This window comes from Periplaneta americana, chromosome 16 (genome assembly GCF_040183065.1).
Source record: "Periplaneta americana isolate PAMFEO1 chromosome 16, P.americana_PAMFEO1_priV1, whole genome shotgun sequence".
Taxonomy (NCBI): Eukaryota; Metazoa; Arthropoda; class Insecta; order Blattodea; family Blattidae; genus Periplaneta; species Periplaneta americana.
The window spans coordinates 117,224,453-117,512,810 of record NC_091132.1 but is presented as its reverse complement, the minus strand read 5'-3'; positions in this window follow the sequence as shown (position 1 = coordinate 117,512,810).

Genomic DNA, 288,358 nt, shown 5'->3' with positions numbered 1-288,358 from the left:
GTACCTGTGCGAAAATATGATTCAATATTGAAAGCTCTTTCGTCACTGGAAAACGCGAACATATTTCTGGAACGTACTATACTCACTAAATCAGTACTGTTTGCTATGACAGTTAAGGCGACTTTGAATGCATACACGGCCTTGGTTCTGTGTGGAAAACGGATGGACGTTTACTAGTAGAGGGGGTGGGAGTGAAGTACATTAAAAAACTCAGGTACAATAAAAATTCAAGTAAAAATAAAATGATGTCCCTGTACAAAGATTGTGAAAAATGTTTATTGAAATTAAGAAACCTGAATACAGTGTATGTTTTATGCTTTGTTACTTCACTGGTCACAGCTGTTATACTGCGTTTCCTTTACACACCTCGCGGTTTGTACGCTATCTAAATTAAGATCACAAAAAGTTAACGCAGGACAAGACAAATGGACTCACTAGCCCACGTTGAAAAGAATTGCTTCCTGCTGATCTGGCAGTTAATACCAGCGAGAATTAACTTTTTTGTTATTGAAATGTATGTTTCTCTGTTTACTGTACAAGACCGAATGCCTCTTATGATTATTTTATACTCTCAAAAAGGCAATAGCAAAGATTTGCACAGAATTTTTCATGTGTCAAAGTACTCATTGTCCTATAGTGTTTGACCTTGTCAGAAAATTGAGAGAGACAAGAAGAGTACAAGTCACCGGCGTAGATCAGTCGGTAGGGTGCTTGCTTGCCGATCAGGAGTTGCGCTCGGACGCGGGTTCGATCCCCGCTTGGGCTGATTATCTCGTTGGGTTTTAGGAGATTTTCCCCAACTATAAGGCAAAGGTCTGTGACGAATCTTCGGCCTCATCTCGACAAATATCACCTCGCTATCACTAATCCCATCGACGTAGTTAACACAGCGTCGTTAAATAACGAAGTTAAAAAAAGAGTAGGCCTACAAAACAAAAAGTGTATGAAGATCCGACATATTTTGACCCGGAAATTCTAAAAGATATATGGTAGCCTTGTAGCCATACTTCGTGCACAACGTTTTCAAACAAAAGTACGATATTCTATTTCGATATAAAGTTATAATAGGGACCGGATTTTTATGTAATTACATATTATATTCCTTTCAACCTAACCGTATATAAATAACAAATCTTTGCGAATCTTGCAATTATCATTAATATATTAAAATTTACACACATTTACCCCACATTACATATTATGTCTTGGTATTACATAAATCTACATATTTAGGCGTTATATTCATTTTTAATCCTCTAAAAGGAAAAAAAAAAAATTCTGCTGCGGAAGTTTACAATAAAAACGCCTTTTTACCTACCCAAGAAAGGATATATTTCGGGACGAAACATAACGTCTTTAGTTCCAGGAAGTAATATAGGCATTCACTCATACCGCCCACTGTAAATGAGTGAACAAAAGGCAACCGTTCTCATACAACTACCTTGTATTGTAAAAATCACTCAGAAAGAAGCGTTGTCTTCATGCGGTGGAGTGCGACGAGGACCACATGATTTGTCTCGAACTATAATAATTGTTCTGCACACGTCTTAACAAGCCGTTCCCATGCAATTTGCAACCTTACCCACCCTCTTCCTTATTCTTCCAGGGAAAACCCGTGTCAAGTCCGACATGAGCCGCAATAAAGTAGCCGACTCTTGGAAAGAAGGTGTAGTAAAGGAACAAACTGGAAAATTGTTGAAAGATTAAAACAAACAGCTGTTCAGGTTATTGCTTGACCTCTTTACTTTAAATTTAGTAGACCTATAAGGAAATGGGATTTTCCGAGCAATTAGAAAGTATGGTTCTCGGCTAGAATAATCCTACCCTTCTGAATGAGACAGGAATGTCACTTTTCAAACAACACTTTGTAAATGCCTATAGTTTGAGGTTTTAGTAGGTACTTTTTTTCTTACAGGGAGCAGGTAAAATGCATGTGTCTCACATCTCTTATTTTTTCCTAATCCAGTAAAGTGAAACAGTGCTTCCAGTACTCAACAGTACTGCCATTTATTTCACTCAGTTTTCTAGTTGTAGTACTTACAGTATAAAATGCAAGTGAGTCCCTGTATCTTCAACCCTAACGACAAAAATAAAATCATGGATTGCAATGGACGAAGGTTTGATTACAGAGGAAAAATAGTAATGTGTCAAGGAGGCGGTAAAAAGTCGGGTGCTCTATGAAATCACAACTGGAGAGTCTTACCTGTCCTATACCTATCAATTATTTTCACGATTTTACATATTTTGGTACATATTCAGCTTATTATTCTTACATAAATATGTACATATTTCACACCTTAATATTACAAAAAATTCCGGTCCCTAATTATAAATATGGCTCACTGTACTATGTCATTGGAAAACATATCCAAGCTACTTTTCTACCCATGCATCTCCCGAGTAGGCTTATGCATGCACAAACTGTATGTAAAGACAAGAGTGAAATTTGCTTTCGTATTCGCTTTATAGCTCCCTCCTACTGTGATCTTGTGGCAGACGGCCTTCAGTCCTTAACAGTCGAGGTTCATGGCGTTCACGATATTGATTCAGTGTCTGAAGAAAAGCTGTTCCTTGCCACAGCAACGGACGTTACGGTCAAAACAGAAATTCCTTTCTACTTAGTCCACTGGGCAACGTGCTTGAGTCTGTGGTCAATGCTTAGTCATTTCTTTGTTGCAGCTGTGGCCGGAATAAACAGACGGCAGGCAAACTAAACTGAAAGTGCGTTTCTGTACTACGTTGGCGGTTTCCTGCACACGGCGTACAGCCTGCTATAAACACATATCATACATTTATACGAATAATACGCGGCTTAAAACTGCCTGTGCAACTCATGTAGAATATTTCCATGGCTATCTTTAAGACGGGTAATTACTGTGTTCTCAGAATTAAGGAGTACATAGATGGATGATGTGGCAGGGGAAGGAGAATATGATGAAGATGCAGAAGAAAGAGATTACGCTGGAGGAGAATAATAATAAGAAAAGGTGGTGGACTAGGGCAGTGTTCCGCAACCTTTTTCTATTCACGGCAGACCCTACACAGGCCTAGACTCAACACGGCACACCAAAATGTTAATCCCCTCAAAAACATAAAATGTGACTCTTAATGTAATCAAATTTATTATTATTATTATTATTATTATTATTATTATTATTAAAAAGAAATACTCTTCAATTTATTAACAATTTATGAATTTCACTGTAGAAATTCACATTTCTATTACTAATATTAAAGTAAATAACTTTATTCATATCTTCAATGTAGCTGCACACAGGTGGTTGATCCGTGGTGGAATCGTTTGACAGTGCAAGCCTGATTTCTTCATTGATGGATTTGAGTCTCTCCTTCTTTGATGTTTTAATTTCAGTTAACGTCAAGGAGCCCACTTCAAACATATGTGTAGTTGAAATTGGCAATAACATATTAACTGCCATCTCGGAGACAACCAGCTACCTACTCACTCCTATTCACAACCAAAATGTTTCCAAAGGCACTTCGAGAAGTTTTAATGTCAGTGTTTGTCTGCTTTTAAATCTGCCAGTTCCTCTTGTACGAGTATATTATTCGGAAGATGGTTCGAATTCACAACGAATGGATCACGAACCCAGTCGAAATCTTGAACACTTTCTCCAAAAAAAATTCAACTTCTGCTGCAAGATTACTACATGTTCTTTAAGTCCATCAACACTTATCTACCGTCAGCAAGGGGCCATACAGTTGAGAACATCTCAAACCACCGATTTTAAATAATCTCTATCCACAAATTCAGTTTATTCACACGTTCTTGAATCTCATCCATCCCAGTCAGAACATTTTCGTTCTTACCTTGTATTTATCTGTTAAGCTCATTCAAATGTACGAAAATATCGAAAAGTTATTCCAACTTAGATACCCATTCATCATCTGCAAATAAATCTGCCTGCTCATGTCCTCAATACTAAAAAATGCAAGTACGGTACCTCCTCTTTAAGTTCAAACATTCGTGCTAAGTCTTTACATCGTGATAACCATCGCACTTCTGTATGTAGCAGGAGCGTAATGTGATCTGATCCATTTCCTGACACAAAACGGAAAAAGCCTCATATTTAGGGGCCGCGATCTGATGAAATTCACGACTTTTACTACTTTGTCCATCACAATTTTCAGAGGAGATGGCAAAGACTTAGCAACAATGGCTTCGCGGTGAATGAGACAATGGTTCCTATGTATGTTAGGATTTACTTCACGTAGCCTACTTTAGCCACGAATCCTTTCACTCGGCCTGTCATAGAAGGGCCTCCTCTATACAAACACTAACGCAATCTCCCATGTTAATTCATTACGGACCACATATTACTTACTTACTTACTTACTGGCTTTTAAGGAACCCGAAGGTTCATTGCAGCCCTCACATAAGCCCGCCCTTGGTCCCTATCCTGAGCAAGATTAATCCAGTCTCTATCAGCATATCCCACCTCCCTCAAATCCATTTTAATGTTATCTTCCCATCTACGTCTCGGTCTCTCCAAAGGTCTTTTTCCCTCCGGCCTCCCAACTAACACTCTATATGCATTTCTGGATTCGCCCGTACATGCTACATGCCCTTCCCTTCTCAAACGTCTGGATTTAATGTTCCTAATTATGTCTGATGAGGAATATAATGCGTGCAGTTCTGTGTTGTGTAACTTTCTCCATTCTCCTGTAACTTCATCCCTTTTAGCCCCAAATATTTTTCTAAGCACCTTATTCTCAAACACCCTTAACCTATATTCCTCTCTCAAAGTGAGAGTCCAAGTTTCACAACCATAAAGAACAACCGGTAATATAAGTGTTTTATAAATTCTAACTTTCAGATTTTTTGACAGCAGAGTGAATGATAAAAGCTTCTCAACCGAATAATAACAGGCATTTCCAATATTTATTCTTTGTTTAATTTCCTCCCGAGTATCATTTATATTTGTTACTGTTGCTCCAAGATATTTGAACTTCTCCACCTCTTCAAAAGATAAATTTCCAATTTTTATATTTCCATTTCGTACAATATTCTGGTCACGAGACATAATCATATACTTTGTCTTTTCGGGATTTACTTCCAAACCTATCTCTTTACTTGCTTCAAGTAAAATTCCCGTATTTTCCCTAATCGTTTGTGGATTTTCTCCTAACATATTCACGTCATCCGCATAGACAAGAAGCTGATGTAACCCGTTCAATTCCAAACCTTCTCTGTTATCCTAGACTTTCCTAATGGCATATTCTAGAACAAAGTTAAAAAGTAAAGGTGATAGTGCATCTCCTTGCTTTAGCCCACAATGAATTGGAAACGCATCTGACAGAAACTGACCTATACCGACTCTGCTGTACGTTTCACTGAGACACATTTTAATAACTCGAACTAGTTTCTTGGGAATGCCAAATTCAATAAGAATATCATATAAAACTTCTCTCTTAACGGAGTCATATGCCTTTTTGAAATCTATGAATAACTGATGCACTGTACCCTTATACTCCTATTTTTCTCCATTATCTGTCGAATCCCAAGTACCTTATATGCTAATGATCCCTCGCTCCCTCCGGGGTTTGGTCCAGGCACTCTGACATGACAATATTACAAATTATTCGTGACAAAATGCTAAGTATAATACTTTTATTGCGAATTTTTTTTAAACTAAATGCGAAATTCCATGGCCAATAAATATTGTTAATAAAAATAAATTATGTCTTTACATAAAGTCTATTATACCACAGTTTGCAAAGCAGTAACACACTTTACCGATAGAGGTAACACTTGCACTTGGTGTTGGAAAGAAGAAAGGTCTCTAAAATTCTCGCCACATTCTAGAGGTTGTAAGGTAGGATATAAAAAGTGAGGAGGTTAGAAGGTATTCTATTCCCTCGTCCCCAGTGCTCTGCATTCCAGCCAGACATATATTCACAAGAGGAACGCGGGAGGGCGGACGGGTGCTGTACAAAAGTCCGCAATACAGATAATGCTCAAATGTAGCCAGTGCTACATATCATCAAAGGCTTCTCTCTGTGAACTACGTGTATGAGTGTGCATACACTCACACAGAGAAGTAGCCTGCAGACAGACAGGCAGCAAGGCACACTTGCCTGAATTGTACTTGCTCTTGTCTAGTTAAGAAAAGCTTTGTTTCGAATTCTTCCACTTCTGTTAAGAAAAGATTATCCTATTCTACTTTTTATTATTCTAGCTTTTCTTCTTCTGTTTTCTTTCCATTGCTCGTCTTCATTTTCGTTTTCTTTTGTCTTCGTTGTCCATCTCTCTTATTCTTCGAACCCGTGAACCTCGACTCAAATGACATGTTGATGATAATGATAATAATAATAATAATAATAATAATAATAATAATAATAATAATAATAATAATAATAATAGTTTATTTCAACTGGCAGATTTAAGGCCATTCGGCCTTCTCTTCCACTCAACCAGTATGATAGAAAATTACTACAATGCTATGAATACAACATAATACAATACAATACAATTCAAAGCAATACAATACTACAATACAAGACAATATAATACATAATTAATATAATACAATGACAATTCTTTTTATCTTCACAACACCAATAAAATAATTATGTAATAATAATAATAATAATAATAATAATAATAATAATAATAATAATAATGATGATAATAGTAATAATAGTCATACCTAATAGTACATAATGCAACGAGCCTATAATGGTAGTAATTAAGACGCGAGTATGTTTATTTATGAAACGAGCGCAAGCAAGTTTCATAATTTTCATACGAGCGTCTTAATTACCATTATAGGCAAGTTTCATACAACTTTTTATGCTCGACCATATTTCTAACTTGAAATTATTCATAAGTATTCATGTTATGGTTATCTAAGTGAAGAGCGGAACTGACCTTCTAAATTGTGAGATGTGCGCAGAGGCGAAAGTATTGATTTTTTCCGAGGAACGAATATCATTGACCTTGATATAATCTAGAGAATAACATGAACATTAATCTTGATATAAAACCTGGAAATTGATTTAGAATTGAAAAACGAGATGACAATTTGAATTTATTTTAATATTATTTACAATTAACGCTAATTATTATAGTAACAGAACATAAGTTTCTGCGACAGTATTGGATTTCCAGCCTCCGTGACGTTTCGCTAGTTGTCTTTCGATTGCATATCCGAGAATAATCGATACTTGCGCTTTTATAATGTTACAATGGTGATTTCTCATTGGCTGAACAACTGAACTGTAATGAATAGGTGTTCTTTAATGAGGTACATTAAAGGGCTACTACCAGGTGTATAATTACTACATTTCGGCATGTTAGAGCATATATTAAATTAAATTATTAAAATCGATCACATAACTTCAATAGACTGCGCCCGTAAGAAATCGTTAAGCCTTTTCTTGAAAGTGGTTATTGTCTGGCAGCCCCTAATTTTCTGAGGTAGAGAATTCCATTCACGGGGGACTGAGACAGTAAAAGAGGATGAATAGTGGGATGTTCTATGGGCAGGAATTGCTACGGGAACGAAGATAATTTGGAGAAGAAGTGTGGAGAACTCGAAACAGAAGAGAGAGCGAATGAAGTGTTTTACGGTTATTAAGTTGCAGCCAGGATAAAGATTTGAACGAGGGTGTAATATGGTCAAGTTTGTGAGCATTGCTGATGAATCTGACACACATATTGTGCACACGCTGCAGCTTGTTCGAAAGGTCAGTTGTCAAGTTTGTAAGTATTACGTCGCAATAGTCAAACAGTGGTATACGAGGGTTTGCACGAAAGTCTGTTTTAATTCTGCCGGGATGAAGTTTCTGAATGGGTTAAAAGAATGCATAGTAGGGTAAAGTTGCCTAATTCCGTGATAGGTTTCTTTCACTGAATGTCATGGGATTGGGTATCTTGCTAGGAAGTTCACCGATGTCTCAAAAGTAGGCGAAAGGTGCACTCTTTTCAAGAAAGATGTCTGGCGCTATGGTTGAACGGTAAAGTTTTGACTGGCATTCAATTTTACAAAATGTATCGCGGGATTAGGCAGCTTTACCCTATAGCACACGTATTTGGCATTCCCAATTTAAATTTTCGTCCAAGAAAATGCCAAGGTTACTAACGACGGAATGGTACGGAATAGTGGCATTATTTACTGTAATAATTGGAATATGTCTGTTGTTCATTGTGTTCAGTAGTCTCTTATATCCAATTATTATAGCTTGTGACTCACTAGCATTTAACCCAAGTCCGAACTTATGACGACTGCACAAATTTATTGACGATTATTCTTTGGTTTTTCCGGAGAATTTCCTTATTTTCATTTCACATTCACTGACACTATATTACTACAATGCAGACTTAGGAACAATATAAGTTGCAAGCACTGCTGTTTATTGGATGCTGTTAAATTTCTTCCCTTGGGACTTGGAGATTAAAAGTTATAAGCGATGTATCCGTTGGCAGCCGCTTTGCAAGCACCTGCTCCATTTTATATTACACCCCGTGTTTTATGTTGTACGCTAGTCCCTTTTATATATAGTTCTGAAATTTTCACTTTGAGATAATTTATTTTGCTAAGGATTCTTCACTTCTTCTGTGAATTTGAATTCAAGTACGGTATACTTCTGAAAACAGTACAATAACTAATATACGTTTATTATTTCTTTAATGAATTACCGTAGTATGTGGAACTAATTTGCTAGTATACATTTACTGTTATATTGACAACTCTACATTTTGCAGAATGCAAAGAAAATAGTGGCTTGTAGCAGAAACTGCTGCTTGATAGAGATTGAGAACCACAATAAAATGCTACTTATGATGAAGATGATGATGACGATGATGATAATAATGGTAACAAATAAAATAACACATGGTTTTGTCGCAAATACAGCAATCTTTGTGCTTCAACTCTACTGTACTGATCTACTAAATATTGTTGGAAAATTTTTTATTGATGTAGCTTAGGCCTAAGTGAATAATCTTCCCTAACTGTAATTCTATAAATAAACGAACTGAAGTAGAGTTAAGTTAGTTTTAGTCCTTTGAAGTTAAAATGTTACAAAGTTGTTGTAATGTTTATAATTTTAAAGAAGAATTTCTGAAATGTTCACCTCTAATTAGATTAGCTAGGGTTGAAAGTATAAAACAAAGTTGATCATACGATGGTAAGCAATTTTCAGGAGGCAATAAATCATATGTATCTATGAATTTGTCCTTGGATTTTAAAACAGTAGGGTCCTAGTCCTGGAATGTAATTTTATTTGCAGAAAATGATGCAAATGTCATTGAACTGTTGTATTCCCTAATGTTGTTAATTAAATTTTAATCATTAGACATAAGTTCTTTGAGTTCATTATTTGTACTCGGCTCAGGGAAGGAAATTAGACCATTATGGCAGCATGAATTATAATGCCCGTTAACGATCTCTCCCTTAAAATGAAAGGCTTGTCAAAGACTATATTTTTCGTTCATTGGACCAACATCGTAATATGCAATACTGCCTTCTTGCATGATTTCATTATTAGAAACCTTGTTACAAACAACATTATTTCTGCATAGTCGTTTATGAGTTCTTGATGCAGTAATACTCGTATTTCTAAAAGTTCTACCACGTTTTCTTGGTCGACCAGCTACACTCATAATAACGAACTAATAAAGGAGAACTAAATTCACAACATAACACTATTACTTTTTAAGTAACACCAGATAAAAATACACGTAGGTCTATATTGAAACATGAAAAAATACGCGACAGTTGAAAGATGAACAAACCATTATTATGGACAGTGTTGCCAACTTAAAATTTCATTTGCCGCTGCACGAGCTTAAAAAACCGCTAAACTGTAGTTGAAAACCTCCAGATTTTTCTTAACACATCACGTCCAAATTTTAAATACAAACTATACTGGAGGACTTTATAAAAATGTAGACTAAATTATGGAAAGTGTGTATCACTTTGTAGACTCTACGTAAAATCGTATGGACAATTAAATCTGAATATGTTGCATTCAATATCACCTTACACCATTTACATCGAGCTTTCCAGCTATCACCGGCAACTTCTTCCACCCTATCTTTCAACACATGTTTTTCTTTTTCACACATCTCTAAACTTTAGAACGTTTGAAGTTTTACGGGGCACATTTCTTCAGAATTGAATGAAATAGCTCAAGAATATACTGGACACTTCGGAAACAATCATATTCACAATCACGCCAGTTGGTTCATAATCTGATTTCACACTGAGCTGGAGATGTGCCTGCCAACAATGAGTTTGGTTTTAAATTTTAAATACTGTATGTGTTACATAAACTATAATGCGGAATGATAAACTAAATAATACACTATATCATAATATAAGTTATCATAAATGAAAATAATAATTCAGTTCTTTATCTACTCTTTATGATTAAATATATAAAATTAATTTACAAAAACAATGCATACATGATTAGACTAAGAGTTTAACAAATGTGGCGTACCTTATTTGTACAACAACAATGGATGAGGCAGGAAATGGACGTGGTTGCACCAATCGAGTTAACATAAAACATTATACTCGCACAATGAAAAATTGTGATATTACCTTATTAAACTCTGGTTTATGATTAACTAATATTGTTGTCCGCAAGTACATATAAAAACAATTATATCTTTACAAAAAAACTAAAAAAATATCGTCTCCTTCTGCCGGAATCATCAAAAACGCCAAATAAATAGCTAGTAGCTGACGGTAAAATTCTGTAGCTGACCATAGTCCTGAAAACACCAGATTTAGCTACAAAACCGCTGACTTGGCAACACTGATTATGGAAAAGCATATTGTGACGTCAACATCTCGCATGTACAGAATCGCTTTAAGAAACTCAATGTTTTATTGTCTGAAATTTCATTATTGAACTATAGCCTTTCCTGTACACAAAGCCCCACATTACTGACACCATTCATGATTTTCAAAAAACATAATACAGCTGTATTAATAACTGAAATAAAGATAAAGAATATTGAAAGCCAGTACGTGAACCACGGCCCTCTGCACAACATTACGAAATGAACTGCAAGATGTCCTACGGTATACGCTTTGTTGGGATGAACGCACATATTTTTTTTTATTTAAAACATTTTATGAACTTCGCTACAAACCATTTAGATTTTCCCGCAATATTAATATTATTAGCTTCCGATTGAGCATCACACAACCTCACAGGATGTATAGTTTTCATAAAATTTTCCGCCACAGTTCAAATTAAATATATAGATAATGGCTGCATATGAGAATTCCCTACTACAATTTTTATATTACTTAAATAATGTTTCTCCAGTATATAATCTAACTATATTATCATTATCATCATCATCATCATCATCATCATCATCATCATCATCATAATCGTGGATTGAATCTTCCGGACCATTCCGCCCACATGAAATCGTGTAATTTCTTTTCCCACTAACTTGTTTGGGCCATTCTTATTACGTGTTCTCTCCAGTTACTAGTTATATTTTGTAATATTAGGTTAAGTTGAAAATCCCCAATTTCTTTCGCATTGTAACCTTAATGATTTCATCCATATTTCTATTACATTACTACACTATCTACCAAAAAGTAATTGGGCCCTGTTTTTGCCCCTTTAGAACCTCGTGTTACCACCTCTTGTTGCTATAACAGCAGCCACCCTGTCAGGCATGCTCTCCACTAGTTTGGGTAGGATATCCACTGGAATGCGTCGCCATTCCTCTTGCTAAATGGCACTCAGTTGGACAATGGAAGTTGGCCCTAAGTTTCGGCGGCTTCTATGCAGTGGTATGCAGACAATAATGTTCACCGGTTGGACTGGCCTGCACAGAGTCCTGATCTCAATCCCACTGAGCACCTTTGGGTCGAATTGGACCGGCGCATAGTGGTCTATTTCTCACTTTTAAGGGGACATTTGCCCTAAAACTCAACCTGCTCAAATTGTAAAACACTGACGTAGATATATAGCCAAACAGTTACGTAGCAATTCTAAGTATCTTTTAATAAAATCAGCGGAGATAAAAGAGCAATAACAACACCGTTAAACAGAATAAAATATACACAGCCGTCAGTCGCTGATTGTCAGCGCTTTCAGTTGGTTTTTCGTTTTCTTATAGCAAGCGCTTACTGTAGTATATTGTGAATATTTGAGTGTCATCATGGCTGCTGGTCCTTCAGGTAAATTATGTACTATTTTTATCAACATCTTTTGATTTTATCAACAGTAATCTCATTAGACGTTTTGATTTATCTAGAGAAAATCAAAACTCGAGTGGGATTTAATTGACTATTACACGATTAGAAGAAAGTATATAAAGATTAGAAGTAACGAACTACTCCAATACAATAAAATATTAATTGACTTACGAAAATACAACTGTCTTCAAATGTATCATTGTACCATCTCAACATTACAAATATTACGTTAGATGCATGCTAGATGGCAGTAGTGTCTTTATACAGAAACTGTAATGATTACTATTCAATAAATCTTAATATTAAACAATCTCTGATACGTGACTATCCATAATATCATATAGCAGAAGTTCTTTTTATCCTCTCAGAGCAGAAGCTATAACATAACCTAACTAATATACACAAGTGTTAGAAAAGTTTTAATTAACGACGATGACATAAAAAATAAACATGAATAATTTTAAAAGGAATAATTATTGAATGTACAATTTTCAAATTTGAATGTGGTTGGTGGTTCAATTGATGTTATATTGGACGTGTGCATAATAGAAGTGGAACTCGTTGACTTAGGCCTACATGGTGTATTCAACTTATTCAGGATTTCCGAATGGTGCTCTTCATTTATTTGTAAATCGGATTTCAGAAGATGCATAGGTATGATCAGTGATTTTTATTAATTCTTGTTCTTGAATGCCAATGCGAGTCATATTTGAAACTGCTGTGCATCGACTGGAGTGGTTTGTAATTTTATATATATTTTTGACGTCCAGACCAGCGCATTTTCAAATGTTGGCAAACAAAGAAACAAATGCTAGGGACGCGATAAAATTAAACAAATGCTAGGGACGCGATAAAATTGAGCGATAAGCAGCCATGATTGGTTGAAATACGTCCTTTCGTACCATTTTATTGGTCAAAAGTAGTATGACGTAGTAAGAGTGTAATAGTCACTATAATACAATTCATTTTTGGATTAAGAGAGAAAATGCGTCTCAGCGAGTTTAGAACTAAATTCAACAGGATGGGAAAAAAATAACCCCCCGTCTTTCGGGCTAAAAATTGTTTAATATTCTTCATTACACCCATATCTATGTAATGAGACCCCCTCTTAATGTGCGTGGGTTTGCGGAAGTTAACTATTTTTATGTATTACGTTGCCAGGCATAAGTCAGATAGTGACGCGAATGGACATGTTTGAATTTTTTTATTTTTTTTATTTTATTTTTTTTAAATCCACCACCAACAGAAGCATGCTTCCAATTACAGGTGGCTTACACATATGTATACACAAAATACATAATAAGAGAGAGAAAAAAACAACAACAAAACAAACAACACAAACAAAAGAAAGAAAATACATGATGGTAATAGATGCTAGAATATTATAATATTACAGTTAATATAGTGCCAAATGTCAATATAATGATGCAAAATTATTTTAAAAAACTTGAGTAAAAACATTATAAAACACTTCTTCATAATTTAAATATCTAAGGAAATACAATGCTTTTTAATATTGTATGAAATTTTTCAATTGTTAAACTGAAATCCAATTGAGAATCACAGTTTAAAGACAGAGAGTTGTAAGTATTACACATAACAAACAATGGAGAGTTCTGGAAGAAAACAGTTCTAGGAATAGGAATAATAAAAGGTTGCCTATGACGTAATTCTGTTCTTTTTACATTGAACTGAAGCAATTTAAGAAAATCACAGTTATTCAATATACCATTAACAGTCTTATAGAGTAAAATTTGGCTATTTATTAATCCTTTTCAACGGAAGTCTTCTTTCTCGAGCAAATACTACCCATGTAAAGAAGCAAATGGTGGACTTCATAACATCGACAGTTCCTCAAATTAAGGAAGAGGAGATAGGCAGTAAAATTTCCCTCTTTTCTAACAAATTGTTACGTCCCACAGTGGTCCAGAATCCATATTTAGGAGGACAAAAGTAGAAAAATGACATGTAAAAAAATGAAATAAAATACTTAAATTATTTTTCATATATAACTGAGAAACACTGAATTGATAATCTTAATCAGCTGCAAAGCGAGATAAGAGGCCGTTAACATACCACATTTCGCCACCCAGCATTCTTACTCAGCAAGTGCCGCGAGACGAAAGAGACGAAAAGAACAGGTAAATTTACTGTACTTTGAGTCAGGATGAAGTCAATAAACCTAATGTTGTCGGTGCTAATGTTGTTTATTTATTATTATTATCATTATTATTATTATTATTATTACTATTAGTTATATAAACTGTAATAGTTGTCACTCGTAACTTAATTATAGCCTAGTACTATCACAATTTAAAACATTACTTGTAAAACATAACCTTAAACTTGACACATCTGGATACCGGGAAACAGAGTTTTAAATGTCAGTTTAGCAATGTTACGACTTGTTATAATTTTAATGGGCTCCCGTAAGCCACCAGTTAATATTTCCTTTAAAATTGCTGAAGTGGGGAGGATCATCTAGATATTGTCGGGATTGTAAAGTGTAACACCGAAGCAGATCATAAAGTATTTCACAACTACTAATAAAAGTCACTGCGCAGGAATCTATACCAATATCAAGATATAAATTTACTGTACATCTTATCCTTCGTAGTACAGGGTATCTGACTTAAGCCGTTCATTTTTGTTTAGGCAGCCCAAATATCGGCCCAGACATGTGGATGGTATTCACTGATTTCGCAGGTGGAATCAGTGATGTGTATTAGCGTCCATGTGAATATCTTCGTATGATAATTTTATGTCGAACATATGCAGTCAATTTCTTAATTAGTTTTTTTTCTTTCGGCTTTCCAACGTTACCTATAGTCATGTTTATCATCGGATAGTGTTTTATTCAGTCTTCTATAGTCCCGATATTATTTCTTAATGCGTAAGTTATCTCCATTCCTTCAGATTAATTTGTTTTGTTTCATTCGAAATAACTAAAGGACATAATAAAACAGTACCTTCAAAGAACAGACAGCGTAGAGTTTCAACACAATTTATTCATTCATTTAAATATAATTTGAGTATATCACTCCTAGCGACACTACAACGAGAACGTCACAACTGGGAAGGTCGAGAAAAACGTAGGATTAGTACTATGACAGACCATATGGTCTACGACAGCGTTTCTCAAACTATGGTCCGCGGACCATCTATAGTCCTCGAGGTCTGCCCTTGTGGTCCTTCAAAAAAGACAGAAGAAAAAATAAAATTCAAACGAACTGCGTGTCACACTATAGCATAAAATCTCAGAGTTTGGAAATGACACGTGGAAATCGAATTTCACTTTTTCTCCCAGTACTGACATTTTATGAAATTTATTACCCTACCCGTCTACCGACATTCCACTCTACTCTCAGCAACAGAAGAGGGATTTAAAGCACTATGAACGTGGTGTTTCTCGTCATTTTTTCCCTGCATAACTGGTGCCGCGCCTGTAACCCAGTCACGGACCACCCGAATTCATAACAGAGGACCAAAGTACCGAATCTTAATTCTATTTTAAAATACAAGTATACTGGTATTAAAATGTGCTACAAAAATTATAAATTTGCTTTCGAAGGGAACAAGAGTAACGTTCCCCAGTGTACAGTAATTTTTAATCCCTTTGGTTAAACTTCCTTAGACTTTTATTTCATTGCCATTATTCTTTGATATCCAAATTTTGCAACACTAAAAATTCATTCCTTCAATTTCAAGGCTTCTAAATTTGGTCCACTTATTCGGAGTTCTGGATCCAATCATGTTTTTAGTTGTATTGCTATTAATGTGAATCCAGATCTGACGGCCTCATTGACAAATTATTCTAAAATATCATGTTAATATTTCCACTAATAACAGCATCGTCTGCATAAGCAATAAGTTGACCTAATCTATTAACAATTTTATCATCAGGATTTATGGGAAACTGCTCTTGTAGCTTTTCCAAAGCCAGGTTGTACAGTACTGTTGATAATAATTAGGGATCGGATTTTTATGTTTTTAAAAAGGCCATTTTAGGTTTTTGGAATTAGGTGAAATAAGTCTTTTTTATGTTCAACCTGTAAAAAGAGTCGCAAAAACTGTCAGATCGTTAAAAATGTATCCTTACAATTACTCTTAAAAAATATATAGGCTATATATTTACTAAGGCAACATGGACCACGAAACTGATCTTTTCAAGAACCAAACTATTTATCAAAAATTATAAGATTCGAAATTTTTGTTCCTTCCACTTTAACATTATTTGTATTTGAATAAATCATTCTAACAATTAACATTTTATCTAATATAATTTGCTTTAATATAACTACGTAAATTTCAATAGATAAAAATGCAGTACACACACAACTTTGAATTGAATTTGTTCAAACTTGATCAATAATTATTTTAAAAAGTAACAAACAAACAAGCAAAACAACATTATTTACTGGTGCTGTTCCTGGTTGCAATATATGACCAGATATTTTTCAAGATTCTCGACTGAGAAGTTTTTTCTATTCTATCTCAAAATACATTTGAAGGATGAAAAGGTTCTTTTGACAGCACATGACGTCATAGGTGCAAATTTCATTGGTGGCACTGCAGGAGGTACCTACGGTAACTGACAATTGTCGCTTTCCCCTCAAGAATGGAGCACACATTACTTTTTTCAAACCCTGGATTGCTCTGCAATACTTTCTTCAGTTTTAATGTGACGGCTTCACTCACGGGTCCTGGTACTTGTTTCTGTAGAAGCGAGTCAATGACACCAATTGCATCTTTCAGTTGTAGCGACGAAGATTCCAAGTACTCAATATATTTTGGAAGGTTACTGAAATGTGCCTTGAGGAAAGCAAGGGAGCCATAGAAGTTGTCACTGCTAAGTACAGATTTCGCCTTAGGGATTGAGGCAGCCTCCTCCACGTCGAGAGTGTCCTCACTCACTCTCTCTCTCTCTCTCTCTCTCTCTCTCTCTCTCTCTCTCTCGATATGTATTGATATTTCTCTCAAAATAAAAAAAAATCAATATGGAACGCAGTAAATTCATAATAACGCTTATCAACAATGATTTAGATTTTTTTAGGTTCAACAGAATTCACATACAGTAGAACCCCGATTATCCGTCATCCTATTAACCGATTGACGGATTATCCGAATGTCTTTCTATCACTTTTTTCTTTCTTTTTTTTTACTGCCGAAAGAAACATGTAAGAAACTTAGTACTATATCTTATATTAGTACTTATTTCTCTAGTGTTTTTTATTACAAGCCTTTACCCTTACATAGTATTATTGCCAGCAATAGGAACAGTTACTTGAAGGTGTTTTTCCCAACTTGTAAAATAGTCACTGCCTGCATTCAAGGAAATAGTCCCAAGAACTTCCGCACAATATATATATATATATATATATATATATATATATATATATATATAGCAAATCTGTGCAGCTTTCAGTTCTTGTCCTACCGTTCGATTGCCCATACTTTATAATGTCTGCGTAAGATATCTTCCACGGGTGTCAAAGTGTTTACTAAGTATCGAAATAAAAATGCAAATAGGCCTAATTGAGAGATTTGGAAAAATAGAAACCATGACCGATTTCGCATCAGAATACATAATTGGCGTTACAACTGTGCGCGATTTAATGAAAAATAACAATAAAGTGTATAACGTAACTTATGTAGATCTACAACAGGAGACCTCTACCTATATTTCCGCAAACAACCATCACAAGGAATTTCCTTGGCCCTTATAAACCAGTCGTTGACAACCAGAATTATGTTAGTGAACTTCTGATCCACTATCTAGCATGTTAAACACAGCACCACGGAGGAAATAATGAGTCTGTAGTATGCACTTATAATATTTTATGGTACGGATTATCCGATTCTTTCGATTAACCGTCCAGTCCTTATTACTTTATTACTACGGATAATAGAGGTTTTACTGTATACGATTCCTACGATCGTGATTCGGGAAAGTATTGAAGAAATTAGGAGTTCAAAAGCAAGGAAAAAATAGGTAAAAACCCACAAATCTGGTCCCTATAATAATAATGCATCCCTTTCCTTGACTCCATTCTCAATTGGTAATTCTTCAGAGTACCTACATACATGTATAATTAATTACTCCACCTTGATACCCAGAAAGTGTTGTTAGGACCAGTCTAATTAACTTTCTTGATTACTCAGATAGTCCAAGCAACACGGAAGTAACTTAATTAAAACGTGGGATGATGTCGAAATATTCGGAGAAAACCACATTCAAAATCTATTGCCCACAAAAGTACCTAAGCATTTCTCAGTTTAGTCTTTTACTGTAATCTGTTTACTTTGCATCTGTCTGCAAAGGAGAGCAGGAATAGGAAAGGAAGAAAGAAGAGAAAAAGACAGCAGAAAATCAGTAGCAAAATGACTTGGAGGACAGGATGAGCTTATGGAGAGATAGAAAAAAAGGAGGGAAAAGTATAAATTGAAAGGATTGTATTGTATTGCATTTATTAACATTCCATGGTACTCATACGTTGCTTAGAACTAGAATACGGAACAAGTCAAAAACTTAATACTATTATAGTCTTAATTTATAGTCACAGTCTAGATGAAATATATACAGACGAGATTTACAATATAGTCTACTAGTACAACACAATCTTTTAGTATCAATTTCATGAAGCGTTATTGAATGTCATGAATTCACCTAGAGAATAGAAGGAGTGAGAAATTAGGTACTTCTTTAATTTGGCCCTAAATAATCTTAAGTTTTGAGTTTCATTTTTGATATCGATAGGGAGGCTATTAAAAATTTTTACTGCCATATAACGCACTCCTTTTTGATAGCACGATAGACTTGCCGATGGAGTATGAAAGTCATTTTTTGACGTGTATTTATGCTATGAACTGTTGAATTAGTTACAAAGTTTTCACGATTACATACGAGGAAGATTATTAGTGAAAAGATGTACTGACAAGCCATAGGCATTATTTGTAGTTTTTTTTAAATAGTCCAACACGATTCCCTAGATTTGGCACCTACTATTATTCTAATTACTCTTTTTTTGTAACAGAAATATAATGTTACTATCTGTGGAATTTCCCCAGAATATTATTCCAAAACTCATTACCGAGTACAAGTATGCAACGTATATTGTTTTTAAGGTATTGATATTTACTATCTTTTGCATAGATCTAATAGCAAAACAAGCTGAATTTAGTTTGGGGGTAATTTCTTTAATATGATTTTTCCAATTTAACACATTATCGATTTTTAAGCCAAGAAATTTGGTAGCCAAGAACAAGGATAAAGTGATAAAATAGTGAAAAGAGGAGAAAAGTGGAAAAGTGAGATCAAGATAAAAAGAAGGTAAAGCAAAGGCAGATATATAAAGATGGAAATGAGAAGGATAAGAGGTGGAGGGAGAATTAAAGAAGGAGGAGAAAATGAGTGGTGGAATAACATACAGCATGGAATCGAGAAAAATTAGGTAATTCTCAGAAATTAAAGGTAGTAGGGGAGAGTCGGGTAGTATCGGACATCGGGTAATATCGGACAGTTAGTTTCTTTCATCTACCACACGATGATAGTACCTGATTGACATGGTTACGTTTCTGTGATGTCGCATACAGAAACGTAACCATGTCATTCAGGTACTACCATATGGTGGTAGATGAAAGAAACGTATTGTCCGATATTACCCGATGTCCGATACTACCCGACTCTCCCCTAATATAAACACTGACTACTGACGGCACTGAAGGAATGTAATGGGATCTGTTATCTACATAGCAGACAAGGTATATATTTCACATTTACCCAAAGCAAACCTCATATGAATGCAAGAGGTTCGAAAGATGACCAGGAAGGATGTAACGTCAGGACTATTTGTGCTTGAGGCAATGGAGTTGTATTATAAACTACCACGAACTCCAGCGTTGCGTGACTCCAGCAGCCCAAATGCAAACATTATAACAGGAACTTGCAGGATGTACAGAGGAGAAGATGAACCCACTTGAGCATTATGCTTTACTCATCATCTGATCTATATCATAGTGACGTATGGATACACATTTGCATGAATGGAGAAAACAATTAACCGAAGTGTGGTGTTATGCCTTTTAACACACACATTATTCGATCAAAGAAAGCTAGTCTAAATTCAAATGTATCTTGCTGAATCGGCGAATTCAATAACGGGCAAATTTAGCTGGTTGCTGCATAAGGAAGGAGCTTTATACAGGGTGTCTCAGGAGAAATATAAATAAAAATGCTTCAGTATAAAGTAGCTCGAGTTAAATTATATCGATTTAAGGGCTTAGGTACAGCTTACAGCAGTAAAATTTTTGGACACATTCAACATTTTTTTTCCTCTATTACTATATGTTGTAATGAAAATTGGTATGTGTAAAACACTGTCCTCCTGCTACATGGAAAAAATATTTTTACGATTTAAAAGAATATTTTTTTTTAAATACAAAATGATGTCAATTTACTGTGCAGCGATAAAGATTTTCTCTCATAACTCATAAACTTGTTAACTTTTTCATGTTCTCTCTCTTTTATTTTATTGCTGAAACTCATGCTTACAATATCATGCTTTTTGAACTTAAGGAATCCGAAGGTTCATTTCCGCCCTCACATAAGCCCGCCATCGGTCCCTATCCTGTGCAAGATTAATCCAGTCTCTATCATCATATCCCATCTCCCTCAAATCCATTTTTATATTATCCTCCCATCTTCGTCTCGGCCTCTCCAAAGGTCTTTGTCCTAAGAATTTCAAGCTAACATTTTTTTCATTAGGAAAAGTAAATTTCCTTCAATTACTCCATTTTTGTAGTTAAAAAATGTCATCATAGTTCCTGCATAGTGAAATGCCCTTGCAATTCTGTCCTATATATCTGTGGTTCTGTCTAGCCAGGCGTAACAGCTTCAAGGCCGGATATTCGAACGAATGTCCAACCTCGCTGGTTGATCTACAACCGGTCGAATATAAACCGGTCCTAAGCGCTGTTCTGCAGCACTCTGTTCCATTGTGACATTTATGGCGAATAAGGTCACAGCTAGGGTTTTTTTTTTTCTGAAGGTCTTCCTGTTTTCTCATGTTAGTCATCAACATCATTCAGTCCAATTCCAGTTCAATACATTTTTCATAGTATTCCCCGAATCGCGGGTATAACATCCACAATTAAAAAGAGAAATTAGGCTATGTAATGAACTGGAATTACAATTATCATCTTTTCACAGCACCTATGTTTGAAATGACCATATAAATATGTATAATGTTACAAGTAATATTTCACTGTATGATATGAGAGAGATTTTAAATAAAGAATTACAATTATATTACAATAATTATCACAATCGTTTCTGAAGGACCTCTGTAGTTTGAAAGTGGCTTCAGTAAATAATTTGAATAATTAAAAATAAAATAACAAGCAGTATTAAAGAAGAGCTAAAAAAACGAAATACAAGTACACAAAATAAGGCTCTAGAGTGTTTGGACGAGGCGTAAGCCAAGTCCAAATATGGGATGAGTCCGCTAAAGGTTTTGCGTATGTGGTGCATACAATAGGTTTTAGTAAAAGATCTTTGAATCATATGAAATAAAATAAAGTAGAAAATATAAATACAAGTATAAAATAATAGTCAGTAAATTGTCATTTTCTCACCGCCGTCTGATAAACATAATGAAACAATGTTGGCATATTAAAACCCTGCTAAAGGTTGCCATGACGACTTTAGCGGCCTAGGCTGATAACAGTCCGAAGAGCACCTAATTTAGGGGGGCATGTAGGCCTACAACGAAATTATAGCTAACTTTCATCAATATTTTCCGATTTGCGCCTCGAAAAGAAAAGTAAGACTTTTCGAAGCTTTTTAAATCTCATGTCTTTTTAAAATAATAATTATTGCCACATCATGTAATCGAGGCCATGAAAGATCAATATACACCAAAATGAAACTGGTAGGCCTAATAGATCATGAGGATAAATTAAAAAAATCTAAATAAGTCTTTTCTCTAACATTCACCATTTTAGAGAAAACCGTTATGTTTCTATGAAGCATTCGGCAACCATGGCTACTGCAATAACTCTAGCAAGGGCGGCCTAACTCTTTACCTTTCCCTTCCCCTCTGCTGTACTCAGTCGGTGATGCGCTACAGTGTGCTGCGTTGCAATATTTATTATAACGATTTTCGCAATTATTCTATTTAAATTCATGGCGAAACGGTTTAATTAAAAAAAAAGATTCCATACATTAACTGTTCAGATTATTTTTACCTATCTGCTTGTTTAGCAATCAGCCATTTCTCTCGGCCATTACCGCAATACAGCGCTGTAAACGTTGGGCAAAGACTATTTTTCCCTGATTGACGGTGATTCATCGAAGGAGAAGTGTAATAAAAGTTTTGTTACATTTAACACGTAGAATCACCTCTTAAATGTTGGTGCATCGGTCCCCTTTCACCTGTATAGGGCATTTCTGTTCCAATGTCATTGCTGCTTCTTCTAGAGTCGTGAAAGGATAACGATTGTTCGTGATTAAGCTGGTTAGGCTTCCAGATAAGCGCTCATAACTTGCACGGGAGAGTTGCACAGTGGACTGTTCAAATCACTGCTAAAGATTCTTTAATCATGATGTTCGTCTTCCTGGGTTTCTCTTAATATCAGTCTTTCCTTGAATTCTACGATGTAATAACTCTCACCGATCTTCTTAATCAAGCCGCGGATTAGTATGTTTGAAAAACTAAAATTAGGGTTTTTTAATCCATGTTTTAGGACCTTTTACGCTTTTTAATCATCTATTTAGGAATTTATAGGTTTTACGAAAAAAAAGCAACATAATATTAATATATTGCAATACTACAAGACATACATTAAAATATCCGTTATTATAACATTATAAATCTAAAAAGTAGCATGATGACTCACGTCGTGATGATCACATATTTTATGGAATCATTCATCAATATTAATACATACTAATTGCCTATTATGTACACAAGACTGTAGGTATCTTTATTAAATTATTACACCCGCAAACCGCTCATTTAATTAGTGCTCCTAACATGATACTGATCAATGATATATTCTGACACATTTTCAGGAGTAAAACCTCCAAAATGTAAATCCTCTAGAAGTGGTCTATTGCGAGAATAGATAGCTATTCCCTTTAATTGAGCAACTGAAGTACATTGTACGAGTATCAATGTTGAAGTCTATCATTTAATTCATACTGAACGATAACGGATCAAACTTCTCACGCCTTAGGTGGAGGGACAATGGCTATTATTTGCCCATGTTATGATCACGTTATTGTGCCACGTCTGACTCTCACATGCGCCTTTTCTTTCAAAGTTTTTTCAAAGAAGATCGCCTACAATAAGGTATTTACGCTGAAATGAACAGCAATGCTATTTCCGCGAGTTTGAGAGTTAGTTTAAAATAAATGAGATATATGTATATAGGTTAAATACCACGAATTAGTTATGTTTAGGCTCTGAAAAGCAAAATAGGAAATTTTAGGTCATAACCTACAAATTAGATATTTACAGGTTGTATAAAATTTAAGTATGATTCGTTCATAAATGAAACGTAAAACAAAAGTAATATCGATATCCCAGAGCCAGACTGTTCCAAGTTCATTTTACTATTTTTTTTTTTTCGGGAGAGCTGTTTTAAGCTCCTGACATTCAAAGCTTCATGAAACCATTTGGAGTAGCTTCATTGCAACCTTATGAAGAGGAATATTTATAACTTTGTTCGATTCATATATCCAGACAAGAACTGGAACACATTGAAACACAGATTACTTTTTTTTTTTATATAAAAAGTTGGGCTTACCTGCTCTTGGGCAGAACACTGAATAAATAAATGGAGTGAATGAATGAAGATATAATTCGTATACGTTTCAATGTGGTATAATTATTACGAGATGAGATTTTTGTTAATTTCCCTTAATATTTTCTGATTTGCTCCTTCGAAAAGAAAAATGAGATTTATCGATTCTCTTTAAATCTCAACATTTTCTAATAAAAATAAATATTACCCCATCACGTAATCGAGGCTATGAACGTTCGATATGGAGGGCACCTATTCCAATGTCACGGCTAATAAAGCTTAATTACAGAAGGCAGCGTAATGGGTGATTCAATTTTAATAATTTAAAGCCAGCAAGTATATTAGGTCTACATTCAATAACGCCACTGAAACTAAAATTAGAACATGTACGATTACTTTGAGTGTTTACACTGAAAATAAAAAAGGTTAATTGTGTTTGTAATTACCAAATTAGGACTTTAATATAATAAAAAACCAGACTATAAATTCACTTATAAGTAATCACACATATTAAAACACGTTCCTACAATATTAATGGTGTTGCTGAAATTAATAAATTAGCTAATTTATATATGATTGTATAGATATGCACGATAACAAAACAAAGAACAAACTGCAATATACGCAAACAAAACGCACGCAGAACTAATAACATGAAAACAAATGCGATGTCACAAGTGACAATTTTTCATATCGGCTTTATGTGACACACACAATATATCATTATTACGAGCTATTATTTACAGAACAGTTTCTGGCCATCGCAGTAAGCTAATAAATATATAATCTATGAACCCAACGTAATTAAGTAATACTCAATAGAAGAGCGTTGATTCTGACATCACACACACTATATTATTTCATTTAGCTACAGCGGGTGGAAGGGGACTAAATAAGATCCTTTTGAGAGATGAATCAGGGAGGAGTCAAACATAAGACCCGTTACACACTTGAAGAGTTTTCGCTAGCGATAAATGTGTTGCGAGAAAACACCAAAGATTGATAACATGGATTCAAACAGACGTCCACACACTGGAAGAGAATGTCGCTATAGCCAAAAACCTCGAGCGAGTTTCTTGCTGAAATCGGTAGCTCAGCGAATTTTCTTGACACATTTATCAAAGATGTTTGATATTTATACTCTTTATTACGATTGAATGTAGAAAAAGATGAAAAAGTAATATAACAGGGGGCGATGAATTGTATTGTTTTTATTTACAACTAGCTGTACCCGTGCGCTCCGCTGCACTTGTTAGAAATAAATATAAAGTAATTACATAATTAAAATAGGACAACTGGTCCAGGGAACATTCGTGTTTGATAGAAGCATAAATCGCTTAATATGTCACTTAATTTAAATTGTATTTAAATAATTAAAATGCGATCACTTTGCTCCAGAGACCACTCATTTACTACAATGATAATTCCTTTAACCTTTAACATATTTCTTAATTGTTATTACATGCAAATAATTAAATTTTGATCATTTGGTTCAGAGAACATCCGTTTTTGGTGCAATTTAGTCCCATCAAAATTTTGCTTGGAATAAAACGTATCGGAAATCATTTTTAAAGAAGCTTTTGTTATGTAATATTTTTCACAAAAATAAAAAATAAGCGAGATATTTTGGTTTATTTAATTCAGGCCCCCTTACAACCTCCCTTTTAAATACAGTATTTTGAATGCCATATAGCCTAAAATATAACATACAACAAATTTAATTTGTATTCCAATTTTCATCGAAATCCGTTCAGCCATTATCGCGTGAGAAGGTAACAAACATCCAGACAGACAGACAGACAGAAAGACATACAATAAAAAATTTCAAAAAAGCGATTTTCGGTCTCAGGGTGAATAATTATACATTTTAACACCAATCGTTAATTCTCTGAGATGAAAATGAGTGTGTTCATAAACATTATTTTAAGAAATGCAGGAAATGAATATACAGAATAGCCTATCAAGTTTTCTATGCATAAGAAGCTATTTTAATCTTACCTGTCCTGGATTCAGTCAGAAGTTACTGTAATAATATTATAGCATTATGTCCATCTAGAGAAACTACATTTTCCAATGGAGAAATAATTAATTATACAAATCGGTTAATTTAGCTTCCCATATTACTTCATACAAACACAGAAACATTCTCTGTAGGCTATGTTTAATAGCTTTCGATTGTTATTGTCCAAGGCCCCTTATAGACGAAGTCATTTTTTTATTTCATTACAGCGACTTAGATGGCGTTATCTTAATTTTAAAACTCATTTATCTCATTAAATATCATATCATTTTGTATAGAATAAAACTTGTCGGAAATAATGTTTAAAGAAACGTTTGTTATATAACATTTTTCATGAAAATTAATAATAAGGGAGATATTTCGGTTTATTTAATTCAAGCACCCTTATAACCCCCCCTTTAAATAAAGTATTTTGAATGCCATATAGCCTAAAATCTAAGTTACAACGAACTTAATTTATATTCCAATTTTCATATAAGTCGGTTCAGCCATTATCGCGTGAAAAGGTAACAAGTATCCAGACAGACAGACAGACAGACATACAAACAAAAATTAAAAAAAAAAAAGCGATTTTTGGTTTCAGGATGGTTAAGTATACATGTTAGGACCAATTATATTTGGAAAATCGAAAATTACCAGAAAAATTTCGGCTACAGATATATTATTAGTATAGATGAGGAAAGATGACTGACAATTTCTGTCAGAAGCTTATCGAACTTACGATGTCACTCGTAGGCCTATTTAGCCTATATGATAGACAAAATGAAAACTATAAAAACACGGAACTTAAAGAAGAAACCTGGAGACAAATATCAGATGATATGAAAATAAATAGCGCTATATATCATTTTGATGAGATATAATAGTATTAATTACTAGCCGTACCCGTGCGCTCCGCTGCACCTGTTAGAAATAAATATAAAGTAATTACATAATTAAATTAGGACGTTTGATCCAGGGAACATTCGCGTTTGATAGAAGGATAAATCGTTTAATATGTTACTTAATTTAAATTGTATTTAAATAATTAAAATGCGATCATTTCGGTCCAGAGAGCAATCATTCGGTGCAATGACAATTCCTTTAACAAGTTTTTTAATTGTTATTACATGCAACCATAGTTTAATGAAGATTGACATATCATTTAGTTTTAATGTGCATACTTTATATTACTTGCTCTATGTTTCAGAAGTTACTGTAATAACATTGTAGAATTATTTCCATCTAGAGAAACTACACTTTCCAATGGTGAAATAATGATTAAATAATCAATTAGCTTCCGGTATTACTTCATACAAACACAGAAACATTCTCTTAGGCTATGTTTAATAGCTTTCGATTGTTGTCCAAGGCCCCTTATAGACGAAGTCATTTGTTTTTATTTCAGTACAGCGCCTTAGATGGCGTTGTTATTGTAATTTTAAAACTCATTTTTCTCATTAAATATCAGTCCTATCAACATTTTGTATAGAATAAAGCTTATCGGAGTTTATTTTTAAAGAAACTTTTGTTATGTAATATATTTCATGAAAATGAATAATAAGCGAGATATTTCGATTTATTTAATTCAGGCCCCTTTATAAACCCCCTTTAAATAAAGTATTTTGAATGCCATATAGCCTAAAATCTAAGTTACAACGAACTTAATTTATATTCCAATTTTCATATGAATCGCTTCAGCCATTATCGAGTGAAAAGGTAACAAACATCCAGACAGACAGACAGACAGACAGACATACAAACAAAAATGTCAAAAAAGCGATTTTCGGTTTCAGAATGGTTAATTATACATGTTAACACCAATTATTTTAGGAAAATCGAAAATTACCAGAAAAATTTTGGCTACAGATTTATTATTAGTATAGATAACATTTGAAATAATGTTTCTATATGTCTTAACAGTTTACGTAATTTTAATCAGAATATAGCAAAGAATCCTCTATCATATCATGAATGGCAAAAAAACTGACGTCTATTCAACCTGAGATAACGCCTAACCGTACAGTATCATCATCCAAATGGAAATCAGTGACCGAAACTCGCCCTTATTCTTCGTGAGATACAATGTGATTTCCAGATATTTGTGGCTTTAATTTTAGGCCTACTTTTTCTTTTCATTAACAAAATATGTTCATGTAACTCCATTTTATTCATAATCTGAATATTCCGATTCAACATAGTAACATACATAATTTGTAAAGTACGACAATATACTTACAGGTTATACAGGGTGTATCTAAATTGGTGTCAAATATTTCGGGGACGTGTTCTTAACATCAAAACAATTTAAAAAGTTAATAAGAACATGGGTCTGAAAACCATTCGTTTGGGAGTTATTAAAGGATTTATCCCTTCATTGACCGCTGATTGTTTGATGGTTTTTTGTTTGTTTGTATTTTGTTGAGTAAAGAAATTAGAAGAAAATGTATTCTGTGAGTGAACAGAACGAAATGATTTGCATCATTTAATTGATGATGTGCTTCTGGACGTCTTCCAACGAATGTGTTTTAACACGATGCTGCTCCAGCTCATTTCAGTCTGATAGTTCGTAATTTTTTTAATGATCGATTTCTCCAAAGATGTATTGGTCGAAGGGGATTCATCGCATGGCCTGCTGGATCGCCTGATTGGAATCCAATGGATTTCTTTGTCTAGGGACATTAAAGTCCCTGGTTTATGCGATTCCTGTACTTAATGTTGATATTCTGAGAGCGTATCCAAACTGGATTTCACGAAATACGAAACACTCCAGGAATTTTCAACAGAGTACGCCAGAGCATGTAAAGCAGGTTTAGGGGATACATCGAATCAGGAGGAAGCCACTTCGAGCAATTTTTGTAACATTAAATTTTATCTTGTAACTCTGAAATAAATTATTTTGAGACCAATGTTCATATGAACTTTTTGTAATGTTTTGGTGTTAGGAACACGTCCCCGAAATATTTGACACCAATTTAGATACACCCTGTATATTTAACTACGACAATATACGTAAATACATAACCTGTAATATTTCTCCCAGCGAGTGATTACTATATTCAGAAAAATGCTTTCTGCAGAAGGCAGTGCATAGATGATCATAGCGAGGTGTGATCTGTGATAACGAGAACTCGCCAAGTGTGTGGATGAAGGCTCTTCGCCTCTTTCTCGCAATACATTTCTCGCTAGCGAAAACTCTTTAAGTGTGTAACGGGCCTAAAAGGCTGATAGGTATCACTGTGGTCATTTGTGAATGGTTTTAAATATTCATACAAGTAAAAGCGAACATATGACAATATTGCACACGTATTCTCGTAAAATTAGCAACTAAGTCGCAAATTTACGTATGTAATTACACGAAAGTTCTGTAACCTCACGTACCACAGAGGAACATTAGCGGCTGTGCATTTCCTCCCTTCTGTTTTATTTTCGTTTCCGACTTGCTTCTACCGTCACTGAATGCACGGTTGCCACATCTTCCTGTCATAAACGTTGTCACCGATCTTCAAAAACGTTATGATATGCAATGAACCAATAAAGAACACATTTGTTGGTATTTACTCTACTAAATCCCCCATCATCTTCCCAATGTCTCCCGTTTTCCTTGAATGAGCATTTCAAAATTCAACTTTTCTCAAAACTTGTTCACGAAAGATCACAACGATATTAGACTTTTATGTTTAAGTTACTGCCCTATTTCATCTCTCAAAAGGACCCTATTTAGTCCCCGTCTATATTGTACAGTGCATACATTTTATCTTTCCACGCTCGCGGAAGTAGAATGGAAGTGGCAGTTCATAGCACAGTCGCCCACACGAGGCCCGCACTGAGCGCTCTAGAGCAGTGTTCCGCAACCGACGTGACGCGGCACACTGGTGTGCCTCCACAAGGTGAAAGGTGTGACGTGAACTTTTACCTATTATTGTAAGAAATTAATAAAATTAAATTAAAATTAAAATTAAAGTAATAAAATTGTCTATTTTTTGTAAGATGGTGCTTGTTTATTCTTTATTACACGCTGCGAATTTTATGTCGTCAAGGAAATTAAGAGTAATTTATTTATTCAACCTTTTTATTGTATCGTTGTTTGCTTATTTATATATTAATTTTTGTATTCTCGCCTCTACCTCTGCGCTGGCTATGGTGTGGTTTCCTTGTAACAGTTACCGTATATTTTGTGTATCATACCCAGACCTTTCGGAACATTACATTTTATTACTTTATTGCCTGCCACTTTGTCAGAAGCTGGGAACATGACTGACCTGACTAGGAATTGTCGCTAGGTTTGAAGTTTCCCATTTCTTATAATAACCGACAGCTTCACAAGTAAGATATTTGTTATAATAAACGAAAATAACCGATCCCTCTCTGACATTTTTAAAACATTTACAATTTTGGCGGACAGAATGTCTGAGTTACTAAGCTCTCTTAATATCACGTACAGGTTCAATAAAACGTGTCAGATTACCCGTAGCAGAGCATTTTTCAAGAAATGTTTCTGCATCATTTGTCCAAATTTGAGAAATAATTTTGACAAATAGGATTGGTTATTTGGATGGAAAATCACAAGACACCAATTACTTCATATCTCAAAGCAACAATAGTTACAATTATTTCAGTTGTATCACAGTTGTTCTGTGAAGTGGTCGTAAAATTGTAATTGTTACACAGTTTTACTATTTTCTATTACTATTAAACTATTTTATACTTTCCAGATGGACAAGTTCCTTGTACGGAGTGTTTCGTCCGCGAGTGCAAGTAGTGAAACCATTGAGCCCGAAAAAAAGAAACAAAAATTAGTACACCGGTAATTTATCTTACGGGTTTTCTTAGTGTGGTGACAAAACATGCCCAAGCCCCGAGTGTGTAGTGTGTGTGGAAAAATTCAGTAATGCTACTATGGTTCCCCGTACATTGAAACGACATTTGTTCATGAAATTCAAACATCAAAGAGGGAGATACTCAGATCCATCGATGAAGAAATTAGGCTTACACTGTCAATGATTCCGCCAAGGATCAGCCAGCTGTGTGCACCTAAGCAGGCCCAAATATCACATTGAAGATATGAGTAGAGATATTTAATATTAGTAATAGAAATGTGTATTTTCTACAGTGAATTAAAGTTCATGAATTGTTAATAAGATAATGCAAGAGTCGATTTCTCTTTTGTAATAATAATAATAATAATAATAATAATAATAATAATAATAATAATAATAATAATAATAATAATAATAATAATATGCCGTGTTGAGTACAGGCCCGCCTAGGGTGTGCCTTGAGTGAAAAAAGATTGCGGAACACTGCTCTAGAACACGCGAGATAGACCTAAAACGTAGAACGGACAATTTTTTAACATTTCAGATTTTGAAAGTGATAAAAAATGATCACCTTTTTAAAGACGATATTGAAAGTGCAAACAGATAAAATATATTCACTGTATTAAGTCTTCCATATAATAGGCGAGGAAAATAGTAATACCATTTCCAAAATGGAAAAGAAACTGCACTGCTATGGAACAAAAGAAACGTATAAATGACGAAAGAAGTAGGTCTACGTGGAAACTTCGTGGCACATTTTTTTTTTTGTAATCAATCTTTCAACAACGTTGTGTAAACTGTGAAGTTATCAAGCGTCTGTGTAACTGTTAATAGCGAAATGGCATTTTGGTATTCCTCAAGGACTTACCTGAGTAAGGCATATTGCCTTAAAGTTTCGGAAAACGTCGAGAAAAATCCGACCAGATAAGAATGAACAACAAGAATTTTATATATTATTTTAATGTACCGAAGTACATATGATATTTCCACGCAGATATTCATCGAATAAGAATTTTGCTCCGACTTAAACAAAGTGTCCCTTATAGTCTGATGTGCGCTGAATCCGAAAATGCATCGCTTTTCTTCGTATCACGTAAGGTTTTTAAAATATACTATGATTTCACTTTTCGATAAGCGCTCCCCCAGGAAACATCTGGCGCGGGTTGGGGGTATAAACTAAAACAAAAGCTAATGCATTTTATGAGTATATTACTTATTTACGGTTTATTATGGTTGTTGGCATGCTATTTTGTATTCCTAATAAATAAACAGATATTGTTCCCTTCTATTAAGTAAATTTCATAACAGTTCAAAGTGAGGTCTATGCAATGAACAAACAAGAGTGCGGTTTTCAGTATTTAAAGGAAAAGTTTACCAGTTTGAGTGAAGGCAAATTAAAAGAGGGCATTTTCATCGGTCCACAAATTCACAAAGTTATAGCTGACCTTTTGTTTGGGGAAAAACTTTCTGTTACAGAAACAATGGCATGGCGCGCTTTCAAAGATGTTTGCTCAAATTTCCTTGGAAATTTTAGGGCAGAGAATTACATAGAACTTGTTGTGGAAATCATGTTAAGTGCATATGACAAAATGGAGTGCAATATGTCTCTCAAAATACACTTTTTACATTCTCATTGGGATTTCTTCCCTCCTAACTTCGGAGCGGTAAGTGACGAGCATGGGGAAAGATTTCATCAAGAAATATGTGAAATGGAAAGACGATATAAAGGAAGATCATCATCCAGCATGCTTGCAGACTATTGTTGCTTCCTTGTAAAATACAGTCCCGGGTCTATTATAAACGGAAGTCATCCAGAAAATTATTTTATATGTAAATTCAAATTCCGAGATTTTTCTCATATGCATGACATATTTTTATTGTTGTTGTGTTTTAACCTATGTTACATCATTTTTGTATCAAGTACACATTTTCAAGTATTATGAGGAGTTTTGAATACCTAGTGTGTTGTAATTTTATCAGTAGCAGCGAAAAATTAAAAACAAACAATTTTTGTCATAACAAATTCAATTCATTTTCCCCGGAAAATGGTACGTGATGAGATAATTTGGATTATAAATTCAGATTTAGGGCACACATTTTAGTAATATTCACCTATTTTTATTTCGGAGCAAAACAAAAAGTGAAAATTCGTTGTTCAGTGTAATCAATAAGGAGTGGATTCCTATGTAATTAAATATTATTTTTGCGTGTGATAAAACACAATTAACAAAGTTAAATGTTCTGAACATGAAGTTTCAAGTTCAAAACCCGAATTTTATTTCACATAAAAACACATATTTTCACAAAAAAGTTATGTAAATACATATTTTCAGGATATCTATTATAAACACATAAATCTTGGAGTTTTTTGACTTAAATAATTTTTACAAGAACTTTTAAATATTTTAAAACTAAATCAATTATATCACTCAGAAGTACGTTATGTTTTTAAGAATTCTTGGTTGCTTCGTGTTTCTAAGCGCTGTGCGGAGTATCCGTGATCAATTTTTGTAATAGTATTGCCTCAAGTTCTGAGAACTGCTAGGCAGCATATCAGTGTTATTATTAGAGAATAAATTAACATGGACAAGGAGGAGAGATCTTGCAACACATAATTAGGAATGTTTGTTGTTGCTGAAGATGATTTCATTCCACGCTTTGTTTGTGAAACACAACAGATAAGAGCTCGGGTATGAACATTATTTAATTTAAACAAATCTCTCCCCTCTCGCTCATGTCCATCAAATAAGGCAATACGTCTTGTTGTGATTCCCTGTTATCTGGCTTCGTCAATCGATATCCTTCAAGATATAGGCTACTGAAAGATGGTTGTTTAAAAAACGATTTGGCTTTCCTATTAGCAACTTTAAGCTTTTTGTGTGACACCATAAAAAACTCGAAACATCAAAAAACATGTTGTCTGAAACAAGGAGGTGCGTGCCGTGGAAATTAGACTAGACTCGCTACCAGGTTCAGAAGTACAAGCACTAAGGGACAAATTCCAGAATGTGTTTGGGAAAAACAGTGGATATAAAAAAATGTGTAAAGTAGCTCAAGTATTGGAGGATGTGCCTTTAGGTGAAATTGACGGTGTTTGTGTTTGTGACATTCCTCTCTTTAAATATGCACGTCTGACGTCCTGTGATGTGGAAAGATCGTTTTCACAGTATAAGTCGTTGTTCAGAGATAATCAGCATGTATTTGTGATGGAGAATTTGGAGATGACCTTTGTTGTTCACTGCAATTCTCGGCCAACTAGTAGCACTCAAGTGTGGTTGGTGAGTACCCAGTAACATTTTTTTTTCCAAGCTAAGTAAGGTATTTTTGTCATATTTAAAATAAATATTTTTTTAGCAAATATTTTCGTACTTTTTAGCACATAAAAAATAAATATATTTGAATTTTTAGCACATAAAAATCCGCTCCCTAGTAATCAATCCGAGCGGAATATGAACCCACGTCCAAGAGCAGCCTGCAGTACAAGTCTTACTCGCTACCCGTAGACCACGCCAGTGGCCCAATATTGAGCTAATGGAAGGGCTATGCCATCTCAGTTAAACATAGATTAAAAGGCACAGAACAGAATACTTAATTAGTATTGTAAAAACTTAGTAATTTTTTAAGTCTATAGTAAAGCCCTTAATGAATATTAACCCGACAGAAACTTTGTGCCGACTGCTTCAAGATGAAGAGCACGAGGTTACTGCACAGTAGTGCACATTCCCACGAGAATCTCATCACGTTGTACAAAGTAAAGTACGGGGTCGTTTTGCGGTATCTTCTTACGCACAAAAGGCCCTGCAGTTACTAGCAGAGTCTGCTAACTCCTCTTCTGGTATAACGTCCATAACATCAAAGAGAGGTAATGTTTTAGACATATTTCGTCAGATTCAGACCTATTCTACACTAGTTGTCATTTGTTAATAAAATATAATAAAACCGTTTAAGACTGAAAACTTTGCAGAGTAGCAAACATCTGCAACTCGAAATTTAAAGGTTCATTTAGGCCTATAATAATTTCGGAATATGTATGATAAGTAGGGCTAGGATTTTGATAACCTATAAATCATGAAAAAATATCCTAAAAACAATGCAATTATGACCTAAAAATCTTTCAAAAATTCCCTTAAAAAGCCCTAAAAATTGATCTTACATAATTGGCTTAGTAGGAAAAGAGGTTTTATACTACCTAATATTTAGACTAGTAATTAAATTAAATTCTATTACCAACATTTAAGTTTATTTAATTTTACATATTTTTTTCTAAGTAGTACATTTTAATTAATTATTTTACCTGATGTAGTTTCCATGTAGTCCACCACAAGACCACTCTCATCTGGGATTAGCAGGCATAGAGGAGTCTATATTGAAGGGGTAGTTGGACTGATCCATTACATGGTGTGTACTACATTAAAATGCCAATATTTGTGTACAAAAGCGATTAAAATATTATACAAAATAATGGGTATTAATAGACAAAATATGTAGAGAAAATATCAAAGGAAATAAACAACATTTTGCATTAATAATGGTGATTTATGGCCAAAATTCAATGAAAATGCCTAAGAAATGACAGAATGAAACAAAAAATGCTCTTACGACTTGAAACAGGCAAAAAATGCAAAAAAAAAATTGCCCTAACAAATATGTCTTAAAACACTCAGTTTATCACATAACATATAAATACTAAAGCAGCTATGTTTCTGGCTTACTAGAAAAAAGATGCAATTTCACCAAAATCCTAGCCCTAATGATAAGACTTTCTTGTGTTAAATTCTAACGTACCTTGTTCACATGTTTCGAACTTTTATGGTCAGAACGGTCGTTCTTGGTCTTGGCGCCTCTTGTTCTGTTTCCTGTGAGGGTGCGTTCGTGTGGTATAGCGTAGAGTCAAAGAGTGTGTGAATTTTGAAAATGAGTTGTGTGTTGAGGATTTCGTTGGGGTGTGTTTTCGTGTGTCTGTATATTTCATATTGTTCTAGTATGTTTAGTTTCTGGATTTCTGGTTGGATGTGTAGTATTTCCATGTCAGTGTTGATGTCTCTGTGGGTGTGGTTAGCATTTGTGATGTGTTCTGCATATGTGGAGGTGTTTTGTAATTTTTTATGGCTGTGATGTGTTCTTTGTAACGCGTTTTAAATGATCTGCCTGTCTGTCCTATGTAGAAGTTGTTGCAGGTGTTACATTTGAGTTTGTATACGCCTGTGTGGTTGTATTTGTTTGTTTGTGTTGTTTGTGTGTTGAGATGTTTTTGTAGAGTGTTATTTGTTTTGTATGCGATGTTGTAATTTAATTTCTAAAATGAGGTTGCAATTTTGTATGCGTTTTTCTTTTCGTATGTTAGTGTGATGTATTTTTTGTGTTCTTGTGTTTGTGTTGTATTCTTATGTTTTTTTGTGATTATGTTTTGTCTTACGTATTATGTTGTCTATTATGTTAGGGTTGTATCCGTTTTCTTGTGCTATGTATTTGATTGTGTTTAGCTCTTCGTTGTAATCCTGGTGGTTACAGTTGATACAGTACTAAAAGTTGAGTAATCAAGATGTACTATAATAATCGTTGAATACAAAAATTATGTAATATTTTTCATTATGGAGCTATTACAGTTTATTTCTGATATTATATGATTCCCGTAGTAAGCATACTGAATTATTTGTATGGTTGTAGGTGATTAATTATCAGTACTATACTATTTAATTATATTAAATTAGAGATAACCAAAAGCAACAGAATTTCCGATATCCAAAAAAGAAGACAGATAGTTAAAAAATAAACACAAGCGAGGAAAGTAATCAAAAAAAGTATAAAGAATGGCACGAAATACAAGGTAAATCATTGAGGGCACATTGCTCACAATTAAAAGACAATCCTTTGCTGTGTGTACAGTAGATTGATTCACAAACGGTCCCTGCAGAATTATATAGGAAACACTGCGCGAATATTAGAATGACAAAGTAATCACTATGCCATTCTTAATCAAATGTACTTATTAGCGTTCAAAATTTATGTTACCTCAGTTATTAAATCTAAAAAATACAGCTGTTCTAAGAAATATGAAAAATGTACATAATAAAAAGGAAAATTGCAGGCATCTAAGGCACGTCTCATATGAAACTTCAAGAAAAATGTATACAAAGATCATGCAAGGCATTCCAAAAAGAAAATAAAGACTAACAGAAAACCTTTTGTCTTTGTGCTGGCAGACTATTGTTATTAACTCATGCGCCCGAGAAAATATACTTTACAAGATATTACAAAAAAGAGAGCAACACGTAAATGAAAAGTTTCCAGATGTAGGGCATATAATATCTTATCATTCCATAGGTGTGCGGAATGTTTACAGAATTCTATCGTTTATTTTAAATTCACATTAGGAATGAAGTATATGCAGTATTTATTTCTATTTGTGTAATCAAAGATGTATAATTAAATTTATAAATAAATAAGCAAACAAGGATATGTTTAAATAAGAAAAGAAGTAAGAGTAAAGATAGGCCCAAACATATCTACAAATTATAAATCATGACAACTTATACAATGAATAAACAAATAAGATAATAAATAAGTAAATTAATGAAGGACCAATTTAACGAATGATTAAATAAGCATGTATATGGCCTACTCGTAACGTTATAGATGAAGCAGATAAACAATGTAAAACTGCAGTAATAGGGAATTAGGTGCATAGATGAGCAAATAAGTAATAAAATAGACACATATTAATACAAAATAAATATGTGAAATGATAAAAGAATAAAATAGAGGAATTAATAAATAAATATGAAGCAAATAAAGCAGAAAATAATTGCTGAAACAAAGAAAAGTACGAAAATCAATAAATTCACGCTCTACAGTCAATGCTCCAAGCGTTGAAGAAAGCATAAGGTGGGCCTATTCATTTACACTCTTTCTCCGACACTCCAACATTTACATTTCTTTGAACTAGTTTTATAAACAATCAATTTTGGGTTAAGTTACACTGTTTGTTAAATATTTAAAAGTTTACAAGTAGAAAGACGAAAGCAGAATAACGGCTAATGAAATGAAATTTATGAGATATACAGCGGGATATACGAAATGGAATCACAAATGCAATGAAGATGTAATGGAAGAATTACAACTAGAACCTGTAACTAATCACGTAAAACATTATCAGAATAGCTGGATAAATCATCTGCATCGCATGCATAGAGATAGAATCCCAAAAGTCATGCTCCACTATCGTCCAAACGGGAAGAGATCTCTCGGTCGTCCAAAGAAGCGCTGGATTGAAAATTCAACTGTGAGATCGTAACAGGGCATTTGGCCTAATATTTGAAGGGAAGAAGAAGAAGACAAATATTCTCAAACGTATTTATTTGAAACATCTGCTTATCCCAGTAAGATATTTCCCTACAAAGTCTTTACACATAGTTTTATCAAATTATTAACAATTCATTAATAAAACCAATTTTAACTTGTTGCCACATAATCATCAAAATCAGGAAGAAATTCATCAAAAATTGTATTTGAAGAGTATTATTAAGCATATAGAAACTAAACCTGGACAATTGGAAAACAAGAAATTAATCGTTTAGAAGGAGCGGAAATGTGGCTCAGACATACAATGTTAAAAATCAGCTGGAAAGATGTGTCAAATATTGAAGTTTTAAAGAAAATAATTGAAACTAGAACATTAGTGAAGAAATTAAAAGAAATAAAAGTACAATTCATTAACTATATAATCAGACTTAACACGATTTTTAGTTAATACAGCTATCAGAGTGCTGCTCGCTTGAACTCGGTCGAGTGTCGCACCTCGAGTGAGATACGATCGGTCGTGATACGCTCGTAATAAATAGAAACACAGTACAAGGTCATCTCAACGACATGTCTTATCTTGTATGGGAGGCGACAGATAAGATATACACATATTTTGCTCACACGGTAAAAATAAGGCTTTATTTTCTGCGTTTATGACAAACGTTTAATGGGACAGTCAATGGAACATACCAAAACAGGAACATAAAGTTATAAATAAAATAGTGTGAAAAACTTCGATATACAGTTATTATTGCTAATTAATCATTATTCAATATTTGATTTACCACATATATAATATGATAGGTCCATACATAGTGTTCCGCCTATATACTGCGACAATGTAAAAACGTTTTACAAAATATTATTGATATAGCAGTAGATTAATAACAATATTAGTATAGAGATAACGTCACAGAAAATATAATAAAACGAATAATCATGCTGCACAACTGTTACAGACGCAAAGATTGATACACTAATTGAGATTATGATTTTTATTATTATTATTACTAGAAAGCTTGATACAGTTCTTGCATTATCGTGATTGTGTTTTCCGTTTATAATAATTACATTTACATCCAATAACATCCATCAGATGTGGCAAAAACAAAATCACTCCTGTGTGGACAAAAAAAAAAAAAAAAAAAAAAAAAAAAAAAAAAAAAAAAAAACATTTACCTACAACATTTATATTACATTTTAAAGCCAGTTTTGTAGTTGTACTATGGAGAGGTTAGTTACACACTGCAAAGTTTTGAAATGATAAACATCTATGATGTTACTACACAGTTCATCACTGTAACAAGAACGAATGCCTAACGCTATGGCTTATACCGTTCGAGGATTTATCGCTCGTGACAATTTTACTCATCATGCATGTGCGCTATCTATCGGATTATGCTATGAACTACTTGGCGCTCGAGTGAAAACGTCCGATGCAGACCTCTGACAGCTATCTTCTCCCATTTGCAACACCTTCTTTGAAAAGATAAGCATTTTTTTAGCGCTTTCACAATTTTAAATTGTAAAAAATTGTCTGTTTTTATGGTTTACCTCGCGTGTTCTCGACTCAAAGCCGAGTTCTCAGTCTGGGCCATGTGTGGGCAGCTGAACTGTGCACTGCGGCTTCCACTCATGAGCGTGGAAAGATAAAATGTATGTTCTGTATATTGATGGGGAAATTATTTGGCAAGAAAGGAAGAGGATGACAGAGAAGAGAATACTTCAAAGACATATATTCAGTAGAATGAAGTTATCAACTACGAAGAATTTAATAAAACAGCATAGGAATGGCTGAAGTGGCAAGGCGAAGCCTTTAGAACTCACTGGTTTCTTTTCTTTCTTCTCACACGACCACCTTATCATCGGCTAAAGCATGAACTTCATTAATTGACCTAGTTTGATACTAAGCGGTATTCTTTTGAAAATCGGCCATCTGCAAGTTCACTTTTGCTGTTGGTGTTCTGTTTCAGTGATTCTGCTTTCTTGCCCACATGTAACAAACACCAAAATAAAATTATCGGAATAGCCACCGTCTTATAATACATTAGATCTCTTTCCACCGAATATATCACACAACACGAAATGGAAGGCCAGTCTTGGACATATTGTAGGTTCACATCTTAGTCGCCCACATTGAATTAATGAACCGCCATGTTATCTGGTGTGCTTATCGATCAAAAGGAGCTTGGGCAAATGATTCACATTCAATGGAAGTAGCTAGCCCTTTCATATTCGGGTCACAAATACGTCATCAGCTACGGAAAGGCAAAGGATGGAAGACAAGACTTCAACAGAGAAGGAGAGAGCGAGAGAGAGATCTAGCGCGAGAGAGCAGGAAATGTCTCTCAGATAAAATATCCGCCGCCATGTTGTCATCGATCGGGGAACAGCTGAGATAGAGGCAACGTCTCTTCCCTCGTATGTCCTTGCCTTCCATCACCCACACAATTTTCGATAAAAGATTCTTCAGGGTTGATGGTAGCAACAGAAAGTTTTGCATATTGTTAGCAGCAGCACTTTCACCCATTAACTGCTCTGAAAAAAATTGGATATGGAAACTATCTTGTTAGAAAGATATCGCGCTCTTGGGTCTACACTGTCGAAGAGACAGAAGCAGGCTTCAAAATGCTGAAGTGCTTCAACGTTCCGTCAATGAAATAGACTAAATGAAAAGAAAACACTAAACTGAACTGAACGCGTTCATTCAATGGAGACGAATAAGTAAATAAATAAATATAATAAGCCTATATGAATTAAATAACAAGTTACTAAGAGATAAGCAAATTAAGAGGTAATTATGCGAATGGAGAAGTAAACGAGATTATAATAACAAAGAAAGACTTTAATGATTAAAATAGATATTGGTTAAGTCGACATTAGGTATTGAAATAAATGTTTATTTTCGTTTGAAAGTCCTATTACATCAATGTTAAAAATTCACGTTTAATTCGAATTTTCGAAGCTTGCATTAATTCAACGAAAATAGTATACAAACTGGAATTGCAGAGAAATTTCAAAAGCATTTCGTGGAAAATTGGTTATGAATGAATACAAGAATTCAAATTCCATCTTTGATTAACCAGATTTCGTGATCGCAGGTAAAGACAACGAACGGGATGTTCAACGCTACTGCTTAAGGCTGGTTCACAATAAACCGGGAACGGAAACGACAACGTGAACGAGAACGGAAATAATGTTAAAATAAACGTATTTAAATATGATCATTCACAATAGTTGATTGTGAATACTCACATTTAAATACATTTATTTTAAGGATATTTCCGTCATCGTTTCCGTTCCCGGCTTATTGTGAACCAGCCTTTACAGGTGTAGCCTCGGCGTTCTTCTTAATTCTATACTCCCGTCTCTCCTCCGTAGTCTTCCTACCAAACTTTTTGCCCCCAAACATCCCCCTAACATCTTTGGGATACTTTCATTCCCGTCACGTGACTGGCCCAATTAGATCTCTCTATTCTTATATAGATGGAGATAGTTCTATCCTTATACGATTTATAGATGTCATTACTATATAATTCTGCACCTTCCTCGTAAAAAAAAAAAAGTGGAGCTAAAAATTTTTCGGAGGAGTTCACGCTTGAAGGGACCGATTTTATTAATGGCTTATTCCGTAAGAGTCTACGCTTCACAGACATACACCACAATGCTGCCAATGGGTCTCCTCTACAATTTTACTAGAGTTTTTCATTAACATCACGGCATCAGATCAGTAACAGTATTGAAAAGGAAATCCTATTTTGAGTTTGAAAGCGAGCTTGTATTTCTGCTAATTCTTATCATTCAGGCAAGTATGTAGATATATAATAAAATTTTGCTTGCTACTTCAATGCTAGAAACTCCAATTAGGGCCTGCGATAGGCCTATGCTTCTCCTATATCTTCTATTCCTTGACTGAAGTAACATACTGAATTTGTTGCACTTTATTTTCAATCCAATTTTCTTCCACTTCTAATTGTAGGCATAATCTTCAAAAACTTTCTTCATACCGCTTAATGATCTAGCGACAAAATTAATATCATCACAATGCGTTATGAATGAATGATTATAATTTAAAATTGATACATATAATAAATTCCTAGTAAAGAATATATTATTATTATAGCTCGCGCAAGAAACGATTACCGAAAACCAATGGTGGCGTTGCTGTTTTGACGTGTGCATGCAGGCACGCCGAGGGGGAAGAGGTGCGAGCCGATGGAAGTACTGTCTCTTCCAAGAATATGAACAAATGAGGACATCGCTGTGGAAATAAAGAACGTAGCAAGAGAAAAATTCGAAGCTAATTAAACGCGCAACATATGTTTACGAATGAAATAATAATACCGTGCGATACAAGACACGTATTCACATGCAATGGAACAAACTAAAGTCGTAATGTAACTATCACAACGCAAGACTGATTCTATCGATGTCATTTCTCTTCCGACTGTACTCTTGAATATCATTCAAGTTATCTCGTGACCTTTCCTGTCGCCCGCTCTTCCTTATTGCAATGTTTGATTCTCATTCATTCCGTCGGTAATCCGTACTTGCGAGACCTATAATAATTCTGTCAAATTTGAACTCAGATCTTCAAGCCCAGATTGAGAACTAAGAATGACAACTCTTTTCAAATGTAAACATTGCTGGCTCAGGTAACTTATGGAGACAGAGCTTCTCCATTTTCATAGCGCTGACACTAGAAGCTACTGAATTGCTAGGTTCATTCTCAAATAGACATAGACTATTTTGTATTAAAGCACTAAATCTATGCAATGCGTTGTAACGTGCGAATGGTAAGAAACACTATGGAAGTTTAAACACGTTAAATATGCTAAAAAGTGATTATTTCAATCAATGTAACATTACAAATTACACTGCGTAACAAATTTTAACTTTTTTTTGCACTGGGCATGTGATACATGTTTTTTTTATATAATTTGAACCTCCTGAATACGAATATGACAATAAAAACAGTTGTTGGTTACGGTTTTTGAGAAATTTTCGAATTTATATCTATTCAATATACTGCTCTATATAATGAAAATAAGGTTAAATATTCACTGTTCAGAAGACTACAGCTTTATTTTTCTGCATTTTCTTTCATACACAGAATCAGGTAAATCACGAGATAAAGTCCAACAATAGTCTGCTAGCATATTGGTACTCCACTGTCCTTGGTATCTTTTTTCTATAGTTGAAATTTCTTGATGAAAGCGCTCACCATGCTTATCACTGAAATCGTCATAATTCTCGGGGAAAAAGTCAAGATGGAAGTGAATTTTCATAACTTCATACGCCAACAGTAAATTTTGCACTGGTTCTTCATAGTTATGAGTTCTACAGTTACCCAGAAAATTTAATACAACCTCCTTGAATGCAATCCAGGCAGCTTTCCCTTTTCCTTCCAACAAAGATTCCAAGTGATTGTCCTTCATTATTTCTCTAATTTGTTGTCCATTGAAAACTCCCTCTTTTATTTTCGAATCACTAATAGCAGGAAATTTTTCCTGGATATGTTTAAATGCTTCAGTTTTATGATTCATCCCTTTAAAAAAATTCTTCATTAACCCTAACTTAATGTGTGAAGGGAGTAAAATTACTTTACTTTGAGGTACAAGGGGTTGATGTATAATATTTTTCTTCCCTGGCTCTAGTGATTGTCGTTTTATTTTGTAATGCTTATCTCGAGCGCGACTGTCCCATTTGCACAGAAAACAGCAAAATTTTGTGTAACCTAATTGCATTCGAAGAAGCAATGCTACAACCTTTAAATCCGCACATACAAACCATTCGTAATTTGAATATTATCATTAACGCACACTTTAAAGAAATACACGCCTTACACAGAATCCTATCACCACGGAAATCTCTTGGTAAACTGAAGCGATTTCATATAGCGAATCTGTTTCTCCCCCTCCAAATGGAACCGAAAAGGGCAATAAAACAATTTCCGCTTCTAAAAGTTGTTTTGACAAGGTGGTCTATTGCAAAATATAAACTACAGTAATGTCATTAAAGCTCACAGTGAAAGAAATACACATCTCAAGTAAAATTAGGTAAACTCAAGTGAATTCACACCGCGAACCTGTTTCCCCTCCTACAAATAGACTCGTAAAAGAATAATAAAATAATTTCCGTTTCTACAAGTGCAACTTGGTGGCCTACTTATACTAATATTGTTTTCACATAATGGGTCGTCACATTTGTAAAACAAAGTAGTTACACACGAAATACGGTGATTTTTTAAATAGAATGCTTATAAAATTAATTATATTGTGCATCTCGAAAACTCGAACTGATGGAACATTTTGATTGTTATTTTTGAATTCAGGAGGTCGAAATTAGTAATAATTTGTTAGTTTTATGTCTGGCGCAAAATGGCTGTTGACCAGTGTTATTACACTTAAAGTTTTAAGCTCTGCAAACGAATGTCATTCTGATGCATCGCTTTCATTTCAATTGCGGTAACAATTCTACAAAGACAAACCTAACAATAATAATAACTTACATGCAAAATAGTCTCAATGTACTTACACAACTTGTAACAAGGCTTGGCTTACGTAACCAGCTCCATGGACAATGTACTCACCTGAAAAAATAAAAACATAACAATCAGAAGACAGCCATTACAGACATGATAACACTGAAAAATGTGGTGTCCCATAGTCGCGACATAATAAGAAATTGCTTATTTAATGTTCCTTTTCAATTATAAAGGCTATTCAAAGGCAATGAAATAACTGTTATGGAGCATTACATGAAGAACCAAAATGATAGTACAAAACCTGTCTCATAAGGACTCGAATCTAGGTCCGCTACAATTAGAAAGCGTTACCTGACTGAGCTACGGTACTGACTTGTTTATTCAATGTCTCATCCACCCATTTAATATAGTCAGTCACCTACCATTCATTAATTCGTCGATCTACATATTAATTGCTCTATCAATAATCTAATTACCGATTTATCTCAGGCTGCAACCTGCAAGGAGTAGAGAGAATACAATATTAGAACTGGGTAGTATATGAATTTAATGGATTTAACTACGATAACAGTTATCTCATGAAGGTGAAAAATATTTCCAAATAAAACCAATTAAATATTTACTTATTAGCTTTTAAGGAACCCGGAGGTTCATTTCCCTCACATAAGCCCGCCATCGGTCCCTATCCTCTGCAAGATTAATCCAGTCTCTATCAACATATCCCACCTCCCTCAAATCCATTTTAATATTATCCTCCCATCTACGTCTCGGCCTCCCCAAAGGTCTTTTTCTCTCCGGCCTCCCAACTAACACTCTATATGCATTTCTGGATTCGCCTATACGTGCTACATGCTCTGCCCATCTCAAACGTCTGGATTTAATGTTCCTAATTATGTCAGGTGAAGAATACAATGCGTGCAGTTCTGATGAATGATAAAATATAATAATATTAAATTGGGCTAACCGTCTATACTTATCTAGTTTGTATTTGGATTAAACATTAACGTTTTCGGCACTTATGTGCCATTTTCAAATGTATGGAAATGCCTTATTACATTATCAAATAGATACACCTTATGTGTGTGAAATATATGGTATGTACCCTTGATGATCTACCATCGTTTACAAAATAATATATAAATTAAATTAAAACACTTACTAATAATTAAAATCTATACTAATTTACATCTACAATAAAAGTCCCATTGTTTTATGTGTCTTGAAGTTGTTATCACATGCAGTTCCTATATTTATTAAAATGTTTTTGAGTTGCACTGTGTTGCACGTATTTAAATGTTAAAATTCTGTTTGTTATATATTAACACACCAAGGATTCATGTTGTTTCACTTACGCAAGTCGAAGCACTGTACCACGATGAAATGGTGTGTAATATCTGTACATTGATGCTTGTTATTGTATTCCTTCGGTTTGCCAAGGTTGGATGTTACAAATTCATCATTGTCACCATACGATTTTCTGTTAAGCCTTTTACAATTGGTTGGACGTGTTGTGTGCTCGACGTTGGTCAGGCTGTTACTGAGAATCTCTCAGTAACATCCAACCTTGGCAAACCAAAGGAATACAATAACAAGCATCAGTGTACTGATATTACGCAACATTTCATCGTGGTACAGTGCTTCGACTTGTGTAAGTTAAACAACATGAATCCTTGGTGTGTTAATATATGGGTATAACAAACAGAATTTTAACATTTTAATACGCGCAACACATTGCAACTGAAAAACATTTTAATAAATATAGGAACTGCATGTGATAACAACTTCAAGACACATAAAACAATGGGACTTTTATTGTAGATGTAAATTAGTATAGATTTTAATTATTAGTAAGTGTTTTAATTTAATTTATATATTATTTTGTAAACGATGGTAGATCATCAAGGGTACATACCATATATTTCACACACATAAGGTGTATCTATATGATAATGTAATAAGGCAATTCCATACATTTGAAAATGGCACATAAGTGCCGAAAACGTTAATGTTTAATCCAAATATAAACTAGATAAGTATAGACGGTTAGCCCAATTTAATATTATTATATTACAACTTGCTTATCGGAGAAACATACAAAATGAAAATACTGAATGACAAAAGCTTCTCAACCGAATAATAACAGGCATTTCTCATATTTATTCCTCCCGAGTATCATTTATATTTGTTACTGTTGCTCCCAGGTGTTTGAATTTTTCCACCTCTTCAAAAGATAAATTTCCAATTTTTATATTTCCATTTCGTACAATATTCTCGTCACGAGACATAATCATATACTTTGTCTTTTCGGGATTTACTTCCAAAGCTATCTCTTTACTTGCTTCAAGTAAAATTCCCGTGTTACTTATTTGAAGGTTTCGTAACAAGCTGTTTTTTACGGTGAGGGGTTGTTAGCCCTTAGCCCAACCCCCAAGCTGGAGGACCACCCCTCATCGGCTGTCCGCGACTGCTTATTCAATTTATTCACAGCTACCCTCCATATCTGGAGGCAGTCTCCTCGATCCGCAACCTGAGGACGCGCCATGCCGTGGTGATACGGACCCACACCATGAAATATTGGGGATTTGTCTTAATAAAATTGTATAAGCTAATCATATTTTAAAAATAAGACAAAGTATACAACACATTAGTAATTTCACCTTTGCTGTATGGCAGTGAAATTTAGACTAAAAAAAAAAAACAAGTTTTAATAAGATTGAATATCGCAGAGATTTTTTTAAAGAAAAACAGCAAGATCAACTTTATTAGGCTACGGACGAAATTAAATTATAGAAGAATGGCAAATTACATATATTTAAAAAAATTAGATATTAAAAAGAAAAATTGGTCATAACACATTACCAAGAATGGAACACAAGAGAATGTATATACAAATATTGAATTACAGATCCGGAGAAAATATAAAGACTAAGGAGATATTTAAAAGTCTGATGATTTTATTTTTTGTGTCGAAATGGATCACTTGGTCTAGAATTTTGAATTACTTCATTCGTGTATTCATTTATCTATTAATATATTTAATTATTTATCTAAAATTAATTTTATTAACTTACTTATTTAATTATTTATTTAAACTTGTATTTAATAATTCATATTTTATATTAATTAAGCTTTAATTTATATATTCATTAATGTATGTAGTTACGCACTATCTTATCTCTTAATTCCTTCGTATATAAGATTTTAAAGAAATTAAATGGAGATATAAAGGAATATTCAAAATTATCAATTATAAATACAGATACTTGGCTCAAATATTTTAGTCTCTTTGAACACACAATGATGCTAACTTCGAAATGCAATTCTCTGAGAGTGATGACATTGAAAATATTACATTACTTGAATTACTAGAAACAATAAAAGAGGCTAAAGGTAACAAGGATCCTGGGAAAGATGGTCTTAACGTGGAATTATTTAAATTTAGTGGTATCCAATTTCTTCAGAGACTTTTCAAATTTTTCAACATTATTTTATCTGGAGCAGATCCTCCAGGCTGTTGAAACAAGGCAATAATAATCCCCATTTTTAAAAAGCAGACATAAGAAAGTGTGAAAATTACAGAGGGATAAGTTTACGTAATGCTGGATACAAAGTTCATTTATCTATTGTGAAAAAGAAGCTGACTACCGTTACTAACTATACAACATTGACTACTGAAGACCAAAATGGTTTTACAAAAGGCAGATCATGTGCTGATGGTTATTTCACTTTAAAGTTCATTTTATAAAAAAGACGAGAATTTAATTTAGGATTACATATGATTTTCATAGATTATGAGGAAGATTTTGACAAATTAAGCAGAGAAAAACTATTAATTATATTAAAAGAAATCTAGATCCCAAACCAAATAATACAATCTATTTATAATATGTACAAGAACACAAAAAATGTCGTTAGAGTAAATAATCAATTAACAAATTTTAAAACTGTTAACACAGGTGTACGAAAGGGATGTCCTCTCTCACCTCTGCTTTTTATAATCTACAAGAACTCTACGATATGTAAATGGCGTTTCCAAAACTCAAACAGAGGCTATGTTCCCATAAACAGACGGACCAAAACAGATACAATCCTCTTCTCAGATGACCACGTTCTATTGGCCACTACAGAAGATGATCTCCAAAAGTCAATATATTCATTAAAACAGTTGCAAAAGACTATATAATATGACCATTTCTGTAGAAAAGTAAAAAGTTATGGCTTTTAAAGGTGAATATATAATAAGAAGTAAAATCTGTATTGGAAACAAAATTTTATAACAAGTGAACATATTTAACTATTTAGGGTACCGTCTTTCATATGAAAAGGAAAAAAGATATCGATACTAATTTCACAGTCCTTGTAGACCGGGAAAGTACTGTAATATTTATTTTTTTGCCATTTATTGACATTATTTTTTATTTTTGTAAGGCAGTGCAAAATCGATGGTTTATGTCGAACTAAGCATTATGGTCTTACGAGTTCAGCAGGCCAAGCCGTTTGTTGTGTTATCATCATTTGTTTTCTTCAGCTTTGAGTTCTAATTTTGTCAATAATGAGTCGCTTAGCGAACGAAGACGAGATTTTCATTAAACATTTGCACCAATATGATAATTTATCTGCCAGTCAAATTGTAAGGAGCTACGCTCACCGAGAATGGTCTGTTTCAAGTGTACAACGATTGATTAGCAAGATACGGACTTGATATCCCTTTTGAGAGATTATTGCGTGATAGATCGCATTTCTCAGATTCTCTGACGGTTAACGCTGGAGTATCAAACGAGAACTTAATCCTATGAACTATTTTTTAAGGAGTCAACTCCAAAAACCAGTTTACTACAAAACAAGAATTCGTAATATTGAACATTTAAGACAGCGCCTTTTTGAATGTTGGGACCGGCTTGATCAAAGACAGATATCCAGTGCTATTGGACAATGGAGAAGACGCCTACAAATGGTTGTGCGGGCAAATGCCGGTCACATAGAGCATCATTTTTAATTTTAATTATTTGAAATATCATTAATTATTATTAATTTTACCAACATTCAGTTTCTGGATTTTGAAGTAATAAATTGTCTTCAAAAAAAAACATTTTTCGCATCATTGTGTATTGACCTCCATAAGATTTTAATTGAGCCTCAAAAAACATAATACAAAGTCCTGCTCATCTTTAAAGTCTACTCTTTTCAACAGTGTATTCATTATAAATTAATGTTATGTATTTCCAAAAATAGAGTATTTCTAATTTTGTGCCTTTTTTGGCCCACTGTGTACATATTACGTTCAATCATTATCGATAGATTTATTGCTAATTATTGCTAAACTTCTCTACGGCCCCTACATGAGTTGTCTACGTTTCACTTTCAAGAAACTCTTTTTCATTGATTTTATATCTGGAACAAGAAATTCTCTCACTGTAGTTCACACACTTGCTGTTTCTTTCGACAACTTTTCCCTTTCCAAGAAAATTGGTGCAAGACATAAAAAAGATAAGACAATAGTCTTTCTCCGATTGTTTCTCAAGTGGAACACTTTCCACTGCATCCTGCGACGCGCTATTTATACGAAAGAAGTTGTGACGGACGGGGAAACAAGAGGAAACCAATAATTGTATCGGGTTTGCGTCCCAAATTGTTTTTACGATTCTCCTTCGTCAGAAACTGGCTGCGGCGAAAGGAAATAGCGTGTCCCTATGAACCTAGTCTTATTCTGCGTCTCTCCTCTTCTATTTCTCTTTACCGTCTCCTTATACTTTTTCTTCTTTTGTTCTTTTCTATGTCATTCTTATGTTGTGTTATTCTTCTTTTTCTCTTTTCTTTCCATATTTCTTATTTTCCTTTTTCTCTTCCTCCATCTTCCTCCACATTTAATTTTCTTGTCTTTTTTTTTCGTCGTAAAAATAGAATACTAGTCAGTCATTTGATGACTTCTGTAGAAAGACAAAAATATTCAATCCTAGGCAGCGACTGAAAGAGCTGTCCTGGGACAAATTTCCTTTGAGGACTCTGATTTTCTTCTATACGCCATTGCTTCGTTTGTTTAGCCACTCCGAAGAGTAAATGGAACCTCATAACCAATACCAACAGTGCCTCACTCATTAGGAAATTAAGCTAATAGATAATGGGGTAGAGTAGCCAGTTCCTTTTCTCCTCCATTGCATACATCGCTGACCAGTAGGACTAGGATTTTGACGACCTATAAATCATGAAAAAATGTCCTAAAACAATGCATTTATGCCCTTAAAAATGCCCTAAAAATTGATCTTACATAATTGGCTTAGTAGGAAAAAAGGTTTTGTACTAAATATTTAGACTAGTAATTAAATTAAATTTTACATAATTTTTTCTAAGTAATACACTTTAATTAATTATTTCACCTGATGTAGTTTCCATGTATGATCGTTCACCTCTGCGTCGGTATGTGGACGTGAGGTCAGCAGTCAGCTGGTCTGTCTTGGCCCCTCATGGGCTGTAGCGCCATGTATTTACTTTACTTTTAGTTTCTATGTAGTCTACCACAAGGCCAAATATAAAGGAGTCTATATTGAAGGGGTTGTTGGACTGATCCATTAAATGGAGTGTACTACGTCAAAATGGCAATATTTGTGTAGAAAAACTATTAAAATATCATCAAAAATAATGGGTATGTAAAGAAAACATAAAAGGAAATAAACATTATTTTACATTAATAATAGGAATTTATGGCCAAAATTAAAGGAAAATGTCTAAAAAATGACCGAGTAAAACAAAAGATGTTCTTATGAGTTGAAACAGGCAAAAAATGCAAAAAAATGCCCTAACAAATACGTCTTAAAACACTCAGTTTATCACATAACATATAAATACTAAAGCAGCTATGTTTCTGGCTTACTAGAAAAAAGATCAATTTCATCAAAATCCTAGCCCTACTGACTAGTAACATAGTTCACTAACACTGAACAACAAGAATTTTGCTCCGACTTAAAACAATGTGTCACTTACGGTTTGATGTGTGCTGAATCCGGAAATGCATCTCTTTTCTTAGTATCACGTAAGGTTTCTAAGATATACTACGATTTCACTTTTCGATAAGCGCTCCCCCAGGAAACATCTGGAACCGGTTGGGGTTTAAACCAAAAGAAAAGCTAATGCATGTTATGAGTTTATGACTTATTTACGATTTATTGTAGTTGTTGGCATGTTATTTTGTATTTCTAATAATTAAACATATATTGGTTCCTTCTCTTAAGTAAATTTCATAAGAGTTCAAAGCGAGATCTATGCAATGAACAAACAAGGGCGTGGTTTTCAGTATTTAAAAGAAAAGTTTACCACTTTGAGTGAAGAAAAATTAAAAGAGGGCATTTTCATCGGTCCCCAAATTCACAATGTTACGGCTGACCTTTTGTTTGAGGAAAAACTTTCCGTTACAGAAAGAATGGCATGGCGCGCTTTCAAAGACGTTTGCTCAAATTTCCTTGGAAATTCTAGAACTTGTTCTACATAGAACTTGTCATGGAAACCATGTCAAATGATATGAGAAAATGGGGTGTAATATTATGTACTTTTTACATTCTCATTAGGATTTCTTTCCTCCTAACTTTGGAGCGGTAAGCGACGAGCATCGGGAAAGATTTCATCAAGAAATATCTGAAATGTAAAGGTGAAATAAAGGAAGATCATCATCCAGCATGCTTGCAGACTATCGTTGGTTCCTTGTAAAAGACAGTCCCAGGTCTAGTTATAAACAGAAGTCATCCAGAATTTTTTTTTAAATGGTAAATTCAAATTCCGAGATTTTTCTCATTATACGCATTAAATATTTTTATTGTTGTCGTGTTTTAAACTATGTAACATCATTTTTGTATCCTGTACACATTTTTCAAGTATTATGGGGAATTTTGAATCCCTAGTGTGTTGTAATTTTATCAGTAGCAGCGAAAAATTAAAAACAAATAGGCTAAGTTTTGTCATAAAAAATTCAATGTATTTTCTCCGGAAAATGGTACGTGATGGGGCAGTTTGGATTTTAAATTCAGATTTAGGGCACACATATTAGTAACATTCACCTATTTTTATTTCGGAGCAAGACAAAAAGTAAAAATTTGTTGTTCAGTGTAATCAGACTTGAGATGCATGCAACAATTGTTCTTCCTCTGACATATATCGTCAAGTGAGTTGTACTGCCTGATATATCAACCAGAACTCCAGTCATAGGTATTTGCATCGTTATCATCATGTTACAATTTCGTTCCTAAAAAGTGTTTGCAGTTGGAATAAATAGACATTTAATATACCGGTAATTACAATTTACTATAACATCGTCATCAATTCTGGAGTTTTTCGACTGCAATATGTTCTCTCGCACTTTTATTCAAATTTGTTTGGTGCCAAAGTATCACTTCCAAGATCATTGTTTCTAAGTGATTAATGCATTTATTTCTGTATTCGCCTACAAAAATTGTTAAGTTTATTCTCAGCACCCCGACTTACAAACTTGTCAGTTTTAGAGCTTTCTTACACTGATTTCAACATTTTATCCCTACCGGAATTAACTCCCTCAGGCCTGGTGTACATCATAGTGTACATTGTTTCTTTTTTTTTTTTTTTCTTTTTTTGGAACGTCTTAGACGATACTTTTAAATATTTTTAAAAATTCAGTGTGATAGAAATGGAGAATATTTTTTAAACTTTTCTATACTTGAGTTAAAAATAAAATTTAATATTTTGGGGCCCCAGGGGTCAAAATTGTCCCCAAATTTTTATTTTCTGTGAAGACTTGATTTGGGAATTATGGATCCCCAAAATGATTATGTGACCAGTTTTTTTTTTTTTTTTACATTTTCTTAATATAAATTCAGGTCTGAAAGGGTTAATAAACTTCGTAGTTTAACTACTTGTCTTTCAATTTTGTACAACACACATGATGATATAATTTGTCTATGATATGGCCTGAAATACGAATGATCAAATTCAACCCGTTCATCAAGAAGTCTGCTATCCTCGAAGAATGATCTCGTGGTTTGTGACATGGTAATCGCCTCATAGAGCAATTAATAACTATTCGGTTCTGCACACAAGGAGTGGGTTGATGCCAAACACCTGTTACCATGGCTTGTGTTAGTCAAAATTCGTTCACGAGTGACCAAGCGAGTGGTGACCCAATTCACAAGAACAGAATGCTATTAGTCACTCAACTTACAGTCCCGATCTGTCACTATGTGACTTTCATTTGTACATATCATTAACGAAAGCTCCGAAGATCACAGATCCCTCATCACATTATGAAGTGAAGGCCGCTGTACTGAAATGTTTCAAAGAGGAACCAAGGCTATAGGCCTAACATTTCGCCGACACCTCCGCACACAGTGAGATATATGTATGAATGCCTATCCAGACTATCATATCTTTTATGTAGTACCGTAATATATAAATTCATAAATCGGCTCGAACGGGTTTCATTTGAAAACGTCTCATACATATAGGGTGATTCACGAGGAAAGGTAAAAAATCTAGGATACGATATCTTCGGCCATTTTGAGTGAAAAAGTTCATATGAACATAGGTCCGTTTCCGAACAATGGCGGAGCTAGATGCATTTTTTTTTGGTAAAACATCTCGCCCCAATGTGAATCAAACGTTACCATATGCTGCTGACGTGAGACAAGATCACCGATGAATGACCTAACATTGTAATCTGCATTGTGAGCGATGTAGATAATAGAAGAGAAACAAATCGGGTGGTGGGGCATTACAAATGTCACAACAAATACGCTATCACTTATCGGTTCACAGCAGTTCAGTCAGCTACCTACAATACAGTAGTTATACGGGTACAGTTATCGAAAGTGTTAAGTTGTGTTTTTCAAGATGCCTTATAAATTTTCGACTGCAGAATACGCCGATATTGTGTATGCTTATGGTTTGTGCGATGGAAGTACCTTGCATGCCATTGCTGAATATGAACGACGCTTTCCGAACAGAAGGGTACCATATCGAAGAGTATTTACTGTCTATGGGGTTAGGTGAAAGACTTGGTATAGCAAAGGAAAGAGGAAACGAGAAAAGCGCTAATCGACAGTATTTTGCATGCGGCATAAAGACAGCCACGTGCAACTCTCCCGAGCGATGAGCGCGATTCACGCCCGAGCGCAACAGTGCATCGAAGCAGAAGGAGGTGCCTTTGAAAACGTGCAAAAACAACGACTCCGACTTCTAGAATATTAGGTATATATGCATACGTGAATATAAACTTTAAATTTGTCCGTTATCTGTCTCTAAATGCGAGTTAGTACAATGGAATCTCAGAAGTTTTTGTGAAATCAAAGAGCCATATCTTCGTAACCGTTCGAAAACGGACCCATAGTCATATGAACTTTTTCACTTAAAATGACTTGAGAATTCACATCCTAAATTTTTTACCTTTCCTCATGAATGACCCTGTATAATTAAAACAGTCGCCAGGTTTTTTGGAAACACTCTGTATATCATTCCGTTTCCAACAGCATAGGCATAACTGATGGAAGTAGGTCGAATATCAGTTTGCTCTTTTTATGAGGCGACGATCTGATAAACGCAGAACTCACTATGACACACACATGCACATTCACACACAGCTTGTTGGAATAAATTAGTTCATCTTGGCACAAATAAGTTCGATATCGGGTTGATCTCTGTGTGCATTGTTCGTCCTCGACGCTATCACTGAACAGAAACAATGCCAAATCGTTGTTCAGTGAGCTGGATAATGTGTATTTGGGTACAACAAACTTCAGATAACTTATTCCTCACCTGCTAACACGATTTCATAGTTAAAATCGATTCATAGACTGAATATAGTCACTTCCTCCTACTACATCATCAATTCTGTTAAAGCCAGTGAACTTACAAAATATACTTAGCCTAGACACTTAGGTCTACGTACTCATACTTCGTATGATAGAGTTCACGCTACTAAAATTGATAATGTTTTAAGTGAATTTATTAAAATTAAAACAGGTGTTCCGCAAGGAACAGTCCTTCCACCGATTTTATTTTTAATATATATTAATACCTTTTAATGATAGACCTTAAAGAATATGAACTTGATTTATATTCGTATGCTGATGATACTGTTATACGTTTTAGTGGAAAAACTTGGACTGAAGCTTATTATAATGCAAATTGCGGCTTAAAATTAATAAAAAAATGGTTCGATTTAAATTCACTTGTAATTAATTAAGATAAAGCAATAGCTATCCCATTTTCTTTAAATAATAAAGGTAATAAACCAATTTCATCTATACTACAAATTAAAATGCATAATTCTGATTGCTTTGATATAAATTGCAATTGTTCAGTTGTTAATGAAGTTAATAAGGTTAAATACTTACTTACTTGCTTGCTTTTAAGGAACCCGGAGGTTCATGGCCGCCCTCACATAAGCCCGCCATCGGTCCCTATCCTGAGCAAATTTAATCCATTCTCTATCATATCCCACCGCCCTCAAATCCATTTTAATATTATCTTCCCATCTACGTCTCGGCCTCCCTAAAGGTCTTTTTCCCTCCGGCCTCCCAACTAACACTCTATATGCATTTCTGGATTCGCCCATACGTGCTACATGCCCTTCCCATCTCAAACGTCTGGATTTCATGTTCTAATTATGCCAGGTGAAGAATACAATGTGTGCAGTTCTGTGTTGTGTAACTTTCTCCATTCTCCTGTAACTTCATCCCTCTTAGCCCCAAATATTTTCCTAAGAATCTTATTCACAAACACCCGTAGTCTCTGTTCCTCTCTCAAAGTGAGAGTTCAAGTTTCACAACCATACAGAACAATCGGTAATATAACTGTTTTATAAATTCTAACTTTCAGATTTTTCGACAGGAAACTGGATGATAAAAGTTTCTCAACCGAATAATAACAGGCATTTCCCATATTTATTCTGTGTTTAATTTCCTCCCGAGTATCATTTATATTTGTTACTGTTGCTCCCAGATATTTGAACTTCTCCACCTCTTCAAGAGATAAATTTCCAATTTTTATATTTCCATTTCGTACAATATTCTGGTCACGAGACATAATCATATACTTTGTCTTTTCGGGATTTACTTCCAAACCTATCTCTTTACTTGCTTCTAGTAAAATTCCCGTGTTTTCCCTAATCGTTTGTGGATTTTCTCCTAACATATTCACGTCATCCGCATAGACAAGCAGCTGATGTAACCCGTTCAATTTCAAACCCACTCTGTTATCCTGGACTTTCCTAATGGCATACCCTAGAGCAAAGTTAAAAAGTAAAGGTGATAGTGCATCTCCTTGATTTAGCCCACAGTCAATTGGAAACGCATCTGACAGAAACTGACCTATACGAACTCTGCTGTACATTTCACTGAGACACATTTTAATTAATCGAACTAGTTTCTTGGGAATACCAAATTCAATAACAATATCATATAAAACTTCTCTCTTAACCGAGTCATATGCCTTTTTGAAATCTATGAATAACTGATGCACTGTACCCTTATACTCCCATTTTTTCTCCATTATCTGTCGAATACAAAATATCTAGTCAATAGTTGATCTATTACGCCTAAAACCACACTGATGATCCCCAATAATTTCATCTACATTTGGAGTTAATCTTCTCAAAAGAATATTCGACAAAATTTTGTACGAAAGGTTAAAAACTTAGGTATAATTATTGATAATCATTTAAAATGGAATAATCATATTCATTATATTTGTAATAAATTACGTAAAACATTATGTTACTTTATTACACTAAGAAATATTTTGTCAATTAACTGTTTAAGTGTAATATATTTAGCATTATTTCAATCTATATTTATGTATGGTATTATAGGTTGGGGTGGAACTTATAAATCCAATCATTATCCGTTAATTTTACTGCAGAAAAAAGTATTAAAAATTTGTTAAAAAAAAAAGAAAGTTTACCCAACTGAATTGTAGTTTAAACATTTCAAATTTTTCAACATTAAACAAATGTATTATTTTATTTTATTAAAATATTTTCATATAAATTTTAATAACTTTGAAAGGTATATACATAATTATAGAACTAAAAATATGAATTCTCTGCGTTTGTCTGAACCAAAATGTAAAATCAATGGAGCTTTTTATCATAGCATGAGTCAAGGTCCAAGATTATTAAACAAATTTTATTCCAATAATATTTCAACCACGAATCCTCTCCAAATTAATACGAGAAAATTTAAAAAAATGTATTGGATTTATAGTTTGGGTTTAAACATATTAAACAGTATTTAATCTGTATTCACTCTCAATTTTAATTTTATTTTTCTTTGTATTGGAATCCACTCCTGAGCACGAGTCTTACTCATTCAGGAGTGGGCTAGATTATCTTTCATTTTATTTATTAATTTGTATTCATTTGAAACTTACGAGCAATAATAAATAAATAAATAAAATAAACATAATTTAGAAATCGTATCTTTTTTAACTCTTCATTTTTCAGTAATGAAGTCAATTATGAATACAAATATTCTTTTCGATGCTTAAAACTGTATTATTCTGTTTAATTTAGTAGTGTACCATATCTCTATCTCGGAGTGATGGAAATAGCAAATAATAATTTATGGATGTGAAACGTTGACTTCCTGAACAAATATTTCACTTTTAAATATGAGTACAACATAAGCCGTTTTGAATAAATTGAAAGCTTCCCAGTGGAAATACGATCATTAGGACTCTAATAACAATGTAGGTAATGTGTATTTTGACTACACATCGAAATACAATTCTACATATAATCGATATATTGCTATCACATTTCGATATGCTCATAATCGAAACTGCGTCTATAACGTTCAAATTTATGCTGATGTTCAAAACATGGAGCTGTAATTAGCTGAGGGGTAGGGTTTCCAGCGTATTGCCTGCCGATGACGTGATGCGGACTAAATATCCTGTCCAATCAGATCCTGTAAATTAACTTACATATTTAATGAAGGCCTGAGCTTGGGAGTAAATTATGGAGACATCGAGGGAATAGTGGCAAGCTTTGTAGCGCAGATTATCACTGTCAGTAAAAGGATATTAAATAATTATATTTACAATATGAAGTTACAGTCAATGTACGAGCCAGTTAATGGACAAATACGTAATTCTGTATTACACAGTTTACACATAATATCTGAGATTGAACGCTTTGTGTGTAGGCGAGCAAACCATTCTGCTGAATCCTCTTCGGTGGTCGAGCGGTTGACACTCATTACGCCTACATTCTAGGGTCGCGGGTTGAAAATGGGCCAAGACAATTCAAGTCTTTACCGTAGTTTCTAGAGGTCTGCATCGGACGTTTTCACTCGAGCGCCAAGTAGTTCATAGCATAATCCGATAGGTAGCGCACATACATGATGGGTAACATTGTCATGAGCGATAAATCCTCGAACGGTATAAGCCGAGCGTTGGACATTCGTTCTTGTTACAGTGATGAACTGTGTAGTAACATCATAGATGTTTATCATTTCAAAACTTTGCAGTGTTTAACTAACCTCTCCATAGTACAACTACAAAACTTGCTTTAAAATGTAATATAAATGTTATAGGTAAATGGTTCCCCCACCCTCAACACAGGAGTGATTTTGTTTTTGCCACATCTGATAGATGTTATTGGATGTAAATGTAATTATTATAAACGGAGAACACAATCACGATAATGCAAGAACTGTATCAAGTTTTCTAATAATAATAATAATAATAATAATAATAATAATAATAATAATAATAATAATAATAATAATAATCTCTAATAATTAGTGTATCAATCTTTGCGTCTGTAACAGTTGTACAGCATGATTATGATTATTCGTTTTATTATATTTTCTGTGACGTTATCTCTGTACTAATATTGTTATTAATCTACTAATATATCAATAATATTTTGTAAAACGTTTCTACATTGTCGCAGTATATAGGCGGAACACTATGTATGGACCTATCATATTATATGTGTGGTAAATCAAATATTGAATAATTATTAATTAGCAATAATAACTGTATATCGAAGTTTTTCACACTATTTTATTTATAACTTCATGTTCCTGTTTTGGTATGTTCCATTGACTGTTCCATTAAACGTTTGTCATAAACGCAGAAAATAAAGCCTTATTTTTACCGTGTGAGCAAAACATGTGTGTATCTTATCTGTCGCCTTCCATACAAGATAAGACATGTCGATGAGATGACCTTGTACTGTGCTTCTATGTATTACGAGCGTATCACGACCGATCGTATCTCACTCGAAGGTGCGACACTCAACCGAGTTCAAGCAAGCGATTTAACTCCAATGCAGTACTCTGGTAGTTTCCTTTTAAGAGGAAAATAAACCCGTCCTGCTTTGTACACTTATGGGTCGTCCCCGGTAATGGAGCGTTTACCACGATAGCAGGTGGCTCAAAGATGAATGTATTAGTACTCGGACAATTTGTGATAGATTTTAAAAGACGATAAAATCTTTCGCATACGAGTAGCTTCCTCCAAGCAAGAAATGTAGATATGGGTCTCGTGTTGTACAGGGACATCATTTTATTTTTACTAGCATTTCTAATATTAACGTGGCTATAACTTTGGATTAACGGTTGATAACCGGAAACACCGTTTGCTACCCTCTTCCACGACTGGAGTTCGATGATACTGACGTAAAATACAAACAAGTCACTTTACTAGGTACAGGAGGGAAGAAAAGTAGTTAATCCATTTACTTAAACTAGGAAATATCGCGATTTTCAGTTTGATAATTTTCATTATAGGATTTTGTTTAATCAAAATGCAGTACTGTATTAACAATAAGTGTTTTTACTCACGAATTGAGCTATCCATTCGGACAGGTTCTGCTTCCTTTTGCAGATAAAAATTGTTTTATATGAAACATTAAATAGCTTGTTTTTGGAAAGTCATTGATTTAATTCCCAATATGCTCAGTCAACGTAAGAGAGCAGAGTATTACGGTAATAGATGACTGAAAGAATTTTAGCTTTATCCTTCAAATATGCAGAAATTTTATCCCAACAAATGTAACATTGTAAAATTTATTTGCAAAACAAAAAGTTATATTTGTTCTGATCAAATTTCTGCACATTTAAAGGACAAAACTGAAATTCTTTCAATCATTTATTATCAAAATACAGCACTCTCTTAAACTGTCTGAACATACTGGTATTTAAATCGATGGCTTTTCTAAAATACTCTATGATATGTTTAATGTATTTTTGAGATATTTCAAACAAAAAGTTTAATACAGTTTTGCTCGTTTTTGCTTCCTTTTCGAGAAAAAATTTCTTTTACATTAAACATATCATAGAGTATTTTAGAAAAGCCATCGATTTAAATACCAGTATGTTCAGACAGTTTAAGAGAGTGCTGTATTTTGATAATAAATGATTGAAAGAATTTCAGTTTTGTCCTTTAAATGTGCAGAAATTTGATCAGAACAAATATAACTTTTTGTTTTGCAAATAAAATTAAATATTTAAAATTTAAATATGAGGACAGTTCCAGTGAAGATAGATACCGATTGTGACTTAGAAATAGACGATGTTGACATCTTTTAATGTTATATTCACTTAATTGGTTATTGTTACAGCTGCTCTTTGAGTGCACATGTCCGCAACCGTAGCCGTTATAGCTATACCAGGAGCCGCTTATCAAAGAACCCACCTACTGCAGGGGGGTAAGAGGGGTATAGCATGCGCGGCGCGAGATGTCTGAGCTGAGTTTTGCTTGTAGGATACCTATAAGAACTGTTGCTCTCTAAAAGTAAAATAATATCATCGACGAAGTTCCTAGCAATTAAATTATAGTATATGCATTTTATCACAATTTTGGTTCATCAGTGAATATTTTGTGCAAAATTGTACATGAGGTAAGGTAATAATAATGATAATAATAATAATAATAATAATAATAATAATAATAATAAGAATAATAGGGGAGAGTCGGGTAGTATCGGACAGTGCGTTTCTTTCATCTACCACCATATGGTAGTACCTGAATGATATGGTTACGTTTCTCTATGCGACATCACAGAAACGTAACCATGTCAATCAGGTACTATCATCGTGTGGTAGATGAAAGAAACTCACTGTCCGATATTACCCGATGTCCGATACTACCCGACTCTCCCCTAATAATAATAATAATAATAATAATAATAATAATAATAATAATAATAATAATAATAATAATAATAATAAATAAATAATAGCGATAATAATAATTTATTTATTGATATTTATTTATTTATTGATATTTATGTGCTGGACAACAGCCATAGGCCAATAAAAGTCCAGCACAGTGATACAAATAATGCAATAAAATGAACAACTATGGTACACATTACATACTAGAGATAACAACAAAATAAGGAACATCGATTACAATGATTAGTTTACAAGAATTAATACTATTATATTTTATGGAAAGGAGTTGATTCATACAAAAGTATTACCAATATGTGTAGAAAGATAATGCAATTAATATTAGCAAAGACATTGCCATGTTCTAATACTTCTATACATTGAATGGATCAAAATCACCTACATGTAAGTTAGCATGTTTAATACATCTGGAGACCGGCGAGGAAGATTTAGAATTTCTAATATAGAAGAGTTTGTGATGTCTCATGTCCTTCATAGGAATACGAAGGTTGACACTGTTTAAGAAAGATTGACAATTAATGTCACCTTCAAGGACCTTACATAAGAATAAGTAATCGAGATCATGACGTCTGGCATACAGACTTCGACATTTAAAGTACTCGCATTTTTATCATCGTTATACTCAGAGTTATTAGGCAGGAATCGGTAAGAACATAATGAAATAAATTTCCTTTGAATATTTTCCAGTTTTGCCGAATCAGAACTAATAACAGAGTTCCAAACTACAGATGCAAATTCGAGTTTCGATCTCACTAATGTATAGTATAGTATTAAAAGAGAGTCAGGTGTTGAAAAAGAATAAGTAATTGACCGAATTATTCCTAACATTCTTATTGCATGGTTATAAATATAATCAATGTGGTTGTGAAAACATAATTTATTGTCAATTAATACACAGAGGTCTCTAATACAATCTTTTCTGTTAATTAATACATTTTTTAGATGATAGTTATATTTTAGTGTAGAGGTTTTCCTTGAAAATGATATTACATAAGTTTTGGATTCATTAATCATCATCCCGTTATCAACTGACCAAATTGGTAATTGAATTAATGTCATCCTGAAGAAATTGACAGTCGGCAACACGATTGATTTTTCGAAAAATTTTAAGATCATCAGCGAATAATAGATAGTCAGATTAAAAATAGAACAGGTCCTAAAGTTGAGCCCTGGGGCACACCACAAATAATATTAAATGGATCAGAGAGAGTATTTGAAATTCGTACACTAGATTGTCTATCGTGTAAATAATTTTCAAACCAGCTTACGTAGCATTTCCGATAGTCCTATATTATCTAATTTGGACAAAAGAATAGAATGTGGAACTACATCAAACGCCTTACTGAAATCAAAATATATTGCATCATTTTAATAATAATAATAATAATAATAATAATAATAATAATAATAATAATAATAATAATAATAATAATAATAATAATAATAACTGCAATAATTCACAAACACACTTCATATTAGATTTGCAACTCAGGAATTTCAATAAAAGAAGCACGAAAGCAATTCAATGCAGCTGTTATAATTATGAGATTGGCACTCACTCTACCGCTCCATTTCGTTTCGGTATCGTTTTGCTGGTATTTCTGCAATTACTTTAATTATCTCAATCCACAAACTAACCAAAATTTATCGACCTGAAATTAATTTTGGTGACCACAAACAAGAAACCACACATGGACCGCAGCTTGTGTGATGTTGATCATAGGCGCGTCGCATGCGAAAACACTTTTTGTTCTTGCGAACACTATTCGATAAACACATAGCAACCAGTTAAACAAAGGAAAGCGACAAATTTCAACAAAATATATATGCAGAAAAAATCTGAACAACTTATTCAATGCTTCAAAAATAAAAACTGAGAGAAATAATTTCTATAATAAAAATCCTGCTGTGAAATTCATCGTGGGGATCCGAAAAAAACTTGAAATCCTAACAAACCACATGGTGCTCCTTTTTCTAATAAAAGCTTCCTTTGCTCATGTTTGCACTTTTTCTTGGAAGGATAAAGGCGGTAACTTCCGCACACCACTGTCTCCTTGGCATCTTATTAGATTCCAGGGGCCCAAAAGTGGAGATGAGGACAGTGGATTTGACTAATTGGGCCCTCCGAACTTCACTGAAATTCACCGCAAGGGTTAAATATTAGTTCTACCAGGATTTCTGACCCGATCAGAGACCGGGAAATTCCAATTAGCCTTTGCCCCCAGCATCCTGAACTAACTTCTACAAATCATCAGAAAATCTTGGAGGGGGATTGGGCCAATTTTTCTGCAAATGTTTCTATACTTGTGCCCTCGTAGCTCATTCGGAAGAACGTCGGAATTTAGATCTCAACATCTCAGGTTCAATTCCTGGTCACTCCTTTTCATTTTATTGTGTTTCAAGATAGTATAATGTAATAATATAAAAAGAAAAAACTAACACCAGTATTATGCAACTGTACTGTTCCAACCCTAATATTGTATTTATGTTATTTATATCGCTAAAGAACGATAACTGAATATAAATTATAATTTGAATATTATTTATATCGCTAAAGAACGACAACAATATAAATAACTTGAATATTATTTATACAGTATCACTAAAGAACGATAACAAAATATAAATGATAAATATCGGTTTGTTTAATTAATATAAGATATTATATAATATATAATTAATTATTGAAATAAAATAACCTACTTTACAACGAAAAATGGTTATTTATATTATAATAATTACAGATTATTTATATTGCGAAAGAACAATATAATAGAATATAAATAACTTGAATATTATATATAACGCTAAAGAACGAAAACAGAACATAAATGATAACTTGAATATTATTTACATCGCTAAACAACAATAACAGAATACAAATAACTTGAATATTATTTATATCGTTAAAGAACGATAATAGAATACAAACGATGACTTCAATATTATTTATATCGCTAAAAACGATAACAATACAAATAACTTGAATATTATTTATATCGTTAAATAACGATAACAGAATACAAATGATGACTTGAACATTATTTATATCGCTAAAGAACGATAACAGAATGAAAAAATTATAACGTGAATATTATTTATATCGCTAAAAGAACGATAACAAAATATAAATGACTTGAATATTATGTATATCGATAAATAAGATAACAGAATATAAATGATAATTTGAATAATATTTAAATCGCTAGAGAACGATTACAAAATAAAATGAAAACTTGAAAAAGGCCGAACTCTCAACCTTCGAATCATTAAGTGAGCACTCTACTACTGCTCTACGAGACGCAAATACGGAATAATTCTATAGTTCCGGAACTACTTCTACAAGCACATGCATCGTGTAACATAGCCGTGACCCGAAGTGGACTTATAAAATATTCGCTCCTCACGAGTGCGGCTACTTTTTTTTTTTTTATTTTGACAACTGTACATACTTGCAACTAGTTCGAAAAAACTGTTCATTATGAATTGAAAATGCACTGTGATGGCCTGAGTTCGTTTGGTAGGTAGAGACGGAAGAATACTGTACCTCTGATCACAAACCGGATTGTACACTGGCGCACAGGTAAACAAAGCTCAACGCGCCATCTCACTCCATCTGTACTCCATTACACTGTAACTTCACTTCATTCTTAAGTTGTCTCGGATCCTAAGCCTGGTGATGATTATGATGATGCTATTGCGGATATTTCGCAAAAAAAAAAAAATCATTTCACATGAAAAAGTTGGGAAAAATAATTTCGATGCACACAAATACAGGGACATCATTATATTTTTACTTCAATTTTTATTGTACCTGAGTTTTTGAATGTACTTCACTCCCACCCCTTCTACTAGTGAAGTTCCAACTGTCCTCCTCACAGAACCAAGGCCGCATATAGTAAGCAGTACTGCGTTAGTGAGTATAGTACGTTCCAGAAAAATGTTCCCGTTTTCCAGTGACGAAAGAGCTTTCAATATTGAATCATATTTTCGCACAGGTACTGTCGTCCGTTTGCCTACGTTGCATCCCGAGTTCCCCAACCTGCTTCTGCTCGCCCCTCTATAAAGACTAGTAATATTATACAACTATTACGCACTTAATATTATACAACTATTTAAAATAACTTAAATAAAAGAGCATCGTTAAGTAATTAACTGTCACGTGTTTTCCTCCCGATCTACGATCCTGCGACATAACCACTTGGACGGACAGTAGATAGCATGTTTGAGCAATTTTATCTGTGCGGGTCGGGCAGAAGTGAAGATTGAATTTACAGTACGTAAGGTACTCTTTTATAGAGTAGGTACAGAATTATTTCAACATGAGTTACTAGTACGAAGGACGAAACTGGTAATTGGAATTAGATGCAATAGTCTATAGTACGATAATATGCACAAAAGAACCGAAGCCTGTATCGAAATAAAAGGTCACCATTTTAAAAATTTGTTTAAATGTCTATATTATGATTATTTTTCAATTTAACTTCATTCTCTATTTTGTACGCTATGTGCTGTAGACAGTATAATATACACTGTATAATGAAACGTTCGCATGGATAACTCAGTTCGTGAATTAAAACACTCATTGTTAATACTGCACTGTATTTTGATTAAAGAAAAACCTAATGAAAATGATCAAACTCAAAATTGCGATATTTCCTAGTTTACGTAAATGGGTGAACTACTTTTCTTACACCCTATACCTAGTAAAGTGATTTATTTGTATTTTACGCCAGTATCATTGAATTCCAGTCGTGGAAGGGGGTAGCAAACTTTATTTCCGGTTCTCAAACGTTAATCCAAAGGTATAGTCAGATTAATATTAAAAATGTTAGTAAAAATAAAATGATGTCCCTGTATTTACCCGTACACACAGCAACAGATTTATAAATCTTTGTTGCATGAATTTTGTTAAGGAGGAAGTGGAATCGATGCCACAAGAAACTTTGTCACTGTAAAGTATCTCTGCAACTCTATTTACGTACAAAAGTTTATTTCTAAAGCAGCAAATCTTGTTACATTTCCTAAATGACTAACTTTATACTTAAGTTAGTAAGGAGCAATTTGTATAATACGAAATTTGGGACTGTCATAATTAATGAACCCTAGGGAAAGCTTTCGGATAATTCAACTGTGTGGTGAAATGGAAAGTTTTCAATCTTATGAAAATATTGCTTATTTCAGTTTTCGAAGTTATTTTTCGTAGTTTATCAAGCCTCATCAGGCGAATGCCGGGATATTATCAATTACAAGGACTACAACCGTTTTCTACTCATTTCTACAACTCTTCAAAATGTGATTTCTTATAAGTTATCCTTATTTTGTTTTAGAAGTAGCCTATAGCAATAAGCTGAGTGTACTCCCTTCTACCAAGAGGAAGTAGCATTAGCGGCAACTGCTGAAAAATGGGGAAGCCCAATTAAATAAAACAAATTGATTTATTTTTAGATGACAGATAAATTCTAAATTTCGAGCACGATTGTTAACAGTAGATTACTTATTGCAAAAAATTGTGTATCTACTGTATTTATAGTATCAATTCTGAAAATTAAATAGGCCTACTGAAAAAATAGTCCACAAATTTCGTAAGCTCTGCATTTGATCATACCCAAAAGTAAGCTTCTATATTTGTAATCATCTTATTTCTCGTAGCCCTTTGAGTAAGTATATGAAGAAAATGCTAGTTTAGAATTTGGCATTTACTGGTCAGAAAAGCGGAGTTTACAAGTTTCAAAACACAAAGATAATGTTCATAATGACATATTCAATATTTCATAAATAAACTGAAGATATAAAAGTGGTACTTACTTACTTACAATGGGATTTAAGGAACCCGCAGGTTCATTGCCGCCCTCACATAAGCCCGCCATCGGTCCCTATCCTGTGCAAGATTAATTCAGTCTCTATCATCATATCCCACTTCCCTCAAATCCATTTTAATATTATCCTCCCATCTACGTCTCGGCATCCCCAAAGGTATTTTTCCCTCCGGTCTCCCAACTAACACACTATATGCATTTTTGGATTCGTCCATACGTGCTACGTGCCCTGCCCTTCTCAAAAGTCTGGATTTAATATTCCTAATTATGTCACGTGAAGAATACAAAGCGTGTAGTTCTGCGTTGTGTAACTTTCTCCATTCTCCTGTAACTTCATCCCTCTTAGCCCCAAATATTTTCCTAAGAACTTTATTCTCAAATACCCTTAATCTCTGTCCCTCTCTCAAAGTGAGAGTCCAAGTTTCACAACCATAAAAACAACCGGTAATATAACTGTTTTATAAATTCTAACTTTCAGATATTTTGACAGCAGACTAGATGACAAAAGCTTCTCAACCGAATAATAACACGCATTTCCCATATTTATTCTGCGTTTAATTTCCTCCCGAGTGTCATTCATATTTGTTACTGTTGCTCCAAGATATTCGAAATTTTTCAACCTCTTCGAAGGTTAAATCTCCAATTTTTATATTTCCATTTCGTACAATATTCTCGTCACGAGACTATCTTATACTTTGTCTTGTCGGGGTTCACTTCCAAACCTATCGCTCTACTTGCTTGAAGTAAAATTTCCGTGTTTTCTCTAATCATTCGTAGATTTTCTCCTAACATATTCACGTCATCTGCATAGACAAGAAGCTTATGTAACTCGTTCAATTCCAAACCCTGTCCGTTATTCTGAACTTTCCTAATGGCATATTCTAGAGAAAAGTTAAAAAGTAAAGATGATAGTGCATCTCCTTGCTTTAGCCCACAGTCAACTGGAAAAGCATATGACAGAAACTGACCTATACGAACTCTGCTGTACATTTCACTCAGACACATTTTAATTAATCGAACTAGTTTCTTGGGAATACCAAATTCAATAAGAATATTATATAAAACTTCTCTCTTAACCGAGTCATATGCCTTTTGGAAATCTATGAATTACTGATGCACTGTACCCTTACACTCCCATTTTTTCTCCATTATCTGTCGAATACAAAAAATGTCATCAATAGTTGATCTATTACGCCTAAAGGCACACTGATGATCAGGAATAATTTCATCTACATATGGAGTTAATCTTCTCAAAACAATATTGGGCAAAATTTTGTACGACGTCAACAAATGTGATATTCCTCGAAAGTTACTACAGTTAGTCTTGTCCCCCTTCTTAAAGTTAGGTACGATTATGGACTCCTTCCATTGTTCTGGTACAATTTCCTTTTCCCAAATAGCAAGTGCATGCTTATAAATTTCGTTAGATATTTCGCTTCCACCCTCTTGTATTAATTCTGCTGGAATTTGATCGATACCTGGAGACTTATAATTTTTCAGATTTTCTATCGCAATTTCGACTTCAGAAAGTGTGGGTTCGGGTATAAATGGCTCAGCAGTTTGTATTTCAATTTCGTCCCGATGATTTCTATTTGGCCTATGTATATTTAGTAGTTGTCCAAAATAGTTTTTCCATACGTAAGAAAAATGATTATGTACGACAAATAAATAAAATGAAGAATTGCCAATACACCTAACGAATTCATTGCTGACGTTCACTTAGATTTAAACGCGATTTCGACAATAGTATGCTGCATAAGATGAGTTGGAGCCCGCATCAGATGAGGCACCGAAGGTTAGATTAGTGTTATCTCCTGATTGCGGCCTGGTGATGGCCTGGGCCTTCATCACTATGGTAGCTTTGTGGCTACTGCAATCCCTTTAATTGGATCATGGTTGGGACTAACTTCCCTGAAACTGAAGGCACTCTCCTTCATTTTCAAATAGTTCTCAAACATTTAGTCCATAATGACTAAACTCGATGTCAAAGTCTTGGAAGTCATGGTGACATTAAAGGGAGAAACTTCTTTATTTAATGATTCTCTGACCGGACAGTTTCTCTGCATATCGGATGCAAGAAAGCTCTTAGGAGAAGGCTACTCTGCCAAATTCATGAAAACGACGCCAAATAAGAAACAAATTTTCAGGAAGCCCAAGAGTAGCTCGGTTCATTTGTTAGAGTGCGATTCGCAACAAATCCTACAATATATATTAGAAAAATACCGGCTGTAGATCAGAAGAGGCTTCTGTGTCCGAGGTTGCGGTTCGATCCTGGCTCAGTCGATGGCATTGAACTGTGTCTGTCGTAACGAGTCACGTGACAACTTCACAACGCAGAGAACCTGAATTTGATTACGAGAAGATTCTATGACATTTGCGGTAGACAAAGCTGCAATCAGGCAAGTCCACTGCCATAACAATATTTCATCGGCGATTCATTACCCACGTAGACCCTATACTCTTTTCTCGTAAATCAGTAATGATACAGTCGAACCTGCATACAACGAAAACCGATATAACACTGAATCCTGTTGCAACGACAAATTTTATCGGTCCCGGCGTATTTCCTATATTTTAATTAGGTATGTTTTGTCCATCATTACAACGATGGTTAAATTTTCGAGAAACTTTGGTTTTCATGCTGAATGCCATTTCTCTTTTTCACCTGTTATCTCCCTCTTAAAGATGTTTGTTCATTATTTCGTCTATCCATTTTCATACCTTTGTTTTGTTAACCAAACAGTAAAGCAGGAAAAGTTAATTACCAGAATTGTATAAAAATATCTTTTCCAAAGCATCAATAGTACTGTACCATGTTACAAACTTTCTGTTGATGCAGTAACTAATGTTTGTGTCATTATTACAGTTATCTTTAAATAACTAGAAAACGATTAGAGATATCTCGAAACAGATTGCACCATTAGTTTTCTTTTTTTTTTTTTTTCAGAAAATTTCACATGATTTTGAGTACCTACATGACTTCTTTCCATTTAAAATTTCAAAATTGCATCCAAAATGACGGTTTGAGATATTTGAGAGCTAGAATCGAATGTGTCACTGGTAGAGCAATTGGTCTTAAAATACTGGTAACACCTATAGTAATCGAAAATCAAGCATATGGAAGATATTTATATGGTTCTAGACTTTTGATTCACTCTGTATAACAGACCCTATTGTGTGTCTAAAAGAGCTTAATTTTGCTAGTGTGCTTTGTGATTCGCACTTCAAAGCAAGTACCGGTTGGTTACAACGTTTTGAAGACAGATGTGAGATTACTTTGATTAAAGAGGTAGCCGGAGAAGAATAATCAAATATGGTAATCAAATGGTGAGTAAATGCTTTTTTTTTTTTCATATGACGGTATATAACGTTACATACTTATTTCTACTACATTCTCTTTAAGGACATAAATTTGAGCAAAATTTCATAACTTCTCAATACAATAGTAACCCTGATATAACAATATAATTTTTCTATCGAAGTTCCACTGTGTATAATGACAATTACGTTCTTTACGTTCCAGAATAGCGTAGGCCTATGTATTTGAAATAAAGTTAAATGACCAATATATTAGAATTAAAATTGCATTCTAAAATCACCAAAATTTTATTACTTACTTACTTATTTACCGACTTTTAAGGAACCCGGAGATTCATTGCCGCCCTCATATAAGCCCGCCATTGGTCCCTAACCTAAGCAAGATTAATCCATTCTCTTCCATCATATCCCACTTCCCTCAAATCCATTTTAGTATTATCCTCCCATCTACGTCTCGGCATCCCCAAAGGTCTTTTTCCCTCCGGTCTCCCAACTAACACTCTATATGCATTTTTGGATTCGTCCATACGTGCTACGTGCCCTGCCCATTTCAAAAGTCTGGATTTAATGTTCCTAATTATGTCACGTGAAGAATACAATGCGTGTAGTTCTGTGTTGTGTAACTTTCTCCATTCTCCTGTACCTTCATCCCTCTTAGCCCCAAATATTTTCCTAAGCACCTTATTCTCAAACACCCTTAACTTTTGTTCCTCTCTCAAAGTGAAAGACCAAGTTTCACAACCATAAAGAACAACCGGTAATATAACTGTTTTATAAATTCTAACTTTCAGATTTTTTGACAGCAGACTGGATGATAAAAGCTTCTCAACCGAATAATAACAGGCATTTCCCACATTTATTCTGTGTTTAATTTCCTCCCGAGTATAATGGAAAACTGGCTTCGACCCGGATTTTTTTTATATAAGAAAGTGACATGATGATACGCTTCATTTAGGCAGTGCTAATAGTTCGGAAGCTGTGTGTGAAGAAATATATTAATTATAGTGTCATTAAAGAAATATCTAGTCCTAGTGGTAGCTATTCCGTGAATATGACAAGAGTTATTTGGAACTTGGATTTACTTGGTGTAGCAATGAGAGTGAGTGCGTTGTTTGTTACGAAGTGCTTCCAAACGAGTGTATGAAACCCGCGAAATTGAAACGGCACTTAGAGACGAAACACGCAAGTGTACAAAGTAAACCTGTCGGATTTTAAAATAGGCGGAGTCTAATATTCCTTATCGTCATGTGGAAAAACAAATAAAAAAATTAATGCAGAAACATGCCCGATTTTCAGCAAGTAAAGATTCAATTTGGCACGTTCTATTATTGGTGTATGACATAGCCTACAATACGTGCCCATTTCAATGTGCAGACTGAGTGTCGGTACTTTGGTCCTCTGTTATGAATTCGGGTGGTCCCTGGCGGGGTTACAGGCTCGGCGCCAGATATGCAGGGAAAGATGGAGAGAAACGCCACGTTCATAGTGCTTTAAATCCCTCTTTTGTTGCTGAGAGTAGAGTGAGAAGTGGGTAGATGGGTAGGGTAAGAAATTTCATAAAATATTAGTACTGGGAGAAAAAGTGAAAGGCGATTGCCATGTGTCATTTCCTAACTCTGAGATTTTCTGCTATGGTGTGATACGCAATTCGTTTAAATTTTATTTTTGCTTCTGTCTTTTTTAAAGGACCACAAGGGCAGAACTCGAGGACCACAGGTGGTCCGCGGACCATAGTTTGAGAAATGCTGTTTTAACTATATCAGAGAAACCAATACACAAAGATTCAATACCAGCTACCTTCCGGAAAGGAACTGAAGAATTCTTTGAAACTGGAATTACTATTTCTCATGAAAATGTGGTCAAAGGGTTCTCTACGTGTTGGCATCCTTGTAAGGACGAAGCGTATCAATCCACGACACAATTAATTCACAAGAGCCTCGATGGAATTAAGGATTTAATGAGAAATTGTGAGGCAATAAAATAAGAAAACCTGCCCGACCCCATCTGTCACAAGCAGAATATTGCAATAATGTCTCTTGACACTGGCATTACCGTGCTCGCTCGCATACTTTAATGCAGCAGGCAGGCTGTCTTAGGAATGCGCAGCTGAGACCTTCCTGCCAAGGATACAGTTCCGTTCTTTTTATGAACAAAATCACATCTATCACATAGATTTATGAATAAGAACATACCATCTACTGTAACTGGTTTTAAAGCAGACCCTGATAATTATCTTACATGTTATTTATGTAGGCCTGTATGGTTATTCACGTGTATCTCCAGGAATCTAATTTTTCATTTCTTTTAAGTTTTATTTATTTCTAAACATACTAATTTGTTTATTAATTCATAAGTGTTTATACATTGCTCAAAATAATTAGAGGAACACTTGTAATAAATTAAATAAGTTAGTGTTTTTTGAAGCTATGATGCTGAAAATGAGATAATTTGTAAATTGGAACATTAATTCAATCTATGGATACAAATTTTAAAGATCCATGGCCTAAATACAGAGAAATTACCTGAAATAACAAATATGGAGACATCTTTCATTACGGATGGCACTGACAACTTCTAATTACAGACTTGTCAACAGTTCTAAACAACCTATCATTCAGTTCAAACTTAATTAAATTTCTGAAAGCTATCAACATTTACAAATGTACCTAAAATGATTATTGTAATACAGTAAACTCTATGTAAACTGTAAGAATTGTTTTTGTATTGTCGCGATAAGACTTCCTAAGTTAAAGTGACATAAAATAAATAAATTAAAAAAAAAAACTTCTAATTGGTAAGCTTTCTGACGTTGCTATAGTGACGAATGCTGATTATTGCCTTGTTTAATAAAGTTTCTGACAAAATGAAGCATTTATTCATGCTCTACTTCTTTAACGACAAGGTAAATCACTGAGACAAGTGACTAGAGAGCTTGAGGTTTCTCCTTCCGTGGTATCCAGGTTACGCAACAGGCACAGAGAGATAGGTCAGTATTGTAGAAGACCTGGCCAGGGCCATAAATGTGAAACAAGCCCCCAGGACGACAGATACATTGTCCTGTCTGCTCTTCAACAGAGTACAAGAACTGCAAGAAACCTGCAGAATGACCTCTATATGGCTTCCAGAATCCGGGTTTCAGACCAAATGGTAAGGACCACATTAAGGAAAGGGAATATTCGTCCAAAAAAAGCCTGTCAAAAACAACGTTTGACATATGAGCATAAGGCAACAAGACTTACGTTTGCTGAAAACCTTGCCGATTGGAACCTGAACCAGTGGTAGGCTGTGCTTTTTTCGGACGAATCCAGGTATCGTGTTACACGTTGTAATGGTCGTTTAAGGGTGTGGGGACGGCCAGAGGAAAAATTTTCTGTAGGAGCTGTACAGGAAATTGATAGATTCGGTGGAGGTTCCATAATGGTGTGGGCTGGAATTATGTACAGCAATCGTACGGACCTCGTAATTGTTCCCCAGCGACTGAATGCTGTCCGGTACATCGAGGACGTTCAAGAAGAGCATCTAGTACCTGCTGCCATTGGAGTAGGCCCTGGATTTCTGTTTGTTCAGGATAATGTCAGGTCACATTCTGCGGCTGTCACCAGGGATTTCCTAAGGGAGAATGAAATTGAGGTAATGGAGTGGCCAGCGATCAGCCCAGATCTCAAACCTGTTGAACACTTGTGGGATCTCCTGGATAGGAAAGTCAGGAACCGACATCAAGCTCCACAAACCCTGCAGGAACTTGGAGATGCTCTAAAGGAGGAATGGGCGAATATCCCCCAAGAGGAAATACAGAATCTCATGGGGAGCATGCCACGAAGGTGCCAAGTTGTGATCGAATGTCGTTGAGGCCGTACACGATACTAGGCCTTTATAACGGGTGTTTAAGTTTGATAAGTAAGGACAAGATTGAATTTCTTATATAGTGCAATGTTTTAAAAAAGTTGTTTGTTGGCATTATTCATTTGTTTTTATTAACATGGAGATAAATGTGGCCATAAATAATATATTATATTAATTTCATGTCTGTGCCTTTATACAATGAAAAAATATTTATATAATCCATAGTATTCCTCTAATTGTTTTTAAGCAGTGTATATTAACTAGCTATTTTACGTTCTTATATCATTTAGCCCTTCTTTATTTTGGCTATTATTTAATTATTTATTTATTTGTTTATTTCTTTAGTACTTTACTAGTTCATTTCTTCATTAGTTCATTCATTCAACCAATTTATTTACCCATTTATTTATTTAGATCGCATCTTGAGAGATAAACGAAGACACACTAGTATAGTAGACATTCGATTCTTCAGAGAGGCAGACTGTGATTCTGGCCATTATTTGGTAATTGGAAGATTAAGAGAAAGACTATCAGTAGACAAGAGAGTAGAGCAACAAGTTAATATTTGGAGATTCAATATTCCGAAATTAAAAGGCGAAGAACCTAAGAAAAATTATCAGGTCGAAATTTCAAATAGATTTGCCACTTTAGGAAGTTCCGATTAAGTTGAGAAAGAATTAGATATTAATAGGATTATATATCAATTGCAACTGAGCAGAGCATAGGTTATTATGAAACTATGAAAAATAAATCGTGGTTTGATGAAGGTTGTACCATGGTAGTAGAAAGAAAGAAACCGGTAAAATTGAAATACTTACAGGATCCAGTCTAGGCGAAAAGAGATAATTATTTCAATGAAAAAACGGGACGCAAGTCGTACACTTAGGAACAAAAAAGAAAGATTACTTGAAGGAAAAACTGAATGAGGTAGAAACAAATAGTGAGAATAAAAACATTCGAGATTTATATAAGGGTACAAAAGGAATTTAAGAACGGATATCAGGCAAGGGTAAACGTGCTCAAGGATGAGAATAGTGACTTCATTACAGACTCTATTTGAATCCTGAACAGATGGAAAAACTATTTTGGGCAACTATTAAATGTACATAGGCCAAATATAAATGATTGGGACGATATTAAAATACAAACTGCTGAGCCATTTATACCCGAACCTACACTTTCTGAAGTCGAAATTGCGATAGAAAAGCTGAAAAAGTACAAGCCTCTAGATAACGATCAAATTGCAGCAGAATTAATACAAGAAGGTGCAAACGCATTATCTAGTGAAGATTATAAGCTTGTACTTGCTACTTCGGAAGAGGAAATTGTACCAGAACAATGGAAGGAGTTCATAATCGTACCTATCTTTAAGAAGGAGGACAAGACTAACTGTAGTAACTTTCGAGGAATATCACTTTTGTTGATATCGTACAAAATTTTGTCCAATAGCCTTTTGAGAAGATTAACTCCGTACGTAGATGAAATTGTTGGGGATCATCAGTGCGGCTTTAGGCGTAATAGATCGACTATTGATCAGATTTCTTTGTGTTCAACAAATATGGGAGAAAAATGGGAGTATAAAGGCACAGAACATCAGTTATTTATAGATTTTAAAAAAGTATATGGCTCGGTTAAGAGAGAAGTTTTATATAATATTCTTATTGAATTTGGTATTTCCAATAAGCTAGTTCCATTAATTAAAATGTGTCTCAGTGAAACATAAAGCAGAGTCCGTATATGTATGATGCTTTTCCAATTCACTGTGGGCTAAAGCAAGGAGATGCACTATCACCTTTACTTTTTAACTTTGCTCTAGACTATGCCATTAGGAAAGTCCAGGAAAACAGAGAGGATTTGGAATTGAATGAGTCACATCAGCTGCTTGTTTATGCGGATGACATGAATATGTTTGGAAAAAAATTCACAAACTCTTAGGGAAAACACGGGAATTTTACTTGAAGCAAGTAAAGAGTAAGTAAGTCCCGAAAAGACAAAGTATATGATTATGTCTCTTGACCAGAATATTGTATGAAATGAAAATATAAAAATTGGAAATTTATCCTTTGAAGAAGTGGAAAAATTCAAATATCTTGGAGCAACAGTAACAAATATAAATGATACTCGAGAGGAAATTGAACGCAAAATAAATATGGTAAAGGCTTGCTATTATTCGGTTGAGAAGCTATGTGCGAAAAGTGATCTCAATTTTTTTTATTCACATGGCCGTAGTTCCCTAATACTTCTTGCTCAAACCTTTATATCAAAATAGTATCTAATTACCACAAGAATGTTGAAAAACTACAAATAAAATGCGAATTGCAGGCTTACCAGATTAAGTTACGTGTGTTCAACAATAAAATCAATACAGCTGTTTATGAAATACAAAAGGAAAGCTTAATATTATATAGCGATATTAGATTAAATTGTAATCAAATGCATAAACATGTGGGCTGGTGTCGTTAGTCTACAACCACATTCGTTTCAATTGAATTCCATGGATTTATTCAATTCAGCGAGTGTGGCTATTTCCACGCGGTTTCAAATATGTTCCCACAACAGTCGAAACACGGATACAGGACCTCTTGCACGTTGGGTAAACACAGTAGCGCTGGAATGTTATCGCCAGTTGTTTCCTCTGTTTGGTTATGAAAGAACTATCCCCGCAATGGTCTTCCTTCCATGGAATTTACGGGAAACAACGAACATATTAGGTTGTAGACTAGTAACAATTATCATGGATACGATCAAACTTTATTCATGTGCTCATCATAATCATAAATTTGAAAACGTTTACATTTATACAATCTTTTAAAATAACGCAACGCGATTTGAATTGTGGTCTAGGGTAACAATATCCTAATAATTATGGTAATAATGTTAATATTAGTAATGTTAAAAAACGGGAAAACTTCCTCAAATATCGCCTTTGTGCTTAATAAACATCCTTTTCCAAGTAATTAGAACAGGCGTCGTCAACCGATCGCACAGGCGTGCTGGCTGGAGCTGCACAGTAGAGGTGGGGAAAAAATAACGAAACGGTTATTTTGGAACCGTTCCTTGTTTGGAACTGTTCCAAAAAGTAACAGCACCTTGGAATACTACGTTCCAAAATAACAGTGTTGCTCTGAGGTAGTACGAAATACTTGGGGTTACAAAATACTCATTTCACTTTGGAACTACATTATGACAACGTCTGTTCCACAGAACGGAACATGTCTGGTAGGTACTATTGAAAGCAGTGACGAAAACTTTTGGAAGACAGTGGGTGGGCTCATTAAGTTAAATAAATCTCACAACACGACAAATTATTGGGTGGACTCGGATCCCACGAGCCCATATAAGTTGGCGCCACTGTTTGAAAGCAGAATTGGGAATCCTTTCGTCGTACTGAAATAAATGTTGGAAACTAAAGTAAAAGATAAATCGTAAAGATACGAAGATCGTCTTTAAAAAATGTACACATTATCTTGGAACTGATGTTAATTGAGTATAGGATTCTATCAAATAACATAACGCCTGTATTATGGTAATTACATTGTGAATTTTATCAAGGGAGATGAAAATATATATAGGTTATCTTTTGTTTCCAAATATTTTATAGTTTTAGTTTCATTACCAATTATTGAAATTGAACGAAAGCCTGTAGAAACATGACTGTATTACTGAAGTTCTTTCATTTAAAAAAAGTACAACGGTAAATTTTCATATTTCATTACAATGAGATTATTATTTTTCATGACGGTACATTATTAATATGAATTTTAGCATGGCCAAAATTACTATAGCTTTTATTTACTAATTTTTTGAGAAATTGAATACAATTGTGACATTCAGCTAAGCAGAAGAGGAAGAATAGGTTTCGTCGATTTCGTGACCAATTTACAAATAATTTAAAATTACATTACATTTCCTACTTCGAACAAACCTGATCTACGAATTCAATTTAGCATTAGAAAAGATTTAATTTCCAGGAAATCACATCTCGACTCATTACGACATTGTACTCCATCACATGGCATACAGAGAAGTATGTGATCATTTAGCGTCCTAAACACCACTGTCATATTGCATACTAGTCGTAAGTACGTACATGTTCCTAAATACCATTGTTACACTACGTACTAGTCGTACGTGGCTCTTCCAGTGAGCTTTATGCTCACTGGCCTATTCCAAAACACCACAGTTACATTACATACTCCTGTTATACAAAATACTTGCAGTTCCAAAATACCTGCTGTTACAAAACACCACTGTTACATTACATACTAGTAGTACTGTACCTGTTATACAAAATACTTGCTGTTACAATATACTCGATGTTATGGAACACGGTCGACTTGATGCTCCCTTCGCTTTTAAAGGAGAAGCGAAGCTAGCATCAAGTCGGCCGTGTATGGAACTACATTATGACAACCGATATATAAATATATAATGATCCTACAGAATTTATCTGTTATGGTAACAATATGGAGTCAGGCCACAAAGGAAAAAAAACACTGGAGGAGAGGGATTCGATCCGGTGCTGTGGATCGAACTTCGGCGTAGGTTATATAATTATGGTGGTACTGTTATTTTGGAACTGTTATTTGGAACCTAGTATTTTCATGGAACTGGAACGGTTGGAACTGTTACGAGAAAATAACTTTTCCCATCCCTACTGCACAGTGCACAAGTCTACAAGTGAATCAGTTGCTGTGCAGAAGAGGGGAGGGGATTGAAACCGGCTCAGTGGCGGTCTACCAGTACAGTCATTCAAGCGTTGTCCGCATCCCTTATACTCTTATAGCCTATTGGTTATGCACCAATCCATGTGTTTCTATTTGAAACATACGTAATAAAATTTATCCTATAACTTAAAGAATTTGAAACATGCAAACATTTATTTCTTCTGGCAAATTAGTAAACAAACGGAGCACATTAAATATGCTGAAATCACCCAAATAATACACTGAGTTTAACGACCCATTTTGTTCCTAAAGTTGGAAACAGTTTCTTCAATTTCATGTTTAACATAAATTATTCCTTCTTTCAACAACCGTAAACTAAATTATTACATGAAAATAAAGGCCACAAATATGTACAACTAATAAAAATTAGTAAACTATATTCAATACTTATTCTCCATCAAACTACAGCCTATATAGAGAATTGTTTGCCTGTACAGTATATCTAATAAACATTTTTCCTTTCTAGAGGCATAGTAAATGCCAAATGAGCTTATTAAACTTACTTTAAAATAACGAATTGTAAAAATTAGTTACTTTTTTTTACCGACAGAGTTAGGGAAAGAGTGTGTAGGCCCTAATGTTGAGTTGATTATTATTATTATTATTATTATTATTATTATTATTATTATTATTATTATTATTATTATTATACACATTAGTTATTAGTAATTTTTGGATGAGAGTGGTTCGTTCTTCTCCCTTATATTTTTCATAATCATTCGAGTGATAGGACGAATAATATCGTTGCAGATTGAAATTCCTTCTGTTATTCAGAACTTCACCACGAACCAAACACGTGGGCACTCCCGACTTTTCAGCAAATAGAAATGACTCTTCCCATAATAACAAATTCAATGGCGTAGATGGCCTATCGGCATCCCTTCTTCTGACATTTCTGGTCCGCCACTGTGTACTACAGAGAACGAACTGTGTCCGTGCGCCTGCGCAGACATCGCTACACAGCAGGCGAGGTGCTGCACGTAACTAGCGCTACGGTCAGTTGAGGACGCTTGAATTAGAAGCTTTTTAAGTAAAACTGATATATAGTGACGCCGAAGCATATGGGATTCTGAAATTCTCAGAGAAAATTTGTCCGAAATTAGTACCGTAAGTATGGCAGAGTTTACTCGTATAGACGGCCCTTTTCTTGTGTAAGAAAAGCATCCTCATCCAATTGAGTTACAGCTAGAACTGGAACTTACAGAAATAAATATAATAACTGAAGCCGAGTGAGAAAAGGAGCTGAAGAAAAACGAAGAACACATTTATTTCATCTACAGGATCTCTTACAGCATCTGCGGGACACGAATTGCATTCCCTTTAGTAAAATTCCATATACTGTACGCTTCTATCTGTGACTGTAGAAAGAAAACGTATATTGATAACTAGACTTAGAAGTTCGGGTCCCAGTCGGAGAGATACAGGTTAACTGACAGCGGAGTATTGGACGAAGACGGGGGGGAGGACGAACTAGGGCTTGTTTACTTTTCCCAATATTTCGAATCTATCTTTTGCGCTCTATGTCAACTTGACATTGGCGTTATTTTAGAGTCTGTACTAACACAGCCATAAAATATTAGACGACTTACGACTTTAATTTCATAAGCTGGTAAGTGATGAGAATATTGTGAGGAATACATATGAGGCTCTTGAGGTTGTAAGGACCGAAGAAAGCAACTATTTACAAGGCGGAAAAATTTTGTGGAAAAATATATATAATGGCAGATTTTCCATCTCCCGTCACTATATTATGCCAATATACTTACATTATAAAACCTTTAAACCTGACATAAATAGAATATCGTCGCTTCACAGCTTGTGAACTACACTTTTAATTTCTTTCAGTAACGCTTCCAACTTGTTGATACTTGCTCTCAACGTTTTCCAAATAAACTATATGTGAATTTAAATTCTAAGCTTAATTTATGCCATTTATTAATATTAATATTAATTTATATTGACATACAGCAAGGAAATTATTATTATTATTATTATTATTATTATTATTATTATTATTATTATTATTACTGATTATAAATCCTAATTTTCTATATGCATCAATTACCACGTGATTTAAGTGCATTTTAAAACATAAGTTATGTGTAAAATAAATACCCAAATCCTTAAATGATTCTACTCCAGGTAACTTCACACCATTAATTTCATACGAATTTTGAGCAACTGTCTTATTTTTAGAATACGTCATAAAGCAACATTTATTAAGATTTAACAGAAGAAAATCATCGATACTCCATCTATATAGTCTGTCCAAATCATGCTGTAGATCAAAAACGTCTTGTTGTTTGTCAATGACTTTATACAATTTAACATCATCAGCATACAGTAAACATTTAGAGTGCAAAAATTTGTTTAGATAAGTCACTGATATAAAGTAAAAAGAACAAGAGACCAAGATTGGATCCTTGGGGTACACCTGAAGTTACTGTGAATGGTTTTGATTTTACTTGATTGAATGAAACACACTGCTGCATGTTTGTAAGATATGACGTTATTAGCTGTAAGTATGAAAAAGATAATCCAAAACTTGAAAGTTCATTCATTAAAATTTTATCTTCGGAATATGTATGGTAAGACTTTCCTGTGTTGAATTCCAACGCACCTCGTTTACATGTTTCGACCTATTTATGGGTCATCTTCAGAACTGGTCGTTGTTGGTCTTGGCGCCACTTGTTCTGTTTCCTGTGAGGGTGTGTTCCCGTGGTATAGTTTAGAGTCAAAAAACATAAGAATACAACACAAACACAAGAACACAAAAAATACACCACACTAACATACGAAAACAAAAACACACACAAAATTGCAACCTCATTCAAGAAATTAAATTACAACATCGCATACAGAACAAATAACACTCTACAAAAACATCTCAACACACAAACAACACAAACAAACAAATACAACCACACAGGCGTATACAAACTCAAATGTAACACCTGCAACAACTTCTACATAGGACAGACAGGCAGATCGTTTCAGACACGTTACAAAGAACACATCACAGCCATAACAAAATTACAAAACACCTGCACATATGCAGAACACATCACAAATGCTAACCACACCCAAAGAGACATCAACACAGACATGGAAATACTACACATCCAACCAAAAAGCCAGAAACTAAACACACTAGAACAATATGAAATATACAGACACACAAAAACACACCCCAACGAAATTCTCAACACGCAACTCAACTTCAAAACACACACACACACACACACTCTTTGACTCTACACTATACCACAGGAACACACCCTCACAGGAAACAGAACAAGTGGCGCCAAGACCAACAACGACCAGTTCTGAAGATGACCCATAAATAGGTCGAAACATGTAAACAAGGTACGTTTAAATTTAACACAGGAAAATCTTACCATACATATTCCGAAGTGTTACAGTGTTAAAAGTTGTGTAATCAAGATGTATAAAATTTTATGGTCAATTTTATCAAACGCTTTGGAAATGTCAAGGTATATCACGTCTAAATTTCTGCGATTATGTAATGTATTAAATGCCTTTTGTGTAAAATTAATTAGATTTATTATGGTAGACCTACGGGTGAAAAATCTATGCTGATTTATATCAATTGCACTATAAACATGTTGAAAAATTCGTGTGCATAGAATCTGCTCAAATACCTTGGATGGGGCACAAAGTATTGCAATGGGTCTATAATTTCATTTCTGATCCATAGTAAACTTGTCCATGACTTGTTGGCAAGTCGTATGGTTACAGACGTAGCTACTGATGGGCCTCTGCAAAATCTATGGACGTAGCCTTATTTCTGTAAAATTAATCTCTTTAATATATCCAACTTTTTGCTCTAGTGAACAAGTCACGTACAGTTTGGAGCGGATTCTGTTGTCGGGGGAATACATTATTCCATCACCTGGCTTACAGCTGTCCGATTTCCTGTGTAGCACTAAAGCTCTTCTAAAATATGATTTATACATACTTAGCTCTGCAGCGCGACACAAGCCGGCAGTCTGCGGAGAGTGGGAACTGGTTAAGTATCTCCTGGGAACGCCGCGACTTGACTTGCCAGACGGCTGACAACGCGCACAACGCTGTCTTTCACCTCCAAATATTAATCTTTACAAAATTAACCAAGTGCCACGGCTGAATTAAGCCGACGTTTTCACGAACATTGCAGAACACCTCGTCCTCATTTCGGAGGAAACATCACCGGCTTCTCATTCATTCTGCAGGCGCAGAGCAGTACGTGACAGTCGTGATGTATTTTTGGAGATTTAAGCAGTATGGTAACTTTCCAGGCGTTATGGGACTCCATAAACGTTCCACTCGATCTAAATTTTATAAGAATATGAAGATCCCTCTTCTCCTAAGAAAACGGTCTTGAAATATCAGGCTGAAAGCATAGTGAGTTAAATTATGTTGTTATATTCAGTCAGGGCATGGACGAGATGAGAACATATGAGCCGTTCAGAGCAGAAGTGGTGTAAGTCAAAAATGGGTAATGAGGGTGAAAGTAAACATTATGTAAAATACAGCGCAAAGAAGGAATTAATATTTAATTTATTTAAACTATTAGTAGTCAGTGGATAGCAAGAAGGACATATTAATTGCTACTTTGCGCTGTATTTTACACAATTTTTACTTTAAACCTCATCACCCAATTTTGACTTACATCACTTTTGCTCTGAACTGTTCATAATATCATAGTTGAAGGTACAGTACAATATTTGAAAACATAAATCATCCATAAAATGAATATCTTGAGAATCCTTTATGAAATGAATGACTATCCCAGGGCATATAAATAATAATTCTTTAAATAACTTATGCGTTAACAAATGAAAAAAGAAAGCCAGAACAGATAACAAAATGATATGATACAAATGCACAATTATAAAAGCGATGGCTTAACGTCTATAAAAACATATAAAAAATTTGTATGAATTTGCAAATCATAAGGGAAAAAAAGATCCTTACTGATTAAAAACCTCGATGATGATGAAACTGAAGTATTGTGTTTAAGAGTAAAGTACGTTTAAGGCTACCGGTATAAATTCAAATAAAAAAAAACAAACAAATTTAGTACTTTCTTTTTCTATTTGGGATGTTATATTTAGTCCCGCGCCGTGGCGTTGCGGTCTAAAGCATCTTACCTAGGACTCGCGTTACGGAATGCGCGCTGGTTCGAGTCCTCACGGGGGAAGAAATTTTGGTCAGTGTATGGGACCGGTGCCCACTCAGCATCGTGCTGCACTGGAGATCTACGACATGTAGCGAAATCCGGTTGCGAAAGCCAGCTATAATGGCTGGGAGGGATCATCGCGCTAACCACACGATACCTCCATTCTGGTTGGATCATCGTCCACCTATGCTTCGGCATGTGAACATGAGGCCAGCAGATGGATCGTCGGTCTGGGCCCTTCAAGGGCTGTAGCGCCACGGATTATTATTATTATTATTATTATTATTATTATTATTATTATTATTATTATTATTATTATTATTATTATTATGGAATGTTATGTTTAACTCTTCAGAGTCAAAGATAGTCAAGACAAAATAGCAAGATGTCGAGAACCTTCCGAGGGAAAATAATTTTAGGCGCAGTTACCAAATTGAATAAAATGGATATTCCTTTATTGTCATGCGATATAGAAACTTGGACATTGGTAGTGTAAGAAGAACTGAAACTTCCGAAATGGAATTCTTAAGCTCAATAAAGACACACAGTATCCGTTGTGCGACAGCCTATGACCTGCTCAGCCTTGCAGTCGACTGCTGACCTCTTTTAAGATCAATTGCTAGCTATAAATAAGAGACATCTGCAGCCAGGATGTTCGAAATTAACTTCATCAACTTCATCACAAGAGAGATAAATCTATAACTGAACATAAAACCAATTACAGTAAATAAGGACAGAATTCCATAGATTTTAACTTAATGCTGTAAAGTTACTGAGAAAAGTGAAATGTTTAACGAATCACAACGAATGAAATAAGGAATGATTTATAATTTCTTCATATTAGAACAATCATTTGGTTTAATCTGTGGTTTGTGGTGATAATGACAAATAAATATAACCGTGGTAAAGCAGACATAATGATAAAAGTATGAATTTCATAAATTATCTGTAGTAATGTCACGAGAGGTCTGAGATTTATCTGGGAAATCTGAGACCTCGAGTGACATTTGTTAGGACTATTTCGTGAATAAAATAAAAATGTAAATAATATTAAATAATATATCCATAAAATTCGATCACAAAATGTTAATAATCGTATATTTAAATTTACGAATACTTAACCTATTCAGGCATTGTGAAGTTGAAATAGATGAATATCGATTACTGCAATAAAGAAATTCGATATTATTATTCAGCAATGCCAATTGCGAAAAGCGAAATACAGGTTTAACAATGTTAATTACATGTACTGCACTTTTCTCTTATTATTATAACATAAATACATTTGCATTATCTGCTGAAATCATAGTTTAATTTACAATTTTATAACATAATTACAGTAACCTGATTAATACATTAATTAAATGAAGAATTTTATAGCAATGCTTATGTATTCACAGCGAGACATGTTGCTACACAGTGATGCCATCTCTGTATAGATAATAATACGGAAGGCAGTTTGATCAAAAACCTAGTACATAATATATGAGCCGTTCAGAGCAAAAGTGGTGTAAGTCAAACTTGGATAATGAGGTGTAAAGTAAAAATTCTGTAAAATACAGCGCAAACTAACAATTAATATGTCGTTCTTGATATCCACTGACTATTAATCACTACTTTGCGCTGTATTTTACATAATGTTTTCTTCAACCCTCATTACCCATTCTTGACTTACACCACTTCTGCTCTGAACGGCTCATATATTACTATACAAGATCTTTGCGTTTGATATGCGATGATGTTACATAAATTTGAACATCTGACTTGCTAAACTGATTAATTTCATTCACAAAATACAAATTCTATAGGCTACAATTATAGGTTAAGTTACCTGTGGGAGCACGACCAATGTCAGCTGTGCCTTATTTCGACCGTTACTCGTGCTACAGGAAAGCATTTTTATAGCTCGACAAAACCATTCTCGCTGTAGTGTGTAATGGAACTAAAACTGCAGCTACACAGTTCAATATTCCAATCGCGTATGCGTGAAATCTGAGAAGAATATTGAAAGAATCAAGTTTAAAAAGTACGTTCAATTAAAATGCATGAAGATTTTGTGTCTACATGGTGCGTCGTATTGAACGTCGTCTTCACTGCGTAAATATATTAATTAATATTAAATATCAATCTTGCATTCATCGCTTTAAAGTTGAAAGAACAGTTTAACCGTGTAGTTGCATCTTAATGTATTCATGATCATCAATTTACGGGGAAACAGTTGGCGACAACGACTAAACAAAAGAACGACTATGCGATAAAATGATAGCGATAAATCTAGCTGCAAAAATTATCGCAAAGTGTGACTTTGATTGGTTGGAATTCAAAATTGTATTACACTTCATTGGTCGAAAATGGAATGGCGTCATATAACCAAATAGTCTTTGTAAACATTTTTTTTTGTTCCTACAGTGTTACCTGTTATGGTTACCATTGGTCATAAATTATAATTGTGGTGGTTATTTCATTCTTCATATCTCCCGTTCTAACTTAAAATAATTTTCTTTCTACTTTCTTAAGCATATCATACAAACTGTAGCTTTTTATTAATCTTAACATGATAATAGAAACTCTGACATCATGCAGATTTGCAGATGATGCCTAGTGTCATTCATAGAACTACTCCACCCCAAAAAGTAATAATAAGGAAATGCAAATAAATTTTCATATACCACGCCTCTCTACACCACCATTTCATATACATGCGATTCAAGTTATACACAAAGAAATTTTTAAATAAAATACCAACAGCGAAATGATTTGCTGTAAAATAGCTGCATAATACCAGACTAGAAAATGAGAAAGAATGACAGATCTACTAATATAATGCGTCAATGACAAAACACAAAAAGTCTCTGAAATTAGATGGAATAACTAGCAAGAATGCAAGATATAACATTTTGCATAGTAATCCAGTGTAGTAAAGAAATGTGGGAAAACGAAAAAGAGATATAGAGATTAATATCAAGATTGCTGTTTTGAAATCTAAAGAGGTAATACTCATATTTCATGAAGAAAATGATGAAGAAGACATGCAGAATGATAGCTGGCCTCCCCAGCGTATAGGTAATTAAGTGTGGACACTTCGCGTCGGCACCTTTCATGTAGCCAGACTGATTTCAATGACCTTCAAGCCAGCTAGAGCGTGAGATTCTGCTTTCTCCCTAGAGTTGGCGCTGACATCACACCAACTAGCAGTCGACACAGCGGAAATATAACACATATAATTAATACATCTAGGTCAGAGCCTTCTTTAGTTACAAGCCGGGGCATGGGTAGGTTTGGCAACGCAGAGTGGAGGCGGGAGATTTTAGAGTGATATTGTATTCGCTCATTGCTTTCGTTATACGTAACGCGTATTTTTTTCAATATTACTTCATGCACAAAGGTAAGATCAAGATTCAGAGTAGTGATAAATTATTACGGGTCCGAAAATAGTGTTTTATTGCAATCAATTAGCTATACTTCAGAATACGGCGTAAATAGGCTACTTACATACAAAGGCTGCCACTTAAAATAATTACAAAAAAATATGTTTTATTGATAGTACGAAGGTAAATAAATAAATAAGATATTCCTTGCACCGAAAATAATAAAATCAATACTGCAATAAAGACGTAAGTTCCTACGCAGTATTCTTAAGTTCCATTCAGTTAACAAATTTGTGGCTAGCAAATTGACAATGTTTTGCGACTTAATGGTGTTTCATCTGTGAAAGGTTTAGGATAGGCCTATATTTTAATATTATCTTCTGCGATTATCTATCGTGTTTTTCTACAAATATTTCAGATGCCTAGAAAGTGCTGTGTGCCTATGTGTCGTAGCAACTACACTTATAATTAAAAAAAAAAATAAAAACATACTTGTTTTTTTTATTGATGGTACAAGGGAAAATAAATAAATACTTAAAGAAATGTTACTTGTACCAAAAATAAATAAAATAATGACGTACTTTCGCAATACCCTATTCCAATCAATTAACCATTATGTGGCTAGTAAATTGACAATGTTTTGCCGCTTAATGTTGTTTCACCTCTGACATGAAAGGTGTAGGATATCATATACATTTTAATTTCATGTGATTATGTCGTGCTTTTCTATAAATATTTCAGATGTCCAGGAAGCCAGTTTTAGTTTGAACCTGGCCAGTCACCATAACAATACTGTTATCCTAAATTATTTGTTATAAACTTTTTAAAATATAATTTTAAATAAATATAACTACAGAAAACAAGCTAAGAATGTGAATTATGCAAATATGCCTAAAATAAAATGTAAACAGAAGAAACTATTGACATTCCTATTATAATAAAAGTATGAGGATGTAAATACAGTTAAGCCAAGTAAAACAATCTATGAAAAAATGAAAACACATCCCTTCAACATAATACGTAACAAAACGCAACATTATCTATTAAGTACATGTATGTATCAATTAGCGTAAACTCAGTGGACTTTAAATCCTGTAAATACCAAGTGGGTGAATGTAGAGTATCCAACGCCCACTGAACGAATATTTCATTTTTATCACTGCCAATGTTGCGCTATAATCGTATATGCAAGGTAGGCTATAACAAAAACCTAAACTAACCAAACCTAACCTGTCAAAGAAACAACAAGTTATACTAAATATGTGTAAAATTGGCCTATGTCTCTATAGTGGGCGGGACATAAGTAACATTGACCAAACCAATAAAGAGATTATATGCATGTACAAATTATAGATAGTTCTGACGTATAGCAGGCATTCCGAATCTTCAACAAAACTGCAACATTTATGGGATCACAAAACAGCTGTTTACAATGACTTTGAAAACCAACGGCGTAACTTTATTGATATAGCAGGCGAGACCCAACAATTTGACTAGAATTCTGATACACACAGATCACAAATAAGAATATAAAAATGTGGTTATACAATATTTAATAGAATAGTCAATTACTTTGTCATCCATAACAGTAAAAATTCCCAAAGACTGCAACCATTTTATTTTCATTTATTGTCTTGCTTTTTTATCACCAACACGCATTTAGTTTATAATACATCAACAATTAACGTTTGGTACGACCGCAAAAATAATTCCATCGACACACACTTATATTGTAACATTAATTTACATTGGAAATCGGCATTAGCACAAACACGTGTACTGTACGGTCAGCCTCCGGGTGACAGATAATTACAGTGTTGCCGACGTATGGCCCCCGATTGTAACTAAAGAAGGCTCTGTCTAGGTACATTATGTACTCAAATAAAATAAATTGGACCTATGAAATAATAAATCCGTCATTAACTGTAATGTCTAGACTCTAGAGTTCCTTTATAATGAGAGATGAGACGTTGACCCCAACAACAATTAAAGTATTTAATGATTTGATAGCACTGAAAATGGAAAAACAAAACTCCTATGCGAAGTAAAATCATACACCTATATTATATTATATACAATTAATATTAAACTAATTTGATACTTAATTTTATAACGTATTATATTATTTTATAATATAATTTATTATATCTGAAATATATATAAAAAATATTATTACAACTAGTTCGTCACTGAGAAATAAGAAAAAGCTGTTAACTTGAATTTATTTGAAGCAAAGCGTTACTGGATTAAGCAATAAGGTAGGCGATGTTTGGATCCAGTGTCTCAACTCTATACTCAATTATTATCTTAGCGTATGCTCGATTACACTAACCTCTAGCGCTTTAAAGTGGAACTTAACGCCGGCGCACAGATAAACAAAACACAGGAAAATTCGCTCAGTGTCCATTCTTTATAATCCCTATTCGCTGCCCTCCCTATGTATTTCTCCATGAAATCTTTAAAATCCAAATTTTCAACTTTGAAAATGGGAATATTGGCACTTACCAACATTTTACACAGGTCCATAAAAACTTTTGTTGGGTACTTGTACTCCGTGAGGTGGACGGGAATTCTTCCTCTTGTGTTTTAACATGAATTTTCATATGTTCACTATGTCTTCTTGAATTTACAATGTGATTGAATGAAATGTCTTTTCTTCTGCTCTTATTTCCACATTACATACTTCACCAAATATATTACACCCTTTCACACAAAAGTACTCACAGCCAAATTCGTTTACCGATATTGGTTGCATGTAGTGTTTTATTATTTTCGGGATATTTCTGAACAACGTAAGACTACATTCTGACTAGCGCTTGTGCTTGTAACAAACTAAATGTCCATATACCTCAGTAAGGAAAACAACCTTCGCGGGACGACTTCCTTTGATATCGTATTCTCGTTGCGAGTGTACGCTCGTAACTCTATACGTCAGACTACAGCTACAGTCTAGAACAGAGTTTCTCAAACTTTTTTGAAGTGGGGACCACTTTTTTAAGTCACAACAGTTCCGCGGACCACCTTACTCTTGTTCCCTTCGAAAGCAAATTTTTCATTTTTGTAGCATATTTTAATACCAGTATACTTATATTTTAAAATAGAATTAATTAATTAATTAATTATAATACTTTTCTAATTACATTTTTTGTAGCCAATGACAAGTAACTTATAACTACTTCTATGCATTGTTGATTCATCGCTTGTCTGTTAGCAGTTAGTTGTTTGAAATCCTTCTTATGTGGTACACGCAGTAGTTGTCCATGTCTCTGTTAAATAGTGCCTATTATAAATAATGGAAAACTGACTTCGATCCGGATCTTTAAAAAGAAAGGAACATGGTATTCTTTATTTAGGCAGTGCTAATAGTTCAGAAGCTGTGTGTGAAGAAATATATTAATTATAGTGTCATTAAAGAAATATCTAATCCTAGTGGTAGCTATTCAAAGAAAAAATACTTCCGTGAATATGACAAGAATTATTTGGAACTTGGATTTACTTGGTGTAGCAATGAGAGTGAACCAAAACCTCGGTGCGTTGTTTGTTACGAAGTGCTTTAAACTAGTGTATGAAACCCGCGAAATTGAAACGGTACTTAGAGACGAAACACGCAAGTGTAAAATGTAAACCTGTCTGATTTTAAAGTAGCCGGAGTCTAAAATTTCTCATATCTTCATCTGGAAAAATAAATAATAAAAAAATAAACGAGAAACATGCCCGATTTTCAACAAGTAAAGATGCAATTTGACACGTTCTATTATTGGTATACGACGTACTGTGCGTGCCCATTTCAATGTGCAGATTGGATGTCGGCAAAATTATTAAGAAAGCCAAAAATACGTGAAAAGGTTCGGTACTTCGGTCCTCTGTAATGAATTCGGGTGGTCTCTGGCTAGGCTACAGGCTCGGCGCCAGATATGCAGGGAAACGCCACGTTCATAGTGCTTTAACTCCCTCTTTTGTTGCTGAGAATAGAGTGGGAAGTGGGTAGACAGGTAGGGTAAGAAATTTCATAAAATATTAGTACTGGGAGAAAAAGTGAAAGGCGATTGACATGTATCATTTCCAAACTCTCAGCTATAGTGTGATACGCAATTAGTTTGAATTTTATTTTTTATTCTGTCTTTTTCGAAGGACCAGAAGGGCAGAACTCGAGCGGACCATAGTTTGAGAAACGCTGGTCTAGAAGACAGCACTAACCTATTTTCAATGTTATGGTTAAAGGAATCGCAGCTCTGGTAATATACATTTTGCACATCTATGGGAGAAGCTAAGTTCTAAATAAAATTGCAATGGTTCTTATCCTATTTTTTTTTTAGCGGATTGAGCCGAGGACACAGATTCTTAAAAAAAAACTAATTTTCAAAAAATATTGGCACTTGCAGCCTTTTTTATGTTCAGTCTTCAATTAACCCTTACCTCTTCGAGATACCTGGGATAAGAAATAAAGTAGTCCATAAGCAGAACACAAAAAATAAATATCCCTAAAACTATTCTATGGGTATGGTCCGTATGGGAACGAAATTAGGTTCATTGCATAGTGTGCAATTTTGCCAGTCTAGATGGACAAAAATCAAATTTCGACTTGTTTAGTTAGCCATAGGTGAATATGAATTCATGTTCTTTAACATTTGAAGAATGTTGTGAGTAATAGCGTTTACTGTTTTATCAGCGGCAAGCTATATTTAGAAGAGTGTGAACTATGAGTTCTTTCTAACACTTCTCGCTCCAGTTCAGACGTAGAGAGAGGAGCGTGAAAAAGAGCCAATTGTTAGTGATTTATTGTGTTGTAAGACATGGAATCTGTTCAGATAAGTACGTTCTTACTAATAGAACTTCAATTACAAGTTTTAAAAGTATTTTTCTTCTTACAGTACGGTTTAAATATCACAATTTAAAAAAAATGTTTTTAAAGTTCTCCAAATATAATTTGAATTTTAGTATAATCGGTTACGTCCGGTTACAATAATTCTTTTACCAATTAATTCAGCATCATTTAGAGCAGCCGTGGCGAAAATGTAATCGTGCGCCGAGCCACTGTGTAACCTGCAACGTGCATAGCACCTATGGAAGGAGGCGGACACCCGAAGGAGAAGTGAAGCAACTGTCTGACTCATTAACGGATTTTCATTATCCTTACGTCAAGCACTTAAATATAATTTTATACAGTATAAGGTTACAAACTAATGTTTAGTACGTGTAACGAAGAACAAAATGAATAAGAAAACATAGGACACATTATCAGAACCTAAAATTAACTGTCTTGAGAATTTCTCTGCGACAGAGTTTCAAAATCAGGAATTATGTCACTTACTGTAAGTCGTAGTTGATCACGAAGGTATTTGTCTGTCAGTCATGATCTAAATTTGGTTTTTACCATTTTCATTGATGCAAATAATTTTTCACGAACGTAAGTTGTAGCGAACATGGCTTCAACACAGCAAGCGAAAGAACGAAGCTTCGGATATTTATTTATTTTTGGCAAAGATTTGAAAAGTTCAACATTTGTCAAGTCCTTACATCTAGCTTTCATTGTAACATTACATTGCATATCTGTGAGTTTAAATTGAAGATCTACTCGCATTATTCGTACAGGTGCTGAAAAAGGATCGACGTACAGAGATGATGATGATGATGATGACAATAATAATAATAATAATAATAATAATAATAACAGCACTTAACCTTTTAATGTTTCATGAGTAACATGTAATATAATGCCGTTTCATGTTATACAACCGTTTTCCTCGTAATACTTTTAAACAAATCATATATTTAATATTCTCATCATATCGGCAGCAAAAAAATGCGTCCTCCCATCCTACTTGACACTTTTGTTTTTGTAGAGGTACATGGTTTCGAGAGAGACATTGCGACGATACGCCACTCGCAGGTCAGAGACAAATATAAATGGAACGGAGTTTCACTCCAGTGAGTGAGAGGGTGGAGGTTGGAGAAGTTAGGAAGCAAGAGAAATGCATAGCCACCATTGCGAGCCACAATGTGCTCGTGAGTCACATTTTCGCCACGGCTGATTTAGAGTGTTGAATCCTTGTTTTAAAGTTTACGCGTTCTTGCGCATTTATCAGTAATTAATTTTTTTCAGTGGTGGGGCATACGCTATCTGTTCCAAGTTTGGCTTAAAAGTAGAAAAGAATCATGGTATAAGGAAGTTTTTAATCTCTGTGTGAGTGTTTTAGGCCTTCAAATTATTCATATGACATCGAATATTAGGTTAAAATACATTGGAACATTTTTGTCTAACCTTAAACAAACGCACAGTGAATCAGAACGAAAATCACTAGCTGGACAAAATTAACAACTTGTCTATAATGCGATGGAAGAGTAATGGAACGGAGAAAAATTCTCTCCGGCGCCGGGATTTGAACCCGGGTTTTCAGCTCTACGTGCTGATGCTTTATCCACTAAGCCACACCGGATACAACCCCTACGCCGAACAGAATCGTCCCCGATTGAGTTCCAACTCTTGGGTTCCCTCTAGTGGCCGCCCTTTGCACTATGTCATAGATGTCTATGAACATCGGACCGAAGTCCACACATGTGCTCAGGTGCACTCGTTATGAGTGACTAGTTGGCCGGGGTCCGACGGAATAAGCGCCGTCTTAAATCACTTCGTGATTTACGCATATCATATATTATTTCAATGTACCGAAGTACATATGATCGTATGATGACGCAGAATATCTGCATGGAAATATCATATGTACTTCGGTACATTGAAATAACTTGTCTATATTTTAACGGATTGCTAAGAAACTTTGTACATGAGTTACAGGTGGCACATATAATGCGTACAAACTCTGATTACGTTTGCACAAGAAAAACTACCCTTTTATAGCGGGTGCATTTAGACAGAATTAATAACTTCTCTCCTATCTAACAGATTTTTATGAAACATTGTACGGAAGTTACAGGTACCATATAGTTTCGTGCAGAAACTATATTTACGGTTCCATAAGATGAACTACCCCTTTCTAGGGATGCATTCAAACAAAATTAGTAATTTCTTTGCTATCTAACAGATTTTTATGAAACTTTATACAGAAGTTACTGGTGGAATATATATTTTTTGTCTACAAAGTCTGATTATGTTTTATAAGAGGAACTGGCCCTTTATAGTGTGCATTTAGACAAAATAAATAACTTCTGTCCTATATAATATATTTTTATGAAACTTTATACAACAATTAGGCTACAGGTAGCATACAGATGTAATCAGAATTTGTACACAAAAAAAATATATGCTACTTGTAACTCCTGTACAAAGTTTCATAAAAATCTGTTATGTAGGAGAGTAGTTAACTTTGTGTCAATGCACCCCCTGTACAGAGGTACTTACTCTTACGGAGCCATAAATATGTAGTTTGTACACAAAAATATACTATATTCTACTTGTTACTTTCGTACAACTTTTCATAAAAATCTGTTAGGAGAGAAGTTATTACTTTTGTCTAAAACCACCCCCTATAAAGGGGTAGTTCCTCTTACAAAAACGTAGTCAGAGTTTGTACACAAAAAAATGTGCTACCTGTAAGGTCTGTACAAACTTTCATAACAATCCGTTAGAAAGCAGAGGTTATTAATTTTGTCCAACTAGATTTGCATTATTGCACAATGTGCATTGGTGTGGTGTCAGATGAATAATCTATTTACATTTTCAACTGTGGAGTCTATTCAGAGGCTATACAATGATTACATATCGCTGTGACCATTATAATTTTCACAGACTATGCCCTGTATTAAATTCCACTGCTCTTTGGTGAGAAGTCGTCAGAAGAGTGAGCTACAACTGGACTTGCAGATTGATATGACGACAATGGAGCAATGGTGAAATGCTAATTTTAGAGTAATGCGAAGTATTCTGAGAAAACCCACAGTTGCTGTGACCGACAAACGAGCCTGTGTTCCTTTTTGTAAGACTGTTCGTAGGAAATGAAGCTGTAATTTACCTGAGACTTGAAAACACTTACAAAGCTAATTAATCATGCTGCGTTTTATGAAGATTTTCATACAAGTTGGTTCGGTGCTCTTCCCCTACTTTCTACTGTTCCTTGGAGAAGTTAAAGAGTTACTTTGTGTGCTTGTACGGATAACTGAGGCTGCTTGAAAGTGTAGATGTCAGAGGGTGAGGTCTTTTGTAATGAAGTTATTAAGTAATCCGTCTCAAAGTTTCCTTCTCTGCCCCGATCACTCACACCAGGGTTCCCACAACCATCATAACATCAGCTGTCGAAGCAAGGAAAGTCCTTGTATTATTCATGTTAGAAAGTTCTCCTATTTGTCTAAGGCTGCAGTATAACATTAGAGTCTGTAACAGATAGGCTATCCTTCTGGCAATATAGTCGTACACTTAAAACTTTGTGGTACTGACAGTTTATCTATCAATATTTCTACATAAGAAAGTTAAATGTCCGACATTCTGGATCTCTGTAGATTTGTTTCCACAATTTACATCAGAATCTAAGAGTTTCAATATTCTTCTTATGCGCTTGATAGGCCTACTTCTTCATCCTCTAGGTCTCTAGGTGACCTTTCTTGTACTTTTTTCACTTTTCCATCTATTCATTCTTGTCATGTGGACATACAATAATTCTTTTCATATGAGTAGGTCTATATTGAGTTTTGAACCAGATATGTCTAATTTACATACACAATTTCTTTTAATTTTATGTGTTACCATTATTAATATTTTCATTTCAATTGTCTTATTAAACGTGTAGTCTGGCTTCAGAGGGATTTCTGTTTAGAGTTAGCCAATGTATCAACTCCACCATTGGGAAGACAAGAGAAAGGGAATCTGGACAATAGTCCTTAGTAACTATCAAACAGATAGGTTCCTCTTTCTTTATCTTTCCTCATAAAATAGTCGACACATAGGAATATGTACTGTAAAAGTTGTTATTGTAGATGCTTATACGATTTATGTATTTGTATTTTAAATTATGATCAAAAGCCAACCTTCCTCCTGAATATATGCATATCCCAATGAAGCCAATTGGCTTGTCGTCAGCACGACACCTTATCCTGCTCAAGGTTTTTCCGTGGTTTCCCTTGAGTAATAAGACAAATGAAGGGTACACGGGAATAACGAACAAGGTCCATTCAGAATAATGTTGAGATAAATGAAATTTAAAGTTTAAGGACTTGAAACGTATAGTTTATTGTTAACTTATTGTTATTTTTTATCACACAAGAATGTAGCATTATAAAGCAAATATGTGACAAAATATTGTTTTGATTTCATGAATTACAACAATGCAAACCTGCAAAAAGAATACTTTGCTACGTTTCATGAACGGGAAGAACGAACAATGTCACAATGTAACTGAATATTTGTTGGGAATGGAATCAGGCATAATATTTTCAAACAATGTAGCACATGTTTACTTTCGTGTAGAGTATTCTTTTTAAAGGTTACAAATATTGTTGACCTATTATAAATATTTTTATCTTTGAGTGTTCACTGTTCCAAATAATTATTGAAAAACAAATCTACACACTAATCTAATTGCACTGAATTTTGCATTGTGAATGAATAGATTGAACTACAAAATCGTCTCATTCACTGTTATTGACTTCTTGTGACTCATTGATGGGAGGAAGACTGAAATATTCTCTAGCAGTTGGAGGACAAACATTTTTCAAAATTTGTAATTCCTTGTACTTTGCCTTGTAGCTGTTTAAAGTTTGCAATGATGAATGGTTTGGTTTCCTCCTAGAATTCGCAATCTCTTGCCTCCAGTCATCGGGTACTTCACACCTTGCTCTCTGATTGACGAGTCCCATATTTTGTCACATTCCAGGTACGAGTGGCCTCGAGTGGGAAATGTGATCCACTGAGCATCAAACCTCTTCTTAGTATGTACTACATAATGACAAAATTTGAATACCGTAAAGTTCCTATTTTGTCCGGAACAAGAATCGTAGAAGATACGGAGTTCACCAATGCAGCTTGGTACAATATTCACACAGTGGTGCCATAACTTAGGGCAAACTTCCTCAGAGCCTTTACTTTAAATATTTTGGTCATACATGTAGAAAACAAATCTTCCTGTTGACAGCGTATGTATGTTACAAGAATAAAAGGGCAGCTGTCGACGATAATAGCCCTCAATAGTTGAAATGTTTGGAACTGGTAATTCTTTTGGAAATCCATGCAGATAGACAATATTCACACAGTGGTGCCATAACTTAGGGCAAACTTCCTCAGAGCCTTTACTTTAAATATTTTGGTCATACATGTAGAAAACAAATCTTCCTGTTGACAGCGTATGTATGTTACAAGAATAAAAGGGCAGCTGTCGACGATAATAGCCCTCAATAGTTGAAATGTTTGGAACTGGTAATTCTTTTGGAAATCCATGCAGATAGCCTCTTTATACTCTGATTTTAGACGTGCATCACGTTTTACTTCATAAAACATCTGTCCTTTTCTCTTGTGCAGTTCATTCTTCCAAATCAAATTTTGTTTCTCCTTCTCAAAATTACCTAATTTACTTGCATCTTTTTCATTGGAAAATTCTGATTTAATGTGTGAAATGTTAGCTAATGTTGTATTTACTGACAAAAATTCCTCTGTATTGCTCGTAAGACACAGGGTTCGCAGGAAATTTTTCTTAACTTAAGCAGCTTAGAAATATTCAAGTCCTCTGGAAGATATAACCTTCGCCTATCGTGACGAGATTAGTGGACTTTCTGACCTCTAAGTGATTGAATGTGCTGACAAATTTTAGATAAAATCTCTTCTTTCATTTGGTGAGGCCTGTTTCCATGTTAAACTCTTGTTTCTGTATGGGCTTTTCCAGTAGAGCAATAAATGCTTTATAGCAAACGGGAACATCAGTATTTTGCCCATCTTTGTTTATTCGCATTTTATATCTGTAAGAAAAATTATGAAAATCAGCTTCGGCTTGTGTTTTTCTGGATCTTCTTCTTTGCACAGGAAGTACCGAAATTAGTCCTGAAAGGTGAGCATTTTGAGTGTCATATGATGCCAATCCATTGAAATGTTTAATAAGATAGCTTCTTTCACTTTGGCTTATTCTCTGAAAACACGGAAAACGAGAACATTTATAGTCTTCTCCCATAATATGACTCATAGCACGAATTTTTTTATGCATCTGTAACACGTCCTGTAACTTTTCTCTTCCTTGAATTTACAGAACATGGAATGGGTCCGGATAATTAATTTTCTCTAACGTCAGACATTATAAAAATAAATTGCACTGACCACAAACACTACAATATGTACCATAAAAGTATAATATAGGAAATAATCAATACCCTACCACTGACATCTGAACACTGGAATAGTACAGCTGTTTGTATTATGCACACAAATAGTTCTAATGAAAATTAATATAATTTATTGTCACATGGAATAACAGCTGAACATCATACAGTCATTTAATAATATTATTATTGTATAATACAGATCGTATTAGCATATGTAAAAATAAACTAACCAGCAATGTGCTATGACTCTAAGATCAAGTTTGTAACAGCTGTCTGCATTAGTTTCTGTGTTTAAAATGGACATTGTTCGTTCTTTCTTGGGATGGATGTGACATTGTTCATTCTTCCAAAGTATACAGAAACTTTAACGCAGAATACTGAGGACAATTTTCGTTCTTACATAAAACCAATGCAACCACATGGAAATACTCCCCTTCTACTATCAGATGGCACTATTAACTCAATTTCGATTTTTGATGGACATTGTTCGTTATTCCCGTGTATCCTTCAAATGTCGGGATGAGCCCTAAAAGAAATGTGCCACAGACCTCTTCCCTTCCCCCTACACTTTCTCTCCTACTATCACAAAGAACTTGCTAATTTCTTAGAAGATCCTTTAATATGAAAATAGGAGAAAATAAATACACTGTAAGTTCACAGGGCAAACGGCTTCGAAGCTGGGTACCTGGTTCTAACGAAGTGCATTGATAGGAAATTTAAACATGCGGGCATGAGATAGTTACTCTGCCTGCCATAATAAATTCACTTCAATCAATTTCCCCAAGGTTAAAAAAAATATATATATATATTTTTTTTCATTAAAGTGATTACTTCAATCTTTTACTAGATGTCTCTTCTAATTACAAACACCATTACGAGCTGATGAGACTCTTAAAATCTACTTTATAGGAAGCCCCTATTGAGAACGCATTAGTATCTATAGACACTCGTTATGAGGATACATTGCAAAGCAATTAAATGAAACCACACGGTAACACCTATAAACGGGGATCTCTCCCTTTCATCTCGAGCTTATTTCATAAGTAGAAGTACTATAAGTAAACTTACTTCAAATAAAACTCATTTCACGTTACAGTTCCAAACACTTCTTTCGTCGTCATTATCTGGTTAGAAGATTATTAATGAATTGGCTACAAAATGGAATGAGAGCCATCAGAGCCATAGTGCAATTTCCTTTGATATACGAAGAATTGTATACATTAGTCCAACGCAGCATGGTGTTACGTTACCACCAAAGCTTCAGGCGACATACAAAAATATGGTAATACAAGAGAAAATGTAGAATTTTAATAACGGGACTCGCGTCTTTTAGTTACAAAGATCAAAGGTTATAAAGCTGATGGGGAATTAGTCTCTGTGAGTTGTTCATTAATCGTAAAATCTGTTTATTCAATTTGGAGAATCTCGCCATTTGTTATTAATAGTTCATCTCAGAATTACTAAAAGAACGGTACCGAATTAAGTAGAGCAAATGAATAGATATTTTTTAATTACAAATCTTTTTTAAGACGTTCGTTTACATTCTGTGAAAGCTCCACAAGGGAGAGAAAAGAATTCTGTAATGAAGGCAGGTGAATAAATCAGTAGGGACCGGATTTTTATGTAATATCAAGGTATGAAATATGTACATATTTATGTAAGAAAAATAGCTGAATATGTACCAAAATATGTAAAATCATGAAAATATTTAATATCAATATCTGGCAGATATAGGAAAGGTAAGACTCTCCAGTTGTAATTTCATAGAGCACCCGACTTTTTTTACCGCACACTTGACACGTTGCTATTTTTCCATCTGTAGTGAAAGCTTCGTCCATCGCAATCCATGATTTTATTTTTGTCGTTAGGGTTGAACATACAGGGGCCATTTTAGTTAGTTGAAAGCAGTAGATAAACTCACTTGCACTTTATAGGTATAAAGTGAAATGAATAACACAACAGTACTGCAAGCACTGTTTCGCTTTACTCGATTAGGAGAAAATAAGAGGAGGTGCGGGACATATGCATTTTAGCTGCTCCCTGTAAGAAACAAGTACCTACTAAACCCCCCCCCCTTCTACAGGCATTTACAAACTGTTGTTTCAAAGGTGACATTCCTCTCTTATTCAGAAGGGTAGGATTATTCCAGCCAAGAACCATATTTTCTAATTGCTCGGAAAATCCCATTTCCGTATAGGTCTATTAAATTTAAAATAAAGAGGTCAAACAATAACCTGAAAGTCCCATGTCATGTTATATTACCGGTTGTTCTGTATGGTTGTGACACTTGGACTCTCACTTTGAGAGAGGAACAGAGATTAAGGGTGTTTGAGAATAACGTTCTTAGAAAAATATTTGGGGCTAAGAGGGATGAAGTTACAAGACAATGGAGAAAGTTACACAATGCAGAACTCCACACATTGTATTCTCCACCTGACAAAATTATGAACATTAAATCTAGACATTTGAGATGGGCAGGGCATGTAGCACGTATGGGCGAATCCAGAAATGCATATAGAGTGTTACTTGGGAGACTGGAAGGAAAAAGACCTTTGGGGAGGCCGAGACGTAGATGGAAGGATAATATTAAAATGGATTTGAGGGAGGTGGGATATGATAGAGACTGGATTAATCTTGCTCAGGGTAGGGACCAATGGCGGGCTTATGTGAGGGCGGCAATGAACCTGCAGGTTCCTTAAAGTCATTTATACGTAAGTAAGTAATATCCTCTTCAACTAAACTCAACTTGCAGCCACTGACTATGATTATTGTGTAACGTTAATATGCTACTATTAACAGTTCATTGTAGAGCTAGAGTAAGTAGCAAAATTCGGATTCTTACGCCAGCTGTAACGACTGGGGATCATCGTGCATATCACAAGTTAAACCTACATCAGATGGATGATAGTTCAACTCTGCTGAGGTATGTCCTCGCCCTGTATGGGTTGTCGCGCCAAGGATACAATTATATTAGAGTACTGTGACATTTTTAAGTACAATTTTTGTAGACGAAGTCTGTGCTGATAGTAGTAATTTCGGAATACTGTCATTGCCATTGTCATCATTTCACAAACTCACCATCATCATATCATTGCCATCATCTCATGAAGAAGGGCGCAGTACTTCCAGGCCATAGCAGAATACCCGACTTCACCAATTCTTGTTAGTAGGCCTGTTATCATTACTTACTTACTTACTTACTTACTGACTTTTAAGAAACCCGGAGGTTCATTGCCGCCCTCACATAAGCCCGCCATTGGTCCCTATCCTGAGCAAGATTAATCCAGTCTCTGTCATCATATCCCACCTCCCTCAAATCCATTTTAATATTAAATTCCCATCTACGTCTCGGCATCCTCAAAGGTCTTCTTTCCTCCGGCTTCTCAACTAACACACTGTATGCATTTCTGGATTCGCCCATACGTGCTACATGCTCTGCCCATCTCAAACGTCTGGATTTAATGTTCTTAATTATGTCAAGTGAAGAATACAATGCGTGCAGTTCTGTGTTGCGTAACATTCTCTATTCTCCTGTGACTTCATCCCTCTTAGCCCAAAATATTTTCCTAAGCACCTTATTCTCAAACACCCTTAATCTCTCTTCCTCTCTCAAAGTGAGAGTCCAAGTTTCACAACCATAAAGAACACCGGTAATATAACTGTTTTATAAATTCTAGCTTTCAGATTTTTTGACAGGAGACTGGATGATAAAAGCTTCTCAACCGAATAATAACAGGCATTTCCCATATTTATTCTGTGTTTAATTACCTCCCGAGTTTCATTTATATTTGTTACTGTTGCTCCCAGGTATTTGAATTTTTCCACCTCTTCAAAGGATAAATTTCCAATTTTTATTTTTCCTTTTCGCACAATATTCCTGTCACAAGACATAATCATATACTTTGTCTTTTCGGGATTTACTTCCAAACCTATCTCTTTACTTGCTTCAAGTAAAATTCCCGTGTTTTCCCTAATCGTTTGTGGATTTTCTCCTAACATATTCACGTCATCTGCATAGTTGGCCTATTATATTATTATTATTATTATTATTATTATTATTATTATTATTATTATTATATTATTATTATTCTGGGCTAACACTATCTGCGGTGTGGATTCAATATGATCCCTGGAAAGTTCTCGAATGTCTGCGCGTCACATTGGTATTAGATTTATCGGGGGTTTATTCAAATACCGGAGGGGAAATGTAATAGAATTTTGAACGTGATTGATGATCGGGTGATGGATAACCTTTTAATACGGTTCTGTTTGCTGGAAGGCTGTGAATAGAGGACATTTGACTTGATGATGGTGCCGTCCTATCGCGTCGTGTACACTGTCATCACGTCCATATATATAGGGCTTTAATGGTAAACACGTATGCATGATGTGGGACTGTACCGGATTTCCCAGGTCGCCAGGATACAAAGTTAGTCAAACCGCTGCAACAGCGTCGAGTTTCTAACAACGGCATCACACATAATACGTTATGAAAATAGTGCAGCTTTGGTGTATTTCAAGAGAGATATGGCTGAAATATTATAGGCAAACATGATATTTTTGAAGGTTGGAGATGATAAAAATGAAGGAAGAGGAATTCTATTCCTCGGAACACGTAAAACTGGTTAAACGCATATCACTGGCAGAGCAGTATTGCCGGGTTCAGTGGAGATGTTTCTTCCAAGCACTCTAACTCCCGTCTCCGTGAACATGAACTTACTCTTAACTTAATAATTAATAAATCGATGGTCATCATTCAGGGCTCGGTTCTTGGGCCATTACTTTTTATGCTTTACATAAACGACGTAACAATGATCTTAAACTATTCTAAACACCACCTATACGCTGACGACTTACATCTTTACATTAATTCCCGAACTTGTACAGAGACATCATTTTATTTTTACTAACATTTTTAATATTAACTTGGCTATACCTCTGCATCAACGCCGTTTCTTACCCCATTACACGGCTGGAGTTCGATGATACTGGCGTAGAATACAAACAAATCACTTTACTAGGTATAGGTGGTAAGAAAAGTAGTTCATCTGTTTACGTAAACTAGGAAATATCGAGCTTTTGAGTTTGATCATTTTCATTAGGTTTTTGTTTAATAAAAATACAGTACAGTATTAACAATAAGTGTTTTTACTCACGAACTGAGCTATCCATGTCGACGTAATCATTATGCAGTGTCCATTATACCGTCTACAACACATTAGAGTACACTATAGAGAATGAAGTTAAATTGAAAAATAATCATAATATGGATATTTAAATACATTTTTTAAAATGGTGGCCGTTGATCTCGATACAGGCTTCAGTTCTTTTCTGCATATTATCACACTATAGACTATTGTATCTAACCCCAATTAGCAGTTTCGTCCTTCGTACTAGTAACTAATGTGGAAATAATTGTGTACCTACTCTATAAAAGAGTACCTTACGTACTGTAAATTCAATCTTCACTTCTGCCCGTTCCGAAAAGATAAAATTACTCAGACATACTATCTACTGTCTGTCCAAGTGGTTATGCCGTAGGGTCGTAGAAAGGGGGGGGGGAAATCACGTGACAGTTAATTACTTAACGAGCCCCTTTTATTTAAGCTATTTTAAACAGTTGTATAATATTACGTAGACGTCCAATTCCTAACAGAAATAAATGTTCTCAGAAAAGAGCTAAGACAGCCCAGCCACTAGCTGGCGAATAAAAGCTGGTGGGGGAAACTGGGATACGACGTAGGCAAATGGACGACAGTACCTATGCGAAAATGATTCAATACAGCGTATTCCGAATCTCACCGGTCCGGTGGCATCAATGACGTCACATTGCAGCGAAATAAGGAACAAAACTGCTGGAAGGATCGATGGCTGTCATGGCGACTGTACAAGTTTTGTCTGTGCTACGCTAGCAAAATTTTGCGAAATTTTCGAACTGCCATCTCGTTCAAAGAAAAGATAGCATAAACAATTATTTATTTCTTGAACCGGTAGTAATAACGGGTCCGTTGACATGTTCGCTCATAAGCCATTAACATATTGTTTTTACGTTGTGCTCATTACAAACAATACAGCAGAACTAAAGCAGAACACACAGCCATGACACAACAGTGCACGATGTTATTCGTCTGCTAATTCCCACCCTATACAAGAACCAATCAGATTCACTGATGGCGGCTGATGGAGACTGCCACCACCTCTGCAAGTTGATAGCACCGGTGGAGCATCAATGACGTCATCGGTGGAATTCGGAACACCGTGATGACATCGGATTGTTCACCGGTGAGATTCGGAATACGCTCATATTGAAAGCTCTTTCGTCACTGGAAAACGCGAACATATTTTTGGAACGTACTGTTTACTATGACCGTAAGGCTACTATGACTGTATATACGGTTTTGGATCTGTGTGGAGGACGGTTTAACTTCATTAGTAGAAGGGGTGGGAGTGAAGTACGGTAAAAAACTCAGGTACAATAAAAATTGAAGTAAAAATAAAATGATGTCCCTGTACAAACAATGTCTCTGTGACCAGAATTAATGAAGAGCTAGCATCTGTAGCTCAATGGGAGCACAAAATTGGACTCAGACTAAATCCAGACAAATCACAAGCTATAATAATGGGCCACCAACGAGCATTAAACAAAATAGATCTATTTTGCAATTCATTTTTAATTTTCAGAGAAGTCTATATTGTATTTTAAAAGTATTTATTTCAGTCACTGACTTCACAGCATATGTTTAAGGTGCTACACCTTTACATTACATATTTAAAAGACGTATGAACGTTTTCGTTGGTCTACGCCAACATCATCAGATACGAAGTACATTTCAGCAATATCAATGCTTTCTACATAATATCTACAAATACAAAACATATTTAGTGGCATGCAAAATGAGACATATTAAAAACCAACATTGCTGTGATACACATTGACATTCTATATGACTGCCTTGATTGTCACTTACTTAAAATACACGTATAGATTACAAAAAAATATTGATTTACATATATATATATATATATAAATGCAAGTCTTCACATATGAGATAATAAAATGACATGATTTAAAAGTGATAAAAATAATAAAATATAAAACTAAGATAAAAATTATGAATGTGAAGAGTTGCAAAATTACAGTAATTACATTTATTATATTTTGTTTCTGTTTCACAATAATATATATATTTCCACCATTCAGAAACGTATATATCGTGGTGTGTGTCACGTAATTATTTGAATATTTTTCAAGTTTATATGGTTTTATGAATGCCAATGTATTATACGTTGGGTTGTTTGATGTTAATTAATGATGTATATTTGATTTTGTCGGTAATGCTGTTCCTCAAATATGGCAATGTATTGTCGATGTTCAATACTGTAATTGTAATGACCAGGGAAAGGATTTATATGTAAATACATATTTACTTATAAAGCTAATATAATTTATATTTTGCATTATCTTTATGTTTCACAATGTGTAGGGTTGAAAAATCCTACTTTTATTTTCCATATTTTTCCATATTTTAGAGTTTAGTACATATTTTCGTTAATTTCCATATATTTTCCATATTTCATATAAAACAGTCCATATTATATTAGGTTTAACAATAAAACAAAACAAAATTCCATTAACTTTTAAAAATACATTTCAACAATAGAGATTTAAACACATGTTCAGTAATCCCTTTAACATCAGAGTTATTTGAAAATTAGCAGTCCTATCAACAATGGGAAAGTAAGTTACAAAACTGTATTAATTTAATTTAAAATTTTTAACAGACTTCAGTTGTGCAGCTCAACAGTTAAATGCCAGTCAGAGTACACATAGGTTCAGTTTTGTAAATCATACTATAAAGACGGTAAATATGCCAAAAGTACGTCATTCAGTCAATTTAAAATCAAAACTAACAAGTTACATTTCAGAATTTAAAGAAGATGGTTTATCAACTGACAATAAAATATTATTTTGTAATTTGTGTCAGTGTGCAGTATCATCTACACAAAAGTTCCTGGTGCAACAACACATTACAACTAGTAAACATCAGGCCAACAAACAACTAAATTCCAAGCAGAGACAATTGTTTTTAACACAACCAACAACATCGAATGTAAGATCTGAGTTTAACATCGACCTGTGCCGTTCTCTCATCTCTGCTGATATTCCTCTCTACAAACTAAAGAATAAGGTCTTCAGGGAATTCCTTGAAAAATATACTCAACATACAATCCCGGATGAGTCAACACTTAGGAAGACGTATGCTCCATCCATCTACGATGAGACAATACAGAAGATAAGAGATGAAATTAAAGATAGTTCAATTTGGGTTTCCATTGATGAGACTCCCGACAAAGAAGGTAGACTTGTTGGTAATGTAGTTATCGGTTTGTTAAGTGAACAATATTCTGAACGAATTCTTTTACATTGTGATGTTCTAGAAAAGTGCAATAACAAAACTATAGTTAAACTGTTCAACGAAGCTATGGGTATCCTGTGGCCAAAGGGTATTATGTACGATAATGTGTTATTCTTTATTAGCGATGCTGCCCCTTATATGGTCAAAGCTGGACAAGCATTATCTGTTGTATATCCTAAATTGACTCATTTTACTTGTGTGGCGCATGCATTTCATCGTGTGGCAGAAGTGGTCAGAGACAATTTCCCTAAAGTAGATTTGTTGATTTCATCAGTGAAAAAAGTATTTCTCAAAGCTCCCAGTAGAGTTAACGTGTTGAAAGAAATGTACCCTGAAATTCCATTGCCACCAAAGCCAATTTTAACTAGATGGGGTACATGGCTAGAAGCAGTTGAATATTATGCCGAACATATAGACTCTATTAACAATGTTCTCCTTGCATTGGACTCTGAAGATGCAGTCTCAATTGATACTGCGAAAACAGTTACCTGTGACATAAGTGTGAAGAATGACTTAGCTCACATTCAGCATACATTTTCATGCATCATAAAAACGCTCAAAAGTCTCCAAAATAGGCACCTTTCACTATCTGAAAGTTTTGAAATTATAAATAGTACTGTGGAACAACTGAATCGTGGTAGAGGTAAAGTTGCAGATGCAGTAAGAGCTAAGGTGGACACTGTACTTTCAAAAAACCCTGGATATGAAGAACTACAAAAGGTTGTTGCTGTGATGAGTGGTGAATCAACAGTGAAGATTAACTTGGACTTATCCCCAGCAGACATTGTGAAATTGAATTATGTACCAGTTACTTCTTGTGACGTCGAACGCTCTTTTAGTCAGTATAAATCTATCCTCAGAGACAATAGAAGAAGATTCACTTTTCAGCACTTGAAAGAAATGTTTGTAACCTATTGTTATGGTAACAGACAATAAAAATTGTGTTTTGTTGAAACTACATTGGAAGATAAGGTACGTCCATTATATTTTTTGTTTAGTTTGATTAAAATGTACCAATATTTAACGTACATAGTCATTTTTTTATAATTTTAAGTCCATATTTAATTCCATATTTTGGTAAAAATCCATATTTAATTCCATATTTTGGTAAAAATAACTACATATATATTTACATATTTCATATATTTTTAGTCCATATAAATCCGTTCCCTGATGACCGTGTGGTATGGTGCAAGTCAATTATCAGAATTAATCAGTGTAGACGTGCCTTCTTAGATGTTGATTATATGGTGGTTGTGTGACAGTCCTCATACAACCACCATATAATCAACATCTAAGAAGGCACGTCTACACTGATTAATTCTGATAATTGACTTGCACCATACCACACGGTCATTACAATTACAGTATTGGACATCGACAATACATTGCCATATTTGAGGAACAGCATTACCGACAAAATCAAATATACATCATTAATTAACATCAAACAACCCAACGTATAATACATTGGCATTCATAAAACCATATAAACTTGAAAAATATTCAAATAATTACGTGACACACACCACGATATATACGTTTCTGAATGGTGGAAATATATATATCATTGTGAAACAGAAACAAAATATAATAAATGTAATTACTGTAATTTTGCAACTCTTCACATTCATAATTTTTATCTTAGTTTTATATTTTATTATTTTTATCACTTTTAAATCATGTCATTTTATTATCTCATATGTGAAGACTTGCATTATATATATATATATATATATATATATATATATATATATGTAAATCAATATTTTTTTTGTAATCTATACGTGTATTTTAAGTAAGTGACAATCAAGGCAGTCATATAGAATGTCAATGTGTATCACAGCAATGTTGGTTTTTAATATGTCTCATTTTGCATGCCACTAAATATGTTTTGTATTTGTAGATATTATGTAGAGAGCATTGATATTGCTGAAATGTACTTCGTATCTGATGATGTTGGCGTAGACCAACGAAAACGTTCATACGTCTTTTAAATATGTAATGTAAAGGTGTAGCACCTTAAACATATGCTGTGAAGTCAGTGACTGAAATAAATACTTTTAAAATAAAATAGATCTAGCCACTGTATCAAATACAAAAATAAATAATACCACAATTACATATAGTAAGACAGTAAAAAAATTAGGGGTATATTTAGATTCAAATTTAAATTTTCAAATTCAAGTTACCTACATATGTAAGGAAAGTTTTTCCATAATTCATTCCTTTAGACACTTAACCAAAGTTTTACCTCTCAGCCTTAAAAAGAACCTGATCCAAACTTTAGTGATGCCCCACTTCGATTATTGCGATTCTCTATTCACGAATCTAAATACTGATCTTGCCCATAGACTACAGCGTGTTCACAATATCTGCGTTCGTTTCGTTTGTAACATTAGAAAATTCGATCATGTAACACCGTCACTAGAATTGTTGTCTTGGAGTCCACTTAAAGAAAGAAGATTCTTCAACTCTCTCTTACTACTATTTCAAATCATCCACACCTCCACACCTACCATTTCATTTTGTTTACCTGTCACTACCTCGAACCCGGAATATGTACCTTCTCTCTATTCCTCTGCACAGAACATCCTTCTACTCATCATCTTTCAGCATATCTATTCCACGCCTCTGGAACTCTCTCCCTGACCATGTCAGAAACTGTCGGAAAATATCAAAATTCAAATTTAAATTAAAAAATTACAGTCTAGTTCATGGAATTGTTTTTTGAACACTTGTCAGGTTGCGCAACTTCGGCTTAACCCATGACATATATTAGTAAATACTGTAGCTATGCTGTTGTAAAATTGACAATTAATATGTAATGTATTTATTATTATTATTACTATTATTATTATTATTATTATTATTATTATTATTATCATCATCATCATAATCAATTATCAGTTATCACTATCATCACTGCTATCTCTGTTTTCCTTTCTTTTTTTATTGTATTAGCTCGATGAGAGCTCTATAGTGTTCTTTTGACCCTGTTGACCCTCTATAGGGCTTTAATCTAATTTGTATTATTTTCACCAGCGTCTGTATTTCTTTTTTGTATTTATATGTGCTATCTGGTGGGATGGAAGAGAAGGCCTTATGGCCTTAATCTGTCAGATTAAATAAATAAATAAATAAAATCATTTCCTCATATATTATAGGAACAAGATTTTAATTTTACTAGAAAATAAATTTCAATTTAAAAATCATGCAGAATTGGCTCTACTCATAGAATAAAGCGACAGATTTGAAATTAGACTACTCCGGATGTGAATGGTGAATGGATTTGCCATACTCACTTCGGGTAACTTTAGTCTGCATCACACACCATTTAAATTAAAAATATCGAATTCAAAATGTGTTGAATTTCAACATAACTTCTACAACGAATGTGGCCATAGGCTCATTTTTAAGGAAACACCCTGAAAATATAAGGCCTGTGAGTTCCATGCACTTACTTCCTTACCTTCCTGAACTCATCAACGGTGAGTATACCTACACACATTGTACCTGCCGATCCGGAGTTGCGTTCGGGGTTGGGTTCGATTCCCGCTTGGGATGATTACCTGGTTGGGTTTTCCCGAGGTGTTCCCCAACCTTAAGACAAATGTCAGGTAATCTATGGCGAATCCTCGACCTCATCTCGCCAAATATCATTTCGCTATCACCAATTCCATCGATGCTAAATAATCTCGTAGTTGAAACAGCGTTGTTAAATAACCAAGTAAAAAAAAATCAAATTTTACGCTAGCAACGTCATCAATAAAATTATAAAATGTTTATAAAACAATTTTGTAAACTTTACATTATAGCATTATAGATATGCCTATTTTATTTTATGTTTATGTACAAATGGTTGTGAAACTTGGACTCTGACTTTGAGAGAGTAACAGAGATTAAGGGTGTTTGAGAATAAGGTGCTTAGAAAAATATTTGGGGCTAAGAGGGATGAAGTTACAGGAGAATGGAGAAAGTTACACAACACAGAAATGCACGCATTGTATTCTTCACCTGACATAATTAGGAACATTAAATGCAGACGTTTTAGATGGGCAGGGCATGTAGCACGTATGGGCGAATCCAGAAATGCATATAGAGTGTTAGTTGGGAGGCCGAAGGAAAAAAGACCTTTAGGGAGGCCGAGACGTAGATGGGAAGAAAATATTAAAATGGATTTGAGGGAGGTAGGATATGATGATAGAGAATGGATTAATCTTGCTCAGGATAGGGACCAATGGCGGGCTTATGTGAGGGCGGCAATGAACCTCCGGGTTCCTTAAAACCCAGTAAGTAAGTAAGTAAGTACATAAATAATAGTAGGCCCCTAGTGCTCAAAATATATCACGTAAAATGACGACAAACACACACACACACTAAACATTTCATTACTTATTTACTCATGGCTTGAACCCGGAGGTTCATTGCGCCCTCGCATAAGCCCGCCATTGGTCCCTATCCTGAACAAGATTAATCCAGTCTCTACCATCATATCCACCTCCCTCAAATCCATTTTAATATTATCCTCCCATCTACGTTATGGACGTCCCAAAGAATCAGTCCCATTCCGAGGCTTATTTGGAGGTTTCGTAACATTGTTGTTCCCCCAAGCACAACTTGGACTCACTCCTAACTTATTTTTAAGCGCAATTCGGATATTTTGATGGTACGAATCCCTATTTCCATCGCAACTCGAACTCACCCACAAAGCTTCGAGTCACTGAGGAGCTGTAAGGTACGGTTGCCGAGCTGCAGTACAAAATACTGCACAACTCGCGTACTGCGGAATGTGAACAGTAGTGAAATTCGGGAAGTAGCGGCTGCGCGCAGTAGAAAGAGCGACATGTGAATAGGGTTCTCAGGGTTGCAGCAGCAACATTTTTTATATTGGTTTCGTTCAAAATTTTGCAGCCGGATGCGAACAGTGTTACCACCAAAATGTGTTAATAATACTTTGTATTGTTTGTACAGTAAAACCCCCATAAGACGCTGTTCAAGGGACGGCGTATTAGGCGGGTATACTAATTTTGACTTATATACAGTATCTATTAGCATTTTTCTTTATTGAATTACATGATTCATGAAAGGCAATACAGTATTACTCCATTATGTAATTACTGTACTGTACGTCAAAGACATTTACAATATGTACTGTACTTAATTCTTTCGAAAAAAAAAAAGCCATTTATGGTTGTTTGCCGTGTGCGTGTTCTCGAAGTCCTCATGTTTACCACACTTCAGTTTCTGCGATTACATCTCCGACGTCGCAGCTGTAGTGATTGAGTCGCGATTTTTTACTATCGCCCTTAATGTCGATGATGGGATTCCTAATGCATCAGAGAGTTGTTTCTGAGTAAGAGTACTGTTCTCATCGTACTTTCGTAAGATTTCCAATTTGTTCAACATAGAAAGCGCTTTGTAACGCATTGTAATCACATTCACAGACACTTCAATACCCTGAAGGACAACAAACGGCCCAGCAAAAATTTCCAGAATTTTATTACGGCCGAGTGAGGAATGCTGTTTCAGAGAGAGGGTTAGCAAGAGGGTGAGGTATTGTAACTGTATGTAGGCTTTAACCACGCAGATAAGGAATCGAAGAGAGCGTAACAAGAGGATGGGGTATGCTAAGATATGAAGTATGAAGGTTTTAATGCACAGGTAAAGGGTCGAATACCAAACTTTTCAGGTTAATGGCACCAGTGAGTTCAATGATCAAGATGTTTAATTCCTGTTACAGTACATTGCTGAAAATTACAACGAAAATATTCCACAAAATCAGCGTATTATGCGGGACTTGAGCGCAACAAACGGGGTATTTTATAAAGGCGTTATATATGAAATGTGCAGGGACCGGACAAAAAAAAAAAAGCGTATTACACGGGATAGCGTAATAAGCGGGCGTGTCTTATCGAGGTTTTACTGTATATTATATTTCAGTGTTTGACGTGATGAAAATTAATTATTCATAGCAGTTACTAAATGTAGGCACAGCATAGAGTGTATTATGTGCTTGATGATTATAAAATTATTTTTCTTTCGGAAGCATAATTTCAAAGAGTAGAGTTGCCAACATTGTTTACGATGGTAATATTATTGGTTATCATTGAAGTATATTGGCGTTTTGCAACAGCTTTATAATAAAAATGATTTCAATTTTGGATACTAGTTAGGACAGAAAATGAATAATAGATAGAAGACTTTGATCATCAGTCCTCCAATCAGGGTGACCACAAGGATCCTGAATGCAGAGCAGTCCTGTTTTAAGTCGTTTAATTAAAAAAAATACTCAATTTTGGATTTGGGTTTCGTTTGATACCAAAATGTCATATTGACAAAATTATCTTTCTTGAAAATATAAAAATGATATTGAATGATATGTGAAGAGTCCTGAATCAAGACAGTGCTTGTAGAATTTGCAAACGCCGATTGCCACGACGAAAATAAAACGCAGTCGGCTTTAGCAGAAACTTCTAGTTGAATGCAAATTTCAGGAGACTATATTAAAAATAAATTGCACATTTTGCGGGATCGATACAACAAAGAGGGAATAAAAAATAATTTTCTTTATATTAGCGAAAAGTTCTTAGCGGTACAACATTAATCATCCCCTTCATCGTAGTTCTGTAACTTCGCATTGTTCTGTATTTTTATAAATTCTTTTTTTAACTGATCATCTTTTACCGGTTTTGGCCACTCGACAGCAATTACGGGGCCGTCCAGAAAGTGATTTTCCCTGGGGCCATTTATAGAAAAAATCACAATTACATGGAAAGATTTATTGAAACAGATACAGCAATTGTTGCGCTATTTGTTAGCACATCCCACTGGAATTGAGACATTTGTCATACCATGGGAACAATTTTTGTATCCTTGTACCGTAGAAGTCAGCCGCTTGCGATCGGAACAAACATTTGACAGCCGTCTGCACCTCTCTGTCGACCCCACGATATGGCAAATGTCTCAATTCCGGTGGGAAATATGTTGAAAAATAGCTCAACAATTGCTGTGTCTGTTCCAATAAATTTCTCCAATGAAATTGTGTTTTCTTTCTGTTAACGGCCCCTGGCGAACTTATTTCTTTACGGCCCTCGTAATTGCGGTCGAATGGCCAAAATTTGTATAAGCACTTCTTTTGACATTATTAACATTGTGGAAGAAAAAATTTAACTTTTTTATCTGCCCCCATCAGAATGTTTGTTTGTTAGCTACTACTCTATTATGAACAGCACTCAAAATCGGTGTACACACTAGAGGAGAGTCAGCCGCACGTGCACGGTAGGGGTGGGGGAAGAAGACGCACTTTCCTTGTGAATACGACTAAAGAACGAGACGGCATTAATGAAACCCAGTGTACCTTTAGGCCAGCGGTGACCAAACTGGGTATCGTGATTACATCGTATAATCAAAGACATTCATACTACTAAGCGGAGTTTCCTGTACATTGCTCTCTGCCTTTCTCACGTACTGCAGGTAAGCAGTGTCGGTACCAGTCGCTCTACAAACCCTCTGCATGGATGAATATAAAATAGGATGCAAAAATTACCGAGTTTCCCGTAACACATACTAGAGGCGCTGTTGTAGAAAATGATCTTGCTGCCACCTGTTAAAGGGAGGGGCGTTATTACATCTAGCAGCGCACCAAGTAGTGAAAAGAGTAATTATTCCATGCATTTAGCAGCGCACCTGGTGACGAAAATGTTAAACTGTGCAGAAGTATTCCCTCCCACCCTCATCGATATTCAAAACTAACCCAATTTAAAATAAAACATTTATATTTTTATTCCTCATGGCAGCTTTTACTGAAAATTCTTACCGGAGCCAACAGGAAGATAAAAGATACGATCTATTTTACACTACCCAATTAAAATATAACCAGATACAGACAAAAAAAAATAAAGCAAAAGGTTAGATAATTGGGATTGTATTCTTTGGGTATTTATTGTACAGCGCAATTGAAAAGTCTGCAAGAACTACTTAGATAGTTCAATTTATTATATTACTATTACTTTAGATTACATTCAACAACACTATTTTTACAACGTCCATAAACATCACTGTTTAACATGCACTGCTTATACACACACGTAATATCACTTTATGTTCACTTATTAGCAAGTTTCTGTCTGCCATCTTGGCTCCTCGTCGAGTCCTCGAGCAATATCTCGAAAGGATAAATAGAGAACCACAGTCTAATAGATACAGTCACGCAACTTATACGTATAAAATATGCCAACATTTGACAGCTGGCGCGACAGTAGCCCTCTAGCGGCAGGCAATTTAAAAATGTGCACACGATATACGATAACACATCAGAAAACGGGTTTTGCATAATTTATTTTATATTTTTATGCTATACAATAAGTGTATATGGTTCTTACTAATTCTACTTTAGAATCCTGGAAGAATTTCACACGCAGTTAATCTACAAGTTTCAGAAGCTGGGAATAAACGTAATTCTTTCTGCTCCTTACAACTGAATCATGGCCCTGATCACCTATCATGGTTTGAAATAATATAATTGCTTGTACGTGGACGGTCAATTCAATTCATTCCTAAATATATTTATGAACCATTGGAACTCTATATTTCCTGTGAGAAGATTCAAAATTGTAGGGCATATCTCGTAGGGTACATCGCGTGGTGAACCCCTCTCCCTATTTCCTGAGAAATTAACTATTTTCCATACCGCAAATTGGGGTAAACTCGGCCGCTGAGATAAACTTAAAAATAAAAAAGGAGAAGATTTAAACCTTAATTTGACAGACATTGATTTATGAAGTTCATTATTTTTCAATTTTTTTTATTATTATTTTGAGTCGCCAATAGTGCTAATATTATGGTTTAAATTTTTATGGAAAGTTTACCGCATTTTACATTACATTTCCAGTTTTCACACATAAGCTTAATTTTAACTTACCCTACCTATATAATACGTAATTTACATGCACTTACTGTTATGATGACGTAGGTGAGAACAAATGAATACACAACTTTGTTGAAAAAATTGTAACTTCAATTAACTCAGAAAATGTAGGCCTAATTTTATTTTCAGAGCAGAAGTGGTGTAAGTCAAAAATGGGTTATGAGGGTTAAAGTAAACATTCTGTAAAATACAGCGAGAAGTAGCAGTTAATATTGAATTTATTTAAACTATTAGTAGTCAGTGAATAGCACGAAGGATATATTAATTGCTACTTTGCGCTGTATTTTACAGAATTTTTACTTTAAACCTCATTATCTAATTTTGACTTATACCACTTCTGCTCTGAACGGCTCAAATAATCACTGGTAATGTAAAATCAACACCAATAACAGTCATGCAAATTATTACAGAAAAGATTGCTTTTTATATAAAATTTAAAAAGTCTGTTTTATTTCTTGAGAACTTAATACGTCTGCCACATGAATCTACACCAACACATCAGAAATTTATCGACACAGTCTGGATTTATTCAAGAAGTGAATATTTTGCAAAAGGATTATAATACGCCATCAATTCTTGTAAAAATTAACACCATAATCCCTACTTGAATGCAATATAACATTCAACTTTTGAAAAATATAAAGAAAAAACACGAATACAAAAATTATGGAATTACTTGCATTAAAAACTGTAGATACATTATCCAAATTCGGAATGGTTACACATTTACACATGATCTCTGGAAAACAATAATATACTGTAACAGGTATTTACTTTGTTTTTATTTAAACTCTCCTTCCTGACATACAAATAGGTAACTGATAACTAATAAATGTTTTATAGAACACAATACGTAGGCTACCTACAGCGTGGATTATAGGTTATGACTGAGTTATGATTTTCTCTTAGTCTTTAGGGAATCTGAAGAACGACAAATTCGGAGATTTAAACTTGTTGTTACTACAATTTTCGTCATTGCACACATTGCCTTTATTCCGACACATGATTAAAACGTTATTATAACATCTCGCATCCCTTTAAAGCACGTGCTGGCTGTATCAACCCTATGACCTGTGGCTTGCCTGCCGCTTGAGCGATAGTGTCGTGAATGTTGGCAAAAAAATTGTTGAAGTTACGCGACTGTATATATTAGACTGTGTAGAGAACTCAGGATAATGTACCCAACACGCAGTTCTAATGTTCACCACCTACGACTTTGGGCGCTGATCGTCTTATTTCAGCCCCCCCACTGCCAGATGGTGCTGACCGCACGTTCGCATCCTATTATACAGGGACATCATTTTATTTTTACTTCAATTTTTATTGTACCTGAGTTTTTGAATGTACTTCACTCCCACCCTTTCTACTAATGAAGTTCAACCGTCCTCCACGCAGATCCAAGACCGCATATACAGTCATAGTAGCCTGACGATCATAGTAAACAGTACGTTCCAAAAATATGTTCGCGTTTTCCAGTGACGAGCTTTCAATAATGCATCATTTTCCATTTGCCTACGTCGCGTCCCGGTTTCCCCCACCTGCTTCTATTCGCCTCTCTGTAAATGCTAGTGGCTGGGCTGTCTTAGCTCTTTTCTGGGAACATTAATTTCTGTTAGGAATTCGACGTCTAGATAATATTATACCCATACAATTGTTTAAAATAACTTAAATAAAATGGCCTCGTTAAGCAATTAACTGTCACGTGATTTCCTCCCATTCTACGACGCTGCGACGTAACCACTTGGACAGACAGTAGATAGCATGTCTGAGTAATTTTAGCTTCTCGGATCGGGCGGAAGTGAAGATTGAATTTACAGTACGTAAGGTCTCTTTTATAGAGTAGGTACAGAATTATTTCAACATGAGTTACTGATAAGAAGTAAGAACCTGGTAATTGGAATTACGTACAATAGTTCATAGTGCGATAATATGCACATTAGAACTGAAGCCTGTATCGAAATGAACGGCCACCATTTTCAAAAATATGTTTAAATATCCATATTATTATGATTATTTTTCAATTTAACTTCATTCTCTATATTGTACGCTAATGTGTTGTAGACAGTATAATATACACTGCATAATGAATACGTCCGCATGGATAGCTCAGTCGTGAGTAAAAACACTCATTGTTAATACAGTACTGTATTTTGATTAAACAAAAACCTAATGAAAATTATCAAACTCAAAATCGCGATATTTCCTAGTTTACATAAATGGATGAACTACTTTTGTTCCCTCCTATACCTACTAAAGTGATTTGTTTGTATATTACGCCAGTATCATCGAACTCCAGTCGTGGAAGGAGGTAGCAAACAGTGTTTCCGGTTCTTAATCGTTGATCCAAAGGTATAGCCAGGTTAATATTAGAAATGTTAGTAAAAATAAAATTATGTCTCTGTATATTTATCCATGCCCTCTGTCTCTACGAGCACGAACAGAAGGTTTCGTACAGAATGGGGAGAGGAATTTATTCACTGTTCTGTCTGAGAAAATGTAATATGTTGCTTTGCTCAACGGTTCAGTTAGTAGTAGTACGGTATATAGAAGCGACATTACAGAGCATTACGCTGAATACACAGGCATAACAGGTATTATTATTATTATTATTATTATTATTATTATTATTATTATTATTTATCAGCAAGTGTTACCAAAATTCTTATATACGTGCCTCAATATATAGGCCTACATCACTACGCTATATCTCCATTTTAATTTCTTTTTTTAATCTCTTGATGACTATTACCTTGATAATCAATTCTCCCAATGGCGATACACAAAGGCGGGAGTGCCACAGGGCTCCGTATTAGGACCACTACTTTTCTCTATCTACATTAATGACGTATCAAAGAACTTACAGTATTGCCGATATCACCTCTATGCCGACGACCTACAACTTTACATACATTCCAGACCCAATACGATCAATGAATCGATTGACAAGTTAAATTGTGACCTAGCCACTGTCTCCACTTGGGCGGCCAATTTCGGACTCGCACTTAATCCAAGTAAGACTCAAGCCATAATTATTGGACATAAGCGTTTAGTTAACTCCCTTAATAACAGTAATCTTTCAGTTGTTACACTTAACAACACGCTAATCCCTTATTCATCTGTCGTAAAAAATCTTGGCTTCTTTTTTGATAATAATCTAAGTTGGAATTTTCAAGTTAAAGAAACGATAAAAAAAATCTGTTCCTTCTTTCACTCTTTGAGTCGCTTGAGAAACTTCTTGCCCCAGCAATGCCGCAGTTCGATTATTGTGACGTTTTGTTAAGTGATCTAAGTTCTGAACTGTCAGTCAAGTTACAGCGAGCTCAGAATATGTGCGTCAGATACATGTGCAACATCCGACGATATGATCACATATCACCGTCCTTCGCAAGTCTCTCGTGGCTCCGACTTAAAGAACGCAGAACTTTACACTCTTTGTCTTTACTCTTTCGAATTCTGCACACCTCAACACCAAATTACCTTTCGTCTCGTTTCTCTTATCTATACTCTAACCACGACGTAAATACCAGATCACTTATCTGTGGCACGCTAAATATACCTCTTCATAGAACATCTTGTTATTCCTCATCTTTTACAATATCCACCTCGCGTCAATGGAATTCCTTGTCACAAAGTATTAGGGGCTGCAAGACAACAAACACCTTTAAGAACAGCTTAAAATATAACCTTATTAGCATTTCACTCCAATCATACTGATTTAAAATATTACTGACTACACTGTTGCTTTTTTCTTTAGACATCATCCTGATTGTGCTGCATTCTCAAAATTGTCTCATAATAATCTCTTTCTATTATCTAATATCATTTGAAATATATTAACATTCTATGTATTTTAGTTTAATTCTGCTACACAGTTTATTTCAGTGTTTAATTAATAGTTCATAGTATTTTGTTGATTAATTCATAAATAACTCTTGTATACATGTAACTCTCACCTAAATCAAACTGTTGAATTCTTTGTAAGTTCATGCATATGTATATACACTTTTTGCTGGTTGAGTGGAAGAGAAGGCCTTACGGCCTTAACTCTGCCAGCTAAAATAAATCATTATTATTATTATTATTATTATTATTATTATTATTATTATTACCAGCTATTTACTAGTTATTGATTTAATAATAATAATAATAATAATAATAATAATAATAATAATAATATAGAGAAACTGATTAAATATTATGTGCTAATGAAGTAATGAAGTGAGCTATGAAACTCCAATTACTGAAATGAGCCTTCAATCATCGTTATGAAGAGAAAGAGGCATATATAAATGTAAGGAAGCAGCTATCTAGTGGCGAACGAAATAGCTCGTTCTCTTAAGCCTTCCAACGAAGGAGAGTTTTATAAAAGCGTAATGGTCAAGGTGGCTGAAATAATTTGCCCAATGAAAGTTGTTAATTAATTTTGAAAAACTGCGCATTTCTGAACTAAATATCCAGAAGAAAATTCAGGAAATTTCTGATTGTGTTCAATGAGGAATATTTAAAGTAAGCACGAGCATTTTAATATATTTTTTATTGGTTCTTGATGACAGTAATGACATTACTGATACAGTAAAGCTTGCTATGTTTATTCGCGGGGTGATGAAGAAATCAGTGTTAGTGCACGAACCACCACTGTTTGTAGTTTTCATGCCATGTACCTCTCCCCTGTCTCCTTCCATCTTAGGCCTGTATTGCACTATCAAATTTCTGTGTCACAGAATATGATACAATTTTTGATCAAATATATATGATCAAATGTAAGATTTTGAGTATATTACACTACGTGAAAGCTTTTATCATAACTTTCATCACAGTTCTAATGATGGATTCACAACAGTTCTATGCTTGTTGCAACTGTAAATGCAGTAATGGTTATTGCATTAATACTAAACAAGACATCAAAGACAAAACGTATTTCGTCGGCTTAGAGCAGGCATGTCAAAACCCTGCACATTGTGCAGTCGCGCACATTGTGCACTGGTCTCTGTGCATCGTGCAGTTCCTATTCCCCTGCCTGGAGGGAGTGAATCGGCTTGGAAGGGAGCGCGACAGGGCTGTACAGTACCTATAGTAGCAGATCAGCTTTTATTTCAGTAACAGAGATCAGTACGGGTGCTCATTGAGCTGTGGTTGTGAATGCGTTATGGAAAATAAAGTGAGGAGTCCACAGATATAACGAAGAAGAGAAATTACTAATCATATAACATGACTTTATGATGTTTTCCTCAGCCAATAGTAATTATTTTAAAATGAAAGGCTTTCATCATATCATGTGGACCTAATAGTGATATGAGAATTTAAATCAGATTAGTAAAGTTCTCAAAATATGATATTCGCTTGCTCTTATTTCTTAATTAGTACTCTCACGGCAAGACAAACATGAAAATGATGTTGTTTTGGAGTCTGTACTAACACAGCCATGAATGGTTAGACGACTTACAACTTTTATTTGATAAGTTGATAAGTGATGAGAATGTAGTGAGGAATACATGTGAGGCTCTTGAGGTTGTAAGGGAAGGAAGAAAGCAACTATTTGTAAGGCGGAAAAATTTTCTGGAAAAATAATACATAATGACGAATTTTCCATCTCACGTTACTATATTATCTTAATATACTTACGTTAATAATCTTTAAACCTGATATAAAGAAAAATATGTCCTCGCTTCACAGCTTGTGAAGTACTCTTTTAACTCAATTCAGTAACGCTCCCAACTTGCTAATACTTGCTCTCAACGTTTTCCAAATAAACTATATATAAATTTAAATTCAAGCTTAATTTATCAAATTTATTAATAATAATGTGAATTGATATCAATATACAGCAAGGAAATTATTCCAGTGTAAAAGCCTCACAATGTCCTATTGCATGTAATTGGGAGTAAAATATTTTCTTTCTTAGCATTTGTGCACCAATGGTCCCAATAATGCTTGAGGAACAATGAAAGAGTATTACTTTGAAATAAGCAGTACCTACTACGTAAAATGAAATATTGTGTTCGTTTTTTGTTGTTTCGAAATTACTGCAATATTTATATTTTCTTCAAATACTATATACAAATCATGTAAATAAATGATTCTTTACAAACGACTGCATTGAGAATTGTAACTGAGTAAGTCTATTGTTTCTTGTGTTACAATTATTGTCAAATATAGACACTGACTGTGTTTTTTCCTTCTGCTAAGTATGTTTATAACGTCCAAATGTTAATTTAATTGAATACTAGAAGCGCAGAATAGATTCTTGTACATCCTTCCCGCTAAGAACTGGTAAGAGCAACACGTGAATGACGCAATCTGCACAGACCGGCGTTCCGCGCACATACACTGCACTTTCACTGTCTGATTTCTGACATTCCTGAGGTAGAGTGTAAACCTGTTAACTAACAAAAAGGAAATTTTACAGAGAAAACAAAAAACTGAGGACTTTGAAACTTTAGGATCAAATCCATTTGCTTGAGAGATAGTGAGGTTACAGAGTTAATTTATACTCAGTTTTTTGTTTGTTTTTTTAGTAGGTTATTTTCGACGCTTTATCAACATCTTAGGTTGTTTAGCGTTTGAATGAGATGAAGGTGATAATGCCGGTGAAATGAGTCCGAGGTCCAGCACCGATGTTACCCAGCATATGCTCATATTGGGTTGAGGGAAAACCTCGGACAAAACCTCAACCAGGTAACTTCTCTCGACCCGGAATCGAACCCTGACAACCTGATTTCGCGGCCAGACGCGTTAACCGTTACTCTACAGATGTGGACAGTTTTTTTTGTCTTCCTTGTAAAATTTCCTTTTTGTTAGTTAGCAGGTTTACACTCTAAGCCGACGATTTGGGTTAGAGATTGGGTAGGGAGAAAAGATACAAAAGGAATCTCTCAAACTCTACTGAGAAAACTTCAGTGTGAAGATGTGAAATCCTATATATATACTAAGTATTTAATAATGGATGATGAAACATTTCATGTGATTCGTAATTTGATGTTAAAAGTTCTGTGGTTTTCACTGACCATGTGTAATTAATGTCCGCCATTTTCTTTCTTCTCAGTCACAGATTTTATCAAAGGTATGATGATGACTATAATTTTTATCACAGAACTATGTCACAGCTAGATGTGATCAAAGATGCTACATTACACTATAAAAGATTTTATCATATATATTTTATCAAACTTCTGTGACACACAAATTTGATAGTGTAATATAGGCCTTAGACTGTCTCTCGCGTGTAATCACTGACGTTCGAGTTTTGATCACCGCTGCTTTAGGCTAGTATAGCACAGCGGGTTGTATGGGGGCCTAAGTTGTGCGTGTGTGTTCACTCAATCCAATCCAATCCCACTAGAATTCGCCGGGACTCAAACCTGGGTCTTCGAAGTAGCAAGACACGTTTGCCGCTTGGGTGACAGTACGCCTGCGTTGTGTACGATCAAACACAAGGAACGGGAAAACTGCGGGTAATGGCAGTGTGTGTGTGAACTGGGACATGGGAGGGAGATACGCTTGCATTGGCTGTTGCTCGCAGCTGCAGGTCGCCCCCACCCATTCAGAAAGTAGTGCGGCATATCTGCCGTTCCCATGGAAACAGCAAGAGCCAGCCGCCACATCACACAGCGCACTCTACATGACAGTCAAATGACTACACACAATACTCGACCCTGCTTGTTTGCGAGCCCACGCCGCTCTCAATCGCTAACACCTCCCAACTATCTTCTATCTTCGGAGTCACGTTTGTGGCTACAGTGGCCTTCCGCATAGGAGGCCCAGATTTGATCCCCTGTCAGGTCTGCAGTGGACGAAACAGACAACGCAGAGGGTGTTACCACAGTCTAACATATACAACTGAGGTCTGGATCGGACGTTTTCGCTCGAGCGCCAAGTAGTTCATAGCATAATCCGATAGGTAGCGCACATGCATGATGGGTAAAATTGTCACGAGCGATAAATCCTCGAACGGTATAAGCCGAGCGTTAGACATTCGTTCTTGTTACAGTGATGAACTGTGTAGTAACACCATAGATGTTTACTATTTCAAAACTTTTCAGTGTTTAACTAACCTCTCCATAGTACAACTACAAAACTTGCTTTGAAATGTAATATAAATGTTCTAGGTAAATGTTTTTTTTTATTTTTTTCCCACACAGGAGTCATTTTGTTTTTGCTACATCTGATAGATGCTATTGGATGTAAATGTAATTATTATAAACGGAGAACACAATCACGATAATGCAAGAACTGTATCAAGTTTTCTAATAATAATAATAATAATAATAATAATAATAATAATAATAATAATAATAATAATAATAATCTAATAATTAGCGTATCAATCTTTGCGTCTGTAACAGTTATGCAGCATGATTATTCGTTTTATTATATTTTCTGTGACGTTATCTCTGTACTAATATTGTTATTAATCTACTGCTATATCAATAATATTTTGTAAAACGTTTCTACCTTGTCGCAGTATATAGGCGGAAAACTATGTATGGACCTATCATATTATATATGTGGTAAATCAAATATTGAATAATTATTAATTAGCAATAATAACTGTATATAGAAGTTTTTCATGCTATTTTATTTATAACTTCATGTTCCTATTTTGGTACGTTCCATTGACTGCTCCATTAAACGTTTGTCATAAACGCAGAGCAAAACCGTGTGAGCAAAACATGCGTGTATCTTATCTGTCGCCTTCCATAGAAGATAAGACATGTCGATGAGATGACCTTGTACTGTGCTTCTATTTATTACGAGCGTATCACGACCGATCGTATCTCACTCGAAAGTACGACACTCGACCGAGTTCAAGCGAGCAATTTAACCCCAATGCAGCACTCTGATATACAGTAACGAAGCTTGGGATGATTTTTTGCATTTTTCGCGATAGCTGCTAGCCACTTGGAGCGCTGTGAGTACTAGGAACAATAAACTGTGTCACTGCCATCGTGATCTAATACAGGCCATAAGGTAGACCATGTATCTCGCTTAACACAACCACGAAGGGCGGCGTTTCAGCCATATAAATTAGTTGGAATGCATATTTGTCTAAAATGTAGTGTAATTGCATTAATAAAATTTAAAACAATGATTATGGGACACTTCAGACATAATTCGCTTGCGTGTTAAGGTGTAATATTGTTTTTGGTGTGAAAATTACGTTGTTCGTATGTGTAATAGATCTACCTGCCTTTATTTTGATTAAATATTGCGAAATTCTTGTACATTCATTTATGCACGATTCAAAAGTTTTCAGTTGCACCGCACGGATATTTAGATACGTTCAAATTATAGGTTATCTTTACTGTCCCAGTTGCCCCTTTCTGTCTAATTTTAGTGGTCTCCAATGCCCTGCCATTCATATGGTAATTATAGGTTAAGTTAGTATATCTTATATTCCTATATTCGTAATTATACATTATAATTAAGCATGTCATGTATGATACCCGGCACATTCAATTTGTCTGCATTTTAATACTACAATTCAGTACTGAATTACTGTATTTATCTAGTACCTAAAAGACGAAGTAACACAATCGTACGTACACTAAGTTCATAGGAGTGGTATGATAAATTTTCTGTCTACAATTAAGGAAGGTAGATGGCTAAATTAAAATCACAATATAAATTCTTTTTTATTAAACCTCAAAATAGCTTCCATTCTAAACTTGAAATGTTGATGCGAACAGATTATGTTAACATGTAAAATTCTCTGCATATTAAAATAACACAGTTTTGTAATTATTTCTGCAACATGTTATGCAACAAGAAGTAAACGGAACTTATGGACACATTACACTAAATAAAACTTAGCAATGATACGCAATAAAGTTATAATATAATATTTCACTGAGCTCCATATACTGAAATAGAAAGCCTGTCTGCTCGGGAAACGGTCTTGCTGAGGCGACAGTAGCGATCCTGGTGGTCAGCAACTATCTATGTGTGCATATTTATTAAGTATTGAGCTTCGCAACTGTATATACTAAGCTGTGGTGTTACTCGGAGTACTCCCGTTTTCCGCTTTCATTCCACCAACAATCTGCATTCACCCCTCATTTCACCCATCAAATATTAAAAATAGACTGGTGTCATGTATGGAGGTAGTACGGGTTTCCGATGCTGATCAAAGTTCTAAGGGTTTGGGGCTTCGAGCTCTGGATTAAGGCTAGCTAGTAGAATAGTAGATGATGGGACCTTATCTGCAGAGTCCAGGAAGGATGGCCCCCTGTCTACGTCGGATTCACGAATGCCACTTAGGCATCCGTCCGTCAGGCTTAGACAATCATGGCATAATCTGATTGGGCGGTAGAGAAGGCCTCCTGGCCTTAGCTCTGCCATATTAAATAAATGATTACTACTACTACTACTACTACTACTACTGCTACTACTACTACTACTACTACTACTACTACTACTACTACTACTACTACTACTTTATTATCATTATCATTATTATTATTATTATTATTATTATTATTATTATTATTATTATTATTATTATTATAGGACGTACAATGAGCCTAAAATCGGCCTAAATGCAAGGATCCACCCGGATTCAGCCCTCACGAAAACAATCAGTCGGAACACGTCACACCCCAGCGGCTCAAGAGCAGTTTTTTTTTCGTTGGCCAGTCATTTCAGGAAATCAGAACAAAGAAAGAACTATTCAAATCTAAGCAGATTGTGTAGGTTTATTGAAGACAAAAGAGCTGTGGAGCGGATTTCCTCAAAGAAGCTGATACAATTTTACTAACTTCCACTCCTTCACAGAGTTTTCTGCCTCATTCAAATGTTTTTGCAAGCACTGCAGTGATCTACTGTATGATGCTAAAATCAAAATAGAAATCAGTTACTAGCATTGTTACGAAAGTTCTCGAGTACTTCTTGTCGAGGTCGTTAGAACTTGCGGAAAACGTGATACGGAGTTATCAAAGATATCTTGCCGCGCACACAAAGACTACAGATTGACATGCGTACATGAAGATTTACGCTTTATTCAAAATATAATCCAATCCAGTATGGAAGTATAACAAGAATATGGGGAGTAGTAAGAACTGATAAATTACAAGAGAGGTGGAAAGTGGAACAACAAGAGGATTGATATGAGAATGAGATAAACGAGGATTATTTCTTTATTTAACGACGCTGTATCAACTACTTGGTTAACTAGCGTCGATGAAATTGGTGATAGCGAGATGAGGCCGAGGATTCGCTATAGACTATCTGACATTCGCCTTACGGTTGGAGAAAACCTCGGAAAAACCCCAACCAGGCAATCAGCCAAAAAGCTAGAATCGAACTCACTTCCGAGCACAACTCGGGATCAGAAAGAAAACGCGCTACCGCCTCAGCTATGCCGATGGCTGACAAGATTAGAACTAACACATAATGAATGTCGAAAAGAAAGTTGAGAAGCAAGAGAAAAAAAGAAAGAATTCTTTAGCAAGAAAAAGAAAAACAATGAGTGTATTTTACAGTAAGCTACTCTAATATTCGATAAAGGAAACAGAAGTGATGTTGAAAATAATATTTTACATTGATAGAGACTGTATTAGAGACGGCTGCATGAATAGTCCAAAAATTTACACGGATAAAAGCTACATCGGGAAAAACCTGAAGTAATACAGAATATTAGAATCTGGCTTTGCACAGAACAATTACAATTACAGTATATTCATCTATGCAACTGTTAACACTGTTAGTCGGCAATTTTCAGACATTAAAAAGGTGGGTCGTAATTGGAAGTCTCGCAATTTTAGACTCTCTTCGATAGCTTTAGGAATCGGAATGAGTATTTGATGAACCTCTGCAAGATAACCTATGAAATAATATATTTTATGCTCGATCATGCCGAAATGTAGTAATTATACACCTGGTAGTAGCCCTTTAATGCACCTTATTAAAGTACACCTATTCATTATAATTCAGTTGTTCAGCCAATGAGAAATCACCATTGTACTATTATAAAACCGCAAGTATCGATTATTCTCGGATATGCAATCGAAAGACAATTAGCGAAAAGTCACGGAGGCTGGAAATCCAATACTGTCGCAGAAGGTTATGTTCTGTTACTATAATAATTAGCGTTAATTGTAAATAAGCTTAATATTAAAATAAATTCAATTTGTCATCTCGTTTTTCAATTCTAAATCAATTTCCAGATTATATCAAGACTAATGTTCATGTTATTCTCTAGATTATATCAAGGTCAATGATATTCGTGCCTCGGAAAAAAATCAATACTTTCGCGTCTGCGCACATCTCACAATTCAGGTCAGTTCCGCTCCTCATTTACATAACCATAACATGAATACTGATGAATAATTTCAAGTTATAAATATGGTCGAGCATAAAAAGTCGTATGAAACTTGCCTATAATGGTAATTAAGACGCGAGTATGTTTGTTTATGAAACTCGCTTGCGCTCGTTTCATAAACAAACATACTCGCGTCTTAATTACTACCATTATAGGCTCGTATAATGTACTATTAATTGGCAATATCCACAAAATATATAGCTACATTAAACTAAAATCAACATAATATCTATAGAGTTAAAACAAAGCACTAAAATACAGTACATTTATCTTCCCATGCTCACGGATATAGAGCGGATGTGGCAGTACACAGCGCAGCTGTAAGCATGCGAGTGAGGAAAGTTAAATATATGAACTGTACTCTATATAACTTATACAAAATCCCTCTGGAGACAATTAGATTGCTTAGAATTAAATCAAGTCACAGCCGGTGTACAATATTAATACTGCATACAGTATACTGGGTGTTCAGTTCAAAATGTGTCATGGCTCGCTGTATGTCGTCATGTGGCTAGCCGATGAGCCTAGAGAATTCAATCTTCCTACACTTCCGCAGAGGCGTATTACCTAAATGCGAGAGAAGTTGCCTAGCAAGTACGGCGTTCATTCTGAAGATTACTTACCGATACGTACGGTAACGCCAGTAGTGGCAAGAATGTGAACTGTTTGGAAACACGTACTGAAGTGAGTTTTTTTTTCTTACTGTCGGGATATGGGGAGAGGGTTAAGACGATTACTTACGTATTTGTTGACATTAACTTGGACGGTCAACATGGACACGGAGTATTTTGATTTGTGTTGTGGAATGTTGCCGTACGCAATCGATGATAACAAATACCCTGCGTACGACTTTCCCGCGCAAAACACAGTTCGAAAGAGGTTATGGTAGCACACATACTTTACAGACCGCCATCTGTTGCTACGACATTCAAGTTATACCGTACACGTTCTCAAGTTCAGATTAAACGCCTTGATTAATAGGCAACTTCTCTGACATAAAAGCTGAAACTCGCTTCAAATCGCTGACTCACAACAGTGACGTCATGACACACTTTGAAATGAACACCCAGTATACCCAATGACGGATATTTGACCTTGCGCCATTCCACCGAGTGTCCCTATCTAGAAGTTATACGCGAATATGTAGTTTTTCTGCCCCCTCCCCAAACTTGTCTCAAATGTTCTTTTTTCTATTAACGTTAGAAAATATAGAATTTAAAAGATTTTTCTTGTTTTTATTTATGATTAAGTTTCTGTGCTTAAATAGACGAATTACTGTCTTCTGATCATGTGTTTGGACTATAATACTGCATTTATTTTAAATTTCTGAATGTATAAGAATTTCTATACCTCATTTGAGGAATGGAAGCACTGTAATGTTTCTTTTGTAACAGTCTGTACTCATGTGTTAGAAGTCTGCAGGTGTTCAGGCCGACACTTGGAGAAATATGAATTACATACTGCACAACAATGCAGAAAAAAGAAAAGTGATCCCGGTATAATGTGTAAACTTAAAGACGAGATTATATAAAATAATTAGAGTTTACATTTTATATGCTACCCAGTGTTGCCAAGTCAGCGGTTTTGTAGCTAAATCTGGTGTTTTCAGGACTATGGTCAGCTACAGAATTTTACCGTCAGCGGCTAGCTATTTATTTGGCGTTTTTTATGATTCCGGCAATGGCAGGCGATATTTTAAAGTTTTTTTTTTTCTGTAAAGATGTTATATTGTTTTTATATGTACTTGCTGACAACAACATTAGTTAATCATAAACCAGATATTAATATGGTATTATCACAATTTTTCATTGTGCGAGTATAAATATCAATGTTTTATGATAACTTGATTTCGTACAACCACGCCCATTTCCTGCTTCATCCATTATTGTACAAATAAGGTATGCCACATTCGTTAAACTCTTAGTCTAATCATGTATGCATTGTTTTTGTAAATAAATTGATATGTTTAATCATAAAGAGTAGATAATGAACTGAATTACTATTTAATTTATGATAACTTATATTATGATCCATTCATTCATAGTTTTCTGCCCATGGGCAGGTCTTTCACTGCAAACCCAGCATTCTCCAGCCTTTCCAACTTTCTCTCTGTCTCCTCATATGATCCATATATCTTAATGTCGTCTTATATTATATATTATTTAATTTACCATTCCGATTGTAGTTTATGTAACACAGGCATACTTAAAACTTAAAACCAGACACATTGTTGGCAGATACATCTCCAGCTCAGTGTGAAATCAGATTTCGAACCGACTGGTGTGATTGTTTCCGAAGTGTCCAATATATTATTCTTAATCTACTTCATCCAATTTTGAAGAAATATGCCGTGTAAAACTCCATAGTACAAAAGTTTAGAGATGTGTGGGGGGGGGGGGGCGAAATTGTTGAAAGATTGGATAGAAGAAGTTGCCGGTGATAGTTCGAAAGCTCGATGTAAGGTGATACTGAATGCAAAATATTCAGATTTAATTGACCATACGATTTTGCATAGAACATAGGGCCTGTGAAGTGATATACACTTTCCATAATTTAGTCTACATTTTTATAAAATTCTCCAGCTCCTAAAACCGTATAGTTTGTATTTCAAATTTGGAAGTGATGTGTTAAGAAAAATCTGGAGTTTTCGAATACAGTTTAGCGGTTTTTTAAGCTTGTGCAGCGGTAAATGGAATTCTGAGTTGGCAACACTGATGATACCTTCAGGAAGGTAAACTTCACACAAAAAAGTTTCTGTTAGCACTGCTACGTAGTTTTATTGATGTATGCATGTTTTTCCGTACGAGAGACAAAAAGAGGGAGATTGTTTTATGTTATGTCCTATTATAATTTGTAGTAGTCCTACAGTACAAGCCGTATACAACTCGGTCCGAAACATTGTGGATCTGGATGTAACATTGTAAGAAACATGGTCACGAAAATATCTTTATTCAATTATCATATTTTCATATACTGTACCACGGTCAAGCTATAACGGGAAAGGAGGTAAATGATGTCCCCCATAACCCCGTTATATGGGGATTCTATGGTTTTGCTTTGCCCCCCCCCCCCCAAGGAAATGGTTCTCTCTCCGCCTAAGAAACGCGGTTTTGTTACAAGTTATTGGTAAGTTTCGCCGCACAGGAAACGTCCTCACTCAAAGAAAAGGCTGTACAGGTCAGCTTGTTACTATGTGTAAAATTACTATCAATACAACGTCGAATGTTCAAGGGACTTGGTGGATATGCATATCGAATCCAGATTGAACAGCGTTTGAGATTGATATTTGTGCCAGAATTGTGTGCTGCGGTTGTGTAAGCTTCATTCTGAAGATGTGCCATATGTGCAAAAGGTGTACTTGGCCAGTATTTTGTGGAAGACAATGGTGGACATCCTCTGACTGTTAACCAGGATCGGTACTTTGTGGTGCACTAAACATCGCACATCATACTCAATGGTTCCAGGAAGATGGAGTCACCTGCCACACTGCCAGAAACTCAATTTTCTCCGGGAACATTTTGGTGAACGCATAATTTCCCGTGGAACAGGTTTTCCATATCCATCACATTCACCTGAGCTTACACCGCCCAATGCATACGTCTGGGATATGTTGAAGGAATCTATTTTTCGACAGAACCCGACGAAGACTATTGTGGAATTGCGAGGACAAATCGTAGAGTTTTTTCGTCACTTGCGACAACCTACATTTGCAAACATGTTTCTAAATCTACGGGAACATTATGAGTATTGTTTGGAACATAATGGAAAGCATTTTGAACATTTTTTTTTTTTACTTATAGAAAAAAGTGAGCCATCTTCACATACAATTATGTAATAAATATGAAGACGGCTCAATTTTCTCTAACGTTTACTTATAGAAAAAAGTGAGCCATCTTCACATACAATTATGTAATAAATATGAAGACGGCTCAATTTTCTCTAACGTTTACTTATAGAAAAAAGTGAGCCATCTTCACATACAATTATGTAATAAATATGAAGACGGCTCAATTTTCTCTAACGTTTACTTATAGAAAAAAGTGAGCCATCTTCACATACAATTATGTAATAAATATGAAGACGGCTCAATTTTCTCTAACGTTTACTTATAGAAAAAAGTGAGCTATCTTCACATACAATTATGTAATAAATATGAAGACGGCTCAATTTTCTCTAACGTTTACTTATAGAAAAAAGTGAGCCATCTTCACATACAATTATGTAATAAATATGAAGACGGCTCAATTTTCTCTAACGTTTACTTATAGAAAAAAGTGAGCCATCTTCACATACAATTATGTAATAAATATGAAGACGGCTCAATTTTCTCTAACGTTTACTTATAGAAAAAAGTGAGCTATCTTCACATACAATTATGTAATACATATGAAGACGGCTCAACTTTCTCTAACGTTTACTTATAGAAAAAAGTGAGCCATCTTCACATACAATTATGTAATAAATATGAAGACGGCTCACCTTTCTCTAACGTTTACTTATAGAGAAAAGTGAGCCATCTTCACATACAATTATGTAATAAATATGAAGACGGCTCATCTTTCTCTAACGTTCTCTATAAAAAAATGTTCAAAATGCTTTCCAATATGTTCCAAAGAATTGAATACTTTTTCAGTTTCATAAACATTTGGAGTACCTACTGTTTTGGCGCATACTGTATATATCAACTTCTTGACACTATGGGTAGTCTATATAGTGAGGGTCACATAAGAACAGTTCCTAAACAGAAAATATTGGCGTCTTGTCAGTGTTGCCAACTGTTACCAGTTACCACACGATCCTTCGTACTAAATGGCTTATTTACTTACCGTACTTTGTTGGAAGGTTATTCTAAATAATTCAATAATTTGTAATAAATTTTCGTAGGAAAACTATTCGAGAAAGGGATCAACATGTCAAGTATTTGTCTGGCAATACGAAATTCATTGATTTGACTAAACAATTGACTCACGAGACCTAACCTAAAAATGCATTTTGTTTTACCACATGAAATTATTAGTACTAACTCCGAAAACTTACCTGACTAGAGTCTTGAATTATAACCACAACGTAACACATAAAATAACTACTATGTATTAATATTAATACTGATATTAATTAATTATTAGTATGTTCAAATTTCACTAGCTTCCAGTAACCGGCTCAGAAATCTAGTACAATTTTAATTTCATGGAACTCCAGTATCGACAAATATTGTCGATATTTTGTCTCAGCTGCCAACATACAAGTTACAAAATCACTACTATATGTAGTGTTTGTCAGTATCAAAATTCGAAACGAAGTTGGCAAAAGAAAATTCAATCTTCAAACTAGAAAATCACCATAATCTACTAGCTTATGTAGTAATGGGGGGGGAAATGGTTAGGTTTCACCCTTAGGGTATGAAGTAAGCTGACCGGGACTATAGTAAAAGACCTTTTCTGACATAAAATAATAACACGATCTACCGGGGCAAAAATCTGTATCATTTTTGTCAAACTTTGTTACCTGCGTGAGTTAGAAATGGACTGACTGAAAGTTATAGGGGCAAGTAATATACTCAAAGAAAACTCGTCTCAGAGTAGGTCTATCTTTCTTCGATATAACTCACGAAGTATAAAATTAATCGAACACAGCTATTTCAGTAAGAAGACGTGGAATACCGTCTGCAACTGGGTAGGCATTATTTCTAGTGATATGAGCAGCTTTAATGTGATATTTTATAATTAGATGCTAAGCAGAAGAGCGGCAATATGTGCTTCTCGCGTAAATACTAACCTGCTCGTAAAGCCAAAGCATTACAACACGGCGAGGGTTTTTAGCATTACTCTCGGCTCTAATATAACGTTCTGCTATCAGCGTCAGCCGTCGTTACTTGCGGGCCTAGACTCTCGAGTTTTAATCACTTGTCTGTACAGGGAATACATTCCTTATTAGCCTAACAACCCGGTATAACAGCCACAGTATCAGAACATGCATCTGCTAGCTTAAATTATTATTATTACTTTTTGCTCGGAAAGAGATTTTAAAATGCATACGAGTACAATATTCATGAACAGACAAAACTGCACACAAGATATGATCAATCATTTACATGGGAGGATAAAAACGTGAATAACAAACAGAATAGTTAATTTTCATAAGCTTCCTAGCTATAACAAATGCTCCTCTTATAATATCTTTCCGTATCGCTATTAGACTCCTAAATGTATATCAACATATTATATAGCCTATTGTGCTAAAGAATTCTCAATGTTCCTCAAGCATTTGTTGTAAAATTCTTTTGGAATTGTAAAAACTTGTTTAATTATATCGTAGTGCTTCTTTGAAGAGTTCTTTCTAATGGTACAGTTACAATAATAAATAACGTATCTTCTTTGAGGATTGTGTACCGCATCACATGCTGAGAGACACGACGTTTCGGAAGTAAAAGTCGGCAGTTTACAGACCCCGACATAAAAACCCAGGGCTCCTAGGCAGTTAATAAAGTCAGGTCCCTTTTTAGCAATTTCCAGAGTTTTCCAGGACTTTCGAAAACTCTTTATACCTGTAGAACAGCCGTGGCGAAAATGTGATCGTGCGCCGAGCCACTGTGTAACCTGCAACGTGCATACCACCTATGGAGGGAGGCGGACACCCTAAGGGGAAGTGAAACAACTGTCAGACTTATTAACGGATTTTCATTTTCCTTACGTCAAGCACTTAAATATACTTTTATACTGTATAAGGTTACAAACTAGTGTCTACTACGTGTAACGAAGAAAAAATGAATAAGAAAACTTAGAACACATTACCACAACCTAAAATTAACTGTCTTCAGAATGTCTCTGCGACAGAGTTTCAAAATCAGGAATTATGTCACTTATTGCCGGTGGTAGTTGATCACGAAGGTATTTGTCTGTCAGTCGTGATCTAAATTTGGTTTTTACTATTTTCATTGTTGAAAATAATTTTTCACAAACGTAAGTTGTAGCGAACATGGCTTCAACAGAGCAAGCGAAAGAACGAAGCTTCGGATATTTATTTATTTTTGGAAAAGATTTGAAAAGTTTAACATTTGTCAAGTCCTTACATCTAGCTTTCAGTCCACACCTGTGGAGTAACGGTCAGCGCGTCTGGCCGCGAAACCAGGTGGCCCGGGTTCGAATCCCGGTCGGGACAAGTTACCTGGTTGAGGTTTTTTCCGGGGTTTTCCCTCAACCCAATACGTGCAAATGCTGGGTAACTTTCGGTGCTGGACCCCGGACTCATTTCACCGGCATTATCACCTTCATTTCATTCAGACGCTAAATAACCTAGATGTTGATACAGCGTCGTAAAATAACCCAATAAAATAAAAAAAAAAATTAGCTTTCATTTAACATCATACTGTAAATCTGTGAGTTTAAATGAAGATCTAACCGCATTATTCGTACATCTGCTGAAAAAGGATCGACGTACAGAGATAGTAATAATAATAATAATAATAGGTAATAATAATACTTAACCCTTTAATGTTTCATGAGTGACATGTAGTATAATATCGTTTTATGTTATACAGCCATTTTCGTCGTACTACTTGCGAACAAATCATACATTTAATATTCCCCATCATATTAGCAGCAAAAAAATGCGTCCTCCCATCCTACTTGAAACTTTTGTTTTTTTTGGAGGCACTTACATGGTTTCGAGAGAGACATTGCGACGATACGCCACTCATACGTCAGAGACAAATATAAATGGAACGGAGTTTGACTCCAGTGAGTGACAGGGTGGGGGTTGGGGGAGGTAGGAAGCAAGAGAAATATATAACTATCACTGCAAGCCACAATGTGCTCGCGAGTCACATTTTCGCCACGGCTGCTGTGGAATATCGATATATCGATGGCCCAGAACCAGACTGTTCCAAGTCCATTTTACTGTTTTTTTTTTTTTTTCAGGAGAGCTATTTTAAGCTCCTGACATTCAAAGCTTCATGAAACAATTTGGAATAGCTTCATGGCAACCTTGTGGAGAGGAATATTTACAATTTTGTTCGATTCATATATGCAGACAAGAACTGGAACACAATGAAACACAGATTTCTTTCTTACAAGAAGTTGGACTTAGAACAGTCTGGTTCTCAGCCATCGATATCTAGATAGAACCTTCTAGAATGTTCTTGTACTGCTGTACTACCATTCACTAATCATTTCCCAAATATTCTATCTTACGAGGTTATTCTATAAAATCTTAAGACACTATACACTAGAAAATATTATAGAATGAACTCAGGTGTGATGCGAAACAAACAAAAACAAAGAACAAAAACACAGTGTTCCCGCTTGAATTGTCAAAAAATTAACTGTGGTCAATTATTTTCTATTTCGTTAGGAAAAATTGACAATATTCTCCGTGTCCCGTACCCTCTATGTGTACTTACTTATGGCTTTTAAGGAACCCGGAGGTTCATTGCCGCACTCACATAAGCTCGCCATTGGTCCCTATCCTGAGCAAGACTAATCCAGTCTCTACCATCATATCCCACCTCCCTCAAATCCATTTTAATATTATCTTCCCATTTAAGTCTCGGCCTCCCCAAAGGTCTTTTTTCCTCCGGCCTCCCAACTAACACTCTACATGCATTTCTCGATTCGCCCATACGTGCTACATGTCCTGCCCATCTCAAACGTCTGGATTTAATGTTCCTAATTATTCAGGTGAAGAATCATTCCAAGTACCAAACCTCAAAACCTTATTCCTTTGCTGTGGTCGTGCCAGAGAATCAGTCCCATTCCGAGGCTTATTTGAAGGTTTCGTAACAAGCTGTTTTTTTACGGTGATTGTTTGTTAGCCCTTCGCCCAACCCCCAAGCTGGAGGACCATCCCTCATCGGCTGTCCTCGACTGCTTATTCAATATATGCACAGCTACCATCCATATCTGGAGGCCGTCTCCTCGATCCGCAACCTGAGGACGCGCCATGCCGTGGTGATAGGTAACCACAATACATGGAGTTTTTCTATTACTAATTTTTATAAAAAAAAAAAGTTATGAGAGCTCAACAATTTCTTCTAAAATTCCGTATACATTTACTTCCGAGACTTGTTACTAGTCGTTTAACTTGTTTTTGTTTCGATTTAAACTTGCAAAGTTCAGGCTGCACACCGTGATTAAACTAGTTCGCTCGTAAGTAGACAGGCGGCACTTTGATAGTTTCAGAACTCTGCGTACAGTTAGTAGACTAGTAGCTACACACAGTATATCCTCCTTTACACGACTATACACCCTTTGATTATAATCAACGTATGTAAATAATGCATCTAGAATTTGACTGTGAAGTTTACTAGACTACAATGAGCTTAAAGCTCTTTATATTCCACAGCGAGTTTCATACATAATGACGATGACAGTCGTTAAAATAGAACAGGAATATATAGTAAATTAAACGCTGTAATTTATATCGAGTACTATGGTTTGCGCTTAAATTCTTGATAGAAAATGTATTATTTTACTACTATATATTCGAACACAATAATAAAAAGATATTTCCTGCTCTATACCATTGAAATCTCCAGCAGCAACCCAGGCAGAATACTGCTTCTTACTAAGGGGCCAGGAGATATTCCATACAGCTTAAATTAGACTCTAATGCAGTGATGTCAAGGTCAAGAGCACGTGGACAGTTCTGCGTGCGATCAAGCGCTCACTGGTTGCAATGCAGACAGCAACAGAGAATAAGAAGGGGTGAGCAAAGTGAAGTCTATTGGCCTGTCACTGCAACTTGAATTAAACTGTTTTTATATAATAGATAATGTGTTACATTCATACAAGACAACAAGAAATCAGATCGTGTTTTGTAGAGTGTACCTCTCTAATAAATGCAATGAATTATAAACTAGTAGGCTACAATAAATAATAAGCATAGCTTCTCCTTAACTTATATATTTTCAGATAATAGCTAGAATATGATTAATTGTTATATAACTAATAATTCAACTAGTATAAAAACACTGTTTTCCTGTTTTAAACTTACCAATACAAAAGTGAAAGAAATTACAGGACATTGTGCATACGGAAAAATGAAATAATAGGATTGCAACAAATAATAAATATAGTATATTTTTTATCTTAGAGGTTTTAGTAATGACGCCTATCTAATTAAATGCTATGTAACTGTTACACACTTAATAATGTACTTATTATATGAACAGCACATTTCTAGAAACAAATTTAAATTCCTGTATAATACAGAAGTGTTTCTTCTTGTTTTACCCGACATCAACCTCCTTATGTCCGGCGAAATTATATTTCCTGCAGCATGACGTAGCATAGCACGCCTATTATCTTCGATAATCTTTGTATTAGTCTTGGTTTTGTGAGGTTCACAAGCGAGGAAAATTGCTCACATACGTGCTTACTGCCGAATATAGAAATAATTTGCGCCGCAAATATTCGTACCCTGGATATATTTCCAGGCAAAGCGAACTTCCAGCTTGACTCTGTTCACGCAATTCAAAGAACCTGGAGAGAACTTTTCCTCGCTTAACCAAAGGACATATCTTCACAATTTTTAGACAGAATTCATAACGAGTCTACGCTATTAGCATCCATACTTTTGTACTTTATTCTGTAAACTTAAATGCAATGCAGCGAGGAAGAACCTCTACAGTGCATCTAAACATATATTTATTACTATTTAATATCAATAAAACAACAAAATTTCAATACATAATTATGTACATTAATTAATAATTTCAGGCGTTTCACATTGCTCCTCTTCGTAACTAAATGCTTTCCATATATCAGACAAAGAACATTTTCGCCTCTTTCACTCATATAAGAAGTCAGGAGTCCAGTCATCCTAAAACTTAATGACCAACTCAGTGTGTAATGTACAACCCTTGAGTTCACAAGTGACTTGTACAGTTGTCAAAAAAAAAAAAAAAAAAAAAAAAGTGGCCGCACTCATGAACAACGAATATTTTCGAAGTCCACTTCGGGTTACGGCGATGTTACACGATGCATGTGATGTAAAAGCAGTTCCGAAACTATGTCAATATTCTTCATCTGCGTCTCGTAGACCAGCGGTAGAATGCTTGCTTAATGATTCGAAGGTTGTGGTTTCGGGCCTTCTTCAAATTTTCATTTTATTTTTAATCGATCTTTAGCGATATAAATAATATTCAAATTATCATTTATATTCTGTTACCGTACTTTATCGATATCAAGTTATTTATATTTTGTTATCGTTCTTTTAGCGATATAAATAATATTCAAGTTATATTCTTTTGTATTCTGTTATCGTTCTTTAGATATATAAATAATATTCAAGTCATCATTTGTATTCTGTTATAATTCTTTAACGATATGAATAATATTCACGTTTTTTATATTCTGTTATCGTTCCTTAACGGTATAAATAATATTCAAGTTATCCTTTATATTCTGTGTTCGTTCTTTAGCGTTTCAGTATTCAAGTTATTTATATTCTGTTATTGTTCTTTCGCGATATAAATAATATGTATTATATGTAATTATTATAATACAAATACCGGTAACCATTTTTCTTTGTAAAATAGGTTATTTTATTTAAATAATTAAATATATTATATAATATCTCATATTAATTAAAGAAACCGATATTTATCATTTATACTCTGTGATACTGTATAAATAATATTCAAGTTATTTATTTTGTTATCGTTCTTTAGCAACATAAACAACATTCGAGTTATAATTTATATTCAGTTATCGTTCTTTAGCGATATAAATAACATAAACTTAATATTAGGTTTGGAACACTATAGTTGCATAATACTGATGTTAGTTTTTTCTTTTTATATTATTACATTATACTATCTTGAACCACAATAAAATGAAAAGGAGGGACGGTGAATTGAACCTGAGACGTTGACATCTAAATTCCGACGTTCTTCCGCTGAACTACGAGAGCACAAATGTGGAAACATATGCGGAAAAATTGGCCCCATCTTCCTCCAAGATTATTTTATGATTTGTAGAAGCTAGCCCTGATGCGGGGGGCAAAGGCTAATTGGGATTTCCTGATCTCTGATCGGGTCAAACATCCTGATAGAACTAATATTTAACCCTTGCGGTGAATTTCGGTGAAGTCTGGAGGGCCCAATTATTCAAATCTACTCTTCTAATCTCTACGCATTTATCCTACCCAAGAAAAACTGCAAACATGAGCAAAGGAAGCTTTTAATAGAATAGGAGCATCTTCTGCGGACCTCTGAAAAAAACTAAGGAAGATACTAGTGAAGTGCTTTGTGTGAAGTGTGGCATTGTATTGGGAATGAACATGGACATTACGACGAAATGAAGAGAAATGAATAGAAGCATTTGAAAAGTGGACGTGGAGAAGAACGGAGCGTGTGAAGTGGACAGACAGAATAAGAAATGAAGTTGTGTTGGAATAAGTGGGTGAAGAAAGAATGATGCTGAAACTGAGTAGAAAGAGAAAAAGGAATTGGTTGGGTCACTGGTTGAGAAGAATAATAGACGATATTAGGATATGTGGATCATATGCGGAGACTAAGAGGTAGGCAGAAATAGGAAAAATTGGAGAAAGCTGGGTTTGCAATGAAAGATCTGCCCATGGGCAGAACACTTGCATATGTATGTTCAGAATGCCTGGAATGTCGTGTCTAAGAACAGTCGCTATTTGCAAAGACTAGTCGATTCCATGCCCACTCGACTGCAAGGTTTGATCAAGATAAGGGAAAGATAGACTAAATATTGAATCGTGGCTTTTTGTTTTGTTTTTCGAACGCTTAATTGTTTGAATGTTCTAAGGCAGACGCCAGTAAGTTTGTTTTGTTTATGCCACGAAAGATATTTTGTTGAGAATAAAATCTTTTTTCTTTCCATTTGCAGCCACAATGTCGTAATGATAAAGTTATGGCATAATACATTAATGAACCTGATGTTAATTACTAAAATAATCGTAAAAGAGAAAGGAGCAATTATGTATATTTTGTCTCTTTCTCTTAAAAATAAAACAAAACAACATAAAAAGAACTAGGTTGTATTCGAACGCAGGACCTCACAAATACCAGGCCGGAACGCTACCATTACACCATCAAGTAGCACACCGAATACTCTATTATAACTGTAGATATCAGGCAACATGGTCAAACGACATGTAACATCGCCTGTCTCCGAATTGTAGCGAAGGTACCCGAAGGGAACTTTGTTTCTGGAGAGCGGCCACTTTTTCTTTTGACAACTGTAGCTGCGTGCCGTACGTGCTTTGAACAGCGCATACGAGCGATGAGGCACGCTTGCGCTCTCGTTGACATCACTGCTCTATGGAAAAGAGGGGGATAGGTATGTTAGAAAACAAGTCAGTGTTGCGACGACCCATGCAGAGTTAAGGCCAACCATCCGACTATTGGTCTCATGTCTACATGTCTCAGCAGAGGCGAATGACAATCCAATAACGTGTGGTCTACACGATTCCCCATCGCAGGACCGTTTTTTTTTTTTTTTTTTTTTTTTTTAAGCGATAAACGCGAAGTGTAATGGAGAGATGCAGCAAAAAGTATATGCACGATTTACGGTTGTAATTTTATCGCTAATTTTCGCGGAAATTGACCGTTTCTGCGAAAATCTTCACTTTTACGATAAAAACAAGAAAATGACATTATTCTTAAATTTTATTTTTAAGAAATAATAATATATTTGTTTTGAAGAAGTTCGCTGCAAAGGAATGAGAGATCATTTGGAAAGGTATATTAATCCGAAATTATAATATTTTATGACCTGCAGGATCATCGATAATATAATGAACATGGCGGTGAAGTACAGTGTTTAATAAGTAAAAAATATATACTATATTATTTGTAAAAAAATGTCAAACGTCAGTACGAAACAAAACAAAACACAACACAACACAACACAACACAGATATAGACATTATTCTAGAGAAGAGAGAAATTGATTTCAGACAAGAAATAATGCTGAAAAATTAAGAAAATCCGCCTTTTTTTTTTGTTTTTGTTTTTATAATCGTAATTATATTTGAGACTGTTTTACATGACTTAACCATGTAATCATATAAGCCTATGGCCATACATGCGGTGCGTGAGTTGAGACGATTTTTTTTATGCTGCTTTCTCGACTTTAAAATTGTAAACAGTTTACTGAATGACAAGCTTCTTGCACAACAGTTACTGTCATATTGGTCTCAAACTTCTCACAAAGATCAATTATGTTGATAAATAAAATTTAACTAGCATTTGTATGAAATATTAATATTAAGTTTCTTCGGGGAATATTCATATTGCACTTAGATTAAATATGCTGTAAGGGTAAATTCATAAAGTTAAAAAATTTATTGTGTCTCTCTATTTAGACGGATCTCCAAAGCTAATTAATTTTTATTCCCATGACTTTGAGCAATTATGAACTAAAAATTTTGAAAACTTTGACGCAAGGAGCGTTTTTAGTGATGTCAATATAAAATAAATTAAAAAAAAAATATAACTTCCAAACTATTAGACTTGATGACACCAAATTGTGTACAGATTATATAGTATTGTATATATGTTTATACAGTTTAAATTTCACAAATTCTGGCCGAAAATTGTGGAAGTTATAAAAATCATACATATCCCCTTAAATGATTGACCCCAAAAATTACGATGGCTCTTCAATAGCATAATTTAATCAATTTGTTTTTTCGTGTTACGTGCATCTCACAAATCGCTCTAAGAAAACTCATTACATAATCACGACTGGAGAGTAAGGACTACATTTTCACAATCACACAATCAATATACTCTATTTCAATCTATATTGTCGTTATTATTTTTTCAACAAATGCTTAAAAGTACTTAGAAATCACACACGTCGAGAAGGTAGACCCTATTAGTTTCTCCTAACCAATGAAGTGAAGTATTTACATAATAAATAATTGCTTTTAACAAGAAAATGGTTTACAAATAACTAACTTTTCCTATTTCTCTGTTTGTTCTTAAAATCCCTTTCCTTTGCGATTTGTTTATATATGTACATGTATATTAAAAACTGAGTAATTAGCCCTATTACATAGCCAGAAATTTAGTAACGCAAGTTATTGTGATAATTGCTGCCTTTATTCGCTGCATGTGCATATATATCCCTGATGCCTACGTTACGGCGCTATGTAGTGGATGCGCTATGTGCTCGTGATCAAGGTCGAGCTCTTCTACCGTGATTGGGAGCTAATATCGTCTCATCTCCGCTCTACGGTGTATAATTACGGGCGTGGAAGTCGACACTCACATATTTTCTTGACCTCGATACGAGAGGGAGATCATGTACTTAACATCAAGTTTCGACCGCCTTTTTATCCTGAAAAAAGAACCGATAGTCAATTTTACAGGAGGCGGAGCGCTTACGTGAATTCACATACTACATTAGCAATATGACGAAAGTATAATTGGATTTCTTTTTGATGTGTGTAAATTTTTTTTTCTACTTCTTTGTGTAAAATATAGTTGAGAATGTGAAAAACACGGAGTTTTTAAATTAATGTCTGCAACTTTGAGCGACTGTCCTTGAGCTTAATTTTAATATGACCATTACAAATGCTACCCGCACTGAACTTGCTGTTACTTAAAATCGAAACGCGTGTTACTGGGTATCATAAGAATGCGTGGACAAAAACATCTTCTTTCGTTTTGCCAGTTAATATTGTCACTTCTATTACTACGTTCTGAATGAGTTTTTTCACACCAATTCTTGTTTCATTGCATAATTTTTGTGGGTCAGTATTTCACAATAGTACTATTGGTGATTCAATATTAAGTATTAAATTATACTAGCCGTACCCGAGCGCTCCGCTGCACCCGTTAGAATTAAATATAAAGTAATTACATAATTAAAATAGGACATTTGATCCAGGGAACATTCGTGTTTGATTGAAGGATAAATCGTTTAATATGTTACTTAATTTAAATTGTATTTAAAATATTAAAATGCGATCATTTTGATCCAGAGACCACTCATTTGGTGCAATGACAATTCCTTTAACATGTTTCTTAATTGTTATTACCAATTATTTTTGGAAAAGCGAAAATTAACAGAAAAATTTTGGCTACAGATTTATTATGTTTATATTATATTATATTATTATATTATATATTATATTATTATATTATATTATTATATATTATATTATATTATAATATATATTATATTATATATTATATTATATAAAAAGAGTGTTGATAACGGATGTAACTTACATAAACATTATTTTAAGAAATACAGGAAACGAATATACAGAATAGCCTATCAAGTTTTCTGTGCATAAGAAGCTATTTTAATCTTACCTGTCCTCAATTCACTCACAAGTTACTGTAATAACATTATAGCATTATGTCCATCCAGAGAAACTACACTTTCCAATGATGAAATAATAATTAATTATACAAATCGGTTAATTTAGCTTCCGATATTACTTCATAAAACACAGAAACATTGTCTGTAGGCTATCTTTCATAGCTTTCGATTGTTGTGTCCAAGGCCCCTTATAGACGAAGTCATTTGTTTTTTATTTCAATACACCGCCTTAGATGGCAGTTATTTTAATTTTAAAACTCATTTATCTCATTAAATATCAGTCCTATCAAAATTTTTCAAAGAATAAAACTTATCAGAAGTCATTTTTAAAGAAACGTTTGCTATGTAACATTTTTCACAAAAAAATCAATAATAAGCGAGATATTTCGATTTATTTAATTCAGGCCCCTTATAACCCCCCTTTTAAATAATGTATTTTGAATGCCATATAGCCTAAAATCTAAGTTACAACGAACTTAATTTATATTCCAATTTTCATCGAAATCCGTTCAGCCATTATCGCGTGAAAGGGTAACAAACATACAGACAGACAGACAGACAGACAGACAGACAGACATACATACATACAAACAAAAATTTCAAAAAAGCTATTTTCGGTTTCAGGGTGGTTAATTATATATGTTAGGACCAATTATTTTTGGAAAATCGAAAATTACCAGAAAAATTTCGGCTATAGATTTATTATTAGTATAGTTGGCAGCAATCCTTGTTGTTTCAAAGAATTCAAGAATTCAGTTGGATAAAACATAGTCTGCTCACTATGTACAACTGCATTGAGAAATTCATAATACGTTCCTGGGCTGAGTAAAGATATTATTATTGCATGAATTATCTAGTTTTAGCCTTCATGATGTGTATCGACAATGTTATTTAATTTCGTGTTACAATTTCCATGGCCTAGTGAAAGTCGATGTTGAATATAACAGACAATAATAAAGAACAATTGACTGCAGAAAATTGCATTTTAATATTATACATGAATGTTTGATCGTATATGATTTTATTTTTTATTTTTTTTATTAATTTAACGTCCATTTGCAGAATTTTAATGCAGCCTATGTTCTTCTCCTGGTTATGAAGGTTAAAAATGTGGAAACTTTGACAAATATCGGTCAAAGCGTGTAGATTTGTATAGAGTACATACATACATACAAACATACATACATACATACATACATACATACATACATACATACATACATACATACATACATACATACATACATACATACATACATACATACATACATACATACATAGCCACATTGAATTTTATATATAAGAAGATGGAATATGCAGAAATTATCTTTAATTTATAAAATCAGCATAATGATATCATCTCTTGTTAAACTCTAGCTTCACTTTGAGAGCTCATCTATGATGACATGCTGCTAGCAGAAGGTAAATGTCATGCGGGCGCTATGCGACACAGATACAGGAATCGGCATTTGAGTTATGGGAGATACATATGCTCTATGTGCATCCGTAACACGGTATGAAGTAGATTTACATACGTTGGACATAGCAATGAACGGAGAAAAACGATTACTCTATGCAAATCCAAACTTGACATTTCTCTAATATGTGTCGAAATTACTATCATTCCAACTTAATTTCTCATTACAGGAATTGGAGAGAAATATGTTTTAATTCAAATTATGTTTTATTTAACGACGCTCGCAACTGCCGAGGTTATAGTAATTTAGAGCCTGGATTTTCTGATAATGACTGTGGTCGTTCACGTATATATACCCTTAAAGAATTAAAATAACTGTTACCAGTCATGACCTGCAGAAACCCCACATGTTCAGACAATTCAGTTTTTTTTTTTTCAGCAAATACTAAAGAAAAACATTCAAGTTCATGTGTGATATTTTATTATTAATGAAAAATAGTGATTTAAAAATATCAAACGTTTTTGAAGATAATCAGTTTCTGCGCCCCTTGAAAAATTTACTCAAATGGACATGTGGGATTTCTGTAATAACGATCCATATAGAATTTCAATTCAAGTTTGTTTTTACACGAGAAGTTAAGATTTTCGCGTTATAGCCATTGCGTATACTGAAGCCGAATAATCTCTTTGACTTAATCTTCTAGGGCCGTATTCATAGACATTCTCAGCGCGGGCTTTCGGTGGATGATCAGCGAACTAACGTTTTTCGTATTCATAAATCAGTGTCAGCTATATATGATATGATATGAATCCTGTTTAGCGCGCTCGTAGCTCGGTCTAGCGAAATGTCTATGAATAGCACCCCTAGGGTTTAAATTTGTTTCGTTATGATAAATACAGAGTGAGTCAGGACTTCTGTGAAAAACTGTGAGGAGCGACAGATCTCGCAAAATGAACCATTTTTCGTGTAACAACCCATGTTCTATAATGAGTCGCTTAGGAGCTTCGCGACATAGAAGAAAAGAAAGGTTTTAGCGATAATTAATACAATTATGAAATTATTTATTATTAATTATTTCCTGAAGTAAGTTATCCTTGCGGACAGGTTACAGGAGTTCAAAGTTTCCACCCTGAATCTGATTACATTCATTACACCATCGTAACAGTGATTGTTAGGCTCTAACGAACATTTACGTCTGTGTTGAATTTAATCAAAAGTAGCTAATAATCGCACAATCAGTTCCTCTCTTATGTCAACTGGGGAAGCATACATGATACTCTTCACATACCCCCCCCCAAAAAAAAATCTTAGCGTCATGAAGTCGGGTGATTGTGCTGGCCAAACAACAGATCCCGCTCTCCCTATTCATTGCTTTCCGCAGGTTCCTTCAGAAGTGCTGGTATAACGAGGCTGAAATAGAGAGGGGCATGTCCCTGCCCTTTATGAGGGGTACATACTCCATGAGTAGCAGAAACGTGTTCCAAAGGACCTAAAGATAAATTGTTCTATTCAAATGGGACGGAAAAATGACAGTGCCAGCAGATAATCACCAACAATTCCAGCCCAAATGTTTGCAGTACATGTTTACTGAAGACAGACTTAAAAATATGTTCGACAAAGTCCGACAGTCACTGCTACGACGCGATGGTGTAATGAATCACACTCTGAACATTTTTTGTACAATATTCACAAGAGTACTTGAAAAATAAATGAATAATTAATTTCATAATTCTGTGTGTGTGTGTGTGTGTGTGTGTGTGTGTGTGTGCGTGTGTATCCAATGCTCTGGATTTAACAATGAAGTCATCATCCTTCTTGCTTCCCAATATTTTGATGGAAGGTCCACAAATGCCCTAAGAGTTTCACAATTCGCCAGGTGCTCCATCTCCATGTCCTCTTCTCTGGTGCACAGTAAGCATTTAGGTGAATTCAGTACTCCAATACGATGGAGGTGTTTACCGAGACAATCATGACCAGTAATCAATGTAAACATGGCCACGGCAGATTTCCGAGGTAGATCAGGAATTAATTTTGGATCTTTGAATGATTCTTTCCATTTTGAATTTAGATGTTTTGCCTGTTCGCTGTTACTTATTCTTTTTATGACTCGTTTTATTGATTCATATGGGAACTTGAAATTTGTTTTTAAGTTGATTTTAGTTCCTTTCTTTGCTAACATATCCGCTTTCTCGTTACCGTTCTGTCCACAGTGGGCCGGGATCCATTGGAAGACCACTTTCATACTTGTAAATGTCAATAAAATATGTATTTGCATCAATGTCGTGTAATTCCTAAATTACGAGTCAGAGAACATGGATTGTTTCACGAAACAAGATCTTCACTGTGAGATCTATCGCTCCTCTGAATTTGACGCAGAGTTACTGACTTACCCTGTATATCAGGTCGCACGTCTGCATTTTGTGGAGAAGCATCCACAGGTTTATCATGTCTCCGTGATTCATATATGCCGTTTTTGGTCGTAGTCTTTTGGTATATTTTGGGTTATTATGCATCTGTCTATTTCATGGACTGTAGAACTCAGACTAGTTTAGGCTTCTGTGTTTCAGTAAGTAAATTTGGCAATTATGGAAAGCAATAGCAGTTGCAGAGAACTGTATAAGCTTGCAACAACTGGTGGAATACTACCAATGGAACCAGTTAATGAAAATACAAAAAGAAAAAAAGAGGCAGTTAATGCACTACCTCTGCTGGTGTTTTAATTAAATCACTCCTGATTTTACGACTGAATTGTTACCTAGAATATGCACACCAAGTCAAGTTTGAGAGACGTAAATATATTCTGCTCCTTGTTATTACGCGAGAGAATTCGAGACGGCCAACAAATATATAAGTCATACGGGTTTACTTACGTCTGACAGTAATGTAACTCAATATTCACCAAGTGGAATATCAGGCGATTAATCAATATGAAATACTGTATTACTAAATTTAAGAAAAACGTGAACAACATTTATAATCCTATTTTTTTCCGGCTCGTTTTGTTTGTGATTCTTCCGTTTACACAATTAGAAGGAAGAGAAGAGAAGAGAAGAGAAGAGAAGAGAAGAGAAGAGAAGAGAAGAGAAGAGAAGAGAAGAGAAGAGAAGAGAAGAGAAGAGAAGAGAAGAGAAGAGAAGAGAAGAGAAGAGAAGAGAAGAGAAGAGCACAGTGTATAACGCGCTTCTCTTCTCCTCTCCTCCTCCATATTGTACATAGTCTTCTTCTCTCAATCACAGTATTCTCATTCCACCAATGTTTCTTCTTCTATTCTTCTTCGTTTCCTTTTCTTGTTTCTACTCTTTCCTCTGGTAATCAAGAAGTAAAAACATTCTCCCTTAAGGACCCCAAAACAATCGACCAGAGTAGTAATGGAGCTGCCTTTACCCCCAAGAAAACACATTGGTACTCATTTCTGTTGGAGTCTGAGTGACACCCAGAGCCATAGTGCGGCCGAAATGATTAGATCAATGGAAAAAATCCGTGACTCCACCGGGAATCGAACCCGCGACCTTCCCGCTTGTAGCGGAACGCCTTAACAGCGACGCTGTTGCGCGTCTCCAATCAAGAAGAGTGTGCTTCTATATCAATAGTACAGGGACATCATTTTATTTTTACTTCAATTTTTATTGTACCAAAGTTTTTTAATGTACTTCACTCCCACCCCCTCTACTAGTAAACTTCCAACCGTCCTCCACACAGAACCAAGGTCGCGTATGCAGCACTGAGTTAGTGAGTACAGTACGTTTCAGAAATATGTTCGCGTTTTCCAGTGACGAAAGAGCTTTCTATATTGAATCATATTTTCGCACAGGTACTGTCGTCTGTTTGACTACGTCGCATCCCGGTTTCCCCCACTTGCTTCTGTTCGCCCATCTGTAAAGTCTAGTAGCTGGGCTGTCTTAGCTCTTTTCTGCAAACATTAATTTCTGTTAGGAATTGGACGTCTACGTAATATTATACAACTGTTTAAAATAACTTAAATAAAAGGGCCTCGTTAAGTGATTTGCCCCCCCCCCTTTCTACGACCCTGCGAAAAAAAACCACTTGAACGGACAGTAGATAGCATGTCTAAGTAATTTTATCTTTTCGGATCGAGCAGAAGTGAAGATTGAATTTACAGTATGTAAGGTACTCTTTTATACAGTAGGTATAGAATTATTTCAACATGACTTACTGATACGAAGGACGAAACTGGTAATTGGAATTAGGTAAAATATTATATAGTGCGATAATATCCACAAAAGAACTGAAGCCTATATCGAAATGAACGGCCACCATTTTCAAAAATGTGTTTAAATATCCATATTATGATTATTTCTCAATTTAACTTCATTCTCTATATTGTACGCTAATGTGATGTAACAGTACAATATACACTGCATAATTAATACGTCCGAATGGATAGCTCAATTCGTGAGTAAAAACACTAAGTGTTAATACAATGCTATACTTTGATTACAGAAAAACCTAATGAAAATTGTCAAACTTAAAATATATTTCCTAGTTTACGTAAATGGATGAACTACTTTTCTTCCCTCCTATACGTAGTAAAGTGATTTGTATTTTACGCCAGTATCATGGAACTCCAGTCTTGGAAGGGGGACCGACGGTGTTTCCGGTTCTAGACCGTTAAACTAAAGATATAGCCAGGTTAATATTAAACATGTTAGTAAAAAGAAAATGATGTCCCTGTATTTGCACTGACTAAATTTGAAATGACTTTGTAATTTCACCTTACTTAAAAAAGGCTTTTAGAGAACCCGGAGGTTCATTGCCGCTCTTACATAAGCCCGCCATCGGTCCCTGTCCTGAACAAGATTAATCCAATCCCTAGCATCATATCCCACCTCCCTCAAATATATTTTAATATAATCCTCCCATCTACGTTTCGGCCTCCCCAAAGGCCTTTTTCTCTCCGGCCTCCAAACTAATACTCTATATGAATTTCTGGATTCGCCCATAACTACGTGCTACATGCCCTGCCCATCTCAAACGTCTGAATTTAATGTTCCTAATTATGTCGTTATCCAATGCGCGCAATTCTGCGTTGTGTAACAATTTCACCTTAGTATTATAAAATAATAGATAATAATAATAATAATAATAATAATAATAATAATAATAATAATAAACTCTTTATTCCTATTTCTTTCAGAACTAATGCATATCAAATAATATATGTTACCTAGTGGTTTCAGCAATGCATTCAGATCCCCGAATAATAACAATAATAATAATAATAATAATAATAATAATAATAATAATAAACTGACAAGGCAGTAATAAACAGCCCCGATATTCTGATGTTAAATTGAAGACTACATTGATAGATTCTGGAGATCGACTCTCAAAGCAGGATATCCTGATTGAAGAAATAATTTTTATCTTCTTGCTACAAGTGCAGTATTACAAAATATCAGGAACGAGCAAATTAGGATCAATTAAATAGCAGGAAGGTGCAGAGTAGACTCATGTATTCACAACTCGTATGGAATTCGACTTCCATAAGGAAGAGCTATACCGTATTCAATGAAAATGGTAAAAAGTTCGATTTTTTTATTTCGTTAAAAGGTGTGTTATTTCGAAATTACAGCAGGAAGTGTCCCAAAATAATTTTAAAATGACAAGGTCCATACGACACCTCTTTATAATCCTAAATTTTAAGAAAGTTACGTATTTAAAAGAATGTATAGGGCAATCGGTATCTCGTGAAAGCTTCTGTGCGCGAGGGGAAGGAAAATATGGGCTGGGAAGCTTCCCTCTTCGACTTGCACGCTAACTAGCTCATTTACCCCCCTCCCCGAAAGCTTCTTGCTATGAGCTACGGCGCACGAATGGATAATACCCATAATTCAGAAAATAACTGATAGACTTCGCTGAATTGTTTTATTTTAGCAGGTTATTTTACGACGCTTTATCAACATCTGAGGTTATTTAGCGTCTGAATGAGATGAAGGTGATAATTTCGGTGAAATTAGTTCGGGGTCCAGCACTGAAAGTTACCCAGCATTTGCTCATATTTGGGTAGAGGCAAAACCTCGGAAAAAACCTCAACCAGGTAACTTGCCCCAACCGGGAATCGAACCCGGGCCACTTGGTTTAGCGGCCAGACGCGCTGACCGTTACTCCACAGGTGTGGACTGGACTTCGCTGAAGTTTCGCACACTTGCTTAACTTTGTATGTGCTTTATTTCAGTCAGACAAATCTTCATAGCTGGTGTACTTTCCAATTAGCACAAAATTTATTGTTGCAGAGAAAAATAATTGTTGGATAATTATTATTAAATATCATATATGTTAACCAAATGTCCTAGAAAAAAAAAAACATCCTCACAGCGAATTACTGGACTGTATATGAAGAAGAGTATACACAATTTGATATCGTATTAACTTGATTGATGTTATTAAAAACAGCAGACTAAATGACGAAAGCTTCTCAACCGAATAATAACAGGCATTTCCCATATTTATTCTGGGTTTGATTTCCTCCCGAGTGTCATTGGACTTCGCTCTAGAATATGCCATTAGGAAAGTTCAGGATAACACAGATGATGTGGAATTGAATGGGATACATCAGCGGATGACGTGAATATGTTAGGAGAAAATCCACAAACGATTAGGGAAAACGCGGAAATTCTACTTGAAACAAGTAAAGAGATAGGGTTGGAAGTAAATCCCGAAAAGACTAAGTATATGATTATGTCGCGTGATCAGAATATTGTTCGAAATGGAACTATAAAAGTTGGAGATTTATCCTTCGAAGAGGTGGAAAAATTCAAATATCTTGGAGCAACAGTAACAAGTATAAATGACACTCGGGAGGAAATCAAACCCAGAATAAATATGGGAAATGCCTGTTATTATTCGGTTGAGAAGCTTTTGTCATCTAGTCTGCTGTCAAAAAATCTGAAAGTTAGAATTTACAAAACAGTTATATTACCGGTTGTTCTGTATGGCTGTGAAACTTGGACTCTCACTTTGAGAGAGGAACAGAGATTGAGGGTTTTTGAGAATAAGGTTCTTAGGAAAATATTTGGGGCTAAGAGGGATGAAGTTACAGGAGAATGGAGAAAGTTACACAATGCAGAGCTGCACGCATTGCATCCTTCACCTGACATAATTAGGAACATTAAATCCAGACGTTTGAGATGGGCAGGGCATGTAGTACGTATGGGCGAATCCAGAAATGCATGTAGAGTGTTACTTGGGAGGTCAGAGGGAAAAAGACCTTTGGGGAGGCCGAGACGTAGATGGGAGGATAATTTTAAAATGGATTTGAGGGAGGTGGGATATGATGGTAGAGACTGGATTAATCTTGCACAGGATAGGGACCAATGGCGGGCTTATGTGAGGGCGGCAATGAACCTCCGGGTTCCTTAAAAGCCAGTAAGTAAGTAAGTAAGTAAGTAAGTAAGAGTGCTAGTAAAAATCTTACATAAGAAAAATTAAAATTACTGAAATCCTTTAAGCCGCTCTTACTGTAAATATTTCTTCAATTTTAATAAACATTTCTCAGACATGGTTCACAATGCTATATGCATCATATGCAAATTTCGTAACTAGGGCTAGGATTTGATAAAATTGCATCTTTCTTCTAGTAAGCCAGAAACATAGCTGCTTTAGTATTTATATGTTATGTGATAAACTGAGTGTTTTAAGACATATTTGTTAGGGCATTTTTTTTGCATTTTTTGCCTGTTTCAACTCATAAGAGCATCTTTTGTTTTATTCGGTCATTTTCAGGCATTTTCATTTAATTTTGGCCATAAATCCCCATTATTAATGTAAAATAATGTATATTTCCTTTGATATTTTCTTTACATATTTTGCCCGTTAATAGCCATTATTTTGGATGATATTTTAATCGTTTTTCTACTCACATTTTAACGTAGTACACCCCATGTAAAGTAAATCCATGGCGCTACAGTCCATGAAGGGCCAAGACAGTCCAGCCGACTACTGACCTCACGTCCACATACCGACGCAGAGGTGAACGATCATACATGGAAACTACATCAGGTAAAATAATTAAAGCGTACAACTTAGAAAAAATTATGTAAAACTTAATTTAACTACTAGTATAAATACTAAGTAGTACAAAACCTCTTTTCCTACTAAGCCAATTATGTAAGAACAATTTTTAGAACATTTTAAGGGCATTTTTGAAAGATTTTTAGGTCATAAATGCATTGTTTTTAGGATATTTTTTCATTATTTATAGGTCATCAAAATCCTAGCCCTATTCATAACGATACGACACAAACGAAGAGAGTTAAATGAAGTTCTTCTTAGATGTGATTAATCAAGTATATAATAATAATAATAATAATAATAATAATAATAATAATAATAATAATAAAAAAGGTAAAGGTATCCCCGTAACATACCATGAAGGCACTTGGGGGGGGGGGGCATGGAGGTAGAGCCCCATGCTTTCCATGACCTCGGCACTAGAATGAGGTGGTGTGGTCGGCACCACGCTAATAATAATAATAATAATATAATAATAATAATGATAATAATAATATTAATAATAATATTTTTCTTGGTACTTATGCTCCCTACTGTAAGCCTTCAAAGCTGATATACAGATATCTGTATTATTCTGCCCGGTGCTAAGGTATCTGTAGCAGCAATTCATTTTTATTTGTATTGGACGCCGCAACAGAGGGGCTGTCTGCTCGAGGTGCTCCTCATTAGCATCTGTAAGGCCCGGCCGGCTATTTGACGGTTCACTACAACAGGGAGTGAGGCTCTACATTCCATTACAGTTAACAAGAACTCCTGGTCCGCCCGCATTCCTATAGAACTAGCTCTTCTTTCTCTTTCTAGCTGACTAGCTGTTGAAGGACTCCCTCAAGGGGTAGAATTTCCTTTAATTACAGAATCTAAACTAAAATCACAGTGGTCCACAAACACACAGAGAAATGTTCACCTCAATCCACTTGACAGCTAAATTCCTCAAAGAAATTATCACGGGAAGCAACCAAACACTTGCTCTGTTCTTTCCAATTATACTGACATTATACTTCTTTCGTTTTGCGACTTTAGCCTAGCATATGATAAATTCAGTAACTCCTAATCCCTTTGCATCAATTCGCAAGAAGTAATTTCGAGAATGTGAAGGAAATACACCTTATCTGATTCCGAAAAGAAAAGTGGTTTTGGTATACCACCTGTCCGTCCGCCCGCTGTGCACAATCTTTACTCCTGAACTACTGTACGGATCTTCTTTATGTTAAAGGCCTGTGACAATGGAGCATGTTTACAATGAAAGGAAGCCAACTCAACACAGGACATACATAGTGTACGCAGCACCGCTCCGTCCTGTGCAGTACAGTCTGCAAAGAGAATAATACGCACATCCTTCTGAATTACTTTCTATCTTTATTTAACTTCATTTCAATCATTAGCAGGGCGGGCTCGTCCATAAGAGCTGCGGAGCTGCAGCACTCCCTGCTTTGACAGGAAAATAATAAAAGACTAATATTTATTTTAATTTGTAGAAAAATTGTTACAGCTTTTATTGGTAAGTTGCTTTATATTTCATCTGGCCGGGAATATGTACTATTATCTTATGCATTATCTTTTTGCGCGTCGACTGTAATGGAATTGATACTGCATTCAAAGTCGTCCTGGGATCTGCAGGGTGGTCAGCTCATAGAGAGTGTGTCTTGATGGTCAGGGGGTAGAGAGGTGAAGGGAAGCAGAGGGAAACTGTCGCTGTTTAAAACCCATATTTCGCTGCAGTGACTTCCAGAGCCAGGCCATAAGGGAAGGTCTTTCCTCCACTCCCACATCGCTATTGTAATACTACGTCAAATGAATTCTCTATTCCCTTGAAACTTAATGACAACATTTTTATTTTCTTTTCACATACTTATTGTTGTAGAATCTTATCGAGTTAATATAACGAAATTAATATTTTTTGCCTTATTATTACGTATATATCCAGCTTCCAGTAGAATCGTAGGATTTGCCTTCACTAAAATTGATTGCACGAGTAGAATCCTTTTGATATAGCACGTAAAATACGAAAGAGACTTCTTTTCCCGTTTTAGAACATTGTTGACCATCAGTATATCTGAGTGTTGCTTTGGTGTGACGTCTTAGTACCGTAACTTAGCCAGTGCAAATGTGCAAGCATAAATGTGTGTGAATTACAGAATATTAATTTTATTTTTCTCAACTTTCCCTCGCGGAGAAGGTTGATGTAATGAAGTGAAATTATAGGGTCGTCCGTTACCCGACTTAAATCTTATTCAAGCTTCATCCAGCCGAAATAGTGCATATATGTAAGGAAGTATAACAATGAAATTTACGCTAAGCATTTGTGGTTACGTGGATGTGAACAAAAAAAAAATCTGTATTTTGTTTTCCTTGCCTCCTCTTCGCTGGTATAGACTAGGAGTGGTATGAGAGATTTAGGACATTTGCCCCTAAAAATTAAAAAGCACCAATCTTCGCAATCTCACCTGAAAAATATTGTTTCATTGGCTATGTTAGGAAAAACTAATATTGTTGCGCAACTAAGTGAAATGAACAGAACAAACATTTTCAAACATAATCAAGAAATGAAAAAAAAATCGTGAAATTATTTTTAAAAATATTGATTGTATCAAATTTTGTGGCCAATATGAACTTCCCCTTAGGGGACATGATGAAAAAACGATTCGAAGAACTCTGGTGTATTTCGTGAGTAATGTAAACGAGTTTCTCACAAATCATTTGGAACATGCCACTGTTTAAAGGTAATTCTAAAACAATTCAGGATGAACTGGTAGATTGCATGATGAGTGCCGATTTGAAATTCAGACTGAAGTCGATGGTATTAGTTTTTTTTTTTTTTTTTTTTTTTAGCGATTATGAAAAATGATGCCACAGACATCTCCCAACTAAGTCAGGAAGTTTTGATTTTTCGATATGTAGTGCATTTATTTTTGTCCTATACTTATTAGTAATGATATCAAGAAGTGAAATTTGTATGTACCAAAATCTACTGCAGCTCCCCCAATCCACAAGTTCACAAGCCGCCACTAATCATTAGATATTTCAAATCAATGTACTGTCTACTGCGTATTTAGTTTTTGGTTACAGTGAACAACAAGATGCATTCTCAAAGTTTCGAAAGCGAATGAGTGTCTACTACTGTCTAGTATGGACTTGAATGCAGAAAAGCTCCGTTCAACATCTGTCCAAACGGGCAGGGCATAGTTGCGCCCCACGGTCAGATAAAATATAGCAGATAAAAAAGGGTCCCTGTTTTGTGGGCATAGTTGCGCCCCGTTCCCATCAGGTAGAGAAAAGGGGATGGCATAGTTGCGCCCCGATGAAATAGGTAGGGAAAAAGACACTACGGAAACTTGAGCCTCGTACTCAACAAACCTTATTGATTTCTTATGCGATTTAATATTCATTATCGATACCGTTGAAATGAACACCATGAAGTTGGCAATGATTTATTAACTGTTTTTATACTGTTTATGCAGTGATTATCAATAGCCTACCGTTAAAATGAACACCATGAAGTTGGCAGTACTTTATTAACTGTTTTTATACTGTTTATGCAGTGATTATCGATAGCCTACCGTTAAAATGAACACCATGAAGTTGGCAGTACTTTATTAACTGACATATTCAAATGAGTGAGCCGTTGGAATATGGGGCCTTAGCAGTCTTTGACATTTTATTAATGATTTTCACACCATCTGTGGCGTATAGTGAGGTTAATTTAAAATGAATGTTAGGTTTAGTGAAACGGGTAAAGAGTTAATAATTCACAATGGTTCTAAGTTTCAATTTTCGAAACCCTGTACCGTAGAGTCAAGATATCGATGTACAAACAAAAAATGCAGTTCGTTTATTGTCTGTGATCGATAAAAAAGTGTTATTTTAAATAGTAAAATTGATCATATGCTAGGCCTACCTGATTTCAATGTAATATTTGTAAGCAATTTGTTTATTTTATGACAATCACTTTCGTGTGTACTCTGTCCATCGGGGCGCAACTATGCCATGTCCATTCTGCTACCTGATTTCTTCGGGGCGCAACTATGCCACGTCCCTTCTGCTACCTGATTTCTTCGGGGCGCAATTATGCCATGCCTAGGCGTCCCAATTGACCGCGGGGCGCAACTATCAGCGTATTCCGAATCTCACCGGTCCGGTGGCATCAATGACGTCACGTTGCAGCAATATAAGGAACAAAACTGCTGAAAGGATCGATGGCTGTCATGGCGACTGTACAAGTCGTTGTCTGTGCTACGCTAGCAAAATTTTGCGAAATTTTCGTACTGACATCTCGTTCAAAGAAAAGATAGCATAAACAATTATTTATTTCTTGAACCGGTAGTAATAACGGGTCCTTTGACATGTTCGCTCATAAGCCATTAACATATTGTTTTTACGTTGTGCTCATTACAAACAATACAGCAGGACTAAAGCAGAACACACCGCCATGACACAACAGTGCACGATGTTATTCGTCTGCTAATTCCCGCCCTATACAAGAACTAATCAGATTCACTGATGGCGGCTGATGGAGACTGCCACCACCTCTGCAAGTTGATGGCGCCGGTGCGACACCGGTGGAGCATCAATGACGTCATCGGTGGAATTCGGAACACCGTGATGCCATCGGATTGCTCACCGGTGAGATTCGGAATACGCTCTATGCCATACCGGTCGAAACGACAGGTGCATATGTGAAATATCTGACATCTCTGAATTCGACATCTAAATTATCTACAGTGTATTTGTCACCCGACAGAATATTAGCTACCTGACAGAGTGAACTGAACCCACTGTTTTTTTTTTTTTTTTTGTAATACAGATTTCATTTTTGCACACACTTTGTTGCCTACATCGTCTTGTATACTATTTACAGTAGTTTAGACACATGTTATTCATTAATGAAACTTTTTCCACCAGTTTAACTCCACTCTTTTCTAAACTTTCAATTGCATGAGCAATAAATCCAAAATTTGACACGATATACTGACACTTTTGTTCAATACTTGGGTCATAAAGAAGTAATTAAACCACATCTATAGAAGCTGCATCATATTTGTCGAACATCTCTATCACCTTCTTTACGCTAGGAAAATGTTCATGCAAGTATCTGCATGCTTGCAGCCAGGATCCCCACCGTGTTAAAGCAGGAAGAGGCACTCCGGAACACTCATTCCTGAGTGTAGTAACACGAGCTGGAGCTTTTATAAATGCGGTAGGTGTCCCTGATATGGCCATGCTAAGGTTTGAGAATTTTTCTAGCCGCCATTTTGAAAAAAAATGTAAACCACTTTTTTCTTACTCGTTCTCAGTCTAATGCACTTTCTTAAAACAATTTCCTTTCCCCATAAAAATAGCTTTAATTGACCAAAAAGTCCCAAATTCCAAAAGTCTACCTAGTGGCCATATCAGAAACATGTGCACATGATATGGCCACCCTTATTTCATGTTCTACAAATCGTGATTGTTTTCAGTTTGATAGCGCAATTGTGTTAAAATTAAATAATTTTGGTGTAAAATTAATAAAAATGACACTTAATAATCTTTTTTATATATCAAAAGTGTAGTCAAAACAGGTTTTTCCGTAAAAAATTAAATTGTTTTTCTTAAAATACAAAATTTTTGCGTAATCCCAGCTATAAGGCATGTAAATTTGTCAGGTAAAAAAATAAAAGTGAAATGAAATTGATATGGCCATTGTGCATTTGATATGGCCATATCAAGAGCAAGTAAGCTTTCACGAAAATCGTTTGATTATGAACAACTCGAAAAAGATACGCCATCAACTACAACACCACTCAACAGAACATTAAAAACTGAATGGAGTACGATGGTTTTCATGAAACAAGTCTTTGAAAAACATGCATAAAACAAAGGAGACTTACCAGAGAAAAATAAGAAGAGGTCACATGAAAACCGCAAAACAGCAACTGACGCCATATTGCTCAACCTGACTGGATGGAAAACGATCAAGTGACATACCAGGATGCCCTTTCACTGGATGCTGCTGCAATTTAGCGGATTTTTTGGGTTAACTAACTCACAATAGGGGGGTGGCCACATCAGGAACATGGCCATAACAGGAGCACCCACCTTACTTTCTTCACATTTGAAACTAACCTATCCACTTCTGGAAACTGATGTCTAAACTCCTCTGCTATTCTGTGACAGGCATGGGCGAGATGGTTACCATCTTTCTCTATGTTGTTTTCAAAACCTAGATGTAGATACAGCGTCGTAAAATAACCCAATAAAATAAATAAAAATAAAAATGTTGTTTTCAACGTAGTTACTGCCTTTAACATAGAGGATGCTGCATCGGTAACAATCAGAAGTACTTTGTCATGCTCTATACCTGATGGCCATAATAATTGCATTGCATGTTGAAAAACCCCTCATATTGTAGAATTGTTCACAGCATTAATCACATCACACGAAAGTAGGTATGGTCCATGAGGGCCTTCCGGATTCAAAGCCCCAACAATCACATTAACTACATGCCGCCCAACAGCATCCGTCGTCTCATCAATTGATCTCAGTAATGCATTTGTTGTAAATTTTCTCAACATAGCACTTTCGTAACCTATCACCTTTACTTTTTAACTTTGCTCTAGTTTATGCCATTAGGAAAGTCCAGGATAACAGAGAGGGTTTGGAATTGAATGGGTTACATCAGCTGCTTGTCTATGCGGATGAGACGTTAATATGTTAGGAGAAAATCCACAAACGATTACAGAAAACACGGGAATTTTACTGGAAGCAAGTAAAGCGATAGGTTTGGAAGTAAATCCGGAAAAGACAAAATATATGATTATGTCTCGTGACGAGAATATTGTACGAAATGGAAATATAAAAATTGGAAACTTATCTTTTGAAGAGGTGGAGAAGTTTAAATATCTGGGAGCAACAGTAACAAATATAAATGATACTCGGGAGGAAATTAAACACAGAATAAATATGGGAAATGCCTGTTATTATTCGGATGAGAAGCTTTTATCATCCAGTCTGCTGTCAAAAAATCTGAAAGTTAGAATTTATAAAAAAAGTTGTTCTGTATGGTTGTGAAACTTGGACTCTCACTTTGAGAGAGGAACATAGGTTAAGGGTGTTTGAGAATAAGGTGCTTAGGAAAATATTTGGGGCTAAGAGGGATGAAGTTACAGGAGAATGGAGAAAGTTACACAACACAGAACTGCACGCATTGTATTCTTCACCTGACATAATTAGGAACATTAAATCCAGACGTTTGAGATGGGCAAGACATGTAGCAGAAATGCATATAGTGTGTTAGTTGGGAGGCCGGAGGGAAAAAGACCTTTAGGGAGTCCGAGACGTAGATGGGAAGATAATATTAAAATGGATTTGAGGGAGGTGGGATATGATGATAGAGACTGGATTAATCTCGCTCAGGAAAGGGACCAATGGCTGGCTTATGTGAGGGCGGCAATGAACCTCCGGGTTCCTTAAAAGCCAGTAAGTAAATAAGTATTTCGTAACGTAGTCTGATGTGAAATTTCTCTTCCAGTGTATTTCTGTAAAAACTCGCGGAACGCCGTATTTGCGAGTTTGTTAAATGGTATGTCTGCAGATATAAATGCCTTACACATGTGTTCATAAAATGCTGAATTCGATACAGGGTCTTTCTGCACATTCTCTTGTTCCAGCCGTTTGTTTCATTGTACTTACGTGTCTTTGAATGTCATATTCCTTGTTTCTAGCAGACGTAATGCTGACATTGCAAAGTTTACAATAGAGATTGTTATTTAGAATGCAAAATACATCTGCACCATACTGTGAAACTAAATATTCTAGTTTCCAAGACGTGTTTCTTTCCTTTTGAGCCATACTGTGGAGCGCACTGCACTTCAAGACAATCTGTACTTGAATGAATTGTACCGCGGACGTCGTGTCTCTCCCTACACACATACTGTACATTTGAGTACTCTGTGTTCGCTTTCTTTGACTGTAAACGTGCTCCAATGTCACAGACCTATATTATAATACTCGTAGTTTCGTACAGACTCTGCATCCCTAGCTCCTTTGTAATATCCTCATTCCTTTCTTATCTATGAGTCTGTAGCCTGCCATTTGTCTTAAATATCATGGAAAAATTAAAATGGCAAATTCTGAATATTTTATAACCAATTTAAAGCTATCGTTATATCGGTTACTACACAAATTCTATAATAACGATATATTAAAGAACTGCAACGAAACTGTTTAATAACTTAAAGACCTGTGCTGTAGGATTTGGCTCAAAAGAAAGTGTTCATACAGGGACATCATTTTATGTTTATTGCATTTCTAATATTGACCTGGCTATACCTTTGGATTAACGGTTGAGAACCTGAAACACCGTTTGCTACCACATTCCATGACTGGAGTTCGATGCTACTGAAGTAAAATACAAACAAATCACTTTACTAGGTATAGGAGGGAAGAAAAGTAGTTCATCCATTTACACAAGCTAGGAAATATCGCAATTTTGAGTTTGATAATTTTTATTAGGTTCTCGTTTAATCAAAATACAGTACTGTATTAACAATAAGTGTTTTTTCTCACGAACTGAGCTATCCATTCGGCCGTATTCATTATGCAGTGTGTATTATACTGTCTACAGAACATTAGCGTACAATATAGAGAATGAAGTTAAATTGAAAAATAATCATAATATGGATATTTAAACACATTTTTGAAAATAGTGGCCGTTCATTTCGATACATCCTTCAGTTCTTTTGTGCATATTATAGCACTATAGACTATTGTACCCAATTCCAATTACCAGTTTCGCCCTTCGTACTAGCAACTCATGTTGAAATAATTCTGTCCCTACTCTATACAAGAGTACCTAACGTACTGTAAATTCAATCTTCACTTCTGCCCGATACGAAAAGATAAAATTACTCAGACATGCTATCTACTGTCTGTCCAACTGGTTTCGTCGCAGAGTCGTAGAAAGGAGGGAAATCACGTGACAGTTAATTACTTAACGAGGCCCTTTTATTTAAGTTATTTTAAACAGTAGTAGAAATCCAATTCCTAACAGAGATTAATGTTTTCAGAAAAGAGCTAAGACAGCCCAGCCACCAGCCTTTACAGTGGAGTGAGCAGAAGCGGGTGGGGGAAACCGGGATGCGACGTAGGCAAACGGACGAAAATATGATTTAATTTTGAAAGCTCTTTCGTCACTGGAAAACGCGAACATATTTCTGGAATGTACTATACTCACTAACTCAGTACTGTTCAGGCATCTTTGACTGCATACGCGGCCTTGGTTCTGTATTGTGGAGGGTTGTAAGTTTGCTAGGAGAGAGGGTGGGAGTGAAATACATTCAAAAACTCAGCTACAATAAAAATTGAAGTAAAAATAAAATGATGTCTCTGTATTACTTGATAAAGAAATGTCGATTTATTACAGAATTTAATAAACCATAACCAAAACGTATCTCAATGAGTCGAAAGTTCCTCAATTAAGCAAACAGCATTTACCTCCCGAAAATAGTACTAATTTCCCACTCAAAAAATTGGAATAAATACGTAAAACTTACCAGCAGAAATTGATTGATCTGAGAATCGTGTACAAGACTTGTGCCTCATATTGTGAGTTGGAAACAACGCCTCCGCCCCACCTAACAGTCTTGGATCGTAATTTTCCATTTCATCGCAATGTAATAGGCTCGGTCAGAGTTTGTTGGACTGTGCGATCGCTTCAAGCTTCAATGGGTTTCTCTGTGAAACTGCTGCTGCTGCACCTGTTTTTTTCCTTCAGATCTAGCACTTTAAGGACTTTTTATTTCAACTTTCTGATAAAGTTCACAAATGGCTCGAGTGAAATCGAGCTGCTGTAAAAGTTCATATCGACTACATCCAGCTTTGTAACTTATTTGGAGCGGAGCGGACTACTGTTCTGTACAGTGCATAAACATTACTGGGACTATTTCGTTTATATGACTTCAATCCATTTTCGGCCAATGAAGTGTAATGAAATTTTGAATTCCAACCAATCACAGTCATACATCGCGATAATTTTTGCAGCTGGATTTATCGCTATCAATTTAACACATCGTCGTTCTTTTGTTTAGTCGTTGTCCCCAACTGTTTCCCCGTAAATTGATGATCATGAATACATTAAGATGCAACTGCACGGTTAAACTTTCCTTTCAACTTTAAAGCAATGAATGCAAGATTGATAGTTAATATTAATTAATATATTTACGCAGTGAAGACGACGTTCAAAACTGCGCACCATGTAGACACAAAATCTTCATGCATCTTAATTGAACGTACCTTTTAAACTTGATTCTTTCAATATTCTTCCCAGATTGCACGCATACGCGATTGGAATATTGAACTGTGTAGATGCAGCTTTAGTCCCGTTACACACTACAGCGAGAATGCGTTTGTCGAGCTATAAAAAAATGCTTTCTTGTAGCACTGATTGTAACGGTCGAAATAAGGCACAGCTGACATTGGTCTTGCTCCCACAGGTAACTTAACCTATAATTGTAGCCTATTAAAAATTTGTATTTTGTGAATGAAATTAAACAATTAACAAAAAGTCAGATGTTCAAATTTATGTAACATCATCGCATATCAAACCCAAAGACCTTGTATAGTAATAATAAGGCCTTTGATCAAACTGCCTTCCGTATGGCGTAATAAAATTCGTATTTTAATTAGGCCTATTTATACAGGGATGGCTTCACTGTGTAGCAACATGTCTCGCTGTGAATACATAAACATTGGTATATAGCTGTCCCCACTGCTACTGTTAAATTAAATTATGATTTCAGCAGATAATGAAAATGTATTTATGTTATAATAATAAGAGAAAAGTGCAGTACATGTAATTAACATTGTTAAACCTGTATTTCGCTTTTCGCAATTGGCATTACTGAATAATAACATCGAATTTCTTTATTACAGTAATCGATATTCATCTACGAGTATTTCAACTTCACAATGTCTGAATAGGTTAAGTATTCGTTAATAAACAATTATTAACATTTTGAGATCGAAATTTAGGGATATATTATTTACATTTTTATTTTATTCACGAAATAGTCCTAATAAATGTCACTCGAGGTCTGAGATTTCCCAGATAAAATTGTGTGAAAATTGTTTGTTTTAAATTCATTTCATTATTGCGGTAAAAAAAGGTAAAGGTATCCCCGTAATATGCCATGAAGGCACTTGGGGGGCATGGATGTAGAGCCCCATGCTTTTCATGACCTCGGCACTAGAATGAGGAGGTGTGGTCGGCACCACTCTCTGACCGCCTTTTACCTCCGGGAAAGACCCGGTACTCAATTTATAGGGGGCTGAGTGAACCTCGGGGCCGTTCTGAAAGTTTGGCAACGAGAAAAAATCCTGTCACCACCTGGGATCGAACCTCGGACCTTCCAGTCCGTAGCCAGCTGCTCTACCAACTGAGCTACCCGGCTGTTATATTATTATTATTATTATTATTATTATTATTATTATTTCGCATGAGTAAGATCGAAACTGTGGTTTCTGCCCCTATAGTGAGACCCTTCGCAACATCCGTCACCATGCTGTCCAAGGCACTGAAGGAAGTAGGGTTTACAGTCCATCAAGAGGTGAAGGGACTAGCCACACAAGGAAGTGTTCGGCGAATTGATATCATTGTCATTAAAAACAACTCGGTCAGATTTGAGACACATGCACATCAACCGCATGAGGTGGACAGTGAAAAGAAACGGATCTATGAACCAACAATCCCGTTCTATAAAGATAAATATAGCCTGTCCCACATTGATGTAATAGGTCTGATGGTGGGAGCACCAGGTACCATACCCTCCTTCTTTGCCAACAAATGTAAAAACCTGGGGCTAACTCACTGAATTGTGAAGGAAATAGCCATTAGTGCCCTCAAAGGATAGGTTCAGATATCGAGAAATCACTTGTATGGGAGTGATAATGGAAATTTCAAGTTATCTTAACCGATGGCTGTCGATTGATTTAGATATCAATGTCAATAAATCCGTACTATTGTTTTTCTCGCGGTATAAGGCATTCAAATCATTCTAATCTATCTGATAATATATTATTTATTATTTTTTTTCCCCCTCCTTTCTTAACTGTAGATGAGCACAAACGCTACTTAGGTGTAAATTTTTCTGACATTTTGTATATTCGATTCCCTAACCGTTTCAAATGTAAATCATTTTATCTTTTAAGTGTGTGTCCAAATTATATGTAATACGCTTTGTCAAATCTGGCAACCTTTCCATAAGAGAAGCTAAATTTACATATTATTTATAGTGTGTGATTCTGTTACAAGTGATTCAGCTAAATTAGAAAATATCCAATACATGAGTCTTATTGTCAATATTTTCAGAGTTATACTAATTTGAAATTGTTTGTCAAATGCCTTTTTTATTTTAGTTTTAAGGGCAAAAGAATATTACAGACAGAGAATGAACTATTCAGAAGTCTGTATTCTGAAGCTAAAAATGTGTTAAGAATTCTCCATGGTTACTTCGCAAAGATTTTATTTTTCGACTTTTAACTAAAAGATTACATTTTTCTCACGCACTTATCACAAAAATTGTTACAAATCAGTTACTCTTGTAAACTCTACGACTGTACATTAGGATACAAAATTGAACTGTAAAGAATCAAGTCCTGTGATTTGTAACAATTATCATAAGTGCGTAAAAATAATGTAATTTTTAGTTAAAATTGGGGAAAAAAAATTCTATACAAACAACTAAGGAATAAACAACACATTTTTAGCTTCAGAATAATAGCCAATTAAAGAAATGATACATTTGAATAGTACATTCTCTATTTGTATCACCCTTTTGCCCTTAAAACTAAAAAAAAAAGACGTATGTTACAAACAACGTCAAATTTGTGTGCTAAATCTGAAAATATTGAGAACAGGACGCATGTTTATATTACATTTTTTGCTCAGAATATTTTCGGAAATAAGCTCCGTCAGTGGCGGTAAATCCTTGTGAATGACCTGTATAATGTGTAGCTCTACATAATAGTATTTTTGCTAAGCGGCCTTCATCCATTCTTAAAATATGTCAGTACCTTCTAAATCCGACTCTTCAACAGAGGAAATTCTCTTGAAAATATGTGACTGGTTCTCAGTCAATAAATTGGTATTAAATTGTAACAAAACTAACATAATTCAATTTAAATCCTGTCCAAATTCAACGTCGCAAATTTCTAGAGCAATAATTAACAATAGATTCCTATTAGAAAGAACAACAACCAAATTTCTTGGCTTAAAAATCGATAATGTGTTAAAATGGAAAAATCATATTAAAGAAATTACCCCCAAACTAAATTCAGCTTGTTCTGCTATTAGATCTATGCAAAAGATAGTAAATATCAATACCTTAAAAACAATATACTTTGCATACTTCCACTCAGTAATGAGTTTAGGAATAATATTCTGGGGAAATTCCACAGATAGTAACAGTATATTTCTATTACAAAAAAGAGTAATTAGAATAATTGTACGTGCCAAATCTAGGGAATCGTGTAGGACTATTTTCAAAAAACTACAAATAATGCCCATGGCTTGTCAGTATATCTTTTCGTTAATAATCTTCCTCGTATGTAATCGTGAAAACTTTGTAACTAATTCAACAGTTCATAGCACAAATACACGTCAAAAAATGACTTTCATACGCCATCGGCAAGTCTATCGTGCTATCAAAAAGGAGTGCGTTATATGGCAGTAAAAATTTTTAATAGCCTCCCTATCGATAAAAAAAAGAAACTCAAAACATAAGATTATTTAGGGCCAAATTAAAGAAGTACCTAAATTCTCACGCCTTCTATTCTGTAGGTGAATTCATGACATTCAACAACGCTTCATGAAATTGATACCAAAAGTTTGTGTTGTACTAGTAGACTATATTGTAAATCTCGTCTGTATATTTTTGATCTAGACTGTGACTATAAATTAAGACTTTATAATAGTATTAAGTTTTTTTTGACTTGTTCCATATTCTAGCCGTAAAGCAATGTATGAATGCCATGGAATGTTAATAAGCGCAATATAATACTAGTTTTTCTTTTGTTCATCAAATTTTGTATTTAGGGCTACACAGGGAGGAGTAGTACAATTATGCAAATTTCAACAAAATATTCCTTGGGTAGAATATGAAAGAAAATGAAAATAACATTAAGTGCACGGTTACTGAGATAAGTAGGCCGAAAATCTCTGCAACATGATAACAATGCAGTGAGACTCGCACGTCTCCAGTAGCAATGACTTAAATAGCTGACAGAAATGTAAACAAACGACTACCATGTTACGCTCACAGATGTGAACATGTTAAATGACATGAAATAATGAACCAATGCTCATTTCGTAAACAATAAAATAAAATAAAATTAAATACACACAATAACAAACAAAAATGAAACTACGAATCGACACAAGGCTATCTCTGAACTAGTGGAATGTGTATCAACTTACTTCCTGGTTTAAAATCACTATTTCGCCCTTGAAAATCCGACTCTTCAGGTCGTGTAGGACCGCATGTACGTCACTGAGATAATTACACTTCCTGTATACTGTAGTAAAGGTATGTGCGTTTGGAATCTTGCCTCGTACAGTCCTCTGCCGAGCTTCATGACTACTGCTTGATGTGATTCTCCGTAAATTAGCACCATGTCAAGAAAGTCCTGGTTTGTAAATTTGGGCATTTTAAAATGCAGAAAACTAAACAACAAATCTGCACGTTTGCGCACGTAAGATGTGCTCCTGAATGTAAACACGCGTACAACCGCTGAAGCAAAACTGAGTACTGAACCCAGGGTTCGCGGCTTACCTGTAGGCTACTAAGCGAAGGGATGCGACATTGTCAAACGTCGCTCTCAGAATTGCGAAAAGTGTTAATGATTGTATGTAACTGGCACGAAAACCATCAATTGTATTGAAAAACTACAAAGGAAAAAACCATTCCTAATTAATTTATTTAATTATCTCAGTACACATTAGAATAGTACGAATAATACTTACCGAGTAAAGCGGGCTTAAACATTTAAAGCAAAAAAATGTATTTATTTATTTATTTTTTTAAGTATTCCCGTACCACATCCACTCTGTATTTAATAATATTCTTTACGGATATGTGTACGTCTATTTTTATCTAAGAGAGTAAATCCAGCCGTAGATATTAAGATGTTCATTTCAGCTCATTCTATTCATTGTTCAATTTTCACCTCAATAGGTTATAATAGGCAATAATATCACTTCGTAAAATTTATTATTATTATTATTATTATTATTATTATTATTATTATTATTATCAAAATTTAACACATTTCCATCATAAAAATGTAGGTACAAATATGGAATACTATTAAAAAGTTAAAAAAATTAACAAAACTGCAAAGTCAAAATGGTCTCTACTAAGAAAAGCACAGAACAAGCATTCAGCATCTTCATTAGAAGGGGTTTTTCAACCGTCATACTGAATCCAGATGAATCGTCTCTCACGTCTTTTCTCGAACTTGTTTCATGCCTTTTCATTCTACTGTTTTCTAAGCTTGTTGGAAGGTGAGGTTTCCCCTCGTCCTGCAGGTAGGGCCTACCAACAATACTAACGAAACAGAAAACCAGAGTATAAAGATGGAATACTTATAATAGGCTACTATTATTTCATATTTGTGGCACACTGATGTTGTAAGTCATAACCTCAAAACATCATAATTTAAAAACCAGATAAATTAAACATAGCCTACATTGCTATAAATATAGATTATATCTCTTTGAAAATACAATATATAATTAATATTTTTAACAATGAGGAAAAACAGTGTAGCCTATATTCAAGAAAAGAACTTACCGCCAAAATTTTCACTTTCTTCGAAAACTCAGTCATGATAAACATTTCAACATTTCAGCTTCTAACTGCAAACTAACACATTCCGGCGAAAGAGAGTTTCAGTGCGAAGTAATTTGGAAGGCTTCCACTGCAATACAACACGAATCAGGTCGTATATCACACTATTTGTTATTTGTACTCCTGTTTCATATTTGTAACACTTCCTATAATAATAATAATAATAATAATAATAATAATAATAATAATAATAATAGTAATAAGAGTAGCGAAATAGCGAAATCCGGTATCAGAAGCCAATTATAACGGCTGGGGCAACATGGTGCTGATCACACAATATTTTCGGTCTAGTTGAATGATCGTTCAGCCTGTACTAAGGCATGCAGACGTGAGGGCGGCAGCCGGCTAGTAGGCATTGTCCCTTCATGGGCTGTTTGAGTAACGGATTGCATATTAAGTTATTATTATTATTATTATTATTATTATTATTATTATTATTATTATTATTATTATTATTATTATAGCTGTATGGATAAGGCGGTATGTTTAATTTATTACTACAATCATAATAATTAGGGCTAGGATTTTGATGAAATTGCATCTTTTTTCTAGTAAGCCAGAAACATAGCTGCTTTAGTATTTATATGTTATGTGATAAACTGAGTGTTTTAAGACATATTTGTTAGGGCATTTTTGCCTGTTTCAACTCATAAGAGCATCTTTTGTTTTATTCGGTCATTCTGAGGCATTTTCATTTAATTTTGGTCATAAATACCCATTATTAATGTAAAATAATGTTTATTTCCTTTGATATTTTCTTTACATATTTTGTCCATTAATACCCATTATTTTGTATAATATTTTAATCGTTTTTCTACACAAATATTGCCATTTTAACGTAGTACACTCCATGCAATGGATCAGCTCAACCATCCATTCAATATAGGCTCCTCTATACCTGCTAATTCCGGATAAGAGTGGCCTTGTGGTAGACTACATGAAAACTAAAAGTACTGTCATCCTCTGAGGAGTTTAGTGCTGAGAGGAATGTGGTTCCGACTAGCCTAGCGCGGTACTGGATTGGGAGGGAACAGTGACAACGGCAGTCTGGAAGGAAGTACAATCATACTGAAAACATTTCACTCGTATATTATACCTAACACGTGCACACAGTCACACACTACTACAAACTGAAGACTGCATATTTTTGGACCATTAATACTTCCCACTCCGCTCGGCTCGGCTTGGCTGTAGCAACAAAAGAATCTACCTGCAACCCCCCGCACCGATGGCAAGAATACCTCAGGTCCCAGCACTAAACTCGTCGGAGGAAGACAGTAAAGTAAATCCATGGCGCTACAGCCCATGAAGGGCCAAGACCGACCAGCCGACTGCTGAGCTCACGTCCACATGCCGAAGCAGAGGTGAACGACCATAATGGAAACTACATCAGGTAAAATAATTAAAGTGTACTACTTACAAAAAAATATGTAAAATTTAATTTAATTACTAGTCTAAATATTAATTAGTACAAAACCTCTTTTCCTACTAAGCCAATTATGTAAGATAAATTTTTAGGGCATTTTCAAGGGAATTTTTTAAAGATTTTCATTGTTTTAGGACTTTTTTTCATGATTTATAGGTCATCAAAATCCTAGCCCTAATAATAATAATAATAATAATAATAATAATAATAATAATAATAATAATAACAATAATAATAATAATACTCATCAAAATATTAGCTATTAATATTATTATATTGTTGCAAATATCAAAATCATTACCGATTTAACCCTGTTCTTAACTTCTCTTTTTTCATGCGAGCGCTCCTACTTTTAACAGAATGCTTAGAAAATCTACTGTTTTAATACAAATTACTAATAATGCATACGATACGATAACCTGAGATGAAGTTTAGTGAACAGGCCTACAGATTTTGAGCGAACTCCTTGTCCATAACCGAAATGGAGATAAGCTACATACTGAAAAATTATTTCCAATGTATAAACTTCGTTTCTAAGTACGTATTAGATTTCTCAAAGCGAAGAGACTAGGATATTACGTCTGCAGAATGATTACTCCACGCTCTTCTTCACTGAAAAATATAATATTACAAGCGGCAAACTGAAATAAGGACACAGAATGCAAACTTCTGCAGTGCGGGTGGAAGTCTTCACTAAATTGCTAAACTAAAACCTCGACGTAAACGGAAATGGAGAAGAACGAATCCCTATAGGACAGAACCTTTCTTTCAAGAACGCTTCTACAAAAAGCCTCTTTCCGGCCTACAACGAGTTGGTAACGTATAGAGACCACGCAGATTCTCAAATGCATCATGGCGCTCCCTTTTTCCACTCCCAAACAGATAAGAAAGATTTATTTCTCTCATATTTCAACACACATATATGAACACAAAGTCCAGTACCTTTCTCATGAGAGAGACTACTTCAAGCAACTCAATCCCTCATGTAATAGTACCTTTGCCGGACTCTTCGTATGACGTACGCCCCTCTTAACCGAGATATCTTACCCCCTACTGCGAAAAAATGAAGGAAATAAAATTCCACATCTTCGGACTCTACAGAGTCCACAAAATAAGCGTGCAAACGATATCTATAAGCTTACGACATAAGGTCTGCTGTTGTATATTAAAAAAAACCTTACATCCTTCAGACATGCGGTGGTAAGAATAAACATGAGTATATAGTATATACTGGACTTTTTTTTAGTAAATACTCTTGTTAGTAAGAATAAAAACATTTGAGTGCCTACTCATTTTTGATTACATATTCATAACATGGAAGCATAGTAGAATATACTCAAGCGTCCATCTTGTACAGAACATATACTCAAGCTTGATAAGAATAAAAGCTAGTATAGTCTCATATTTATAAGTTCGTTCTCATGTTATTCTGAGTATGGTTTGTAGCAGGCTCAATTCTGAGTATTTGTTGATTTGTGTTCAGTTTAAAGTTAAATTAAAAAGAAATGGCATAATTTATGAACGCTGTAGTGCCTCATGGAAAAATATAGAAAAAGATGTGAACTTCAGGAGCCATTAACGCTTCACAAAAGTGAATGTGAAATGGTTAAACACATATTTGTTCTTCATAAAAAACATAACCTATAAGAATATGAATGGCTATCAAATTATAAGGTTAGATTGTGTTGTTAAATATAATTAACAATTACAGTTTATTTTGTAAAATATGAATTGCAAAATGCAATTACTTGTAACTTTAAAACTATATATAACTGCTCCATAATAAAAAATACAATTAGCATAACTGGAATTCTAGAAATGGATTGTAATCTCTATCCAACATCCCGTAATGACGATTTCCCAGTAGTATTTTCTTGTTTCCTGCTTTATTAACGTCACTTATCTGATTCATTCTCTCCTTCATATTTATTTATTTATTCGTTTTATTAATGTATTTATTTTATTTATTTATTTATTTATTTATCTTTTATTCATTTCATTTACTTATTTATTTCACTTATTTAATTTATTTACTTAATTATTTAATTACTTATGTACTTATTTATTTAATTTATTTATGTATTAATACATTTATTTATTTTATTTTATTAATTAATATTATTAGTTATTTTATTTATTTATTTATGTATCCATTATTAAAATTTACAAAAAGCAAAACATAAACCACTACAAAATACAGATAGCATGTGAAAGTCTATAAAAAACTGAGCATCATGGTGCAATGTGGTCAAAGAGGATAGGTAACGGGAGTATAATATACTAACTTTTAAACGATCAAGAAAGCTGTAGAAATGAGTATATATTCGCGTTAGGTAGAATGTCTTTATTCTTACTAAAATGAGTATGTTCTAGTGGTTACGAGTATATAATCACAGGAAGTGCTCATACTCATAAGCATAAATCTTGAGAAAGTACTTAAGTTTATTCTTATTAGCCATGGGACCTGTTACGATCCCAACGACAATTTTCATTCCATTTCCTGAATCGGCAATTCATGCACGTCTAGGCATAATGTTTTGCATATAGTTATCATATTTTAACTATTTCGCTCATGAATGAATTCACCAAAGATGTGTATGAATCCGTTGAATTTCATTCAAACAGAGACATGTATCACTGAAATTTTGTCGATTTTATATTGTTACGTTTGCCTTGTCTTGCAATTCTTTCCACAAATCAATGAAGAACACCATAACCAATAAAGTAAAAAATAAACAACTTCAATTTTCTCTGCACCAAGTAGGTACATTCAATACATTTAATTTATGGAATGTTACTTCCATAATTGTGCATTTAATTAAATTACTGTCCTTTTAATTTTAATTTTGTTCAAAATAAAAATGAGCATTTACATTATTTTATTTTGTCATTTATATGTCTAGTTAGTTACAGTAGTAAACACTGGATAACTATAGACATAGTTGCAAAAAATGGTTCGAGTCCTCATGGGGGAAGAAATTTTCTAATGACATTTCGGCCAGTGTATGGGACCGGTTTCCACCCAGCAACGTGATGTACCTACTTGGGGAGCTACGATAGGTAGCGAAATCCGGTTACGCAAACCAGGTATAACGGCTGGTTGGCTCATCGTGGTAACCACACGATACCTCCAATCTGGTTGTATGATCGTCCACCTCTGCATCGGCATGTGGCCGTCAGGCCAGCAGCCGGCTGGTCGGTCTTGGCCCTTCGTGGGCTGTAGCGCCATGGATTATTATTATTATTATAGTTGCAAAAATCATTCTTTCTTTATCAAATACCTTACACCTACAAAATTGTATGCGTTGTTTAGGCTTATTTTATTAATTATGTATTATATTCGCAATACAGTCTTATTAAATTTCAATGTTCAATTCGTTTTTCGCTTGAATACGGCTTAGCTCAAGGTTTAACTTTTGAAGAAAGTCACATTTTTAGCGTACTAAGGAGTTCGCACGAACACACACATACACATACACATACACACACACACACAAGCGTACGAGTGCTGCCATCTGTTGAGGAGTGTTCTGTAATCTACTTGGAAATGAATAAGCGTCGAGCGTAATATAATAAGAAACTCGATCATATTCTTAATAACTAAAAGTAAAATACAATAATGATATTTCACAATAACGAACTACCTATATATCATTTATGATAAAATAGCGACGAAATAGAGAAGCACAAATTGAAAACGTATTCACGCAATCATCGGGATTCTGCGAGTTCTCTGAAAGAAGGAACCGAGAGTGTTATGTTTTCTGTTTGGCTCTCATTTACAATCTTCGAAAGAGAGGAGAATCCAAAAAGGATAGCTGCCCTTGAAAAAGTGGTACCGAGTGGTAACAGCACCTAAATTAATTGTAGATCAACAATATTCTATTTTAAATTTAAATTTTATTTTTATTTATTTGGGGGGGGGCAGCTATCCTCGACAGGAATAATTTATTTTACATATATAGAGCTGTACAGATGGTTATTTACAATTAACAAGGAATGTCTTAAAACATTAATGGCTATACCTTGAAGTTCCAAAACATCGATATGGAAACGATAAAAGAAACTGATACAAAATCTTGAGATAGTGCCCCTTGCACCAAAGATAAAGCCAATTACTTCCCAGCGACAAACGGGTGCGTGGTATTTCTCTTACAGATAGGTAAAGCAGGGTTCTTAATGTCTTTTCTTTTCCAGATCTACTTCTTGTGGTTGTAATTCAGTTTCCTCAAATCTGACAGTGGATCGATTATGAAGCGAATCTTTTGATTGTTATCAATTGCTATGATGTCGGCACGTTTGGTGGAGCCAGTGGGTGAATGTACTTCTTCATAAACGTCAAATTTTCCAGACTTCTTGAGACATTCAGCAGTTCGGCTTCTAACCCAGTGATGACGATTGTTCCGCAACAGTTCCCCTTTTCTGCAGAAACCAAGAACATGAGGAAGGCTATCGTACTCGTTGCAATGGCGGCAACGTGATTCTTGGCTCCTACCAACGACACTACATACTGCGATGACATTGCAATTCATTTTTATAGCGTTAGTCCATTGAGAGGTGCAAAGGCCTTTCTTGGTGGATATACAGGAATTTGATTTTGACGATTCTGAAAAATGCGAAACACCTTTACCACGGTGGTTAAGTTTTTTTTCCATTCTTCAAACTTTTCGAAAGTAGACTTAAAATGTAGTCCTTTAATTGCTCATATTTTCTACACAATCTTAAAAATTCTAGCGCTAGCATACTGCACAAAAATTCTTTTTTTTTTTTCATCACCACCCACTGCCATAACTTTATCGTACATGTATGTGTCCACCATTTTGTTTTTGTATAAGTAATAGATTCTGCATACAACTCTGAGTTCGTGTTCTGGAATATCTGCCGCAGTGTGTGTGACGTAGTCATTCAACTCATCAACCGTCGCGTCTTGGGTTTGTTCAAGAAGCCTTTTTCCTTCACAACCAATAATAATCTGCTGCATTAATTTCTGGCGATCTCGCAGGACAAGTTACAGGAAAGTGCCTACTAATAATACGACAACTAGGACAATCAGAAACAAATAAACTCCTTGTCATTGTGATAAAAAGGCAGTGCCATAATTTTTAAGATTGTGTAAAAATGACGAAAAAGTTAGCAATTAAAGTTACCTGTTACTTTGGAAAACAATATATATATATATATATATATATATATATATATATATATATATATATATATATATATATATTCTAAAAGCGAATATTATTGATAACCAGAGACCGGAAGTTTAGGCATTATGAATCATTAAAATAGGCAGGCAAAAAGGCATTATAAATAGCTAAAATACGCATTAGAAGGAAATTACAAAAACCTTGAACTAGACCCACACTATTGCACTTTCCACAAATGGATTTCGGCAGCAAGAAAAGCTTTACATAAGTCGAATGCAAATTGAGATTTTCGACTCGATGTTGCAATTACTGTTGGAAGCAAAGAAATCTTCTTCCCAGTAGCCTTGGAAAGTGCATTTTTGTGTTTGGTTGTACTGATATGTTTCGATATGAAATATTTCTTTTCGTAGTTCACCGACTGCTCATATATTTTGCATGTAAGTACTTTACCGTCAGTACAAAATACGTCGGATCCAAAAGTATTAACGTACCTTTGCAATTTACTGTGTAAAGGAACACTGAATTTCGACATCTTGCTGCTGCTACAACAACGTCGCAATGAAACTGAAAGAAAAATAACGTTAGACCCGCACTCATTGTTGCCTTGTCAAATAAACACAAGCGATAATTAAAACGCTTACTGTTATACATTTTTGCAAGGCAGCACTCATTGTTGCAAAGAGACTATGAACTGACTGAAAGACAATAATATACATTCGTTGTAGTCACTCTCATTGTAGCGGTTATAGAAATAAATTAAAATATACCTGTAGGCAATTTTTAACAATAAATTAATAAATAATAGATAAATAATCAAATAAAGGCAAAAAAGCATTTATTTTGTAAATTAGAAATTAGGCATTTATATTAAAAAAGGCACAAAAGGGCAAGATAAAACTGTGACGTTTCAATCACAAAGGTATAATTCGTACAGATTTACTTTTAAAATGAAGATAGATTTAACACATTTAAAAAGGCATTCTGACAAAGTTCCGATCTCTGATTGATAACCGATTCGTCAAACTGTGTAAAATATACAAAACAAAGATTTAATTTAGTCTTTGAAGGCACTAGAAGATAGGAAAAAATAGCGGGGAATGATAAGCAGAAGATGAAAATATCACTGGTAGTAAGACTGAATATTTTGCATTAATAAGATTTCTCAAATAGAAAATGAATACTAAAATAAAGTAACTGAATATCCTTTAAGCTTAAGAATGAAGTTCAGTTTCGTAAATGATAGGGGAGTAGTGGGTATAGTGAGAAACAAAATATTAGACATATGTATGCAAGTGATAATTCAAGTATTTTTAAAATCAAGTGCAATAGAAATAGACATTAAAACATGGAGTATAATAATACATAAACAAAACTGTTAATAGATAAAGGACATAATATACAATACGTGTTTGTCAAAAAAAATGCAAATGTCTCACTGTTCCCAAGCAGGAGGGTACAGTGAGACACCACAGTGTCTATTAACGGACAATGACATGATCTACATTTATTTCAAAAGAAAAGAAAGCTTGCTGTCTCTTTATCTTGCCATGTTCTGTAGACTTATTTAGAATCATTTTGATGTCTGACTTCGAAACCATTGAAACATCTGGAACATTTGGAAAAGTACATTTTTCATGACATTTAAAAATTTTGCGAAAACATGATATGAATTTTTGGTGACAACAAAGCTTATAATTATAAGAATTTAATGTAATTCTTTATTATTTTTTTAACATTTTCTTAAATTTTTTTGAATAATTTCTTATTTATGAAACCATTAAAACGTAATTTATCCATTATTTTAAGCTACAGTTCCTAAATTGGTTACTACTATGTTCATTTTTAATGTTATTTATTGGTAAATGTAATATAATTACAGTTTGTATTTGCAAATCATTGGTACATGGGAACAGTGAGACGTCTCAGTGTACCCTTCAATGCCATGTCTCACTGTTCCCTTTACGCATAGTTCATTTAAAAATGACGGCACCACTTCAAAATTAAAACAAGAAAGACGAAACCGTGCCAAACATAAATTCAAACACCATAGTATTAGGTAACAAAACATTCATATTTATATCTCATTTGTATATCCAATATAACCTTCATTAAACACAAGCCAAAATTTTACTTCTAGAGTGAAAAATTACGAATTATTTCTTCATCACTCACCTTTATAACTAGAATCAAATCGAGTATGAAAATACTGTTACTTTACTCATGCAACATACAACTCCACTGTTACCAACATCTCAACATCAAAATTTACCATCTAATAAAATATGTCTCACTGTTCTCCCTGTCTTACTGTACCCACTTTTCCCTATAAGGTTATGCAACGATAACAGAACATTTTGTATATCAGCTAGTAAACTACTATTACACTATAACTGTCATTTTTAATGAAAATACGCGTTAAGTTATAAGGTGTTTTCCATCTTGCAGATTATACTACGTTTTGTGCCCTCATTACATGAGAAATAAATCTTAGGTGGCGTCCAAATTACCAGTAACTGCAGTTAACGCTGCGGCTATGTATCATCCGCGGAAACAGACGTGCAGCAAGTATTTCTTGAATCGATCTCAGCACCACAATGTGCTAGAGCCCATACGCAATCACTGGTTAGGGTACAAAAAAGAATAATAATTGTCCTTTCCCTTCTCTTCCTTCTTCATTTCTAACATTTTTCTCCTTCTCGTTTCTCATAGAAATTTTTATTTCTCAACATAATCTCTATTACCATACCAAATTTGTCCCCGATTAAAATATACGACACCGAAATTCCATTCAGTGAATCAGTAAAGAATCTAGGTATTTATATGGATAAAAGTTTAAATTGGAACATTCAAGTTGCAGAAACCTGCAAAAAAGTATTCTCATTAATCCACTCGTTTAGGCGATTGAAGAATTTTCTATCCTTTTCCATGAAAAAAAAAATGTTAGTGCAAACACTCGTGATGCCCCACTTCGATTACTGTGATATTCTGTTTACTGACCTAAGCGTTACTTCGGCGCAGAGACTACAACGTGTTCATAATATGTGCATCCGTTTCGTCTGCAACATTCGCCGGGCTGATCACGTAACACCATCCCTCAAAATGTCCTGGCTCCGTCTATAACAGGAGTCGTCATCTCAGTGCACTATGGTGCAGGCACAGTTTGCTCGCTAGCTCAGTTCTAGCCCTTAGACATCAACTGTGCAGCAGGAGGTGGGGGGGAAGGAATAGGGTGATGGCAGTGGCGTCCGTTCACTTGTTCAACCCTTTTAATCAGTCTTTAATAATCATAATAAACACGGAAGAAACATGTACTTAATTTATTTTAAGAGGAACTGTGTAATAAGTAAACCACTTTTCAGTTTAAGACAAGAAACAATATGTATTTTGCCGTTATGTATTGTATCGGTTTTGAAAGTAAATAGTTTTTTTATATTAAAGTAATTGAGAACTTACAGACCTATAGGCCTAATACATTTTCACTGTTACGAAATATTAAACAAATCGAATCCATTAGTAATATTTAAATCATGTCATCCTATTCCTTTATTCAAGTGTCGTCAATAAAATAAAATTAATTATCCATTTTTTTTATCTGACACTACCGGTATATATCACAAAACCAATTATTTGTTATTATGTATAACATATGAAACATATTATCGTTTCTGTTACAAGGCTAAAGTAGGCTTAAATTATTTTATTATAATGTAAATAACAAATTATAAAATTTATTTTCGCCGTTCGTTAGCATTGGTTTTCCTGGATTTTTAAATCACATTTTAGTTTACGACAACAAGCAAGTTGTACTTTTTCGTTATGTATTGCAGCGGTTTTGAAAGCAAATATTTCCCCCCCCCCCCATATTAAAGTAATTGAGAACTTACAGACCTATAACGCATTTTCACTGTTACAAAATATTAAACTAATCGAATCCATTACCAATATTTAAATCCTGTCATCCTATTCCTTTGTTTAAGTGTCGTCAATAAAATAAGATTAATTATCCATTTTTTATCTGACACTATATATCACAAAACCAATTATTTGTTATTTCGTATAACATATGAAACATATTGTCTTTTCTGTTACAAGACTGAAGTAGGACTAAATTATTTTATTACAATGTAAATAACAAATGATAAAAATTATTTTCGCTGATCATTAGAGATTGGTTTTCCTCGAGTTTTTAATTCGTTTTTCCCTCACTAATCGGTTTATGTTAGGTGTCAGTGCTCGTGTAGAACACAATGGAAGAAGACATTGTAAATTATGGTCAGAAAGTTGGCTTCTGTGATGGGATGCGTTGGCTTGGCTCGACACACTGCACACTGCTACCTCCTCAGACAGCGTCGCGGCACTCCGAACTAGTATGCAGGCCAGTTGACGATGGCTGGCCTAGAAGATCGTAGGAAAATCCACTGTCTTTCCCTTCTCTTTCACATATTGCATTTCTCCACTCCTGTCTATCTTGCGTCTCGTTTTCAAAATTTATCCACCCACCATAATTTAGACACACGATCACAACACTCCTCAATATTATCCATTCCCTCCCACCGAACATCCTCATATCCATCTTCTTTCACTGTGGCTGTTCCTCGGCTTTGGAATTCCCTACCGAGTGATGTCAAGGACTGTCAGACATCAAACCAATTTAAGAATAGACTAACGAAATATTTTTCTAACAATTCTTGTTAACAATAATAGCTCTTTCAGGTTTCTCAATGTTTAATGGTTATATATATCACAGAATAAATATTTAAATTCTCATTATTATTATTATTATTATTATTATTATTATTATTATTATTATTATTATTATCACTATTTCTTACCAATGTTTATTATTGTCATACTAACATTACTTACCCAACTTTCATTATTTACTTTCATGATGTTTTATCGTCTAGATATTAATGTAATAACTATGTAACCAATTGTATTCAATTAGAATTAGAGTCTGGCTGGGTGGAAGAGAAGGCCTTCTGGCCTTAGCTCTGCCAGATTAAATAAATAAATTATTATTATTAATTATTATCCTTCATCCCTCCTATTCCTTCTCCTTTCCGTTCCAGCGATACCTTTCACTTTTCTTGCTTTTCTATTCCTTCCACTTCTTCCTTCTGTTTCAATTCCAGCCACACTACATTCTTCAACTCCTTCCAGTCTTTTTTGTTCTCGTATTTCGTCTCTTTCTTTTCTTCTTCTACTTCTATTACTTCTAACCCTCTCCCCCTTCATCCTCCTAACTTTTCATCTTTATAATTATTCCTCCTACTTATCAAACTACTGTTAATATTCCTCATCTATAGGCCTACAGTTCCCATCTTATTCCTTCTTTTTTCTCTTATTCTATTAATGTCTATTTTCTTCATTATCTTTCTCCTATTCCTTATGCCAGCGTTTCTCAAACTTTTTCGAAGTGGGGACTACTTTTTTAAGTCAGACCAGTTCCGCGGACCACCTTACTCTTGTTCCCTTCGAAAGCAAATTTATCATTTTTGTAACATATTTTAATTCATTTAATTTCATATTAGTATTAACTAATTGTCTTAATGTTAATAGAAAAAAAATCATTTTCGTATTTTATTAAATCAAGGCTATTAGAATTAGGATAATATTTAACTTATTAACTAAACAAAATAAATGTTGGTACTCACATTAATGAGATGGATAAGCCTGCTGATTCTTGCACTGTTCTATATTTGGATGTATGCTGGTAAGCTTAAGTCAGAGATCGTCACATACATCGAGTCGATTTCGGTACTTTGTTTTTATTAGAGTTAGTGATGAATACCCTTTCTCACACAGATACGTAGAAGCAAACTGAATTATAATCTGTAAAGCACCATTGTACAGTTCACTATATTCTCTTTTCACTTATGATGAGGTCCAGAAATTAACCATACCTTCCGCTTGGAATTTCATTTTCAGTCCGATCTCATTCGAGAGTTCAATTAACTGTTCTCTTTCACTCAATGAAAGTTTGTTATTTTCAATATCGCAATGAAAGTGATCACTAACCCAAGAAAATTCGTCATATTTACTTGGAAAATAAGTTTCAAATTGTGACCTCAGAGTTTCGAAATGAGAACATATGTCATTGCATAATTCTTTTCCAATAATGAAATCATTTTCGACCAAAAAAGGCTATAGTGAAAAAATCCTCTGTTTTACGGAACTGACCCACAAACCAAGTTTCTTCTCGAACACTATTTTCTCATGCGTATTGAGAATAGTCAAAGAATTACCCTGTAGAGAGAGATTTAGTTCGTTTAGTTTTGAGAATACAGTATTGAGAATAGTCAAAGAATTACCCTGTAGAGAGAGATTTAGTTCGTTTAGTTTTGAGAATACATCTGGAAGATATGCCAATGTACTTAGCCACATGTCATCAGCTGATGTGCAGGGAAAAGATGGCGAGAAACAAGCACCACGTTCATAGTGCTTTAAATTCCTCTTTTGTTGCTGAGAGTAGAGTGGGAAGTCGGTAGACAGGTGGGGTAATAAATTTCATAAAATGTCACTACTGGCAGAAAAAGTGAATTTGAATTTTATTTTTTCTTCTGTCCTTTTTGAAGGACCACAAGGGTAGACCTCGGGGATCACAGGTGGTCCGCGGACCATAGTTTGAGAAACGCTGCCTTATGCTATTTCCTCAACTATTTTCTGTCTTCATTTTCATTCTCATACTCATTCTATTTCTTACATGAGGGCGTCAGAAGCAAAGAGGTGTAAGTGCAGTTAAGTTATTTTTAAGGAAATGTTGAAAGTACATATTTAAGCTTTCGTAAATTCCGTGAATTTTTTATTTCAATTTTAGTGTGTGATATAGTTAACAGAGATATCCCGTTGCCACTAAAATTTTAGATGCTTTAGCCTGCCCTGGATGCACTTCACTCATGTTCTTAGAAATGTCACTTGTACCCCTTTGCTTCTGATCCTATTCTTCTTCTTCTTCTTCTTCTTCTTCTTCTTGTTCCATTTTACTTCATATTCTTCCTCACCTTTCATGTTTCTTTATCTTCCACCTTCTTTTGCGTCTTATTTCTTCTCATCTATTTGTTTTCCTCTTCTTTCCGCTTTCAATCTTTCTTTTCTCTCCGCAATAAGGATGTAACCAACAAAACTGTAATTCGTGTTTGAGGAGCAAGGAAAAGAATTTCATGGGTAGGCTATATTTCTTTAGTCCTATATTTATTGCCATAACTAGGGACCGGATTTTTATGTAATATCAAGGTGTGAAATATGTACATATTTATGTAAGAAAAATAAGCTGAATATGTACTAAAATATGTAAAATCATGAAAATATTTAATATCAATATGTGGCAGGTATAGGATAGGTAAATCTCTCCAGTTGTGATTTCACAGAGCACCCGACTTTTTTACCGCACACTTGACACATTACTATTTTTCCATCTGTAGTGAAAGCTTCGTCCATCGCAATCCATGATTTTATTTTTGTCGTTAGGGTTGAAGATACAAGGACCATTTTAGTTAGTTAAAAGCAGCAGATAAACTCACTTGCACTTTATACAGTATAAAGTTTATACTGTAAGTACTAAAACTAGAGAACTGAGTGAAATGAGTGACACAACAGTACTGCAAGCACTGTTTCGCTTTACTGGATTAGGAGAAAATAAGAGGAGATGTGGGATACATGCATTTTAGCTGCTCCCTGTAAGAAACAAGTACCTACTAAAACCTCAAACTATAGACATTTACAAACTGTTGTTTGAAAAGTGACATTCCTGTCTCATTCAGAAGGGTAGGATTATTCCAGCCGAGAACCATACTTTCTAATTGCTCCGAAAATCCCATTTCCGTATAGGTCTACTAAATTTAAAATAAAGAGGTCAAGCAATAACCTGAAAGTCTCATGTCAGACTTAACACGGATTTTCCCTGGAACAATTAGGAAGAGGGTGGTTAAGGTTGCAAATTGGATGGGAACGGCTTGTTAAGACGTGTGCAGAACAATTATAGTTCGAGACAAATCATGTCGTCCTCGTCCCATCCACCGCATGAAGGCAACGCTACTTTCTGAGTGATTTTTACGATACAAGGTAGTTGTATGAGAAAGGTTGGCTTTTGTTCACTCATATTTACAGTGGGCGGTATGGGGTGAGAGCCTCTATTACTTCCTGGAACTAAGGACGTTATGTTTCGTCCCCAAATTTATATTTCCTTGGGTAGGTAAAAAGGCTTTTTTAAATCTGTGTATTTCAAATTGTAAACTTCCCCAGCAGAAGTTTTTTTTTTTTTCCTTTTAGAAAAATAAAAATGAATAAAAACCCCAAATAATAAGTAGATTTATGTAATACCAAGCCATAATATATAATGTGGGGTAAATATGTAAAAATATGTAGTATAAAATATTAATATATTAATGGTAATTACAAGAATCGCAAAGATTTGTTATTTATATACGGTTAGGTGGAGAGGAATATAATATGTAATTACATAAAAATCCGGTCCCTAATCATAACCATTTGACTAAACAAGGATACAAGTTTATTTAGCCATTGAACGTAATAATTTATGGTAATAATTTATAATCATCATCGTCCTTGCAGGTATACCTAGTGGCCTGTTACGGTCTCTGTCCATCTTTTCAGGGGGCGTCCCAAAGATCGTCTTCCATGTGGTATATAGCGGAGAATTTATCTTGGGAGTCTGGAACGGTCCATCCTATTGACATGGTTAAGCCATTTTTGTCTATAGTGGTTGAGATGTTCATAAATAGGTGTAATTTTCAATTCTTTTGTAATTAGTTCATTCCTTTTGTGGTCAAGCAAGCTGTAACCGGCAGTCCTCCTTAGAAATCTCATTTCTGCAGTTGTTAGGGGTTGAACATCTGAGTTTCGGACGTCCAGGCCTCACTACCATACATGAGGACAGGTCTTGCTAGAACTTTATAAGCTTTTAACCTGGTATGTTTTTGGGTTTTCGTGGTTGTGAAAACCTGGTTGATGGTTCTTAAGGCTCCATTAAAATGTTAAATATTTTCAGATAAATATTCAGGTAAATATGTCAACTTTTGACCTAAATATTTAAATGAGTTTACCTGTTCCAACATATAGGTTCCAATGCAAATTTTACTCCTAACTGGTTGTTTACCTTGGAACGCCATATTTTTTGTTTTGTTTGGGGAAATTTTCATATTGAAATTTTGTGCTATTATATTCAGGTGATGTATTGAGTATTGTAGCTCGTCTTCATTTGTAGCAAAAAGAACCTGATCGTCTGCATGTAATAATGTATCTAGAGTACAATTTCGGAAGAGCGGGATGTTTCCATGAATTGTTAGTCGCCAATGTCTGATGATGGAGTTGATGTATATATTGAATAAAAGTGGTGAGAGGGGGCATCCTTGACGAACTCCACAGTTTATCGGATTCCATTCGGTATGTTCTGATCCGATAGTAATTTTGATAATATTGTGGTTATATAATTCGTAAATTGTTCTTATAATTGCGTTTGGAACTGAATCATCTGCCAAAATTTGATAGAGGTTATTTCTGTAAACACGGTCAAAAGCTTTTACGTAATCAATAAAAACCCAATTCAGTTTCTTTATTAAATTCCCTATGTTTTTCGATCAAAATCTTCAAAGTAAAATATCCATCTGCGCAAGATCTGCCTTTTCGAAAACCGTTTTGTTCTTCATAATTTATAATAACTGTAACAAACAAATGTTTAAAAAATGTTTAACTTACATCACACATTTCAAGCACCTGATATTCCAGGAAGGTCTTGAATTATTGATTCTCCCATTTTGTTACTTTAATCCACATCTTTACTTTTCTCCTACTTCCATCCATTTTTCCTTCCCCTTGTTTCTCTCCTGCTTCCATCGTCACTTCCCTTTCGCTCATTCTCACATTTATGTTCTTTCCCAATCATCTCGACCTTGCCTTTTCCTTCTCCTCACCTTATGGGTATTTCGACAGTTTCTATTCGACAAATCTGTGTCGTGCACATCTTTTAAGTTGCACCGAGTATCCTTACTGGTGAACGCACTAAATAAAGAGAATATATGGCACAAGGGATCTTAACGACAGTGTCAAAGTCTACATCTAGTGGCCTTTTAATCTAGATGCATCCCTCTTCCCTCTTTCCGGCTCCAAAATGCTCTGCACCCCAAGCCGCCCCGCCCATCGACTGCGGTATGGCGACGTGACAGTGATTCTACTGCAGATGGCTTCCAACTGAACTGTGTGCTAGCTAGCACAGATGAAATACGGAAATGGTTCAAGTCCGTGAACAGATTATTATTATTATTATTATTATTATTATTATTATTATTATTATTATTATTATTATCTTTAAAATGTCGGAGAATTTTTCGTCATATGTTGTCTTCCTTAAGCGTCATATTCGATACTTCCCTGACGATTTACCTGAAGACAATTCTCCAACCCGTCAGTTTTCTGGGCGATCTTCCGTTTTAATTTAATTCAGGCCAGACGTCTGGACTCAACGTTCTGCCTGACCGAGTAAAATTTCAAATAAGACGGGACGTCCACACCGGACCTTAGAGTAATAATGAATACATAGCAAAATCGAAGGTGTATATATATCATAATACACTGTTCTCTTCAATTTACTAAGCACATTGGGAATTAAATCAATGCCTTTTCCAAAACAAGCTATGAAGTTTTTCATGTAAAACAATTTTTATGTCGAAAAGGAAGCAAAATCAAGCAAAATTTATTGTATTAAATGTTTCTGTTTGAAATGCCTAAAAGAATAACCCTCTGAAATTAATTACTTACGGTTATATATGCGAATGCTCAAAATGTTTGTAGGAATTGTTTAAGATAGGCTGTAGAAGCTCCAAAACAGAACTCAAGAATTTCAGCGTAAGATAGAGGTCTCCAATGTTGCCGACAGCTTTTTAGTAAATAAGGACGTTTCTGTTTCAGAATGAGAAATGTAGCTAAGGCATATTTTTAAATTAAGCAAAACGATTTTAACAAAAAATCTAAGACAATGATTTTTCAAGGTAAATATCCGATAGGATCTAAAATAGATATAAATGAAAAAATAATTGAACGAGTTCACGGATTTGATTATCTAGAATGTGAAGTTTAGTTATTTATGACAGAAACGTAAGAAATAAGCTATATAAATTTCAAACGTATACCGATCCATTTAGAAGTACATTGAAAAAGTTAGAAAGTAGGCTATACCATGCTGAAGTTTTGCAAAGTGATGGCTGTACCGACGCTTACATATGGAGCGGAAAATTGGGCCCTTAATACGACAGAAAGTAGAGCCATAGAAAAGGCAGAAACGAGATTCCTGAGAAAAGTTGCTCGATATAACTGTACAGAACATATATGAAAAGAATACAAAGCAGTTCTAATTTAAACGAAATGGCTCAAAACAATAAAGCAAATTGGTAAGTAAGAATGCAATTTAAAAATGAAAGAAAGAAGACGCACACACAAGATGTAGAGATGTCGGAAGATCGAGAAGATGCTGAGAGCTGTGTTCTGAAGGGAAAAGGATCATTGTACTCACCAGGAAGTTGTTACGACGGCGACAATGGTAATGATGATGATGATGATGATGATGATGATGATAGACTAATAATAAAAATTATTATTATTATTCATTTATTTTATTTTTTAATTTAGGTTATTTTACGACGCTTTATCAACATCTTAGGTTATTTAGCATCTGAATGAGATGAAGGTGATAATGCCGGTGAAATGAGTCCGGGGTCCAGCACCGAAAGTTACTCAGATTGGGCTGAGGGAAAAACCCCGGAAAACCTCAACCAGATAGCTTGTCCCAACCGGGAATCGAACCCGGGCCACCTGGTTTGGGCATTTATTTTATGATATTTATGTGCTGGACAACTGTTATTGGCGAGTAAAAGACCAGCAAAATGTAGAAATTAATACAATAATAAAATGAACAACAACGAAACAAATTTGCTATGTAACAGTGACAATAAAGACAAATTTAAGAACATGTTTCAATGGTTAATTTACGACAAACAATACTTTTAAATTTATAGTAAGAAGTTCAGAAAAATATTACAATTTTGTGTAGAAAAACTTTACAAATGGACATTGCCATGATACTGTATAATACTTCTATACCAGACCTGCAGAACTGTAGCTCCTCAGAGCAAATCTTTACTCCCCTTTCTTACCCCTCCCACCTTTTCTACCAGTGCGGTCATGACCTTCTAGTTATGCTCGGCTGCATCAACGGCAGGTATACAATACGCTATCAAGAATAACGAATGAACAGATAATAAAATCCTTAGGAACATACCTTTAGAAAGTACGAGAAAAATGAATGAGGGAAATAAATAAATTAAAGGACATGTAAAATACATTTTAAAATATATATCATAATGTAAGAAGGTCTACCTATATATATCGTCCTATTACTAGTAAAGTCGATTAAATACACTTTTTGTGTAAAATAAGTACAATCCCTGACATGTCTTTCCGTGCTCTGTATTCTACTAAAATGAAATAAGTCCGAATTGTTGCATGCAGGCAACAAACCAATTACTTTATTTGAAGAATTTATTATGATTTTTCGTGCATTAATATAGTTTTAATTCCTGTCTTTACAAAACTTGTATTACTGGTCTCAACTGGTTTTACTAGTAATAGGACGATAAATAAATTGCACGTTGATAAGTGAGTGATAGTTATATGATCGGATGTCAATGCTGTCATTCAACATTGTAATGCACTCCAAATAAATACATAAATAAATAAATAAGTAAATAAATAAATAAGTGAATAAATAAGTGAATAAATAAATAAATAAATAGGCCTAAATAAGTAAACAAACAAATAATACGCGTACTGCAGTTTAAAGAGAACTGGAACGTGGCAAAATCTAAACCCGTGAAAAAACACTACTTTCAAAGTAAATGGGAATATGATTATTTTGTTGTTCAAGACGAAAAATTGCTTGTTTACTGTGTCCCATCCAATTTATTTCCACTCGTCATTTCAATATTAAACCACATTTCAACAAAGTCCATATTAAGAATTATGGAATGCACGAACTTTCGGGTAAGTTCATTATTACGAACTGTATATTGATTATTTATTTATATACTGTAAATCTGAGGACGTCACTCGTTGCGTTCATTTTGAATTGAAATTAATAATGACTTTCAAGGTTCATTACTTAAATACTATAAATTTATGTTTCCGTAGGTGATGATAGGAGGAAAGTTTTCGAAAATCTAAAACAGGTTAGGTGCAAAGAAATCTCAAAGAAACTACCGACAGGAAATCTAGCATAATTGTAAACCTTGAAACGAGATAACGCACAATAAAAACAATTTATTACAATCCTTTTTAAAAATTACATGCCGCCACTGACGGCCAGAGAATGTAAATAACTCTACGCGGCAGTCGATCATCCCCAATAGAAGTGGATTGAGGCAGACGTCATATTTTCCCTACTTACGAGTTCTGCAGGCCTGACCTATACAATGAATGAATCGAAATCACTTACATGCATGTTAGCATTTTTAATGCATCTGGAGACCGGAGAGAAAGATTTAGAATTTCTAAAATATAAAAGTTTGTTAAGTCTCATAATAATAATAATAATACTTACTGGCTTTTAAGTAACCCGGAGGTTCATTGCCGCCCTCACATAAGCCCACCATTGGTCCCTATCCTGAGCAAAATTAATGCATTCTCTATCATCATATCCCACCTCCCTCAAATCCATTTTAATATTATCTTCCCATCTACGTCTCGGCCTCCCTAAAGGTCTTTTTCCCTCCGGCCCCCCAACTAACACTCTATATGCATTTCTGGATTCGCCCATACGTGCTACATGCCCTGCCCATCTCAAACGTCTGGATTTAATATTCAATAAATAATAATAATAATAATAATAATAATAATAATAATAATAATAATAATAATGAGGTGAAAACAACAACCTGGTACATCTCTGACCAGAAATGAGGGTATTAACAGGAGCTTCTATGGCGAAAAGTCATAGCAGGATGTCTGCAATAAAATTGGGTCCACGGATTTGACTGCAGCGCCTGAAGCAGAAAGGACACTTTGCAGTGTCAGAAAACTTTGTTAACGTAAATTCTGGGATAAAACCAAGGAAATCATGTTAAAGAACTTCTGGATACTAAGACATGCTTTAAAATACTGAAGTCCCACCGCTGCAACAGTTCCCTTCATACATCTCACTCATCCTATTAGGCCTACCTAATTTACATCACACAGAAGCATTAATCGCTACTGCGTCGAGACGACGCGATGGTTTGGGTCACTTTTTACACCGAACCTCCGCAACGAACTATACAGACGTGCGAACAAAGAAGTCTCTATATATCACGCAAGGATTTTAAAGTTTAGAGAAGCTGTAAATCACCCGTGGCACTCGAGTGCGTTCTATTAGACCTTCATTCCACACAGCTCCCTTTTATAAGGGAATGAAAAGCTGCAACACTGAACGAGGTCACAGAACGTATACATGCATGAAAATATTCAGCCAATAAGACAGTCACTTAATAGGAATAAAGAAAAAACAGAGAGAGACAATGAGTCAGACAGGGATGCCAATCTAATGTCCATTGTTTTAAAACTAGGTATATTTCTACTAATCTAAAATATACAGAGTATTTCCGAGGTCGTTTCATGCAAAACAAGTTAAGTGCACAGCCAGATTTCCATCTAATCACTTTAATTTCTTCCCGCATTTGTGCAGGAAACAAGTTTTTTGCACCTTCAAATTTGTTCACGAAACAAATCTTCGTGCGTACGCATTTGCTCAGGAAACAGCTGAGTATGAAGATGACGCTGTCAGTCAAGAAATAATAATAATAATAATAATAATAATAATAATAATAATAATAATAATAATAATAATAAATTTATTTATTCTGGTGGTGTTAACCCTTTCTTACCTATAGATACCATATGGCAATAATTAACTTTATAGCATTTATATAGTTGTGTGTTACATATGAAGGTAAATTTTGCTGGATAACTTCTACTTCAATACATTTTCATCAATATAGTTTTGTTTCAAATGTTGCGACTCCCGTAACTTGGTCAATGAATTGGTCCTAATACAGCTATTCGTTTCAACATGGATTGCTTGTAAATTTAATTTGGGTTAGAAAGGGTTAAGGCCATCAGGCCTTCTCCTCCACGCCACTTCGAGAGCGACAGAGGTTTTCACAGTGATAAGTCGGTGTTTATAAGTGAAATAAACATCGGCGATTCAATGATCGGGCAGAAGATGTGCAGGAGACAGCAAGCGAGTACGAGGTGAGTCGAAGTATCATGTTTACATGGTTCTGTGTACTGCTAGAAGTTTCGCCCAGTTATTGTCAGATATTCGCTGTTGACCCTAGGGCAGTAGGTAGCATCTTGTTAAGGTGTATGGTGAGAATTTTGTATAAATGTAAGGTACAAACTTACAAACAGAAATATGTTGAGTACTGTTCCTGGGATTTTGGTCAATAAAAAACATCACAGAGAATTGTTATTAATTCATTTCTTTAGAAATGATCCTACTTAAAATGTAGATTTAAACTGACGATTTATTATTTTATCTATGCTGAAAACATATATTTTTGTATAACAATAATAAGTCATCAGGAAACATCCAGCATAAATCGAAATAGCATCCACAAATTTTGTCCTTCCTGTCAAATTAATGAAAATGGACTTAGCTCGTTTTGGGAGAAAGCTCTTCAATTATTCTAAGACATACATGGGCACAATTTTCGGTTGCGTGAGGCACTCGATTTGAAATAGTTTGTTTACTAGGAGAGGAGACTGCAGAGTAGGATGGGAAATATAAACTGCTGTGACCTGCGTCACCTTATCGTAATCGCTAAGGCGGTCAGTGGCGAATTATTAGGAAAGCGCTTGGTTAACGTGAGAGACTCGAAAATTTTTATTCAATTTGGCAAATTAATTCGGCAGCTTTAATCATAAACCTCTTTACTATTTCTCCATCATTGAATTGATTTAAATCACAGGCGAGAAATTACGTAACTAGCCAATAATATTCCATCACGCTGTCTACGTTTATTTTCTTGAATATTCAGGCTTTTATCAAGATTACTTCATAGATTTGCACGTTCTAGACCTAAAATAATTTCAGAAAATCATATTTCGTTTTCCACGCACATTTGATATTTTTTTTATAAATTTCTTTTGGAAATAATACGTACAAACAACATTTAATTCTTCGTACCTTTTAATTCAGCGTGTTTAAGGTATAATGTCGTATTTAGTATACTATGCAAATGTTAAGATCATAAATTCTCTTCGGAATAGTACGAAAAATAACATTTAATTTGTCTTACCTTCTAATTCAGCATGTTCTTTATGACATAAGGAGTAATGTCGTTGTATATTAAATTTATTAACGCCTAATAGGATTTTCGAGCATAACATACATCGAATGTTCTCCCCTTCTAAACAGCAAAAAAACTCTTCCTCCCATTTGTCATGAAATAATCGTTTTCTAATGCGTACACACTGCTTTGATAATGCCATTATGCCACCACTGATATTGCTTATGAAAGTGATATAGAACCTGCCCACGCCTAGGAGCTATGTGAGGGAGGAACGGGGACTGTGAAGGTGATGTCACTCAGAGCGATAAGCTCTGTGAAGGTCAGTGAGGCATTATTTCTCAAGTGAGGCACGATGCCCATCCATGTTCTAAGATAATAAATTGTAATCATAGTGCAATATTTTATTTGCAATAATTTCCTTAGTACAGGTTGCGTTCTGTGATGGTTACAACAGTTCTCGGAATAAAATTTTTCTCTGAATCGTATTTGTACAGAAAAGCTGACCTTTTTCTTCTATAGTTCCTTTACCGAGAAGCCGTACAAAGTTATAGTAAGGCCATGATGTAAGACTTTACAGCAGGCAACTGTTTTGTTAACACCCTGCAGAAATCTGGGTCAGAAAGACACAGCACCTCAGGAACTGAAAGACGTGGGAGTAGAACAGAATCAAAATGGACGAAAGATGAAAGGCCCTTGTTTGTTAGGAACGGAGTGTGATGTAACGAGGAGGGGTACAAATTAGTTCATTTGTTTCCGGGTCCTGTAGTTGTGCTGAGTGTATTTAATATTAATGGATATTAACACACAGCCTTCTCGTTCCACGACAGTGGTCTCCTGCAGAACTGCCTAATGGAAGGCTCTGTGTCAAATACAGCCGAGCTAGCATGCGATTTGAACAGACTGGCATTCCTGCGACATATTTTACGTAGTATGTCCTAATTTGTATAACATTTCATTTATTACATTACTCATAAGGAGAAGTTGCGACATTGATGTCACAGGTTAGTTTGGGGATTTCTTTTCGTGAAAGTACATCGAAAAAGAGACAACACGTGTTTAGGTGCTCTCTCTATCATAGGTTGAAATCTATACTAATAATAAATCTGTAGCCGAAATTTTTCTGGTAATTTTCGCTTTTCCAAACATAATTGGTGTTAACATGTATAATTAACCATCCTGAAACCGAAAATCGCTGTTTTGAAATTTTTGTTTGTATGTCTGTATGTCTGTCTGGATGTTTGTTACCTTTTCACGCGATAATAGCTGAACCGATTTATATGAAAATTGGAATATAAGTTAAGTTCCTTGTAACTTAGATTTTAGGCTATATGGCATTCAAAATACATTATTTAAAAGGGAGGTTATAAGGGGGCTTGAATTAAATAAATCGAAATATCTCCCTTATTATTGATTTTCATGAAAAATGTTACATAACAAAGGTTTCTTTAAAAATGATTTCCGATAAGTTTTACTCTAAGCAAAATTTTGATAGGACTCATATTTGATGAGATAAATTAGTTTTAAAATTAAAATAACGATGCCACCTATTGGCCTGTAACGAAATGGAAATAAATGACTTCATCTATAAAGGGCCTTGGACAACAACAATCGAAAGTTATTAAACATTGCCTACAGAGAATGTTTCTGTGTTTGTATGAAGTAATATTGAAAGTTAATTATATACAAGACTTTTAAAATAACTATACAATACATTTTCACCATCACCTCAGATTATAGCGTTGTTGTTCCTGCAATAACTCCTATGTGCAAAATATAAAAATTTTGAGTAGGAAGAAAAAACACATTTATTCATTCCATGGAAATGGTACATAGAAGATCGTGAAGTCTTACATTTTCGAAAGAAAGAAATATAATTATATATCACTATATATGCTATATCACTATTTAAGTTATTTGAAGGGTTCAGAACCATAGTGGGCCAAGCGCCATTTACTGAAGACGTAAAAAACAAGGGTTAAAATTATGTTATTAGTCCATAATTCAATGGAAACATATAGCAAGTAATAAAGTATACACATTAAAACTAAAAGATATGTCAATCTTCATTAAACTATGGTTGCATGTAATAACAATAAAAGAAACATGTTAAAGGAATTGTCATTGCACCAAATGAGTGGTCTCTGGGTCAAAATGATCGCATTTTAATTTTTGAAATACAATTTATATTAAGTAACATATTAAACGATTTATTCTTCTATCAAACACGAATGTTCCCTGGATCAAATGTCCTATTTTAATTATGTAATTACTTTATATTTATTTCTAACGGGTGCAGCGGAGCGCACGGGTACGGCTAGTTTTCCCATAAAAATTAATATACAGTATTACATTTATAGTGTAGGCCTACTCATATTAGTCGCGTTTCTAATTTAACATTTTAATGCGAAAGAATTTTTTTAACCGTTAACAATAAATTCAGTTATAAGTTATTCTCAAGGCATTTAAGTACTTAAATTTAATTTTCTTCCGTTACTTCATCCAGGAATTCGACAATTTAAGAATAATTTAATCTGCAAAAAAATTGTGTACATTAATGTAATAATAGTATATAATAAGTTTCATACCCTATTGTTTGTACAACAGAATTATAAAATAATATTAATAAAATGAAATAAAATAAATATTAATGAATTAATATCGATTTTATAATAGATGCAAACAATGAACACGTAAATCTGTGAAAACAAAAGAGCGCAGGTTATTAAACTAATATTATATTGTAAAGATTTTCAGCAACAATAAAGGCTGCTTATAATTCTGGTATACAAAAAAATTATTTAATTTAACTAACGTGATATGATGACAGTTGAACTTCCGTATTCGCTGTCCGACAGTGAACGGGCAAGCTTGCTGTCGGCTTTGGATTTACAGCAGGGAATCACCATAACAGGTCTTATTACTGTATGTCGGAGGTAATACGTGAGAAATAAGAATGATATTTGATCGTGTTACGGCAATCGAGTCAGAATTCAATTCTGGATTTACTTTAGCACTTTATGAGTGTTTTGACATGGATACATCTATAAGTTCGATCTAGTAACAGGGTGCATTCCAGATAGTCGACAAACACTTTTTCACGAGTGTTTTGTGGAGCCATAATTTCCAAACTACACGACACAAATTTCAATGAAGTAAACGGCTATCGATAGACGAAGAATCAATGTATAATCAACATAACCTTGAGTTACAGTGGCGATACGTGAGAGAGAAGTTGAAGCAGGAATTGACATATTGCGAGGCAATGTAACTCGAGGATGCAAAGCGACAGAACGTTTGTAATGGTGTCAAACGATTCGTAACTAATCAGGCTGCAATCTCAATTGAGCAATAATCAGGACATGTTAAATTGAAAAAATCCGCGAGTGAATTTTGAGTGGAGAGAAGATTCATAATGTCGAGGCATATGCAGTGCACATGGCAGTAGGCGTATAAGCCACGATTAGTAAACGATAGAGCACGATGCTTATTATAGCAACTAACATGTTTACTGTCAATGCATACAAGATGGCTACTTCCAAGAGTCAAAGTACAGCGAAGATATACCGTGTTTCCAGAATATCTGGAAAGAAGAGATGTTGTCACTCCTGATGGTTACGTTAACTACACTTCTATCAGCGACGTATTTATGCATAAAACTTGCGACTTTCTCCGATAGAGCCTACTCAGACTTTTTGTGTAAAGATGGCTTTGTTTATCAAAATCAATGCAAGTGTACTGTCAGTTTGTCGATAGACTTTAAGACAAGCTCAGAATCTGTCATAAGGCTGATATACAAAGCTATGCGGTATTTTCAAGGGAAATATATTATGGTATTGCTTTTTTACCGTGAATATAATATATTATATTTATTTTAACTACCAGAAAATTAGTTCTTATTTAACTAACGCTATGGTTTCGCTATAGCGATCATTGTCGAGCGAACAACGTTAGCGATTAACGCTCAGCGTTCAACGTCAGCTGAGCAGTTTCCTCACAGCGAACATGGCGTCCTTGCTACCGAAAGTATATGTCATGAGAAAATTTGCTTAGCACTGTTCGGAGACAATTCTGTTGAATCATTTAGCGCAGCGGTCATCTGCACAGTGCACCCTCGGTCTAGCGTCTTTTACTCGCGGATAAGAGGAGCGGTGGTAAATTGCACTGGAATTCTAACTTCCTGTATGTAAACCGCGAGAATAGATCTCCAGACTTACAAGCAACAAGGGACAATGTAGGCCTACAGCGATGACGAATCAATTTTTAACAAATATTTTGCACACGTGTTTTATGTGTGTCCATATTTTGTATACTGCCATTCAATGAAAGCCTCAAGGTCCTAATTAAGGGAAATTCCATTAGAGACATGCCGAAAAGTCGAAGGAATGGGCCCAAATTATTTTAAGGTGAGAACCAGGTAAAGAAAGCAGAGGTATACGTCCTCTTATTTTCAAAATAATATTACCTCTATAGGGCAACCTCACCTTGTAAGTTGTTTGTCAGTAAAAACTGACCGGCCTGTGTTCAAGTTTTGGCGAATTATTATTGTGAGAATAGTAGGAGAACAGACTGCTGTGGGGTAAGTGTTCGATGACAACTTAGATTTCCAATACTTTTCATTGTATCGTTACATTCATTATCGAATGCAATCTAAAAACCTTTATTTAACTTACGATTTTTCCTGCTTCTACAGCAGCGGTGGCGAAAATGTAATCGTGCGCCGAGCCACTGTGTAACCTGCAACGTGCATAGCACCTATGGAGGGAGGCGGACACTGGAAGGGGAAGTGAAGCAACTGTCTGACTTATTAACGGATTTTCATTTTACTTACGTCAAGCACTTAAATATAATTTTATAGAGTATAAGGTTACAAACTAATGTTTAGTACGTGTAACGAAGAAAGAAATGAATAATAAATGAACAATATCACAACCTAAAATTGTCTTCAGAATGTCTCTGCGATAGAGTTTCAAAATCAGGAATTATGTCACTTACTGCCAGTCGTAGTTGATCACGAAGGTATTTGTCTGTCAGTCGTGATCTAAATTTGGTTTTTACTATTTTCATGGTTGAAAATAATTTTTCACAAACGTAAGTTGTAGCGAACATGACTTCAACAGAGCAAGCGAAAGAACGAAGCTTCGGATATTTATTTTTTGGAAAAAGATTTGAAAGTTCAACATTTGTCAAGTCCTTACATCTAGCTTTCATTTGACATCACGTAGTAAATCACCGAGTTCAAATTGAAGAGCTAACCGCATTATTCATACATCTGCTGAAAAAGGGTCAACGTATAGAGATGATGATGATGATGATGATGATAACAATAACACTTAACCTTTTAATGTTTCATCAGTAACATGTAGTATAATGCCGTTTTATGTTATCAACAGTTTTCCTCGTAATAGTTGTGAACAAATCATACATTTAATATTCTCATCATATTGACAGCAAAAAAAAAAAAAAAAAAATGCGTCCTCCCATCCCACTTGGAACTTTCGTACATTGTTTCGAGAGAGACATATGCCACTCGCAGGTCAGAGACAAATACAAATGGAACGGAGTTTGACTCCAGTGCGTGAGAGGGTGGGGGAGGGGTGGCGGAGGTTAGAAGCAAGCGAAATGCACAGCTATCACTGCGAGCCACAATGTCTCGCGAGTCATGTTCTCGCCACGGTTGTTCTACAGCATTGCCTCTCTTGACGACATATTACAGCTTTCAATACCTCCCGGTAGCTCCGCCCTAAAGCAAGAAGCTAATCATTGTGTGGAGAAAGTCGAGTGTACAGCTTCCTCTGTGTAACGCTAACGAGCACGGACCGGTGCAAATATCGCGAGGAAACACGACCTCTCAGGATCCGCTGGTATGTGAAGACGGTATTTAAGCCCTCTTTACTGTTAAAGGACTCTCTATCTCTGAGGCATATACCGTCTGAAAATCCACCCGTTAGTATCTCATCTCACCCTCTTTCTCTCGTCTGATTCTCTGTAGGAAAAAAATACTCCTACGTTTTTATGTCGTGGGTGGCTATCCTGGAGGTTTTCTTCCAAGAAGGTCATATTACGATTCTGGCAAAGTCTCTCTTCGATTATTCGGAAGATATGATCGCTCCAGTGTGTTTGTTGTAGACCATCAACACATATCTTTCCATTTATATCAATATCTGGTAGATAAGCATGACGCCGGTGATAAGAGTCTTTATTGTTTTCATTGCAATTGAACTTATTCTTTTTTAATTCGGTTAAGGGTGTCGGACTGAAATTAGTCCCATGGTTAGGTTTATATCTGCACTTCATGAAATTGTTTAGCTAAATTACATTACTTTGATGCAGGAAGGTCAATACTGATCTCATAGGCCCTGCTGCTGCTCCAATGTTACTGAATCATGTTATAGTATTAATAGTAATTTATTTAACAGCGCTTTGATTGCGTAAGTTATTTTGCGTTTAAATAAAATGTGGACGAAAATGGGCGTCACATTTTTCTGAAAGCACATTAGCAGGGACAACTCTATTTTACGTGGCGTAAACTTGACTATTGGTGGGATGTGATTTGAAGACCTGTTATTTTATTGCTGTGATAGGTTTGTCTGTCATTGGTTTCGACTCTGATTACAGTTCCAAAATAACATTTTCGAAAAATCATCTCTTCCCGATATTTGACTCACAGCGATGGCCACTGATGTACGCAGGCTACTACTGTTCTCCAACCAGGTGATCAACCGTGAAAGGAATGTGCTTACTATTGCGTCATCTATTGGAGCGAAGTAGATAGATTATATTACCGTTATAACGTCAGTTTAAAAACCATGCGCTCTCCTGCATATGTTATTTCCTGTATGGAGAGATTAAAAGACCAGGAGATTAACAGTGATCTGATTTTGTAACTAGGGTAGTATCAATATATGTGTAACAATGTTATTGTTTGTGCTGTGAGAGCTAGCCGATAGAGATACGAGTACCCACGTGTGTGACCTTATGACATCTTATGGCATCAAAGTTCATTCACAGCATTACCCCGCTTCGTCTCAGTCCCCAAAGACTTTCTCGTGGTTGGAGTACAGTACAGTATGTGACAGCTCCCGAGTCCACACAACTGCAACTCAGAAGATTAAACTGAAGGACAACATAAGTGGGATCTAATTTTCATCCCATTCAAAACACAGCACGAAACTGTATATTAGAATTTGTGTGCAACTGATACTATCGAGTTGGCTCCCATTCGTGTAGCGTGGGCAAGTCTCTGATACTGAAGCTATGCACTCGATAATAATTATATTCTCCCACGAATGATTCACTTAATCATTCGTAAACATTCTTGGACTAATATACGCACCCACACATCGCGATAACAGAGCTAAGTGCGTTTTTTTTTTTCAGTATATTCACTGTTGTTGATATGACATGGCATCGGTATATCAATTCAACTCGCAGAAGAGTGATAAACCTAAATCTGTCGGCTCATGATGAGAAACAGGGGTAAGTTATTCCTCGTGGTTTGTTTAGGGACAAGTAGATGGCAGTGATATTGAGTTCTGGACAGAGCAGTGTATATTAGAGAGTACAGCATTCTCGGCGGCGGTGGCCATATTTACTCCTTGCTCGGCACAGAAGCATAAGCAGTAATGCTAGAAGGAAGGTCATTAAAGACGGATATCATACATGTTGTTGTGGTTTATTGAATACAGGAGACAAGGATTAATAAACATTATTGTCATAGTGAAATGACTCTTAAGTGATAACACTTTATTAATTATGTTATGTCCATTTCAATAGGGATAACATCAGCAATTTTCTACTGCAGTTCTCGTATCAACACTTCGACTGCCACATTTACCAGATTGTTGTAGTGCATTTGCTATCCCCTAACAGAGAATTTTCTTAACAATAAATATATTCTAGTCCTAAAATACAGCGATAAGACTTTTTGAAAAATATTATAACAAGTTGGGAACGTATGAATTGAAGTGTTAATGAATAAAGACTTCAAATCCTTTAGTGTCAACTCATTTTCTACCAACGTTACAAATTTTCCTGCATTAAGAATTATATCGAACACGAATTTACAAGGATACAGAAGTAAAATTTCCTTGTACGACTTGAGAGTCACTAAAATTTATAGATTCATCCCTGTTATCAGTTATTAGAGATGAAAAACAGTTTTCACAAATACGAGGCTATATTTATTTTGTTTTATTTTGAACAAAACTGATCCCAGCAAATAGTAAAGAGCTTGTTTTCACTCAATGTTGTCAATATCTCTAGTTTCAGTTAAATTACAATTTAGTCTATATCAATTTCCTTTTGCCCACATTCATCTACACTATAACTTTGTGTTTCGGGTTTACTTACATCTGTACCTAGAAACTCAACTAATTATTCAGAATCGCGAACTGCATAATTTCCATGCTTCGTTTTTGAGAAAAACTGAGAAATCGTAATGCAATTTTCAATTCTTTTGGATCCGGGATTGGATTTATGGAACGGACAGTAGAAAATAAATTTTCTAACGCATCCTGCGTGCGTCTATCTTGCATAAGATATTTGAAGTTCGCTTTATTAAGACAACTTTCATGAAAAGCAAGAACTGTTTTGTTACAGTATTATACCAGTTTGGAATAGTTTCCAACGTTCGCTTTTGCCCACATTGATATTTTCAATTATAAATATTATGTCATTACTTACTTATGGCTTTTAAGGAACCCGGAGGTTCATTGCCGCCCTCACATAAGCCCGCCATCGGTCCCTATCCTGTGCAAGATTAATCCAGTCTCTACAATCATATCCCACCTCCCTAAAATCCATTTTAATATTATCCTCCCATCCACGTCTCGGCCTTCTCAAACGTCTTTTTCCCCTCCTGCTTCCCAACTAACACTCTATATACTTTTCTGGATTCGCCCATACGTGCTACATCCCCTGCCCATCTCAAACGTCTGGATTTAATGTTCCTAATTATGTCAGATGAAGAATACAATGCGTGCAGTTCTGCGTTGTGTAACTTTTTCCATTCCCCTGTAACTTCATTCCTCTTAGCCCCAAATATTTTCCTAATTACCTTATTGTCCACACCTTTGGAGTAACAGTTAACGGATCTAGCCACGAAACCAGGTGGCCCAGGTTCGATTCCCGGTCGGGACAAGTTACCTGTTGAGATTTTTTCCTGGGTTTTCTCTCAACCCAATAAGAGCAAATGCTGAGTAACGTTTGGTGTTGAATCTCGGACTCATTTCACCGGCATTATCACCTTCATATCATTCAGACGCTAAATAACTTACTAAGAAACTACCTTATTCTCAAACACTCTTAATCTCTGTTCCTCTCTCAAAGTGAGAGTCTAAGTTTCACAACCATACAGAACAACAGATAATATAAATGTTTAATAAATTCTAACTTTCAGATTTTTTGACAGCAGACTACATGACAAAATCTTCTTAGCCGAATAATAACAAGCATTTCCCATATTTATTCTGCATTTTATTTCGTCCTAAGTGTCATTTATATTTGTTACTGTTGCTCCAAGATATTTGAATTTTTCTACCTCTTCGAATTTCTAATTTTTATATTTTCATTTGGTACAATATTCTGGTCACGAGACACAATCATATACTTTGCCTTTTCGGGAATCTACTTCTATACCTATCGATTTACTTGCTTTGAGTAAAATTCCCGTGTTTTCCTAATAGTTTGTGGACTTCCTCCTAGCATATTCATGTCATCAGCATAGACAAGAAGCTGTAACCCGTTCAATTCCAAACTTTCTCTGTTATCCTGGCTTTCTTAATGACATATTCTAAAGCAAAGTTAAGAAGTAAAGATGATAGTGCATCTCCTTGCTTTAGCCCGCAGTGAAAATGTTATGTTGTTGAGAAAATCGTTGAAGTATATTCCTGCTCTTGTTTGTGACTTAATGCTAATTTTGTACAACGACAATTGATTACACATTGATTAACTACACAACAACATGACATTCTTCAAGATAACGATGGAATATCACACTAGAAACCTGTGTGCCTACGCAAGTCTTGCGGTGTACTGAGTCTCCGCAGGAGTAAATATGGCCGCCGCGTCGGCATTTGTCGGATCAAATGAATGCGGTACTCTCCAATATACACTGTTCTGGTTCTGGACGACTTGGAAATTTACAGACAGCAAACGGAACCAGTGTTGCCAATTCAGCGGTTTTCCTGCTAAATCTAGCTTTTTTTGGATAACCATCTCGCGGGTAAAATTATATTATCCCGCTTAGCGGGAATACTAGCGGTTTTTAACCTTTAAAATTTCTGAAATGAAATTCATATTAGCATTATAAGCGGCTTTCATAATTACGTTTAATTCATTCAGTTGTGTACTGTGAAATAATGGATGTGTTAATGTAGTGATAATTCCATATTATATATGTTACCGTTAAAACCCGAAATCCGTCAAAACCAGTTTCAGCTAGTAAAAACTAGCTTAAGCAAATAAAGATAGAAAGTGAGTTTTCGTATAATCTAGAATCAATGTCAGGTTAGATTTGGTTTGTTTAGGTTTTTGTTTGGAAAAAGCCTAAAAAAAAAACTATAGATCTTACGAAAATTCGCTTTCTATCTATCTATATTTTAAAATTGCTTTTTACTAGTTGAAACTGGTTTTGTCGGATTTTGGGTTTTAACGGTAACATATAGTCTATAGTGCAATAAGAATTTAAATAGGTTCTGTCTGTGATAAAAGTGTTCAAAATTGCTTGATAGCGCCACATTGGGAACGATAAAAGTGTGCAATATTCGTTACATTGGCGGGCGGATGCTCTATCTTGGCCATTATTATTATTATTATTATTATTATTATTATTATTATTATTATTATTATTGTTGTTTAATAATAAGTATACATTAAAATCTAGAGATATTTGCTAGAAAATCGCGGGTTTTCGAAAGTCATCTAGCGGGATTATACGAACAACTGTTGGGAACACTGAACGGAACCCCACAATCGCCAAGAATCACCCGAACCAGAGCCTTCTTCAGTTACAAGTCGGAGCCATACGTCGGAAACATCGGAGGCCTACCACACAGAACACGTGTTTGTGCTAATGCCGATTTTCAGTGTAAATTAATGTTACAATATAAGCGTGTGTCGATGGAATTATGTTCGTAGTCGTACCAAACGTTAATTGTTGATGTATTATAAACTAAGTGCGTGTTGGCGATAAAAACAAGACAATAAATGAAAATATGGCTGCAGTCTTTGGCAGATTTTACGGTTATTATTAATGACGAAATGATTTAAGAATTCTTCTAAATATTAAATATTGTATAAACTACATTTTTATAGTCTTACTTGTGGCTTGTGGTGTATCAGAATTCTAGCCAAATTGTTGGGTCTCGCCTGCTATATCAATAAAGTCACGCCGTTGATTTTCAAGTTCATTGTAAACAGCTGTTTTGTGATCCCATAAATGTTGCAGTTTTGTTGCAGATTCGGAATGCCTGCTATACGTCAGAACTGTCTATATTTGTAGATGCATACACTCACTTTGTTGGTTTTCAAGGTCTGTTTATTAATATTATTTCTTTTGTAATACATTAGTTATAAACATGTTTCTTTTCACTTCGTATTTACAGGATTTAAAGTTCACCGAGTTTACGCTAATTGGCACGTACTTAATAGATAATTATGTGTTTTGTTACGTATTATGTTGAAGGTATGTTTCTTCATTTTTATACATCTTTATACTTGACCTTGGCCTTGGCCTATTTAAAATTATATCTTAGAAAAATTGTAACAAATAATTTAGAATAACAGTATTGTTATGGTAACTGGCGAGGTTCAAACTAAAACTGGCTTCCTGGGCATCTGAAATATTTATAGAAAAGCACGACAGATAATCACATGAAATTAAAATGTATATGATATCCTAGACCTTTCACGTCGGAGGTGAAACAATATAAAGTGGCAAAACATTGTCAATTTACTAGCCACATAATGGTTAATTGATTGGAATAGGATACTGCGAGAGTACGTCGTTATTTTATTTATTTTTGGTACAAGTAACATTTATTTATTTATTTATTTATTTTCCCTTGTACCATCAATAAAAAAACAGTATGTTTTTAATTTTTTTAAGTTATAAGTGGCTGTATGCAAGTACTTACGCGGTATTCTGAAACTCAAATAAAATACCATTTCGGATTCCGTAACAAATTACGTACATCAATACACTGAATCTTGATCATATGCACTTAGTTTTGTATCAATTAATGTCGAAAATGTACATGTGATAACAAAATCAAAGCACTAAAAAGTCAAACGTCATGCCTTTATTTCGCCTCTTCCCGCCTCCACTCAGCGTTGCCAAACCTACCGATGATCCGGCTTGTAATTGAAGATGGCTCTGCCCGAACACAAAAATCACACTGTGATAAAATCGCTATTATCTGTCACAGCGATTTTTCCGAGCTGTCACGGCAAAATCCTGTCACACCACACCGGTAAACGTGACCCGCGATTAACAGCTTCACTACCCTCCAGTAAAGAGCCATGCTAAGGATTTTCTCGCCATTTAAAATCCATTGCTCTGAATAGGGTTTGAACTAGGCCAGCATAGTAATCAACACCAAATACCACCCGATGTTATACTAGTTAATTACAGGAGTGTGTTTCTCCTATTGCCTATATGTAACGATCTCAAATTACTTTCAGTAATACCGACAGACAACACACATAATCCAATATCTGTCATCAAAGGACTTTACTAATTTTTAATTGGTACAACTAAAAATATTTCAAAATAAGAACAAACAAGGTGAGTTAGACAATGTTGTAACTTCTCCCAAGTGAAGTTTAATCTGTAATACTTACACAGCGTTATTTGACAACAGAGGACAGAAAATAAAGGTGAGTATTTAAAGAAGAAAGTATTGGATACTTTAAGGTTTACTAACGATCAACTTATTATAACTAAAATGCCAGCGAACTTCAGAGAGACGCTTCAAACATAAATAAGGTCATTAAAAGTTAAGCATTAAAATATCAACAAGCAAAACTAAAGCTAAGACCTTCAAAGAGCGATTTCCTTTGAGAACAAAAATATTAATCGAAGATGAAATAATTGAACGGATTGTCTCTTTTTTTAAATTTGGGCTGTCAAGACTCACATTCACGAGAAATAGACACTAACTAGAATACTGCAGATAGCTTTACGTGTAGCAGAATGAATACACTTAGTGATCAGTCCCATTACAATGTGAAATAAGCTTGCATAAAGACGTGGTCCACGACTGCCTCATCCCATTTGTATAGTTTCAAAAGCTGTAGACTCAAAACAACACACCACAGAAAAATAACTATAGAGGATTTCACGTTAAGAAAACAACATTGAATATATGGGGGCTGTTCCCATCAACTGTTTATAAATGTTTTTCTTGAGAATTAGTAATTAATTAGTTCCTTTTAATTAATGGAACACAATTACGGTCAGCGCGTCTGGCTGCGAAACCAGGTGGCCCGGGTTCGAATCCCGGTCGAGGCAAGTTACCTGGTTGAGGTTTTTTCCGGGGTTTTCCCTCAACCCAATACGAGCAAATGCTGGGTAACTTTCGGTGTTGGACCCCGGACTCATTTCACCGGCATTATCACCTTCATCTCATTCAGACGCTAAATAACCTAAGATGTTGATAAGGCGTCGTAAAATAACCTACTGAAAAATTGTCTGCGATGTTTAGAAATGTATGTATACTGCATGAAATCTATATATATATATATATATATATATATATATATATATATATATATATAATTTGAACTGGTAATGAAAATTACGGGAAAACAGCTGAACGGATTGTAATGAGTGACCCCTCATTTTGAAGCTTGGCATCAAAAATTTTTCGGAAAAATAGTAGTTTTCAGTGAAATTTAAATTTTCCTACACAATTTTCCTATTTTCCAAAATCCATTTGTTGTCAGTTTTGAGAACTAATAAATTAAACAAAAAACACACTATAATAAACAATATTACACGAAGGCCATGACCTGCAGGATTGCTGACATAGGTAGAGCAAATCAAAACAAATTCTGAGACATCATAATGACAACAATATGTCGATCTTCATTTGTGTATTTTTTATAACATCTCTATAATTGGTTATTAAAAACTTTCAAAGCTTACTAAAAATAATTTACAAGTCTGATTCTGTTGTATCTTTCTGAATACAGCTGTTTACTGGATATTAAAAAGTACGAAACTTGAGGTCGTTTGATGACATTATCACTATTAAAAGTGAAATATTATTATAGTTAATGCCATGATGTATTTGTCACTTACATATATACATATTAAGGATATAGCCTATTGATGATATGAAACTCAAACCTTTTGGGGTTATATATGTATACGTAGAGAATATCTTAAATTAGATCTTCATTTCTATAACTTATTGAGTGACGGCTGTATAATATAGGCTATACAGTAAATGTTACTGAAAACTACGAAACTTACGTAAGTTAAAATTATTGTTATTAAAAATGAAATATGTTTATAGTTATTAATCAAGTGGTGTGGGTCTTTTTCATATATTTAATGGCGGTGTGGTGTGGATATTTATATGCGTGATTCTTTCCAGTATTGTCTGGAGAGAGCGCAAAAATTACAGTTCCTAAGAAAAGACCAAAAGGTATTAGTTACTAATAAAATAAGAGGTCTACAAGATTTTTTAGTCTCCCGATCATTTAAGCAAGATCTCTTAGCAGGATAAAATGATTCTACCCTCTGCATTTCAATGTAGTTCACGAAAAAATGCAGCAACTATACTAAGATGCTATGTCTATTGTTCGAAAGCATGGCAAACCTGACATTTTCTTACCTCTCACCTACAATTCACAATGACCTGAAATAGTTACTACTGCTTTACTCCCACATGAAAAATCCACTGATCGCCCTAACATTGTTACTTGCGTTTTCGCTTTTAAACTGAAAAACTGAAGATGGATAGGTTAAAAAAAGTATTTGGCATGAAAAACCATTCAGAGAGAGTATGTTTCATTATTATGGAAGCAAATAACTTTTAAAATGACTGGTAGGCCTATTCTTCATTGAAAATAAATCTGAAAAATTTTTATTTGAACTTCTAATGAACTTACTTTGCAGCATTTGCTGCACAAGCCACTAGTATGCTATAATTAGACCTCGGATTTTAGACTAAACGCCAATTTTTTTCTGCAGGAATAAACTAACCCTTCAAGTTTAAGTTTTACACAAAATGTTAACATTTGGTATGGGCTTTATGGTGCGTAAAATGCCTATTTTTCCCCATTATGAGTTATTTTAAAGTTTTAGAGTAGAAAAATATCTATTTCTGTTTTGTTTTTTGTTTTTGTTTTTTTTTTTTCGTGTAGCAGTAATAGCTTTTACTAAAAATACTGTAAATGTGTACATCTATCAGCCATTTGGTATTTGTTTTGGAGGATTGATTCGGGACTCTCAGATTGAGGGTGTTGAGGTGTATTGAAACAGGGGGAACCCCGAGAAAAACTCCGCGCGCCCGCTTTGTCCACCACAAATTTCTTCCTGGCTCATTGTCAGATGGAATCGAACCCGGGTCGCCACGTTGGAAGGCAAGGAGGCTAAAGGCTAGTCCACAATAAACCTGGAACGGAAACTAGAACGAGAACGGATATATTGTTAAAATAAATGTATTTAATATTTCCGTTCTCGTTCTCGTTTCCGTTCCCGGTTTATTATGAACCAGCCTTAACCAGTCCGACACAGGCGAGACATTTTTAGTGCAGCAATAAAAGAGGAAGTTCTGGCTCAAAGACATTGTAATAGTTTGGTTATAGGAATGAAAAAATTGCCGGAAAGTAACAGGTTTTTTTTAACACTTGAGCGGGCAGTAGGAATACAAAGAACAGTGTCGCGTGGAAAGATAGAACCATTTTATAAGCGTAAAAGTAACAAAAGGTGAAGTCTCACAACAGAAAATTTAGTCTTATGTTATGATCATTGATCATTATGTCCTGCAAAGCCAATTATGAATAATGTGTTAATAAGAAATTAATTAGTTTAATTGTACAGCCGTGGACAAATTATTAGACTAAATTAATTATATGTGCAACGAAGCTGTATTTATTGGTAGAAATAATGAACAAAAATGTATTTTGTACAGATATAATGAACAGAAAATTGAATCTGGAGGTTACTAATATTTTGTGAACATTCCCTTATTCTTTATTAACACATTGATTTTGTCAGGGATGCTAGAAACCAAAGTTTGACACTTTCTTTGAATATCAGCATCATTTAGCCAGATATAAGACAGTGTTTGAATGAGTCCATGTTTTGTTGTAAGCCTCTTTTTGTTCACTTTCTTCTTCAGTATAGAACAACATATTTTAAATTTCTTTCATGTCCGGTCTTCTTGCACGCCATAGGAGAAGACACTGTTGAATATCTTCTGCAGCATATAATTAAAACACCAGTAGTACCGACACAGCCAGACAAAATATACTTAACCATTGGAAAAATATACCAGAAGATGTAAACAACCATATTTACAACAATAGAGATTCTGTGAATTATACTGATAGTTGATATGACAAATTATATTATGTTTCCAAGAAAAACGTTTTAGTCTAATAATTTGTCCACGCCTGTAATATTGAGACGTAATTATCAGCAGCCATACAGAGCAATGAGGTCAATGAATTCATTAATAATAAGTTGATTATTCATAATTTAAGACATAATAAAATGAAGTTCCTAACCACAATAATTTTTACCGTCTTTATCACTGTATAGCGTGATATTCACTAATTTATTTGGATCGCTATAGTTATTGTAGTTGGAGTGGGTAAAAATATTTAGGTGCCTAAAATCGTATTTCCAGCTGCCTAACATTGTATTTTTTGGTGCCTAAACTGTATTTTAATGTTCATTTTTATTGTTTTATAATCTAGTTCAGGTATCCAAAAGTTGGTTAATGGCCAAAATGTCCAAAGTTTAATTGTAATGTACATATAATGTATGTTCTTTTAGAAATCATTATGGCATTAATAGGTGTTTAAATCATTTAGATTCGACATGCCTATTTTGTGCGATAAACTGTACGTGTTGGGAAGAGAGTGAAACAGAGATACTGTACCTCACTCTTTCTTCTAACGGAGTCACCTTGCGGCAACAGTGTATAATCATCGGCCGATATAATCAAATTTACCCAAAATACAATTGTTTAAATGACACAGTTGTTCAAAAAATTTCCAATAATTATAGAATCGGCTAAACGTTTTATTGCAAAAAATGGGCACCTACTTATCAAATAACATCCTTTTCGGAGCAACCGCTGTCGCTTTTGTTTATAACGAAGGCCCAAGGCTAACTATCAATACTGCTCCGTATTATTAAATGTATACTGGTCCAACTGGGGATTGTTATAAGAAGCGACTGCATAATTTACGTACCTTTTCAATGTTCAGCTGTTGAATACTTGTTACCATAATCCGTAAAAATTAACGATTAAGATAAAATTGCATCTCTTTATGCCTGAAGCAATGTGCAGAGGTTCCACTGAATGAAAATGTGTCCCACGCCATTCTCGAGTTCTGGTAAATTTAACATCGCATTTTTTAAATACACACGGGATAGCCGTGCTGACTATTCGCTTCGCATGGAATGAAAACAAATCGAGTGTAACTTGACGGACGTGTTCACGCGCGAGTGATGGTAAGTACTGTGCAGCAACATTCTTTATCGTCATCATGAGATGGATTGATTTCCATGCCGATGTTACAGCTTAATTCCCACATTGTTACTGAATCCCTGGACAGTTATAACAAACTTAAACACATATGCAATACAAACTCAATGGGTGAATGAGCCAGAGCAATGGATTGATTGAGAGAAAGTCGAGTGAATGGATGATTGACTGGTTCAGTAGTAGATGAAGCATTTGTAATAAAACACATGAGCGAGTTACTAAGTCAATAACTGACGGACCGCGAGAGTAAACAAATCATTACCGAATTAATGGATTGACTGATTTATTTCATTAATGAGTGACTAATGAAGTGACTGAACTATTGATTCATTGACCGAATGAATAACTGACTATGAGTTACTGATTTTTTTTTTTACAGAGATTGTAATTGATTTAATGTTGGAGAAAATGGAAGTGTTAATGGACTGATTGATTATTACTACTGATTAGATCATTTAATGCATTAGTAGTTGAGACCGCAATTGATTCATGTTTGAATGACAGGATATTTGATTGAAAATGAATGACTGATTAATTGATTGGGATTATTATTGATTGAGTGATTTAATATTTCTGTACTTGAAGCACTCCTATTGAGTCAGTGATTGAATGACTGGAGCTATGACTAAGATAAATCAATGACTGAGTGGAATCACTACCGATTTATGTTTAAGTATGAAGACTGCAGTTGAGTCAGTGTTTGAATGAATGGAGCTATGACTAAGATAAATCAATGAATGAGTGGAATCACTAACGATTTATGTTTAAATTATGAAGACTGCAGTTGAGTCAGTGTTTGAATGACTGGAGCTATGACAAAGATAAATCAATGACTGAGTGGAATCACTACCGATTTATGTTTAAGTTATGAAGACTGCAGTTGAGTCAGTGTTTGAATGACTGGAGCTATGACAAAGATAAATCAATGACTGAGTGGAATCACTACCGATTTATGTTTAAGTTATGAAGATTGCAGTTGAGTCAGTGTTTGAATGACAGGAGATATGACTAAGATAAATGAATGACTGATTGATTAATAGTTTGATTGCGATTTTTAATCACTGATTTAATCTTTCAGTGACTGAGACTGCAATTCAGACAGTGATGACTGGCCGGAGGCATGACAGAGATGAATGAAAGATTTTTTGATTGGGATTATTACAGAGTGATTTAGTGTTTCAGTGACTATGACTGCAATTGAAACAGTGTTTGAATGACCGGAGATACGACTGAGATCAAAGAATGATTGATTAATTAATTCCGATTATTACTGAGTGAGTGATGTAATGTTTCAGTAAGTGAGACTGCAATTGAGACAGCGTTTGAATGACTGGAGGTATGACTGAGATGAATAAATGATTGATTAATTAAATCCGATTATTACTGAGTGAGTGATTTAATGTTTCAGTAAGTGAGACTGCAATTGAGACAGCGTTTGAATGACTGGAGGTGTGACTGAGATGAATAAATGATTGATTAATTAATTCCGATTATTACTGAGTGAGTGATTTAATGTTTCAGTAATTGAGACTGCAATTGAGACAGCGTTTGAATGATTGGAGGTACGACTGAGATGAATAAATGATTGATTAATTAATTCCGATTATTACTGAGTGAGTGATGTAATGTTTCAGTAAGTTAGACTGCAATTGAGACAGCGTTTGATTGACTGGAGGTATGAATGAGATGAATAAGTGATTGATTAATTAATTCCGATTATTACTGAGTGAGTGATATAATGTTTCAGTAAGTGAGACTGCAATTGAGACAGCGTTTGAATGACTGGAGGTATGATTGATGGGCTAATTAAATAATTGCGATTATTTTTGAGTGAGTGATGTAATGTTTCAATAAGTGAGACTGCAATTGAACCAGTGTTTGAATGACTGGAAGTATCACTGAGATGAATGTATGACTGATGGACTCATTAATTAATTGCGATTTTTACTGAGTGAGTGATTTAATACTTCAGTATGTGAGACTGCAATTGAGACAGTGTTCGAATGACTGGAAGTATGACTTTAGACGAATGAATGCTTGATGGATTAATTAATTAAATGCAATTGTTATGAGAAAGTAATTTAATGTTTCAGTAATTAAGTCAGTGTTTCAATGAATGGAGATATCACTAAGATAAAAAAAATGAAAGATTAACTATTTGACTAATTGAATAATTTAGATTATTACTGAGTGACTGATATAATTATTCTAAAATTGAGACAGTAGGTATTTGAATGACAGGAGGTACGATTTAGATGAATGAATGACTGATGAACTGATTAAGTTATTGGGATTATTATTGAGCGAGTTTGATTTAATATTGCAATAACTAGGACAGTGTCTGATAGACTGGAGGTATGACTGAGATTGAGCGTCTGAGATTGTTACCGAGTGATTTATCGTGCCAGTAATTGACAGTGCAACCGAGTCAAATATGTTAACTGGAGATACGATTGAGATGATTGGTACTATGACTGTTAGTATAATTGAGCTGGTGATTGAATATTTCAGTATGAGTCGGTGTTTGAGTGACTAGAAGTATGGCTGAGCTCTTTGATTGATTAATGTATTGATTAATGTGGATTATGACTGACTGGATATAACCGATTGTTCCAGTTATGTTAGGTTTCCGTGATTGAGATTAAAATTAAGTCAGTGTTTGAATGGTTGGAAGTGTGACTAAGATGACTGATTGATTGATGAGACTAGAAATAACTTAGTAACTGTGTAATTGATTGAGTGTGTGATGAATGTTCCAGTGATTCAGATAGTGATTGAATTATTATTTGACTGGGTTGACGACTGATTGAAAGCGTGACAGAATGGATAACTGAGTGAGTATGTGAGTGGTTGGAAGTGTATATGTGGGAATAATGGTGTGTGTGTGTTTCTAAGCTTAATTTAAGCAGCATCAGTAACTACGGTCACTTTCTCAATTCATTATTAAAATCATCACGAGAAATCATTAGGATGGATTCTACATACATGTACCGGTTATTTCATATGAAATCGATCAGTTAAAAACCTCGCATTTTTTATACCCTAATTTTTTCCCTATTTATACAAGGTGCTGAGGAGAGTGCATTTGCAAAAATATACTATCGAAAGTCAAACGGTTTTCGTATTGTTGAGCGACAAATTTAGCGTATTTTAGAAAAACAAGCCTCTTTCAGCGCTGAGAACTGTGGAACCATTTACTACAGAACACTGAACGAGAGCTCATTTTGAAGCTGACATTTGGTAGGTTATGATAAAAAGTAATCCTTATTTTTATTTTATACAGAGAGAGAGAATCTGATTTTACTTACTTTTAGGCTTTTTGCCCATTTGTAAAAATGTAAAAAAATATTGAGAAAAACCCTTGCATTATTAAGAGGGATTCGGCATTGTTTGCTTAGTGTCACGGCAATAAGTTTCGAGGGTATTAAATAAATTATTTTCATATGCCTGGACTTGAACGGTGCAGTACCGCACGCACTGGCCGAGAGATGAAGATAAGCGAGCGTTGGGCGTCATTTTACTCCTGTGTTTATGAAAACCTGTGATAAAGCTAGCCCAGCTATGCGCTACTAGACGAAACATCACGTGTTTGTCTCCTGGCCTTGCTTCTCTAGGCTAGATCCCGCCTCACAGTCAGCTGGTTAACTCACGCGCGTACTATTTTCTTTATTTGATATTTTCAATACTTTCTTATCAACGATGCACCAGTGTTTATTTGTACTTTCAATGCGGAATCTAACTATATATTTTAAAATTATTTTTTCGTAGGCAAAGGCGTCTTAATGAAGAAAAATCTAAATTTCTCCATTTCCATAAAAAGTAAGAAAAACTGTTTACATGTCAATATAAACTTTAACTTTTCAGCATCAGAATAAACCATGATTATGATCATTGCGTGAAAGGGTTTCGGAGCCACAACAGTTTAAAGTTGCTAATTTTATGAAAATACGATAAATTTAAATATTTTTAATTTAAACACTATGAAGTTCTGATGCCTCAAACTTTGCACTAAGCACTGTATCACAGTTGTCTACGGACAGAAAAAGTTTCATTGTATTTAAAAATTGCAAGGTCAATTTTCTCTATATTTCGGTCGATTTGGGATGGAATAGCCCATATACGTACCGCCTTTCGTTTCGCTGTTCGCATCCTACATTTCTTGGCGTTCCCATTTCTTTTTCAAGCCTTACATGTTATGTCAAAGAAATTAAAAGAAGAGCTTCCTACGGCTTCAACTCGAATGGGGAGTTGTGAGACAAGACGTTTCATGGGAAGTCAGAAAGTAAGGATTCTGATACTTTTCAAGAAACGACAAGTTGCAGGGGATTTGGTTTCTGTTTATTTTCGTCTTCCTCTACTGCGTATTTTACATTCTGTGTAACGACGTAGGAAAACAAGCAGGAATTCATCAAAGTTTGAATACTTCTCACAAAGCGTTGTCAGTGGAAATAGCGCTCGTTTTGATATGTGCATTCGTACCATCCGACACTTTAAACCCAAGAGCCTGTCTAGAAAATCCAGTTGTCATATTCAGAACGATATATAGATATGAAACACTTGACAATGACAGGATATCAAAAATAATACTCATAGTCATCATATATTAGAGAGACCAAACCCCATTCTTTTAATATATTTTCAAACAGGCTATGTGTAAAAATATAAGGCTGCACTGTTTTCATTAAGCAGTATTTATAATTCCACCGAAAGTAAAATTTAACATAACTTTGTACTTTCTAGTTAACCGAATCTTTTATGTTTTACTTGATATAATTTCATTGTATTTCTTGTATTATTATTTTGATATTCATCACTTTCTTTTGCTTATATATATTTGATATAATTTCATTGTATTTCTTATATTATTCTTTCTGGTATTATTATTTTGATATTCATCACTTTCTTTTGCTTACATATATTTGACATAATTTCATTGTATTTCTTGTATTATTATTTTGATATTCATCACTTTCTTTTGCTTATATATATTTGATATAATTTCATTGTATTTCTTACATTATTCTTTCTTGTATTATTATTTTTATATTCATCACTTTCTTTTGCTTACATATATTTGATCATTTCATTGTATTTCTTGTATTATTCTTTCCGGTATTATTATTTTGATATTCATCACTTTCTTTTGCTTACATATATTTGATATAATTTCATTGTATTTCTTATATTATTCTTTCTTGTATTATTATTGTGATATTCACCACTTTCTTTTGCTTACATATATTTGACATAATTTCATTGTATTTCTTATATTATTCTTTCTTGTATTATTATTTTGATATTCATCACTTTCTTTTGCTTACATATATTTGACATAATTTCATTGTATTTCTTATATTATTCTTTCTTGTATTATTATTTTGATATTCATCACTTTCTTTTGCTTACATATATTTGATGTAATTTCATTGTATTTCTTATATTATTCTTTCTTGCATTATTATTTTGATATTCATCACTTTCTTTTGCTTACATATATTTGATATAATTTCATTGTATTTCTTATATTATTCTTTTTTGCATTATTATTTTGATATTCATCACTTTCTTTTGCTCACATATTTGATGTAATTTCATTGTATTTCTTATATTATTCTTTCTTGCATTATTATTTTGATATTCATCACTTTCTTTTGCTTACATATATTTGATATAATTTCATTGTATTTCTTATATTATTCTTTCTTATATTATTATTTTGATATTCATCACTTTACTTTCGCTTACATATATTTGATTATATAAATTAAACAATTAAATAATTATTTTAGTGTAATATCACTTTTTCATTATTCGATGTAAACTCCACTCCCGGCCACAAGCTTTTGCTTCATCGGGAATGCGAACCAAAAGTGTACCATTATTACGATCGTTCAAATAAATTATTATTATTATTATTATTATTATTATTATTATTATTATTATTACTATTATTACTCGAAGCAATTTTACCGTAAAGTAATATTAGAAGGAATAACATAACGCACATATCGCATATTCGGGAAAAATAAGTTGAACAATGAGAACAAAGGTTTGTAACAAAACCCCCACTCAATTTTAAAGAGATCGCAAGTGCGACAAGGGATATTAAAATAAAGAAAATTTGGAGAAAAAATTTAAGCTCTAAAGCTAACAAACCATGAGCCTACAATAGGTTTATCTCCATCATTGAATCGCTTCAGCCAATTTGATGTCCTACTACTGATCAACCCTCCACCTTTTACTTCACATAGGTTATTTCTTCAGCTGTTGATATTGCATTCATGTCAATTTTCCCAAAACAAACCCAGAAACACACGAACTGTGTCGTCCCCAGGGGCGGCCCGTCCATAAGAGCTGCGGAGCTGCAGCACTCCCTGCTTTGAGAGGAAAATAAAAATAATATTTATTTTAATTTGTAGAAGAATTGTTATAGCTTTAATGGTAAATTGCTTTATATTTCATCAAGCCGGGAATATGTACTATTATCTTATGCATAATCTTTTTGCGCGTCGACTGTATTGGAATTGACACTGGGATCTGCAGGGTGAGACAGCTCATAGAGTGTGTGTCTTGTATGGTCATGGGGTAGAGAGGTGAAGGGAAGCAGAGGGAAACTGCCGCTGTTTGAAACCCATATTTCGCTGCAGTGGCTTGCAGAGCAAGGCCACAAGGGAAGATCTTTCCTCCCCTCCCATACCGCTATTGTAATGCTACGTCAAATGGATTCTCTATTCCCTTGAAACTTAATGACAAAATTTTTATTTTCTCTTCAGGATCTTATCGAGGACCTTATCGAGTTAATATAACGAAATTAATATTTTCTTTTGCCTTATTGTTACGTATATATCCAGCGGCTCCAGCAGAACCTAATATTTGCCTTAACTCAAAATGATTGCACGAGTAGAATCCTTTTAATATAGCACGTAAAATACGAAAGAGACTACTTTTCCACTTTTAGAGCATTGCTTTGGTGTGACGTCTTAGTACCGTAACTTAGCCAGTGCAAATGTGCAAGCATGAGTGTGTGTGAATTACAGAATATTAATTTTATTTTTCTCAACTTTCCCTTGCGGAGAAGATTGATGTAATGAAGTGAAATTAAATGGTCGTTCGTTATCCGACTTAAATCTGTATTTTGTTTTCCTTGCCTCCTCTTCGCTGATGATACTGCATAGACTAGCAGTGGTGTGACAGATTTAGGACATTTGCCTCTAAAAATTAAAAAGCACGAATCTTCGCTGTCTCACCTGAAAAATGTTTCATTGGCAATGTTAGGCAAAACTAATATTGCTGCGCAACTAAGTGCAGCGAACAGAACAAACATTCTCAAACATAATCAAGAAATGAGAAAAAAATCGTGATATTTACAAAATATTAATTTTGGGCCAATATGAACTTCCCCTAAGGGGACATGATGAAAAAACGATTCGAAGAACCCTGGTGTATTTTGTGGATTGCTACAGTTCGTTAGTAATCTAAACGGGTCTCTCAATAATCATTTGGAACCTGCCACTGTTTAAAGGTAGTTCTAAAACAATTCAGAATGAACTGGTAGATTCCATGTTGAGTGTCTGCTGATCTGAAATCCAGACTGAAATCGATAGTATTAGTTTTTTTTTTTTTTTTAGCAATTATGGCAAATGACGCCACAGATATCTCACAACTAAGTCAGGAAGTTTTGATTTTTCGATATTACGTAGTGCATTTATTTTTGTCCTATACTTATTAGTAATGATATCAAGAAGTGAAATTTGTATGTACCAAAATATACTGCAGCTCCCCCAGTCCACAAGTTCACGAGCCGCCACTGGTCGTCGCTCGTTTCCAACGAGAAACTGAAGATAATAGCCATTATAGGCTATCTATATATTGCAAACATATAGCATACAAGAAATATGCCAACCAAACTACTGAAACTTCCCTCAACAATGCACTAGAGCAGTGATGTCAAAGCAAGCGCATCGCAATTTTCTGACCTTGATGTCGTGCGAGGGCATCAAGCGCTAGGTATGGAAGGAGGGAGGATTATGTGTATGAATAAGCAGCCTGTTGGATTAAGGAAACAGTGGTGTACTAACTTCAAACAGAACGTGAAATTTTATGTCGTAATTTTTATATGGCCTCTTTCTGTTTGAGATTATATATATATATATATATATATATATATATATATATATATATATATATATATATATATATACAGGACGTTTCAAAAATACGGGGCATAATTTCAGCTATGTATTTCCCACATGTAGACAATCAAAATAGTTCATTACAACATGTGTCCGGAAATGCTTCATTTACGAATTATGGCCTACACAACATTGAAATTCACCGGAACGTTTTTCTTTCCGCAGGTCGTTGTCATTACAGAAGATGTTCGAAATGTCCACCTCCTGCTCGAATACAGACCTCACATCGATGTCTCATTGACCTGCGAACACGATCCCAAATTCCAGGAGTATTGCGTATGTCTTCAGAACATGCCACAATTCGATTCCGAAGGGATTCCAAATCAGGCACCGGAGACGAATAAACCAATGATTTTAAATGGCCCCACAAGTAGAAATCGAGAGGGTTCAGATCAGGTGAGCGTGGAGGCCAAGCAATTGGGCCACCTCTACCTATCCATCGATCAGAAAACCTTCGATCCAAGTACCGGCGAGCCGTACGACTGAAGTGTGCAGGAGCGCCATCATGCAACAAGTGAATGTGTTGACGATTGATCAGTGGAGTGTCTTCTAAAACATGAGGTATGGTGTTTTCCAGGAAATTTGTGTACGCCTGCCCCGTAAGTCTGTTTACAAGTACAGTACATGGGATCCAACTAATCGATCACCAATGATACCGGCCCACGTGTTGAGGGAGAACTGCACCTGGTGATGAGATGGAACAGTTGCACGTGGGTTTTCATACGCCCATGCATGCTGATTGTGGAAATTTGTTATGCCATCTCGTGTGAACTGTGCTTCATCTGTAAATAATACTAAGGCAGGAAAGTTCGGATTTACACCACACTGCTGCAAGAACCACTGACAGAACCTAACTCGTTCGTGCAGGGTAATCTGCTGGTGACAGGGCCTGTAAACGTTGCAAATGATAAGGATACAATTGATACTCTTTCAACAGTCTCCAGACAGTCGTATGAGGAACATTGACTTGCAACGCTACCCTTCGTGTGCTGATAGAAGGAGTCATGTTCACAGCCTCCAGAATCTCCTCCTGTACTTCTGGAGTTGTAGGTCTTGGTCGTCCCCTTCCCAAACCAGGAGAGTTAAATTTTCCATACTCGCACAGACGGTAATGGAGACGCACAAATGTCTTCCGATCTGGACATTGTCGCTGTGGGTACCTCTCCTGGTACAAACGACGAGCCAGCGCAGCATTGCCGTCCGCCTTACCGTACATGAAGTGTATCTCTGCCAGCTCTTGATTTGAATACATGTTGCACAGTCTAACGCCTACACAACACTGAATGTAACCTTCGCCTCCGAATGAACTGTCAGAGTGACCTCTTAATGTCTCCTTTGACGGCAACGACCTACGGAAAGAAAAACGTTCCGGTGAATTTCAATGTTGTGAAGGCCATAACTCGGAAATAAAGCATTTCCAGACACGTGTTGTAATGAACTATTTTGATTGCCTACATGTCGGAAATACATACCTGAAATTATGCCCCGTATTTTTTAAACACCCTGTATATGTACTAAGTGAATGAAACACATAATTCATAATGAAAGTGATATCCCAAAGAAAGAGATTAAATATGACATAATAAGTTGGAATTGATCTTGACGGTATCTTTAGCTTTATAAACGTAATCAATAAACTAATCAAAACAATATTATAGTACTAAGCAAAGTTACCTAGGTATATGTTTTACTTGTAACTAATATTACATAACAAAACTCTTATTGCATTATGCTTTTAACGTGATATTGGTGGGCAACTTCCTATCATCAGAATTTTAAATTATTTTCTCGAATTCTGCTGACGTTTTACCAACACATGGGCACATATCTTTGTTTATGATGTATATAACAGTAGTTGCTTTGTTAATTCGTTTCCTTTCACATATTTTCCATGCGAATATTTTCAAAATTTTCAATTCACTATCTTCAGTAATACGTATTTACGATATATTACATTTACATTTGCTTCAGTACCTGTAAAGCTACTAAATAAACATATCTGAAAATTTCACTTTTATGTAAAAAAGTTGAGAAGATATTTCTTTTGAATAAATTTCATTGTAAATTGGGGATTGTAATCGTTAAACAACACTGTAATACTGAAGACAGCTCTGTCACAAGAAATGCATAATCGTTTGTTGCAATAAAACTATATGAAAATGTGTTATTTATTAAACACAAATTTGTAGACGCGACGAAAACCATTGAGAGTTTAGGAACGACAAATATTCAAATGACTAATGCCCTGGAACTTGTAGAAGAACTTCATCAGAAAAAAAAAAAAAACTAACGAAGTCACCCCAGTTTACGGCAAAACGAAAGATGAACCTGGTTGTTTGTTACTTTGTTTGTCTGTTACTTTGTTTTGTTTGTTTCTTTACTTGATTGTTAGTCTTTGATTATTTGTTTGATTCTTTTCAACTTTAATGTCTCATTTTTAGACTAATGATAACCATCAACAGTCCCTGTATTTAATAAATAGGCCTACATATACTGCAAATAGATAAGCCTTATACAGTTAAATGCTTCTTGAAATATGTTTCGAAACATCATCAACAACAAATATAAACAAATAGTCTGCTGCCTAGCAAATGAAAGGCAAATGAGTAGCTCATTTATCGGAAAAGATCTAGTGTAGTAAAAATGAAACAAATATTATATAATGGTAAATGCAAGCGTATTTTTTTCGTTTTTATTTCAAACTTCCTTCTATTTACATTAAGTCAGATAGGGAAATTACAGAGAGCGACTGATAATTTAAAAAGTAATAATTCTTGCACTAAGTAATTACAATGGTTTGGACATGTGAAAGGTATGGATGGAAATAGGTTACAGAAGAGGAGTTTACAAAGAGCTCCAATTGGGAAGAAGACGAAGACGTAAACTACCTCATACTCATTATACAAATATGGAATTTTCGATAATAAGTTTGTAATTACTGTTGCTCCTCAAATGATATTTGCCGTCATGAGAGTACATTACCTATAAAGCATGTTGCTATTGTTAGGAATAAAATAATTACTCGTACTGATCAGCTGGAGAGGATTATTAGCATTATGGAAGCGTTTACAGGATTACAAAATGCGGACTGGAAAGATAGGGAAATGGATAGATGAATGTATAAAAATTGGGCATTGGGAATTTGGCTTAGGAAAATGTATTTACATTTAAAGCCTGTATACAAAGGTATGTATGCTATGGATGTACAGAGCTTCATACATAGCAAAAATCGTTTCTTGCTTCAGGCAAATCACAGTTTAATTTGTCAATTTATTTTATGTGATACAAAAATATAATGAAAGAAAATCTTGCTAAGTTTCTTGAAGAGCATCGCTATTCCTTATTTTTTTTTACCCCAAATAAAGAGACATTGCTTTGGACTAAAATTACTATAATACATGTGCATCTCTCCCGAGATTAATCGACTCGTAGTTACTGAATGTGGAAAATAAAGTAACTTATTCAATACAAATCAGAATGAATCACTGTACAGTAGTGGAAAAAAAAAACCGAACCGACTCTTGTGGTTGATTTCAGAGCCTTGTTCACTCCAGAGCACGATAGACTGGTAACTAAGACTTTCGTGGTTCCAATCCTGCCTGGGAAGAAAACTTTATTTTGTTCCTTATTTAAATGTTTTTTTTTTTTTTAATTTTAATGGGTGATTTTACGACGCTTTAACAACATCTTAGGTTATTTAGCGTCTGAATGAGATGAAGGTGCCGGTGAAATGAGTCCGAGATCCAGCACCGAAAGTTACCCAGCATTTGCTCATATTGGGTTGAGGGAAAACCTCGGACGAAACCTCAACCAGGTAACTTACCCCGACCGGGAATCGAACTCGGGCCACCTGGTTTCGCGGCTAAACGCGCTAACCGTTTCCATAGGTGTGGGCTATTCAAATTTATTCCCAATACTTTTCGATTGCAGCGATATTTTACTACTTAATTAACTTATTCCCAGAACATTAATTTTACCAGCAATCGAAAAGTATTGGGAATAAATTTGAATAAGGAACAAAAAAAAAGTTTCCTACCCAGGTAGGATTCGAACCACGAAAGTCTTAGTTACCAGTCTATCGTGCTCTGGAGTGAACAAGGCTCTGAAATCAGCTACAAGGGTCGGTCCGGTTTTTTTTTGCCACTACTGTACATTAACAAAGAGACCGACGATAAGCTGAGAATTATTTTCGGTACTACAGTATTGAGTCCCGTACCGTAGCGTCGCGGTCTAAGGCATCCCGCCTAGGACTCGCATTACGGAATGCGCGCTGGTTCGAGTCCTTATGGGGGAAGAAATTTTCTCATGAAATTTCGGCCAGTGTATGGGACCGGTGCCCACCCAGCATCGTGATGCACTTGGGGAGCTACGATAGGTAGCGAAATCCTGTTGCGAATACCAGCTATAACGGCTGGGGGGATCGTCAACCACACGATACCTCCATTCTGGTTGGATGATCGTCCACCTCTGCTTCGGCATGTGGGCGTGAAGCCAGCAGCCGGCTGGTCGGTCTAGGCCCTTCACGGGCTGTAGCGCCACGGATTACTAGAGTATTGAAAACCGGTATTTCCGTTGAAATCTCGAAATATTATATTCTGAAGCATAAGAATAACTATTTTCTCTTCACACTTCATATAAGGGAAAAGTACTGAAATAGAAATGACTGAATCCAATCCCGTAGGTTTTTGTTACAGATCATTTTAATTCTTCAATGTATGATCTCAAAGCAAATATGTAAATATTCTTTTTTTCCGACGCCCTGATATTAGTTAGGGGCCTGTGGTCTAGTTCCTTAATGCAGCGCTCAGCCACGCCATCTCTACACATTCATTCTGTGCTTGTAACAAGAGGGTACAAATGAGTTCATTTGTTTCTTCGCACATCCAGTTCCCTTGTGTCAAGTACTCCAGTGAAGTAAATTAAAAAAAGATTCGCTCTCTTTGTCTCCTCTGCTGACTTGAACATGCGATGTGGAACTCCCTGTAGCAGATGAAATTTATCTTAGCGCTCTCCGTCCCAACCCTCACCCCCCAGCGGACCAATTATTATTCTGTTGTAGAGTGTAATGGTCGCAGGGTTCATATGGCGTCGCGACGCTGCGTGGGTGTCGGTGTTCAGGTGCTGGTTCGCGTGTTTAAATTGTGGGGAGCGACGGGGATGGCTCCGCGAAGAGGAGAGGGTGGAAAGTTAAATTATTGTACGAGAGTTGCGAGTGAGGGCAACTCATAGTGAGGGCGCGGTGCTTGCCGGGGTATAAATATTCTCACGGCGCCCCGAATTCACTTGATAAGTGCAGCCATACTTTATGTGGAGATCGGCAGGCGGGCTCGCGGTGATATCGGGACTGGATTATTTTGTCTCGTTTATTGTGTTCGGCCGTTAGTACCTCAAGGAAATTTAATAACTCTCCTAGATATAGATTCCATACAAGTGCAGTACTGAAATCAAGAATGTAGCTCACGACAGTTCTTTACATTACGGTCCTCCTAAACTACACAACCGATTCAGATAGATAGCCTACTGTAGCAATAAAACGATAATTGTAATTAAAGTGTACATTTAACGTTTCTAAATGTTCCTGAAGGACGACAAAGAGATATTTGTAATTAAAATTTAAGACTTCCAGCACTTTTTATAACACATTATCAAAGATGATAATCTTCTATTATTATTATTATTATTATTATTAATAATATTATTATTATTATTATTATCATTATTATTGATCAGATTTTTTTGTATTCGACAGATATTAAAGAAAAAAATGGGAGTATAAGCACAGTCTACTATATACAGTCACGTAGCTTGATGTTTTTTTTTTGCATATCTCGCGATAGTTGCTAGCCGCTTGGAGCGCTGTGGGATACGATGATAGAAACTGGAGTAATTTTACTCAGGATAGGGACCAAAGGCGGGCTTATGTGAGGGTGGAAATGAACCTCTGGGTTCCTTAAAAGTCAGTAAGTAAGGAAGTAAGTAAGTAAGTAACTAAGTAAGTAAGTAAGTAAATATTTAACCCACAGTCTATTTACAGACAAAAAAGTTCCTGATTATTATTCTACTTTTTTCTTTAATGTATATAATAATCTACAATGACTCTTCACACACGATGAACTATTAATTTAATAACTTTAACTGAGATTATTTATTTACGATATCTTATAATTCAAGAAAAGATATGTTTATGAACTACTTATTTAACGTCTCATAATTTATAAAGGTATTCCAAGACAACAAATTGCTTAATAGAGGGTTTCTGCACTCCACCCGTCCGCAATTCGTTAACTATAGTGACGTCATTGATCGAAGGGCCAATCAGAATCGAGGTACATACGCTGTTGTAACAAGCAGAGCGGCTATTCATATGCAGGAAACACGAACCTTCAGGTTGTGGTGAAACGATGGCATCTCGTTTCAGGTTTAATATTACCCATTAAAATTGGATGCTACTATTTCTTCTGCAAGCACTTCCATCAACCAAAGATATTCTACATTTTCTATATCTTCATATAAAGCAACAGTTTGTAGAATTAGCAATAACAGAACCGTTGACTAAACAACAATGAACAAATGAGCGAGAGAAATAAATAAGAGCTATTCCATCTCAAATCGACCGAAATATAGAGAAAATTGACCTTACAATTTCTAAATGCAATGAAACTTTTTCTGTCCGTAGACAACTGTGACACAATGCTTTGTGCAAAGTTTGAGGCATCAGAACTTCATAGTGTTTAAATTTATCGTATTTTCATAAAATTCGCAACTTTAAACTGTTGTAGCTCCGAAACCCTTTCACCCAATGTTCAAAATCATAGTTTATTTTGAAGCTGAGTAATTAAAGTTTATATTGACATATAAAAAGTTTTCCTTACTTTTTATGGAAATGGAGAAATTTAGATTTTTCCTCATTAAGACGCCTTTGCCAAGGAAAAAATATTTTAAATATATATAGTTAGATTCCGTATTGAAAATACAAATAAACACATATTGTTTACTGATGGCACGTTGATAAGAAAGTATTGAAAATATCAAATAAAGAAAATAAATAGTACGCGCGTGAACTAACCAGCTGACTGTGAGGCGGGAGCTAGCCGAGGTAAGCAAGGTCAGGGGACATAAACACGTGATGTGTCGTCTAGCAGTCATGGCTGTGCTAGCTTTATCACAGGTTTTCATAAGCACAGGAGCCCAACGCTCGCTTATCTTCAGCTGTCGGCCAGTGCGTGCGGTACTGCGCCGTTCAAGTCTAGGGGTGTGAAAATAATCTATTTGAGCCGTTCAGAGCAAAAGTGGTGTAAGTCAGAATTGGGTAATGAGGTTTAAAGTAAAAATTCTGTAAAATACAGCGCAAAGTAGCAATTGATATGTCCTTTTTGCTATCCACTGACTACTAATAGTTTAAATAAATTGAATATTAATTGCTACTTTGCGCTGTATTTTACAGAATGTTTACTTTGACCCTCATTACCCATTTTTGACTTACACCACGTTTTCTCTGAATGGCTCATTTAATACCCTCGAAACTTATTGCCGTACCACTAAGCAAACAATGCCGAATCCCTCTTAATAATGCAAGGTTTTTGCTCAATATTTTTTTACATTTTTACAAATGGCTAAAAAGCCTAAAAGCATGTAAAATCAGATTATCTGTCTCTCTGTGTACAATAAAAAATAAGGGTTACTTCTTAACATAACCTACCAAATGTCAGCTTCAAAATAAGCTCTCGTTCAATGTTCTGCAGTAAATGGTTCCAGAGTTCTGAGCGCTAAAAGAGGCTTGTTTTTATCAAATACGCTAAATTTGTCGCTCAATAATACGAAAACAGTTTGACTTTCGATAGTATATTTTCGAAAATGCACTCCTCTCACCACCTTGTATAAGTAGGGAAAAAATTAGAGTATAAAAAAATGCGAGGTTTTTTACTGATCGATTTCATATGGAATAGCCCATAAGCACGAAAGACAAATTTACTGAAAATATCATCTTAAAAGAGAAAGAAAGAGGGATAGAGAAACGGATGCCATACACTCCCTTCGATTGATTTCGTGAGAGCTTAGGCTTACAAGTGAACGAATTTATTATGCAAGACTCCGCTCTGTTTTTTTATTCCTTTTGTTTATTTGTTGCCTTTTCTGTCTGTTCATAGATGAAGTGTTATAAATAGTCTATAAGAAGAATACATTCAAGTGATACTTCCCTACTTGTGTGTGCCACACGCTGACCGAAGGATAATTCACGCTACAGCAGATCGGTCATTTTTTGTATTCGAAACTGTACTAGTAGCGGCTGGTGATCGAAATCCTCGGTGAGGCCAGATGCAACTAGTTTAAGTGCCTCCGATAGGAAATGTTTATTTATGATATTAATTATTATTATCTAATTAATATCATTATTACTGTATTATTATTATTATTATTATTATTATTATTATATTAGCGTATTATTATTAGCCTACTGGTAATGAAAAATAATAATTTCACTCACCAAATAAGCTGTTATGCTGTGAGTTTCGTGATTGTTTCAGTGTGATGAAGCAAACCACATTATATGTTGAAAATCCCCTTTCTTTCTTTTCTTTTTATTTTTTTCCCTTGACAGGAACGAACAAGGCCAACGTAGAAGTTTATATTACACCACATTACCACTTAACCATTTATGTTGTCCATTCCAGAATGCAATAGAAACTCGCGTTTTAAGATTATCTGTCAGAAAAATTGTCAGCGATATCGTAGGTATCTCGGTAGACTATCTCTTTATTTAAAACTTCCTTTCTTTCAATATTATTTCTTCTCGAAAAAGGACACTCTAACAATGAATTAACTACACCAGCATTATTTCTCGCATTTGTTTCTGTTTATATTTTCTCGAAATACATGACAACATTAGCCCAGATTCACTACTGTATTACGAAGTACAATAGTACAACACCCTCGCTTAAGTCATAAACTAAGACATAATGGGAGAGAATAGTATAGGTCTCTGCCTGCCAAAGAGCTGCAATTTGTGTTATTTATGGCCTATTTAGGAAGACAAGTCAGCACTGCTATTCCCACCCCACTCTACCCTTGAGGCAGGCCCATGAATGGGAGGAGTGAAACCTGACCAGGCCACGAGGCCAGACGAATTGTGCCTCAGCCACGACGTTTTAAGCGAAAATTCAAAGCCCGCGAAAATACAGGTAATTCAGAAGCCAGACCCGGCACGGGCGATCCTGGCCTCAGAAACAAATTTTACTGCAAAACAGGTCTATATACATCACAAACCTTTCAAATGCTTCTACAGCGATATATGCGCCATTCAAATAACTAATACATTATATAAAAACACACAATTTGATTTCAGTTAAGCCAAGTGACTGAGGCCCGGCCTTACTTGCCTCAGTCAATCAGCCGCCACTGGAGTGTACAAACATTGCGAAAACTCTTTTTTTTTTATATCATATACATATACGTCATCAATACGTCACTGCTAACGTAAATATACCGTTAATGGGTGGAGTGCAAAAAACTCTCAATTATTTTACTCTTTTATTTAGCATAATATACCCTACCTTTTAAATCGACAACGCTATTCAGATATGGTAAGCTGATAATTATTATAACTCTATATAACGTCTTTGTAGCTATACTCATTATTCAAAGATGGGCAATTAATAATCATTAATTTACAGAGCACATCTACTTCAGAAAGCATGGGTAGACATAACGGATCGGTTAGAAAAGCCAACGTACTGTGGTAGGAACAATCATGATTTTAAAATCAAACATAGGAAACAGAAAACGGATGTAGGTAAATTCTTATTTTCAAATATAACTATAAATGATTGGAATGACCTACCTGCAGCGGCCTTCCTTAAGGAGATTCAAGAATAACTTAAAAAGTTGTGTAAAAAGTGTAAATTAAAATTAAGGTGACATTTAACATTTAATTTTTTAGGCGACATGTATTTATTTAGCCTGACGAGTTACTCCCTTCGTTTGAATTGCAAATTATTTTAAAATATCGTGTAAGAGGGTCTTAGACTAGAAATATTTAACTTAAATGTAGTTCTGTTTATAAGTATGAATAAGGGTGTAATTATTTGTCTTATATGAGCTGTTGTATCAGTGAAGCGTGGTGAGTCAGTGAAGTTATGGTTTTACAGTGCAGTGAATAGTTCCGATCAGTGATCATTTATAGTGTAAATGAAATGTATTCTATAGTGTCAGTGAAATGTGTTATAGAGTGTCAGTAAAATGCGTCATAGTGCCACTACAGTGAGTGAGATGAGAGTAAAGTGAAAGATTATTATCAGTACCAATTTGAAACTTATGTAGGGCCTATACATTATGTAGGTTGTATTGTAAAATTAGATTCACTTATTAATTTTGTTATTTCATGTATTATTATTAATTGTAATTATTGTGTTAAATTGTATTGTGTATTCTTATTGTATTGTGTATATAATAATTATTCGTTTTAACGTTCTTTATAATTTACAGAGGCATTTTAGAGATACTACTTGACTACTGCTATTCTTTATTTAACGTCCCTTTTAAATAATACAGGACAGAGACAAGATCATAATTGTGCCGGTATTCCCTTACTTAACGTCGCTTTTAAAATGTTGACGCTATTAAGAGATGATAACATGGTAATTGTGTTTTAATACAGTATATACTGTCAATAACAATTTTTTTAGAAGATGAGGTATTCGAACCAAAGTACCGTACTCGATAAAACTTGTGAGATAGCAACCAGCTTACAAATCTCACCCGAAATACCCGGAATCGAACCTCTGACCTCTTTGGCGACAACTCGTTGTCTGATGTAGTTACGGTTCAATTGACTTAGTAAATATAGAATTCATTTCCGAATCAGGACACATGTTTCCTATTAGATCCATCCCAACCAAATCTAAGCGTGAATCAGTGCAACGGTTTGAGTTCGCATCCCATTATATCTTAATCTAAACGGACGTAATTTCCTGCTCATTTCCTTTTGGAAAGGGTACAATAGGGGCATTAATTTAAAAAATCCAATTAGATCAGCGTACTAGTTTGATGTCAAAATTTTATCACTAATAGATAAGATAGGGGAATATAATATTTAATACGAAAATATACCACCCATTACTACTGATAGCAAGCTGATAATTTTCCACCCAGAAGATCACAACTTGATACCAACCGGTATTAGATTTGCTGTGAACAAAGTGACAGTCTGGTAGGTTTCTTCCAAATACTTTTGCATCTCAAGTTTCATTTTGTAAACTCTTAATTATACAGAGTAAGTTGTAATTGTGTATTATATAGTATTGTAGAGTATTCTACAGGATGAATCAAAAGTCTAGAACCATATAAATATCTTTCATATGCTTGATTTTCGATTACTATAGGTGTTACCAGTATTTGTAAGACCAAATGCTCTACCAGTGATACATTTGATTCTATTCCTCTGCTATTTCAAAAGCCGTTAATTTGGATGCAACTCTGAAATTTTAAATAGAAAGGGGTCATGTAAGCACTCAAAATCACGTGAAATTTTCTGAAAAAAAAAAAATGGTGCAATCTGTCTTGAGATATCTCTAATCGTTTTCAGGTTATTTAAAGATAACTGTCATAACTGGATGGGGAGGCATTACAAAAACTGCTCTTCTTCCTCTAATTATGTTGCAAAAATGTATAATCAAAATTTGTTTGAAAAGGCTACTGGATTATCCAACAAATTTGATCCATTCCGAATTGAATGTTTTTAGAATTGACCAAATTTATAAATACTCTTTAATGAAATTCTATCATAAAAATAACATGAAATTTGTAGCTCAGCCACATGCTCATAATACAAGCCGAAATGAAATTCTTAATTTAGTTGAACCTAAATGTTTCACATCTGCTGCTTTACTACACAGTACAAATTATGGTCCATGTCTATACAGGCTGTTTCAAAAATACGGGGCATAATTTCAGGTATGTATTTCCCACATATAGACAATCAAAATAGCTCATTACAACATGTGTCCGGAAATGCTTCATTTCCGAGTTATGGCCTACACAACATTGAAATTCACCGGAACGTTTTTCTTTCCGCAGGTCGTTGTCATTACAGAAGATGTTCAAAATGTCCACCTCCTGCTTGAATACAGACCTCACATCGATGTCTCATTGACCTGCGAACACGATCCCAATCTCCAGGAGTATTGCGTATGTCCTCAGAACATGCCACAATTCGATTCCGAAGGGATTCCAAATCAGGCACCGGAGACGAATAAACCAATGATTTTAAATGGCCCCACAAGTAGAAATCGAGAGGGTTCAGATCAGGTGAGCGTGGAGGCCAAGCAATTGGGCCACCTCTATCTATCCATCGATCAGGAAACCTTCGATCCAAGTACCGGCGAGCCGTAAGACTGAAGTGTGCAGGAGCGCCATCATGCAACGAGTGAATCTGTTGACGATTGATCAGTGGAGTGTCTTCTAAAACATGAGGTATGGTGTTTTCCAGGAAGTTTGTGTACGCCTGCCCCGTAAGTCTGTTTACAAGTACATGGGGTCCAACTGATCGATCACCAATGATACCGGCCCACATGTTGAGGGAGAACTGCACCTGGTGATGAGACGGAACAGTTGCACGTGGGTTTCATACGCCCATACATGCTGATTATGGAAAATTGTTATGCCATCTCGTGTGAACTGTGCTTCATCTGTAAATAATACTAAGGCAGGAAAGTTCGGATTTACACCACACTGCTGCAAGAACCACTGACAGAACCTAACTCGTTCGTGCAGGGTAATCTGCTGGTGACAGGGCCTGTACACGTTGCAAATGATAAGGATACAATTGATACTCTTTCAACAGTCTCCAGACAGTCGTATGAGGAACATTGACTTGCAACGCTACCCTTCGTGTGCTGATAGGAGGAGTCATGTTCACAGCCTCCAGAATCTCCTCCTGTACTTCTGGAGTTGTAGATCTTGGTCATCCCCTTCCCAAACCAGGAGAATTAAATTCTCCATACTCGCATAGATTGTAACGGAGACGTACAAATGTCTTCCGATCTGGACATTGTCGCTGTGGGTACCTCTCCTGGTACAAACGACGAGCCAGCGCAGCATTGCCGTCCGCCTTACCGTACATGAAGCGTATCTCTGCCAGCTCTTGATTTGAATACATGTCGCACAGTCTAAGGCCTACACAACACTGAATGTAACCTTCGCCTCGGAATGAACTGTCAGAGTGCCCTCTTAATGTCTCCTTTGAAGGCAACGACCTGCGGAAAGAAAAACGTTCTGGTGAATTTCAATGTTGTGAAGACCATAACTCGGAAATGAAGCATTTCCGGACACATGTTGTAATGAACTATTTTGATTGTCTGCATGTGGGAAATACACACCTGAAATTATGCCCCGTATTTTTAAACACCCTGTATAATTCTATAATAATATTTCATCCAGAATTGACTACTTTAAGCAATGAAATTTTCAGATCCAGAATTAAAAAATTTATAGGACAGACTTCCCTGTTTTATATTGTGTACCATGTATTTATTGTACAACAAGTTTATTTCTATCCTAAGTATATTTTTTATATCTTATCTTGGTTATTATATCAACATGACCTGCACTAATTATATTACTAATAATAAGTTTATATTAATCCATCACCAATATCAACATCGTCTTTTTTCACTCAGTTATTACTAGTATTATTATTACTAACTTTATTACTATCATCTTTATGTGACCTTTTTTCTTAAGTATTTTGTCTACAAAGTATGTATATTTATGTATGTTTCTATCTACTCTTCTTAAGAATGTGATCTTAGTGCAAGAATTTTAAATATTATTTTACAAACAGTAGAGATTTCTATTTTTGTAAATTATATAATCTGTATAATCTGTGTAGGCCTAATCACAGTCTTAAATTTTAATTCAGAAAAAAATAGGTATGCTTGGTGAACGATGTAAAATTGTATATCTTTTCAAGTCTTTCTATCAAAACGGAATTGTCCCCGAACACGAGCTTTGCTCTTTCGGGGTATTTTCATGTAGCGGTTTTTATGTATATGTTATTATTAAATAAATCTAAATCTAAAATCTAAAAATCTAAATAATGACACAATTGTAAGTCGTGAACATTGTAATTGGGCTTTGCCTGTTACGTTCAACAACACATGAATAAATAAATAAAAAAAAACATTAGTTCCTGCATCAACAGATATTTTGTTACATCGTACAGTACTAAGGTGGCTTTGGAAAAGGTATTTTTATGCAATTCTGGTAATTAACCAGCCAGAAAACAGAGTCCAGCCCCGTCAATCAATCCCGGAGTACAGGCATGTATAACGGTGAAGTACAGGATCCATGGTGTGTATATAATAGCCCCAGATAGGATATCCGGGTGTTCCTGGCTTAAAATAAACCGGGAATGGACTCTGATCCTGAGATTCGAACAGGCTTTTCGTTTCTCAGGTCGCTCTTGCCCCCGATAGTTAATTCCATTTCACCAGAGACTGATTACAGATTCGGTCAACTCAAATAGGATAAGGGGGGAACGAGGGTAGGAATTGAGGATGATAATTCCAACTTCTTGACAATGTTAAATTTTGTCTTACATAACAACATTTTCTCGAAAACCATTGAGTTAGCTTATCTTTTATACCTCATGTACACATAACCTGACTTTATGGTGAAACAGTATTTTTTTTTTATTTAATCCCTTACGGAGATATAAGTTACAGTAATTTCCGCCCATTCGTATTTTTCGACGATTTTCAGTACATTACTCCCTGTAACATTTCGAAACTTTAATTAATTTCAAAAATATTGCTTCAATAATGTACAACATCCAAATAAACAGTTTCTGACAATTTCAGTTTTGTAGATTAAGTAGAGGCTGAGAAAACGTTCTTTTGTGTAAAAAACATAAACAAACTGACAGAGAATGAGCGTAGAACTAAGACATATGCCTAAAAAAAGACGATAAATTAACATGGATATAATTTTAATATAATCATATGTGATATACCCATTTTAAAGAAGAAAATTAAAGAATAAGTTGTAAAAATAAAAAAATACACAATTTTACGCCGAAAATTCGTAAATTTTTGCAGAATTGGAGTTAAAATTAGAACTTCTACATACTTCCTCAGAAAATCGAAAAATTACAATGGATAAAATTTTAATACAGTCATATGCGATTTTGAAGATGGAAAACCAAATTATGAATTGGAAAAATAAAAATAAAATCAAAATTTTTGCCCAAATTCCAATTCCGTTTCCTTATTAAACAGGCAGCGTGTGAGATCTGATCAGTAACATTCCCATTACGCTACATCCCTCTTATTGCAGAATTCATCATGTAAGAATACCCAGGGTATTTGAAAATCGGCTTTACATAAATAATGAAATTACAAACTATCTTTTATTCTGTGAATGGTATCATGTAGGGATGTTAAATAGGTAAAGAATTACAATTATGAATTTATTGTATCTGAATAGTATCTTGAAAGGAGATATTACAGATAAAGATTTGCAGTTACCTTCTTCTCGTGTCTGAATAGTATCGGTATCTCGGAAGGAGATGTTGAATAAAGAATAAAAATTATCATCTTTTTTTTCCTCCGATTCGCTCTGAGTGGCATAGTTCCTATAGCGCTGGCCTTCTGTGCCTGAGGTTGCGGGTTCGATCCCGGCTCACGTCGATGGCATTTAAGTGTGCTTAAATGCGACAGGCTCATGTCAGTAGATTTACTGGCATGTAAAAGAACTCCTGCGGGACAAAATTGCGGCACACCGGCGACGCTGATACAACCTAGGCAGTTGCGAGCGTCGTTAAATAAACTATAATTTAACTTTTTTTCCACCGAATAATAGGTCTATTTTCACCTTGAAAAGGCGAAGTTTATATCTAAATAGTGTCAGTATTTTGGACGGAGATGAAAAATAAGAAATTACAATAGGTTATCATCTTCTTGTCTCCTAATAGTATCACAACTTAGAAAGAAGACATTAAATGAGGCGTGAGTTGCAAAATCAGATACTTACTTACAAATGGCTTTTAAGGAACCCGAAGGTTCATTGCCGCCCTCACATAAGCCCGCTATAGGTCCCTATCCTGTGCAAGATTAATCCACTCTCTATCATCATAGCCCATCTCCCTCAAATCCATTTTAATATTATCCTCCCATCTACGTCTCGGCCTCCCCAAAGGTCTTTTTCCCTCCGGCCTCCCAACTAACACTGCAAAATCAGATACATCACTTTTTTTTTTTTCGAAAATGAGTTAATGTTATATTTAAAATCTTCATATGATTCTACAACTGCTATAGCACGGTTATGCTCCAAAGCCAGATACATCACATGGATTTGTATGATGAAAGAATAGTATTGGTTGCAAATCCTTGGTTCCTTGCAAACGTTTTTCTTTCATACTGAAAAATTATGTTTTAGTGATTATCTGATTTTGCAACTAAACGCCTCAAATAAGGAATTACAATTGTCATCTCCGTATTTCTAAATAGTATCAGTATTTTTGAAGGAGATGAAAAATAAAAAGTTACAATTGCGTGGCTGAAAAGGAGAGGGGTACAAGCGCACTTTCACAACTTTTAAGAAAAATTACCTCCAATTTTGAAAAAGAAAACTATTTTAACAAGACACTGGAAAAAAAAATGACAAGATGGCAGCACAGGATGTGAATTCAGTTGTATCCCTTTGACGAAGATTTATATAATATTTTTAGTGTGCAGTTGTACATTTATATCGATTTTTCAACAAATGTTTGTTATACCTGTTTTCTTTTCAGCCACTTAATTATCTTCTTGTCTTTGAATGGTATTAGAGTCTTGGGAGGAGATGTTAAATGAAGAATTAAAACTACAATAATTATAAGATTATATTATTGTATTAAATTCAAGTCAGAAAGTATGGCCAATTGAAACTTTAAAAGTTTTATTCGTGTCAATATCGTTATATGCTTCAGGAATATGGATAATATGAAACGAGATGTAAGTAAAATTACAGCATTAGAAATGACATTTGCTATATTTGTGCAAGTGTGAAAACCAGACAATACCGTAAGACGAAATAATATAACAAAAGTTGCACATATTTTTTCTGTAACTAGCGAACACACTAAAATAATAAAAATCTGGAAAATTACACAGACACGACTCCAAACCGGCGTACGAAACAAAACTGTAACTGTGAACCAAAACGAAAAGAAAAATTTCGAGAGACCAGAAAATAATGAATATACTGAAGTCGGTATATGCTATTTGGATCCAACCATAGATGCAGATGTTGATCTTATCTTTCGTGGTTAGTTTTTATAATTTAGAAACCGACATTACATGTAGACCTGCAATTGAAATAAAAATAATGAAAATAAACTCATGTTTAATCAGTATTGGGTAAAACTATTACATGCTTAAATAAAAAAAAAAAGCAAAGGACTCTCCAACAGCGAATGGCGCGATGGCATTAAAATCTTTAGAAATGTTGCTGCAGTGCTTGCCGGGAAGATCTCAGGACAACCGTTGTAGGCATTGTCACAACGAGATTGAAACTCTTGCACACGTCCTGGGATCCTGTTCGCACGGCGAAGCTCTGCGAAACGCTAGACATCACCAAGCACGATCAATTATAGCCACTGCCCTTAAAGATGCCGATTACAACACCTTTGAAGAAGTACATGGTCTCTCCGTCACTGGCAGTACACGGCTCATAGATATAATAGCTTTCAAGGAATCTATATGATCTGGATTCATAAATGATCCCACTGTGCGTTTCGAAACGAATGAGGAACAGCCAGCAGAAGTGGATAAGGAAGAAAAGAATATCTACAATCCTACCATTCCATATTACCTCCAAAAGTTCCAGCTAGAAGAGCTTGAAGTAATCGGACTTCTGGTTGGAGCAAGAGGTACCGCTACTCTCTTCATGAAAGATGTGTTTAAGAGGCTTGGAATACCTACATCTATTATTCCGATTGTAACTTTAGCTGCATTGAAAGGATCAATTGCTCTCCTGAAGCATCACCTATATTCGAAATGAAACCATATTCATTAGCATTCTTTACTTTTTTGTAACACTTACCTCTCTAAAACTAGGTATATTTCCACCAATCACAAAATGTATTTGCAGCTATGCACTTGTAGGAGTTTCATTGTCAAAACAAAATTAATGCTTCACTGAACTTGTAAACATTTATATGGTTAAGTACTCTTTGTCCCTTGTAGCAGCTCACGAATAGCGAGAAGATTTCCAAATTATTATTATTATTATTATTATTATTATTATTATTATTATTATAGAATAAACATGTAATTTCTGAATATATGCGAAAGATCACTAAATGCTAACTTCGGTCTTAAAAGTAAAATAAACTAGCATCATAACTAAAATCTAATTTTACAGGTTACATAGTTTTTTCTAAATAATAAACTTTGTACTCGGGATTAATTGTTCAGTTAACAACGGAAAATATGGTCATGCGGACAGTTATAAAAAGTGATGCACCACATGACTCTGCAATGCATGCATTTTATGTATCCGCACAACTTGGTTTCACATCAAAAATCTTGTTTAAAACAAGTCATAAAAAGTGGTAAAAATGTTACGGGGATGATAATTTTAACTACTACTACTTTTTAAAGCCCAGACATGTTAAAATCATTGTTATACCTGTAGTTTGCCCTTAGTCTTAAAGCCCAATCTAATCTACACATAGACTATACAAAACATTTTGTAGTCTATGTACCAACATCCACAACCTTTCGCAAGATTAGAATTATTGATTATAAAGTCACATTTCTATGTAGTTTGTGCGACGAAATGCCTCACATCGGACCAACTCTTTCAAGATTTGCTAAAAATGTAACACATTTCAAACATAAACAGGGTGTAAACTATATAAACCGCTTTTTTAAAATTAGGATGTTTCTTCTATTAAATTAGGATTCTCCTTGTAAATATTATTATTATTATTATTATTATTATTATTATTATTATTATTGTCGTTATTGAGTGTAATTAGTTAACACTGACACCGGATATTTACCCATTTGCAGTGTCAATAAATACATACAATATTAATTTAGAAATCTTCTCACTATTCGTGAGCTGCCACAAGGGACAAAGAGTACTTAACCATATAAATGTTTACAAGTTCAGTGAACCATTAATTTTGTTTTGACAATGAAACACCTACAAGTACATAGCTGCAAATACATTTTGTGATTGGTGGAAATATACCTAGTTTTAGAGAGGCAAGTGTTACAAAAAAGTAAAGAATGTTAATGAACTTGGTTCCATTTCGAATATATGTGATGCCTCAGGACAGCAATTGATTCTTTCAATGTAGCTAAAGTTACAGTCGGAATAATAGATGTAGGTATTCCAAGCCTCTTAAACACATCTCTCATAAAGAGAGTAGCGGTACCTCTTGCTCCAACTAGAAGTCCGATTACTTCAAGCTCTTCTAGCTGGTACTTTTGGAGGTAATATGGAATGGTAGGATTGTAGATATATTTTTTTCCTTATCCACTTCTGCTGGCTGTACCTCATTCGTTTCGAAAAGCACAGTGGGATCAATTATGAATCCAGATCTTGTAATTCCTTGAAAGCTATTATATCTATGCGCCGTGTTCTGCCAGTGACGGAGAGACCATATACTTCTTCAAAGGTGTTGTAATCGGCATCTTTAAGGCAATGCCAACAACGGTTGTCCTGAGATTTTCCCGGCACAGCACGTACTGCAGCAACATTTCCAACCATTTTAATGCCATCGCGCCATTCGCTGTTGGAGAGTCCTTCGTGTTTACAAATCAATTTGTTGACTCTAGGATATTGTTTAAATAAAGCTACGTCTTTCCCTTTCTGTGGATGACGACACCAAATATCAAATTCTCTGTTCCTCAGAAGGTTACTAAGCTTTGTAGCATTTAAAAAATGTTCATTCTTATGAAATAAGGCATCTTCTGGAACAATGTTCAGAGTTTGGACACATTTAATACTCTCCTCATGAACTTGACGTGTTTGTATGATGTATGGGTTTTGAGATTTTTGTGAACATGGAAGGGCATTAATTTGTTGTGGTATAGCATAAATAACTGAAGAAAAAAGTCAAATGTTCTTTTTTGTAACTGTTATCGTTCTTCCCCAAAAAATGTGTTTTGTAAGTCTAACTTATTTGGAAAAGAGAATAGACAGCCATTACGTAGACTGCTTTGTCCGATACGTAGCTGAAGCAGTTGTTTGTTACTTTGTTGAGCATTGCTATGTGTTGGGTGTTGGGTGTTGGGTGCAAGGTCGTTAGTAGTAACATTTACGTTCAGTAGAAATGTAAATAAAATTAAACTATTATCAGTCTTAGAAACATGATATATGATATATGATATGATATGATATGATATGATATGATATGATATGATATGATATGATATGATATGATATGATATGATATGATATGATATGATATGATATGATATGATATGATATGATATGTTATGATTATAACTTTATTTTGCTAATAACTGTAACACAAAATATAATATAAACAGATAAAACTTTACCTCACTCCTGAAAGAGTAGAACTCGTGCTCAGGAGCGGATCCCTGAATTGAAATTAAGACGTATATAATACAATTTGTCTTATGTCTACTATAAAACAAGAATATATAAATTTAAATTTACAATTTTTCTTTATTCATAAAATCCATAAATAACTTTTTTAATTTAATACTAGAACTATTAGAATTGACAAGGTTAGGATATTCAAATAGAAATTTGTTATATATTCTTGGGCCTAAATATATATGATTTGTCTAACAACTCATTTAGTCCTGCTGGCCTTTCAAACTCCTGTATACGGGCCAGCATTCGCTTTCTTTACATTACTTTTAACAATTTTATATGCCACGTAAATTAAAACCATAGCGTTATACAAATTAAAACTTAAATTGTAAGAAATAATTAAATTTCACTAGATATTTTGTTCAATACACCGATATGCACTCCTTATACAGAGACATCATTTTATTTTTACTTCAATTTTTATTGTACCCGAGTTTTTGTATGTACTTCACTCCCACCCCTTATACTAATGAAGTTCAATCGTCCTCCACACAGATCCAAAACCGCATATACAGTCATAGCAGCCTTACGATCATAGTAAACAGTACGTTCCAAAAATATGTTTGCGTTTTCCAGTGACGAAAGAGCTTTCAATATTGCATCATTTTCCATTTGCCTACGTCGCATCCCGGTTTCCCCCACATGCTTCTATTCGCCTCTCTGTAAATGCTAGTGGCTGGGCTGTCTTAGCTCTTTTCTGGGAACATTAATTTCTGTTAGGAATTGGACGTCTACGTAATATTATACCCATGCAATTGTTTAAAATAACTTAAATAAAAGGGTCTCGTTAAGTAATTAACTGTCACGTGATTTCCTCCCTTTCTACGACGCTGCGACGTAACCACGTGGACCGGCAGTAGATAGCATGTCTGAGTAATTTTAGCTTCTCGGATCGGGCAGAAGTGAAGATTATAGAGTAGGTACAGAATTATTTCAACATGAGTTACTGATACGAAGTACGAACCTGGTAATTGGATATATATTTTGATGTACCGAAGTACATATGATATTTCCATGCAGATATTCTGCGTCATCATATGATGAAAGAGTGATGGAACGGAGAAAAAATTCTCTCCGGCGCCGGGATTTGAACCCGGGTTTCCAGCTCTACGTGCTGATGCTTTATCCACTAAGCCACGCAGGATACATCAAAATATATATGATATGCGTAATAAATCACTTTGTGATTTAAGACGGCGCCTATACCGTCGGATCCCGGCCAACCAGTCACTCATTCGAGTGCACCTCAACACATGTATGGACTTCGGTCCTGCGTTCATAGACATCTATGACGTAGTGCAGAGGGCGGCCACTAGAGGGAACCCAAGAGATGGAGCTTAATCTGAGACGATTCTAACCGGCGTCGGGGTTGTATCCGGCGTGGCTTAGTGGATAAAGCATCAGCACGTAGAGCTGGAAACCCGGGTTCAAATCCCGGCGCCGGAGAGAATTTTTCTCCGTTCCATCACTCTTTCATGTGGTAATTGGAATTACGTACAATAGTCTATATGCGATAATATGCACATTAGAACTGAAGCCTGTATCGAAATGAACGGCCACCATTTTCAAACGTGTGTTTAAATATCCATATTATGATTATTTTGAAATTTAATTTTATTCTCTATATTGTACGCTAATGTGCAGTAGACAGTATAATATACACTACATAATGAATACGTCCGCATGGAAAGCTCAGTTCGTGAGTAAAAACACTCATTGTTATTATACTGTACTGTGTTTTGATTAGGCCTAAACAAAAACCTAGTGAAAGTTATCAAACTCAAAATCGCGATATTTCCTAGTTTACGTAAATGGCTGAACTAATTTTCTCCCCTCCTATACCTAGTAAAGTGATTTGTTTGTATATTACGCCAGTATCAACGAACTCCAGTCGTGGAAGGAGGTAGCAAACGGTGTTTCAGGTTCTTAATCGTTGATCCAAAGATATAGAAATGTTAGTAAAAATAAAATGATGTCCCTGTATAATTTTGGCAGTTTATATCAATCATTTACACACCGTATTATAGTATGGGTAATCACAATGTTTCAATCGGGAAATGTGGAAATTGTTAAAGTCCTTGAATATATCGATGATTTATCCGAAACTATTAATAGCCTAAAGCAGCAGGCGAAACCACCACAGCAGTGGCAAAAAAAAAAACTGAATAATCTGTTTCAGAATAATGCAAGATTTTCTAATATAATGTAAAATCAGAGATTAACTTGAAGGGCAAAACACTGCGCAAAGTTTGGCTGCATTTGAAATAGAGTATATTATTTTACATGATATTCCTTTTTTTCACGTTTGCTCCCATCATATCCTATGATGTAGAAAGAATATTTTCGGAAATCAAAGCATGTGAAAATTCATATTGTTGTATATTGCATTATAGGTTTCGACAATAATGTCTATCGTCAGGCAACATTATGCAGCAGACTCTGCTATATTATAGAGGCGGAATCGAACTCGGAACCTTGAGCACAGAAGGCCAGCGCTATACCAACTACGCTACCCAGACCTATGTTTGTAAATATATAAATATTACCAAATGTGGTCGTATGTAAAGAACACACTCTTTTATATTTGTTGCACTGTTTTTTTTTTTCGTGACAGAAGAAATCAGATGATAGGTGACATTAAGTTATATGGATCATATGGACACTAAACGAAAGGCAGAAAATAGGAAATATTGGAAAACTCTGGATTTGCAGTGAAAGACCTGCTCTTGGGCAGATAACAATGAATGAATTAATGTACCTTTATTTTGGATCAGGGAGTTTGTAGTCACACGCCTCAGACCAAGCGAGATGTGACAGACCGCAGTATACCCCGAAAAGTGCCAGTCCTAATCATCACATTCCTATTTGCTTGTCGTGATAAATTAGGAGCGGATTCCTAAGTAATTAAATATTATTTCTGCGAGTCATAAAACACAATTAACAAAGTTAAAAATTCCGAACATGTAGTTTCAAGTTTAAAACCCGAATTTTATTTCACATAAAAATACATATTTTCACAAAAAATTATGTAAATACATATTTTCAGGATATCTATTATAAACACATAAATCTTGGAGTTTTTTTACTTAAATAATTTTTTTACAAGAACTTTTAACATTTTAAAACAAAATCAATAATGTCACTCAGAAGTACGTTATCTTTTTAAGAATTCTTGGCTGCTTCGAGTTTCTAAGCGCTGTGTGGTGTATCCGTGATCCATTTTCGTAATAGTATCGCCTCAAGTTCTGAGAACTGCTAGGCAGCATATCAGTATCATTATTAGAGAATAAATTAACATGGACAAGGAGAGATTTTGCAACACATAATTAGGAATGTTTATTGTTGCTGAAAATGATTTCATTCCACGCTTTGTTTGTGAAACACAACAGATAAGAGCTCGGGTATGAACATTATTTAATTTAAACAAATCTCTCGCCTCTCGCTCACGTCCATCAAGTAAGGCAATACATCTTCTTGTGATTCCTTGTTATCTGGCTTCGTCAATCGGTATCATTCAAGATATACTGAAAGATGGTTGTTTAAAAAACGATGTGTCTTTCCTATTAGCAAATCTAAGTTTTTGTCTGACTCCGTAAAAAAAAACTCGAAACATCCAAAAACCTGTTGTCTGAAACAGGGAGATGCATGCCGTGAAAATTAAACTAGACTCGCTACCAGGTTCAGAAGTACAAGTACTAAGGGACAAATTCCAGAATGTGTTTGGGAAAAACAGTGGGTATAAAAAATGTGTAAAGTTGCTCAAGTATTGGAGGGTGTGCCTGTAGGCGAAATTGACGGTGTTTGTGTTTGTCACATTCCTCTTTTTAAATATGCACGTCTGACGTCCTGTGACGTGGAAAGATCTTTGTCACAGTATAAGTCGTTGTTCAGAGATAATCGGCATACATTTCTGATGGGGAATTTGGAGATGACCTTTGTTGTTCACTGCAATTCTCGGCCAACTACTAGCACTCAAGTGTGATTGGTGAGTACCTAGTAATATATATTTTTTCAAGCTAATTAAGGTATTTTGTCATATTTAAAAAATATATATATATTTTTTTTATTTTAGCAAATATTTTCGTACTTTTTAGCACATAAAAAATAAATATATTTAAATTTTTTAGCACATAAAAATCCGCTCCTTAGTGATGAAAGTTCTATAGCTGTGACACAATGCAAAAACCTGTAAGACCTTCCTAACACTGACAATGTGGCAGTACGAAAAATTTTACTCCAGGCACAGGAGCACCGGTAAGCGGAATTCACTGCCTTCAATGGAAAGATGACAGCCGTGTATAATGGCTTTTATTATACTATCCGGTCCCGTCTAATGAGAAGAACGCTCCAAAGCTCGGTAATTAGGATCTCTTATGTGAAAACTCGTTTTAGAAAATCAGCACTACGGCTGATTGCCCTCAAATAGGATTACTGCGATCTGAGGCTGCACTCCCATTGGTATAGGCTATATTTGTTGTAGTATTTTCCCCTCTGCTAAATCACAATTGCGAAATGGATGAGTTTGTTCAGTCAACTGAAAACATTAACTTCTTGGTTGATTGGTTGTATCGAGTTTATTGAACTACCGCTTTAAATGATTTTGTCTGTAATTGCTTTAACGGTATCAGAATTGGCTTCCTATAAAAGAGAAGCTTTGGAAGTAATATACAGAACGTTATTTTTAATTAGTGTTTTGAGGCCGTTCTTCTGTTCTCATCGGCAGTGACAAATTCATTTTATTCTATGTTGCGGATATTTTTTTTTTTTCAGAAAATGGTTTAAAAGTTACTTGCTGTGGGATTTCCAATACAGATTTGCAATCTCATAATGACAATGAATGATAACGAAAGAAGAGGGAATGGGGGGGAGAAACAATTTAGAAGGTACTTGTCTCACTCCAATTTTCAACGTTCCGTTTGAAGAAACATAAGACACTGAGAAGGGGAAAATGTCGAAATTGGACGTAAATTATTAGCCATCACATGAGAGGGAAGAATGTCGAAGCACGACTGAACAACAGAAAAGAAGAGTATAAGGGTGCTATTCATAGACATTTGGCAGCACGAGCTACGAGCGTACTAAGCTAGCCCCGACTATCCACCGGTTACTAGTACAGAATTCAAATCATACCCTATCGCTAACACTGGTTTATGAATACGAAAAACGATGATAATCCACCGAAAGCCCGCGTTAAAAATGTCTATGAATACGGCCCTAAGAATTTTTTAAAATCTGGGCAAAGCGATTAGTGAGATGAAGACTCGCATCGTGCTGTTGAAGGTATATTACTACGCGTTTGGTGAAATTTACACTCACGCCTTGATATATGCCATGTGTCACATATCGAACATTTCTAAGCTGTTGAAATGTATTCCAAGAATGTATTTACAGAACAATCTAAGGAGATTTTCGATATCTTAAACTGTTTTTGACCTACAACTTCTTGAAGCTGTCTATTTATTTTGTAAACACTTTCGAACATAAGGTTCATTAAAAGAAATGCATTACGTATATAATCTATACTAATAATAAATCTGTAGCCAAAATTTTTCTGGTAATTTTCGATTTTCCAAAAATAATTGGTGTTAACATGTATAATTAGCCATCCTGAAACCGAAAATCGCTTTTTTGAAATTTTTGTTTGTATGTCTGTCTGTCTGGATGTTTGTTATCTTTTCAGGCGATAATGGCTGAACCGATTTATATGAAAATTGGAATATAAATTAAGTTCGTTGTAACTTAGATTTTAGGCTATATGGCATTCAAAATACTTTATTTAAAAGGGGGGTTATAAGGGGGCCTGAATTAAATAAATCGAAATATCTCGCTTATTATTGATTTTCATGAAAAATATTACATAAAAAAGTTTCTTTAAAAATAATTTCTGATAAGTTTTATTCTACACAAAATTTTGATAGGACTGATATTTAATGACATAAATGAGTTTTAAAATTACAATAAGAACGCCATCTAAGGCGCTGTACTGAAATAAAAACAAATGACTTCGGCTATAAGGGGCCTTGGACAACAACAATCGAAAGCTATTAAACATAGCCTAAGAGAATGTTTCTGTGTTTGTATGAAGTAATATCGGAAGCTAATTAATTGTTTAACTATTATTTCACCATTGGAAAGTGTAGTTTCTCTAGATGGACATAATTCTACAAAGTTATTACAGTAACTTCTGAAACATATAGGAAGCAAGTAATATAAAGTACACACATTAAAACTAAATGATATGTCAATCTTCATTAAACTATGGTTGCATGTAATAACAATTAAGAAACATGTTAAAGGAATTGTCATTGCACCAAATGATTGCTCTTTGAACCAAAACGACCGCATTTTAATTATTTAAATACAATTTAAATTAAGTAACTTATTAAACGATTTATCCTTCTATCAAAACGAATGTTCCCTGGATCAAACGTCCTATTTTTATTATGTAATTAATCTATATTTATTTCTAACAGGTGCAGCGGAGCGCACGGGTACGGCTAGTGGATCAATATAAATTGAATGCCGTTGAAATATTACAGGAATATCAATGCGATCAGTAAATAACTGATATTCAAGAGAGGTAGAGTCTACATTTGATTGCGAACAAATTCTGTAAGATCTGTGGTGAAAAAAAAAACGGCTGATACTTCAGTTTTAATTCCTACTTTCAATTCCCCAAAGTTCCAGTATCACTATATATTATCATCTCGACGATTTTGAGTAGTTAAAAGCAACGTTGAATGAAGAATTACAATTACCAACAATGAATGACGAGTTTCTGGAGCTTGTTCGAGTGAGTAGTTGCCAAACTCTCAGACGAGATTAGTTATCTCGAACAGTGACATTCTACCCTTGGCAAAAAAAGGAAGGGGGCGGTGTAAAAGTCTCCAAGACGCGACCAGGCGTTTCATCAATGGGCGGAACCTGATGACTGTGCAGTTCCTTCCAAGGCATTGCAACATCCTGCTTCGTACATATGCCACTTCAAGATGTGATTTTACGTCCTTTGAAGCTTTTTTTTAAGTTGGTACTGTTATCTGTTTTATAGCCAGTGTTTCAGTTACGGCTTAAAATGGAATGCCCTTTTAACCTCCTGTAGATTCTGCAAAATTTACGGAAGTGGGTCAGATTTTCTCTGGTCAGATCGAATTTATTCTCATTTCAGAACTTTCCATTATATTTCCATCGCATGGTCTAGACTCTAGAATATATGTTACATAAAAATGAGTATCACGAAGGTATAACATATATTATAATATATAATTATATATAAAATATTATATAATTATATACAGGGACATTTTATTTTTACTTCAATTTTTATTGTACCTGTGTTTTTGAATGTACTTCACTCCCACCCCTTCTACTAATGAAGTTCAACCGTCTTCCACACAGATCCAAGACCGCATATACAGTCGTAGTAGCCTTACGGTCACAGTAAACAGTACGTTCCAAAAATATGTTCGCGTTTTCCAGTGACGAAAGAGCTTTCAATATTGAATCATTTTCGGACAGGTACTGTCGTCCATTTGCCTACGTCGCATCCCGGTTTCCCCCACCAGCTTTTATTCGCCAGCTAGTGGCTGGCCTGTCTTAGCTCTTTTCTGAAAACATTAATTTCTGTTAGGAATTGGACGTCTACGTAATATTATACAACTATTTAAAATAATTTAAATGAAAGGGCCTCGTTATGTAATTAACTGTCACGTGATTTCCTCCCTTTCTACGACCCTACGGCAAAACCCCTTGGACGGACAGAGACAGTATGTCTGAGTAATTTTATCTTTTCGGATCGGGTAGAAGTGAAGATTGAATTTACAGTACGTAAGGTACTCTTTTATAGAGTAGGTACAGAATTATTTCAATATGAGTTACTAGTACGAAGGACGAAACTGGTAATTGGAATTACACACATTAGAACTGAAGCCTGTATCGAAATGAACGGCCACCATTTTGAAAAATGTGTTTAAATATCCATATTATGATTATTTTTCAATTTAACTTCATTCTCTATAGTGTACGCTAATGTGCTGTAGACAGTATAATATACACTGCATAATGAATACGTCCACTTGGACAGCTCATTCGTGAGTAAAAACACTCATTGTTAATACAGTACTGTATTTTGATTAAACAAAAACCTAATGAGAATGATCAAACTCAAAAATGCAATATTTCCTAGTTTACGTAAATGGATGAACTACTTTTCTTCCCTCCTATACCTAGTAAAGTGATTTGGTTGTATATTACGCCAGTATCATCGAACTCCAGTCGTGGGAAGGGGTAGCAAACGGCGTTGATCCAGAGGTATAGGCAAGTTAGTATTAAAAATGTTAGTAAGAATAAAATGATGTCCCTGAATAATATATATTCTAATTATATATAATATAATTATATACAATTACATTATTACATTATATAAACACATCCTTATATTACCTTACATTCGATAGCCGTTACATCGCTCAAAGTCACATACAACCCGACACATATTCGACCATGTATACTCCATTTTATTTCAAGGAGTGCAGTTCGGTGGCTCCTTTGAACACCCACTTACAGATTTATGACTTCCTAGACATACACCTCTGACAATTCCAGTCTGTCCCCTCGTCCCAACATTGCACAGTTGCCACAATCCTGGTGACCCTCGAAATGAGACTGACGGGATTCTTGGAATTCGGAAAAGATGCAGAAACTCTGCCTCCACGTGGATTTGACGGCAGCCTGTCAATTCTTCTGAACAAGGGTTGTGATTGGTTACTGACAGGAGAAGACAAGATTTCCGTCACAATAAGGAAGACATTTATTTATGACAACCAATTAGTAGGGGGCAGTAGAAGGTCTGTCGGCAAAGTCCTTTCTATGAAACTGCACTCCATGAAAAAAAAAAATAGAATATACTGTATATGTATATAGTATACGTAATTAAATTTTGGATATATAAAGTGTAATAAAACCAATAACATTTTTATTTACGACAATAAGAATTTGAAAATGACAAGAACACTTAACTATGTAGTTATTATTCCACTTTATAAAACATAACAAATTGAATTATGAAAAGGGATCCTTTCTAAATAATTGATTAAATGGCGATCTCACTCGTGTTAATTATGTAAGCATGTGTGGCTTACAGCTGTTTCGGTCCTACTTGACACCACCCTCAGAGCCTACTGGATCTCGGCGCTGTCTATTGTGTGGGTGCGTTCGTGTGATGAAGAGTTGTGTCAAATAGTGTGTGTTCTGAAATTGATCTGTGTGTTGAGAATTTGATTAGGGTGTGTTTTAGTGTGTCTGTGTATTTCATATTGTTCTAGTGTGTTGAGTTTTTGGTTTGTGGGTTGTATGTGTAGGATTTCCATGTCTGTATTTATGTTATTGTATGTGTGGTTAGCATTAGTTATGTGTTCGGCATATGTAGATGTAGCGCCGAGATCCAGTAGGCTCTGAGGAAGGTGTCAAGTAGCATCATGTTCAAAATGCAGCAGTTTGTTATTTTATTAGAGTTCACTATTTTCATGGTAGAAAATGCTAATTCACACAAGTATGACGTTGAAGACGGTAGTTCTAAATGTATTTTTAGTTTATTCGGCACCATCGACTGATTTGACAAAACATTTCCGCATATAAGACACTCGGTATTTTTTTATATTCATCTCCACGCCACGTAAAACCATATTCCAAGTATTCATCACTATAGTTAGGAAACGCAGTACGTTTTTGTAAACGTGAAGGGAATTTGGGCGCAAATTATTTGAATTAGCACTGCTGTTATCTAATTCTAACCCGAGCTTGATTTTGAATTAAAAAATTGTCCATGATAAAATCTAAATATAACACTTTTCATAAAATAGTCGCACTATCACCCGCTCATACTGAAACTGACCAATATGTTCTGACGATTCTAAACTCTAGGGCATATTATTACTAAGTGGGAACAGTACTGCACTCCAACCACGAGAAAGTCTCTGGGGAATGAGACGAAGCGAGGTAATGCTGTGAATGACTGCTGGTGTCATAAGATCACACACGTGCGTAATCGTATCTCTATTGGCTAGCTCTCACAGCACAAACGACAACACTCATACAAACATATTTATACTACCCTAGTTACAAAATTAGATCACTGTTAATCTCCTGGTCTTTTAATCCCTCCATATAGGAAATAACATATGCAGGAAAGCGCATGGTTTTTAAACTGACGTTATAATGGTAATATTATTTATCTACTTCGTTCCAATAAACGACGCAATAGTAAGCACATTCCTTCCACGGTTGATCTCCTGGAGAACAGTAAACGAATTACTGAGCATTCTTGCAGGTGTTCACGTTTCATTGGTAAAGTCTGTCTCAAAATAAAATGTACCATATCAAAGACTTCGTTGTAAATAAAAAATGTGTTATAAAGAGACTTTCTGGATGGCATAAAATTTATTTTTCAATTCCAAAAATTTCGCGACACACTCCATGGGGCTGCGCGATACACTGGTTGGGAACCCCTGCTATAGGGACAGGAGAAAATCTGTGAAGCCTGAAGAAACAAAACGCCTGCATAAGGAAGTATATATATAAGAGAATGCAAAGAAGATGGCACACTCGAAAATTAAGTGCATTGTTAAATGGCTAAGAGTCGTTGGAAGAATTTACGACTTAGGGGAGAGTTGGGTAGTATCGGACATCGGGTAATATCGGACAATGCGTTTCTTTCATCTACCACCAGATGGTAGTACCTGAATAACATGGTTACGTTTCTGTATGCGACATCACAGAAACGTAACCATGTCATTCAGGTACTATCATCTGGTGGTAGATGAAAGAAACTCACTGTCCGATATTACCCGATGTCCGATACTACCCAACTCTCCCCTATATTCACTTAGTAATTCAAAGTTTTTTCTGAGTATCTAAAACAGACAGATCTGTTAGTTCAAACAAAATAAAACATAATATTCAGTCCTTTTGCTAGATAATTTGAATAGCTTGATTGTTATTTGCTGGCACACGTGTGAGTCTCGATTTCATCAGTAAAGTAGAGAAGGAAGCGGCATTTAATGACACCCGAAGCTCCTTAGATCTGGGGATTATGTAAATGGAATTCAGGCGAGTCTAATTATTATGCGTTGCAATATTGCCTCATTTAAGAACGTGCTGATACCTGGAAATTACTTTCAAGCAGAGAACAAATTTACATTCAACACACGCTATAAGTCAAATCCTTAGAAGTCTTATAATGTTAATAGTTAATTTTCTTCACGAAAACGCAATGCGAGCTTCATTTTCCTTGCAAAGCACGCCGTTACTTCATTGTTATTACTGAGACTGTGCGAATATTTTGACTACTGCATGTGTTTACATCGAAACATTAGATAAATTTTATCCACGACAGAAAAGGTACGGCTAATTGGAGAAAGCGGATGAAGTAGATAGTCATAATTTTTGCTGCATATATCGTTGTTGGTGGTCGAGTGGTTAACAAACTTGCTGTGACCACCGGCGTAGCTCAGTCGGCTGAGGAGGAGTTCGCTCAGTCGTGGGTTCGATTCTCGCTTGGGCTGATTACCTGGTTGGGTTTTTCCCAATCGTAAGACAAATGCCAGGCGAATTTCGCGAATCCTTGGCCTTATCTCGCCAAATACCATCTCTGTATCACCAATCGTTAGATAACAACTAAAAAGCATAACTGCTATTAGATTTCAGGTTCGTGAGTTAAAACCGAGACGAGGTCAATATGTTTAAGAAAGATGAAATCCGCAGCAGTCTTCTTGAGAAAAGGATCGAAGAGGTATATATATATATATATATATATATATATATATATATATATATATATATATATAGTACTTTTGAGAGTACTTTTCATTTTGTTAATACCACTACCTTCTTAAAAATGATTTATTAATGAAACAATAATTCAGTAGTTTAGAGTCATTGAAAAGCTTTATATATTAACTACAGTTTTGGAGGTATGCATTTTGAGTTTAGAGTGTAAACGTTACACTAATAATAATAATAATAATAATAATAATAATAATAATAATAATAATAATAATAATAATAAATAATAATAATGATTTATTTAACCTGGCAGAGTTAAGGCCATACGGCCTTCTCTAACACTCAACCAGGAGTAAAACTGCGTTACAAAAAACACTACAAATTTACCAAGTACACTACAATTTTATACACAAAACCTAATAAGATAATAATAATAATGATAATAATAATAATAATAATAATAATAATAATAATAATAAAATGTAAACAACAAGTAGAAATCAGACATAATGTAGGTTATAACCTACAGAAAGAAAGGAAAAAGGATAATAAAATGTGAACAGCAGGTCAAAATAAATGAGACAAAGTATAAAAAATAAGATAATTATTGATGATAATAATAATAATAATAATAATAATAATAATAATAATAATAAGAATAGTAATAATAATAATAATAAATAATAAGAATAGTAATAACAGTAATAATAATAATAATAATAATAATAATAATAATAGTAATAAACTAGAATGTGCTACGCGACCAAGGCCGGACACGTCGTGGCAGAATGAGGAACTCCGTGCTCGCTGCGTATGTTTACTGCTGGAGTGTCGTCACATCCAATGCCTAGCGAAGCGTTGTCAGACACAGCCTAAACGGAGCGGAGCGCTCCACTATAACTCGTTGCGAGCTCCGGTGCTTCCACAGACATAAGCAAGTTCAAGCTCCGACTGGACGTCTCTAGCACCACAACCGGTTTCGGAGCTTACAACTCTGACACTACTGGCCTAGCGTTTCAATCTAGTCGCAATGCCGCATGTAGGAAGACGTGTGTTTCGTAGCCAAGCGCGGAGCATTATTTATAATGCCATAAAAATTTGTGATGAAGAAAGGACAACTGGTTTATGCCTACCTCTATCGAAGACAATAGAATGTGCTGCAGCTATTGTGAAGTTAAATACGGAAACAATTGGTGGGATTAGAAAGGAAAGTAAAGAATGTGAGGATAAGGGTGTAGAAATATCGACACCAAACAAAGTTAGACGACATCCTGCAAATAAGGTTGAATTAGACGACATGGGCAAATGTATCATAAGAAGACAAGTTAATAAATATTATAGTCTCCACAAAGAGGTTCCAACATTAGGACAGTTTCATTCAAAAAATGTAAAGATAAAAGGAAATATCAAATAGAACGCTCTGATATAGTAGCCCGGTATTTACCTGGACGAAACATGGTTCCATACCCATTACACTGTCCACAAATTTGGCAAGACGTAAATGTGTCAGGAGTTTATACAAATAGCAGGGCAGGTCAACGACTTATAGTAGCCCATGCTGGTGGTAGTGATGGTTTTATACCGGATGCTTTTCTCATATGTGATGTCCGGATTCCGGCCACTTTAAAATGATAAGGTAAGAAATGTATATCAAGTGAAATATTGTATAAAATACAGTACCGATTTTAGTTTCTGCTACTTTCGATTCATGTTCCTCCTTTACGAATACCGATGTTGTGGTGTGTTTTCTGAATAGATTCCTACGTGTGTAAGCATATGATATAATAAAACTAAACAATAAAGTTAACTATATATACGAACACATAATGTTAATAATGATGAAACAAAAGCGCAGTTCAGCATGTGCTTCATTTTGCATCTGATGCGGACTTTACAACACGGCCTGTGTTGTGAAGCGAATCGCAGCGCCACCAAACAAAACGGTTCCCGCCTTGGTCGCGTAGTATGTACTTATTTACTCTTCTATTTATAGTCGCGACGCTGTTATTCCCGGCGTGAACTCCTCCTCTTTTCTTACGTCTTAGGAAGTGAAGGTTCTATAAAGTCTAGGTAGGTAGTATCGTTCGCCATTTTTGTTCTTTTGTTGCCGAGCTACCAGACGAGGAATCTATTTGCCACACCGTTAAACATTATCATGTCGTAGCTCCTATGATAATAAATCAAACGCACTGTAATTCAGCAAATAATTGAGCGGCAAATAACGCCTTCGTGTGCTTTCTGCGAACGCCAACGAAAGAGCCAAAATGGCGGGCGATTATTTTAAGTATTTATCGAGCCTTAGGAAATGCATGACGTCTTCATCAGCGAATCACAAGACGCACACGTTTAAATATAGCCGACCTGTAACGTGATTGGCTGCCGGAAATTAGAGCGACGGGACTATAGTAAGTAATTGTAATTTATTCTATTCTTGCATTTCTTTACACACCAGATTTCATGCTATGCATTAGGCTACACTTATTTTCTTTGCTGTTACTGGTGTCCATTTGTTCATTTATGTATTAACTATGAAAATAAGTTTAATGAATTGTCCAATCAAAAATTGTAGCCCTATATCAAGCAAACATATTTTTTGAATAAGACAAAATAAATTTCCTTTAATTGTTACTCCGATTGTGTACTCAGAAAATGTCAGTTTCATGTATGACGAAGTACCCCTGCCTAGCTTGCAAAACATAAGGGCTAACCGGTTGAAGTTCGAATATTCGGTCGGATGCCCGACCTTGACGGATGTTCTCTGATCGGGCCAATAAAAAATGGTTCGAAGCCCTATTCTGCAGCTCTCTAGAGCAGGCATACCAAAACTCTGCACATTGTGCAGTCGCGCACATTGTGCATCTGTCTCTGTGCTATGTGCACTTTCTATTGTCTTACCTGGAGGGAGTGAATCGCATTGGAGGGGAGCGCGACAGGGCTATACAGTATACCTGCAAGAGCATATCACCTTTTGTTTCAGTAACGCAGTTTCAGTGCGGGTGCTGATTTGGCTGTGTCTGTGATTGAGTTACGATAAATAAAGTGAGGAGTCCACAGATAACGAAGAAGACAAATTACGAATCATATAACATAACTGTTATAATCAGGGAACGGATTTATATGGACTAAAAATATATGAAATATGTAAATATATATGTTGTTATTTTTACCAAAATATGGAATTAAATATGGATTTTTACCAAAATATGGAATTAAATATGGACTTAAAATTATAAAAAAAATGACTATGTACGTTAAATATTGGTACATTTTAATCAAACTAAACAAAAAATATAATGGACGTACCTTATCTTCCAATGTAGTTTCAACAAAACACAATTTTTATTGTCTGTTACCATAACAATAGGTTACAAACATTTCTTTCAAGTGCTGAAAATTGAATCTTCTTCTATTGTCTCTGAGGATAGATTTATACTGACTAAAAGAGCGTTCGACGTCACAAGAAGTAACTGGTACATAATTCAATTTCACAATGTCTGCTGGGGATAAGTCCAAGTTAATCTTCACTGTTGATTCACCACTCATCACAGCAACAACCTTTTGTAGTTCTTCATATCCAGGGTTTTTTGAAAGTACAGTGTCCACCTTAGCTCTTACTGCATCTGCAACTTTACCTCTACCACGATTCAGTTGTTCCACAGTACTATTTATAATTTCAAAACTTTCAGATAGTGAAAGGTGCCTATTTTGGAGACTTTTGAGCGTTTTTATGATGCATGAAAATGTATGCTGAATGTGAGCTAAGTCATTCTTCACACTTATGTCACAGGTAACTGTTTTCGCAGTATCAATTGAGACTGCATCTTCAGAGTCCAATGCAAGGAGAACATTGTTAATAGAGTCTATATGTTCGGCATAATATTCAACTGCTTCTAGCCATGTACCCCATCTAGTTAAAATTGGCTTTGGTGGCAATGGAATTTCAGGGTACATTTCTTTCAACACGTTAACTCTACTGGGAGCTTTGAGAAATACTTTTTTCACTGATGAAATCAACAAATCTACTTTAGGGAAATTGTCTCTGACCACTTCTGCCACACGATGAAATGCATGCGCCACACAAGTAAAATGAGTCAATTTAGGATATACAACAGATAATGCTTGTCCAGCTTTGACCATATAAGGGGCAGCATCGCTAATAAAGAATAACACATTATCGTACATAATACCCTTTGGCCACAGGATACCCATAGCTTCGTTGAACAGTTTAACTATAGTTTTGTTATTGCACTTTTCTAGAACATCACAATGTAAAAGAATTCGTTCAGAATATTGTTCACTTAACAAATCGATAACTACATTACCAACAAGTCTACCTTCTTTGTCGGGAGTCTCATCAATGGAAACCCAAATTGAACTATCTTTAATTTCATCTCTTATCTTCTGTATTGTCTCATCGTAGATGGATGGAGCATACGTCTTCCTAAGTGTTGACTCATCCGGGATTGTATGTTGAGTATATTTTTCAAGGAATTCCCTGAAGACCTTATTCTTTAGTTTGTAGAGAGGAATATCAGCAGAGATGAGAGAACGGCACAGGTCGATGTTAAACTCAGATCTTACATTCGATGTTGTTGGTTGTGTTAAAAACAATTGTCTCTGCTTGGAATTTAGTTGTTTGTTGGCCTGATGTTTACTAGTTGTAATGTGTTGTTGCACCAGGAACTTTTGTGTAGATGATACTGCACACTGACACAAATTACAAAATAATATTTTATTGTCAGTTGATAAACCATCTTCTTTAAATTCTGAAATGTAACTTGTTAGTTTTGATTTTAAATTGACTGAATGACGTACTTTTGGCATATTTACCGTCTTTATAATATGATTTACAAAACTGAACCTATGTGTACTCTGACTGGCATTTAACTGTTGAGCTGCACAACTGAAGTCTGTTAAAAATTTTAAATTAAATTAATACAGTTTTGTAACTTACTTTCCCATTGTTGATAGGACTGCTAATTTTCAAATAACTCTGATGTTAAAGGGATTACTGAACATGTGTTTAAATCTCTATTGTTGAAATGTATTTTTAAAAGTTAATGGAATTTTGTTTTGTTTTATTGTTAAACCTAATATAATATGGACTGTTTTATATGAAATATGGAAAATATATGGAAATTAACGAAAATATGTACTAAACTCTAAAATATGGAAAAATATGGAAAATAAAAGTAGGATTTTTCAACCCTACACATTGTGAAACATAAAGATAATGCAAAATATAAATTATATTAGCTTTATAAGTAAATATGTATTTACATATAAATCCTTTCCCTGGTTATAATGTTTTCCTCAGCCAACAATAATTATTTTAAAATGGAAGACTTTCATCAGCCTATGTCGAGGTAATAGTGTTGTGACAGTTTAGATCAGATTAGTAAAGTTCTCAAAATATTACAGTATATTGCCAGCGCATATTTCTTAATGTGTACTAACAATCAATGGTTAGACGACTTACGACTTTCATTTCATAAGCTGGTAAGTGATGAGAATATAGTGAGGAATACATATTATGAGGCTCTTGAAGTTGTAAGGAGCGAAGAAAGCAACTATTTGCAAGGCGGAAAAATTTTCTGGAAAAATATATAATGGGAAATGTTTCATCTCACGTCACTATATTATGCTAATACTTACATTAATAAATCTTTAAACCTGACATAAAGAGAATAGCGTCGCTTCACAGCTTGTGAACTACACTTTTAATTTCTTTCAGTAACGCTCCTAACTTGTCGATACTTGCTCTAAAGTTTTTTCAAAATAAACTATTTGTGAATTTAAATTCTAAGCTTAATTTATATTATTTATTAATATTAATGTTCATTATATTGACATACAGTAAGGAAATTATTTCAGTGTAAAAACTTCACAATGTCCTACTGCATGTAATTAATTGGGAGTATAATATTTTCTTCAACATTTGTGTACCAATGGTCCCAATAAATAATAATGCTTGACGAACAATGAAGGAGTAGGGTCTATTACTTTATAATAATTAATACCTACTACGTAAAATGAAATACTTGTTCGTTTTTTGTTGTTTCGAAATTACCGCAATTTTTTTATTTAAATACTATATAAATCATATTAATCACTTATGCTTTACAAACCACTACTTTTTCAAGTATAACTGCGTAAGCCTAAAGTTTCTAGTATTGACAATTGTTAAATATAGACATTGATAATAACTGTGTTTTTGCCTTCTGTTAAGTGTGTTTATAATGTCCAAATGCCTATTTAATCCAACCCTAGAAGCGCAGAATAGATTATTGTACACCCCTCCAGCTAAGAACGGGTAAGAGCAACGCTTGAATGATGCAGTCTGCACAGGACGGCGATCCGCGCACATAACTGCACATTAGAGTCTGATTTTTGGCATGCCTGCTCTAGAGTACACCATGACCGCCGATCATAAGATCTAATTGTGCTTAACAAAATGCGTAGGCTTGTTCAAATACACTTCTACACGACATTAATAAATGCAAGCGTTTTATTTACTAACAGGGTTTTGAATATCGTGCATTAAGCTTACCGGTCTCTGAACATATCCCGATGTTGTTTATTGTTGCCATAGACACATTTCTGGCCAGGCTTAACTTAATATGCATGACTCGGAGTATAGCCTTCCAGGCTTACTGGATAGCTTTCGTGTTGACACTTGGTATTAGTGATCTGGCCGCGAAAACTCCCGTCTCAGGGACAAAACAAGAGAGATTAATTAATGTTGACTTAATTATGGTTATAATATACCTACACACAACTACTATCTGATGGTCGTAATAAAACACTAAATCCTTCATGAGATTATTTGGGTGCCAAGTCTGTCCAACGGAAGAACAAAATTATGTAAAAATATGCACGTGATCTTCAGAGCTCCGATTGGCTCTTCGACGCATCGCAGGTTTTCTCCCATGAAATAGTCCTAGCGAAATGCTTCAATTTTATTTTTATTGTGTTTTTTAATATCGTTTTAAATAAGCATAAGAGAAAATACAGAAGATTGTTTTTTCTTCTGTTTGTTGCCATGTGGACAAATCTATTGATATTGTTAAATAAGGTACCATGACGTCATGAACATTTAACAACGGTGGAGTGATACATTCTGGTTTCTAACTAGTGTTCATTTTTTTCGATGTGCAGAATGTAGTTTAATGGCATAGCGTGGCATATCTGTCACATTCTTGCCTTCCTCATTAATTTCAGAATTGTATATTCACAATCGTGTACTTCAAGGATTAGGTCTACATGCATTATTTATTATTTTGTCAAAGACGCCTGGAAATCTGACAAAGAGACGTATGTACCTCTGCGTGATACATCATTTATCAAAAGTAAATTATATTTCTTGATTAATAATAATTGATGACCTAACATTCTAAATGTGCTAAGTGCCAAAAAAAACTTTCTAAGACAGCGTTTCTCAAACTATGGTCCGCGGACGACCTGTGGTCCTCGAGATCTGCCTTTGTGGCTCTTCAAAAAAGCCAGAAGAAAAAATAAACTTCAAACGAATTGCGTATCACACGATAGCTTAAAATCTCAGAGTTTGGAAATGACATATGGCAATCGAATTTCACTTTTTCTCCCAGTACTGCATTTTATGAAATTTATTACCCTACCCGTCTACCCATTCTACTCTCAGCAGCAAAAGAGGGATTTAAAGCACTATATACGTGGTGTTTCTCGACATCTTTTCCCTTCACATCTGGCGCCGCGCCTGTAACCCAGCCAAGGACCATCCGAATTCATAACAGAGGACTAAAGTACCGAACCTTATTTCAATTTTAAAATATAAATATACTGGTATTAAAATATGCTACGAAAATGATAAATTTGCTTTCGAAGGGAACAAGAGTAAGGTGGTCCGTGGAACTGTTCTAACTTTAAAAAGTAGTCCCCACTTCAAAAAAGTTTGAGAAACGCTGTCTAAGATATTGATGAAAAACACACTGCGAAATGTATGTTGAGATACCTACAACATATTTTTTGACGCACGAATGAGTCACTTACAGTTGAGCTACGACAAAGACAATTTAGTATGATATTCTCATATGGATGTTCCTACCTTAGATTGAATAAAATAAAATTAAAAAAATTGGCACTTAGAACATTTAGAATATTGTGTCTTCAATCACGAACGTCATCATTTTTCTCACGAATACGTTTTTATAAATTGTTCCGTTTGTTTTAATCGATTATTTAACGAAGCTATATTAACTACTAGGCAATGTGATTTCGACAGCACTAGTGATAGCGAGATGAGTACGAGTATTCGCCATGGAATTACTTGACATTCAGCTTACAGTGGGGGGAAGACCTAAAACGACGCAAAACACAACTATTCAAAATTTGTACTTACTTCATGCGTAACTCCAACAATATATAAATTCCCTTCGCTCATCATTACTACTACTTTGTAGCATTCGTTAAGTTGGTCTCACTGCGGTTCCGAAATATTACAAATTACATGTCTTATCTCAAAAATATTTAATATAAAAATATACGTTTATAAATATTATATACACTTTCATATAACAATATGTAGTTAATTGTTAGCTGACATTATACATATAAAGGGAAGCAGTCAAGTTACTTTGTCCTTTATGGTTTTTTCGGCTTCCCATCCTGCAAAATTTAGTCCTTTAAATGGGACGGTGTGAACGAAGTGACAGACGTGGTCTTTGTATTGTGATGATGATGATGATGATAATGATAATAATAACAATAATAATAATAATAATAATAATAATAATAATAATAATAATAATAATAGTAAGGAAACCGAGCGTCTATATAGAGGGCAAAGACCTCCTGCAAGAGGGTAGCTCTTGTTCTCTATTGCGATGAGCTAATTCGCATTAGGGCTGTACTCAGTGGTAGTAGCCTGTATGATGGTCTATATTGGATCACTTATTCACTGTTTACACTTGGTCACTTGATTGATTTAGATTGCTACACTTCGTTACACATTTGTTCATCAATGTTACTTACAGAATTTTCACACGTTGCGAAGCTGACGTTCAATGGTTTTCCATGTATTTCTGCCTCTTGCTACGCTATCACTACTCCTTTAGGTTAAGTCACTGATATTAAAGAACCCGCAAAATAGTTTTGTACATTCCAAAAAAAAAATTAGCTACTCGTAATTAAGATAATTTGATAAAATATTCTCTGTGAAATGTTAGCGTCTCGTTTCTGCAGAAAATATACAATTTTATTATATCTTCCCTCTCTAACATGATTACTATTTTCAATGCTGCTTCGAAATATCTCAACTCTGCAACATTTCATACTCTACATCTCAATACAGCCTTGATTTTGTATAAAACATTAATTAGGTCAGTAATATTATAATTATGCTTGTCTTGCTTGGAGACATGCACCTATTACAGTTCTTAAAAAATTACAGGTTTTCCAAAACAAACTTTTAAGATTCATTACAGGACTTCCTAGAGTAACACCTGTTAGATTGATTCATAAAGAACACGAAATTTGGACAATTCAAGAATATATTTCAAATCAAGTCTTCTGCACGTACACCAAGTCGTATAGCAGTAACAACCCACTAATTTCTACCCTGGGTAACTACAACCCTGCTTTAGATAAACACAAAAGACCTAAGAGCGTACTCCACCCACTAGCTTGGAACGACAACGTACAATACGACAATCAACTTGAACACTAAACAACCACATGACTCTACAGACAGACATAAGTCTACTAATGCACTAATAATGTTATTTCTCTGTTTCAGGGGTCATCACGTTATTGGCTGCATAGCTTATTGTACATATTTTCTTGTAAATAATTTTTATGGATTTTTAATGTATTTGTATTTTAAATCATGATTAAAGGACAACCTTCTACCTTAATATACACATACCCCACTGAAGCCAATTGGCTTGTCGTCAGCACGACACCTCATCCTGCTCAAGGTTTTTCCGTGGTTTCCCTTCAGTAATAAGACAAATGTCGGGATGAGCCCTAAAAGAAATGGACCACGGACCACTTCCCTTCCCCCACTCTTTTCTCTTCTACTATCACAAAAAATTGCTAATTTCTTAGATACCGTAATCCTATAATATGATAATAAGGGAAAATAAATATACTGTAAGTTCACAGGGCTAACGGCTTCGAAGCTGGGTACTTGGTTCTAATGAAGTGCATAGGTAGCAATATAACATGGGGACATGAGATAGTTACTCTGCCTGCCATAATAAATTCACTTCATTTAAAGTCCCCAATGAAAAAAAAAAAATCTCAATGTTCCACAATCTTCTTCTTTCCTACTAAATTTGTAAACATTATTTCCAAGTACCTAAACTTTATTTAAAGATAAATTAATAGACTTTCATTAAATTTTTCATTCTTCAATGCCAGTTATTTTTATGCTTAATTACAAGAAAATATCTCTCTGTCTCTATATAACGTTATTTTAAACTTAAAACTTAAATTCTGACGTAATACGAAACAGAAACTCGGCTAAATTTCAGTCAGAAGTCATGAGTACGACGCAGAAATTTCAACTAAGACAACAAAGAACGTCACTTTTACAACCAAAAAATATGCGTTACCTAAGCGGGATTCGAACCCACGGCAGTAGCTTCCACGTAACAACGAACATTCGCGTCTTCGCCGGCTGGCTGAAAATAATCAAATATGCATTCATATCCCTAGTTCCTGAAGTGTTCCTGTTGTGGGCAAAACCAAAGGCGTTCCCGGATTCCTCTAGTCCGGCATATCTAACTAGGCCTATATTCATTAGGTGGTGGTACATGTACGGCGGTCGTTAGCCGAACGGCTAGAGCATCGTCTTTCCACGCTGGTAATCGAGATTTCAAATCCTGTGAGTTCAACCGAATTTGTGATTGACAAAGATGTTGCTTGGTGATAGGTTTCCCATGCCTTGAATTCCACTACTGCTCCATTAATAATATCATCGTGCGGTTCTATGTATTACTTTGTCTTCCATAGCGGACCAAGGACAACGCCAGAGCGGCGACAAGAACAACTACAGTTTCGGAGTGTAATTCTTAGATGAGAATACTTGTGCAAAGTCAAGTAGCCGCCATTGAAAAAAGAATGTATAGGCCTATTATGTAACTTGGAATTCTTTTCCGACATAATATAGGTAAGGATTATTATCATAATTGCATCTTACAGAAGCAAATTTTGGATGGAGAGTCCACAATCAGGTAGAGGATTAATTTTGAGGACTTATATTACTTATTTTCAAAAGGAAATTATATAAAAAAATGTTATCACTGTTAAAAATAATTATAAATTTAGTGGCAGGCATGAAAATAATCGAGCAATGCAGACGATAAGAGACATATTATATAACTGTAAACATAAATAAGATTAGGTCTTACTACATGCATTTATAACGGCATCGAGCAAACTTGTATCTAGAAAACATGTCCCACAATACTCACAGGACACGAACTGGTAGGAAATCATCTCTTCCTATAATGCGTTATAATCCCTGATGTATGATATGTAGGTCTACTCACCTGCAAGAGAAAGAAAGAAAAATGAGACAAAAGTCATTATACGAGTATATAAACAAATAAGTATGTAAATATATACAGGTTAATATTATTACCCGTGGTAAAGTGACTAATATTACTTTTCGTTGTGAACATCTAATGAATCATCATGATCATCTTCACCATCAGGGATGGTGTGACCCATACCAAACAACTGAAGAGCTGTTCTGGACTCCTGCAGGCATCCAGTGGATATTTATATCGCTTGTAGTATGTGTCACAAAACTGACATTAACTACGAGGCGCGTCCATAAAGTAACTTTCCCACTCGTCCCACAGCTAGGAAACCATATGTTGCGCGAAGCAACTGCGTGTACGTGATAGAGTAATGTCCTGGCTTGGCGCATGCTCTAGCGGGACTTCTCGAGTGCTCTCAGTAGCTTCGTTGCATTGGTTGAAGATGGACGTTCCTATTGCAGCTCCCGCCACGTGAAGTGCGGTCAGTGATAAAGTTTTTGAAAGCACAGGGCATAGCGCCGATTGAAATTGATCGTCAGCTGTGCCAGGTCTATGGGCAAGCAGATGGTGCGTTGCTGCTGTAGACAATTTTCAGCAAGACGCCAAAATGTGCATGACGAGGAGCGCAGTGAGAGGCCAACTATCATCACAGACGACCTTGTGGAGCAACGCACCATCTGCTTGCTCATGACGTTAGGCCCAGCTGACAGCTGACGATCTTTCAATCGGCGCTATGCCCTATGCCCTGTGCATTCAAAAACTTTATCACTGATCGCACTTCACGCGGCGGGAGTGGAATAGGAACGTCCATCTTGAACCAATTCAACGAAGCTGCTGAGAGCACTCGGGAAGTTCCGCTAGCGCATGCGCCATGCAGTCGCTTCGCGCAACATATGGTTTGCTAGCTGTGGGAAAGTTACTTTATGGACGCGCCTCGTATTAGAGACTGATTTAAATAATATTTATAACATTAAAGAAATTCTTCACAGATACACATCATGCATAACGTGGCTCGCCGAAGTAGTGTGCAATTTCAAAATGCGTCACAGTTCTGCCATCTATCCGCAGTATGCGGAACCCGGATCACGCAAAGTGAAGTGGGTAGGCATTAGACAGACACACACACAAACACACATTAAAGATACAATTAAATAACTGTATTCTGTAATAAACTAATAAATGACAGGGGTATGTTAACATTTAATCCTGTCAAATATTGTTTCACTCTTTTAATTACTAAATGACAATAAAAATGCTTTTGAAGTTATAGTCAGGACACGTCACAGAACTGACATTTCCACGCTGAGTTCCTACTCAGGCATAAATATGGTTTAATTACATTTTGTCCAAATAATAATAAATAACAACATGATTGTAGTCATTGTTTTAGTAGGTAAAATTCTATAATTTTCAGTCAGTTGCGCAATAAATTTCAAGAACATGTTTTGACTAATTTCGTGATTTTTAGCCATATAATATCTTCTTAGCTATTGGCAACATGTTTCAGATTTCAATAACTTGGGTAGAAATTTAGATATACAGTATATCCAATGGAAACTATCCAGCTATTATTATGACAGAAGAAACACAAAAGCAGGCTTCTCAGCAAATAAAATAAAATATAATATCACGAAAATCTATATTTCGTTCCATAGTGTCTGACAGGCGACGTAAACATTGCCGGCACTGAGAGAGCGAAGGATTATTGCTACTGAACCAATAGCGCAGATTTAATTCCACGTTTATCTTGGAGCTGGGGGCTCAGATATAACGTTGCACGGAAGTGACAGAGGTGGGTTCGAATCTTTCTACGATACGGTTATCTGTTCGATGTCAACGCTTACGTTTGAATGTTTTAGTCGGTTATTTAACGATGCTACACAAACTACAGGTTAGATGATGGAAAGATGGTACTATTTGGTGAGATGAGGTCGGGAATTCGTCATAGTATTACCTCACATTCCCCTTACAGTCGAGGAAAACCTCGTAGAAAAAAAAAAGCAAACCAGTTAATCAGCCAAGTAAGATTCAAATCCACGCCCGAGAGCAGCTCCAAATCGGCAGGCAAACGCGCCTACCGTCTGAGCTACGCCGGTGGCGTTAATATTGGCAAGTGTGAAAAATAAAAAAATAAAAAAAAATAGACTAATGGTACAATCTCGACAAGAGTAAAGTAAAAACTATAAACTTAAATAACTTACATGAACGGAACTCTATGCAATTTTCTGGGTAGATAGATTACGTACTGGAATAACCCGGGTTTAAAAACAGGGGAGAGTGGAATATTATAAGGGTGTTTCCGAGGTGTGTTTCAGGGATGATGGCGAAGGGCACATGTATCAATTTGAGATAAGGAACCCTGGTCCGGAAATGACCGAGTCGAAAGTTACAAGCAAAAATAGTTCTGTGGAAATTAAATAATTTTATTCCTCTATACACCTTATTCATGTGTATTTATGTGTACATCTTACACACACTGTATTCATCTGACGTTGTTTACGTTGTCTACTTACAATATTCCATTCAGTGCGCTGTCTGAGGGATGGAGACAGGAAACTACACTAAAGCAATGCAGATAGCGTAATGTGTAACGGACATGGTCGGTCCTGATATGCACGTCTGTAGACAGCAGTGTATGTATACAAGTTTCAGTGTCCAGTCGATCAGTCCTAGTGAAATGGAAGAGTACACGAGAGCGGAATAAGCAGACCTGATTTTCGAATACGGATGAGCCAATGGGAACAGTAGACAAGCTCACAGATTGTATCGGGCTAAGTACCCACGTAGGAGACATCCGGCCCATACCATTTTCCCACGACTGTTCCAAAAGTTAAGGGAAGGAGGGCACGTGGTGCCAAATTACAATTCCATTTCCACACAACTATTTTTGCTTATAACTTTCGACTTAGTCATTTCCGGACCAGGGTTCCTTATCTCCAATTGATACATGTGTCCTTCGCCGTCATCCCTGAAAGTTTGTAACACCACCTCGGAAACATTCTGTATATCTCGTCCACTCAATTTGTTATAAAATTGCCGGGAGTTAAAAGCGGCCGGAGCGTCATGCTGATCACATTACCTTTCTTAGTAAAGAAGTCTAGAGAGCGTGGGAATTTAACTTCCTGTTTTCCATACGCCTTAATGGAATGCAAGCGGGCCTCTTAAAGCTTACCTACGGTTCCTGTATGAACAGAGAAACATTACTATGTTGTTACTGGCACTAAAAGGAGATTTACTTCTAATTGTTCAGACACAGCTGTAACAACAAGAGACTGTATGAAGGTATAAACTGAAACTGGGCCTGCGCTGGGACACAGAGTTGCCATACGTACGACTATAGTCGTACGCATACGATTATTTTGACTCAATGTACGAGGTACGACTGAAGGGAAAAAATAATTGGGAACTTATAATGTTGGTCTGTAATTAAAATGAAATTTATGGTTAATTCGTCCCTTTTAGATAAGTTTTCTTCATTTAATATGTTCTGGACTAATATGAAAGAAACATGCTTTTAAGGGGGGGGGGATGCTTTGAAAATCGATCTGTAACTATGCTTGCCATGAAAGTCATAATTTATTATCTTGTCTAAGTTTCATGTAGACGGCGCAGTTATATCAAAATAATACGAGTTTAATTTTATTAACTTCCTTGTTTGTTCGATAAAGGAAATCTTTTATGAATTAAATACAGTAGTACCGCAGTAGCCGACATTATAGAGGTGTCGGGTTTGAGTCGACTGTAGAAGAATTAATTTTCAGCCGCCGCATTTATAGGCCTATCTGCCGCCGCGCCAGCCAAAGATCAAATTCTGCTGACTTTAAATATAAGAAAGTTGTTTCTAACCAAGCGTCACGCCTTACTGCGATGACAGTGTTGGTGATGAAGATATGGGTGGTGATTTGTTTCATGCTGAATGTCATGGTGGTTGTGAACTTTAATTAGTAGTACAGAGCGTTCGCCTACGAGTGAGGCCAGGAAAGCGGCATGTACTGATACGCCGTTTTTTGCGCGCAGTTGTTGAGACACGCTCGACAATCAAGGACATCAAGGTCGACAAGTTATCAGTTGTGAGCCAGATGTTACAGTATTTAACACGTACAGTGCAGTTTCTTGACACAGTTGCTTAAATATTCAGCGTTGTGTAAAATTTGTTAACAATGCAAAACGCAAAATTCACGCTTGAACAGAGTTTTTATGTATGATGCATATGCGAAAACAGAGTCATGTAGAGAAGTGCGTAGGCAATTTGAAGTGAAATATCCGGGTGCTCCAATTCAGGGTAGAGAAACTGTTAGACGTCTTGTTAACAAATGAAGGACAACAGGGTCGATAAATGCTACAATTCCTAAGCGAAAACGTAGAGTATTGACGGGAGAAAAAATTGATGAAATCAGTGTATCATTTACACGCTCTCCTAATAAATCTCTAAGACGTGTTTCACAGGAAGTTAGCGTTTCAAAAACATCAGTCTTTACTGCTGCTAAACTTTTAAAATTAAAACCCTACATAGTATAGTATAGAAAGCGGAAGCTTACGGATAGACGATTCCCGCAAGCGATACCGCAGGCAAGCCGCTTTCCTGGTCCCACCCGTAGGCGAACGCTCTGTATTTTTAATTGGAACAAAATTAACTGCTAGATATATTTATTTTGCGATTCTTTATCAACTGCGTAATAATATGAAGGTGATAATGTCAGCGAAATAACTCCAGCGCAGAAAGTTACCCAGCATTTGCTCTTAATGGGTTGAGGGAAAACCTGGAAACAACGTCAACCAGATAACCCGTCTCATCCGGGATTTCAACTCTGGCCCGCTCGTTTCACAGTCATACGTGCTAACCATCAATACACAGCAGTGGACTAGAAGTATATTAGGAAGTTGAGAAATGTACGACAATTTTATGCTGAAGAACGACAATTTTTATAAGTTAGTACGACGGTTTCGATTCCTTTATCTGGCAACCCTGCTAAGACAAGACATTCAGAAGAAAGGGAGCCACCTGCCACTACTTTCCGACTATAACACACTGAGTGAAAATTCCGAGTTACTGAAAGTAAATAATAAGACTTCAAGATTTAAAATGAAGTCGCAGAAACATAGTTTTTTTTATTAGTAGTCTTTCTCCTCTATAATTTATAAATGTAATTTTCTTAACTCCTCTTCGCAGGAGTCCATACTACAATTTCCACTTAGAACGCATGACTTTAATGTCCTGCAAAAGTCGTAATTCTACGGAAATGGTAACAGTTTCACCAAGAAAAATTCGGAAGTTCTTCCTCTCATAACTATGATCGCCGTTGCTATTCTCTTCACAAAAGGGATGGAAGCAATACTGTAAAGACTGTGAGAAATACGGCCACGGTCATGTCATCACAAACGGGAGATATCCACTATTCCTCAAGATAACATATCTGAAGAGAAGGAAGCACATTAAGATTCGCCGTTTAATTAGGGACACCCCTAAAAACAATTCAGCGTTGCTGTCTGCTCTTGTCATATTTCCATTTCCATTTTACTGAAGAATCTACAACGTTTTAATAAATTTGTTTCAATCTCAGTAGAATTAAAACTTAAATATCTAAGAATATGTTAGGAAACTATTCGAAATTGTACTTATTACAATAATAACTGCGAAACACTTTATGTCGTCAACGATTTTGGAAGAATTTAGAAGCTCCATTCTGACTATGAAAATTATTGGTCATTTCAGATTAATTTTGCGTTATAAGGTCCCTGAGACAAATAACGCCATGTATATCTTTAACGCCACCCTATTAATTCTTGTTACCGACACCAGATTTCGGTAGTGCACTACTGTAGCCTGCATTCTCTTGCCATGTAGTGATGAAATGAGTTACTAGCTGTCCGCTTACATTTACGAGTGACATTATTCCAGCATTTTGCTGTTGTGTGTTGATAGTGAAAAACTGTTCTTATATCAAGGTAAGAGGCAATATTTTATTTTGTGTGCTGAACATATAATAATTACATTAAACTATATATTTTCGTGATCCTTAAACATTCTTTTATGCAGAGAAAGTATGTACTAACTATAACATTTTAAAACGTTCGAGAAATAAGCGTGTAATGTTATCAAGTAATCAGTAGCGCTTTAACGCCACGTGGCGTTAAAGATCTACAGATAAAATTTTAGGTTATGTTAGTACGGTACTCATTTGTTTAACGACAGTCTTCAGTTTTTGATAGTATTTTAATTGCTATTATTATATGTATGAGATATTTGCATGATTAGTGTGGAAACATCAGGAAAAACATTAACCTTTCAACTTACAAATGTCAAGAATGTGCACAGTGATGATATTGGTTCAATAGCTTAATAAACTCATAATCTTTTGTTTTACTTTTGAAAAAACATTCATATTTAACTAAGGTTCATGCTTTTGTGTTTATAACCTTCTTCTGTGTCTCGTCTCTTTTTTGAATGTAAGAAGTTACGGAAAACATATTCTCCTAATCCATCTGGTGTTTCAGCTTCAGATCAAGAATATTTCATTAGTATTGAGTGATTTTGTACCCTTTATTAACAGAAACTCAAATTTAGTTACTTAGTTCAATTTGTGTTACTTAGGAAAAATAATTCATTAATAACTATAAGTGTATATAGGTTACTAGAAAATAGGTGGCGTTAATTGGATAAACTGTTCCTAGTAACGCCAGTATATAAAGTTTTCCTATTTGAGTTGTAATTATTCTCCAGTATATAATATCACCATTTTTATTGTATTATTTTCTAAACATAAAATTAAAGTTTCTTTGTCATAATTTTTGTGTTTGTATCTGATTTATTTCCAGAGCAACAGTGACTTAAGTGTTAAGGTGGCGTTATTTGGTACGTGTACCTCAATAGAATTACTGGTTCATTTTTTTAATACAAACTATTACGTATAGACGCGAGTTTGCATTTTAGACAGTCTTATTTTTTTTTTTTACGAATAAGTTCCAGAATATGTTAATTCCCCTAAATGTTGTTCCTTTAATTTAGATCCTTGTGCTGAATCATCTTCTAGCTGATTTTAAGACTTTTGATGTGTATTATTATCCAGTGGATTTTTTTACTATATATTTTTTTAAATGTGCATTTGTTCCAATGCGCTTACACTTTTCTGCGTTAATACCTTGGTATTTAACTAAACGTTGTATTGAATTGACTTGTTCTATTATACAGGGTGATTCAAAACCTCCGCGACAAACTCTGAGGGGTGATAGATATAACAATAAGGAACCCTTTTTGTTAAACAACCTATGTCTTTTGACGCGTCGTTTCGAAGTTACCGTTATAAATGTGTTTGCGAGGGTGTACGTCAATGTATACGAATGTGTGCACCCCTGTTTGTTGAAAGGTTTGTAAGAGACGAGAAGGTGTTTGTTTACGTTTAATGTTCAATAACTTTTCCTTTCAGTTCAGTCTAATCATCAATTGAGAATGGATGACTTTACCAGCGCCTTCGAGACGATGGTCTCTTCGTCCCCGGTGCAATGGTGGAAGACCAGTTGTTTCGATACGTTGATGTGGTATCAGTGATGGCGATTATTCTCAATTTTATTCCTTCCTGTTGACGTTCAGCGATGGACCGGTACCCCATTCCAAATAGGTCTACTGGAAATCTTCTGGAGAACAGCAATAATAATAATAATAATAATAATAATAATAATAATAATAATAATAATAATAATAATAATAATAATAATGGAAAGTGTGTACTGAAGAATGCATTGGAAGAAATGGTGAACGGGAGATGACTTCGGAGCAGGAAGAAGATCTCAGATGATAGACACACTTCAACACCAAATTACCTTTCGTCTCGTTTCTCTTGTCTATACTCCAACCACGGCGTAAATACCAGAGCACTTATCTGTGGCGCGTTAAGTATACCTCTTCATAGAACATCTCGTTATTCATCATCTTTTACAGTATCCACATCGCGACAATGGAATTCCCTGTCACAAAGTATTAGGGGCTGCAAGACAATAGACACTTTTAAAAACAGCTTAAACGATAACCTTCTTAGCATTTCACTCAAATCATACTGACTTAAACTATCACTGACTACACTGTTACTCCTTCCTTTAGACATGCATCCTGATAGTGCTGTATTTTCAAAATTGTCTCATAATAATCTCTTTCTATTATGTAACATTATTTGAAATATATTAACACTCTATGTATTTTAGCTTAATTCTGCTATATAGTTTGTATTTCAGGGCTTAATTAAAGTTCATAGTATTTTGTTGTTTAATTCGTAAATAACTCTTGTATACATGTAAATAGTAAATGTGAATGTAAATATTGTTCACGTGAAATAGCTCATCATGTGAACCACACCAATTCCAGCTTTCCCTCCTGTAGGAGGCCCTAGCCCTTCATGGGACACAGTGGCTTCATTCATTCATTCATTCATTCATTCATTTATTCATTCATTCATTCATACATACATGTAACTCTTATCTAAATCAAATTGTTGAATTTTTTGTAAGTTCATACATATGTATGTATACGTTTTGCTGGTTGAGTGGAAGAGAAGGTCTTACGGCCTTAACTCTGCCAGCTAAAATAAATCATTATTATTATTATTATTATTATTATTATTATTATTATTATTATTATTATTATTATATTTAAATCATATGCGGAGACCAAGAGGAAGGCAGGAAATATGAAAGATTGGAGAATGCTGTGAAAAACCTGTCCTCGGGCAGAACACTACCCAGTATTTATGTAATAATAATAATGGAAGATAAAAAATTCTTAATAGCACTCACGAAAATGTAACACAATATAAGATAGAGTACCTTTAATTCAAAGACATCCTTATACACGTGTTTCTTTCATTCTCATTTTATTTATTTCTTCTCATTTTTCTATTCTTTGCCTTAATCTTACTTGTATTATACAGGGACATCATTTTATTTTTACTAACATTTCTAATATTAAACTGGCTATACCTTTGGATCAACGGTTGCTGCCCCCTTCCACGACTGGAGTTCGATGATACTGGCATAATATACAAACAAATCACTTTACTAGGTATAGGGGGGAAGAAAAGTAGTTCATCCATTTACGTAAACTAGGAAATATCACGCTTTTGAGTTTGATCATTTTCATTAGGTTTTTGTTTAATCAAAATACAGTACAGTATTAACAATGCGTGCTTTTACTCACGAACTGAGCTATCCATGTGGACGTATTCATTATGCAGTGTATATTATACTGTCTACAGCACATTAGCGTACACTATAGAGAATGAAGTTAAATTGAAAAATAATCATAATATGGACATTTCAACACATTTTTCAAAATGGTGGCCGTTCATTTCGATACAGGCTTCAGTTCTAATGTGTGTAATTCCAATTACCAGTTTCGTCCTTCGTACTAGTAACTCATGTTGAAATAGTTCTGTACCTACTCTATAAAAGAGTACCTTACGTACTGTAAATTCAATCTTCACTTCTCCTCGATCCAAAAAGATAAAATTACTCAGACATGCTATCTACTGTCCTTCCAAGTGGTTATGTCGCAGGATCGTAGAAAGAGGGGAAATCACGTGACAGTTAATTACTTAACGAGGTTCTTTTATTTAAGTTATTTTAAACAGTTGTATGGGTATAATATTACGTAAACGTTCAATTCCTAACAGAAATTAATGTTCTCAGAAAAGAGCTAAGACAGTCCAGCCACTAGCCTTTAAAAAGAGGCGAATAGAAGCTGGTGGGAAAAACCGGAATGTGACGTAGGCAAATGGACGATAGTACCTGTGCGAAAATGATGCAATATTGAAAGCTCTTTCGTCATTGGAAAACGCGAACATATTTTTGGAACGTACTGTTTACTATGACCGTAAGGCTACTATGACTGTATATGCGGTCTTGGATCTGTGTGGAGGACGGTTGAACTTCATTAGTATAAGGGGTGGGAGTGGAGTACATTAAAAAACTCAGATGCAATAAAAATTGAAGTAAAAATTAAATGATGTCCCTGTAGTATCTTAATAAAATTTTAAGAATTACTCGTACATTTTCCTCGTCGTTCAAGTGAGTCCTACGTCTAGCAGATAACTTCATAAATCCCGTAGAATACATCTCACTAATACCCCTGGAATATGGTATAGACAGAATTCTAGATACATTCTGAGTCATACAGAAGTATTTTTTTCTGAATGAGAGTGGCCGTAGGAAGAAATTATTGGGCGTTTCTCGCTTGCCATAACCCTTAACTTACTTATAGCCCAATTGTAGAGAACAATGAATTTCCCGTTATACTCCTATGTGCCACAACCTCAGAAATGAAATTCTTCACTTCTCCAGACCAGGGCTAATGGAAAGAACTACAGTAAACGAAGCGTTAAAAAAGTCACTCCCACTTCACCACACCTCTACTCGTTAATATCTGTGACGTTTGTAGCAACTGTACCGTGATGCACTGTCCCATCTAGGTCATCAGGCATTATATGTCACAGGCGTCACAAAGGTCAAATAATCCAATAGACGACGGCAACAGAAGATTAAGAACAAACACACGCTACCGAATACAGCCAATGGTACAACACACACTTTGTAACGTGCCTTGTTGTTACAGCACGGAACTACAGTTAGATATTCGGATCTTTGTGTAAGCATTTTCTAGAAATGACACTTTTATACTGTCCGCGAAACTTATCTGGGCAGCTAAATGAGAGAGGCGCGGGGGTTGAGGGGTCGCTTCACAGACGTAGCCGGGCAGGAGAGGGAAGGATGTTCTACGAGGCGGGTAAAATACATTTGCTTGCTTAGTGTGATCTATACTTAGAGTAATTTTGCGTTCTGTGAAGACATATTTATGCAATGGCCGGTAGTAATACGAGATGCAACAAGGTTATACGCGACTTCTATACTCGAGATTGCCGGTTCGATCCCGGCCGAGGTCGATGACATGTAAGTGTGTCTAAATGCGACTTACTGGCATGTAGAAGGACTCCTGCGGGACAAAATTCCGGCACACCGGCAATGCTGATATAACCTCTGCAGTTGCGAGCGTCGTTAAATAAACCATAATTTAATTTTTATATAGCGTACACAGTAAGGAGAGAGAGAGATAATAAGGTCATTGGTTGTTTGTTGCGATCAAGAGGCAAAAGAGAAATGTCTTACTTACTTACTTACCTACTTACTTACGACGACTTTTAAGAAACCCGGAGGTTCTTTGCCGCCCTCACATAAGCCCGCCATTGGTCCCTATCCTGAGCAAGATTAATCCAGTCTCTACAGTAATCATATCCCACCTCCTTCAAATACATTTTAATATTACCCTCCCATCTATGTCTCGGCTTCCCCAAAGGTCTTTTTCCCTCCAGCATCCCAACTAACAGTATATATACATTTCTGGATTCGCCCATATGTGCTACATGCCCTACCCATTTCAAACGTCTGGATTTAATATTTCTAATTATGTCAGGTGAAGAAAAAATGCATCCAGTTCTGCGTTGTGTAGCTTTCTCTACTCTCCTGTAACTTCACCCCTGTTAGCCTAAAATATTTTCCTAAGCACCTTATTCTCAAACACCTTTAACCTCTGTTTCTCAAAGTGAGAGTCCAAGTTTCACAACCATACAGAACAACCGATACTGTTTTATAAATTCTGACTTTCAGCATTTTCGAGAGCTGACTGGATGATAAAAGCTTCTCAACCTAATAATAGTATGCATTTCCTTTATTTATTCTGCTTTTAATTTCCTCCGAGTGTCATTTACATTAGTTACTGTTGCTGTATTTGAATTTTTCCATCTCTTCAACGGGTAAATTTCCAATTTTTATATTTCCATTTCGTACTATGTTCTAGTCAAAAGACATAATAATATACTTTGTCTTTTCGGGATTTATTTCGAAACGTATCTCTTTACTTGCTTCAAGTGTTTTCCCTAATAATTTATGGATTTTATAATACGTCTAGACGACACCAGCAGTAATGACTATGATGATGATAATGAAGAAGGGAAGAGGAGGAAGAAGAGTAAGAATATTGATAATGACTATGTGAAAGTGAACTTTTTGGAAACCCAACAACTCCAAACCTGTGCTTCTAGTTGAAAGACTTCATGCATCGCTTACCATCAGTAGCTGACGGCCAGATACGAATATTGTAATAATTGGAGTTGTGATCATACTGTATAGCACACAGAAGAAGAAAAATGTAATTTATTTATGTTTGTTATTTTGTGAAACCATATACTTTCACCTACCATATCCAATGGAATGCACTGAAATTAAATACCGAATGATGTTTTTGTAACTGTACGTACAACTGCTGCAGCGACAGTCAGGTAGCTAGCTGATAGCTACGGGGCAGCGAGAGAGCACTAGGGAACCCAGGTGCCTAGATAAGTTGCGCGGACAATAGAAAGACGCATGTTGATCGTAGCTCACTTGGTTTTTTTCGATAACCGGACGTGGAACTGATCTTTGCACGTAGGCTTATATTGGCCCATTGAGTCCCCTATATATTTTGCCTCAGAAGCCTGAAGGAAGTAAATCCAAAATCTCCACTTTGAGATATGATGAAAGAATGTTCCACTTTGTACAAAGTTTTATGACTTACTTCAGTGGCGCATATTCAAGCCTGTAATGTACGGGCAAGCGCACGCCACGGGCAGATTGCTCTGTCCGCAGGTCACTTCTCGCCCTCTTCAAGGACGCACCTAGAGAGGGGGTAGCGGTGCAAGGGTTGTCCATGCACAAGGCAGATAGAGCAGGAAGCTTACCTGCAGAGTTGTAGCGGGAAATAATAGATCTTTCACGTACTACATTATTTAAATGGACGTATAATGACGACTTTCTTAACTTTACAATTCCTTAAGTCAGCGTTTCTCAAACTATGGTCCGCGGACCACCTGTGGTCCTTGAGGTCTGTCCTTCTGGTCCTTCAAAAAAGCCAGAGGAAAAAATAAAATTCAAACGAATTTCGTATCACTCTATAGATGAAAATATGAGTTTGGAAATGACACACAGTAATCGCCTTTCTCTTTTTCTCCCAGTACAGATATTTCATGAAATTTATTATCCTATCCGTCTACCGATTTCCCACTCTACTCTCAACAACAAAAGAGGAATTTAAAGCACTATGAATGTGGTGTTTCTCGCCATCTTTTTCCTGCACATCTGGCGCTGCGCCTGTAACCCAGCAAGGACCACCCGAATTCATAACAGAGGACCGGACCTTTTCATGTATTTATGACTGTCTTGATAGTTTTGCCCACACTCAGTCTGCACATTGAAATGGTCGCGTACTGTACGTCGTACACCAATAATACAACACTGAGGTCACAATTTGAAACTTATTTTCCAAGTAAATATGACGATTTTCATGGGTTCGTGATCACTTTCATTGCTATATTGAAACTGACAAACTTTCACCGAGTGAAAAGGAACAGTTAATTGAACTCTCGAATGAGACCGGACTTAAAATGAAATTCCAAGTGGAAGGTATGGTTAATTTCTGGACCACATCACAAGTGAAAAGAGAATATAATGAACTGTAAAATGGTGCTTTAGAGATTATAACTCAGTTTGCTTCTACGTATCTGTGTGAGAAAGGGTGTTCATCATTAGGCTAAGTCTAATAAAAACAAAGTAGGCTACCGAAATCGACTCGATGTATGTAACGATCTCCGACTTAAGCTTACCAGCATACATCCAAGTATAGAACAACTGTACAAGAATCGGCAGGCTCATTCATCTCATTAATGTATCAACATTTATTTTTTTTAGTTAATAAGTAAAAAAAGATTATCCAAACTCTAATAACCTTGAATTAACAAAAATGAATTTTCTTCTATTAACATTAGCTTATTAGTTAATACTAATATACAATTAATTAAATTTAATTATTTAATTAATTTTATTTTAAAATATAGTCCAAAGTATACTGGTATTAAAATATGCTACAAAAATGATTAAATTTGCTTTCGAAGGGAAGAAAAGTAAGGTGGTCCGCGGAACTGTTCTGACTTAAAAAAGTGGTCCCCACTTCAAAAAAGTTTGAGAAACGCTGCCTTAAGTTATTAAATGTATCCGAAAGTTCTTAAACATGCAGCAAAAATTACAGTATTACGATTTCTAGCAACACGTACATACGTAGGCGTACAGATAGGTGAATTTTATATATATATAATTTATGAGCCTAACAAAGTCAAGCCACCGGCGTGGCTCAGTCGGTTAAGGCGCTTGCCTGCCGGTCTGAAGTTGCGATCGGGCGCGGGATCGATCCCCGCTTGGGCTGATTACCTGGTTTGGTTTTTTTTCCGAGGTTTTCCCCAAACGTAAGGTGAATGCGAGGTAATCTATGGGGAATCCTCGGTCTCATCTCGCCAAATACTATCTCGCTATCACCAATCTCATCGACGCTATATAATCTCGTAGCTGATACAGCGTCGTTAAATAACCAACTAAAAAAAAAACAGTCAAAAATAAGGGCCAAGCTGTTCGATAATGATAAACGCGTTATGCTTAGATTGGGTCTAGAAATTCTCGTTACCAAGGATGTCGTCACCGATTGCATTTAATACTTTATTAATGTTTCATTGGAAAAATTTAATGAGATTTAAATGTCATTGTAAGGTTGTTTCCGTGGTTACGCATATAAGTGTAATGAGATTTAAATGTCATTGTAAGGTTGTTTCCGTGGTTACGCATATAAGTGTAATGAGATTTAAATGTCATTATAAGGTTTTTTTCCATGGTTACGCATATACAAGTATAATGAGACTTAAATGTCACTGTAAGGTTGTTTCCGTGGTTACATATATAAGTATAATGAGATTTAAATGTCATTGTAAGGTTATTTCCGTGGTTACGCATATAAGTATAATGAGATGTAAATGTTAATTATTAGGTTGTTTCCATGGTTACGCATATAAGTGTAATGAGACTTAAATGTCATTGTAAGGTTGTTTCCGTGGTTACGCATATAAGTATAATGAGATTTAAATGTTAATGTAAAGTTTTCCGTGGTTACGCATATAAGTATAATGAGATTTAAATGTCATTGTAAGATTGTTTATGCTCGACCACGCAGATATGTAGTAATTATACACCTGGTAGCAGCCCTTTAATGTACCTCATTAAAATACATCTATTCATTAAAGTTCAGGTGTTCCACCAATCAGAAAATATCATTGTAGGAATATGAAAGCGCAAGTATCGATTATTCTCGGATATGCAATCGAAAGACAACAATAAATCAATAAATCACCTATATTTGAAATAAAGTCAGTTCTGTTACCATAATAATTAGCGTTAATTCTAAATAATATCCAAATAAATTCAATTTGTCATCTCGTTTTTCAATATCTAATTCAATTTCAAGGTTATATCAAGATTAATGTTTATTTTACTCTCTAGATTATATCAAGGTCAATGTCGACATTTGTTTCTCGGAAAAAATCAATACTTTCGCGTCTGCGCACATCTGACAGTTTACGAGGTATTGCACAAGGTCAGTTCCGCTCCTCAGTCAGATAAGAATAACATGAATATTTATGAATAATTTCAAGTTAGAAATATGGTCGAGCATAAAAAGTCGTATGAAACTTGACTATAATGGTAATTAAGACGCTCGTATGAAAATTATGAAACTCGCTTGCGCTCGTTTCATAAACATACTCGCGTCTTAATTAGTACCACTATAGATATAATGGGATTTAAATATCATTAAATGTCATTGTAAGGTTGTGGTTACGTATATAAGTATAATGAGATTTAAGTGCCATTGTAAGGTTGTTTCCTTGGTTACGCACGTAAGTATAATGGGATTTAAATGTCACTGTAAGGTTGTTTTCGTGGTTACACATGTAAGTATAATGAGATTTAAATGTCATTGTAAAGGTGTTTCCATGGTTACACATATAAGTATTTGGCAAAAAAAATTTTAGTTGTAACGTGACGTTCTTACTTATTTTAGTTATCATCAAATTTATTGTACTGATGGAGCATCACGAAGGGAAATTTCGATTCACTCGAAGTATTAGGGGCTTTAGGGTTATTGCGAAGGTCACTCCCCACCCCGTGAAAAAGAAGAAAGTGGAGGATTCACACAGAAGGATTACTAGGATTACAGAATGATATCCTGATTATAAAGATGATGTTGATGTTCTCACATACCTCAGAGCCATCGGACACAGTTTGGGTGGCAATTTTGAAACATAAATCATGTAACATTTTATGCAGTATACCTATGGCAGGTATGCTCATTCTCTGACTACCGATTATGTTCTGTAATCACAACCTTCGAATGTAAAGCGTGCTGTTCCTCGTTCGAAGCTCGAAGGATGACTGCGGAAGGCAGTTCAAGTACTTAGTAAACGTACGAACAGTGCGGGACAATGACACAGTCAAAACCTTCTGTAAGCAAACGATCATTCCGTACAGTGTGGGAGGAAGACTATTTTTGTTGTGCGTTCGGTGAAAACGTAAAGTTTTTAGTAAGTTGTAAGGTACTGTCAAGAATACTACTGAGCAATGTAAAACGACATTATAGGCTCTGCCATCTAGAACATGCCGAAGTAACAGGGAAGCTGTTTTCTGTAATATGTATTCATATACCAACATCATCATCATCATCATCATCATCATCATCATCATCATCATTATTATTGTGATGATTTAATTCCAGCAGAAACACATGTTTTGATAAAATAATTTTTCAGGGGTGCAACGTGCACTACAGCTTCAAGAATTGAAAGCACTTTATGAAAGGCCTAACATTGAAGAGAGTCGAACAATTCAGTCTATATTTAGGAGCAAGTTACGTGGTATGTTGGGAATTAGCTAAGGTACTGAAACCCTTCACGGATGGTGAACTTGTAAAGGGATATATGGTGCCTGAACAAAATATAGTTAATTATATCTCTGTAGCCTACTGGAACAGCTTAAATGTGAATTCACAGAACATGGATTTAGTGATTTTAGACGTATGGAGAGTGATATTAATCCTTTGAAGGTAAATTTAGTACAATCCGTGAGAATGTAGCTCCAGGACGAGTTAATTGATTTACAAAGTAACGTAGAATTCATGGACGAATCCAGAAATGCATATAGAGTGTTAGTTGGGAGACCGGAGGGAAAAAGACCTTTGGGGAGGCCGAGGCGTAGATGGGAGGATAATATTAAAATGGATTTGAGGGAGGTGGGATATGATGATAGAGACTGGATTAACCTTGCATAGGAAAGGACCTATGGCGGGCTTATGTGAGGGCGGCAATGAACCTTCGGGTTCCTTAAAAGCCATTTGTAAGTAAGTAACGTAGAATTCAGAACTAAATACAGAGAATATGACTTGACAAGTATAGAATGATTTAAAAAATGAACAAGACGAAATATCCCAAGATGAGTTTATTCGCTGCCACTATATTAACCTTCGCCTCGACATATATGTGCGAACAATTATTTTCGAGAATGAAGGTTGCTAAATCCAAACATAGTTCCCGATTAACAGATGAGCATCTTTTGAGCCAGCTGCGCATTGCAGTAAATTCTTTGGAAATAGATTTCCGATTACTTGCAGAAAAGAATGCACATATTGAATAGACCGCAATGTGTGGTGGAATATGAAAATAACATTATCTATGATATAATAATATCATAACTATATTAAATATAATAAGTAATGTAATAACTGAATATTACAGTGTACACTTATTCCTTTTTCAAATTCAGTTTATTATCCGTATTTGTAAGAGTGTAAGAATTATGTCACGGACGCTGTGTGTGTTATGCAGTGCAGCATCATCCGTGTAATCGGTGCTTTTACAATTTTGAGCATACCTGACCTATGGATATTTTACTTGTCAAAATAAATTATTATTTATAAGAAAAAGTGTACTGGTGACCAAAATATCGGGTGACCAAAACACCGGGTGACAAAATGGCAGTGACTAGGTGGTACAATGACGAGAGTTCCGGTGACGAGAATTCCGCTTCCAGCTTAGATTTGCTTCTTCAAATAATATTTTACGAAACGTAAAGACTAGTGTGAGATGGAAACCGAAGAAGAGATTCTGGCGAATTTACGCCCTAAATGGTTTATTTTCTCAAAACAGTATGGCTATTACAATGGTAATGATTTTATCCTTCAGCAGTTTAGGAAGTTTTATACGTGGGACGCAATTATTTTCAAATTATTTATTTGGTACTGAAAGTTTCAAGTAAAGTTTGACTGGTTATTGAAAATCGCATGTATTACATCTTCTGTTGTGAAATAATTTTATTGTATTAATTTAAAAAGTAAAGAAAAGTGTAAGAAATTATTTTAACTCGATTTTATTTAGAGTTCATTTTGTTCACCCTTGTCCTTTAGTCATAATAGGTATAATTAAATATTCCATCAATATAATCAATAGCTACCTATAAAATTAATTATTAGTAGTAATAGTAATTCATTTAATAACATCTTTAACTGCAGAGTTTATTCGGCTTCAAAATTCAACATGGGCAAGAAATGTCCGAAATCCTTGCCTGCAAGCCAAGAAGTGAGGTAAATTTGGGACATGGGACCTACAACTTTATGTTCCTCCCGAAGAAGCCACGCTAAGGATTTTATCGCCCTTTAATACATCGCCAACTGCCAGATTTGAACCCGCTAACGTGGGATTCATCGGCTAGCACGGTGACCGTTACAACACTCGAGATTAAATAAAATCATCAAACAAAATAAATGCATAAATATAGCTTATATAAACTCCATGTAGTCTTCTCGTCCCATAAACGCATTTAAGCTTTTCAACTTAAAGATTAAATTCAGGAAATATAATAAGAAACAGTGTAATCTCTAACATGGTTTTCTATGGGAGGGAAGTAAAGTTGTGGGTAAGTAAAATAATTCTGTTCCTAATAGAAAACAAGAGAAAATTTGTCAGCCATTTGATTCGTGAATTGCAGAAATCTTAATTCTGTTTTTCATATGGTTGTAATATTCATACGTAGGAATTTCTAGTGGTGCAAAAACCCAACACGTCCAGTGTTCGATGTACATTTCTCAGCGGCAGTCAATAAAGTCGGTGACTCAGGAGAAGGCGAGCGAGGAGAGAAGAAAAAGGGTGATTAATAGATAACGTTACGACAACAAGTGTAATACTTGTGCTACTAGTAAGTGGAAACATTATTTCCGCTTACTAGTAGTACAGGTATTGCACTATTGTCGTAAAATTATCTAGTAATCACCATTTTTCCTCACTCTGCGCTCGTCCTCTCCTGAGTCACCGACAGTACAGTGAAGTGCAGGATCACAAGTCCAGGACATGGAATTTTTTAGAAATCATAAAATGTCTCAGTTTACTCTCCTTTTTTATTTTTAATGGTTTCGAGGAATTTGAGGTATTAAATCTGTGGCAGGGAGGAAAAAGGTCTTAAGTAATATTTTGTGAAAATGAGATTTTTTATATATTCTGAAAGCGGAAACAATTCTCTACAATCTGGTAAAACGGCTAAAGTCAAATAAGACTCCTGACTGAATTTATAGAGCGTTACCAAATGTCCTAAGTACTTTTTGAATCGAGCACACACAGAATAAAGGACTTAAGAATATTTCATACTGTATTCCTTACAAACTATGACATGTTTACGTTCCATGCTTACCTATTAAAAAGGTCTAACTTGCATTTTAGCCATTTTATCACATACTGACGCCCTTTCCTTTTAAAACTTTAAGCACCAGGTAAACAGTCCTATAATTGTTTAAGACTTATTTTGCATTGCTAATCATTTACATTTCTCATTTATTTTGACACGAAAAAGGTCTTGTGTTTAGTAGTCCCTTCTACTCAGTTTGGCTTCTAGTCTTAAAAGGGCTTAAGTGCGGCTATTTTTGAAAATAATCAAGAAAATTGTTAAATGAGCAACATTATCTATTTTAGAAGAAATATAAACAAATAATATCCAGGAAAAAACTCTTAATTAAAAGAACTCTATAATTGACACCAATTTCAATCTTTCTACTGCTCTCCTGAAAAGTATAAAATTTTTACTTAAGACCTTTTTCCTCCCGGCCACAGAAATAATCAATCATATTTTCATATTTAGGAAGTGTACTTGCAGAACATAAGAGCGATATTGATATTAAATTACGTACAAAAATATAATAAACTGAACGGTATAATAGAAAGACATTTTAGTAAACAGATGATGACAGATACAAAATTAAGATTACGTAACATTACATCAAAATCTGCTCTCAAATACGGAAGTGAAATTTGGGTTTTAAATAATAGAAACTCTCATAAACTTGAAGTACCCCAAATGCGTTTCTTACGATCATTGTTAGGAGTCACTAGATTAGACCACCAAAGGAATACTGCCATCAGAGAAAAACTTGGAGTACCCAGTTTAACTGAGGAGGTAACAAGATACCAACAAGAATGGAAACAGTATCTGCGGAGAATGGAAAGAACTAGGCTCCCAAAATTAGCATTCCAGTACGCTCCAACAGGACATAAGAGATCAAGGACGACCAAAACATCGGTGGAAAGTAGAGTTGGGCAACACGATTCTTTTTCAGAAGTCGATTCCAACGATTCAATCACACATTACGAATCGATTCTAACGATTCGTTCACGATTCTTCTCAGTCTGCGATTCCAACTATTCTTTTGAATCGTCAACGAGTTCACGATTCTTCCCAGTCTGCGATTCCAACTATTCTTTTGAATCGTCGCAAGACACTTTCCTTTGCAAACCACGCGTAGAACAAAAACGTTCTACATCTCTCTCATAAATGGCATAAGAGGCGAGACATTGGATTGTCTCATTCTCATTGGCTGGAACCATTCAGTATGAACTCCATTAGTCTACAAAATTACCCAAGATAATGTCTCTAAATTATAATTTATCAACTGAACCTTATTATGAAGTACATTTTTTGCATTACATCTCTATTTAACTATGCAAATTTCAGGTTTGTGTTCATTATTTTCCATACTTAAAAAATGCAGTACATATTTTGATTTCACTCTCGCTCGGGAGCATTCGACACGGTTCGGAAATGTCCGTTGACAGGTTACATCAAACAACGAATAGAATCGTGGGTTACGATACCATGCCGATTCCTTCATATTCTTTTGAATGACGATTCGTTACGATTCTTTTGAACGACGATTCGTTGATACCACGAATCGATTCTTACGATTCTTTATTATTAGTCGTTCGAATGAACGATTCGTTCACGAATCGACCCAACTCTAGTGGAAAGACCAAGACCACCTTCGCTAGATTCACCGCCACAGGCCATTTTGACCTAAAACGAACCTGTTCATGATGATGTTGAAATAATCAATCATATAATTTTCTATTTTTGTAGGTTTGTGTACATTTTCAGTTTTGTGGTTTAAATATAAAATAGTTTAGAAGATAAAAAAAATGCTCTTTCTCCGTCTTCTTTACCCAGATATAGTTTTAAAGGAATAAAATATTTGTTACCAGTTATGAATTGCAGAAACTCCACATGTCCATGCAATTCAGAATTTTTTCCAGTAAATACTAAAATAATAATAATAATAATAATAATAATAATAATAATAATAATAATAATAATAATAATAATAAATGATTGGTTGATTGGCAAACTTACTCGTGATAAATTACATAAGCAACTGTGGCTTACAGCTGTTTCGGTGCTTCTTCACACCATCCTCAGATGTCGGCGTCATCTAGGACTTCGTTGCCTGTTGTGGGGGTGCGTTTGCGTGTTAAAAGTGTTGAAAAGTGGAGTCAAGTGATGTGTGTGTTCTGAAGTTGATCTGTGTGTTGAGTATTTGATTAGGGTGTGTTTTAGTTGTGTGTGTATATTTCATATTGTTCTAGTGTGTTGAGTTTTTTGTTTTTGGGTTTTATGTGTAGGATTTCCATGTCTGTATTTATGTTATTGTATGTGTGGTTAGCATTAGTTACGTGTTCGGCATATGTAGATGTATTGTGTCCTCTGGTTATTGCTTAATGTGTTCTTTGTATCGAGTTTGGAATGATCTGCCTGTCTGTCCAATGTCGAACTTGTCGCAACTATTACATGTGAGTTTGTATACGCCTGTGTGGTTGTATTTATTTGTTTGTGTTGTTGTGTCTTTGTAGTGTTTTTTCTGCTCTGTATGCTATGTTGTATTTCTGTTTTCTGAATGAAGATGCGATCTTATGTGTGCTTTTAAACAAAAGCACACATAATATGTTAGTGTGATGTATTTCTTGTGTTCTTGTGATTGTGTTGTTTTTTGCGTGTTTTTGTGCTTGTTAAGTTTTTGTTTTGTCTTTCTTATGTAATTTAACACAAGTAAGTTTGCCAATCAACCAATCATTTGTATTTAAGTGTTAAAAGTAGTGTACGCAAGATTTAAGATGGAATAATAAATAAATAAAAATATCTCCTGAAAAATTTACTCAAATAGGCATGTGAGGTTTCTGCAATCATGATATATTTTTCGCCTTTGTTGATTTTTTTTGGTTCAATAACGTCTGCAGTTGAAAGAACCGTTAAAGAAAGTAGTAGGCCTACTACTTCTACTGTGTGGGGTTAGGTTAGGTTCTGTTGTTCACAGAACATTTGCTGCTATTACAAACTCGACGCTGATCAACAACCACGAAACTGCCATAGTTCTTACTACAGCTTCGTGGTGGGTTGATGTTTAGTTATGTTTGCACTCCTTACGTACAAACATGATAAAGTACTCTGAGGTAGACACAGCTGCATGGCGTAGGAGCAAATTGCTGATCGAGTAGAATATTCTCTGCCTCGAAAAGAGGCAGCCAGCGATCATATACTGTACGTATCACGCCAGACAACTTCCATAAAGTGAGAGAGTCTATGAAGTGATTTTTCAACACCGACGAAAAATAAGAAGCCAGAATTTTGAACTGCTACTCGTATTGTAAAGGAAGTGACATAACAATATAGGCCTACAGCAGCGGTGACCAAAACTCGAACGGCAGTGATTACACGCGAGAGACAGTCTATGAAGTAAAGAGACGGGGGAGAGGTACTTGGCATGAAAACTACAACCAGTGGCGGTTCGTGCACTAACACTGAGTTCTTCATCAATCCGCTAATAAAAATCGCAAGCTTTGCTATATCAGTAATGTCACTACTGTCATTTTCTTTCTTTTTTTAAATATTCCTCGTGAACACAATCAGAAATTTCCTGAATTCTCTTCTGGATATTTAGTCAGGAAATGCGCAGTTTTTCAAAATTAATTAACAACTTTCATTGGGCAAATTATTTCAGCCACCTTGATCATTACGCTTTTATAAAACTCTCCTTCGTTGGAAGGCTTAAGAGAATGAGCTATTTCGTTCGCCATCTTACATTTATTTATGTCATCTTTCTCTTCATGACGATGATTGAAGGCCGAGTTCAGTTCTTGGAGTTTAATATCTCGTTTCATTACTACACTAGCACGTGATATTCAATCAGTTGCTCTATATTATTATTATTATTATTATTATTATTATTATTATTATTATTATTATTACTATTATTATTATTATCATCATCATCATTGTCATCATTATCATTAGGCCTACTACTACTACTACTACTATTATTATTATTATTATTATTATTATTATTATTACTACTACTACTGCTGCTACTGGTAATGCTATCATATTGTTATTAGTATTACCATTATTATTATTATTATTATTATTATTATTATTATTATTATCATCATCATCATTGTCATCATTATCATTAGGCCTACTACTACTACTACTATTATTATTATTATTATTATTATTATTATTATTATTATTATTACTACTACTACTACTGCTACTGGTAATGCTATCATATTGTTATTAGTATTACCATTATTATTATTATTATTATTATTATTATTATTACTATTATTATTATTATCATCATCATCATTGTCATCATTATCATTAGGCCTACTACTACTACTACTATTATTATTATTATTATTATTATTACTACTACTACTGCTGCTACTGGTAATGCTATCATATTGTTATTAGTATTACCATTATTATTATTATTATTATTATTATTATTATTATTATTATTATTATTAAATCAATAACTAGTAAATAACTGAAAATTGTCATCAAAAGATTTTAAAAAATAATAATAAAATGGAGATATAGCGTAGTCTAGTAATTATTTTATCCTTCAAGGGAAGATGTAGGCCTATATATTCATGCACGTATATAAGAATTATGGTAACACTTGCTGATAAATAATAATAATAATAATAATAATAATAGTAATAATAATAACTAATATTAATAACAATAATAATACCTGTTATGCCTGTGTATTCAGCGTAATGCTCTGTAATGTCGCTTCTATATACTACTACTAATTGAACCTTTGAGCAAAGCAACATATTACATTTTCTCGGACAGAACAGCGAATAAATTCCTCTTCCTATTCTGTACGAAACCTTCTGTTCCTGCTAGAGACAGAGGGTTTGTATGGCGACATGGTACCGACACTGCTTACCATCAGTACGTGAGCGAGACAGAGAGCAATGTACAGGAAACTCCCCTTACCACTATGAATTTCTGTGATTACACGATGTAATCACGATACCCAGTTTGGTCACCGCTGGCCTACAGTATCTACATCATTATTTCATTACTTCTATATTGATGTTCATTTTTTTTTCAATTTGTACATCAGATTTTTGATTAGCGTTATGGATTAAGACAAAAATCAATTCTTGCGTCTATTTACCTGTTACAGTGATATTTTAGCACGAATGCCAAGGCATGGTCTATAATAGGTAAGAGTATCTTATGCTACAAGATTGCGCTTGGACATGTGTTGGAATCCCACCGATTGTTTTTTTTTTCAAGGTTTCCCACAGCTATAAGAAAATATCAGTTAATCCCGTGAGGAAACATCAGACTCACCTCGCAATAATAGCATAAAGTTAAAAAAGAAACCTTGTAGATGGTACATAATCGATTTAAAACATATAAAACCAAAATAAATACTTAAACCCAACCATTGTAAATAATATGCTCTCGAAATTTT